General features: G+C 33.1%; 5 protein-coding genes, 1 long non-coding RNA gene and 1 other non-coding gene across 10 annotated transcripts; 6 read left to right on the top strand and 1 right to left on the bottom strand.

Moving 5' to 3' along the window:
- The first annotated feature begins 59,602 nt into the window (after positions 1-59,602).
- LOC118183922 (uncharacterized) lies at positions 59,603-94,812 on the top strand. Its single transcript, XR_004757311.2, has 2 exons — positions 59,603-59,932; positions 94,278-94,812. It is a non-coding gene; the product is annotated as an uncharacterized LOC118183922 (long non-coding RNA).
- A 5,288-nt stretch (positions 94,813-100,100) lies between these two features.
- LOC118183921 (uncharacterized) lies at positions 100,101-258,446 on the bottom strand. Of its 2 annotated transcripts, none has more exons than XM_085823463.1 (2): positions 258,423-258,446; positions 100,101-101,272 (listed from the first exon to the last, which is right to left on the bottom strand). In XM_085823463.1, the coding sequence occupies exon 2, from the start codon at positions 101,165-101,167 to the stop codon at positions 100,130-100,132; it is 1,038 nt and encodes a 345-aa protein (XP_085679589.1). In that variant the 5' UTR covers positions 101,168-101,272; positions 258,423-258,446; the 3' UTR covers positions 100,101-100,129. The 2 variants fall into 2 exon arrangements, with proteins under 2 accessions (XP_085679589.1, XP_035209427.1); XM_035353536.2 differs by lacking the exon at positions 258,423-258,446 and adding an exon at positions 106,776-106,946.
- On the top strand, positions 118,670-120,597 carry LOC146995352 (uncharacterized). The gene has a single exon (XM_085823462.1). It carries the CDS (start codon positions 118,882-118,884, stop codon positions 119,782-119,784), a length of 903 nt encoding a protein of 300 aa, XP_085679588.1. The 5' UTR covers positions 118,670-118,881; the 3' UTR covers positions 119,785-120,597.
- Positions 139,002-147,740, top strand: LOC118183926 (uncharacterized). 2 transcript variants are annotated; one of them, XM_035353539.2, is made up of 2 exons: positions 139,002-139,138; positions 146,508-147,740. In XM_035353539.2, exon 2 carries the CDS (start codon positions 146,572-146,574, stop codon positions 147,610-147,612), a length of 1,041 nt encoding a protein of 346 aa, XP_035209430.1. In that variant the 5' UTR covers positions 139,002-139,138; positions 146,508-146,571; the 3' UTR covers positions 147,613-147,740. The 2 variants fall into 2 exon arrangements, with proteins under 2 accessions (XP_035209430.1, XP_035209431.1); XM_035353540.2 differs by lacking the exon at positions 139,002-139,138 and adding an exon at positions 143,311-143,395.
- Positions 147,896-207,289, top strand: LOC146995351 (uncharacterized). The gene is made up of 2 exons (XM_085823461.1): positions 147,896-152,173; positions 205,799-207,289. The coding sequence occupies exon 2, from the start codon at positions 205,867-205,869 to the stop codon at positions 206,920-206,922; it is 1,056 nt and encodes a 351-aa protein (XP_085679587.1). The 5' UTR covers positions 147,896-152,173; positions 205,799-205,866; the 3' UTR covers positions 206,923-207,289.
- Positions 208,782-208,855, top strand: TRNAP-GGG (transfer RNA proline (anticodon GGG)). The gene has a single exon. It is a non-coding gene; the product is annotated as a tRNA-Pro (tRNA).
- Positions 233,467-254,760, top strand: LOC118183920 (uncharacterized). Of its 2 annotated transcripts, none has more exons than XM_035353534.2 (2): positions 233,467-233,639; positions 253,314-254,760. In XM_035353534.2, the coding sequence occupies exon 2, from the start codon at positions 253,395-253,397 to the stop codon at positions 254,460-254,462; it is 1,068 nt and encodes a 355-aa protein (XP_035209425.1). In that variant the 5' UTR covers positions 233,467-233,639; positions 253,314-253,394; the 3' UTR covers positions 254,463-254,760. The 2 variants fall into 2 exon arrangements, with proteins under 2 accessions (XP_035209425.1, XP_035209426.1); XM_035353535.2 differs by lacking the exon at positions 233,467-233,639 and adding an exon at positions 238,962-239,099.
- Positions 258,447-264,864: the final 6,418 nt, after the last annotated feature.

The following is a 264,864-nucleotide window of genomic DNA, read 5'->3' as shown; positions in this document are numbered from 1 at the left end:
TGCTTGTCATTAAATAAGAATACTATAGACATATCAGTGCTGTGGGTTGCAATTGTGAATACCATTACTGTACATAGAAGTAACCTGCTAATTTCATGCATAACAGTAATGCGAATTTAAGTATCATACAGTTGAACAAATTTACACATAATAATGCATACAGTACATGTCATTAAATAATTTTAACATAATCAATGCTGTGGGATCTAATTATGAATGCCATTAAATTACATAGAGTATTTACATAGAAGTAGCCTGTTAATTTCACTCATAAAAGTCATGCGAATTTAATTATGATACTGTTGAACAAAGTTACACAAAAATGCATACAGTCCCTGTCATTAAATAGGAATAATTTGGACATAATCAATGTTGTGGAACGCAATTATGAATACCATTAAAGTACGTAAATTATTTACGTAGAAGTAGCTACTGGTGGGTAGCAAATTAACGACCAGTGCCGTCTGGTGAATGGGCGGGTGAATTTTTAAACTGCTATCCAACGGCTACAGATACTGATTAAATTTTCCTTTACTATTTAAACAAAACTATGCTGGACTAAGTGCTTTTTACTGCTGGATATTAAACTCACAACCATTACAGAGGATGATATGGATATTTATTATGGGTAAATTTAAGATAAACTTCATTAAAATTTCTAGAAAAACTGACTAATTATTTATCTTTGAGAAAGTCTTCTGAAATTCAAAATTGAAGTATCCTTTTAAAATAAAATCGTCAAATAATTATATTTCTTCAATATATAAAGCATAAAAACAATTGTTTATCTAATCGGTTTTGCTTTGATATGTTCCCCGCTCCTAAAATACTGCTTTGTTCTTTGATGTTTTATACGGCGTATGTGATATCAAGAAACACTGTATATTGTTTTAGAAATACGTTCCCACCGACATATACTACTGTCAGATGGCTGATTTCATGCTAAAAGAGAATTTATGTATGGAAATGATCCGTACCTCCTTTTCCTGTATTTCTCATAAAGAAAACAGTAATCTTACAGAAAAAGGATCTAGATATTTAACGTTTTCTTAAACCTATCCCATTGTGATTTCTGTACGTGATGCTGAAAGTTATTCGTGGAAAGGAGGATTTGATATTTTGATCTTGAAGAAGTCGTTTTAATCGCATTCAAACTTGGAAAGCATTTAAGCAGCTCCTGCTAGAGTGTAAATGAATGAATGGTGGATTACTTACACCTGAACGCAATCTATTTTAAAACAATTACAACATTCTAAAAGATTCCATTCGTTTGTCGAATTGAAAGATTCCATTCGCATGTTCTATTCTATCTTTTTTTTTTTGTTTTTTTTTTTTAATAAAGCTGATTTTATAAAAACAAATATTTGAATAGTTTTTAATTTCCGTCAAAAGAGCATCAAGATATGCTACATGAATGTTTCTCATATAAAGAATTAGAAATAGTATTTTAATGCCTGAGGTTCCGATGAAAATTTACAAAAATTAATGCGTTTTTGTGTGCATGCGATAGTGTTAACATTGATTAGAATATCCAAGCATCTAGCGTCTGTGTTTCGAATCCGGAAGAAAGCAGGGTGGTTTTTCACGTTTCTCATTACAAAATATTTAACGCTACCTACGAGTTTTACGATGTTTATAAACAATTTTAAGTACTAAAATTTTTCTTTTGCTTCAATTTTTCATGTTCATACGCTGGAAATATCAGGAAGAATTTGATCTTTAAAACAGAGTATGCAAGATTTTGATTATTCAAGCCAATTACATAAACCTCATGCATAGAATATCATGATTTAAATTCGTTAAATGAAAATTACTTTGTCTGATTGATTTTACGCTATTCTTCATGTTTAGAAACAGGAATGTGACAAGCCTGACAAAATTTGATGTGACAAATTTCACATCAAATTTTGTCAGCGGCCAATCCAATTACAAGTGTAAAAATGTGGTTTTGAAATTATTTTGTTTGGTTATGCTCCTGGTAAATATAAATTGTGTTCACCTCATCTGTGAATATCTTATTGGATAACTTATTCATCTGTGAATAGCTTATTCATTCCAACAGTGTCTTTAAATTAAAGGCCAAATCCTTTTTTTTACCCAGTATTGCGACCTAAAACAATAAAACTCCAACTATACGGATAGTCTATTCTGTAGGCAAGACCAAAAAGAAACTTAAATATTTTAAAAACTTTCATTGCTTTAAATAACGTAAAAATATAATAAAGGAAAATTCGGTCACTTTAAGACGGAATTAAATTATTAACAGCATATAACAGACGCACAGATTGTCAGACAGAGCGTACATTGTTGGATTAATACAAATATGTAGTTTATAAATATGTATAGATGACAAAGAAACTGTGTAGTATATATTCTGTAAATAATGTCTAATGTAATTTTTGCTAAATATTCAAAACAAATTTTGTAAGAAATAATTAGAAAATTATTTTTTTGCATAATTTTAGTTAACACTGAGCATAGGACTATATGTATAATTTCAGGCCTGCATAAAAATACAAACTTAATTTATTTAGCTGAAGTTGAAGTGAATTGAATATTTCAACAAATAACGAGTAATTACGTTGTTTTAATTTTGTCTTTGGTCAACTATCTCCAACACACAAAAATTATTTAGGGAAATAATAGATAAACGTAACATCACAACATACGCATACTGTAAAACCGTTGAAAGTTTATATGTTCAACAAAATGGCTCAATAAAAGACGCTGCTGAAGCGTACGACGCCATTTATTTAGCTTCGCATTTAAAGCGAATTTATGAGATATCAACTTCCCAAAGAAGACTGTAATTTTGCATAATCTCAAGGCTTGAGTTCAGGTTTATTTAAGTTTTTTATATACTACATCCGCATCTGGAGGAAAATTGGCAGGATTTCGGCCAACCTTCGTGGTTGACAGTTGAATGTAATTTCAGGCCTGCATAAAAATACAAACTTATATATATTTTACTTTTTGATTTACATAAATAAAAATATATAATATTTTTAGCAGTGATTTCTTGTTGAAACATAATATGAACAAATAAAGAACTCAAATTCTTTGCAGAAAATGCGTACTTGACCCACAGAAAAAAATAAAATTATTACTTGGATTTTTTGAATACCCAAATACGTTGTAGTCGTATTTCGTCTCGACATTTGTAGTTCTGTTTCATTATGAAAAATAGTTATTATTTACATTCGAATTATACTATCTAAAGTTTTACGTTACGTACTTGTTCGCAGAAATCTTGTGCTTAGTACTCTTATTATAACAGAGTTAATTTATTAAACTACGTCTATATAACATTCCTGTGCTTAATTATCGTCTTCGCATGTACTAGAAATCTACTCGCTAAGAAGACAGACAAGTAATGTAACTAAACAGAGACGTTTGTAAAAAATCTATTCTTATTGTTCAACCGAAATTTATCAAAAGCAATACATCGCTACTTACTAGCTCTAAAAAATTCGGATATTTAAATACCTATACTAATGTCTAAAATAAGGGTTACAAATACAAAACATATATCTAAAAAAGTAATTGGTTTATTACAATGACATTTTGTACACAGTTGCCTAATGTTGAGCTAACAAGAATTTAAAAAATCTGATGATTACACCACATGACTTCCTTGTACGGAATAATAATTATACGCATTTTTTCTTGCATTTCATTTAAGCTTATTGGATTGAATTAAATCTACTTCGCCGACAGCGCATAAACCACAATAGAATAAATGCATTCTTTAAAGTTCACTCTAGTATTTGTTTACCATAGCGACACTCTGGCGCTAGTTTAACTTAACAGTATTAATAATTATATAACACTTAACTTATATAATAATTATATAACGGAAACTAAGTTAACTGTTATATAATCCAATAATTATATAACAGTTAACTTATATATTTCGTTGATATTATAACTCATAATGCACAAAATTTATATCATTTAAAGAATAGAATTATCTAATCGTTGCCACATGTTCTATTCAAATACTATAATAAAGCTAGAATGATGTATAAAAACAATTAAGCAAACAAAACAAAAAAGAAACAATTTTTCACAGACGATTGAGTATTTCTCATTTAATTAATTCTGTTCTCACTTCGCGAGAAGGCAAAAGTACATAAAATCTCAAAATATCTATATTAAAAATTACGAAGTAAATCTCAAACGCCTATTTCCTCGAAAAAATTCCAGAAAGAATTAAGCATGATTTAATTGGCAATAATAAATTAATGCGTTATCTTTGTTGTTGCGAAGCTAAGTTTCTCTAGATTGGCAACAAATCCTCTAGTCTCCTGTTTCAAATATAAACATCAATGGCCGCCATTAAAAACAGGCTTAGCGGCAATTAAACAACTTTAAAATTGCTGATAATTCTAAAAATATTGCACATAGATTTATTAAAGGCATAAAATCTTTAACTGGAAGATAAAAACAACATACTTCAATCATTTTTAAAGCAAAAAATGTACAATTTACAAACATATAAGAGTAAAGAAACTGAGATTACTGAGCCGGGTAATAGAGTGGATATATATATAAATATATTTATATACGTTTGATGCGGCCAATTGCAACCAAAATACGAGGTGCACATTTACATGTTATACCAGTCCTGTATACAAAATTTCAACGTTCTGAGGCTACTCGTTTTTGAGGTATGCGAGATACGTACGTACATACGTTCTTACAGACGCCACGAAAAATTCTCTTCAGAATTAATTTTAAAGCAGTTTTATAAATTTTTTGAAGGAAAAGAGTATTTTATTCTGTCCTTACGTACAGATATGACGCAAAAACATCGTTAAATTGCATTCGATAGCGGTCAAAATGGATATTTTCATTGAAATATGCTGCCTGAAACTTTTCGCGATTACAATACTTCCTTTTTACTTCGTACAAGGAAGTAAAACAGAGAGATACACGTTTTGCGATATGCAAAGGCAATTAAAAATGATTGGAACCTGATATCTTATATTTTCAGAATTTCTGGCTAGTAAAGAACGTGAAAATTGTACAAAATTTTATATTCCACTTAAGGACCCTTATATCACAAATGAGGTTCTTGATTCTATTTTGCGGCAACAGAACTCATTGCTCTAAAAGCGAAGATTTTAATGCCTAGAGTTTTGACGTTGAGCAATTATTCTTTCTGAAAATTTCCAAACATTCCTTATAATATTGAAGTCTGGCGACCTAGGTAGCCAAGCCATACGGTGAATATCCTCTTTTTCCAGGAAGTCACCGAGCAATTGATCTCTGTGTGGACTCGTATTATCATCCATAAAAATAATTTTTTTCTCAACAGTTCCATGAAAAAACTTTGCTTAAGATTCAAGAAATTCATTCATTTAATGATTTGAGATCACCGTAGTTGCATCGAAGATACAGAGTAGCCTGATCCTGTCCAACGTGGTATCTTCCTGTATAAGGATTCTACTTCCACAAAAAATGGTCGATCTCCTTTACGCTGAAGGGATGATAGTATATAGGCCTTATTAATTTAAAATTTGACAAGAATCACACTGTGTACTGAATCTTGACTCATCAGTAAGAGGACATGGCTCCAATCATGTTGTTTTCAAGAATGGTATGCTTGGCTCCACAAAAGACGGGTTCTCTTCTGGGAACTATTCAGGAAGACACTTTAAGTAGGAGAACATAAAGAGCCTGTTTTTCTAGGGCGTCTATATACATTTTACCGCCACCCAGTCGGTATGGTAGTCAGGGAAGTTGACTGCGATGCCAAAGGGTCTGGGTTCGAATCCCGGAGAAGGCATGGTTGTAACTGTCTGTCCCTTCATAGGAAAGGCGATGGTGGCCCACGTATTAGGTGCCTCCATAATAAAGAGACCACCACATCTGGCCATAATGGACTGGATTACATTTGTAATTGTTTCCAATCTGTCATTGGAATATATATATATATTTACATTTTACCTGGAAGTGTTGCTCCAGAAAGAGTAAGGAAGATCTGAGAGAGATGTCAAGCTGTCATCCCTCTATCCTAAGACAGAGGGATGACTGTCAGCGTTACTAACGACTCTGACTTCCATACCTAATCGACCGGGCTCTATTTCCGGACAAGACACAGATGTTTATAAACGTACAATGTCCGTGAGAAAAGGGGACACTCAAAAGACACGGCGAGGCGAAATCCTCTCGTGAGGCTGATGGTGTGGAAAGAAGAGTGAGAGACCTCCGGACCGACGGGGTTGTTCTATTTGGTATACTGGTGATGGTACCCATAATTTCGTATTGTTCGTGCCATAACATAAATACCAACATTTTAAACACTCGTGAACATCAATCTACCTCCACTTGAGAGTAGACAGCATCTAGACTAACTATGGCTGTGTTTACGATCCTGTATTAGAATGGCACCGAAATGGATGAATCACTTTCGATTTTAAATATCATTGATAAATCCAACCACTCTCGGTCTATTTAAATCAAACTGCATACATTTAATAATAATTTATTCACACGTAAATGTTTAATAATAAACCAGCAACACAGATAACCTTTAAAATAAGAATTACAACAGTTATAGGTCAGCTATATTTTTAGCGACCGAATTCTTCCGACGAGAAATCTCAAAAGCGTCTTGCCAACGCAGGGCAACGAAAAGTAGAATTTATAACCCTTTCCGGTTTGTTTTTGTTTTGATTTCAAAAAAAAGGTAGGCAGTCTAATTAGGCCTAGAGGAGTACACAAGTAAAATTTTGTGAAGATACCGCTTATCGTTTTAATTCTGTGGATGTGCCCAAGTGGCACACCGATTGAATAGAGCTTCGAAAAGAGTACTGAAACGAGCATTGTTGTCAATGAACTGACCGATGAGATGTGGAGAAACAAAGAATACAGACTCTCAGTTGTCCTAGATTATCGGTGAGCCCGGTCTGGGTACATCTAAGGTTCGCCGTTTGATTTTGGCAAGATTTCAAGGTAAAAATTTAAAACTAATATAGAATAAGGAGATTAGCATGCAATGAAAAAAATAGCATAGAAAGTTCTTTTCAAACAATTCCTTTTATACCCTAAAAAATACCTGGAAGATTTCTTTGAAAAATGAGGGTCTTAAAAAACTAAACATGGCTAAAATATATGGACTGGTTTGTGTTGAGCTGCCATCTGCTATAAATAAAGAAGGTTCAGAGTAACCTATAAATCCTTTTTCATTCAATTTTTCTATGCGTACAGAAGGAAATTTTTAGGTTTGTCCAGACTGGACACACTGTGCCGCAAAGGGTTAATTCGATAGGCGTGGAAATAGACAGGCTGTTTATCTCAGTTACGGCCTATACAACTGCGAGAGTAAATTTTAGCTGAAATCGGGCAGTATTTTGGTTTTTCTTAAAAGAAACACAGTTCCGTAGAAGGAAAAACGGTCACTTGCACTGTTTTTACGTACTTTTTTAACACCGACTTATACTTATATTACATTTACCATTCCTCAAATTATGTATGAGGTCAATTTTAGAAATATTACTGGTTTCTATTTTGAATTCTTCCAAGACATGTATTTGTATTTTCGAATTTGGACACTAGTATACAGTACAGATGATGACTTTCAACGTCTCATCCACCCTAATCCAGCTACCGCGGCATCCAGCTAATTCTCTAAAATGCACTAAATCCTTCACCAAAATGCAGATCGACCGTCAGATAAATGTCGCACAGACAAATAAATTTCTGGTTAAAAATAGACAAATAAATTTCTGGTATAAATAGCGAGTGATTGTATAGTTGAGAGCAGGATTTGATCCTGCTCTCAACTATACAATCACTCGCTATTTATATTCAGCCTAGTTAGCATTCTGGAGACGGTCCCGGAAATACGGACTAATGTGTAAAATTATATAAATTTTATAAACATCAGTGAAGTTTTGAAACTTATTTGCCATTATAAAGGTTTAGAAATGCAAAGAAAATTGCTAATAAAATATGGCATATTGCTAATAAAATATCACACGATTCATTTTGTCTAGATGTTAAACTCTACTAGTAGCCCTGTGAACAATTAATTCTTTCTATGTGCTTCTGTGATGCATTGTTTAGGAATTCGTAATTTGAAGACTCAAGTGTGTTTTTCGTGAAAAATATCTCTAAGATTTCTCATTCCATGCAAACGCTCGCAATCTTTCTTTATTAATTACTGGAAATGCTGTGACCGATTTTTATATTTCTTAATAGCTTGTTCGCCATCCAATTTTTTTTTCTAAGAGAGAAACTGCAACAAAATCTTACCAAAACGTGATATATAATGAATCTTGGCAAAACTGATTACACGTTTTTGCAAGTGTATTAAGATTTTTCGCCCATGCGTAAACGCATGGTAAGGATCAGCTCGTTGTGGGTAGACTGAAAGTGGAAATGATATTTTACATGACAGTATACTTATATATCATAAAGAATTCTTTTTAAGTTCTGACTTATACATTTTACATAAAAGAATGCATCGATTTGTTACCCGTTGACGATGAAAACCGATTTGAAAAACAATCTAAGTATATTCGAAATGCCAGTATATTTAATATAAACAGCAAAATAGTTTATCCTGCTCCCTTGCTGAGCCATAAATTCGCTGATTTATGAGGCCTACGCGGATTTTCCAAGACATTTATCAGATTCGAAGCACAAAACATAAAATGCCACGCACAATGATAAGTATTTTAGGTTTTCTTTTAAGAACTATAAAATGAAAATTATTCATTTTCTATATACAGAGTAGCAAAGGAATAACTTTTGTCATTTTAAGTAGCAGTAGAAATATGCATTCGAGTTTGTATTTCTTTCTGCATACAAAGAATGATAGCTTTTCAAAAAAGATAAAATTTAAAGGACAAAACTTCTAACCTTTATAAGCTGGCAGTAACCTTCGACAGAGAAGTTTTGTTCATAAACGACGTAACCTGTATTATTTAGACTATAGGAAAACACATTAAGTTACCTGTCTAGGGCAGAGGTGCTTCAGTCGAGGATTTTCCAAACTTTTTTCAGTTTCTTGAATTCAACTCATAATAAAGTGTCAGTTATTTATCTAAAAGTACACTAGTTCGCTCTTTAATATTACTCGTAAACTTCCTACTACGTTTTAAAAGTATTCCGGACTAATTCATAAATGGCATTTACGGCATTCTTCATGGCATTCTGGACTAATTCATAAATTTTTCCCGTACGGTGTTTAAAGTGAATGTTGCAGATCCTTAGGCCTTCTTAGATTGTTTACAGTTAATGGCGTCACTATTAGTGGAAGAATAGGGCTTTCATTTTTGAATTTCATATAGTTGTGTTGTAATTTCCAAAATTTCATGAAATATGCCTTTGCAATGAGATTCTTATTCATTTAGTTCAGCTACTAGACAAAATTTCAACTTTCAGAGGACAAAGAAGAATTACCATATATTTTCGGCTATAAGCCTATCCACGAATATGCTGAGGGGAAAAATTTGCTCCAAAAATTCAACCTAAATGGAAAACCCGTCTATAAGCCGAATTTTAAATTATCATCTAAATCTAGCTATATATATCGCTAAAAGCGAGATTAATTAGTCGCATAATTTAGTTTAATAGATTAGATTAATTGAATGTGGGTACAGATTTGGATTTCGGTTCTCATTTAAAAATAAAGATAAAAGAATTGTAAAATGAAAAGTTTCTCTCTTCTCCTAACTTTCAAACACAGGACGATGAAATTATTAAATATAAGAGATGATATTCATCTACATTTTCCTTTGAAAGATTAAAATCTCCAAGAATAGCAAGCAAATTTCTAGTCGAATACTGATATTGGGAATGTCTATTAAGTGTAGTAAGATTAAATAAAAATGCTATTATTTTAATTATTCAATGTATAATGTTATTTTTGTGTTCGAATGCGTATAAAGCAACCTTCAAAGCACAAAGATCAAAACACTGGCAAATCATTCTTCGCTTACACGCAGAAGTATATGGTAGCCGATTATATATATATATATGTAAACATTTTTGACAAGGAGCGATTTCAGTTTGCTTGAAATCCCAGATATGTTTTCAAAAGACCCAAGTATGCAATCATGTCAAAATCAAACCTCCATCAAGAATAAGAAAAATTTACTGATATATCACTCGTCTCTAGCCTTGAAGTTTATTTTACGTTTTTTCTTTAAAAGAGATTTGAAAACGGTTAAGCTTTTCCATCATTATTTATTTGAACCAAATAGTTTCAATAGTATTTGTTGTCATGGAAACACATGCAGGTCCAAAGGGTATACTCCAAGAAAAAAAAAGAGGACACATCTTCCTAAACTATGCTGATACTATTTAAAAGTTTAATTAAAAGGCTTATCCAGTCTTCCACTCGAACATCAGTTTTAAAGCAAAATATACGCACTGATAAAAATACAATTTATCTCTCTTTTTCAAGTAAGAATATTTGAGTAAATGCTTCAGTTAATCTTCTCTCTCATTAAAGAGTTCTCAAGTTTTAAGATAATATATTTTAATATATTTTGAGATTCCGAAATGTAAACAGTATCACTGTGACCAAACATAACATATATGCAAATTTTATTGATTGTTTTAATGTTTCTGGGATTCAGAGTTGTATAAAATTTATCTGGAAGTTAAGAGAGTTTAAGTCAGAAACATTTCTATTCTAAACCAAAATTTCTGAAGCAAAATTCAGTATGAGGTCCTGTCTGTATAATGATAGAAAACAAATTATGTTGTAGGGTTTATATTTATTTTAACTAACATTTATTTTAAGCTAGCTTTCCTGTCAAGCCTTTACTTTCCTCTGGAATTGGCAATGCCAGAGTATGTAAATTAGTAGAACGCACAGAGTATTCAAATTTTAGCAGAAGTAAATTGAGTTAAATAGAAGGTAAACGAGATTGTAAGTGTGCTTCTTGAATCACGAGCGTGAAGGTTGCTTGGTAGAAAGTTTAAGAACTGCGCGTTTCGGCCTGTGTGCCTATTTCGACAGTTCGTTGAATCTTTCAAATTCTTAATCAGAAAGTTTGCTGAATCTCAGCTGTATCTTACAACGCGGTTAAGTTAGTTACGATTATAGAGCCTCGTAGGTAGTGACTAACATTTATTTTTAGTTACATTTTTGTCTATTTTATTCAACCGCCGGGTCGGAGTAGTTTGTGAGCGTCAAGTGAACGCAACTGTGATTTCTAAAGTGAAATAAAAAGGGATTTAAACCCTTCTTACGAGTTTGTGTAATTTCCAGTTCATGTCAGTCACTACTACTGTTGCTGACAAGTTGGGGCCTCTCAACATCATAATGTTAAGTCTAGTTGTGAAAGAAAATCATATTACAGTTTAAGAGAAACTTTCAACCAAAACGTATCATATTTATCTTAATTTTTAAAATAAAGGAAAAACAGAAAGTAAATTATGTTAATTTATGTCTCATTTATTGTAAGAAAATCCATGAAACGGCCATTTTAAGCTTTAAACGAATGAGAAATTATTTCTGTCTGCAGATTTGTACTTGATAAAAATGATAGTAAGGGAAAACGGCAACCAGTAAAATTGTAATAATGGGTAAAATTATGTAAAAGCGTAAATGGGCTTTACATAATTAGGATTGTATATTTGTGAAAAAAATGAAGTATAGCTTAAATATGGGAACATTAGCTTTAAGTTAAATAACACAAACAGAGCTTCGGAAAATTAAAAAAAAAAAAAAAAAAAAAAAAAAACAGTTTAAATAAAGTTTATTTAAACTGTTTTTTTTTAAGACTAATTAATGGATTTTTTTCTACCTTTTACTACTATGTTATGTTTTGTATGAGGTTTGCGAACTATTTAAAGTTTTTTTGCTTATTATGTGCTTCGCCCTTAGGCACTACACTGAAAGGGAAGGATGCTCCGTGGATGTCTTTTTAAGGGAAACTGACTCGTATCCACGTTACACATGGGGAAAACCACGAAAACGTCCATGAAGCCAGCCGGTTCGCCGGAACTCGAACCCCTGACCGAACTACCAGTGTTCAGCGGCTTTTAGCGCTCGGCCACTGGTGGGCCTATGTAAAGTATTTGAAGCATTCTTTTAGAAAAAATAAGTAAACAACTGTTTCAAATAAGCACAGTAAACTTTCTGCTAATTCATTAAAATATTAAGATATGTAAATTTAGCTCCAAACACATGAATCTAAATAATCTACATATGACATCGTTTTTGGTTTTGACACGTTATTTTTAGCAAGATTTCTCTAGATTAAAATCATATGCTATAATACCATTATTAAGTGAAAAAATATTAAAATCATTTGTTATTAATTTTAGTCAAATCTTCTGATACATTGCAGGGGATAATTTTTCATCTTTAAAGTATTCAACTTTTCTCAGCCTTTATTAAATTTATACTTTAGAATCTAATAATATTATTCATGATGACAACTGTGTGAAATTGATTCTCCTACTCGTATTTCTTAATCAGAACTGAAAATAGGAATAATTTTAGTGGTCTTCTTTCTCTAAAACTGTATTAATAGCGAAATAATTAAATAAATAAATCCAAACATTTTTCAAAATTTCGGCATTTGTAAATAATTCTGGAATTGCTCTTAATATATTTCATTTCTTTCATTTTTTTTTCGCGTTATAGAAATGGCATATCCTTTCAGAAAACGTTTGATTTTGTGTCAAAATACTTGTATTAGAACAATGCTATATATAAATCTAATACATATACTAAGTCGCACTGTCGAGGCATGAAAAACGCAAGTTGAATTTCGTCAATTGGCAGTAGAGCGGGAGATATAGAACTGCCCACTTTTTTTTTTCGCAGTGTACGTACCATATTTACTCGCCTTTGTCAATTTCTGCCTTTATGCAAATTTTAAGGTACAAAAATAGAAAGTGGAGAAATATGCAAATAACATAATTTCCGAAGCACGCGGTTATAGAAAGAAAATTTAACAAATTTAATTAAGTATTCATGGATAAACTACTGGTAATGATTACCCTATTTTAAAAGAAAGCTGTAATCCAATAAGAATACGTAGTATTATTATCATTATCTAGTAAGACATCTTCATTTTTATCCCCTTGTATCCTGAATCTCGCCAGCTCTTATTGTTGTCCATTGTCACTTAGCCCTAAATCATGTAATGCTGCTCGAGCTACTGTGTGTGTCGTATGCTACAGCTTGCAAGTTGTCGCCACTACCACCGTTGTCATTATCTTCGTCATCATTCAGCCTGTTTTGCCACATTGCAGTAGTGTTCAGAACTGTCAAGAGTATCAGATATCTCTTTTTCTTGATGCTCTTCACTATTACTGCTTCATTAAGACCATGGACTCTAAATACACGAGTAAATCAAATAGATGAAAACAACCACTACATAGATGAATTCATTTTAAAATTTAAGAAAGTCAGCTTACTGACCTACTAAATTACGTGAATATCTTAAAAAACGTTTTTCAAAACATTGCTCTAAAATGCTAAGGTAAAAATTATGCGAGTAAATATTCTTATAAAATTATTTGTTTTTGGCAGAAGAGTAAATAAATAAAGGGATAGTAAATATTAATGAAAGGGATATTAAATATTAATGTATACATTTAGCTCAGTATTCGACAATACCCCTGCAGTTAATATTATCGAAATTAATGATAGGGAGTTTAAGCATTGATTTAGCAGCAAAGAAACTACAACAACTTGCATGTTGTTGTAGTATATGTGTACTGTTATTTTAGTTTAAATGACGTAGTTTGAAATATTATTTAAATATTGGCATCACTTAATTACATATTTTATGAATCATAAATTATGCACTTAGATATATACACAATTAAAAGTTTTTCAAGCAACTCCTGCTTTTTAAACAATTAGTTTCTTTTCTCTCAAATGACTTCATTGTATTCTATTTTGCAGTGAATCACTTTGTGATTGTCTCCGGTTCAAAACAGAATTTTATGAGTAAAGTACATGACGCTAATGTTGACGTCATAATGCATCTCTTACAGGTGCAATACTAAAGAAGGAAAGAAATTTGAATAATTTATGGATCATTTGGTGGTCTATGCTTCATAAAAAGAATCTCAAGATAGAAGTTTATGATTCAAAAAACGTTATTTAGAGTGTTTTTTACAGATCTTTTGAAACTGTGCATAATATTAGGTTGTTCTGACGTAGATGTCTTTATGCTTTATATATATTTTACAACGACTGGCTGAAGCTAAAAGATTCAAGTAGGATTTCAATGATCGTGTAGAAGAATATTTTAGATGGAAAATTTTCTTGTGTTGATCTGCAGGATCTTTAAAAGAGATCTTTCTTACAATAGAAGAATTATTAGTACTTAAATGTAAGTCAAAATGCATTTTATTTTATTATATTTTATTTATCTATATTTTCATAATTTATTTTACTTAGAACACAATAAATTATACAAATATGCATTTTGCTTAGGACTTCAGTTTAGAATACATTGAGAAATTTCACTTATTGAAGAAAATTAAAGCAAGTTTATTATTTTCAGAAAATTACATTAATAGGATTGCTAACTATATATATAGCCAATCAACAAAATTCTGCATGCTTAAATAGATCTCTTATTAAAGCGTTTATTTTACATAGTCCATTCATCAACCATAAATGTTAAATTTTAACTTGCATAAATGAAGATTTTTAATGTTTTCTTGTCATAGTTTCTTCTGTTATTCCAATCCGAATACTTTTTTCTATAAAAATCATTTTTCTTTTTGAGAAAAATTCTGTGTTTATTTTTAGAATGTAAGGTTCTTTAATAAGTGAATACATATGATTTAAAAAATCTTATGCAAATACCTTGTGCATTTGAATATGTATTAGACTGAAATTTTGAATTTCACTTTCCTAAGATTCGTATTTTTAATTTCTTCAAAATATTCAAATTAAATCATCAATTTATTAAAATGCTAATTAATTTTAAAATAAGATAATGGAATTTTTGGTACTACAAGCTATCGAATTTCTACATGTTAACGTTTTTAAACAAAAATAAAAATTATATTTTCGAAAATGAAAAAAATCTTCATATTTTAACTTCTCCCTGTTCTTAAATTGATATAGTAGATTACAATATAACATTTGAAAGAAAAGTAAAAAAAACACACAGTTGTGTCACCTGTAATTAGATTAAAATTACAGAAAGCCCTCTATTTAAAAAGCTAAAAAATTTACTGTTACAGAAAGTGTTCAGAATTCTTAAATTTCGAAATAATTTAATTAAAAACAATTTAATTAGATTAAAATTTTTTTACAAATAATTAATGCAATGAACACGAAATCAAATTATTATTTGACGTATACAAGGCATGAGTAAAACATTAATAGTTATTACTAGAAGTAATGAAGCGTACTTTAGTTAAAAGGTGCGTAGCAGCGAAACATTTTAATATTATGTCTTAAGATGCAGCAATTATTCCAAATTAATAATAATTAAAAAAAGATACTACCACCATTTTTCGAGAATATAAAGGGAAATATTGTGAAAGTACATTTAAAGTGTATGGTTTTATATTAATTATAAGTTAATTACACTTTTATTTAATCCGCATAAGTATTCTTTCATTTATCTAAATTTCTTTAACTAAAATTATGAAAAATATAATTCAATCAATTCTATTTATTTACATTTAATTAACATGGTATTTAAGTATATTTAAATACATTATTATTTCAGTACACTTGAGTACATAAAGACTGTAAATACATTTTAGTAGCATTTTAGTCATTTAAAATATTTTTGTATTTAAAGTATATATCTGTGGCCAACGTTTTTGAGAATAAAGACCATATAAGGAATTTTGTGGGCACAGTATATAGCACAATACTTTATCTATTCTTAATTTTAAAATTATCTATTTATTTCGGCATACAATACTCTGAAACATCATTGTGCATAGGCATGGCTTGATAAAATATAAACTTTCTCACTTTCTAATGAGTACATTTCAATTAAAAAATAAAAATTAGGTCTTAAAGGCTGGATTATAAATGAAGATCATTTAAGAATTTCTCCAGCGTAGCTATACTCTATTAAATATTGTAAACAGTTTCCAATACATATTTATTGCCTATGCAATAATTTTTCTGTATCTGCCAGCCTGAAATTTAGTACAGAGTTTTAGTTTGCTAAATATTTTAGTCTGTAAGCTAAAATTTTCGGTAATCACAGCTTATGAACATTTTAGTTAAATGTCCATAAGCTGTGATTACCAAAACTCATTTAAGCTGTATTGTGCTTTATATCTAGTCACTGCGTAATTAAATATAATTTCTAGTAAAGCGAAACCACACCTAAATAATTTAGTAAGCTTGTGGATGTGAATCGTGATCTGGATTCTATAACGAATCAAAGTAATCAAAGGTAATCAAAGCAGATGTTTGATTTCGTTCTTTCAAATTTTATTAAGAAATATGCCAAATACTCCTAGGCCCATTTCTGAAGAATTTCATAAAACAACTGCTGAATGCAAATAAAGGAAAGATATTTAACACAGAAACTGAGTTTCTTAGAGGTTGGAACTTAAGCAGAATGTGCGTTTTAAAATATGACGAAAAAGTAAACTTGCCCATAAATCTTCTTTCTCTTTTCAAAGGACTTTCGTATGCTTGGATGATTAGGATTATTTGAATATTTCGGGGGATATCTGCCGAAAGGAAGAGATAGCATCATGGAGATCTTTTAAAACTCGTATTCACATTACACTAGAAGAAATCCGCAAAACCTCCAGTACAGCCAGTCCGTTCGCCGGAATTCGAACTCGGATTCTTTGTCATTCAGTCAAACTAACAAAGTTCAGCGATTTTACTGTCCGGCCGCTAGCTTAGCTTTTTTCTCTGGAAGAACTGGCAGTTATAAATATTCCTAATTTGAATGTTGTCACACCTTTACAGCGGGGAAAGCCTAAAAACGTTTATAAGTTAAATTTTTATTTTTTAAATGTTGATTAAAATAAAAAATGTAGTTTTGATGTATACTTTAGAACAACCATGGGAGTCTTTTTACGTTCGGATGGTTGTTTCCTGTTTAACTGTCTGGCAAGAGAAAAGTCTTATGTTAATAATACTACTGAGAAAGGGAGGGAAAGAAGAAGGAAGAGGAAGAGGAGAAATAGGAAAAGAAAAAAAATAAGGAAAAAAGAATAATTAAAAAAAATATATTTGCCACTTCATTACATTCTAAGTGTAATTTGAACAAACAAAAATAGGAAGCGTATTTATAAATTTAGCAATAGAAATAACAAAATGACAAAATTCCAATTTAGCATCTCGCCTGCAGACACTTTTTGAAATACAGTAAAACTCCAATTGTCCGGATCAATTGGAACCAAACCCTATTCGGATAATCAAAATTTCGGATAATTGGATTTCTTCCGAAAGAAGGATCTACGCACATTTTAATTAATTACTGTGTGTACTGTATGTTTAAAATGGGAAGAAAAAAAACTATTTTTAAAGAAAAAGAGGTTTAAATTATTTAAAATGAAAACGCAACCCTCTTGCGTACGTATTACGTAGCGTACTTACAAGTGCTGAAAGTAAGCTGTTTGACGGGCACCGTGCTTAAAATTTCTCAGCCAGCCGTTAGCTGCTTTACAGGGTAAACAATCGAGTTTCTGAGCTAAGTAAGATTTCAGCTATTTCGTAAAGAATCGGACCCGAAATTGGGATAGAACGTTACTGCAAAAAAGCAATTGAAAGCGACATCTTCTAAGTTTTTGTTTGTTGCTGTATTGATTTTCTTGAAGAACTTCCATCTTTGTTTTCAAGCAGTGACACGAAATTTAAAAGTGTAGGTTTGCTCTTTTTAATGTCTGAAATCGTTGATTGTCCAAAACTACGTTTCCGTCTTAGCTTTTTTCTTAAACTCTGAAAGCGATTCGGATAATCAGCGATTCGGATAATTGGAGTTGTACTGTACTTGATATCATCTTTTCTTTTGTCATGCGCGCAAGTAACATTACAGTTTATTCCTGATTAATTGAGCCATGACAAAAAAAAATAATTTGTTTACTGTAGACTATCGAAAAATTATTATCGCAAATCATCAGTGCAAAAAAAAAATTAAACAAGGAAGAGAACCATGCGTTAATAACATGAATGATGATGCCATAATATTTAAGAGTTGCTTTACAGGGTATTTATGTTTTTAATCCATTATCTTATTCTTTGTATTTTTATTCACATTTCTACTTTCGCTAGTTACCAGAAGAATGGAGATTAGTTAAAATATATGAAACAGAATTCTTGAACACAAAAGAGAACTTTTGCAAGTCTAAGGTCTAAGATAAGTCGCCTGTGTGTGTAGGTTTTTCTTATAAATATTTTCTTTTAATGCCACTTATGTTTAATATTTCTTCATGTCTAAAGAGGCTTATTTTCCTGCTATTTAAACAGTATTCTCTTAATTTTGAATATTGATTTGTTTTACATACCAAATAAATTTATACTTCAGATTAAATTTCTTGAAAAAGTATCTTTCTATTAAATGTAATATGAGCTAGGATCGCTTCGGTATTACTCGGGTGCTTCAAAACAAAAAATCAATTTTCAGTCGATTACGAGCCATTTTAACCCAAGCGCTTCATATAGAGGACTACAAAATCTTCAAATATGAGATGCAAACATTGAAACGCTAGTCAACAGCGAACAATAATAATTAAAAAAGTAAGACATTCTTGTCCGAATAGCAACCAATTTGAAGTTCCAATCACTGCCTCCTTAAATTAAAGAAAACTTCATAAGACTGTGGAGACATTAGGTATTATGGCAGCAGGAATGATGAAAAATAAGCAACGCCCTCGCCGGGAATCGAACCACAGACCTCTCGAATGCACGCCGAGCGTGCAGACCACTACACTACGAAAGCACGCTAAGAAGGTTATAAGATGATAAACATAAGCACAGGAATAGAAATGATTTTCTTTTTCACTCCTTACATTTTCCCAACAACGGATCTCGAATAAATAAACGTAAGTCATAAATATAACGAATTATTTGAAGATAATCTGCATAAAAATAAAATCATAGTTATGCAGTGAGAGTAAACGATTATTATGTAACCAAGCTTTGTTTTTGTTTTCGCTGTGCTGCGTAAGCGTTAAAACTTCGCTGCGCCTACTTAATGCACTAGTATGTGAACTTCACCGATTTCCTTATTTTTCATGATTTGCTTGTTACTATATGTAACAGAATATTCTTGCGACGTAAAATACCTACACTATCAAAACAATTTACTATAAAATGCATTTCCTAAATTATGTTGAGGATTTCACTTTCTCGAAAAATTATGGATCGAAATATTAATTATTTGGCCAAGAGTGTTTGCTAATTTTATAAAATATCTACATATATAGTGAATATGTGTACAAATAAATGGTTTATATATTCTTAAGCCCATTTTATTTTAAGCGTTATAAAAATGTTATCAAGGATATCTAGAATAAAATAAGTCTCCGACTTATGTCAGAATATACTTAAAGTGGGACTCCTGGAAAGGCTCAATCGTAGTAAATCGTTTTTATGCTTTTATTAAATTTCTCAGTTTATTCGACTAATACGAACTTCATTGCAATAATGTAATTTAAATGTTAGGTTAAATATCTTTTGTCTTAAAATTTGCAACATTACTAAAATGGGTCAGTTTCACAGATTGCCTTGTTGGTGCTGCACTAGAGCAACACACAGTGTTATATGATGCTAAAGAATGTAGACAGTATCGAGATCACATTTGCGTAAATGCACTTTGCAATAAGTAATAGAGTTGATTTTAAGTTTAGCGATGCACTAATCACAAGGATCCAATATGTACATTTAAGAATTAAAAGTCCAAGTCATTCAAAATCTGTAGATAAAATCAAAACATTGATTCAGATTCTGTAGAAGCTCTATCATTGTAAGTTTAGAAACTGTACTATAGATAAAAATATTTTATAGCACACTTGTCATGTTATCTATCATTAGTTCTTGTTTTAGTTGAAAGTGGAATTCATTCTCACCATGCCATGTTTGTATTATTTCTATCTGCAATCTTCTAGGTCAAAAATGAAAATAGAAACTTAAGAAGCAAAAACACGATTAGGTTTGAAGATGGAGTCAATGCACACCATTATGTAGTTGCATGGTAACCTTTCAACCTATGACCCAATGTCAAATTATCCGCAAGATACGAATTCAGGGTCATCTGATTTCTGAAAGCAAATCTTTTCAATCAGCGCGTTCTATATTCTTAAAAAAATAAAGTTTCTGAAATGTTCGAATTACCCCAAGCAATTATTTATTATATCCAGAATATTACAGGGATCTTAGTAGTAAGTATGAACTCCTGTAACTAAATATATGAAAATTGTGGCTAGTTTATAGACAAGTATTTAATTCAGTTTATCTGATTAATCCCAGGCCTCCAGTTCAGTTGTTCTTCCATATCTGCCTTTGGAATTTGGAGAGGTTCTGTTTCCAAGAAGCTGTTTAAAGGGATTTAGAAGTTGTCTGAAGAGGTCTTCCATTTCATTAGTACGATGCCTATTAAGTACTGCATAACATTATATCTGAATACATCCACCTTTCTGTTTATGTAAACTTATTGGCATATTGTAGACCAAGTCATATGAAAGTAGTATATATAATACATATACTATTTTCATATGACTTGGACTAATAGAAAAACATATTCTTGCTTTAAAAAGTGTTGACTTAGTCTAATTTATAATTATCAGAAGGTCTTTGATAATAAGCATGAACTTTGATAATAAGCATGGTCTTTGATAGTAAGCATGAACATTTTGTATCAGCATCCTCCCCATGAAAACATCTTCGTCTGTATTTCCTTATGTGCAAGTTTCAGATCAAGGAGAGCTTGAAACTTTTCTACAGTAATGTAATACAATGAGGTTTCTTGTAACAACAAACTCCCTAACAGGACGATCCCTTAAAAGTGACTATTGTTTCTTAGAATATAAATAAACAGCGTATTAATTTTGATCTCCTCTAAGACGACTAATTCCAGAGAAGTCCAAAATCTGTAAATTTTATGAATAACATTTTCATGGATCATACTTCTTGAATAAACATTTCATTCATGGATCGTACCTCTTGAATAAACATTTCTGAATACATTGCTATTTAACTGAAATATATAATGGGCTTTTCCATTTCATCTTTAATCTTTTTTAGATTTATTAAATATTGGCAAAGCATATTAGGACTATCTACTCAAGGGAAGGAAGGACTCTGTCAGGAACACTAATTCTTATTAAAGTTATAACGTTACACATAGGAAAGATCATGAAACTTGTATTCAAAAGTACAATAATATATGTGATTAAAAATGCATGCATTATTTTCAAGACTTTTTCTACCGTTCAATATTATTAGACTCTTTTGCGACTAAGAAGGAAAAAAAAAAAAAAAAAAAAGAAGCACATCGTTACAACACCTGCTTAGAACTTCGAACAATGTTCATACAGCTGCGTAGTTTATTGTTTAAGAAGGATTATGATATATCTAGAATCTGCAATGTGCAGCTTTTTAATTTGAAAAAAAAAAAAATATTAAGCACTGTAAGTGCAGAACAGCAATAAAAAGAGAAAGCATAACATTCTGAACATAGCAACAGTTTTTCTTTAAATTTTCTTTCTACAGAGAATGCAGAAAAATTTTCAAAATCATTTCCTGAAAGAAAAGCCTTCAAGATTCCTTTCAGTAAAGAATTTAGTACAGAATGTATGAAAATGATCTAAGGGTTTGAATGTTTTCCGAGCTTAAAACTGCGGTTTTATTTTGTTAAAAATCAACTATAAAAAATCTGATGTGTGCACCACATGACTACTTTGTACCAGAATATTAAATTATACGCATTTTTCCTGCATTTCATTTAAACCTATTTCCTCCAATTTCATCAAAGATATATTTCTTATTCAATAAATTCAGTTCTCACTTCGCGGCAACTCAAAAATACATTGAAACCTCAGAATATCTTTATTAAAAATTGAAAAATATACAAAAATATAAAACACTAACTACGTTTAAAACAATTACAAAAATTTAACAATTAAAATTACAGTTTGTACGCACAAACAAGCAATTCGGGAAGCGGGCAAGGAAGAAAGATTTTTCGGTGCACAAAACTGAAAGCTTACTTTTGGTCCCATTGAACAAAACTACGCAAAAGGTGCAGAAATAGATTTAATTCACTAATTTTGCTAAGTTTCAAATGTAAACAAATATGGCTGCTATGGCAAAAAAATTAGGCTTAATCGCACTTAAACCACTTTTAAATTGTTGATAATTCCACAACTATTGCATGCAGATTAACTAAAGGCTTAAAAACCTTAACCGGACGATAAGAAAAAATTAATTCAATCATTTTTAAAGCAAAAAAATGCACAATTTACCTACATATAAGAATGAAAAAAACTAAGTTACTCGCGTAGCCGAGTAACAGAGTGAATAAAAGCGAAGGTGTCGGGGGACATTTACTCAAGTGTTTTATAAATGTTACTACATAAATTGTTTTTCACTCAAAATTTGTACTAGCGAAAATGCTTAATTCAGAATTTCTTTGGTACTCTACTTTGGTTCTAAATCCCATCACTTCACGGAACTATTTGGCCTAACCTCATTTGCCAGTTTGGCATAACCATTCTTACTTAAGTAAAAGACGAAACACCTTCGTATTTATTAATTATTGTTCATTGAACGGGAATTGGTTTGTTCCCCTTGAAAAGTCAACTAATTTCCGATCAATAGCGATAATTACTTGCTTTTAATTTCATTTCTTTTTCAAAGTTTGTAATTTTGTTATTCATGATTTAATTCAAGTCCCCGTAAAACATTTTTAATAATTTACATTCAAGTTACTTTAAAACACAATTTTCGGAATTAAACTTCCTACATATGGGTTCACTCTTTTTTGATACTTCTACTAAATTTATATTAGGAGATAATATAATCAACATTTCTTTAGTCAATAAATTATTATTATCTTACTTTGCAGCTATTGCGCAAGTATTAGAAAAACATGTTTTCGAACTAATTGAATTTAAGATTATACATATATATATATATATATACTTTTGGGGGTCTAGCCAATTGGCACCAAAAAGGGAGATGCACATACATGATACAGCACATACATATACATGATACAGCACCTACATATACATGATACAGCACATACATATACATGATACAGCACATACATATACATGATACAGCAGTCCTATATACAAAATTTCAACTTTCTGATGCTACTCAGAAAGTTAAAATTTAGGCTACTCAGAAAGTTGTAAGGATTATGTTTTTGAGTTATGCGAGATGCATGCATACGTACGTACGTACAGACGTCACGAAAAAATCTCATCTGAATCCATTTTAAATCAATTTTGTAATTCGTTTGGAGGAAAAGAGTCCTTTATTCTGTCCTTACGTACAGATGTCACACAAAAACATCGTTAAATTGCATTCGATAGCGGTCAAAATCTATATTTTCGTTGAAATATGATATCCCCAAATTTTCGCGATTACTATACTTCCTTTACTTCGTACAAGGAAGTAAAAATTTAACACAGAGTAAATTATTATTTTAAGAATTAATCAATAAGTCTTGCAAGGTCCGAACGATGAAAGTGTTAAAGTTCATCATGAGAAATTTAGTTTTAGCTTTAAGGTATTTTATAGTTCCTTCGTGGTGTAACTGGAAGCATACTCGATGGGTAATCGGGAGGTCTGGAAGTTCGAATCAAGGAAGGGCATTGCACTTTTTTCAAGTTTCCAGCATCAAAGAATCTAATGATTCTATACGGGGGTTTTGTTGTTGTTTTTGCCAGAAAATGAATTGTTTAATCTAATGAAGAATATTTCTACACCCTGACGATTGCTTTATAAATCTGCTATTGATTGTTGTAAATCTGCTGTGAAAAAGGATGCTTACCATTGATATCTATAAATTGAAATAATGCTTGTAAGGATTATGTTAATTTTATTAACAGTTCAATTTTGAGTTAAAGTTCCTTTCCTGTCGATTCCTAACTTCAACTTACTACTTCCGGCCAGAACGTAGTTTTAGAATCACGGCTGAATACATAATGAGGAAGAGTGGTATTTAACCGCGAAGTTCTTCAATCGTAGAGGAGAGTTACCAAGTTTCTGTCTGCACTCGTCCGCCTTTTTAGGCTACTCTCTCGTAAGCTATTATTACGCTCGGCCGTACTTTAGGCTCTTGATAGCTTCTCAGTCTATTAATGTTAAGGGAAAAACTCGGTTAGAACCTTGATAGATTCGGTTATATCTTTTTAGTTTAGATTAGCTTAGCATTATTCTTAGTCTCTTAAGTTCAAAGCCCAAGTGTCGGCTTTACTGTACACTCCAAGACGGAGTTTGTTAAACTTTAGTTGGAATAATAAAGGGCTAGTTTATCCTTCTATCTTGCTGTTTTTGTCGCACGAACTCAAGCGATTATTCGCTTATCAGTTCTTAAGATTCTTCACGATCAACAGTAACTCAGCATTACACTGTGAGGAAGCCTACATGCTAATAAAGTTAATTTTAGTAATACTAAGTCATGCCTGACTCAGATATTACATTTGAATCTATTTTCTACAGTTTAGCAATAGATTTCATAAAAAATTTATTTTTACCAAGATATAAATAAATTTTAATTATATATATGTTTTTGTTAATTGGGGTGGTGTCTTTTACTTTTATATTAAATATCAAAATTTATTAAACGATGTTGATTACTGGTCTTCTTTCTTTATAGGTCTATTTACTAGGCGAAAATCACTGTTGTTAAACAAGTCACAACCTCTTTCAGAACCAGAAGTTGATACGCATACTTGCTTCCGTTTATGTCTCGAAAACTCATCAAAACCTGTGCAGCATTTTAAAAGGTTTCCCAACAAAGCATACCAGATATGTCTTGTAATCTCAGTATATTAACAACGACTGCTTTTCTGATTCTTGTTTACTTATTAGCAGTTAATGGAGAGAACATCAGGTCAGTTGCGAACACGAAGAATTCAAGAGATTCGTTTACGACACAGACATTTTTAAATCTCGCTGGTTATAGACAAAACGTCAAGAAGAGAATTCGCAGGACACCACCTCCCGTTTTCGGGCAGAGTTTGATCCTTCAAGGCTTATCCAGCCCATTTTGCAGTCTTTTTGGAAGCACGGGTTGCACACCTTATCCAACTGCCTCTACTCGCTGTGCAGCAGGTTACAGATATGATCCCACCACGCAACGTTGCAGACAGTTACATGGAAAAAAATGAGCTGACATTTTATGCAAACTTTTTTAACAACGCAAATATAAACAGGAACTGAAAACGTTTCTGATGAAATCTAACAAATGCAAAAGTAACGTTTTGAACTGTTGATGCTTTAAAACGAAAAAGAAGTGTTTCATAAGCAATGCTTGGATCGCCTTAATTTCATGACCAACAACGTCTAAAAATAACTTACTTATAATGCTTGAGATTATTATATAAGATGTATTATTTCAAGATTTCTTCATGAATTATTATGTTCCTAGTCTCGTAGCTATGCCAAATGGACTGCGTCTAAAACTAAATATTTTATAAGAGGAGAGAATAAGTAGAGTACTATTCATAAAGCCGTTATTTTTTTGTTTCTTGCAAAAGAATGCAAAATCGTTTGAGAAAATACTAGGAAAATTCTTATGATAAACATCTTCCTCGGTAGGTCAGGATCTAATGATATCCACTCATTAAATTGATAATCTGTTCTAGTCATTATCTTCATCATGATTAATAATTTAGAAGCGAATGATCCAAAAAATTTCGTAAAAAACAGAAAAAAAAAAAGAATAGAAGAAACCAGCAATATTTTTAAAGTAAAATATTAGAGACTAGTGATTTGAGAAAGATTAATAAGTTTTTAATGTTATCAGATTTTATAAATTTTTTATACATATTTAGTAAAATTAGAAAATTAAGAGCCACTCAATTATAATTTCTTGAACGATGGTGCTAATATCAAACAGCTGGAAGAAATATTTAGAGGCAGCTATAATCCACGAAACTGACAACGTGGCAATGCAAATTAAAGATTAACAACTGGAGAAAGAATGAGAAATGAAATTCTTAGTTCTCTATTTATTTATTTATTAGTTATTTATTTATTTGTTAATAACTGTACTATTATTTCTTGTTCCAAAGATGAAAGTAAACTCTTTAACATTCCCACGGATTGAAACTCTTTCAGTTATTATTTATGCATAAAAATAGATTAGTATAAATTTATTTCAATAAATAAAACCATTCGAAGCAATTTTGTCAACTGAATGTCTCCAGATCAATGGAATTAATTAGAATATAATAAAGGGGGGGGGAACTACGAAAACTAACTGAATCTTTAATAGTTTAAAAGAAAGTTTTATTTGAAAATATTTCGGTAGATTGTTTTTGATGAATTTTTTCTGTTTTTTCGGACACAAAATCTGAAATTTAAAAGCATTGTAGTATTTCCGGATTCCTAGAGAAAATACTAGTTTTATCGACAATGGACTGAAATGTGTTTTTCTAGAATGTCTTGGATAATAAAAGAGCCATAGCAGTAACATTAAGCAGTAAAATTTTAAAAACCAGTAAATTACAATAAAAAAATCTGAAAGGCTTCAGATTTTAAATTACGTTCAAAGGGGCGTTTTTGCACTTAAACCATAAAATTCAGTTCAATAGCAATGTAGCAAAATAATTTTAAAATGAGCCTGTCTTTAGAATTTCCGATACACAGTTCCGCGCGCTAGAGATAAAAAGGTTTCCTCCCCCCAATAGAGTGTTGCCATAGCTCGCTTTGAAATCCTTGAGTTTGTTAATCAAAAATTCTTTAAAGTTTTACAAAATATGAAATCGATAATAAAACAAATTCCAAATTTCAAATTTGTTCTTTCACATGCCCATATTCGCAGTAGGATTACGTCATTCAAAATTCGATGGCTCTATCTACCGTTGTTTTATCACAGTGCGAGAAATATACATACATTTATGCAGATTTTTCATTATTTAATTTCTTCAAATATAATGCAGGACTGTAACATTTGGTGGCAACAGTTTGAAAAGTGAAACGGACATTTATAGTGATTCAATGCAAAATCGCAAAACGAAAACAATAGCCCTTCAAGGACAAAGCCCCTTTGGACTAAAAAAGGCATATGTAGGTTATTGTAATCACAAGTTTTTAACAGTTTTATTTATAAACTCTATCACCGTTGATTAAATATAGATTATGCGGAATGTAATAATTGAACTTAAATTAAAATAACTTCACATTTTATCATATACTATATCCTATTACGATATGCATTATTAATAGTTTATAGAATTGCGTATTAAATGCATCCCATTATTATTTCGATTTCATTTATCATTAATCGGGCATTTCGAGACATTTTCAAAAGGCCGGACACTCGTAAGCGAGAATTATAATGGAAATGAATGGTCATTAATCATCTCATCATCCAGAGCGTTGTCCAAACGTGCCAATGAAAACTATATTACTTTCGCACCTCCATTTAATGGTTATAAAACTGAAATTTGTTATTTAATTTTTCTCAGTTATTTTGTGTAATATGAAACTAAAACCCTGATATGTATATAGATGTATATGGTTTTAAAATATTGAAAGAGCATTTAAACATGCTTCAGTGTTTTGCTGCTAATTTAAATAGACAGCTCATTATTTATCGATAACTGAATGCGTAATTTTACGGAAATTATTTATTTATTTATTTATTTATTTATTTTTAGCGCAAAAGACAAGGTTATTAATTTTGTTTTGGCATCGTGCGTCAATTCACTTTTCAAACTGTTGCCACCAAATATTACCTAAATGTAATCAATTCCTGGAAGCTCTTTATAAATTTATTTTGAATTCCATCAACGGGATCCAACAGGCTGAAAAGCACCTAACCCAGTGGGCCAGCTGTTCTGTCGATGGCGAAAAGAAAGAAAGCCCTGTATTATATTTAAAGAAATTAAATAATGAAGAATGTGCATAAATGTTTCTCGCATTGTGATAAAACAACGGTACCTAGAGGCATCAAATTTTGAACAACGTAATCCTCCTCTGAATATCGGCATCTGGAAGCCCGAATTTGGAATTTGTTTTATTATCGATTTCATATTTTGTAAAGCATTTATGAGTTTTTGATTAAGAAACTCAACGATTTCAAAGCGAGCAATGGCAACAGCGTAGGAAGGAAAAAAAAAAAAAAAAAACATTTTTATCTCAGCGGGACGAGATTGTGTATAGGACATTCTAAAGATATGCTCATTTTAAAATTATTTTGCGATATTGCTGTTGAATTGAATTTTATGGTTTAAGTGCGAAGAACATGATATTTAATAAATAAAGGTAACACAGAAAACGTTAAAAAAACGGCCCTTTGGTTGTAATGTAAAATCTAAAAGCTTTCGGATTATTATTATTATTATTATTATTATCTCTTTCTTTTTTCTTTCCTTGCTGCTAGCAAGAATTCCATGAACAAACAAAGTTGCAAATATAAAAAATTTTATTCATTTTGTAATTTATTTAATGCTTATTAAATGATAAGCAGAATAAAATTACGATTTATTTTCAAAGACAAGGCCATAAAATGCAAAATTTAAGATGTATTCTTCTCTTTAATAAATTAAAATTTCAAAACAATACAAATGCAGAACGAATAATTCTTAATAATCACTAAAAGCAAAGAAATTTGATGACCGCCATGTGTGGCTGAAAGGCTTCCTGCCGGTATAGTGCTGGCGCCATCTACCGCTTGAGTTTGAAGGTTCAGACAAGCACGCACCATCAATCCTAGTATTTATATTTCTTAACTTATTTATTTTATTTAGAACTGGTAAATCTTACTATTATTTTAATGTTATAATAATAGAATTTAGAACTACAAATTTAGAACTGGTAATATCTTACTATTATTTTAATGTTATAATAATAAGATTAGTATGTTTTTTTATTTAAAGTGAAATTCTTAATCCAAAATTTTGTAACGAAATTGGCCTTAAATTCGCTACAATGGTAAAAAATCTCACATCTAGTGACGCACGATAGAATAATTCACTCTGTGAAAAAAAAGGGGGGGAAGAACTTGTTTTTTGATATTTAGTTGATACGATTACTTGCTCTAATGATCTGAACTTTAGAGAGCCTCATTAAAATCAAAAGCAGCTAATACAACATGTTCAAGCAAATCACGGTATAATACAAACGTAACTGAGATCGCGAAACTTTTACATTAACAGCGAATAATCTTGAAATTCAAGAATAATCTTGAAATGTGTCTCGACAAAGTCATGCAAATAACAAAAACAATGCATCATTGGTTGGGAATTCATGAGTAAATCTTTAAAAATAATTTAGGGGTAAAAATAATGGATTTTGAAACTCCAGCTGCATTTCGCAATATTTATAGCTCCGTTCTCAATTACATCAATCTGGCCTAGAAACTTGCTAAAAGTAAACAATAAGATTCGCAGTATGTTTAGTAAAATTAAATGGATTTTTACAGGTGTTACCTACTTGAAGAAAAATAGCTAACGCCCTACGAGCGGTCTCTGCCTATGCATAGCTTTCGAAAGCGCATATTGGATTTTCGAGGCGTTATTCATACATTTAAACTCACTATAACTTTGTAATAAAGAGACACTTTATTGAAATAAACTTCGTATTGCACATCAGTCTTTCAAGTTATACGTGGCGAAGCTACAAGCTGGGAGGATCACATGACAGTGAATAGTCAAGTGATTCTAAGATGACATCGATTCAGGAGAAAAGCAAATCACGCTGGGGTACGTAAAGTTGAAATTATGCGTTTGGGTATAGGGACAATTTAATAGCTTTTCATTAAAAAAGGCCTCTGACGTGAACATAACCATCCATTCAGCGAAGAGACAATTAGCGAAGTAAGGGAAAGCATTGCGAGGGAACAGAAATCAGTACCGCATAGATTCTTGAAGCAGTCCAAACCGTGCGTATGCAGCAGATCATCCTGATTAGGATCATCCAGAATCAAATTCATTTGAAATCTTTACAAGCTGATAACTTGTAAAGATACCCCACTTGTGCGCGTCATCTCAGTGCTCTCGTTCACTGTGTTAGCTGTCTCTTCTCTTGTCTTAAATTGCCACCTTGTGGTAAATTTGTAACACTTCCCATCTCCAGAAATTTTGCAACCACTTCTTGGTGCTTTATTTGGAGGAATTTTATGATACACTGAAATTTTTTTACACTGATTATTTTTTTATTTCTTTTTACATTGTTAACTTCCGACGCATTAGCACATGATCTGAACTCTGTACACTGCAACACGCCTTGCTCTTTCTTCTGCGCTTCCCACCGGTTCCCGATTAATGAAGACCGCTGAATGCTGGCAGTTCGACCAGCTCTTGGCACAAACTCAAGCGAACGGCTGGTTTTATAATTGGTTTTCGTAATTTTCCTCATGTATAAAGTAAATAAAAGCCGGTTTCCCTCACAGAGTCCTCCACAAAAGCATCCCTTCTGTTGGGCAAACGAAATCGATCCTGTTTCAGAATTACTTAATCGCTCGCTTTTACTGGTCATTTCAGCATGCAATTTTGTTTAGCAAAACTACTGTATTGTACAAACGTTATGTAACCAAAATAATTTTGTTCGTTTCAAAATTACATTGAATTTAAATACTGAAAGGACTTCTGGAATTCCCTGCATTATTTGGAAAAACCATTTTTCCCCGCATGAACCACATGGAAAGAAAAAATAAGAATAAAATTTTATTCGACGACATTGAATACATTCTTTTCAAGTACTACTATGCCCATTAAACTAGACACATATACATTCAAATTCTTGTTAACAGTAAAAATGATATTTTCAGATTTTTTCCTCTTATATCATTTGCAGTAAAAGGTAAATGCAATTTTATCAGACTTAACAGTAATGTGGTTTATATTGCGGTCATTAACAATTGTTAAATTTTGCAGCTTTTCCGTGTATATTTTTGTCTGTCTTCGGTTCATCTTCTTTGGGATTCTGAGACCAAAAACTCTAAAAAAAATGTTGGATAATCTTGAACTGAAATTACATTTTTCAAATACCTTTACGAGGTTTACAGAAAACAATAATAGCTGTTTCAGTTTCTCGTTATATTAAGTAATTCGTTAGGAAAATAAGGTTTTGGGTATCAGCAATACTTATTCCCTACTTGTAAGTTAGGTTAACTGATTATTGCACTTGAAGGTTTTTCGCCCGACGAGAAGGATGCCTTCATGTGCTCCTTTTTGAGAAAGACGGATGTATGCTCAAGATATAATTGTGGAAAACAGTAAAATACTTATACATTCAACATAGTTGCTGGGATTTGAATCTAAGTCGAACTACAAAAATAGCTTATAAATAAATATCCAACAAAATGAAATAATTTGGTGCATAAATTATTTATATGTAATCAAATCGAATATTATTACAACGCTTCGCATTTATTTATTGAAATGCTAACTTTGAATATCTTCGTGATTTTGTACTCTATTTGCATAATGCGCTGCAGTTTAAAACTAGAATATGATGCAGAAAGATAAAGAAATTCTTAATTTGAAAATATGTGTTTCAAATCATTAACTTAATAAAAGCTCTACATAAGTTAAAAATTTAAATTTTTGTGTATATGAAAACTTACATTTATAAATACTATTTCTGTCGGTAAAAAGTACGTGAAAGAGTCAAAAATCAAAATGTGAGAATCAATATTTACTCGATGAAGAAAAACTTTCCTTTTCACAAACTCTTGTCAAAAGACCTTTGATTGCAGAAAAAGTGCTGTGACCTTTCATAAAACTGGGCTTTGGTTAAACCAGGAAGTACGTTCTATGAACAACTACACAAGCGGCTAAATAGATAAGTATGATATTACTTTACAAAATACATAAATAATTCTAAGAATAAAATCGTTTAATTAACAAAAAATTTATCGTACTTTGAACACTATGCGCTAAACAATTTTCTCCAGAAAGGTATATATTGATATTTCCAGGGGAGGAACGCGCTTTCATCATTATTTTATTATGAACAGTAAATTTTTGTAACATAATAAATATTTAGATTAGATTAATTATTTTAAGAGCTTAAGAACGGAATAAAATGATATACTTTAAAAACTTTTATTGCTTATACTTACTTTTAAAACACGATGCTGTTATAAGAGGTAAGAACAAGACATTTAATTTAATAATGGCTAATAAGCAACGCTGCCATATGCGTTTTTCTATAGAAAATTGTTTGGCATATGTTTTCCTATTAACGGAAAAAGCAGAAATGTTTCAGTATAAAATACAGAGCAAAGAAAAAAAACTGATCCACCTTCAAAAGAAGAAACCTTGGTAGCGGAAACACCTTAAAATTAATTATTTATTGTATCAACATTTCTTCTAGCAACTAATAATCTTTGAAGGTAAGTTCCTATACAACGTGTAACAGGATTGATGGTCATAACTTTAAGAAATGACAAAGTGCAGCTAGCTTTACGTTAATTGCTTTTCCTTATGCCTTGACTAGTCACATTACTCATTGAAACCAGAGGTTTATGCACAATTGTATGATAATTGGTTTAGGTCTAAACTAGAATTCGATTGTCACAAATTTTGCGTAATGTAACATGAAAAATCTGACGGGAAAAAGAAACTCCGCTGAAAAAAAAAAAGTTACAGAGGCAAGTCTATTTAACATTGAGGTAAATGGCTATCTCACTATTGGCAAGATATCGCGAAGCTGGCGAGGATTTTGGTGACCAGTTTGACGTCAGATCGCCAAAAAATTACCAAAATTGACGACATTTGGGTCCGGTCTCTGTATAATTGTAACTGATCACTTTTACTGAATAACTGTAATTGATCCCTATATGTAACTGTAACTGGCCCTTACATGTGACTTTAACCGTATATGCCTTCCAATAATTTCGACAAATGGAAGGTACTCGCGATTTATCGGCGGCCGGGGAAATCGATATAAGCCCGGAGAGAGTATCAGTTCTCACTTGCATAGTTCAGGTAGACTTCAGAGTATTGAGAGATCTCCGTGCTAGCTTCGCTCTTTAGATGTGCGTTGCATTGCGTTGTGTTTAATGTTCTTAGTTTTTGAACTGGCAACCTCTGACTGTGCTCTGTTATACTGAGAGTACTTTGTGGAAAGTTCCAGAACTATATGTTTCTTTTGGGAAAATTAATTTTATCAAGCTATCATCGGATCTGTGTGCATACAGCGAACCTGTACACGCGATCTTAGCCCTCATCTCAGATTTATTTAGATCCGATTTATGTAAGCACCCACCCTCAGTGCAGAAGGTTAGAACGACCGACATACCCACGTTCGATTAGAGTTAGAAAGCTAGTTGGGTTTTCTGTCTGATCCAACAGTTTTAACTAAGAATGTAAGAATGGGCTATTTGGAATTGTAACCCATGTTGCTTAGTAACCAATTGCTACATCTGCTTTATTGCAAGAATCAAGTTTAGAAATTTGTAACAAGTCTACACTTTTTAAACTCAGATTTAAACTAATTTTCGCGATTTTATAAATATTTGCTGTTTTTAAGCACTTTTTAAAACAAATAAGAAGTTAGTAGCAAAAGCTTAGCAATAAACATATGTCACAAGGATTCTAAAGAAATATAGAAAATTTCATGAAGTGGTGGTAAAAAGGTATTATTAATTTAATCCCAAGCGTTACTTAATTCTCTTATCTCAAATCATTTTTTCGGAAATACCCACTTCAAGGACTCACAGCTACGAACAATGTCATTTTATAGAAGTGAATGAACCGTGATACTCCGCGGTTTGTCAACTGAAATAAAATGCCAAAATTGACAACCAGCCCTGCGTAACAGCCTGTGTAAAACGAAAAGCGGGAAATTTCAGTGACGTAGGAAATAAAGTAAATTAAAAAAACATACTTGGCGACTCTGATAATTCATTTTTATCCGGTGAGTCAAAAGAAGTTCATAAAGAACGCACAAAACATCAATTCTAGACTATTATCAACTACATTGACTTAAGTTAAATTATTATCTTTTTATCTATCATAATACGAGTATAAACATTTTATTAGCCTTTTATAGAATTTAAAGATATTAACATGCAAACAGCAGTAAAATCGTCCATGAATTATCCGGGTTACATATCTTAACAAAAATTTGTAAAAGCTCTTCTGTGTTATAAAAACGCTGAATATGAAAAGAAAAATTTGAGATAAATTACTCGGTGAAACATGTAACGCATAACTAAAAAGTTCTTATATTAAGTAGTGTTTAATAATTATTATTCATGAAATTTCAATATTCTTTTGCGGCCGATTGCATCTATGTTTTAATTAAAACATTTTCTATTATTCTCTATTTCTATTTCATTCATGATAAGATAAAAGCATTATCTAAAGTGTATGTTTTTTCGATGCTTTATTGTGGTACTTCAGTAAATTATGTATTATTGTTATAAAACAGCAAATAAATGAAAGAAACTATGGCTCGTAAAATGGAATGTGCTGTTATGAATAACTTTGCTGTAAGATTATTATGAACAAATAGATTAATAAACTGTTTTTAGCAATTTATAGCCTTGACAGAAATTAATGACATCATATAAAAATGTAGGAAAAATATCCTTTTTATCTGAAGTTTACAACACACAGGTTTACGCTTAATAAATTATAACAAGATTCTGATGTTTCTAGCAGAGACTAGACAATCATATATTGGCAGAAACTTCAAACTTCTCGTATGAGATGCAAATAACCAACAACTGACTGATTGAAACCAAGCCTAACTTAATACAGCAAAATCTTTCTTACCCGGCAACAACGGGACCTTGTCAATTCCCGATAAGAGATTTTTCCAGATAATTGATTATATATTTCTGTAACTTACCTATTCGTGGTTTTTTATACCACATGTAGAAATTGCAGCATACGTTGGTCGTGTTTTTTTTTGATTTTTCGCTCACAATAAAGTAAATAATAATATGGAAAACTGAACAAATTATCTAAAATTGAAACATATATGGAGGAATTAATCATCGTACGTACAAGCTGCTATCCGGTATGCAATATAATGCTACTTTCTAGAGATACTAGGATTTTTTTGGAAGCAGGCAAAATGCACCGCCTTCGCCGAGAATTGAAACACGGACCTCTCAATTACGCGCTGAGCGTGCAGACCACCACACCACTAAGGCATGGAAAGAAGGCGGGAGAAATACCTTATAACTTTCAGGCTTGCTTCCCATTACTCGTTTCTTTCTGAAGCTCGTGATGACCACTTTTTTTTGGGGGGGGCTTGATTTGTAGATCGGGCAATCGATTTTTGTTTTGGTGGCGTATCTGATTTCACAGCGAAAGTAATGCTTTGTGACGACTATTACAAATTCACTTTCAAAAGCAAAGAAAATGCGCGTGTTGCAATAACACGCATTTCCTCGAATTTAATAAACAAACTCGGTTATAGAGTTTGTTTATTAAATTCGAGACACATTAATAGAAATGCGTTTTCACAAGTGGCAACACACTTTTTTTATATCGCCAATTTTCTGATTAAATTTGAAACATAATATCTCACGCTTTGCAGAGCAGCAACGCTTATCAAGAGAGAGCTTAGAGTAGCAAGCTTTTAAATACCTGAGTTTTTAATCAAAAGTTCTTAAATTAGCATAATATATATATATATATATATATAAAGAATGCTGACGCCATGGGCTGGTTTTTGAGAAATTTTATGTAGACAGTTACCTTCCTCTTGTTTTGAAGGCCGAATGTGGCAAGTTTCATAAAAATTAGAATTAAACTGTAGATTGATATAAAAGAGAAACAACAAACATTTATTTACATACATAAATTGATTATCACATGAAAGTTAAGAAATGTTTAGTTTTTTGACATATAACTTCGAATGTCTACTTGTTTATAAGCTTGTCGCCGTAGTTTAAAGAAACATTCATAATATTATAAATATGACTTAAATGAACATTTCTTGGCAAATCTTATGAAAGCAAGTAATTCTTCACCAGCTTCCTCTACGTAACTTTCTTGCTCTGCATGTCGTCTCCACCTTCCTACTTCTCCTTCTCATTATCATTTATCTGTTTTCCCAGTACATGTTGAATTATTTCGTCGTCATCTTGAGGTAGCGTGTTGGAAATAGAATTACTTATATCCACCATAGCCTGCCCACTCTTCTCTAACACTCTTCTTCTCCGATCATGTAACTATATCCAAGATATGGGACATGGGCTTCAGACGTGCTTTGAAACAAAGAAAACCTTCGTCATTCGATTCATCGCACCTATTCATAAGCCAAAACTCCCGTCAACCTAAGACATAGAGACATAAAGTACATAAAGTAAAATAGTTTGTGTATATAAAGTACATAAACATAGGGACCTAAATTAATGAAATAATATGCTTTGCAGTTTTCCAAATAAAGCAAATATAGTATCATTTAATATGAATTGTTTCTGAAAATCAAGGATCAGTACCTTCAACATTCACACATCGACATACAAAAAGGAGTGGATATTTTATCTTGATATCCTGGATAATCCTTCGTTTTCGTGGATAATCCTTGATTCTTCGTTCATCGCTTGGATAAGGCTTGTTACATTGGGAGCAGAAACATAATACAAATATTTTTCACATTTCAATTCTTCAAATTGTTAGTTCATTACAATTTCTTTTTTAATCTCATAGAAATAAATTTCGGATGTAAATTTAGCTTCAAAGGTGTCGTTATTTTGACGCTCATCAACTGGGTGCCAGTTACAAGAAATTCTACTGCACTCGGTGCAGGCAACGTAATTCAATAATTGTTTTCCACATTTTCAACTCTTTCTTTTACCACATTTAATAGACTAGAATCCTTCTGCCTTCATACATGTAAGTAAATTGCAACTCTTGTAGAAAATGGTAGCCGGGAAGCATTAAACCAATTTCCAACATGAATGCCTTTCTTCTTTCTGCAACTTTAACGTTCAATCTCCAAACGCTTTCTGCACTGTTATATATTTACAGGTGCATTTTGAGATTAATTGCGATTATTCTATTACGAGTTAAAATGCCTTTTCCTTGAAGGTATTTTTATGCATGGCGTGGCATCACCTTGATTTGTATCTAGCAGAATTAATGTGGCTCCAGTGCGTCGGAAACGAAAACGCTTTTGAAGTTTTAAAAACAGCTACAGATAATATAATTAATAATACCAGAAAGAAAGCCAATAGAAACTATAGGCAAGAAGTAAGTTTAAGTGAAAAATGTATGAGCAAGAATAAATATAAAGATAGCTTTTATATATTTTGATTTTTTTTTGTTACATTTTTATTATTGGTGAGTTTCTTTCTCTGTAGACTGTCTAACACATCAATTAAAATTGGTTATCATTCCAGGGACGGATTATACTTCAAACACTTACGTTAAGTACTGTCTGAACTCTATGGTAGATACTACACTACCTTAAACGTCTATCTCAGCCTATATATACTTCTGGAATCAATTAAATGAAATGAGAAAGATGAAGAGAGCAAACATTATTACGTTTAAGTTTTAGCGTTATATAAAAGCCCAGCAATTTTAAAATAAATTAATGGCATTTCATAGATTGTAAAAATACTCAAGGTGCAATGTATTTTAAATGTAAGAAGATTTTTAAGAACTCTGATACTTCTTTAACAACATCATCTGACGTTTCCGTTTAAAGTTCACATAATTTCTATCAATTTCTGCATATAGATGTATATCTTAATTATAAATAATGCATATAAATTTTACCAGTTTCTGCTTGTGGCAGTTTATTATCTTAATGTGAACTTAGAGTTAACTATGAAAATGCAATTAAAATAGCAAATATGAATTAATTTTTTTTTCAATCCATACTTTTCGTACTCGTAATTGTTATTTACACAGTGTTATTTTTAAGCAAAAGATAAAAGTAAAATTTAGTACAAAATAATATAAACTAAAATTAATGCAAATATAAAGTAAAAAATTAATTCTCAGGAACCGAAAGGTTTAAAATTCACAAAAGCAGTTTTAGGTTGGCGTAGATTTTGATTTGACTTCTTCTTTAGTGGCATCTTTTGCCTACTTTAAATTTTTACATTCCTATTATATTTAAAGAATGTATATGTCATTCAAGATTTAGAAACCATTATTGAAATTATAAAAAGATTCGAAAGTTAGTATAAATAAAATATTATGAGTTATTAGTTTGATATGTTTCCGGAGTCTTGCAAATGAACAGTAGACCTAGCAGAAATATAGCATTTCTTATTCTAAATATTTCAGAAAGATTGCGACTGAAATTTTGAGCCCATGTCTTTGCTGCATTATTTTTTCCTTTAAGCGATACTTTAAGATTACTTTAAGGGATGTTTAGATCCTCACAAAAAGGCAACACGTTTAATTTGTTTGTTGAAATTACTAAAATAATACGAGGTAGGTATTAAAATTAATATTTAGTAAAATAAAAATTTTGTGTTTCAGATTTTGATGAATTAGTGTTGCCTATATAATAAACCTCAAATTTTATATTGCATTTTAGGGAAAATTGCTAGAACTTTAAATAATTTTGTTATATTTGCCCAAGGTGCAAATTCAAAGAAATGTTTTAAAACTTAAATACGAGACTCGCTATTTATCAACAGGTATTTTAATTCTCAATCCTGTTTCTCAACAGACTTAATAGCTATCAATGACTTTCTTCAGATTTTCTCAGAAAAATGAAGGACGTTTTTTATGAACATCCTGGGTTATCATAAATTTTTTGCATAAAAAATAGGAATATATTTTTCCATTAATAATCGAAATACAATCGAAGTTTGTCCCTCGCTTTCCACTCGGCCATTTAGTATTTCTTTATGACTCAGATTTCGATCGTGTTGACTGCAGCCGATTACTCAAGTTAGAAATGACGAAATGATATTTATAATATTTTCAAGCAGCACGTTTAAATTTTGAAAATAACTTACGTTACTGTTTTCGCTGTTAACTACTTTTTTTTATATAAAAGGGAAAGATTCATGTATGGTATATGCATATGACAGAATCTACAAATAACATTACTTTCATTGTTTGAGATACGAGTTTTCTACGAAAGAACGTCCTGTCAACCGGCATTTCGTTTTTCTCTATAGCGCTGTGGTTGCACAAACGTAAGTTATTTCAGTATAATAGATAATGTAAAATAATAGAATATTTTTCATGAAATCTGATAAACAATATAGCTCTTATTAATCTACACGAAAGAACCATTTTGAAATTTAATTTGCTGCAAAGTTCAAACCTAGATTAACGCTAGTATAAAACATGAACCTGGAGAGAAACTGGAAGAAGAATCATCTTGCTTTTCTAATATATAGCATGTTTAGAAAAATAAAAGTTTTTTTCTAAAAAAAGGAACTAGGTATCAATCTCGCTATAAACGCAAAAAAAATTGTTTCTTTAAATCAAGTTCGGTCCAAGTTCAGTCAAAGCTTGATTTTTACCTAATTTTCAACATATTATTCTTATAATTTTCTAAACTAGTTATTGCTATTGCTTTAGAAGTATAATTTTAAATTTTACATATGTGTATAAACAATATTTCTTCGAATGCTCAGGTGAGAAATTTTTTAATCGTTTATTGTTCAAACTGAGAATATAAATACAAGGTGAACATAATATAAGGAAACTGGAATTCTGTGAATATTTTGTATAATTAAGTAATTCAATGTTTTTTTCAGAAAGGATTATAGTAACAAAAAGAAAAACCACTGAGTTATTTTGTAGCATTTTGTTTAATTACCATTCATGTAATATTCCATTCAATTCAAATTTCTTGTGTTAGGAAATAAATTCACAAAATAATTAAATTCACAGAAGTCAAAAGGATTAGGTTATGTTTTCTTTCCATATTAGTAATAGCTAATTGTGATTATTGAAAAACTAACATGCTTTACTATGTTACACCAAATGTCACAAGTAAGTAAAGTAGTATCAAATAGTTCAATACTTTACATATATTGAACTCTAAAGCTGTGACTAGGCAATTCAGTGTCCATACAGATTATCACGCTTTATACATTGAGGCACAGAAAAGTCTTAAAAATTAATAAATTCCTTTCATTGCTGAAGAAAGGTAAGAAAGAGAAAGCTGAAGTGAAATAACAAAAATGCTAATTTTAATCTCAATGAAAACAGAAAAAATTATAGTTATATAGAGGAATATCCAAAACCCCAGGGTTCATGTCCACTGCCTTCAAGTTGTTAAAGTTATAATGCTGAAAAACGTGTATGCAGTTAAAGTAAGACTTTTTTGTGCTCGCACGCTTCTGCCTAGTGCTTCTTAGAAGTCTTCAAATCCATCTTGCAATCTATTTTGAAAACCACTCTGGTTTCGAAAAGTTAAACAACAAATTAAAAAATCGCTATACAACGGCCAAACCTAGTTCGAAACTATTGATATTTGGACGTGCTACAAATCGAAGTAAGCTGCATTGAGTAGCATTATGCAAAGAGTGGCGCCACCATAGCTTTATGTAAGTACGCTAGAGCTTAAAACGAGCTGTTCCCTCTATTACAGCTATTCAATTAACGACGGTACATTAAACAATTTCGAGATAGCCAAAGTGTAAAAATGAAACGAGATTTGCCAGCAGAATAGAGCGATATAGAGCCATAGGTGAATTCAAAGCAGATTAGTGGTTTTGCAAGATGGCTAAACGTTGACAACTCTGTGGTCAACCGGTTCTGGAATTACTGGTTTAGCTTCTGGAAGACCTACCGAAGGTTAGCCAAGAGCTAACACTTTTGAAGATGACCGGTATTTGTGACTTAGTGCATGTCGCATCGTAGATCTATCTTATGTGTCCTATTCATTGACGAGTCCTAGTTTGCTGTACGTAATGATTCTTGACGTGTTTACTTATGGAGAAAAGCAAAATCTTGATATCTTCCGTTAACATATGGGAAAGGGATACCTTTGCAGGAGGTATGTCAAATGGATGGCCAACATCCCCTTGAAGCCCACTTTGCGCATGTGTAGAACGCTCTCAAGGGGCGTTCCAACCCTGTCCGAAAACCCTAGATGGGCTTAAAACTGCTTTACGTGATCAATGATCATTGCTACTCATGCAGCTGATTGACAACATCATAAACAGCATGAGACACCTCTCTCAGGTTTCTATTGATATTCGGGATGATCATACTCATTACTAAGAATTTTTTTTTTTTTTTTTTTTTTTTTGTATTTATTCTGTATACCCTTATTTAGGACATTTTATATTCCTGCTGATATCACCAAATATAAATACCCTGTATAAAGTTCTTTTTTCCTATTTTCAAGTTGAAAATAATATAATAAATATTATCAACTTGGGTGCATACATTTTAACGTACCATCAGTTTTCCGTTTGTTGCTTAACGTTTGGAAACCAGTGTACTTATCAATCGAACTAGCATTGTATTTTTCAGCCTATAAAGCCAGTGTAATTCTTAGATGTGAAGGAAGGCGAATACAGAATGTGAGCATTGACTAAAGTTTTTGATTTAGAAATTTAGAAATTAGGATCGATTTGAGGCGTATTTTTTCATATAAATGCAGCTATGATATCCCAAACTAACTCGAGGTAAAAAATAAATACCCTTGACTTCAAAAAGTAATAATTTTTAATATGATGTTGTATTTGCTGAAATCTTTGAATAATTTCTATTTCGATGGAAAATTTACAGACTTACATGAACTAGATGATGGCTTACAGAATAAATCGCTTCAGAAAAACATTATTCTTTCGGTACTGGGTGTTTTTAAATAACAAAATATGATTTTTGAAAACAACTATAAGACAATTTGTTTTTGATTTCATGAAGACTGATCTGCTGACACTAATTTTGAAAAATTGATGGATAAGACGATATATCCTTAAATAATACTTTAGTATCATTTGACACGCGATTCTGGTATTATTTCCAACAGCTGCAAGGAACTTTCTAAAATAATATTAGTCTACAGGGTCAAAAAAATTTAAAATCATACCAACTTTGGAAAGTTTCATACCATTTTCGAATAACTGATAGATCATACATATTGAGGAACATAGCATAGTCTTCGACGTTATCGTTGAAACTGACAGAAATGTTCGTGTTTAAAAACTTTCGTTTTGAATCTGAAACATCTTAAGATTTTTTTAATGAGCAGTGTATTATCACCACAAATTTTATTTTAATATCTAACAGACAACAACGTACACAGAGTTTAATGTCGATAAGCTACTCAAGAAGCACAATTTATCCCATACTGCCAATCTTCCCTGTCATTTTCTTTAAGTCTGGCTTACCATACCATTATGTGTTTGTAACAATACTCGATGCAACTAGACGAAACTACTCTTCGACAGAGGACGATTAAATTATAAATCACTCCAGGAATCGCAACAGTAGATCGACTTCGCGTACATTTAATACACACGCAATTCCTGGTATTTTGAATCTGACTCGGTATTCAAACTTTTAACGTGCAAAGTACTGAGCATTTTAATTTAAACGAATTAAATGTATTTAAATGAAATTAATTTAAAAGAAATTTAACCTCTATAAAATTCCAGGTTTGCAGGAGTATTTATATTTACTTTCTTCTTGAAAATACTATGATTTTTTATGAGTCATCTAATTCTCGAATTTTGCGAACCTACTAAAACAACTTTTATTATTAATGAAAGAGTCTTTTTTCTCACCAAATTTAATGCATTCCTGCCTAGTTATAAAGAACAATCGTTAAGTTAAGTGAATGCAAAAAAGAAGCCCCACTTCTTAAAATTATTTTTAATTACTAAGCGATACCCATATTATTAAAATTCCAGTCTTCGTTTCCCTATAACTTTGCTTTGCAATTAAGTTTTCATCTATAGTTATAGGTCTTGAAAAATTATGTCAGCTATGTTTTTTATCATTTATAAGGCTGATATCTTTTTAATGTTTAACATTTTTGAGTTTTGTCTATGTGCACCATTTTTGGTCGGTATCTCAATTATATTGTTTATTCGTTGGAACTGTTCCAACAACTGACGTGATTTTAGCTGAAACCTTTGTGCTATACTGACTTAATTTTTATTTCAAATTTTGATTATTAAATAACATCTAGAGCCAGAATCAGAAATCAATACTTTTATGACTGCTTCCTGATGACGAATGCAAAAATGTAACAAAAGTCGTTTATGTTTCATTTGTCATTCCTTCTCCTTTAGTTGAATTGTTAAGATAGAGAACATGATGCAGCTGGTGGATAGTACAGGGTTGCAGCCATAGCCAGTTCAAGACTTCTTTTGCACTCGACGAAACAACCATTTGGCGCAAAATTCAAGCAATGTTCTACATTAATAGCATTCACATTTTAAAATTTTTGTAATATATTTGAAGTAACACGAGAAATATTGGAAAATATGCTACCAAACAGAGGAGGTGAGAAGAAATGTAGAGATCATAATATGGATGTTAGTGACGGTACAGTTTCACTGTATCTCTATTGTTAATTAAAGTTTGCGTTAATGTGTAAGATAAAGCATAGTAAGATAAAATTTTAATCTTAATTTGCAAAAGCCTTTAAATCTCCTATTCAATTTTAATATTTTCCCTTCCTATCCTAAAAAGATTAACACGCTTATAGAATCTCTCTGAAATGTATCATTGCAAAATTAATTCTCGTCATATGATTCGTTCACAAAGTTCATGTCGCATGTACTCACACAACGCAAAAAGTTTTTTAGTCAATAATAACATTAAATTTTGGAAATAAAAATCTTAATTAGAGACAAATTGAAGCTATAACTACACTAACAACTATATTATAATCTGCGCATTTCTTCTCAGTTTACCTTTCCGCTAGTATACTTTCCGCTTTTTTTTTTCTTATTTTAATTTATTATAAAAATATGAAAGGTACAAATGCTGCCATTAAAGAACAGATGGGTATTATGCGCAAACTCAGACCCCCATTCTCCACTTCAATTCAAGAAAGTGGTTCCAAAATGCGCAGCTCTCCGCGCACGTGAAGTAAGATATAAGGGAAGGAACGTGCAGAATGGGCAATATTCGTGCCGTTATTTCTGCCAGACGAATTATCATAGAAAGTTGGTTTCTGTCCCGGAGGATACGTGTAGTAGGAGAGAATGGCCAGGCCGCCGGGAACGGCACTTCCAGCAAATAGAACGAGGGGTATGGTGATCGAACTGAGAAGGGCGAGTTGGTCCTTACGTCAAATCGCAGCTGATACCCACATGGATGTGAGCACGGTGCATCGGCTATGGCGAACATGGTTGGAACAAGGAAATATGGGAAGAAGGAGGGGTGCATGTGCAGCCAGAGTGACGTCAGCACGCGGGGATCGACGCATCCGCCGACAAGCTGTGATAGTCCCGCAAGTCACTTGTACCGCAATTCTGCAGCATGTGCAAGATACCCTAGATGTTCCCGTGACGACCAGAACCATTTTCCGTTGATTGGTTGAATGTGGCCTGCACTCACGGCGTTCGTTAAGAAGACTGCCATTGACCCCACAGCATAGACACCAACGTTTAGAATGGTGCTGGACTGGTGCGATGTGGATGACAGAATGGCAAAACGTGGTGTTCTCAGATGAGTCACGCTTCTGTTTATCCAGTGCAGACGTGTGTGGCGTCGGCATGGAGACAAATCTAATCCGGAAGTAACTGTGGAACGCTCCACCGCGCGACAAAGTGGCATAATGGTTTGGGGCGCAGGTCACCTCTAGTTCGTATTCGAGGCACTATGACGGTCCAAGGATACTTGGGTAATGTACTGCGGCCGGTGGCAATCCCTTACCTTCAGGGACTGCCTAATGAAATTTTTCAACAGGATAACGCCCGACCACACAGTGCTCGCATCTGCCAACATGCTCTGCAAGGTATACAGATGCTTCCCTGGCCACGCACTCTCCTGACCTGTCACCAATCGAACATGTGTGGGATGTGTTTGGACGCCGTTTGCAGACTCTGCCCCTGCCTCGTTCAGAAGACGAACTGTGGCAAATGGTTGAACGAAAATGGAGAGCCATCCCTCAGGACAGCATCCGCACTCTTATTGACTGTATGCCTAGACGCGTTTCTTTGTGCATTGCTGTCCGCGGTGGTCCTAGCTGAGCAACAACAGCAAAGGACTACGGCAACAGATACTTCCATCCCAGATGACAAAGATATCACAGCACAGGAATTGATACAAATACTACGCTGCCTCCCCAAGAAAAAAGCTCCGGGGCCGGACGGAGTAAATTATAACATCGTCAAGGCCGTCTTAAGTGCAAACATTGAATTCTTCACTTCACTCCTGAGCAGGCTTTATAACACGGGTACATTCCCGCGGTGTTTCAAAGTAGGGCAAGCAGTGTTCTTTCTAAAGAAAAATAGAGACCCCTCCAATCCAGACTCGTACAGACCCATCTGCCTCTTGTCTGCGTTGGGGAAGGTGTACGAAAAGATCATTATGAATCGGCTGAGGCATCACTTGCACCTCACTAATTACTTAAGCCCTAATCAGTATGGCTTCAGAACCGGTACATCAACGGTTCATGCACTGGCAGAAATCAAAAACGAAATTTATAAAAATCAAGGGAACGATCACCACACGGCGTTTATCAGCCTCGATCTAAAAAGCGCCTTCGACACGCTGTGGTGGCCAGCCATACTCAATGCGCTGGCAAAAGCCAAATGCCCATCGAACATGTACAGAACAATCCAGCATTACCTGTCAGACCGAAGCGTCATAGTCGTCCACAACGGAGGTATACTCCAGAGGAGGCAATCCCGCGGATGCCCACAAGGCTCATGCGCGGGCCCCCAACTCTGGAACTTAACTTTCAACAGTATTCTTTCTGCACAGTGGCCGGAGCATACAAAGGTTTAGCTTACGCGGACGACGCGGCCTTTATAGTAAAAGGTCGAACGAGAGAGGAACTACAAGCGAACAGCAATCAGACCTGCTCCCTGTTCAGCGAAAGATGCCAGAAGATAAAATTAATAATAGCGGAAAGCAAGTCACAAATTCTGCTTTTTCCCAAAAAAGGAGGAACGCTGGTCAGACAGCCTCGCATTACCATCAATGGCCAGCGGATAAAAATAGTTAAGCAATTAAAATATCTGGGTCTACTGTTTGATAATAAATTGAACTGGATCCCACATGTAATTGATCTCAAAAAACGTACCGCGACCATTGCTAAGATCATGCGGTTAATGCAGGGTCACAGTTGGGGCCTCAATCCGCATATTCATAAGATCATCTATCAGACAGTTGCAGAAAAGATTGTAACGTATGCAGCGGCTGTATGGGCCCAGCCGATGCAAAGCCGTAAAGTGCGGCATCTTTCAAGTATACAAAGGCAATTTATGTTAAACATCACGAGAGCCTACCGCACGACAGCTACTAGCGCACTGAACATTTTAGCAGGTCTCGTTCCACTTCACATCAGCGCCGAAAGGGAGGCAGTCCTGCAACAAGTTAAGCAACTGCGGCAACCAGCCACTTTATACGAAGAAACTTACTGGCCCAGAGATTATGAAATTCCAGCCAATCCACTTGAGTTTCACCCAGCACAGCAGAGCGTAGGAGTACGAATCAACCTCAAAGGGCGACCTGAAGATATGAACAGGTACAATACCCGTATCTTTACTGATGGGTCAAAAATGGATGACAACGTCGGATGTGCGTACGTAATGTTTCAAGGCCAAGAACAGGTCGCGCAATGGAAGGGCCATCTGAACAAAAACAACAGCGTCTTTCAAGGGGAGGCACTGGCAATTCAAAAGGCAGTACAACATATTGCTTACCATAACATCAGGAATGCAGCAATAGTTTCCGACAGCATGTCAGCCCTACAAGCCATCCAAAATCCGGCACACACGTCCACAATTATCAAAGAAATTCAATACCATCTAAGGCAGACAGAGCATCTGCATGTTCGCCTGGCATGGACGAAAGCCCACGCAGGAAACACCTGTAACGAGGCAGCCGACCTCCTCGCGAAAGACGCAGCCCTCAACATAGAAGCAGAGGAATTGGAAATTCCATGGCCACACTCTTCTTTGAAACGACATCTCCATCTGCAGGCTCTCGCTAAGTGGCAGGAAGAATGGGACACTGCACAAACAGGCAGGCGTACACACTACCATCTAATGTACGTAAACCCTGCCCGGCTATGTTCTAATACGCACTTGGTGCGCTATATCACGGGCCATGGACCTTTCCCGGAATACTTTGCCAGGCATGGCGTGACTGACACAGATCAGTGCAGTTGTGGCCACCTGGGTACTCCGGAGCATTATGTCACAACCTGCCCACTTACCAGCGAACTGCACATACGTATTCCAACTGTCAATACGCAGGCCTTCTGTAAATTCATGATTAAGCAAAAGCACCTTTGTCGACAGATCATTAAAATTATGAATTTACTTGCCAGACACGGAACTGACCTTTGCGCAGTTGAATAATTAGTGCAAGGCCACATATACCACGTATACGCAAGGCTAAGTATACCGCGTATGTGTACATGTACTGTTTATCCGAAGCGTACCGCAACATCTCAGCAGTACTAATCAAAATTCAAGCAAAGTAAATAATTTAAAAACCATTATATAAAATAGTTCATGCACATCAGCAAGTATGCGCGAACATCTCCACTAATTTAACAGTGAATATTAATATGGATGACGTGTCAGACAAAGAAAGTACCCAGCTGACTTCAGGCTCTGCCTAGACCTGAATTGCAAGTGTAATGCTACCCAATGCCCATCCCCATAAGTGGCTGTACAACCTAACTGCTTTAAATACGTGTATTTAAATGTAAATGTCGCATCGGATGTACTGAACAGTCAAACGACAATATCTTAGAATATGTATGCAAAAGCATATGTACAGTACAGTCTGCGCATACCGCAGTGACATAGCAAGATGCTCCTATGAACAGTAGAAATAGATAAGGGTGGACGTGGTGCTGTACTGATTAATCTTTACGGCAAAGGGACAGTGCCCACGTCCACCGTCACTTATCACTTATCACTTATCCTACTGAGGCATTTTGTACCTAAGCCTCCCACAACTGATACTGGTAGCAATACCTCGACTGTTATTTGTTGTGAACTTGCCCATCATAAATAGGCTTCAGATATCTCATTTCCTGTGCAAGATACAGTAAATTTGCCAACTCCACTCGCAGGCTATTCTTACGCTGCTGCAGTTCAGCATTCCATCCTTCCAGCAGCTCCTCAACCGACGTTGCTAATATATCCAAAAGATACGACAACTAGTCGTAAATTGAAGGATAAACTTGCTAAGGAGTTCCCACTTCCAAAAATTGGAGCTCAGGTAACTGCTATACGTTCAATTAAAAAGGGTGGTCTTGCTGTTGTCTGTTCAACAGAGTCAGATAAGAAGAAACTAAAAGATATCTTAACATCTGAGAGAGCTTCCTCACTAGTTACTATCAAGCAACCAACATTAAAAAATCCTTTACTAGCCGTTCATAACATTCCTACAGATCTTCCTCAAGAGGATTTAGGGGAAGCATTTCTTACTGAATTTGGTTTAGACACAGAGGACATAAAACCTCTTTTTCGATTAAAAGAAAAGAAAAATGTTAAGTGGATCTTCCAATGTAAGCCCGCAGCTTTCAATACAATTATACGATACCCCAAACTCCATATTGGATGGCAGTCTCACAACATCACAGAACATTTTAACATCAAGAGATGTTATAAATGTTAGCGATTTGGACATTTGCAGCGGGAATGTCGCAGCAACTTCTACTGCACATACTGTGCCGGTGAACATGACTCCCGTGACTGTTCCTCGGATTTTGCAGCCTGCATCAACTGTCTCGACGCAAACAAGAATTCCAGAAAACCAGTCCCAGTTGATCATACCGCCAACTCCAACGCATGCTTTTGCTATCAGAAACAAGTCGAACGAATGCGCCAGAATACCACATATGTCTAAAGGTGCGATTCATGTATCGCAGAGTGCTTTGCAGTCATTTAGATGCTTACAAATAAATATGCAGAGATCTCGGGCAGCTACAGCACAGACAATAGAATTTGCATTAAGAAATCACATTGATCTCATATTGGCCCAGGAGCCGTATACTAGAGACGGTCAAGTTGCTGGTTTTCCTCTTCTTTGGACAACCTTCTCCAAGGCAGACACTTTAACACCTCCACGTGCAGCCATTATTAACTGTAATACACAAATTTCTCCCTCAATTTTATCAATTAATAGAGATCAAGTTGCTGTAGTTTTAGAAATTCGAAATTTAATAGTTGTTATTTATTCAATTTATTCTCCTCCTACGGATGACATTACCCCAGTTATTGCCTTTTTAGAAGAGAATCTTCGCATTATTGGTAATAAACACCAAATCATCAGTGGGGACTTTAATGCCCATTCAATAGCATGGGGTTATACAACAACTGATCCTAAAGGTCGCCTATTGGAGGATTTTATATCTTCAAAGAATTATGTGCTTTTTAACTCACCAGACTCTGCGCCTACCTTTGATAGAACATATGCTATTGGATGGCCTGACTTAACTTTTACTAAAGCAAATACTGCCCATTTGGTTCATAATTGGACTATTCATGATGAAATAAGTTTATCGGACCATAAATTCATTACGTTTGAAATAACCAACAATGGCTCAGTTCCTATTCTCATTAGGTATAATCTCCCAGGACGTAAATATCGTCAATTTACGAGAAAAATTAGAGGAAAATTGAACCAACTGAGAAGACAACTATCTTTGCAAACAACTCCAGCTGCCTTGGAACAATTTACGGACTTGGTTTTAACTACAATCCAAGATATTTGTAAAGATCTTCTTCCAAGGAAAACAAATAAAAAACTTTCAGCTCTCCATTGGTGGAACGGTGAATTAAGAACTCAACAACAGAAATGTCGAGCGCTTAGAAGAAAATTAAAATCTGACCGTCGAAATGGTATCACCTCAAATACTTTGCAACATTATCAAACAGAAAAAGCAATTTATAAACGTATGATTATTCAATCTAAATTAACAGCATGGAAGCAATATTGCACTCAAAATCATGATCCATATGGACTTCCTTACAAAATTGCAAGGACAAAAATTTTTCAACCTTCGAAAACTCATCTAATAGCATCTTCTACTTCGACTGAGCACCCAACACAAGACACAATAGAATCAATTTTAACCACCGTGTTTCCATCTGATGATCCTTCCACAGATTCTCAGTTCCAGACAGAAATTAGAAATAACTTAACAATTCCTGATACTGCAGACGATCAAGATATAACTTTAGACGAAATTAAAACTACAATACGAAATCTTCCTAAGAAACGGGCGCCAGGGCCAGATGGAATTGATTATGTTATCATCCGAGCAACTATTAATTCTCATCCTTATTTCTTCAAGGACTTCTTCAACAAACCTTTCCGTTTAGGACTTTTTCCTAGGGCTTTTAAAATTGGCAGAGTGGTCTTATTCCTAAAACAGGGTCGAGACCCACATAATCCTGCATCATACAGACCCATATGCTTACTCTCTGCATTGGGGAAGGTATATGAGAGAATAATTGTTTTACGCTTAAAACATCATTTGCATGTGCAAAACGTTTTGTCTGAACAGTTTGGTTTTCGATCTGGTAGATCCACTGTTCAGGTATTGTCAAAGATTGTTAATGATTTGCAATCTAATAGAATCAGTGGTCACCACAGCGCTTTCATTAGTATTGCTCTTCAAAATGCTTTTGATACGCTGTGGTGGCCAGCAATTCTGGAATCATTAAGAAAAGCTCATTGCCCTAAGAATATATTCTTGGTATTTAGAAGTTATCTGTCTGAACGAAAATTAATGTATTTAACTAACCGGGAAGTAATAACCAAGATACAAAATCGTGGCTGTCCCCAGGGTTCCTGTGCTGGCCCTGATTTGTGGAATGTAACATTTAATTATGTTCTATCCTCCACTTGGCCAGCACATACCCGTTTATATGCTTATGCTGATGACACAGCTTTTGTTGTCACAGGGCGAACAAGAGATGAACTGCAAATTAACTCCACAGAAACTTGTAATCTTTTTTATGAATTATGTAATAATATCAAACTTACAATTTCCTCTTCAAAGTCAACCATTCTCCTTGTCCCAAAGAAAGGAAAATCTTTAAATCGACGACCGAGAATTACAATAAATGGTACTAGAATTGGTATTAAAAGGCAGCTCAAATTTCTCGGTATAGTATTTGATGAGAAATTAAATTGGATTTTGCATCTGCAGGGATTGAAAAGAAGAACAACTATCATTGCAAATAATCTTCGCCGTATGTATGGACACAATTGGGGTATTAGTCCGTACATACAAAAAATATTATATCAGACTGTAATCGAGAAGATGGTTATATATGCAGCTGCAGTCTGGGCCGACCCTATGCAGGGTCGTAAGGCCAGACAATTGCAAAGCTTACAACGACCCTTTGTATTACAGATTACCCGCGCTTTTTGTACAACTTCTTCTATTGCATTGACTGTGCTTGCAGGCATTATTCCATTACCTCTACGCACTCTACAGGAGGCAGCTTATCAAACAGTTCGCCAATTGTAGCAATCTGTAAATTTTCATGATGACATATTTCTTCCAACCAACTATGAAAAGCAAACACAGCATTTGGATAAACATCCTGTTCAACAAGGATATGGACTCAATGTCTTTTTGAAATGTGACAATTTGCCACAACTACCTCACTTACAGATATTCACTGATGGTTCGAAAATTGAGCAACAAACTGGTTGTGCCCTTGTGGCTTATCACAATGAAGACCAAATATTTAAATGGTTAGGACATCTTACTGCTGAAAACAGCGTTTTTCAAGCAGAAGCGATGGTTATTCTTAAAGCTGTTCAATATTTTAAACAAACCGGCGAGATGGAAGGTATAATAATAACGGATAGCCTTTCATCTCTTTTTGCAATTAAAAATCCAAGGCATTCTTCGCCTATTATCTCTGCCATTCAGCAGGAATTGCACATGTCCGGAAATTCAAAAATACTGATGGCCTGGACAAAAGGTCATGCAGATAACATTGGCAATATCCAAGCAGACTTGTTTGCAAAAATAGTTGCCCAAAAAAGTATTGATCATATTGGTGAAATTGAAAACCTAATGGTAAAATGGCCAATTTCGTATTTTAAAAAGGAAATTTTACTCAAGACTATTTCTGCGTGGCAAACAAACTGGGATGACTCCGAGACAGGTCGTCGTACTTATTCTCATATTTCATATGTTGATATACATAGACAGGTTACCAATCATCATTTGGTACGTTATATTACAGGGCATGGACCCTATCCAGTTTACTATTATCGACATGGGATTTCAAATACTGATATGTGTGTATGTGGTGAACTTGGAAATCCTGAACATTATGTGACTCAGTGTCCTATTACACAAGATTATCACATTCCCATACCAAATACTAACACTCGTGCATTTTGTAAGTTTTTAATTAAACAAAAATACTTAGTTAAAAAACTGATCAAAATTATGGAAATACTTCATTCCTATGGTACTGACTTGTGCTTGGTAACATAATTTACAATTTTAGTTTATTGTACGCATACATGTTAGTGTTAATCTACTATTCCCATATGTCAACTTATCACATGCTTGGATTGGTATTTGTCTCATTGAATCTTCGTTGAATTTTGTTCAATAAGAATGTTTATATATATATATATACTATTTCTGCGTGTTCAATAAGAATGTTTATATATATGCATTAATTATCTTTGTTAGAAGTACCATTTGATATATGCATTTACTTTTCTATTAGTATCTGGATTATTTTAGTATTTGAATTTGTATTGTATAGATCTTATCGATTGTATTGGGTTGTTTTCTCGATATGTCTTTAACTTGTTATGCTTTTATAATTATATCAGTATATATCTACTGACTGTATTTGAATATGCATTACATAGATATTTTAAGAATAACATTTTGCTTTTGTATTGGTCATATGTTCGGATTTTTATTTGAGTTTATTATTATAATTATATTTTAATACTGTTGGTATTTAAATTGCAATACCATTCTTTTGTAAGAATATGACTTTGTATACTACTACTCTTTAACTTTATGTTTTGCATTGATATGCATAGTCCTTTAACTTAGTATTGGTTTGCACTGATGGTTCATGAAATATTAACATTTGTAATTACATACTCGTGTTTGCATTACATTGTACTGTTGGACTTGTATTGTATTATACAGTCTATTTATATTTACAATCTCATTATGTACCAATTGATCATTGTATTATAATTGTCATAGAATTTCAGTATTGTTATCATATGTACTAATATTTGAAGCAGTAGTCCTTTAACTTACTATTATTTTGCACTTATGGTTCACGAAATATTTGCATTTGTAATTATATCTTACTTTTTACATTGATATTGTACTATTGGACTTGTATTATGCAGTATATTTATAATTGCAATTTCATTATGTACCAATTGCACATTGTATTATAATCGTCAGAGAATCTCAGTATTTGCTATCATATGTACTAATGCCTGGACGGTTGGGTGAGCGTTGTGTGGAGGGCGCTTTTGGTCAGTTTGACTGCCCTCTGGATGGTCCGAGCGTTGGCCCTCGGCTTTTGGTGCTGGGCGCAAATGTGGCTCCTACACATTGGCTCTAGACAGTGGTGGGCACGGTGAAATACCGATTAACCATTATGGTAAAGGGACAGTGCCCGTGCTTCCCGTTACCTATACCTTTACCTATACCTATCCTACTGAGGCGACGCCGTTCTCGCTCTGTATTCTGATTATCATTTTGAAATAAAGGTCCCTTATTGTTGCTTGTTGTCTCTGTCGTTTTTCCAAATTTCATCACTTTCTGACCACTCCTTCTTGGTGTTGCATTTTCAATGTCGAGCAGTGTACAAGAATGTACAAGAAAAATCACGCTTTAATTTATACAGATGTTTAAAAAGAATAGTATAAAAGGAACACTCAGCATAATAATGAGCGGATAGAGTTTTCCGTCATAAGTTGAGATACAGCGAAGAAGTTTTCGTCCATATATTAATCGAAAGGCCTTATCTAATGGCGATGTAAAGCGAAGCAATATCCGTTATTAATTTGCAGATTAGTTTAAATTAGTTTACTCATATATGTTATTCGGAATACAAATACTCAATAGATGGAATGCAAATATTAGTAATTAACTCTGAATAAAGGGCGTGCGCTAAAATTAAGAGAAACTTCTTTGATGAAAGAATGAATATAAAGGGTGAATCTGAACAAATGGACAAAACTTTACTGCGTGATAGAACGCAGCTATACAAGCAATATACGTCATAGAAAGTTTGGGCGAAAAGCAAAAGGCGAGATATTAGGTAGTACTGTAAATGGTATAAAAAAGGTCGGTCCTCGCACCCAAAAGCTTTTTCGGGCGGAATTGCTTTTTCGCGTGAATTGTCGGGCGGATGGCTGGTTATACGAATTATGAAATTTTCAGGGAGATGGATTGGTCGAGGTGGGCCAATAGCTTGGCCACCAAGATCACTGGATCTCTCGTGTTTGGACTTTTTCCTATGGAGCCATATGAAACGCATAATCTACCGAGTGCCCATTTGAAACTAATATAGATCTAGTCGCCAGTTGTTGCCGGCGGCACTTGGTAAATGCCTAGTGACTTCGCAAATATGCTAACCCGCAGATGTAAAGCCTGCATTTTAGATTGGAAAAAATGCTTTTTAATTAAACAGTTTATTGTGATCCTTATTTATACATTTGTATCACAGAATGATGCAAGACCCTAAGATGAATGATGCATATCAAGTCTTAGTTCCAAAGCTCCATGAGAAAAACTTCTTCCTCGTGCTGTTTCTGTACAGTTTCTGGAGTACATTCACAAAGAGTTTTTTAATCTGTATGTCTTTGGCGAAATTTTTAGAGGGAAGATCTTTTCCCCCCTAAGAGATATTGTTACGGATTTTGTAGTTAGTTAGCTATTTTTAGTGGAATTATAGTTAAAATTCTTTTCCATCCCCGTGCAATGCAGCACAAGGCGTATTTTAAGAGAAAGCTACGCCGGAAAAAAAAAAAAAAAAAAAAAAAAAAAAAAAAAACAGGAGCACGCGCATAATAAATAGATATTTCATAATTATATTCTTTTTGCTTTCCAGAAATTGCTAGAACCGTCTCGCTTTTATAGCTTTTTAAATTGGCCGTGGGAAACAATTTAAAAAGCTATAAAAGCCGGACAGAAACATTTCAGCGCGGTTGTTTGCTTACTTGTTGTTATTGATTGTAACGAATTCGCGGTGAGATCCGGTTAGCTGTGTTATATTGTGATAGTGTAAGAATATCTGTAAGAAAAATTCCAGTGTTTTATTTTATTTCTTGGGATAAGAATAACTTTTATTAACTTTTTATCAGACTTGTGCATTCAATCCATTACGAACCCGTACTCACGCAACAATATAATTATCGGTATCAGAATACATCGACTATAACTTACGTAACTTGCTGTTTGTCAATAAAAAAATCTCTCCCCTCCATGAAAAAAAAAATTATAAAATTTTGCCCAAAAAGTGCATTACGTCTATTTTGTTTTCTGTCAGAAAGAGATAAAAATGTTTAATTTATTTTCTTCTGTATTCATTGATGAAATCAAATACGATAAGTGGATAGAATTATCTTACTTGCAGTAAAATAAATGGTACGTACCAGAGAAAGTCCAAGTTAATTTCAAGAAATAATTAAAATTGTTTGCTGTTTAATTTTTAACATGATGAAATTTCTTTCTTTTTGCCGACAGAATCTACTTGAAAACAGCATGAAATTTGCATCTTGCATTTTGGTTTGTCTTTGTGCTATCTGCTTAGTTGTCTATTCGCCAGTCAACAGTAGCAGAAATGACTTACGTTTACAGGACCCTCAACAATACAAGGAATCCGATAAAACTACTTTCATTTCTCGGATTAAGCGCCAAATTATGGAGCAAGGAGTCTGCCAACCAATATGCAATATGTTTGGATGCAACTGTACTCCACCACCTAACGCCAGATGTTGTACTGGATACATGTACGATCTACGTTCCCAACGTTGCCGAAAGGTCTCTCAGCGAAATCAAATGTATCATCCTCGCCAGTGGGCATTTTAATTTTCTCTGTGATCAATAAAAATAAAATATGAAAATATCTGATGTAGACACCACATGACTTCCTTATACGGCCTGTTAAATTATACGCATATTTTGCTGCACTTCATTTAAACTTATTTCCTCGAATTTCATTAGAGATATAATTCTCATTCAATCAATTCAGTTCACATTTAGCGGCACGGCAAAAATACATAAAATCTCAAAACACATTCATTAAATATTGTAAAATACAGAAAAACCTAAAGCACCAGATACAATTAAAAACAGTTAAAAAAAACAATTTTGACAATTAAAATTAAGATTTCAAGGCCAAACAAGTCAACGGGCAGAAAGATCGAATTTTCGGTGTACAAAACTGAAAGTTAAATTTCATTCCGACTGGGCAAAAAGACACTTAATTTGGTACACCAACTGAGTTAATTCAGTACTCTACTAGCAGTTTTAAAGGTAAACAAATGGCGACCTCGGTAGGCCAAGCACCACTTACACTATTAAATTGTTGATAATTCTACGACTATGGCTTGCAGATTAACTAAAGGCACTAAAGCATAAAGGCAGTTACATATCTATATTTAAAAGCCTCTTACACTCTCCCCTACTTAATGAATAACTGGGAAAAAGCACGGACCAAATCCATGTGGGAAAATGCTATCGATCACCCCATTTGAGTTCGAGTGCCACTGTAGATACTATTAGGAATTCCACATATTTTAGGTCTTACCTTATAAGATTAAACTCAGATTTCTTTAAGATAAAACTAACTTTCAAGACTGACAAAATAATTTTTATCTCTGCTTCCATTACATTCTCAGAATGATGAATGAGCACAATACAAGAATAAAACAAAAAGACTAAAATTTATTGAAGACTACAGTGTGAAATTTTAGCAATGATTTTTACGTTATGCTAAATCTCATAATATTTATAAAATATTAGAGTGTTTGAAAACATGTGTGGGTTAACTTTATCTGATAACAAACAATATACCTGTTATGAACAAAATTATAAGTACGATTATTAAGCATAATGATGCTCAGCTAGTAACCTAAATGATTAAAACTCTCTAGCAGATAATGATCTCTAGCATTGAGTTCAGCGATTTTTTATCCATAATGCAATACAGAAATTCTACTGATCGTATTAAAAGAGCGATTTCTTACATAAAGTGTTTATCTGAACAAGGATGGCCAAAAATCTGCTTAAATTTATAAAACCAACATATATGTCGACTATTTTTTCACGATTTGAAAATTGGCTCTTCAAGCTAATTCAACAATTTCATTATTTTAACATCATTTGAACTAATATCCGTGCCTTTCTTCAGTAGATGAATAATTCTGTTTGTCACGAATTTAGCGTTTTGGCGAATTATTTAACTGTTACTGTATTGCCCTAATGACGTTATTTCTATTCTCTTAGCATTTTTAGGCATTTTCTGAGCCTGTAATAATAATTTGTAAGAAATTCTCCAATATTTATTATGTTTATTTTAACCAGTTTGTCACACAACTTATTATTGTTAAATTCCGATCTTGGTTTTTTAGATGTTCCCTGAGAACGATTAGTTACGTTCATTCAAAAAGCAAACAATCTCTAAAAATGTTATGACTACTACTGTTGTGTTCCCTATTATCTAATTCTTCGATAAAAATAAAACAATCGATATTTATGCTAACGTGCCAGTATGTACCGAAATTGGAAATATGCACCGAGAAACAGAATAATATAAATATAGTTAATATATCCAAAGGAAAGAAATATGCTGAGCCGTATTTCATTTTCTTATTACATTCTTAAACAACATGCTTTTACGCAGTATCAAATAAAGTACTAAAATAACTTAATCTAAAATAATATTTGTAAACTATCAAAAAAATATTTTATAGGTGAAACTTTCTATTTTACTAAAAACCAAACAACAAGCTTACGTTAACACCTTTTTTAACTGAAAAGGGCGTCAGCACAGAAGGCCTGTTGTCTCGAAACGGCATTTTGCATCCGCTCATTATAAATGGCCGTTTCATTTTTCAAATTGTTGCCACCAAATATTATAGCTGAGAATTATATTTAAAGAAATTAAATATGAAGAACCTGCATAAATGTATGTATGTTTCTAGCGTTGTGAAAAAAACAACTATCTAGAGCCATTAAATTTTTCAAATACCAAATAGTTCATAACATATTGTATTAAACTGAAAAACAGAAACAATTATATAAATATTTTCTAAAAAGTGCATACGTTCTTTTCATAGGTGAATTCCGATTTAGCCTGATCATTGTTCTTTGCCTTTCTTCATCCGAAAAGAACCAGAAACTTGTGACCTTATCTTTCAACATCTGGGAAAGGAACCACTATGGCAGCAGAGGTTTGATAGGCAAGCATCATATTAGACGGGCGCACTGACTTCATGTCTTTTCACAGAGGGTGTATGAGTGTTTAGGAGTTAGTCTGATAAAGACACAGTTTACTTTGATTTAATTTTCTAAGATTATTTGAAGTATTATACTTTATTTTGTGTCTTTGTTTGATTCGGAAAGAGGCTGATGTAATTGCTTTTTTTTGCCTGCATCAACCCCTGATGATGATACAGCGAAAGATGTAAATTCCTTTCTTCCTTTTCATTTTTAGTTTTGGAATTTGTTATACCTATGCCACTGTTTGCAACTGTGCTTCTGGTTTCTTTTCTTTTCTTTTTTTTTTAAATCTTTTTTTTTTTTTTTTTTTCACATGGGCTGTTCCGAATTGAATAAGGAATGGGTTTTAAGCGTATTTTAAATTTACTTTAATTTATTTTGCATTTAGGTTAAAATAACAGGTCGAACAAATGTTAATTTGGAAGTTAAACAACAAAAATCAGCGTTATATTTGTAAATTTTCAAAGGATTACTTTCGATGGTTTTACAGAATCAGCTGAGGATGATGGTTCGGTAAAAACCATCGAAACTAGTTCCGTGAAAATTTGCAAATATAACGCTGATTTTTGCTTTTTGATTTCTAAATTAATATTTTGCATTATTACCGTCACTTCTTGTTGCTTTTAGAGAGCAATTGGATCAGATTTTGGACTGTTTTTTACTTTTTATTTCTTCACTGATCAGTGAAGAAATACATTGATTGATATATAATATATATATATAATATATCAATTAATGTATTATGTATCATACATATATTATATATCAATCAATATATTATATATCATATATATATATTATATATCAATCAATGCGCATACCAAATGCCATTAAAATCTGTGTTTCAGTTCTGGATATAATACAGCAAATGTAAGAATTCTATTAATTTTGAACACTAGCGTATTCCTGATTTTGCATTTCATTTGCATTGAGAAGTTTAATTTTAGATGAAACAACAGCGGCGAAAAACAAATTTGTTACTGCAAATAGTTCATTCAAATGCAAAATATGTCATAAACATTCCATCTTAAATCGAAAGACTGGAAAGTTTATGTAAACAATCCATCAAAAGTGTATATATTTTCTCTCCTAGTAAAACAAATAACTTAATAATGAAATTCGACATGAAGCAGCATAATGGGAAAAGGAGATTTTCCAGTTTAGGAACTCAAGTAAGAAGACCTTCGGTGAGATCTGACAAAACATACGACGACTAACCGCCGACAAGCAATTGATGCTTTGTTCGAAACCGGAAAGTGCGCCTGCCCTCCCATATCACTATCATTATCTAAAGAAGTAAGTGTAAATATTTCTCTTTAAAATTTATCTTTTACATTCTACTGAATACTTGTTGTTAAGAAAGTTATATCAGCAAAGTTATAATAATGATTATATTATCTAAATAATAACGATTATAACAAATTACTAATTAAGATACTGATATTGTTTACATTGTATAATGGCAATTTATATTCATTGTTTCCTCTTCTTGGAAATGCTCTATAAAGCTTTCTTGAAAGGTAACGATTTATATTATTTGGAACGATTATCTTTCTACGCGTAAAATTTCATCTACGCTTTCTTTCTACGCGTAAAATTTCATCTTTAATCGGAGTCACGATTAAAATTTGGTGAAGGGAAATTGGAGAAATTGGCTATTAATCGAGTTTTCTTTTGACAAACAATAATAATAATACCAATGATAATAATAATAATAAAAGTTAAATCAAATTAAACTATAACTTTTGTTAATATGAACATTTATAAAATCGAAACGTTTTAGTCCAAAGTTTCAAAATTACGGAAAAAGTGGTAAATATTTGCGTGCCCGTAGCTCCTTCGTCCTATCATTATAACGTAAAGAAAAGAAATTGAAAAAATTAAAAAATAATCATAATTCTTTCTTTTCATAGATTATTCTTTTTAGTAGATTTTCTTGCTTCATCTACGCCTATCTTCATTATCTATTTTTTTTCTCTTAAAGCACCAGAGATACTATTGGATCTTTACTTTTTCGCTTTTGCGTTGCATCTCTTCTAAGTCCAAATCACTTTTCAAATAAAAGGATGCTGACACAAAATGTCATTGCCATGTATTACTTTCAAAGATCTAATACAGAGACTATAAAACATGTATGAAAACACTTCAGCCCTATGCGGAATTAGAGAGATTTGTTGTTTTTAAATCTTTTGTGATTGTGCTGTTGAATATTATGGGGTCTAAGTGGGAAGAAAGGGATCTTTAATAAATAAAGTTAAAAAGACAAAAAGTTAATAATAAGAAAAAAGGAAAGCTGTTTAAAACATTAAAATGGCAATGCTTAGCACTGTATCAGGGATTCTAAACCTATGCTGCTTTTAAAAAATTTGTAATAGTGCTGCTGATGATTTTCATGTTGCATATTTGCAAAGAAAGTGATGTTTAAGTTTAAAGAACAAAACAAAAATATGTAAATCATCTTCTTAAGAAAATTGTACATAGATATGATGAACTGAGAAAAGACTGAGTAAAATGGAAAAAGGTTATGGTAGCATTGAACACTATATTTGAAATTCTAAAAATAAAATGTAAGATATTTTCTCTCTCCTTTTTGCATACCTTCGTGGTGTAACGATTAGCACACTCGGTTAAGGTTAGAGTCCCGGAGAAGGCATTGCTCATTTTTCATGTGGTTCTGCTTCAAAATAATCTAATGACTCCACAATTCTGCTTTTAAAGATTTTGTGATTTTACTGATGGATTTTCTGTGGCGTAATTACGAAGAATGCTTTTAATAATAAGGTTAAAAAGACAAATAAAAACTGTGTTGCAGGAGCAAATCCAAGAGCAGATTAGCTGGGAACTTAGTGAAAGCATAACAAATCTTAACTAACACTATGGGGAGACGTAAAGTGTAAATCCTTTCAAATTATTTTTTTCTCTTTTCTCCGTAGAAATTCATTTTTTTTTTTTTTCCCTGTTTTTGTAACTTTTCAGCATCGGGCAGGAAGACAAACTATAACGAAACAGCCACTTAGAAAAGTATTTAACAACAATATGTCTAACGCTGCTGACTTTATAAGACGCAGTGAGTTAGGGATATTGGTTTCTAAACTAGGCGTCTTCGAAACCTTGACCTTAAATTAATGGGAATGATTTAATAAATAATAACGGTAAGTAAATTATCGCGAAAATGTACTTATGATGTATTTGGAAAGATGATATTTTTCATCAACACTCTAGAATTGATTGTTATCGCGAAAATATAGTTCCAGTGCTTTTGAAAAAAGGATGTAGTTTTCCATCAAAGTAAAATTTATTTCAATTCTATTTGTTAAATAATACTAAACAAAAGTTAGTTGTGTTCAGATGGTGTGCTCCTGCAACATATCCTTACTCTTCTTATCATTATATGTGAAGAAAGATAATTCTGAATAAATTAAAAAAAATATTACGCATACATCCTAAAATTACGTATGGTTACTGAATCTCGCATCCATCTTGTCGAAGTACTCACAACTCTCCCCCCCCCGGAACTGTATAGACACCAATCACCCTTATATGAAATGCGTTAGCATTTAAGAAGAAAACTTTATACAAAAGCCTTTTATACGGATATGTTGCATCATTTTATATACGTTAAAGAACTAGTGTACTGTAAAAGCAAAATGCGTTGCTGAATCAAAATTAAAAGCTATCATACGGCAAATGAGTTTAAATTAAAAGAATAATTCCCTTCAGCAACAGTTTTAAAGTTAAAGATTTAAATCTAGGACATCAGATATAGATTTTGAAATTGGATGTCATTGAGATCTAGAGTACCTAATAATTCTAACCATGCAAGAATTTGATTAGCAAGTAGCTGTTGAAATGCTCCAATTTTATACACTGTTTAACCCAACACAAAGCTAGAGAGCGGGTTTCAGGCAGCATATTTCAAAGAAAATATCCATTTTGACCGCTATCGAATGCAATTTAACGATGTTTTTGCGTGATATCTGTACGTAAGGGCAGAATAAAATACTCTTTTCCTTCAAAAAAATTATAAAACTGCTTTAAAATGAATTCTGAAGAGAATTTTTCGTGGCGTCTGTACAAACGTACCTCGCATAACTCAAAAACGAGTAGCCTCAGAACGTTGAAATTTTGTATATAGCACTACTGTAACATGTCGATGTGCACCTCGTATTTTCGTTGCAATCGGCCGTGACAAACGTATAAAAATATATTTATATATATATATCCACTCTGGTACCCGGCTCAGTGATCTCAGTTTCTTTACTCTTATATGTTTGTAAATTGTACATTTTTTGCTTTAAAAATGATTGAATTATATTGTTCTTATCTTCCGGTTAAGGTTTTCATGCCTTTAGTAAATCTGTATGCAATATATTCAGAATTATCAACGATTTTAAAATTGTTTAAGTGCCGCTAAGCCTAATAATGTTTTTGATGGCGGCCATTGCTTGTTTACATTTGAAACAACAGGATAGTGGATATGTTGCCTATCTAGAGAAACTTAGCTTCGCAACAACAAAGATAACGCCTTCATTTATTATTGCGAATTAAATCATGCTTAATCCTTTCTGGAATTTTTTCGAGGAAATAAGTGTTTAAGATTTACTTCGTAACTTTTAACACAGATATTTTGAGTTTTTATGTATTTTTGCATTGTCGCGAAGAGAGAACTGAATTAATTGAATGAGAAATACTCAATCGTCTGTGAAAAACTTTTTCTTTTTTGTTTTGTTTACTTAATTTTTTTATACATCGTACTAGCTTTATTATAGTATTTGAATAGAACATGTGGCAACGATTAGATAATTCTTTAAATGATGTAAATTTTGTGCATTGTGAGTTATAATATGAACGAAATATAATACTGTTAAGTGAACGTAGCGCCAAAATGTCGCTATGGTAAACAAATAAAAGGAATTTTAAAGAATGCATTATTCTACTGTGGTTTATGCGCTGTCGGCGAAGTAGATTTAATTCAATCCAATACGTTTAAATGAAATGCAAGAAAAAATGCGCATAATTTAATATTGCGTACAAGGAAGTCATGTGGTGTACACATCATTTTTTTTTTAATTTTAACAGTACGAATGAATTTTTGAATAACTAATCAGCTGGCGTATAAAAATACAAATTTGGATTGATATTTGGGAAATTTTAATAAATTACGATAAGTGAAATAACAATATTGTTATAGTATTACGTTAATTTTATAACAAGGGAAGTTGAAAATTTGCCTCAGTTTCAAGTAGCAACGTCTTTTATAGAAGTGAAAAATAAAACTATCTTCTACATCAAAACATCTCAGAATTTTTACACTCAAAATGTATACCAATTTTGTTTTATTTTAATTTATGATTTTCGAGAATTTTTTCTGATGTATCTGCCCCAAACTCATTACGCATAAAAATTACTGTAGAAATACCGAACTCTGCACTCTTCGGGTGGGTCTTCCGAAATGGTTATTAAAGGTAGCTCCAAAGGTGTTAGGGTGGACTTCGAGTTCCAGTTAACTGGGAAGTTTTATGACTATAACGTGTCTTGTGGGGAACGTTGCAACTAAAATTTATCGGCCGAAAAAAATCGTTCAAAGAGGCTGGTGTGCAAAGAAGGCTAAACGGTGATCGAATTCTATGTCCCCGGTGTTCTTGATCCCAATTGATAGCCGGTTGGAGTTTACCTCTCCATTATTCTCAGTCAGAATCACTTTGAAAAGTTGTTGTTTCAGATTATCGAACACTTTAATGCATTCTTGGGGAATGGCCAATACCAAAGTCATTTAGCTGTCTCATCATCGAGCATGTTGCTTAAGTTACATCACAGAGGAAAACCGATTCTACCCCAGAGAGAACGGAAATTCCCCTCCCCCCCCCTCAATTTTGATGGAGAACCACCTAAAGAGCACTGAAGACAGAACAGAGGATCACCCTCGCTTCTTATTCAACCACCAAACCTCTCGAAAAGATTTTTGGTTTGCCATTATTTTAAGCATTCCCATGCCATCCCTACATTATACTCTTACAAACATCTATACCTTCTGCGGGACTCAAAACACGGGCACGACGATACAGCAGTAGTAGTTACCATTATACTGATCTGAGTGCCTTTTGCAAAGTCATACTACTACTCTTGCTGCTCAAGTTTTATTGCTCAAAGAAAGTCACAAATGCGTTTACTCAAGATTGTTCTCGACGACTGTACTACATTATGCAGATAACCGCAGTCGGAGTCAACAATGAAATATAAATTGTTTAATATTACATAATATTGTGTTAATATTACATTTTTTAACAGCAAAGAGAAAGAGTAGTAGAGTAAAATTTCGCAATTTTCATATTCCTTTTCAAAAATTAATAAATTAGCAACATATACTGAACAGTAAGTAATTACGCATAGCAACGAGGTTCTAAAATCTTTACTGACATGTGTAATAACAAAGAATCGCTAATTTACTCAAGACTTCTTTCTGGAAATACCCGCTCGAGCATGTATAAATGTAAACAATGTTTTTCATACTTGTGGGCAAACGAACATTTTCACAGCTTTGCTAAACGAAACAGGATAGAAAAATGATGTCTGGCCTTGTATGCCTTGACCTTGCACAATACCCAACTCCCAAATGAAATGTGGAAAACACAGTGCCCGTCAGAAACTCACACACATATACATACCATGATACATTCTAAAAAGTGTCATTATGACGATGCAACTCCTTGAAATCTCTGCGGGACCGTTAATACATACATATCTAGCTTGGAGTTCCTATTCATAAGCTGCCAGCGTAAGAGGTTTGTGTTGAATTCGTTTTCTTATATCTTACTTTTTATTAGTAAGTAAGTTGAATTCGTATTTTTCCTGTGTGTCAAAATTCACATTTTGTTATACATTTTAGCTTAAATAATAAGCAATAAAAATAATTTGTAAGCTATCAGGCATATAGTTGAAGCTGCGTTTTTAGACGCTAAGAAAAATATCTAAATAAAATTTAAGGAAGTGAGAGAACAATCCTTTTATTTACATTCTAGTTTAAACTAGACAGTGATAGAAATATGTGTAATTTTTGTAGTTTTCAGATAATAGTGTATATAAATGAAATGCAATTCTTCCAAAATTAAATTTACATTATGTCTCTGATGTTTTAAATTTGGTTAATAGTCGCATACTAATAAGACAGTCAACTGATTGGAACATTCCATTTGAAATTTAACAAGCGATTTATAATTTATCTGTAGTACTTTAGATAAAAAAATAACATTTGAATGCTAAAGAACGTAAACTGTGAAAAAAACTTTTTTCGTTAAGTTCTCATGAGATTTCATTCCGGTGACCTTCATGTAAGTTATCATACGCCATATTCTATGCATGTGATTTGCTGCAACAAAACATTAAGCTTAAAATTAAGAATACACGGTGGAGGAGGTAAAACTCCTTTCAGTATTTAATATATTTGATATAATGGAAATTCCCCTAAACAGCTATTCTATTCCCAGCTTATTTCATTCTCCTGCGGAAACTATTGCTTTTGAGAGGCGATCTTCATAACAAATGTTCTATTTGTCTACTCAGAATACTGATCATTTTCAGAAGCGATCACCAGTGAGGAATGATAGCCAACAGAGATTTAATTGTGCTAAGATTTTTAAACCTAAAGGGGACTACTTGAACCAAGTAATGCATAAAAAATTCATAAAGCAAAAATATTTTTTAAATTTCAGACATTTTAAAGCCTTTTATCCTCTTTAAACTCCTCGAAACACAACGGCTGGCAACTAGGGAGTGCCGCTGAAAACGAATAATACACAAATATAGCTATACAACAAAGATTTTATTTCAGAAAAGGGATTTGGCATTTCTGACATATTTTATGATGTTAGTTGCAATTTTAATTTCTAAATTTAATATTGGAACTCCACTTTAACACACCTTTCACATTTTGATTTTTTTCTATCAGAGACAAATCTACGAGTTTTCTCATTTCCGAGATATATTTTTTCAGTCAATCTTAAATGATCGGTATGCGCGATGTTGTTTTAATCAAATGAGTTAACATTAAATAAATGCGGAAGCCAAACTGGAATATCGGCATCAAGATTAAAGCAATGAAAAAGTTTTAGAAAAGGCCCAGGCTAGTACAGTTTTCATCACAAGCAGTATGATTTATCCTTCAACCTTTTTCCCTCAAAATACTATAGTCTTATATACAGGGTGTTCCATAGATCATGGGACAAACTTGGAGGGGTAGGGGAGCGTACTAAAACATGTATTTTTTATAGGAATGTAGGGTATAAAGTGGTGACAGGTTAGAGCAGGAACGAAAAAAAAAAAAAAAAAAAAACACGAAAAGAAAATGTGTTTATGTACAAAATAAAAGTGCTTCCTTGTAGCAATACAGTATTCACAATAAATGTTCAAAATTGCGACCACCAGCAGTAATATATGCTTGATAACTTTGCAGAAGGGATTGACGAACATTTTGAAAAACGACAGGCATTTCACGCACGCTTGCAGCCGCAATGGATAGTCGTGCAACGAGGTCTTCCAGTGTGTCAACGGGAGTCTCGTAAATGATGCTCTTCAGATGGCCCCATAAAAAAAAATCCAAGCTGGATAAATCTGGCGAACGGGGTGGCCATCGAACGAGTCCACCACGGCCAATCCATCGGCATGGAAATGTCCCATCCAAGTAATTGCGGACCCGCACGTGGTTAATGGCTGGTGCTCCATCATGCTGGAACCACATGCGATCACGAACGACATCCGGAACATCCTGCAGCAATTCCGGTAACACCTCTTACAGAAAAATATGATAACATAATGGAATGCATGTGGACGTTTGGAATGCATGTGGACGTGTGCCGTGTGGATTATGAGTTGCCCACACGTGCACAAGGCTTAATTTCTAAGATTAGAAGTGCCGGAGCCCTATGGAAGACCGTCAGCAGAGAGGAACAAGAGTAAATAAATAAATAACATGACTATTAAACTAATTAATAAATTTAAAATTAAATAGTTAATATCAAATTAATTAATAGATATTTGATTAATGTTTATAAATTGTTATTTAATCAATAATTATTATATAATTAATTGATTGATAATTATTAGATAATTAATTATTATTTATTGAAATAATTAAAGATTGAAGTAATTAACTAATTAAAATTAAATAAAATGTAAAGAGATAAATAGAAATTTAATACGCGATTTTTAATATAATATTATTGTTAAAATAAAATTTCTACTGAAATTATTATTCAATTACATAAAAGAAGTGCCGCAGCTATCTTATTCAGGCCCGCGGTGCGTTCCGGCTAGAATTATGATTTATTACAGAAACCTAAGAAGCACCGGAGCCGAGATCCGGTGGGTTCCGGCCCAATTTAAGTTCTGATCGTAGGGCGGGTTATCATCACAAAAATTTTATATACTTAAAGTATAGCTGATGAAAATTCCAGGGCGAAACAGAATATGGGTATTAGTGGATGGAAACAAAATATAAGGAAATCTTTGAGAGAAAGAACGTTCTCTTTGAATGCGGCTCACTGTTGATATAAATATAGCCATCAAGTAGAGGGGTGCCAGGGGTAAAGGAATCGGACTCCTAAATGTAAAGTTGCTGGTTACGCTGCCCCCCCCATTAGTGGATATTGTGGGAAGACGATGTATAGGACGTGCTTGAGCAGTTTATCTCAGTATTTCACTCTTATTGTACTCGCTGTCACTTAACGCACATTTAAGAACACAAATTTTCCTTTCTGCGAGGATAACTAACTGTAAGCATCGGTAACAATACACTAGATACAATGGAATGGCGAGAAATTTAGGCGTTCCTAAACAAACTCCCCAAAATTTATTGCTTTTCTTAGAGTGAAAAGTTTCCGCATGTGTGTGAAGGGACTTTACTTGAACGTCTCATGTTCTCATGAGTTCGTATTTCTAGGGAAATAGAGTATTGAAAAGTCTGCTTATTGTTAAACTAAAACGTTAGGAATTCTAAATTGTTTCCCTTTAAATTGTAGTTCAGTTTTATAAAAAGAAGTACCTGAGTTCATCTTATTTAGGGCTCCGGTGGGCTCCGGCACAATTTAAGCACTGCACGTGCATGTTGTGGCTATTGAAGATGCCGTCCTGTGAGAAAGTTGCCTCGTCCGTGAATAGCACATCCGATATTAAATGAATTTCTGAGTCTAGTTACTGTTCAAAGTCAGTTGTAGTTATTAATGAATAATACACTTTTCTTTATATGATGTTCATAATTTTTGTTCGAAATAATTTTTACATTTTAGGGTAAATCGAAAGATTCTAAATCTTATGCTGAGATCGTTAACGAAAGAGCAGAGGAAAAAAGTATGGGAATAACTACGATATTATAAATAACGGAAGCTAAGATTGCCTCCCAGTTAAACATTTAATACAGGGTGTTTCTAGATCATGGTACAAACTTGAAGGGGTGGTGGAGTGTACTAAAAGATGCATTTTTTATAGGAATGTAGGGTCTAAATTGACGGTTTAAGGCAGGAAAGCAAAAAAACGACACGAGAGGAAAATGTGTACATGTACGAAATAAACGCAGAGTGCTTCTTTGTAGCAATACAGCATTCACAATAAATGTTCAAAATTGCAACCACCAGCTGTAATATATGCTTAGTAACGTCACAGAAGGGATTGACGAACATTTTGAAAAACGACAGGCATTTCGCGCACGCTTGCAGCCGCAATGGATAGTCGTGCAACAAGGTCCTCCAGTTAGTCAACAGGAGTCTCGTAAATGATGCTCTTTAGATGGACCCATAAAAAAATTCAAGCTGGATAAATCTGGGGAATGGGTCCACCACAGCCAATCCATCGGCCCGGATGTGTCCCATCCAAGTAATTGCGGACCCGCACGTGGTTAATGGCTGGTGCTCCATCATGCTGGAACCACATGCGATCACGAACGACAGCCAGAACATCCTGCAGCAATTCCGGTAGCACCTCGTGCAGAAAAATATGATGACATAAGTCATTTGTACGCGCAGCTAAGAGGTATGGGCCTATGAGGTAGTCGTTAACAATACCCGCCCACACATTCACGGTGAAGCGGGTTTGGAATACATGTGGACGTGTGTCGTGTGGATTATGAGTTGCCCACACGCGCATGTTGTGATTATTGAACATGCCGTCCTGTGAGAAAGTTGTCTCGTCCGTAAATAGCACATCCGATGGGAAATCCGCCTGCGCCGCACACTGCTGCAAAAACTAATGACAGACATGAACTCGAAGAGGATAATCTGTCTGTTGCAAGGCTTGGACTCTCTGCAAATGGTATGGGTGCAAACCATTTTCATGCAATACTCTCCAAACGGTGGAATGACTCAGCTGCAGACGACGTGCAAAAGCTCTTGTACTTCTCTGAGGTGATTCATGCACAATGTTCAAGATGGATTCTTCAATGCGATGTTGTCGTGCACGTTTTTTCCCACTCCTAGTGTCAGAGATGGCTTCAAATGACCCGTTTTCACACAGAGACCGATGCAACCTCTCGAACATTGTGTGCTTCGGCATATGCTTGTTCGGAAACCGTTCCTGGTTTCCGAACCTTAGTTTACGCACAGGGTAAAAGCTGACATGCATCTCATCTATGGTCCTGCTAATGGGAACGGCAGACCTACTGGTACACCCGTAGCTGTGGTCTGCCGTTCCCATTAGCAGGACCATACATGAGATGCATGTCAGCTTTTACCCTGTGCGTAAACTCACCCATTACGTTCGACATCAGAATTGCGAATAATCCTCTGATGCATCGAATCATGGTTTGTCCGGCTCACTACCGCCCTCTACCGCTGCATTGCCAGCCAATTATAGCTGTAGTTCCAATTCCTGTAAGTGTTCCCTTTTTTGAACATTTATTGTGAATACTGTATTGCTGCAAAGAAGCACTTTGCGTTGATTTTGTACATAAACAGATTTTTCTCTCGTGCCGTTTTTTTTTTTTTTTTTTTTTTTTTTTTTTTTTTTTTTTTTTTACGTTCTTGCTTTAACCTGTCACTTTAGACCCTAAATTCCTATATAAAAAATGCATGTTTTAGTACGCTCCACTACCCCTCCAAGTTTGTCCCATGATGTATGAAACACCCTGTACGTAGATTCACTTCTTGAAGTAAATGATTATCAACACAGCACTGGGAAAAGTGTTCAAAAACAGCAATCAATCCTGCTTCAGAACGAAATGATTATAAATCATTGCTACATTTGAATAACGCACATATGAAAAGACTGTATGAAGTATGAGATATTTTTCAACAGTATAAATTAAAAAAATATTCTTCGATGCTGATGGAGATCAAGTTGCACAAAATACGGGGATCTTTAATGGAATAATAGGAACATGAAGAAACATAATACTTAAATTAAATAATTTTGTCTTGAAAAGTAGATATGAATCCTAGGGATTACAAATAGTATTTTAGTCTTTTGTACATGGTCAGAAAGTGCACATCCCGCCTTTTCATAACAAACTAAGTAAAACATTCAGGAAGACTGTAGGTGGAAAAGAAACGAACTTAAAACACTTTAAAAATAATATTTCCAAAAATTGGTGAAACAGAAATTATGCAGGTCCTCAAATTAAAGAAATACTGGAGTGGAGCCTTATTTACTGTTTATACGGTGAATAATGCTGAACCTAAGTGTGAAAGACCTTTGAACAGTAAGAAATTTAGAGAACAAATTTCAAAGAAACTATAAGTCAATCTATAGTTTCTTTATAGTCTTTCTATCTGAATAAATACTTATCTGAATTTATAAATTCCAGACTTGGACTTTTTCTTAGAAAGCTTAAAAACTGTAAATAAGGAATATGAAGAATGTTTCTGTCAGGATATCTATGTGAGTAACGAAGACAGGGGCATTTCTCTCAATATATGTGAACAATGGAAGTACGTTAAAAAAGAAAATGGAACCTCAGAATAACAATAGACTACTCTTGAACTCTGAAAAATAATGTGCTAGAAGTAAAATATTGAAGAAAATGGAATAGAAATGTATTATAAGGTAATTGCCATTAACTTCAACGGCTTATAAATATAAAATAAAAGGAATTTTTAAAAAATGGTAGAAATTATGCTCAAAACTAATACTCTATAAAAATTTCTTCTTATTGGATTTAAGCACACCACAAATTATACTATATATTTCAGTACTTAAGGTCTTTGTAACATTAAATATGTTACATATTTTATTCATTCTAACTGAGGCAGAAAAGCATCATATCAACATATAATGAAAAGCATTTTCTAGTTAATAACTTTATTTTGATTTTCTTTTCGTGAAGTCAACCCACGTGTTTCTAACTTATTGAAATATAATTTATGATTACAAAAATTATAATCTAAGTTTTTGATACGATATATTTTATGATATTAATAAATAACTAGTATATTTATTTACATGCCAGTCAGTGCAGATATAAATAAAAAATTGTAAATCAATCTTAATAGCAAACTGGAAACTGTGCATTACTAAACAGTTTTTTTGCTACGTAGACTAGTTAAGTGCCCATAAAAGGCCTTATTACCAAATCGTCATCTTGCCTAATTCCAAGCTCGTTTCTTGAATTATTGCCAGTATTCATACTGGGTACAGGATTGCATACTCTCAATTATAAAGCAAATTATAATACCATACCTTCTTTAAGGTCTTCGGTTGATTTTTTATTGCGCTTTAGTAGATTTCTGTTCCATACGGAATTGAGCATGAAAAAGCAAGCTCCCTAGAGAATAAAGGTAGTGCCAATTTTCAAAAGCCAAGCAATTTATCACAGTTTAAAGTTTGTTCTCATTGCACTTTTTATTGTTTACTATTGTTTTGACCCTTTACGTCAAAACAACAGTAAACAAAACCTTTGTACTCGGAATTTTATTCCATTTCTTTCCTTTTTCTTTTCTTCTTTTTTCTTTTAAGTCCAGTGACCTAAAACCTGTAGCTTATCACCCAGAACGTTTCCAGAGTGCACAACAAGATAAAGATAGACACTGCACCCTTCAAAGGAAGAAAACAGACACACATGCAGCTAAGTTTTATGCAGTAGACCATAGCCTTGATTTCAAGCTAGCAATCAGCCTCCTATAAGCAAACACTATAGCATTTAGCAAGCACTATAGCATCTAAACCAGCAATCTAGCATTTAGTGCAGCAAGGACACACAAACAAATCACAGTTATTCTCTATGTAATTCTGAACAATGCATGAATGTTCAATTTATCGCCTTTAATATTTTTTCTAAAGTCCATTGGTCGTCTATGTTGGTCGTTAGGCATTCGAGGAATAAAGGAACCATAAATCATATTTGCTATCCCAGAACGTAGAAAACGTCGCTCATATATATACCGGTACAGCACCTTAAGAAAGGGCAAAGAAACCAACACAAATACAGCCAAGCCATACGCGGGAATCTAACCCATACCCTTGGCTTTTGAAGCCGCAGTAAATCATTGCTAACCATTATACCGTCATCAGTCCGACATTACTTACTTTAAAAATACAGCTAAATTAGAGGACTAATTGTTTAAATGATAGTCACCCGATATGTGTAAACAAATAAGTACACATAGCAAATTATATTATAGTTTAAAATCTAAGCTAAATCTATTCACTGTAGCATTAGTTTAATGAACAACAAAAGAATCTGAACTGAGTTCTTTACTGATTTAAAAACAGTAAGCTACACATTGATATGCCAGTTTTAAAAGTTTCTGCAATCAATAAAACTGCCATACATTCTTAATTGCATCTAAAATTACTTAAATAACAGATTAAAAAAAAGCGCGTAAATCGTTGTAAATGAGGAATAAAAATAAATGTCTGATTATTGGTATTTTCCTTAAAGTCTTGAGGTCTTTGTGCTTGAATTATTTAGCCGAAATAATACAGTATTTATGCATATACTATCAATGATTAAAACAAACTGGCGTTATCTGCACAAGTAGAACAGAAAATACAGCTAGCTTGAAAATTATTCCCTTGTAATATCCTAGCTAAATTAGTGTTCCTTGAAAGTTAGAATACTTAAGAACTGTTTTGCGACTATTCGCAGAGTTCTGATCAGTAGCAAGTCTACAGAAGGGTTAATTTACCTTTTATTCCAACTCAAAATAGATGAACAGATGGCCCCTTCTCGGGCTTACAATAAGCCTCCACTTGGACTTTAACTTGATAGAAAATTTAAAACTCATCTAACATTACTAAAATAAACTAGCTGAAGTTGCACAGAATTAACTAACAGAGTTGGCCCTTAGTTAAGATCATCGACGAATGCTAGCAGGGATGTAAAAACATGGCCGAATAACACTCAGATTAGAATAGCAGCGAAAACATGGCCGAAAACCAGAACACGCTCTTCTATTGACGTACAGACCTCAGCTTCAGTACCGGTTTCTTGTATGGATTATGTAATACTCTGGGACGGAAGCCAACTCAGAGGATTTCAGTACCGGTTTCTACATCATTTACATGACGCGTAATCCTGAAAACTCATTCTGATAGGGAGACGTATGTGGAAAATGAGAAAGTAAAGGAAAGGCTTGTTATAACATAAAAATAACAATTAGAAAATTAAAATAAACCCTACATATTTGTCAAAGAAAACCCTGAAAAGATAAAATTTTCTCAGTCAACTGAATGATGCCTTTCTTTTTTAATTCAGTGCATTTTCACTTAGTAAAAAGAATTTTATTTATATTGTATAATTCTTTTGCTTTTATTTTTCCGGTGAGTTTTAAAGAGAATTTCGAGTCAAAAATACCTTCTACATTTTCGATTATTAACTGCAATATTATTTTAGTAAAATGGTCAAAGCAATTTTCTTCGAGCATTTACCATCGCTTCAGGAATTAAATTTAGATTGCATTGTCTGTAATTGATTAAGTTAAGAACGCCGAAGCAGAAGAATTGATTTTCGTACTAAAACGGTATGTTTTAATCATGAAAATGATTTAGATGATCTTTGTTTAAGTAAATGGATTTTTTCTTTTCATCCCAAGCGAAGTTCAAATATGCATTTGTTGCGGAGAAATTACGACTTGCATTGTTGAGAAATATATGCGCATGAATTTCCATCCAAAGAACGTTTACTTGGACTGATCATTCTCTTTTCTTAGTAATCTATCTGAATGTGCCAGTAAGTTATTTTGTTACCAATTTTGCAATTAAAATGATAATTTTAATATACGTAATTAAGAACTCTTAATTTAATGATTGTTTTTCTTATTCTGCTAGCTAACTCTGGCTGATTTTTGATAATATATTTACTGTTACAGGAACTTGGTGAAGGTAAAGTTGCAAAAACATTTCTCCAAATTTCGGAAACAGTTTCCTTACAGGCATTATAATTTCAAAAATTTCTAAAAAATAATGAATATAATCCTGCATTTATATTCCTAAAAGTAATAAACTTTGAAATTAAAAATATTTCTGTTGCTTAATAAAGCCTGTATGAAATCATGGTGGTTACAGATACGGGTTTTTCTACTGCTGAAAATGAATTTAAATGTACCAGATAATATAACAAAGATGGAGAAATCCACATTATATTTCTAAATAATTTGAATGAGTATTGATCAACTTTGTTATCAATTAATTCAAATCTAAATATCTTGAACTACTCGCTAAAGATATATGCACTAGATATGGGTCTTATTTTAAGTCACTGAAAAATAATTACTATTGCTTGTAAATTAAACTTTTTTTTTCAGTAGTTTAAGTTTGCTATAGTTAAGTGTTTTTAGTTGCTATAGTTTAAGGTTCCTTTACGTTTACCAAGAGATAAATTTTCTTAAATAGGATCATTCTCTTGGAAGATGCAAATTTGTTTAGTGAAGACGGATGTGTGATCATCTTCATCTGGGTTACTATTAGGAAATTACGTTTATTACACGAAAGGCTGTAAGGATGGTTCCTTGCTGCTAATTTTATGTTAGAATTTTGCACTGAACTAACTCTGAAGTTAGTGATACCTATGAACAATAATGATTTTCCGACGAAAAATAATTAGTGATTCTTATTTATCTTTCGGGTACTGATTTCAAATATACAATTAGTACCGCATCGGATCATTCATCGGATCCTTTCCTTTTAAAGAGCGAGAATACCAATTGATGCCAATATGCTACAGTACATGTACTTTTACAGTTAATTTGACTTATCGTATTCCATTCCTTAGTTTGCGAAAATATCAAACTGATTTCATGAAAGATATCAAGGCTTTGAACATTCACTACCTCCTATCTAATATGCCGTCACGCTGCGCGACCTGTCTGGCTGCAGAGGGAAGTTTATCCCATATTCGTTACATTTTCAGTTCGAAATCACAAAGTGGATTTTGGACATCGTTGCACTAAGCTTTACTCATAATCATGCCTACATAAAATGACTTTTGAATGATACAACTCAATCTCAGTTATAGCTGTACATTCATACCGAATTGCACTAAAATCTGTCCATTAAATTTTCTGAAATTCGACATAAAGTGCAAATTCTCTTAATTTAGCACACAAGCACAAGGGTATTTAATGTCTTATCCACTTAGTCACTGGTGGGCGAAGATAAGAAATAAATATTTGCACTTCCTGAAATATAACTAGGGTATAAAGAGTACTGTTACTCTTTTGGGCGTCAGTAAGATAATGAGAACAAAGAAATAAATTAAAAATTCCTACCCTCCTTTTTCTTGAAAAAAAAAATATTTTAACTCTTGTAAAAGAGAGAATATTCATTCAAATGATCAAAATTATACTTTTGCCTCCTCAGAACATTTTCAGAAACTAATGCCTGCTTCATTATCTTAAATTAAATTTTATGAAGCATTTTGTAAAGACCTTTTCATGGGAAAGAAGAAAAGGTTCATTCTCTGAAAGTTGTTCAGAATTGCCAAAGCAAAATTAAGCAAGTTATCTTTTGTTGACCCTCGCATTAAGGAGTTGTGAGGGAATTTATAATGGAATAGCATTAAATAAAGCTGATATTGCAGAGTAAGTAATTAGTTTATGGAAATTACAGTGTTATGACATGTCCCTTTACCATGATTAAAATTCAATCGATACTTTTTAATTCTGAAGTGAAATTGAAATTCCCATTGCTATTCCCATTGCCCATTCCCATTGCATAGCATTGGAATGCTAGTGTGGAAGACCGAAATTAGATCAACTTCGGTGCTTTGTTGACTAAAAAATAATATACGCAGGAAATGCTTTCAGTAATGTAACATATTTTTTAACTGTTAGTAAACATTTTATTTATGCTAGATTCTAAATATAGATCGACCAACATGATCTTTGATATCTTTGATGAAATCAGTTTGATATTTTCGCAAACTAAGGTATGGAATACGATAAGCTAAATTAACTGTAAAAGTACATGTACTGTACCAAGATGCGGTCAACAAGGATCGAACAAGATGCGGTCAACAAGGAGAAAATGTATTTAATCACGAAAGAAAATAAAAAAAAGGAATGCTAGTGAACATAAAATCCGGTTATTTTAGTTGCCTTTAAACGGCAATTTCGAAAAGGCTAAAAAGGTTTTTTTTTTTTTAAGTTGTTTCTAAATCTCACTGGATAGCAGGCAAGAAAAGAAACATTTCAGAATGCCAAAGTACGATTTCATATCAGAAAACTTGCATAAAACGTAAACTAACAATACAATCATAAGAATTATATATTACAAAATTATGAATCAACACGTTTGTTTAATTTCTTTTTTAAAGCAAGCATCTATCCTACCGTTAAATATGAACACAGTAAGCAAACTTCAAGTTATTAGTTTAAATGTAATATCTAACCTCCATTTTAAATACTTTAAATTTTGCATTAATATACTCATCTAATTATTTTAAATTTAAGGAAATCTTTGGTTTCTTTCCACCAAATATAATTATGAAACATGGCTCTGATATGAAGATTCTTTCGGTTGTTCCTTGAGAAAAACAAAGAATCAGCATCATTATTTAATTCTGTGTTTGATTTTATTCTTGCATTAATTTACTTTTATTTCAGTTTTGTGAATAAAGCTTTTATTTAATTGTTTTTTAATGTAATTGTTCAGTTGATTTTGATTTAGTTGTTTTGAATTTATGCCTTCCTCTCAGAAAATTCACTAGTTTTGTTGATATTAATACTATTTATTTTATCTCTTTCATAATTATAATATTTATATACAAGTATGTAATGAAGCAGACTTTGAATGTAATGATGTATAAAAACTGATTTGCATAGATATTGATCCATAATGAACAGCAAGCTTGGCAGCCGAGGCGGGTTCAGTATTCATTTTTATTTCAATTAGCATTTGTGGTCACAATTCACTTGGCACTTTCAGTCGTGCCTATTTCCAGAATATTAGCATTTTTGATATCGTTGCAATAGAAAGAAAGTAGCGCGCCAGCTTCTTAGCGGCATTAAAAGTAGAAACAAAATGCATAGTATCCAATACGGCAGGTTATTACGAGAAAGGTTTCGCTTCAAGAAACTTTTAGTTCCTTGAAATTTAGAAGTTTGGGTTTTTTTTTTTTTTTTTTTTTTTTTTTTTTTTTGAAGAGAAGAAGAAGTGAAATTTAGAAGAAAAAAAAACCTTAGAAAAAGTTAGAAAAATCACACCTGGTTTGATGGTTAAAACATCATTTTTATTTTTGAAAGCGAGCAACTCTTCAGCAACACATTTTTTCCTAATTGGAACAACATTAGGAGTATTAAACTTGCCTCACAATTTTATATACGCAGTTATATTTTAGAACAATGGGCGAATGCAATTAAGCGAAGAGATGACATTTAACAAGCAAGTTTAGGAAACAAAACAGCGAGTGCGTAGTTGGATTGCAGCGGTATTTATACTAAAATGTTTCGTTAATCTGACTAGTTAAGAACTGCATTGCAGAGGATTCAGATGATATGAGGCATAAAAGTTTTCAGATATAACGTAGATTCGAAATCGCTATGAATAGTCTTAGAGTAGAGAAGGAGAAATGTCCAAATTAAAAAGAGGAAATAACGGATATTAGTAATTTTAAGTATAATTCAGAGTTATATATATTTTATCTTACACATTCCCCCTTTCAATAAGAAAACACCCTGTCGATAGAAAAAAACCTTTTGAGAAAAAAGCATTAGAACAGAAACACAGGAAGAGACATTTTGTAGAGTATGTATAATTCTAATGAGAAAGACTATGAATTTGCTTCAAAATATCATTTAGAAATATTAGAACAGTGCGTGATATAATCTGTAAATTAAATGGAGTCTATCATAAAGGTTATTGAGAAAGTATAGCTTGAAGTTCACATAAAAAGTTTTTATGGTTTTCTAAAGTCTCGCAAAAACTAAATGTTATAATCAATATAAAATCCAAATATTCCAGTTATATATCCATGAAGTGCTAGTAAATGTAGTGTTTATTTACATATTATAAAATAAAATTACATATTCTTACTGTACAGCAATGTAATAATTAATACGTAAAAACTAAGAAAATACAATACAATAATAAACGTTGATGAAGAAATGGCAGGTCTTTCACACGCGAATCAGCGTATTTTATTGATGATGGCTGTAGGATGCTTAAATACAATTAACTTAAAAACCTGCGATCCTTATACAAGATAACTGACTTTTAGCATTGTATGCCATAACATCAAATTTATTATTTACTTTTATGATTAATGACGACGAAAAAGAGCTAAAAGAATTCAGAATCCATTCACGAGGCGTTGGCTAAATTAAATGCAAAAAACCTAAAAAGTCTATTTTTTTTTTTTCAAAATATGTAAAATCTAAGAAACCAAAAAAACTCTGAAGTCAAAAATCTAAGCAAAAGAAATTAAGTTACTTTTGTTGATAATGGAAGTCTATAGACTGAAATGGAAAATATTTTCAAATGTCTTAAATTAGGAATAAGAATAAATTAATTAATATATCGTTTTCAATGTATTAATTTCAATGTATTAATTAAAGTTAAATAATAAATTAATGGAAAAGAAAAACGGAAGTTAAAATCCTGTGAAAGATGTTTCTAGGTGTCATATGTGCGTATTCCATGTGACTAGGAAAAAGGTAACTGATGCGGGGTGTTAAATCCGGTTGAGTAGGATGGTAGTTTGATAAAATGGAAAATAAAAATTCGAGAGCTGAGTGTTAAAGAAGTCGCTTTTGAAAGGGAAAATAAAATGATGAAGGGTGCAAACGCAGTTATAAAATAAATAAATTTAATTATTGAAAAGAATTGTTTAAACGTGTGTAAAACTAAAAATGCCGGAGGTTGTAAATGCAATGATAAAATTAATATATTATACTTCGTGAAAACGTCTGAAGAACTAAAAACTAAAATTAAGTTTAAAAATTTTAATAGTTTGAAAAAATGTAATTTCAAATGCAGTTTTTAAGAATTGGGGTACAAAAAGCTGTGAAAAGGAAAAGGGTGAGTAATAATAGTATTCACTTAATTTGGCGTATAATAGGACTGGAATAGAAATGGTTATTTTTAGTAAGCGAGATAAAGGGACTAATTACATATTTACATGGACATTTACAATTGTGGCACATCCAGCAAATACCTCAAATTTGTTTCAAGTATTTTCTAACAAAAGTAACAAATAAATTAAAACAACCTGATGGCTAATTTGGGAAGAATAAAGTTAATAGAATTAAGGAGAATTTTGTGATTAATAAATGTAATTTTCAGACGTAGAATTTCTTGGAGAAGGTCTTCAATATATATATAATTCAAATATTTATAATTCTGACAATGTGATCAATAATGACGTTGGTAATTACTTTTTTAGAAATGTTAGAATTCCTATGTAGAAGGTTAATATGAAAGTTAAAAAGTATTTTTTGCATTTGAGAAATTTAAAGGTAATCAATTTCGTTGTTATTGGTATTGATTTTGTAAGGCTTTAAATAATTAGAATAAACATTAACAGTTTCAGTTAACTCAGAATTATTAAAATGATAAAATATTTATTGTATGTAAAAGTAAATCTAATTTCTTCATTTTATGAATTACTTTGCACAAATTGGAATATTTTTTACAAAAAGTATAGGTTGCAAATGGAAATGAGAAAACAGGTGCTAAGAATCCTGTTAATTCGTAGGAATATTTTATCTTTAAATTTGATAAAATCATAAAAATTTAACATTTGAAACAGGTAATCCATATATATGTTCTTCCTGTTAGACTGTTAAACCGCCAAATTTTGATTTAAATGTTTAAATATTATATTTTAATTATTTAATAATTGTTGTAGCATACTCTGCGACATCAATAATTTAATTCTGAAGTCTCTAAACGTTTGTTTATATATTTGTTTTTTTATTTGGAATATTTTACTTTTATATAGTTTAATATTCATACAGTATTATTTGCTTAGAATCATATCGAAGCAGATTACTTTTTGAAGACTGATTAAAAAAAAACTAACTTTATTTTATTACGTTCATTATTAATATTATTTAAAAAACTTTAATGATTTTAATGTTTTGTTTGCACTTACCTTGGAATTATTTATTTTTGTAATCATCCAGATATAATTCAGAAACTTAGCTATACTGAAAGTTTTTGGGCTGGTCCTTGGAAAAGACCAAAGCTATTTCTGCTATTCTTTATATCATATTATTAGTTTTATATTATTTTAGTGAGTAGTTTTGTTTTTGTTTAGATTTTTGTTTATGATCTTCTTATTAGCTAGTCCTATTAGTTAGCCAGCAAATTTTAATTTAATTATTATCACTTCATTATCTCTCTCTCGGTATTTATGTTTGCCATGTATGGGTACTTAAAGCTTCTGTAGGGATCTTTTGCTCTTGTTGTTGGTATTCAGTGATATTTATTTTAGAAGTGATTAATCTATCATAGAATTTTCTCTAAAGCATCTGCATTACCTGTTTGCGATGAATCTTCATAGCTCGCAAATTAATATGAGATGGCCTTGCATTCTTGCGAGAACGAAAAAATTTTGTTTCCCTGAAGTTAGACTGATTTACAAGTATTTTTAAACTCATACAAGTCTACACTCACCTAACCAAATTTTTGAGAAGAGAATAATCATAATTGCAAAATTATTGCTTAGAAGATGAATACGAAAGCAAACCAGATGCATGAAATCATTCACCGCATTTTTAAAGCAGTATTCTTTACTTTTCACTGTTAACCCCACAGTATTATCTGCACGCTGTATACCCTGAGTTATTACCTATTTCTACATTTAAAATCAGAATTCGATAATGAATCATCTTGGACTTGTTTTTAATTTTATAAACAATAAAAAGTGTTCTAAATAACTCGTTAAAAGAACGGAAAAAATATCATGAAGCACACCTTTCTAAAAGATTTGGGAAGCGAGTTTCACTAATAGAAAAGAATAATTTAATGATTTGAATAAACAACTGTAACTAAAGCATACTACACTGCCAACTCTTATTTTAAAATTCCGTTTTGTTGTACTGCTTTTCCTCTCCTTTTCAATCGTTAATAACACGTTATATGGAATTATCACAGCCTTCTATGCATGGTGTCGAATGACTACGAATTACGTCGGAGATTTCGCGTTGTCCGTACAGAAAGCCCAAGAGTCGATGAAATTTTAAAGGGATTCAGTGATGATGAGGAGGTACACTGAAACTCGACAGTCGAATATGCAGCGATAGTTGATCGGAATAATCAAGAACTAGTTGATTAAAATATATTTATTAATAATGCGGACAATTAATTGTTTATTCATGTAAAGTTCCATCACATAGTAAGAAAGAAATTATGTAAAAATGTGGAAGTATGACGACATATTGCAGTAACAGTGTAGTGTTCCTCGACCTTTGTCTATGAAAAAACATGAGGAACCTAGTAAACTATGTAGCGACTTATCGCTGAGTTCAGAGCAACTAAAACGTAAACTCGAGAAAGGTTAAATTACCCCTTTTATTCCTTCAAACAAGAATAACAGTCGGCCCCTTCTTGGGCTTACAGGAAAGCCTCTACTCGGACGTTACCTTAGAATAAGGAAATACGGTACTTTTCCGTTTTGCCGGCGCAAGCGATAAAGTCGCCAATAATGGTACAACCCATGCCAAACGAAATATTCTCGCTGGTAACCTTTTACGCCTCATTTTAAAAACAAGTCGCAGCTTTTTCTTATCAGATTGATTGTTTCTTTCAATACTGGCATATCATTACATAGAATTTTTATCAGATAGTTCAGTTTTATGTTTAAGGCAATTTTCGGTAATTAAGTTAATTAGGATGCAATCACAGCACTTACCCGAAGCCGAAAAATATAGAAAAGGTAAAGTCAAGGGTTAAATTCATCACTTCTAATGAGAATGCATTAGCGAAGTAAAGAGCTGCAGTTTTACATAATTTCTGAGTAAGCTATTCGTACGAATTGAAATATTTCTTGCATTTAAACTTGTGTTCCAAATTAAGATTTAACTTGAAATTAATGTGGATAATTACTAAGAGCATTAGATTTTTGTAGAGTAGTTTACGTGAGATGAGATCGCTTGGGGTCACGTGATATGAACCGGCGAATCAGGATGTTGAACAATGAAAGCATAGTAAATTCTTAATGTCTTTTTACAAATTTGTTGTCTTTATTTATTGGCTTTTTATAAAATTTTAAGCGATATTAAAATGTTTATGCCTTCTTTTTTAAAAAGAATTCTCAGAACTAACATTTTTTTAATATTTTTTATGTGTATACTGTATGTTGTCGCCAATAAAGTCTGCTTGGCGAGATTTGCGCCGGCGAAACGGAAAAGTACCGGAAATACCAAATGAGAATACGAAATGTGAAACGAAGTTACTATTAACTAAACTAGACTTAGCCGAAGCTAGACACAATTATCTCTTAGCCAGAAGGCAAATACGCTCCACTAAGCACTCCTAGCACACTCTATCGAAGTTAGTTGAACCTTCCTTAAATACTTCTTCTAACTCATTTGCATTTAATGCTATTCTAAAAACTCATCTTGGTAAGGAGTTGTAAATGGAAACAAGAATTGAAAGAAAAGGGTTTCAAAATTAAAATAATTGTTTTAAAATTAAAACATACCTTACAAGAGGACAAATATTTTTTGCGATGATGAATACATAAAAATGGCAGCGTAAGAAACTAATAAAATATTTGAATACACAGCACATTGCGCTTCTCGCTCAGAAATGATACCTACTTATGTAAAAGGATTCCTCACATAGCAAGCAAGCGTATCGTTCGCGTTCGCTAAGGGAGTTAACGGTGGTTGTCAATATAAGGGGGAAATACATAAAATTATCTAATGTATTTAAAAAATCAATAATATGTTTTAAATAATCAATAATATGTTTTAAATAATACTAAATTTTATACAGAACGTGGAATGTAAAAAGTAAGAAACCTAGAACCCAAGAAAACACAACCTAAAGTATAAAAAGAACGCGTAACTTCCTCAGATGGTATATTGTTGTACATAAGCTACTTTCGAAATTTAAAATAGTTTATTGCTCGCTTCCAATATAATGAAAATTTGAATGTGTTATCTGATCTTAATATTATGATGAAAGAAAAGTTGATAGCATTCAAAGAGAAAGTTCAAGTTTTACTCAAAACGCTAAGTTTTGAAATTTAAAAGTAATCTGACACAAATATCTAAAAGTGAAAGTTGTAACTGAACAAAATGATTCACTTTTTGCTTTTCTTATTGAGTAGAAGCGAGATTTCGTCAAGTCAATAATTTACTACAGGAAATAAGAAACGAGTTAAATATCTTTCTTTACACGAGGTTATTTAAGAATTAACTTCAGCAATTTTATGCCAAATGTTAAAATGTTGCATCAATACATCAAAACTTTTGTTCATATTTTAGTTGATTGTTACTTTTAACCCTTTGATGCGCGGTGGTCGTGCCCTGAAACCGCCATTTTCGAAATTTTGTTCTTCTTCCTTTTCCGAAATTTTTGAGTGAAAATGAATTGATTACTGATCTTTTATATCTAATTAACACAAAATGACTGTAGAATCATATATGTTTTAGGTGTTAATATTTCAGATCGGATGCCTTTTATAATTCGTTTTCGATGAGACAAAATAACTTCCTTTTATTAATATAAACAACTTAAAATTTCAAACGTTAGTCATCGCAAATCATGATTTCTATCATAAACAATAAAAAATTGCACTAATTAAACTGCATATATATATAAAAAAAAAAACCTCTATATGTATGGCATTTTCTATGTGGTTTCAGCGCGCGACCACGGCGCCACTAGAGCACTGTGTCACGATGCTTACAATCCTCTAGGAGCTCGGTAGTTGCGCCTTGAAACCACTGGCGTTTGCTTCTCAATGGCGTTCGCTTGCTTTTCAAATAGGAATGTTTATTTTTACCCGGATATAGATAAAGGGCTTTGAAACCACAGAGTTATTTTATTACTAAACAATAACTGCACCTGCCCAGTAAAAAGGTCTTTCTTTTCAAAATACTTTTCTCTGACATCAACACATTTGCTCCCCAAGCTAGTATTGTGATTTTATAAATTATTTCATGTGGTTTAAATTTAATGTGAATATACTTTGCTATAATTAAAAATAGAAATTGCGCTATAATTAAAAATAAAAGTTTTATTTAAATTAAAAATATTTTCTGAATATTTTGGGACGAAATACGAATAAAATAAGTATGAATGGGAAACGAACGATCCGTACAAAGCCAAAAAGACCAAGCCCCCCCCCCATTAACATAAAAAACCACAAATTTCATGTGCCAGATGAAAAGAAACTAAATAACGCTGGACATATACCAGTGAAATTTAAATCTAGGCAGTGTACATTTTGTAGCACTAGGAAGGAAGCTCATAGCTCATAGAACAAGATGTATGAGCGAAACGTGCAATGTGGGTCTATGCACGTGCATTGTGGATCTATACCAAAGAGATAAAACATGCTTTGAACAGTGTCACAAAAAAAAAAATGTTCTTTGATATAAAAAAAGAAAAACCTCTGAGTTCTTTTTTATCTTTATTTTATTTATTGAGTTTTTCGTATCCATTTATCTAAATGTCCTTATTATGTAGGTACTTGTATTTTCACTGCTATAGAAAAATTACATAAATGTTTATTTTTTAATTTTTTCTGACGATTTACTTTGTAAAATAATGTAAAAAAATTATATATAATGCAATTCTTACATACATTTTTCTTTAAATCCATAAATTTCGTCATTTATTGGAAACGCGCGCGGAAAAGGGCAAGTTTTTTTCCCCTACTGCATCAGTAAGTTTCAAAGTCCTAGACGCGCGGTGGTTTCACATTGCGACCACCACCCACAGAACAATTGGCAAGAGTAGATTTTTTTTAATTCATATATTATTTGTCTCTAGGATCATAATATTCAATTTCTAGAGTTTTTAGTTAAAAAATTATAAAAATAACATCGCGCGCGTCAAAGGGTTAAGTGAGTTACAGGCAATTATTTGTATTATGATTATGTTGTTTGTTGTATATTATAGGAAAAAAATGTAAAATGGTCGAAGCAAAATAAAAGACTTATTTTTTAAGAGGTCTTTCCAAGAAAAAGGTTGAGAAACCTAGAATAAGCAAATCCGTAGTTCAAAACTTCTCTAGGGGAACATTTGATTTCTCGCTCCAAAAATTCTAGTATATCTTTGTGAAGTACCGTTTATAACGCATTTAGGAAAAGAGTTTTTATGGCAGAATAACTTAAAATCTTTCAAAATGGGTTTTCTGTTTTGAGTTAATGCCATTCATTGTATATATTGCAATTTATTAAATTTGGTACTCATCAATGGTGTAGTTATAGATAGGCAATATTAGGCAACGCCTCAGAGCTCATTACTTAATACTTTTTCAATCTTCGAAAAGTAACAAAAGTTAATAAATATGCTGTCGAATGTGTATTTGATACTTTTTGAATAAATTATGTTATTAATTATATAAGAGTTTTATATCTTTTTCCGAATAATACTAAAGTTAGAAGTTTTTACTGAATGAATGTTTTAACTGATATCCTTTCTAAAAGCAATAGAAAAGAGATACGAGAAGAAACGCTGTAGATAAAAAAGAGAACAGCAAATTTTGGATTTATTGTTATGTACATTTATGCTTAAATAATAAAGTGCTGAATGCAATTAATAATGTTAAAAAATATATGACGGAAAATAAGTACATGTTTAAATGTAGTAACGCAGTATTTAAATAATATCTGAATAAATACAAAGAAACGAATTGGAGCTTATTTTAGCAGAATCGAAACAAATGGCTGAAACATAGGATTTTCTTACCAAATAGGCTGAATAAGATAAAATGCAATTTTGAAAAGAGATAAAATAAGATAAAATGCAATTTTGAAAAGAGATAAAATAAGATAAAATGCAATTTTGATGGGGCTTTGGAAAATTTCGATTCCGAGAAGAATATTTTTAAACAAAAGTATTTTTGACATTATTGTAGAGCAAATAAAATATCGATTTATCGGAGAAATAAATGTGATAGATCAATTTAATTTTTTGGAAACTCATTATGTTATTATTTCATGAATCAAAACTCAATTATTTGACTAAAATGAGTTTTCAATTCATAATTATCTATGCTAGTATGACATTTATTGTATAAGTATTATATATATATATATATATAATATTATATATATATATATATATATATATATATATATATATATATTATAAAATTATACATAAAATTATATATATAAATTATATATATATATATATATATATATATATATATACATATGTATATTTGTTATAAATGTACCATGATATATATATGTATATATATATATCATGGTACATTTATAACAAATGCATCAGCTTTCGCAAATTATAATATTTACAAAGAATGGCATTAATTTAAGATAAAAAAGTTGTTTCGTTGCTTCCAGATACTCTTCAGTCGATCAGCTTGTTCCAAGCTGCAAAATCTTGGTTTTTAAGCAATACCTATCGCCATCTGTTGGGAAAGAAATGAAAATAGAAATCGAGAAATAAGGGCTTTTGGAAAAGGATCGCAAAAAGGGATTTGCTTTACTTCCGTTTTGATATAAATACCTCTGCCGGTTTGGCTTAATTCTGTTATAATATTTTTTGCTCATTTTAATACTTCAATGTTGACATGCGAAGTCCCTGTTATAGTGTTATATGATGATACATATAAAAACACTTTCATGTGTTTAATGCCTGCATATATATATATATATACATATATATATATATATATATATATATATATAACCAAAGTCGTTAAGTATTACCATTTGCATCATTTTAAAATATTTAAACTTTAATTTCTATGTAGATATATTTCACCACTAATGAACGACAACAATGCATTGCATTATACTTGAAATGAAGCTAATAAGTAACACATTTTATATTGAAATTATCATCTGCTTCTAAAGAATGTTATGATTTATGATAATCTTGCACAATGTTTACATATTTTTCAGTGTGTATTTAATTATGGCAAAGCACACTAGGGCTATCTGCCTAAGGGAAGAGATGCCTTCGTGGAGGACTTTCTAAGGGAAACTGGCTCGTATACACGTTACACATGGGTAAAATCACTAAAACTCCCATGCAGCCAGCCCGTTCGCTGGATTCGAACCTCGAACCGAATTACCAGTGCTCAGCGACTTTACCGCTTGGCCGCTGGTTGGCACTATTTTTCAGAAATAGCTCTGTTTAAAATGTGAATTATACTGAAATTTCATAAGATAATGCCAGTCTACGATTTAATATGAGCATTACCTTAAAATATATTTTCTTAAAGGCTTTGCTTCCGTGATTTCTACGAGATGAGAAGCGAAAATTATTAACTAATCTTACAAATAATAAAAGTCTGTAAACAATGAAAGCTTTGAAAAAGCTTAAAACACTTTTAGTTTCACTTGCATGTTTCAGTCTCACAAGTTTAAACAATCTTCATCTGAAAGGTCTACACAATTAATAGCAAATTATAAAGTAGTTGAATTTTTCTCATATTGTTAGAACAGAAATTATTTAAATTAAGTTTTTGTGCTTTATTTTTCACTTTTAGACAAGAAATAAAAACTCAAAAGCCAGTAAAAAAAATAACTCAGAGTAATGTCTGCTTTAGTGTCTTTTTTTGACTATTGAACTTACATGTCGCTTTCTTTCCAGGGGGTGAAAATTCCAAGGGCGAAAACCATGAAATCTATTCTGTGTAGTTTGATCCTTCTTTGTGCAATTAGCTTCATTATTGGAGATGATGCAAGCAGGGGCAAATCTGGTTTACATTTTTCGAATACTTTGTGGACTGAATCTACTAGAGAAGTACTTCTCTTTCGTATGAAACGTCAGGTACCTGCTCCTGAAGGTGTCAGCCAACCCATATGCAATATGTTTGGCTGCAACTGTACACCGCCCCCAAATGCAGTCTGTTGCGATGGATATAAATACGACAGACGTTCACGACGTTGCCGGAAGGTTTCTCAATAATATAACGACTACCAGTCACTTTTATATCAGAACTTATTGCTTTCTTTATTATTTAGGTTAGTTTTAAACTCAAAATTTAAGTCTAGATTAGTATTCATCCATTTTTTAAAGCACTGTGAACCTTCTCGTGATAATCACCTTCCTATGAGTTTCCTATGAGTCACGTCTGAAAGTAATTAGTATTTCTGTCAATATAAATCAATATCACAAATAAATGTCTTTGCTCTGAACGTTTATGCAAATATTAAACAAATGTCACTTTGTGATCCGATATCATGCTATCGGGAACGTTCAGTCTGAAGTCTCGAAATAAATTCCCAGAATAGCTGTTTTAATGGCTAACTGTACATATTTTTCATTGTTATAAAAAGTGTCGATTGCTGAAGCCAGATAAGTAAATGCCTAAAACTGCATAAAATGCACAACTGACACGCTGCATAAATTAAATATAATCTAAGTGTTCACAGTGAAAAAGAGTAATCTGTTTTCTAAAGACATCAGATTGTAGAGTCATTAGTTTTTTCTTTCAAAGCAGGAGACGTAAGATGTTCTTTGCCCTCTTCTAGATTCGAACTCTGGACCTCCCGGTTACCAACCTAATGTACTTCTACTTACGCCAAGAAGGTACAAGATAAAGAATAGACAAAATATCTTACAACAATGATCTGAAATTCACATTTCCAAAACAGTTTTAAGCAGCCCGTGAATACATTTTAATTATGCATTTGATGCAAATAAGTTGCTTATAATATCAGAGACGGAATATGGACTGAGCTTATGTGCACAATTGCTATTGAAGGAAAGAGGATAGAATGAGTAAGTCGGGCCTTTGTCACTGCATGCTTATACGTCAGGCCACGTGATTAGGTTTATGTGAGAGAATTTCTTAAGTTGATATAATCAGTAAAGTTAGTTTGACAGCCGACAGATTGTGGGACTTCGGTATTCTGAAATTTTCTGTTTCCGGTTAAATTTAAAAGTAAGTTTAGATTTAATTCAACATACTCGAATTATCTGAAATTAATGTCAATCGAAAAATTAATATTTATCTGCCAAGGGGTTTGAATTACAAAGTATAATCATAGAAATTTCTTGCAGGTACTAACCTTTAGACTTCAGGTAGAAAAATAAATATAAATTTCATTTTTTCCTCGTGTTATATTAATATTGCTTGTGTATGTTTTGATAACTATTGAGAAAGCGAAATTTAAATTTTTTTGGGTACTGTTCTGTTATCGGGAGTGGATTCAGAAATGTATAGATGTACGCCCGCGTGTATGTTTGTATGTGCATATTATGTGTATATGTGTTTCCACGCATACATTCGACTTACATATATACATGCAAACATGAACACATAAATCCATATATACTGTACAGTCATTAGGAATTTTGAAGTAAGAAACACAAAAAATGGGTAATGCCCTCGCTGGGACTCAAACCTGGACCTCTCGAAACGGGCTGAGTGTGCTACCGGTTACACCACGAAGCCATGCATAAAAGAGGGAGAAAATACCTCATCTATTTTTATTTTGTTTGTTTTGCAAAAAAATAATTTACATTTCGTTGAAAAGGTGTTCTTGCCAGGCAACTGCTTTCAGATCAAGCATTCGTTCTGAATGCTGTTTGAGTCTGAGACCACTGTTATACAATATAATCCTAGAGTGAAATATGCTCAGTAACGCTTAACGGAGCATCAGAATGCCAGAATCGAATTCATAGTACAAATGCAGGCATTGTGTACTATTACATGCTCTTAAAAAGATTAATTTCTATAGACCATATGCAAATTACTCACAGATGATCATCAAATGAAACGCCTTTCCAACTGTATTCTGGAAATTGTGGGCGCGAGTCAGTCAGATTAATGAAGCCTCAATAAGTATTTTTTCAGTGAGTCGAAATGTCAATTTCATCAGAGTAATTGATAGTCACACGCGAGAAAACGTTTTTCCAAGGAGTCGAAGTTTTAATTCCATCAAGGACATTGACAGCCACATGCCAACAAAAGAATGCGATGATCCCATGCAAATAAGTAGGAAACATCCTCGAAGATGGCAGTGATTATACGGTCGGGGATTATTGTGCTAGCACGGATTTCGATCCTAGTAACTTTAGATAGTAATGTGACTGTTATAGGTATCTTTTATATGCTCTTGAGACGTTTCCTGCATTCCTTTTTGGACAAAAGTAGTATATTCCTGGGTAATACTGCCTTTGCCAGAAGTCATCAGAGACCCTCTAAAATGGTTTCAGGGATATTTCGACAAAATGAGAAGTAGAATGACCAACGGCTTTCAAAGCTTAATTAATCAAGCAAAAATGAAATGCTATCAAGCATTGTGAAATTCTAAAGCACTATATTTTTAATCAAGCATTTTGAAATACACTATGAAATACCGTTTGTGATATATGTTAGTAGACTTCATATTAATAGGGTACTTACAGATTGTCATGCATGTTGCAGTACTAAGAAATATTATTACTGAATTAAAACTAGAGAGAAATTCTAGACTAATTAGAAAAATGAACAAACCTTCCAAATACTTAATAGGTAGTCACAATGGAGCGAAAATTTGATATAAACTTATCTATATAAAAAGACTCCATACAAATATTTCTCAAACTTTACTTCTATTCAGATCAATGCAGTCACAAATTTTAATTGTTTAAAAGAAAATCTTTTGGTTAGTTTGCATTAAGTTTATTTTTTAAATTACCTTTATGGTAGACAGTTTTTTTAATGATTTATAGTTATAAATGACAGCTTCGTGCTGCAATTAATTTAGTATATAATAATAACATAAAAAGTAATTAATAAAACGTTTTTTAAATATCAAAATCGATTATGTAGCTTATGTAATTAAAACATTTCTTTTCTTCAATCAGACGTCATAAGAAAAAAACTTCTTGAGTATAGTATTTATGAAAATTAGAAGGATATTTAAATATTTTTTTTTGCAAACTTGAGTCTTTATGAGCTATATAATATAAATTAGATATCTAATATTTTTAACTCTTTACTAGTGCATGGACAGAAACACAGTTATTTTGTATTCAAAGCAAGTAAATATGAAATAAATACTGTCGAAATCTAATATTTTGGATTCTACTTTGCTAAGAAATGTTCTTATTCGGTTGCCTTACTGAAATTTGTTTTTCTGTGTTTATACCAATTTTAAAAAGGAACATATTTTGTTTAAATACACTTGTTTTCCTAATGTTCGAAAACTGAAGTTGTATGCAATAATTATTTTAATTCTTTTAATCCTGTAATATGATAGCATATGTGTATATGGTCTCCAGAATCACTCCCACTTCCAGAACTTTATCAAGCGGACACAGCATATGGCGTAACCTTCTTAGTTTCGCTTAGCATTCAACTCTCTGAGAATAAATATACTCAGATAACTCAAATAATTGTTTTTTTTAATATGCGACTAAATACTTATAACTTAATTATTAATTATTTTATCAGAAAACATCTCAATATTCTGTTTGAAGTAGGGCTGATACTTTCCGTGCCAGATACATTATTTTGTCGATTTTGAGTCGCACAAAGTTTCCCCATATAACATTTAAATTTAAGAACATCATGAAGTCTATGTGTTTTTAATCGGCCCGTGCTTTGAACATAGCACACTTTTATCTGTATTAATGTGTATTTTTCTTTCAAAAAGCGTTTTACGTTGTTGTCTATAGATAAAATGTTACATCGTGTGTTCTATTCTTTCAAAACATTTCGTGAGCTTTTTCATTTAATTAAAAATATAAAGTTGGCTCATAAATATTAGGTTTTAAATGCAAAGTAATTTTTTTTTTCTAACATGGAGCTACCAATGCTCGGAAAAATCAGATTTTTACATTCATTCAGAAGGATGTGTTTAATAGAATGTCTATTGATAAATATGAATTACCAATGTTAGTAAATCGAATTCTTTTATTCACAGTCATATTATATTCTTTTAGTCATAATATTTATTTTAATGTTTTATTTTATGTTATTTTATTAGAGTTATTTTTCTGTTATTGCTACTGAATTTAAGCCATGCATTTTATTTTAGCTATGTTTTAGAGTTGAAGAAATATGTAATCTTCGAGGACTTTATGCTCTAACAAACCTTTGCTGTCATTTGTTTATTCTGCCATGTCTTCTTTCACCTTCATTGTTTCTGTTTCTTGATCAGCATATTTGCTAATTAGAAAAAATCATTCTTCCATGAATTTTATACCAAATAAATTATTAAATTTATGATACAGATTAATGCATACCTCGAAATGAATTAACCTTTTCCTCTGAATTTTAAACAACCCAAGAACAGAATATGGACAAATATTAAAATTAAACTTGTTAATTTTCAAGTTACTAAAGTTTTAATAATTAAAATATTGTGAAACCCGTAATGCTATATCTCTAACTTTTCATTAGAATTTAATTCATATTCAAATGCGTGAATGAAAAAATTAATGGCTCTTTTTGTCCGAGATAAATTATTCAAAGCATGCAATTAGCATGTAATAAAAGCTCTGGTTCATCAAAATAAGTTTCAAAAGAGACACTAATGTTCTTATCAACTGTTGATGTTAATAATTGAAATGAGGTTTCGCTTTAAATTTTAATTAATTTCTCTGCATTGCGATGTAGACGTAAGAAAGAAAGACTTGCGACATATTTCCCCATATTACTTACTCCTCCCCAATTGATCCCAATGGTTGGTAACGAGAAAATGGTAGTGACTACTGAATTCAGTTCTGAAGAACTAAATTAGTTTCTTATTTGCGGTTTCCTTTAAGTGTAACACAAAAATGAAAATCTTCCTTCCTTAGGAATTTCTTCACATTATTAAATAATTTTGGTAAAGCAATCAAAATTGTACTTTGGATACTTTACCGTAGTTAATTTTACCTAATAGTATTACTGATAGGTTTTGATGTCTGCCAGTTTTTGCCCTTATAGGTTTGAATTTCACATGGACTCATGTTAAAAGCATAATTCAGATACTGTTTTGGCATTCAGTGCATTTTTTTTAAAGTTTCACTACGAAAAGTACAGTACGATAAAAGGAAATTTCAAGTTTTTTTTAAGAAATAATGATTATAATACTTGTTTGTTTTTTAACATGATGATATCTTCATTTTTTTCTTTTTTTTTTCCTAGGTAAAAGCTCCCAGCTACAAGCATCATGAAATTTATTTTTTGCATTTTCTTCTTGCTTTGTGCAAGTGGCATCATTGTTAGTTCTTCTATCAGTAATGAAAGTAGTGGAAAGCATAGCTTAGTTTTACAGTCCTTGGAATCTGATACTGCAGTCTTCGTTCCTCGGATTAAGCGCCAACTTCGGCCGCAAGGAGTCAGCAAACCATTGTGCAATATGTTTGGTTGCAACTGCACTCCGCCGCCAAAAGCCAAATGCTGTAGAGGATACAGGTACGACAGGCGATCCAAACGTTGCAGAAAGGTCTCTAAATAACATGGTTTTTTGATATAATATTGCCACGAAGAGACAAGTTTCACATCATTTATGTAGTTAATGGAAGTTAAATAAAAAAAATATTCTCTTTGACATTTATAAGAAAATATAATTTTGTATAAAAAATGAATTACCAGATGTAGTCTCTAACACATAAAAGTTAGTATCAAATTTTGAATATTTCTGCAATGCAATTATAAACAATAAAATTTGAATTTTGAATTTTGTGCCTATTCATTTTTCACACTGACTGAGTTAAAAAGATTGCTTTCTGCAAGGACTGCGCAAAGTTCTCTGTAGAAAACTTCTAAAAAGTTATGTTTTATAAGCCAACTAAAGACTTTAAGCTGTTCATAAGTTTACGTAAAAATTTAATTGTAAGCTTTTCATAATTTAAAAACATCACCATTTGGAATAAATTATAAATCGTATATTTTTACTATTATTCGTGCAATATGTGAAGTAAAAAATTAAAAAATGATAGCATGAAAACATATTATGATCACGTATTTTTTTAAACTTTAATGTTGCAAATAAAGTTGAAAAACTGTGAAACACGAACCAAATTGCCCGACTGACTGGAACTCAAGTAAGATTTCTTTTTTAATTGAAAAATAGAATTTTCCTACAAGAGAAATTAAACTGTAATTTGTTTTCTTATTTCGATGTATTATTCCAATTTTTCTTGTGTATTACAAGCAGGTAGACAATCTAAATTTTTCTTTTAAGTACTTTCTACATGTTGGTCCTAAATTTCATATATTTTATTTGAATATGTTTTGAGAATTTTGTACAATAGACTTTGCGATAAAAACTATTTATATCTCTCCCTTAAATAAAAGAGTTTGAGAAAAAAATAAAGAAAACGAGTTTGAATAATCCAAGGATCTCTTTAATTTAACGAATTAAAAATTTTCTGATGAAAATTAGAAAGTAGTATACTTAAATTTTTCGTACCATATATGCAATTAACAAATCTAAAACAGGTTCAGCTGCAATAAAAAATATTCTGTCATTGCCATATTTAGAGTATATTTACATTACAAATAAAGTTATTTGGGTAAGTTAGGAAAGAAAAACTAAATCTTCAAAAAGCAATGAACATCTTTTTTTCCACTTCAAAAGCCGCAATTTGTGACTGATAATATATACTTTCATAGCTATATGGATTAAAAATTCTATTTCATCCATATATCCAAATATACAAAATCACAGAACTATAGGTTAAAAGTTTTATTCTAAAACTGTTCTTGGAACGGTAATACAAGCTTCTAAAATTGCGAATATTCTAATCGAATCGCTTCTAAAGTCTTCTAATGCTAAATCTAAAATCGTGTTTCAAACAATAAAATAGCATAATCAGAATCAGAAAATCCCTACTAATAATTTGCAATACACTAATTTTCACCCCTTAAAAAATTTTCACTCCTTTCACCCTTAGCTTATCACCCCTTAAAAAAGTAAATAAAACTCTCTGAAGCCTGTTAATTCGCTTGAGAATTATATGAATATCGCCCCTTCGACGGATGAACGCGACCCTTTTAATGGTTGAAAACAAATTACTGTTTACTAGAGTGAATTTCCGTTCGAGGAAGGCTGGTGCAATTTTCATTTAAGGTTGGTTCGAATGTCACCCGTTAAATACGGCCTTTTCGAATTTAATTTATAGGGTAAGAAGGCAATTTGGTTAATCTTTGGATTATGGTAACTTGGCGATTTTGGGGGGAAAATTTGGCGACCAACTCTGCTACAGCAACCTGCTTGTTTTTGTTTGGCCGTCATTTTGTTTTCACGAAGTAAAGGCATTTTTTTTTTTTTTTTTTTTTTTTTAAACTAAACATTTTTTTCCAACAATCTGCTAGCCGAATTATGCTTATGCTAGAACTTTTATGGAACAAAAGTGTTTAAGCATGACGAAGATTAGGTGCGAAATTGGGAGAAAGTGCAGAATCGCAAACTGCTTGCCGCATTTTTAAGAATTGCACATACACGGTATCCATGTACAAGTCGACCTATTTTCACTTAAAAAAAAACATCTCAGAATTACACAAAAATGGCATTGCGCACACTCTTGACTTTATCCATGTACACTGCTAAAGTCCTAGCTAGTAACCTTTATCGCCTTAAAAAAATGTCGTCAAACTACCTGTTACCATATTCCAAAGATTAGCCGGAAATGTTTTCTAAGTAGCTTAAAACTTCACAATAGAAGCTATTGGTTGGTTAAATTTTTCTAGTTAGCTATCATTTGAAGATATGAGATCAAAAGGGAGATTTGTGGCCTAGTTGACAAACACTGCAGATATAGCTAAAGTGTATTTAGCTCTACCTGCTGATTACAGACAGGACGTAATTTTTAATGATTTAACAGAACTGAAAAACTATGCATTGTCAGTTACAAATACTTTAATATAAAGCTGTTAACACAAATGTCGACTTGTGTTATACAAGTGGTATAGAAGTGAGAAATATTATTCCAAACTGAATACGAGATCTCAGTTTACCGAGCTTATATTAACCCATTACACCAAAAGAACACATCAAAGAAATACCTCAATTTCTTAAAGACCTAGAACTCGACTTTGTCTCTCCTATTAACCACTAAAAGTTCACATACTTATTCTTTACTAAATCTAGGTTTCTGTCAGCTCAGACTCACGTAAAGACGAAACAAATAGACTCAGCTTCAGGGCATTTTAATATTCTAGATAAAGACGAACTATTAAAAGCATACAACACTACAGATAAAAAGAAAATTGTAGATAAAGATATTTAGTGTTGCAGGAAAATACACTATGTTGTAGGTAAAGATCATAAACATTTCAGGCGAAGAAGATTTACTTAGTTTCAGCTCATTCTAATATTGTAGCAAATACGGTATATTATAACACTGCAGGTAAAGAGGAAACGTTGCAGCTAAAAATATAAAACTCTGCTAGTAAAGACAAAAAATTCCAGATAAATATATTCATTACTACAAATAAAGATATTAAACACTAAAATGAAAAGGTTCATTAAGAGTTGAAGACATACAACACTTCCTTCAGGTGAAAGAAAAACAACCAGACACAGTTTCAATGCAAGTTTCAAGTGACACATCAAATTAGTCATTCAATATAAGTTACAGTCCTTATGCATATCTTATTATATTTATTTTTAACCTCTACTTAGAGTTAGATAATTCACATATTTTCCTTAGGTTAGCTCATATATGCATCAAGATTAAAAAAATCAGTATGAAAATTAAAAGAAACTAGTTAAGAACTTATAATAAGCTTTACGAGCTAATGTTCGAGTTCTTTGCTGGAGCAGGTTAACTACCATTCTTACCAAAAACATTAAGTTAAGCCTTAACTTCATGTTTCTACAATAAAATAAATAAAACGTGTAATACAAAATATTAATTAACAATCTACAATAAAATGAATAAAGCACGTAATACAAAATATTAATGTAAGATTACCCTCAATAAGAACTCGGATCTCGAAGCTATCTGGGAGTTGTCTCGATTGCTCCGCGCTGTGCTAAGCTGCGATGACTTCACGCCTTGCTGCGTAGAAGTAGAAGTAGAGGGAAGGGAGTAAAAGAATATGTACCCACAATTAATTACCAACCTTAATATATAAACTGATATGCAAATTTAATTATATTCTTCAATAAAATTTTTCATCTTAAAAAAGTATAATTATTTGGTTGTGACTTAAATCTATTTCATTTCATTGAAACCTAAAAGATGAATATTTACTGCCATTTTTCAGTTAACCTTATTAATATTTATTAAAAAATAGATTCAAATATTGAATGAATTATCTAATCACTTATTTCTCATTTTGCTAGTGACGAAGATTATTTCAAGTTTCTGACATGCACCTAGTTTTCTAGTATTGGAATGAACGCCAATTAATCATACATTATAGCAATTTAAAATTTAGAGTAACAAAATATAGTGTTTATATAAGCTCATCTCATTTCCTCTATACTCAGTCTTTCAAAGGTTTTAAATTTTGAGTCTATAAATAATACTTACAAATATGGGCATTATAGCGTATTAAAAGAAGCGCTATTTTATATTCATTTACATTTTTCGAGCCAAAATTCTACCATTCAAAATAATCTAATTGTTAGTTGGAGAAAGCATGTTCTAGAAGAGAAATCAGTTCGGACGGATAGCTGCGTTGAAGTGCAATTACAAATGCTGCAAATTGTGAAAGGGAATTAAAAATGAAAGTTTAAACATAGTTTCACTCAAATCAATATTTCCTTTAAAACGTTTCATAAGCAACGCGGCGCTGTATTTAAATCCCGAATTTACAGAAGAATTTTGTAATTCTGAATGTTCATAATTTAAAAAGAAGAAATACCTACAATCTATTGTTCCAAAATATTTATCGAATGCCTTTTGAATTCATACATCTAATGCACAAAATAAGGATTATGCATAACACTCACACTGTTTATTCACACCATTTCTATACTATTTTTACACTGACTTCAGAAAAACTTATAAAATTCCATACGTACTATATAATTAATAAGTACACAAGCTGGACACCAGTTATCCTTGAAATATATAATCTTAATTTTTTTCTTCTTCGCGGAAATATACTGATATTTTGATAAATACCTGTAAGCTAGAGAACATCAAAATTAAATTTAAAATGTTATGGTAAATATTAAGTATATAACAATTAGCTGATGCGCTTCTGAATTATGTGATCTCATAATAGAAAATTAAAAGCTATTTTGTGTTATATACGTGTTTCATACACAAGATGCCAAACAGCAAAAGCGATATGTAGATAATTTTATTTATTAAAATGTACACATCCAAGCAAAAAAAAAAAAAAACCAAAGGAATTATATTACACAGAGAATAAAGTTGTTTAGAGAGTTTCATTTGCAGAAATATGCAAAACTTTACTAAATTCAGAAGATTTTAATAGCAATTAATTTGTTTAGCTTTATTTAATAGCAATTAACTTCTTTGTTTTTAGTTCCTATTCAGTATTTTAAGGTATTAAAAATTTAGTTTTATTTCATTTTAATATTGGTGATTAAGAGTCTAATACTTATGATTTAAATAAACACATGCTGTCAATCTTTCTTCTTTCTAGCTTCGAAAATACTGAATTCCGGAAATTATACTAGAATCTTCGGAAAAGTTTAAAATTTTGGAATTCAGTATTTTAACCGCTTAGAGGAACAAAAGGATTGAAACTATAAATTAAATAGAAAATAATTTTTATAAGGGAATCAAGAGAGTATGTTATTACATTTAAATACTGTGCTGGAATTTTGTTATTTATTTTATTTGCTATTTTTATTTAATTTTAATTAATTTTTTAATTTTATTTTATTTTATTTATATTTTTTTTATTTTATTATTTAGGCAAGATAGTTATTGCAAGAAGTTTCTCTAATGTAGGATAAGGGTTATAATTTTACTTGGTGTGAAAGGTTATAATGAATGTAACTTAGTTATATGCTATTTATGCTAGAAATAAATTACATCAGTTTTTTAAGTTATTTTATCATCATCTCAAATCGGAGGCTCCGATTCTGCGATACACATCCCATTTTGCAATACATAACCTGGGATACCACAAACAATATTTCTGCAGCGTCTGGCAAACGGATCAAATATTTCTCCTTTACGACAGTTCAGAAGAGCCAGTTTCTTACCAACATTATTGCCATCTGTAAAATTAATATCCAGAAGCAGGGAAAAGCTCATTTTATTATTGTCGTCAGATTCTGAATTGCCGTTATTTCGTGGCCCAATTGCTTCACCACAGCTAAGACTGGACTGATCAACTCGATTGCACATGGCACAGTAGAAGTTCTTGTATTTTGTTCCGTTACTAAATACAGGATCTGTATATCCTCCACACATGTCACGTATTACATCACTCTTCCATTTTGCTGAACATGTACTTGTAGCATCCGATTCACAGCGCCTTACTTTTGATTCATGCTGTTCCGGAATTTCCGATGTCACAGCGCAACCGTGAAAGGAAGTCTTTTTGGTCGTTTCATCCCTCAGAACGTATCCCCACTCTTTTGTTGGGTGGTTGTAAAAAATATATTTGAAAGCTTCGTCCTTGTCCACTGGTAGATTTGGGTTAAGCAAGGGACAAGACATCTTGATGTTCCACATAATCACCTTTTCAGCATCGCCATTACAAATGGCGCAGTAATAGTTGTTGTAAGTGATGCCTGTGACCTCACTCGTGACTGGTGCACTTCCCACAGGGTCTACTTCATAATCGGAGTCAATTTTACAAGAATTAATTATAAATTCGGGTCCATTCCACTCCTTTAGACAAGTGTTTACGACCAATGCTTTCCTTTTACATATCAACCCCCTCACACTTTTGGTACCATTCTTCTTCATTTCAAAGTATTTGGAATCGGCACAACAGTCATTGTAGGCCAGTGAACAAGCCCTATCGCAATGACAGGATAGTGATGTCACCACACCTTGGCTGTAGCATTTGTTCCCGCAAAAAGGATCTTCAGAACTGATAACGCGGAGGAGAATTAGCAGATTAACAGCATATGCTAAAATTGCAGACATGTTTTTGTATATCTCAGGTCAGATGATTTCCTTTTATCAACTTCGTCATTCTATTTATGGATATAGCTTCATAGAATTATAGCTTCATGCAACAAACAGCAGAACCTGCAACAAAATTCAAAAATGAATAATTATATAGAAAATAAATTTTAAAATTTCTTTGATTTTGAAAGGTAAATTCTTTTCTTCAAAGTGCGTTAAAACAGAATCATTGATATCTCTGAATTACTCTTTATTCTGAACAAATATTTATTTTTCAAGTAGGAATATATTGTTATCAATAAATCGAATTCGATAACCAAAAATATTTGCTAGATGTATTTTATCGTTTTATTCCACTTATTTTAATTTTGAAAAATCACAATAACTTTCTTTTGTTGTCTGTGATGAAATTAGGGAGTGTGTTTTAAACTGAAGAAATATAGTATTATAAACGTAAAATTTTTGCAGATGAAGGTTAGATGACATGAAAATTGTGTGTCTTGTAATCGTCTGTTTTGCTTTTGTATATGCATATTTAATACGTATAATATTTCAAACTAGCAGATTAATCTAAAAGCAATACCTATTGTTTTATACTAATAAACTTTGAGTTTAAAGTTTTATACGATTGGAGAAACGTTCTCAATCATACGTCCTTATTGGAAAAATACACGTTGTAGCTTTAATTTTATAATTACAATTTGCAGTTGCATATCATCAGAGACAACATAATGATCAGATGATCATTACCTTAGAACACATGTATGAGATGGATTGTTCGGAAGACAAAAAGGAAGATGCGTGAAATTAATAGAAAATTATCAGAAAAGTGAAAAACGTATGATGTTTTAGGTTATGTTGGTTTGTGATGTTTCAAGTGTTTCTTAAGGAGGTTCATGTATAGTCATTGCCAATTAAGATTATATAATACTCCCCGCACAGCAATCTGTCAGGACTTCCCACCGTTTTCTTGGTTTCATGACAGAACAGTCGAATTAGAGTTATCGGGCTCCAAAACATGGAGTCCTCGGCCCGAAATTTGGAGGCCTAGCAATAATCAGATTTGCATGTGGTATTCGTTTCGTTTATGAGCTGTCTGAAATTAGTGACATACAGATACAAAACATAAATGCTGACAAAAAGGGCTTTCAAGCGTACAGAAATAAATGGCATATAAGAAAGTGAGCATAAGCGTTTCATGCAGGTTTCTTCAGAACATTTAAGGGAAATATATATATTTAGTTTTGTTTACTTCAAAGCAAGTCCTTTATTTTATTTCATCGAACAGTACTTAGAATAAAAAGCAAAATAAAGAAAAGCTGCTTTAAGCTGAATTTCAGAATGATGCCAAAAAATAAAATTATAATATTGTGCTATATTTCAATCAGCAAAACTATTTTTTTCTGCATTCTCGTGTTTTATTTTTCAAATTTTTATTTTCAAACCAAAAGTTTTGCTCTGCGTTAACCCTGTAATAAAGGAAAAATGCGAAAATTACAAGACTTGCTTTTGCCTAAATTTAAACAAGAAACGAATAAAAAGTATTTAAAATATAAATATAGACATTTGGTTTCCAAACGAAGTAAACGTCCCGCAATTCTAGAACTGAGTTAGCATCAGAATAAAAGTATTCCATCATAAAAAATATCAAAACGTTTACTTGAATAGTCGTTAAGTTTATATATATTAATCTCATACAGTATATAAAAATAAAAGGTTTAGCTACCGATTTGTAATATTTAATTTTTGTTTATATTACCTTATATGGCGTTTCATCGCGCTGGATATTTCGAAAATTAAAAGCGACGTAACAAAAGCACTTTATAAGGCAATTGGAAATAATATTACAAAATATCTTTTCGCAATTCTTATCTTTATTATAGAAATTTAACAAACAGTCTAATTTTTCACGTAATATTTTGATATGAGAAAATTTTAATGTATTGATAACATGCAATTGCCAAACTTTGTACGTATCTACACACTAATATAAAATTTTAAACAATCAACAAACTAATTTAATAACATAATGACTTTTAACATCCAGTCTTAGAAGGAAATATGTAAAAATGTTTATAACAAAAAATCATATTTTCTATTATAAATTTATTAATGTTTCATAATGTTCGTATATATTTGGAAAAATTCATATAATCTTTCAAAGAAGTAATATATCATTATAATCAGTATGAATGAACAACAATAAATCTGCAAACTGATCTATGTTTTGTTGTGAGAAAAACAAAACATTTATTGGCATTTCACAATATTTGAATAGTTCTAATTGTAAACAAAATTATTTTTTATCTCTGCCTTCGAATGAGAAGGACTCTATGCGTACGTAAACGTTATATATAAAATAAGTAAATTTAAACTCAAATTTCAAATACCTTTCTAAACGACGAGTAAAGCACATTTTATTCTTTCAATTAAGGCAATTTCATTCTTATTGGTTTTACTGAATTCTCACACAGATTGAATAAAATTATGAATTAATATAATGTAAGACTAACACAAAATATGCAGTTATACTTCAAGTTTCATACGAAATGCGAAATATTTGTATATATCATAGAAGCATATACCATATTTACTCAAAAACAAACCTCCCTCCAACCTTTCTTTTACTTTGTTTCTAAAGTTTTGTATTTTCTTATAATCAGATATTTTGACGTCTGAAGTTACAAAATGACATAGAAGGGATTTAAATCATTATACAGAATAATTACACTTTAACTAATCAATGAATGGAAAGGTAATTACTGTATATATAAACTGAATAAATGCCGCTAATTATAATAACCATGTCTAGATGAACAATTTCATTTTAGGCCTGCATCCATTATATGTCATTACTACGCCTGAAAACAAATAGCTAACAATGTATAACTTAATAGTTTCTTTCGGCCGGAGTTCGCGGTTGTATTATGTTAAGGAAATTCTAAAGAAAGTGAGAAAACTAAGATTTTCATTCTTTAAATTTCTACACGAAAAAGTATATTCACTTATAGTTTTATTTCTTGAAATTTATTCTAAAAGTTTAATCAAGGTCTTACATTCGAAGGAGCCTTATTTCTGAATAATTATTCTGAATAATTATTTCTGAATTATTATTATTATATTAATTAAAACGTTTTCTTAAAAATTAAAGGCTTTTAAACGTAAATTGGTACAATAAAGAACCTTTTGAAGCTTTCTAAGAATTGTAAGCTCAAATAATTCAAAGTAAAATTTACGTACGGTAATGTACATCTTAATTGATCTGTAAAGCACCTTAACTTTTTTTTAAAATTTCATTTTAGATGATCTCTGTTTAATATGAAGGGATAATTTTTTTATTTGATTAATGACTCAAACTGCATTCAGCCAATATTTTTTTTTTTTGGCCAAATTCTGGGGAAAAAAAAAAAAAGAAAAAAAAAAAAAAAAGAAGGAAAAAAAAAAAAAAAAAGAAACCAATTAAGCAAAACCTTGAAACTCAGTCAAGCAGAAACGAGTTTGTTTTCAAAAATCAGTAATGTTAATGCAATAATGTATTTGCCTATGGGTGAAAAAATTAAATTACTCGAATTTACTCTTTCTTCATTGATTTTAAAGTATGAAATGTAATTCGTTTGGCTTTTAAGTTTTTAAAATGAACAAGTGCACTGATTTGCGTGAAATAACTATTTTTCTCTAGATTTATCAGTTTTCAAATATTTATACAGAAACAACGTTTTATAATAAGATCGTTATTATAACTAATATGCCGTGTAAAGAACAAGCATTCGCGAATTAAAAATCCTGTTATAGAAATGTTTTAGCCATTTTTTTGACCGTTAACTTCTTTTGGACTTCTTTTTCCGGGCAACTTCAGTACCTTCAGTACAACATCTTCAAACCAGAGAGATTAGTCAAATCCAAATTAAAAGGTGAAATTTAAAATTAGATCTAGATACAAACAATTCTAATTGCCGAATCAGGTACCTGAACTTTACCCTAATTTATGGATTACACTACAGATATTTCTGATAGTTATTCCTTTATCATATTCAGTAGAAAGTGGGTTCAATGCACTAGAAACTCTGTTAACTAAAACGAGAAATCGGCTACAGAGATTCATGGAGATTTGAGAATGCTTCAAAAAATGAAGCGGAATTTTAACATACTGGTGGAACATTTATCGCACTCCTACTTTTCATTTGAGTTATTTCGTTTCTAGCTTAGTTCGTATTTTCGTCCTTTATACAATTTAGTCATGTATTAGAGTGAATTTACAGTTAATTTCATTAATATATAAATATCTCAACATTATCTTTACTTTTTTTTTTTTTCAAAATAAAGAGGTGGGTTCTCAAAGAGGGTATTGAGCATTCAGTTTTTTCCTAAAATTGGTCGGTAAACTAAAACCGTTTGAAGAACATTTGCTTTCTAAGTTTTTCCCATATAATTAACTATTTCAAGGGTTTTCTTTGGAGAAACGTTAATCTCTTCTTTTCTTCTTCATGAAATTAATCTGCTAATTTAAGTTTATAATCTTAGAATATAAACGTATTTAAGGAAAGGTATAAAAGTACATGTAAATCAAAGCTAGCTTATATGAACTGAAAACTTATCAATAAACGAGCAAAAATTATAAAAGTAAACTTTCAATGAATATGAGTATTTTTGTTTATTCAAAGTAAAAGTCAGGAAGCCAAACATTTTATTTACTTATTTGTAATATTATTTTAGAAACGATTTTCCACACAAAGGGCTGATTCCGTTTCACAGTCTGGACAGAAATAACGCATTTTCGGCTTTTTTTAATTCAAAGATATAAATACAAAATATCTCTGTCGCTTACCAAAGATTATTTCTTACTTCCCCGGAAGGTAGGATAATCTGTAAGTAACTAAGCGCTTCAAATCTATATTTTTTTTAACTTTAATTACATTATGTATAGAGTTTTAGATTATATAATATGCTTAAATCAGTTTTGCATGTGAAACTGCAATCCTGGTACTTGTGTGTCAGTTGACGTGTTAATTCTACTTTTCTAAAAGATGGAAACAAAGCCTTTAACTAAAACAATTAGAGTATTTAACACATTATAAGAAATTGCAACATCAAAACGGTACAATGCAGAAAATGACGAAATATTAATCTTTCTTGATAGAACTTGACACCCTCTGTGATTTAATATGTATACTTATAACACAATATTAAATATGTAGTATATGTAATGTTTGCAATTTTTAGTATTTTGTGCATATGAGTCCATGAATTAAACTTGTAAGAGCGTAAAATACATCCTTCTAATTGTATGCATGCTGGTGAGTTAGTTCAATATTTTACTGTAAAGGAGAAAGGTTTTCCTAGTTTTTCTCTTTCGTGGTTTACCTTCAATGTTCAAACATAAGTTTAAGCAGTTATCTTCAGATCGATCCTTTACCGAAAGAATCAAAACAAGTAACTCTAACGTGATTTATCTTAAATCATTGACTACCTGATCAACACTGCAAAATAATTTCATTATTTATAAATGCAATTTATTTACATGTAACATTAATGAAAATCCTTGAGCATCAGGATACCTACAATTAATTTCAAATTCGCAAAGGTTTCGTAAAAGTAAGTTAAAAATAATTTTAACTAAATTTCTTACCTCAACTTTTCCATGAGCAGTTCTAACGCTTTCGTGACATTAAGAACGAAAGGATTATTAATCATCCGCATAATTCCCACACCGGCATTTCATAGCCGTATGAAAGAGACGCTGATCAGTCTCACCTTCTCGACACGAGCCAGTGAAGAACTTAAAAGAGTAACCTTCTAGATCAGCAGGTACGATAATAAAATAATTCCTCCGATTTTTCTTTAAATGTCTCAGTTTCCTGACGTCAAAAAAAGCGTTGCAACCGGCAGTGTCCGGGAAAACGAACACCATATTTCACGTAATTCTAATCGGTCACGGGTAAAGGCCATGCTTGGTATTTATTTTTCCTCTTCAGAAAGATTTTAAGAATCTTTTCAAAATTTACGACCATGTTTTTCACGTACAAAATTGCTTAATACAGTCTGAATGGCCTTCAGCTTCGAACGGAAATTTTATCATTCATATGCCCATAATCTTACTTAATGATACTCAATGATTAAATATAAATTGCTGACCTGATTACAGATGCAAATAAACGGTACACCGCAGCATACATATGCGATACCTGTGAAAATAAACAGAAGAATTTCAAATAGATACTTTTAAATTCCTGTTCTATTGTATCACACTTCCTATTTTTATGCATTTGTGCATCCAAGCATGCAGTATGCTTTCTCGTTGGAGAATGTACATCTTCGGTGAATTATTCCTTTTGATATGTCTTTTAATGATATGAAATATCTGTTCAGTATAAGAATGAAGAACCAGTGATGGTCTTTTGTAAGCATCAGTGCTCCAGAACTAGCCATTGAGAAGCAATGATGGTCGGTCTTCACAGTTTGACACAGTAGATCACGCGAATCTGACCCTTTAGTCAACCATTGATAGAATGAATCCAACTCCTCTCCGCCTAGGACACTTAACGTGTAACTCAAAAAATTCAAACAATAACCTTACAGAGAAACTATAAAATATTATTTCAAATCCATAACAGAATTAACTGTAACATAGCAGGATTAAGTAAGTTGTTAATGAACTCATAATACTCAAAGATCAAATCTAATTGGCAGAAAATTAATACTTGCTACAAAAGAAGTTGAAAATGAGTAAATTTAATAGCACGATGAGAAATTAAAACAGTCAGCGCTTTAGAAGAGAAAGAATAATGCATTCCAATCGATAATTTTATAATGATTGTCCAATTTTAAACGTAGTACCACTTAAGCTGTAGTTGGTATGACTTATAATATTAGTTGTCTTGTAAAGACCTTATCTTGATCTAACCAATTATTTTTATTTTAAGAAACTTTATTTCTGATTCCATTTACCCACCAGAATGCAAATATAAATAACGTATATGCAAATCTAAGTGAGTTCGGAAATAGTATTTAAGTCGTGAATTTTAACAGTTAGTTCTGAATTTATGCCTCGTGTTTGAAAGTTGGCTGTGTAGTTGAATAGTTGGTGCGAGCCACTTACTTTAAATTATATTGATACTCTAGGCTCGGCTTTGCTGTGTGCAACCGATTAATCGGTTTAGATCGAGTAGGAGCCCAGTCGTGTAGCTAAAATTAATTCATTATGATTGTATCTATTATTTTGTGTTCAGGTTACGTACTTAGTCGCAAGTGGTGGTTAAACTGTGAGCACCAAGTGAGTGCATTTTCTGTTCCGTTTAGTTAAAATAAAAAAGGTTGTTATAAGCTTCGTCTGCAATCATCTGTTCTTCCAAGACGTAGCGATATTTCGCTACTTCGTCTTTCAGTAGGGTCTACAGTTTATGCTCCTAAAACGCACAAAAATACTCTGCAGTCTAAGTCATATTAAGGTGGTGTTCATAAACTTTATTAATTTTATTCGAGAGAATAGATTGTATGGAATTTTATTTCAATAAATATCAGCAACGAAAATACAAAATACAATCATACATAATTTTTATTGTTTTTTCATAGATCTTACGATTTATATCCGCTTTTTATTAGGGAGTACGACTTACGCAATCTTACGCTAACTCAAATATCTAGTAAATTCAAATAAAATAAAACATCATGACACTTACCGCACGAAATGATAAAAATGAAGCGATGATTGTCCCACGAAATGCTAAATCAATTACTATATTACTGAGTTATACCTCGAAATAACAGATGATTTCAGCATGAAAAGCGCATTCTGCCCGCATCATATGTTTTGCGATTTTTGAACAATTTCTAATCTTTTGATGCACCCTGCAGATTACATAAGTTTTCAAACCTCAGTGATATTTCTACAATTACAAATTTTTAAATATTTGCTAACTTTTATGCTGAAGATTTTAATTATCTACTAATTTTTCGAGAAAGCGTTCTAATCACCATTTGTATTATATGACTTATAATACCAAATAAATTCTTCAGTAATTTGTATGGACATAAGGCTCTGGTTGAATAGTAATCTGACAAATGATTGTTATGATTGTTATGATTGTTATGAAAGGTTAAGTTTTTAAAAACTTTGCGTGCGATAATTTGAAATAACTATTTACAGATTTTTTAAGTTTTGTATGCTATTAAGAATCAATTCTTTTAAAACATTGCAACTCGTTAGAAACAGGAAATTCGTGAAAGTCAAGGTCATTTTTAATATGATAGTAATTTTTTTTTCTTCGAGGAAACTTGATCGTTCATTTTAGAATTTATGATCCGTATCGCCCAGAACGTTTTCCTACAGATGACTGATACCGTGCGCTAAAGAAATGAAACACTGTGTTTGACAGTTAAAGGAAGTAAGAACTGAATCCGTAATAATGATTAATTTCCATTTAATTTGAAATAAATAAATAAGAATTTCTGTGTTAGATTCATTATAAGGTTGAGAAGACAGAAAATATCCAACTCAATTTCTAAAATCATGACATACTTCTGGAACAGGCAACGAATCCAAAAATGTATGTATGGAGGAAGCATTTGGAGATTTAGCTAAACAGAAAACATTTGTTTTCGCTGAAATTTTCTTATAATTTCTTTCTACTGTTGAAAGTTTCATCATTAGTGAAATGAAATACTTTTCGCTTTTTATGATCATTATGCAGAGCAGAAATATCGTGAATAATACCTACAAGATATTTTTTGTTACACTTTGTAATTCAAATATTCTGACAGCTAAATGTTAAATTTTCAAATTAACATTTATTTCAAATATTTCTAAGGTAGTTAATTAATAATTAAATAACTTATTCTAATTTAAATTAAAAATAAACAGATTATCAATATTTTCGATCACGTTGTCAGAAAAACATTTCTAAGGTGGGACAAAACTTGAGAAACGTCTTTATTTCTTACTCCAGCTTGACGCTTGATGACGTTAACATTTTGATAAAGTTTCTCGCCTTGGAAGGAAATTATTGAAAATTATCTTCATCATGGATTGTAGATGCTCATCCCTTTTTCAATAAGCTTTCAACTGTGAAACAAAGCTCTTCATACATAAACGTTCTTCCAAACAACACTATTATACTTAGAGCAAAAATTCGTAACTGAGTTTGTTTATTTTTTGACAAGTACGAATACAAAATTATTGAAATTGCTATCCTCAAATCTTTGAATAAGATTTACATCACATTATCGCATTGTCACATAATTCCGTTTATAGATTTTCTGGCGCATTATTTATGTTCGTTTTTATGGAAATGAAAAAAATATAAACTCGAACTTGAAATAACTAAAATCTTGAAATCTTTGAAACAAATATTTTATTGAAATGTATTCGCGGCGCGCATAAAATAGTCTCAGGTGCAGTATGCAGCCAATAATTTGAGGCAGTAATTTGAGACCACTGCAATGTTAATGTTAATGGTAATGCTATGGTATGTAATGGTAATGTAATGCAATAGTAATGTAATAATGTGAAATGATAAATAATTTTCGGTACACTAGAGTTCCATTTTACATTGTGATTCTTTCCTCATTGGAGTTATCTTTAAAAATGCTATCACTTCTAAGTTGATGCTTATTCTAAAGTATATGATATTACGAAATCTGTAACTAGATCTTCCCCAAAACTGGTGCTTTAATATTAACTTCCCTATGATTACATACAATTGTAAAGTGACTGCATGTGAAAGATACATCATATAGTATCTATGATGAATAGCAATTAATATATTCCCTGAATGCACTTAAAGTATGTTTAAATAAATGCACAGAGATACACAGATTAAACACGAATTCTAGAGTATTTTCCAGCTTCGGGCGTTTGTTATCAATGACCTTATTTCTCGAAACTTCAGCGTCTGCTTATTTAGAAACACTTCACGAGAGAGGTGTTGACAATTTCTCCTCCATCGGTCGAAGGTTCACGGTTCGTTTCGCTGAATTTACGCTAAATTGGAAAACATTTTCCGATTTCCCAACGCGAGAATTTATTTTTAAAGACGTTTATCACTTTCGTTTTTGTGGTGAACCTGACTATATCTCGCAATTTCTGTTGAAAAGTCGTCCTATAATACACTCTGTTTCCTACTTCCAGGATACATATATGCCTCTTTTATCGAAAATACACAGTCATTTAAAAATATAGTAGATCTATGAACGTTTATTTCACGGTTTTATGTGACAAAGATTGCACAGCGATCATATATCACAGAGAAGATATATCTATGGTTAATGCCAAGACTGGAAAAAGAATTAAAAAGCATCATCTTTACTAAGTAATTTAATTTTTTGTTTTAATGTTGATGAATGGCTTTCATTTTTAACTACACATTAGCTGATAGGACAGTAAAATCTATTTCTGCATTCAAAATTAAATATTTTTATAAAATGAAATTACGAAAGAATATCCCATATGAAAATTTATCGATTATTTGAATTAGTATCTAACTGGTTACATGATAAATTATCTATAATGATTAATATTCAAAATACAAAAATTCCTTTAATACTTTTATTTAATTTCGAGTTCTCTATAGTCCCGTTTTCATTCTGATTTTAGATAACAAAAATACTAATGATGTGCGAAAACATACTAATGCTATCAAACAATTCTTTCTCTTTCATTTAAATTGTTTATATGAAGCACCGCATGCTAACGCCTAAGTGTTGTAATATTTGAATTCCAATACTTTTCGTACCCTATTTTCAAATCTTTGCAAAACTGCATGGAAATTTTTATCATGTGCTCCATATTGAAATAATTTATTACCAAGAGATGCTTAAAGGCAGACTTAATGAAACGAATTATGCAGAATAAAATGTGATGAGAAAATTTTGTGTTTATAAACTTAGGCACTTATAAAAGATTGAAAGTGTTCCGTTTGGAGATTTTGAATCGACGAAAATATTTTACATTTTTTATAACAATTATAAGTTAGTTGTGAAAAACGGAAAAATTGATTCAGTGTAAGTTCAGCAGCCCATAACATTATTCCTTCGTTTAGAACGCTCCGGTCTCGGCTGTTTGTCGAAGTGAGTTTCGAAGTACCGACCTTAAAGTCCTACTTAAGGATACATTCAGTAAACAATCAGCTGGTGAGAGAAGGGATTCGATTCAAATATTGTTATAATAAGTTGCTAAAGAATCGTAGAGTCATTAAGTTATTTCAAAGCAGGAGAGATGAAAAATGAGCAACTACGCGTCGAGCGTGCTCACCCCTACACCACGAAGGCATGCTAAGAAGGCGGAAGAATCACCTAATAGAATTTGACTGCAAATACCACCTACAAATTACAAATTCAACTTTAGGCAGAGGAAAAAGTTATACAGTTTTAAGAGATGTTATACAATTTTAAGAGACTATGGCATGTTATACAATTTTAAGAGATACTTTCGTGAAGAATATAAATTATGTTAATGTTAATTAATGTATTTATTTAAAAGTTGATTTAACCGATTTTTTAAACTGAAATAGAGTATGTTAAATATAGTTATGAAAACTAAGTTCATTAGAAAATATGAGATGAGATGAAACAATAAATTTAAATTTTTGCGAGCTAACTAACTTTTAAGTCCATTAATTAGTTCATAATTGTAATTATTATTATCACTATTTTGAGACTGCTTAAAGAAAGTTGTATTATAAGTAGCTTTTTCCAATCCTTTTCAAGAAATGTACTGTTTCAAAAATGGTTTGAGTATTATACTCGTACATGAAAATGTTACTAATACTTACTGCAAAATTACCGTTTAAAATTTTATGATGACTATAGAGTAATTCTTAAATATCTTCAAATGATGTTTCTTAGGAACATACGACAAAGTCTTATATTACCATGATAATATAAGAAAAAGTCCCAGATTACCGTTCTAAATTATAATTATAATAGTCTTAATGACTATAAACATACTAGTTTACTGTTATCTTATACTAAAAAAATCTTATAATATCAAGATGATAAGAATTATTTTATTTGCATTTTTCTTATTAAATTATTTTCAAACATATCACATTTATTCATCCAAGAAGTGTAATGTAAGTTTCAAAGTTTCTAAAGAGGACTCAATGAAAAATAGAATTTTTAGCGAGCTTTACAATTGTTAACCCACAGATAAATATTACTTTACTTTATTTCTGAGCAAAAGCTAAATAATAGCGTAATTGTTTTGCACATAAATTCATATATGCTGCACAAACCACTTCAAATACCCTTCTCTGCATGGCTTCAATAAAACATATTTTGTTTCTTAAAACAGAGCCCCAATTTAAGCCATATATTCAAAATACTATCGAAGGGAACTTTTAAACAAAAGCAAGACACATTAAACAAAACCAAATAATTGTTGTAAAAGTGTACCTCTTGAATAAATGATTGAAGCTAAAACTTAAAGGATAAGTTATTACTCTTTATGATAGTTGTTATAACGCAGAAGGATCAGTTATTAAAATTTTAATGATTTAAAGTCAGTGGGATAATTTCATGAACATCATTAGTCTCCATTTTATAACCTACTATTCTTAATTGACATTTACCCTTCCAATTATTAAAATTAGCACAGAAATATGCAATAAAAAAGTGAACAAGGGATGTGAAAGTTTTTTATTTTTTTCGTCAAGAGTAGCTATCTGAAATAATTAGCAACTAACGAATACAATTCGATTTTTTTCTTTGGATACTCAATTCTGATAATCTTCTTATCAAACAACATATGATATACTTCAGTTTTCGATTAACTTCTGTAACATTTTTTTTCATCTACAGTAGATACCTTGTATTTCCCATACAAATTCTGCAAATAAATTACCTAAGTAAACTATCGTAATATCATAAAAACGGTCGAGAAGAAACTTATTGCTTGTATATTAGTTACCATTAGAAATTATTTTATTTTACTTTAGACTGGAGTATATTTTTAAGATAAATTATGCGGAAATTATTGATAAAATTGCATATATATTACGGAATAAAAATAATTTAAAAATAGTTCATTGTTTCATTTTTAGCATCAAATGACAAGGAAATCAGTATACTACCTGTATGTCGCGGCGGCTAATATGAGGCTTCTTTTTATCTTTCCAAACATTTTTTGCCCCTTGAATGGCCCTCATTTCCGTTTGCGGAAATGAGACGGATGTTTGTTACCATGGTGTTTAGAAATGCTTTTCTCAGTAATCTCATTTCTAACACTGTTTTTCGTAAGCAAAAGAGAAATAAAAATAGTTTTAATATATATTTTTTCAATAACATCAGCTGATGTTATTCATTTTAATAGGCTGATGTTAATAATCGGATATTAACATCAGCCTATTAAAATTCACAACAATAACAAAGACATCAAGCATTTCTTTTAGATTTAAGAAAGAATGCTTCTTAGACGAAACATTCTAAACAGCATCAAATTTCTATAAATTTTATATGATAACATTTTAATGTATTTTTCTTGCTCTGAAGAAATTTCTTCATTGTACTCTTCTAAAGTAACAATCAGAAAATCCGACTGATAATTCGAAAACCTTGTAGTATACTGCCAAAGGCATGATTAATTTTTCAAACATAATTCACCTCCAACTCCACCTGCATCTCCAGAATGCTAAATCGTACTATCTTTTCTCCAAAATATTCTAAAATATAACCTTATAATATAATCTATACGAAAAGATATCACTAAAGAATCCTAATTCTTATCAGCGCCTTCGAATTAACATGTTTACATCATCGTTTTAAATATCATTTTTAACAGCATTGAAATCTAAGAACCGGATCATACGAAATACACGGTTATGAAGCAGTTATAATTGAATACAGGTGGCGAAGCACTAAGTAAGATTTAGACTGCTTTCCTCCCAGGGGAAAAGCTAATATCAAGTAACATGAATGATAACAGATTTCATAACTAAAGACAGCATTTATAATTTAAGGAATTTGCTATATGGAACAGTGTTTTGCGTCATTCAGTCGCAGGAATCATAGGCTAAGAGTACAAAAATAATATACAAGGAAACATAAGCAAAAACATATTTTGGAACTCATTTTTTTGACTCTCGGGACTTTGATTATAGTAAAGTTCGCAGCGGCTATCTATCTGCCTAAGGAAAATGATATCCATGTGGAAGACTTTCTAAAAGAAAATAACTCGTAACTCCGTTTCATACGGGGACACGAAATCGTCCATACAACCACTTCGTTTGCCAGGATTAGACCCTGAAAAGTGTGGGAAGAGAGAAATAGAGAATGAATGTCTAGCTTTATCCGCTTGCGCTATGAATGTTATGTTATTGTTCCTAGACGCATTTAAGACGATGCATGGCTATAAGGAACAGCTGCACATGATGGAAAATGTTCTGTGATGCTGCTGATAACATTTGCAGGTTATCCTGGGTAAAGAATAAATCTAAAATATTCAAATCCCATGTCGTATAATGTAGCCTAGCAGTACGAATACAAACCGTTTAACAATTTTTAAATGTTAAACGCGTCTCCATACGTCACTTAAATATATATACTTAATGCAATTAATAAAAATGGTTCTGACTTTATTTTATTATACACCAATAGAAAGGAAGTTAAAGCAACAAAAATCAGCGTAATATTAATAAGTTTGTAGGAATAGTTTCGAAGAAATATAGAACTTTCATCTTAAGCTGGAAATGTGCTCAAATGACTTCGCCCTTCTGCAGTTGAAGAAGACAGTTTTATACTGAAACCTTCGAAACAAGTCCTGTACATTTATGAATTTTACTTTAATTCTTGTTATCTTAACACGTCCGATAATTTTGAAGAGAATTCATCGCGTTAGGCTTGAAAAGCGACGAGTATACTGAGGCTTGAAAAGCGACGAGTCAAATGTTTGTTTTCTGCGCGACAATGCGTCATTAAACAATTCTATTTTTGTTAAGAAGTTTATACAGAATTCTTAAGCGCTCTTCTTATTCACCAGTTTTCTCATCTGCAAATGAAAGAGATAGCTTTCTCTTTCCTAAATTGAAGTGACACTGCGAAGGTCCTTATTTTAACAACATTGCAGAGATGCAGAAAACTGTTTCCAGAGATTTAAGCAATATTCCAAATGATGGCTACGAAGGAATCAAACCGGCTATATGCATGTGCCAAATTTTGAATGAGAACACATGGATTAGTGATGAATGGCAAGGAGCTGCATTGTTAAAGCCTATAAAGTAAGTATGTGTTTCTTTCAACTTCAAGTTTTGTTCGAATTTAGTCCTAAAATTTTGCAGACGCATTGCATATGTTATTAAAAAGGAAACTGATCACATCTTTAAGGAAATGCCTTTATCTAAATTTTGAAGAATAATGATAGCAATAAAAATCACAAAAAGAATGAGATAGGTTTTTCCTCTAATACAATGTGACTGACAGATCTTCAGTCCGTTTATATCGAAAATAGGTAAGTCAGTTCTAAAACCACTCTTTTATCTTATTCAAACTTGTGTGCCTGAGAATAATATGTCTTAAAGATATGAGTGTGTCTTATAACTGAAGATATTGTGGAATAACTAATTAATCCGAAGCAGTAAATTTTATCAAATTCCTAATTTAAATCGAATTAATATTATCGTTAACAAACAGAAGTCAAATGTTATTAAAAGTATTAGATATATTTTAGCATTACATTATGTTTATTTCCCTCATTTAGAACTATGTCATTTTTACTTCCTTGTAGGAAGTAAAAAAGAAGTATTGTAATCGAGAAAAGTTTCAGGCAGCATATTTCAACGAAAATAGCCATTCTGCCGCTATCGAATGCAATTTAAAGATGTTTTTGCGTGATATCTGTAAGGAAGGACTCGTTTCCTCCAAAAAAATTATAAAACTGCTTTACAATTAATTCCGAAGAGAATTTCTCTTGGCGTCTTTACGAACGTACGTATCTCGCATAACTCAAAAACGAGTAGCCTCAGATAGTTGAAATTTTATATATAGGACTGCTATAACATGTAGATGTGCACCTCGTATTTTGGTTGCAATCGGCCGCACCAAACGTATATAAATATATTTATATATATATCCACTCTGTTACCCGGCTCAGTGATCTCAGTTTCTTTACTCGTATGCGTTTGTAAATTGTACATTTTTTGCTTTAAAAATGATTGAATTATGTTTTTTTTTTATCTTCCGGTTAAGGTTTTTATGCCTTTAGTAAATCTGTATGCAATATGTTTAGAATTATCAACAATTTTAAAGTTATTTAAGTGCCGCTAAGCCTTTTTTTTTATGGCGGCCATTGATTGTTTACATTTGAAACAGCACACTAGTAGATTTGTTGCCAATCTAGAGAAACTTAGCTTCGCAACAACAAATATAACGCATTCATTTATTATTGCCAATTAAATCATGCTTAATCCTTTCTGGAATTTTTTCGAGGAAATAAGTGTTTAAGATTTAATTCGTAATTTGTAATATAGATATTTTGAGTTTTTATGTATTTTTTGCCTTCTCACGAAGTGAGAACTGAATTAATTGAATGAGAAATACTCAATCGTCTGTGAAAAACTGTTTCTTTTTTGTTTTGTTTGCTTAATTTCTTTTATACATCGTTCTAGCTTTATAATAGTATTTGAATAGAACATGTGGCAACGATTAGATAATTCTGTTCTTTAAATGATATAAATTGTGTGCATTATGAGTTATAATATGAACGAAATATAATACTGTTAAGTGAATCTATCGCCAGAGTGTCGCTATGGTAAACAAATACTAGAGTGAATCATAAAGAATGCATTTATTCTATTGTGGTTTATGCGCTTTTGAAGTAGATTTAATTAAATCCAATAAGTTTAAATGAAATGCAAGAAAAAATGCGTATAATTTAATATTCAGTACAAGGAAGTCTTGTGGTGTACACATCAGATTTTTTTTTCTACTGGTGGTACTGAAATGAAGATGCGTCTTATAATGAATGGCGTCTTAGAACTAAAGAAAAACTGTATAGAAAAACTATGAGCAGAGATTTCCATTAAAATTATATGTTTTTTTCTCGTTATCTATGTTATTAGAAAGTCAAATTAAAATAAAATTATATATCCGTTAATAATTTTAATCTCTGTTAAATTCTATACTATAAAAATTTAGGAAAAATAAAATTACATAAAAGCGAAATAGGATTAAATGGTTAATAAATACCACATTATTAAAAATTCAGATTAAAATAAAATTACACATCCTCTAAACATATTTAAATCCTTAATAAATTTTACACCGCAGCTTGCAGCCCCATAATAGCGAAATGGCTGCTAAATGATAAGAAGCTATTATTATCGTAAGCATTTTTACGAGACGAACAAATACCCTGTGACGTTTATACAATGCTAATTGAACAGAGCACAAATTCGTTTCTTAATAACGCTGTACCATTTACACTAAGAAAAAAATACTGTAAAACATTTGTGATGAAGCAAAGCAAAAACAAGCTGTTAGACCAGATTTTCCGCGGTTTCTCCTATCAAACGGAAGCTGTGATTAGCTAACATCCGTTTCTATGGTTGAAACTGTGCATTTGTTTTCTGCTTTTAAATAGGAGCAATCATCTAAAGTCTTTGTTTTCTTTACTTTTTTATACTTCATAAAGATAAATTTTTGTTATTTTTTGAAGTTTAGGATATTATTCGATGGAAAGAAATGTTGGGAAATGTAGCTTAGATTATGATCTTTTGTGCTAGCGCTTACACTTACAAACGTGAAAGATGAACATTCATGAATTTATTTTAGTCTTCATTGCCATTTGGATATGTTTGGTGACAGCAGAATATCGTAAACTTATACCAGTGTGCGAGTTCAATTCATGCGAAAATCCTGCTGGGTTTAGCACTTCTTATTGTTTCTGCGACAGCAAGTGCTCTTTAATTTACAACGATTGCTGCCTAGATGCACCATACAGAACATTTAGAATAGCTATCAAAAGACGGTTTACTAATCATTGCATATTCGTCCATGGTGAGAATAAGTATTTCTGGATGGTAGACACATGCAAAAATTCGTGGATTGGCCATGAACACATCAAAGAGAAGTGTATGGAGCGGCAATACATAAGTGGTGAATCCAGTGACATCATAGGAGCTTTGCCTGTGACAAATCCCAAAGAAGGTGTAACATATAAGAATTATTATTGTGGATTATGTAATGATGAAAAAGTCGAAGAACTTGTTGAATGGCAAGTGAAAACTGTGTGCCCAAATAAATGCATATTTCCACAAGATGTTTTGCAAAATCTCACATTTGTGGAAAGTGAGCGGCAGTGGGGTGTTTGGAAAATGAATGGAACTGAAGAATGGAAATTTTATGAGTGTTATTTGTTGTTCCAAAGACCAGAAGGTGTTACTAATGGTATACGTCAGTGTGTTTCAGGAATGGTGACCAATTGTCCACCATCGTGGAAAAATATGACAACTAGAAGGAAGTGTAAATCCTATGTGGATCCTGTCCAATGGCCTGATGGTCCTGTTTACAAGAATATTGATTGTGCCGTGTGCCATAACAAGACAAGAGAAAATTTTCGTTGTGTTTACGATGTAACAAGACAATCAAATGCTGTTTTGTTAAGTTTAGCGATGCCTGTGGATTTAAATGCTATGGGTCAGTGGTTTTAAATTTAGTTATAAGTGACTTTGCTCTGAAGCTAATATTTACCTCTACCACATTTGAACCATACGCTAGAAAAGTTTTCTTTCATCGTTTTATTTTTACTCAGTTAATGAAGCACGAAAATTCTATAACTATAAATTATATCTTAATAGGTGTTCTTTTTTGCACATAATTCTAATTATTAAAAAAAATATCGCACTGTAAAACTATTTGAAATTATTTATACACCTTTTTTGTCCCGCAAAACCTCTTATTTGATTAAGTAGACTATTCCAGTTCCTTTCAAATACATCAAATTTCAACCTGCTATTAGACAAAATATGGATAAATTACAAATTAAGAAGGCAAACATATGTATTTTATGAATGATAGCATTCATAACTGAGTAAAATGTTAAAATATTTATATACTCTGAGAGTGTGTAAGAACCTTTTCTATCCTGCATTTTGTAAAGACCGCTAGACTTCAAAAGTAGGCTAACAAAGTTAAAAAAAAAACTTTTTATCCAGAAAATTTCTTGATGAAATATATATTTCCCTAAATAATTTATTTTAGAGTTAATATTGATATTTCCCCGTATAATGTTTACATTTACATTGTATAATGTTACATTAATTTTGTATAATGTTTACATACTTGTACATTCTTTTATGATTACTTTCCATTCATTACAATTATGCTACTATCGATTCTGAATTTCTATTGAATTTGGTACTGTTTGAAGACATATCTATTATTTAAGTTTCATATCATTGTGAAATTGATTATGTTTCTGTAAAATTAAATTTTCTCTTTGTTTCATAATGAAATACTCATTTATTGCCCATTATATATTTTTTAAAGTTAATTATTTTATTTATTTGTTTTATTTAAGTTAGAACTAATTTTAAAATAATTTCGAAGCAATATTCGGAATTAAAAATCTCCAAGGGTATAGAGGGCTAAATTTCCAGTATTCTTGTTTAAATAATAATCTTGCAGATGGCAGTAATGATATCACAGACCCCTGACAAAACGCTAGTGGCTATTTTAAAAGAGTTATATAAAGGAAATAGCCTGATACAGGCTACATAAGTAATTTTACATTTTGAAGTATATTATTACTTATCCAGAATAAGGAAAAACGTACTTGCAGTTATGCAAAAGGTAATTTTTGAAATATTTTGTGACGAGGTTTAAGAAATATAATAGGCAACCTAACAAACTTCTAAATCTTCTAAATATATTTGGAGAAACTATTGTCGGCGAAGAAGCAGAATTTCTATGCTAGTTTTATTTTGTTAGCAAGCTACACAGTGTGTACAAAAAGTAAATTACATTTGATTATTTTTGGTGAAGTAATTTTTTCTTCCGCGTGCGAAGTAAAGGTTTACTGTAATAGCGAAAAATTTTGGGTATCATATTTCAAAGAAAACATCCATTTTAACAGCTCTCAAATCCATTCGAAGAATTTTTTTTTTTCTTTTTTTTCCTTTCTCTCTCTCTCTCCTTTTTTTTTTTTTTTTTTTTTTTTTTTTTTTTTTTTTGTGACATCTGTACATATGGACAGAATAAAGGACTCATTTTCCAAAACGGATTGTAACATGAATTCAAACTGGATTCAGAAGGGATTTGTTTCGTGACGTCTGTACGTACGTACGTGCCACGTTCATATGCAAATAAACATATAACTCAAAAACGATTAGTTATAGAAAAGAAAATTCCGCATATATATTTCTGCTATAACATCTAGTTGTGCATCAGCCTTTTTTGCTTCAATCGGTCACGTTGCATCAAACGTACATATATATACAGAGATATACATAGAGATGGTACTATATATATAGAGAGAGATGGGACTACTTAAAACATCTGGTTGTGGACATCCCTTTTTGGTTTCAATCAGCTATATATATATATATCAGCCGGTATATATATGCATATATATACCGACTGATATATGCATATATATACAGGCTCGTTATGGCTATGTTACCCGATTTGATGAGCTCTGTTTTTATTCTTGTATGTTCTAATTTGGGCCTTTTTTGCTTTAAAATTATGTTGTTCTTATTTTTAGGCTAAGGTTTTATGCCTTTTGTCAATCTGCATGCAATAGTTATAGATTTATCATTAATTTAAATGTGTAAGTGGTGCTAGGCTTAACATGTCTTATTTTTTTTACAATTGAAATTCTTTGAAGTGTAGTTTCATTTGAAGTACAGTGAATTAAGTCAATTAGTGCACCAAGTTAGCTAAGCCAAAAGTAAAGCTAACAGCAAATTTTTGTACACTAAAAATTTTATGTTTCTATCCTTTGGCCAAATTGCTTGTTTTCACGCAATCTAACAGATCTGCCTTCTTCAAAGATATTTTTTTTATTAAGACTCCAAAAAGGAAAGTCATAGTAGTTTAGAAAATTATCTGATGAATTAAAAACCGAAAGAAAAATTTCTTATGAAGAGTTTTTCACGAAAGTAATATGCGTAAATAAACTCTAAGAAATGCTGAGAATATGTTTTCAAATAACAACTACATTCAGTGCTGTAATAAAATATAGAAACATCATTACTATATGCTTTTCGTTGCTTAATACATATGCAAAAAAAAATACTTGTTTCTGATCGGCACTATTTACTTTTGCCTTCATATTTTGCGTGTAATAAAAGTAAGGAAGCTGTTAAATGCAAGAATTAATATTGAACTGCGTATAACGGAGAATGGAGTAATAATGCGCATCATTATTTTTCGTGTAGGTTTTTTTTTGGGGGGGGTTGGTTTATTTAGATATGGCCAAGCACGCAAGGGCTATCTGCCTAAGGGAAGGGATGCCTTCATGGAGGACTTTCTAATGGTAATTGGCTCGTGTGCACATTAAACATGGAGAAAACAAACAAACAAAAAGAAAAAGACTATGCAGCCAGCGAGTTCGCTTTTAATCGAACTTAGGTCGGAACTATCAGAATTCAGCGGTTTTACCGCTTGATCGCTGACGGATATCTCATGTAAGGCAGGCTAGTTACGTGTCTTTGAAAAATTAAGGAAAACACAAGATACTTTCCAAAAATTTGTTATGCTTTTTTGATGAATTTATCAAACAGTGTATGTCTGGTTGAATTTATCAATCTCTGATTGAATTCCTTTTAAGTCCAAAGTCTGAGTTTTAGTGTCAAGTCTATGCCATGTATTTTAAACTATGACCACAAAAATCAACAAAGAAAGATTATACACTTAAACGTTTTATGTCCACTTAACTTAAATGCGCTTGAAAGTAAGTCACATGTGCTCTCTGTCTAGGATTCTAGACACAGATCTCTTGATTGATAGATGCACTTGCTAACATTTCGGAATGTAAAATATGAAAAATCAGCTGCACTCTGGGCAGAACCCGAACCATTGATCTTATACAACTAATTGGACATATTAACATCAATAAACTTTAGCATATCTTGTGGTTAGAATGCAATAACTCCTTACATAGTTAGCTTTTTTTTTTTTTTTTTTTTTTATTTAAGAAAATTTATTTACGAAAATTCAAAGCTGCGCAATGATTCGTCGTTTAATAACCAAGGGCTACGAATCATTTTTGTCAGTTAACGTAGTATATGTTAGCTGCAATATTATTTATAATATTACAATTCTGTTATTTTGCTCTCATATGTCGAGATAACAGGAACCAGAAATTGAGATAAATTATTCCTACATCAAAAATACATTGCAGTATACAAAGGAATAAAGGCCAGAAAAGAGATTAAAAGAGCAGGAAAAAAATTCTAGGAGTATCAATAGTGTCTGACTCTGAATGTATCTGAGTGTAACACCGTGAGGAGATAAAGGGTCACGCTGCCTCTTTTCCTTCTGCTATTTTATCATGTTTTTAGATTACGTGAGCATCATTACCTCACATAAAATCGAGCTGTGCAAAAAAGTGTCCTTACATTTTTCTCCCCCCCCCCCCGGGGGTCGACGTAGAGAATTCTGCGAAGCTACTGGCTAGGATCTTTTCCTAGGCAGTCTCGGCCACGGGGGGTATAAAATTTATGAACTTGGTGGTTCTGAAGGCTCTGGGAAAGGTCACTTATTGGCTGACCTCGGAGTCTGGCATGTCCTGAGCGGTTGGATACGTAGCCGGGGGGTTATCCCCCCGGTTTGCTGGGTAACGGCCCCCTGCGACGGGCTCGCCCATGCGATTGGCAGGAGCAATTAACAACCAGTGCTGCCTGGTGTCGTATCCAGGTGGTGCGCTGCTTCCCTGGAAGGGTAATAGGGGAGGTTGAACCTCCACGAAGTGCCCAAAGGGGAAGTGGACCAGTAGTGTGCTTAGTTCACGGGGCAGGGCAGCCAAGATTTATCTTATCTTACATTTTTCTTCCTTTTCGAATATTAAGTGAAATATAAAAGTAGGCAAAGTAACAACGTTGTACTTAGATTTTAGCCAAGACGTTATCGATTTCGAGGGTAAACATGTACAGATCCCTTTTCATCAGAAGCAAAAAAATCTGCTACGTTTATATTTATACTCAAAAGGAGTAAAGCGAACGAGATGGTAACGCCTCCTGTCTGAAAATGTATTAAAGAAAACTGAAAAATTTAGTTAATAGCATTTTAAAAGAGTTAAGAATGGCTGGGAATCAAAGTCATTATTTAAGTAAGATAAATTTTTGCGAATGTGAAAATCATTGTAAAAGTGTGTTCTCTCGTTTGCTTTCCTTCTTTTGGATATAAATACAACTATGGTTTTCCCTTCGTTGCAGAGCTTTCTGCTCCTGATGAAGAGAAACCTGTACCTGTACCGAAATCATCAGAGACTTGACTAAAGTCTACTTTAAAACACAAGGTTGTAGCTTTGCCTAATTTTATGTTTAAAACACAAGGTTGTAGCTTTGCCTAATTTTATGTTTAAAACACAAGGTTGTAGCTTTGCCTAATTTTATGTTTAAAACACAAGGTTGTAGCTTTGCCTAATTTTATGTTTAAAACACAAGGTTGTAGCTTTGCCTAATTTTATGTTTAAAACACAAGGTTGTAGCTTTGCCTAATTTTATGTTTAAAACACAAGGTTGTAGCTTTGCCTAATTTTATGTTTAAAACACAAGGTTGTAGCTTTGCCTAATTTTATGTTTAAAACACAAGGTTGTAGCTTTGCCTAATTTTATGTTTAAAACACAAGGTTGTAGCTTTGCCTAATTTTATGTTTAAAACACAAGGTTGTAGCTTTGCCTAATTTTATGTTTAAAACACAAGGTTGTAGCTTTGCCTAATTTTATGTTTAAAACACAAGGTTGTAGCTTTGCCTAATTTTATGTTTAAAACACAAGGTTGTAGCTTTGCCTAATTTTATGTTTAAAACACAAGGTTGTAGCTTTGCCTAATTTTATGTTTAAAACACAAGGTTGTAGCTTTGCTTAATTTTATGTTTAAAACACAAGGTTGTAGCTTTGCCTAATTTTATGTTTTACTTTGCCGTGTTTCTTTTCTGTCTTGATTAAGTGAAATAAATATTCGTACTCACTACACTTCTAACTGCATTTTGTATTAATTACTTCTAGTAAAGGTTTTTCTGGTATCGCTTTCTGTACAATTACATTTTACATCTTTCAGTAAATATGATTCCTTTCGCATTTATTCTTAATAGATGAATCATATCTGAGCGTCTTCCATTTCCGTTTATTAATGAAAAAATAAAAGCAGAAACATTGAAATTTAACGTTTTTAAAATAAAACGCTTTCTATTTCTACAAAGAGGAAATTTCAGAATAAGGGCAAATTGGGGAAGAGCAAAGATTTTTCTTACTTTCTTCAACCGTTTGTTTTTGTTAGTTTTGAAAAGTACCTTGTCAAATTCTTAGCTTGATGCCTTTTATGTTTCTAACCGGTTTCTAGTTTCTTCAAATTTAGTCATAGCTAAATATACTCACAGAATTAGAGTTCAGAGGTTATGCTAAGTAGACAAGCACGCGGAGAAAGTCGATGAAAGCAAACATATATTCTCATTCCAGAATTCTCGCAGACATTATTTTTTATTTGTATTTTAGGAAAAAGGGATCATATACATATTGCAAACATAAGTTTTGAGTAACTCGGATTTGACTGGTATAGTTAAGGCTGGATACTTTTTTCTTCTTTCCCGAATACACACACACCAATTGAAAAAGGGAGAGAGAAAGAAACAGAAAAAAAAAAAAAAAAAAAGGTGAATGATCAACTATTAAATTTTGAGCGAGAAAATTCCTCACAACTTGAAGTTACAGTTAAACGATTAAAAAAAAAATAGAAGTTAGGTTAGGTTAGGTTATTTGAATATGGCAAAACACATCTTGGGAAAGGATCTATCTGCCTTGGGAAAAAGATGCTTTCATGTTGGATTTTCTAAAAGGAACTGTTTCATAATTACGTTAAACATAGGCAAGACCACGAAAGATAATCATGTAGCCACCCTTTTCACCTAGGATCGAATCCGGATTCGGACTCCCAGCATTTAGCGGTTTTAAACAATCGTTCTCTCGTGGGGCCTAAAAAGGTATAATAGACCCAAGAATAGGTAAAAAGCATATTAATTTCTTATATGATTATGGAAAATGTAATCTCAGTACCAAAAAGAACTTGTGATAGATGAATGATTTTCACATATAACTTACTGAATTCATATAAGTAGAAAAGTTGCAACTCATGTAGTGTAGAAACGTTTCAACTCACGTCAACGCCATGTGAAATTTGAATTTTCTTGACATCAATAATCTTGGTGATGTAATCACTACGATTATTAATTAATTGCTGTAATAATTATGATTATAAATGCAGGTATTAATATGCATTTATCTAGATGTAAAGTTGTTGGATGTTGCATTATCATATCGAGACAATTTATTTGCCAGAAAGCACTGTTATACAGTACAGTACGAAAGACATGTTTACAGTCGTTGCAAAACTACGTTAAACACGCTGAAACAATCAGCATCACAGCATTCAAGCTATAACAGTAAAGACAGCTTCACGGCAAAGCACTAGAGTACAGCTCCCGACTCGGTCGATCGCTCTCAAGCTAATCTCTGAACTCAAGACAACTACTACTCCGCGTACAGGCAGGATATAGATAGCTTGGGAAATTGAGAAGAAGCGTACCTTCGAGAACATTCCCGAGAAAAACGCTGAGAATGCATTCTAGAATGTTCTGGCTCCGTCTAGGGCATATCACCAATTTTGTTCCCAAATATTGCTAAATGGACAATTTTGGGCCAAATTTGGCAATCATGCTTTTTTCCTGCCACTTTATGGCAACCCTAACCCCGCGTTTTTGAAAAACTATCGCACCGCAGCTGGGCGTTTTGCAACAGAATGTTTCTTGCTGTGACCAAACAAAAGACCACTGGACGAAACCCCGCTGTGATAAGTGCCTACGCGACAATACTCATACCGATGAAAACGCATATTGACAAAAGCCCACACAGATAAAAGCGCACATTGATAGAAGCTCACATTGGTGTAAGCCTACGCTGATATTAGTCCACACTGACAAAAAATGACACCGATGTATATGCTACTATGAAATTATTTTTTTTCCCATTTTTTTATACGAAGCAGATTCATGGCAAAAGATAAAATAAATTAAATTAATAACAAATGATTGAACAATAAATTAAAGTAACAGAACACATTTTATTTTGGGCTCCATCTGAATGAATCCCTATATGTATATAGAAAAGTAATTCAATCAAAATAACATTAATTTAATCAAAAACATATATCTAAGTGCAACTTTGTAATTATATTTACACGACAAGGGGAAGTGTACCTTGTATAAATCGGACAAAGGGAGGTAAAAGGAAATGCTGGCCACTGCTTCTTTTGATTCTATAAAACTGCAAGGAGTATAAAATCCACAGATACGGAGTATAAAATCCACACGTCCATATCAAGTCCACACATACGTAATCATTTATATGCTAATGCCATAGATCCTGTCGACTTTATATTTGGATGAAAAAATATTTTTGGGTGATGGTGTAGATGCATGATGACAAAAGTAAGAGATAAAGATGTAGCAGTAAGAGTGGCACAAACATTTAATACTTCTTATATCATGTCGACCAAACATTCTGAAAGCATTACAGAACACCGGTTTCTTTCACATATGCTTAGAAGGATATCTAACGATAGATTAGAGCAGTGGACAACATTGTAATAGCATGGTAAGCGAGATACGAAATCTGACGATGCCACATTGTAGGTTATACTAAGATTAGGTTATTTGAGTATGGTAAAGCCACAATAGCTCTCTGGTTGAGAGAGGAATGTCTCCGGGGAGGACTGTCTAAGGGAAATTAGCTCTTAGTCATGTTACACACGACGAAAGCATAAATTAACATGTAATATCCTAGCTAAACTAGAGTTCCTTCGAAGTTAGAATACTAAAGAACTGTACAGTGACTATTCGCTAAGTCGTTGTAGTATAAGTAACAACTCGAAGAGGTGTTAAATTACCCTTTATTTCAACTCAAAATGAATTAAAAAATGGCCCCTCTCGGGCATACAAGAGGCACCTTACTTGGGGTTTAACTCAAATTGAAAATATAAAACTAATCTAACACTAAATAAAATTAATCAGCCAAAACTGCACAAATCAGTTTTGTGCAGTTGCTCTTTTCTAACTGGTCGATATAAATAGCTCTTTTCTAACTAGTCGATATAACTTTCACACTAATACAGGTGACACGGCTCCTTCAAAACTTTGGGTATCATACTATTTCCAATGACCAAAGGTGTTAAATAAATAACACGAATCTGAGGTTTATGCAAGTGAGCTTGAAATAGACCATTCGCTGAAGAGTACATTCTTCAAGTGTCAGTTTAATCAGTGTTCTTGGCTCAGAGTAAGTATGGTCATCAACAGCTGCAATAAGATCCTTCCTGCAGTAATTCAACACTCTAAATCACACTAATCACGCTTTAAATAAATAAAAAATTATACACAAAGTTGCTAATTAAATCATCCAAAAATTTATAGCTTGTTGAATATAGCTAAAAGTTATAAGTAAAATTCCACAGTTATAAAAAGAGATGAAACTATTTAATCAAATTACTGGCAAATGGTATTGTAATAAATTTTAATGCCCAAGGTCACCTTATTTAAGCCTGTGGTTGGAATTACATTTTACTAAAAAAGAGATATACGACAATCGGGTTGCAGCTGAATTTAATGAAAAATCTCACATCAAAGTTTGGAAAACGTACACTGCGCCCCCCCCAAAAGGACAGTTTTATATCTCCCGTTCTACTGGGCTGATTGACGAAATTCAACTTGCGTTTTTCATGTCTCGAAAGCACTACTTAGGATATGTATTAGATTTATATATAGCACTGTTCTAATATAGGTATTTTGACACAAAATCGGACTTTTTCTGAAATGACATGCCAATTGTTTTTCCATTTTTCGATTCTACGACTCAAATTATGCCAAACTGCAAAATTTTGTAAAACTCACGCGAGTAGATTTTAAAAAAATAGTTCTAAAAATTTTAGCTTCTCAATGTTAATTGAATTTGATATATGTTTATTAACATCTCTGTTTCTATAAAACTTAATTGATTCCTTCTTCAAGAATTCGAAATTTAGGCTTAATCCAAATATAACTCGCACGTTTTTTCTGATTCATTTTTAAAATTTGTATTTTTAAATATTTTTTATAAATATTTCGAAAAAGCTTTTGTATTAGAACCCTATAAAATTTTTAATATCATCTTAAAATAGATGTATTTCTAGGCACACCTGCAAAAAATTAGAGTTTTTTATTCAAAATTTCCTAAGATAAGATATGCTTGAATGTATGTATTGGCGGGTTTTGAAATTTGGTTTATTCGTTACAAGCGATAATAACGCCCAATGTAGTTTACGCATTTTGTTAAAATTATTTGAAAGTAATGAACTTTACCTTTTTCCGGTCGTGTACAATGAAATAAAATTAAAGGAAAATAGCTGCTGTAAATTAAGAAGTTCGCCAAGTGTATTACTCTTGGCGCAAACTGAAAAAAATACGCCAAGATAAAGTTTTATATTTCTCCCTAAATTTTGCACCACATTTTACAAAATTTAATATGTAGGCATGCATAGTTTGAGCCGTAGAACAGAAATATGGAAAACCATTGGCATGCCTTTTCAGAAAAAGTCCGATTTTGTGTCAAAATACCTGTATTAGAACAATGCTATATATAAATCTAATATATATCCTAAGTCGGGCTTTCGAGACATGAAAACCGCACTTTGAATTTCGCCAATCGGTCCAGTAGAACGGGAGATATAGGAAGCAGTTTTTTGAGCAGTGTACATATAAGAACTAAACGTAGTATTCTTTAATAAGTGTATATCTCAGCACGGCTAGAATGTAACGATTAGTTATATAATTCTAATAGTTTGATTATAAATTAAATAAGTGAATGTCTTCCGATACATTACTTTTGCGAAATGCAACCTTTTCTCAGAAAGACAACTTGTGATCTTTAATTTAAAAATAAATACCGATTATTGAATCAGAAATAAGAAAGTAAAGAAACGATAGTATTAAAAAAGAAAAACAATCGAAATTAAAAAATAGATTTTGCGTTCTAAGCCCCTTTTAGGGCACCATGCAGCGACATTATTATTATTATTATTAGAGGTTATTTTGGAATGAAGACATGAAAAATGAGCAACGCCCTCGGCGGGATTCTAACCTGGAATTTTAGACACGCGCCTAGTGTGCTACCGTTACTCAACGATGCCGTGCAGAAAGGAGGAAGAAAATACCTTATAACCATAGTCGTATTTTTTCATGTTTAACCTTCACCCTTCTGGGGAAGAAGTAACATTTCTTGACAATCATTCGAAAAAGTAGATTTCTTTCCCCACCAGTTTTTCAAAAACGCGATGAGTACTTTTTCACGAAAACGTTTCGAATAACAAATATGATTTCTGAAAATATTTGGAATAACAAGTTGGTTGTTACAACTAAACGACATTTCAGGGCAGAAATGGAAAAGACACTTTTATTGAAGCATACCTATTTTTCAAAGCAAAAATTATATTAATATATAACATATGCTTTATTAATTTCTTAAATACGTGTGTATACATATATTCGCGTCTATATTTACTTTTTGTGGTAATTATTAACCATGTAAACAAATTTTGTAGTAATTATAAACTTTTTTTTTTTCTTTCTCCTCACCTCGTGCTTCCATGGTGTTAAGTTTAGGCTTATGTATCCTTAGATTGCCAATAGATGGCGGTAGTGTTTGTTTGTAAAAAGAAACTGTGATGTCATAATTATGTATATGTATCAGTTCGTCTTTGGTGTTCGTCAATAAACGTTGTGTGGAATAACGCTCCTCTGTTTATTACTTTAACTGCGATCCAGTCTGATTTATTAGAGACTTACACATATTTTGTTTATGGTGCCTGCAAACCGGGATTACTACGAACCAGAAAATCGACAGACTGAATATTTCGAAAATGGAAATTTGAATTAATTTCGAAAATGAAACTTTGAAAAAGAAACGATCGGTTGTAAGACAATTAACTACGAAACTGATAACCAAAGTCGAATCGAATTTAGCAAATAATATTCCGCTAAATGAGAAAAGTGAAATAATCGAGGATTTGTATGAACAGTTAATTGAAAAAATCAACGAACTGAAAAGTTTAGATTCAGAAATCGAAACGAAAGTAACTTCGGAGGAGATTGGAAATGAAATTACCTTAAGTCAACAATACCAGGATAAAATTTTTATATGGAGAGGAAGAATGCAACGATTTTTTAAGAAGAATTCGGAATCTTCTAGAACAGTTCATTAGAACGAAACGGCTAATGTTGCACTTCCAGTTGAAACGAAAACAGTGAAGTTACCACGTTTGCAAATCGGAACTTATTACGGAGATTCGTGTAAATGGTTGGACTTCTGGAACCAGTTCGGAAATACAATTCATAATCATAGTGGATTGAGAAAAACTGAAAAATTTGCGTACCTAAAATCCTTACTTGGCGGTGCTTTAGCTGCCATTTCCGGTTTCGCTTTAAGTGACCAGAATTATGATTCCGCAATAGAAATATTGAAAGAACGTTTTTGGAAGACAAGATGTTGTTATCACTTCGCATATGAATAAATTATTATCTCTTGAACCAGTGGGGAACATTTCAAATGTTAAAGCACTGCGTAAGCTGTACGATGAATGCGAAGTCAACATTCGAAGTTTAGAATCGTTAAACGTTACTTCTGGAAGTTATGTAAATATTCTCTTTCCTATCATTTTGCAGAAATTTCCAGAGGAATTAAATTTGGAATTTAATCGAAGTCGAAAAATGGAAGCAGGATTTGATATAAAAGAACGTATAGAATTCTTAAAAAAGAAAGTTAACTGTCGAGAAGCTGCAAGTTTAATGAACTCTGCGAAAACGAATCAGAAACCATACTTTCGTCAAAATGAACAACGCACGAAAGTTTATCCGAATTATAGACCGAGAGTTCCGACTGCTTCAGCTTTATCAACAATTGGATACAAATGTATATTTTGTGACAAAGAAGATCATACGAAATATGAATGTACTGAGGTGAACTCTGAAGAGAAACGCAACATTTTGAAACGTACAGGAAAATGTTTTCTGTGTTTTCGATGTAAACATTTAGCTGTCAACTGTAATAACAAACAGTTTTCCTGCAAAAAGTGCTGCGGTAAACATCATGAAAGTGTGTGTGTAAATCCCACATCAGCTGTCTCCAGTGTAAAAAATAAGGAAACCGAAACATCGGCAGAAATTGTTCAAAATTCTTCTGCCAAAACTGGATCAAACGGTGTATGCTGTGGCTGAGGGCAGAAATAAGAATTGTATTGTGAGATGTCTTCTTGACGGCGGTAGCCAAATCTCTGCAATTCGAGAAGATTTATCAAGAAAATTACAGTTACCAGTGAAAGGAGAAACTGTTTTAAATCTGCATATCTTCCGTGAAAAAAACGGGAAACATTGGCGTCGAAAGAAAGTTGAATTTACGCTCCGGAATATTAATGACCCTGAAAAATCCATAAATCTCGAAGTCATTGAAGTACCAGTCATAACAAATGCCGATATACGGGTACCAGATGTAGAAATGAAATCCAAACTCCAAGCATTCGGCGTCACTTTGACAGACTGCGGCGGCGCCGATGGAATGAATCATATTTCCGTTTTAATCGGCGCGGACATTATGTGGAAAATAGCAAGCGAAGAAATAAAAAGGATAAACAGAAATGCCGTAGCGATGAAAACCTTGTTTGGGTGGTATATACAAGGCAAATTTTCTTCATCAGACTTTGAAATCCATGATGCGTGTTTAAACGTAAGTGTAGAAGAGAAACTTCTAAAAAGCGTCGAATCGTTTTGGGATATTGAATCTATAGGAATTAAAAATATTTCTGACAGAACAAAATGAAATGGCCTTACAGGTATTTAACAACTCGATTACACAAAAGGGTGATAGATACGAAGTTAGACTTCCATGGAAAGATAAGAATGTGACTTTAAGGGACAATTTTAGGAATGCTGAAAGACGATTCTTAAATCTGATCGAACAATTTAAATCAAACTAACTTGAACTTTTATGCGCAATATAAAGAAGTGATTGACTATCAGCTTAAGGAAGAAAACGTCGATCTTGGTACTCTATCTGGGAGATGAACTTACTACATACCTCACCGTGCTGTCATCCGTGAAGATCATAATTCTACAAAACTTCGCATTGTTTATGATGCTTCTTCAAAGGAAAAAAATCATGAATATCTAAATGATAATTTACTACAAGGACCAAATCTTTTTCCTGAACTTTTGAAAGTTTTAATAAATTTTCGACTTCATCGAATTGCATTTACGTCAGATATCGAGAAAGCGTTTTTGCAAATTTCTGTTGCACCTGAAGATCGAGATTCAATGCGATTTTTGTGGATTGATGAGAATTCAAGTTTGAGCAATCCGAGAATTCAAGTTTATCGGATGTGTCGTGTAATTTTTGGAGCAAAATCAAGTCCATTTTTGCTGAGCGCTTGCATTAAGCATCATTTAAAGAAATTTGAAGACATACATCCCAGAACTGCAGAAATGTTAGAAAACTTCATGTATGTTGACGATTTTATTTGTGGATCAGATACGGAGGAGGAAGCTATACAGATATACAGTGGATGGACAAAAATATGGAAACACCTTGTGAAATGTATGTTTGAAAAGAAAGATTGATTTTAATGAAATATGTAGGTGGCGCTGGCGTTTTTGACTACTGACGCCACCTATACAACTTCGTAAATGTGCTAAACAGTTCAGTTGTTGTCGGAGTACTGTTATGTGAGGTTGTCATTGCATTATGTCAGAGTTAACAGACTTCGAACGTGGCAAATTGTTGGAGCACGTATGGTAGGTGCTTCCGTAAGCAAGGTAGCCGAGGTGTTTAGTGTTTCAAGAGGTACTGTATCGAAGATTTATTCCGCATATTTGAAAAGTGGAAAAACGTCATCTGCTAAATCACAGCGCGGACGAAAGTGTGTCCTGAGTGATCGTGACAGACGATCATTAAGGGCAATTGTGACGAAAAATAAGAAGACCACAGCTGCAAAAGTTGCTGCTGAAATGAATATTGTGTTACCGAACCCTGTGAGTACCAAAACAATTAGAAGGGAGTTTCATAAACAGGGAATTGCTGGCCGTGCTGCAATTGAGAAGCCACTCATCAGTGATGCTAATGCCCGTAACAGGAAAAGGTGGTGTTTAAGTCATAAAGCCTGAACTATAGAGCAGTGGAAGCGAGTAATATGGTCTGACGAGTCTTCTTTCACATTGTTTCCCACTTCTGGCCGAGTTTACGTCTGGAGAACGCCATCTCAAGCCTATAATACAGACTGCTTGTTGCCAAGAGTGAAATATGGCCGGGGTTCTGTTATGGTTTGGGCAGTCATATCGTGGTTCTCTACTAGCCCCATGATAACTGTGTCAGGGCACATGACTGCCAAGACTTATGTGAACATTTTGGCCGATCAAGTTCATCCCATGGTACAAACTTTGTTCCCCGATGGTGATGGTGTCTTCCAAGACGACAAAGCCCCTGTTCACACAGCTCACATTGTCCAGAACTGGTTTTCTGAGCACGAGGATGAGTTGTCCCATCTCCCCTGGCCACCACAGTCGCCAGACCTGAATATTATCGAACCTTTGTGGTCTACATTGGAACGGAAAGTGCGTTCTCGTTATCCACCGCCAACATCGTTATCTGAACTTGCCACCGTTTTGAAGGAAGAATGGTATAATATTCCCTTGGCAAACATACAGGAACTGTATTTATCCATTCCGAGAAGACTGCAAGCTGTTTTGGATGCCAACGGGTTTCCTACACCATATTAAGCAAAGAAACATGTTTTTTTAAAGGTGTTTCCATATTTTTGTCCAACCCCTGTATCATGAAGCCAATGATATAATGAAAAAGGCATCAATGACTTTGACCAAATGGAATTCTAATTCGGATACTGTAAAAAAACAGTATAAATCAAGTGACAACTTCGTTAGCTTTAAATTGCCTGACTGTGATTCCCCCTCAAAGATTCTTGGACTTCAATAGGATACAATTAAGGATATCTTCTGTTTTAATGCACAAGACGTTATTGATTTTATCCAGTAAAATGACCAAACAAAACGTTGTGTTTTAAAAGCCGCTTCAAAAATCTTCGATCCTGTTGGGTTTCTTGCTCCATATGTTATTCAAGCAAAAGTTCTGTTTCAGGATTTATGGCTGAAAGGTGTTGATTGGGATGAAATTATCCCACCAGAATTGCAAGACAAGTGGAAAAAAATGGTATAGGCAACTATGTGATCTGCCTAATATCCAGATACCTCGGTGGTATTTTCGTGATGTTGATGAAACGCCTGAAACACTAGATGAAACACTAGAACTACATTGTTTTGGGGATTCATCTGAAAGTGCTTACGGATCAGCAGTGTACGTGAAATTCCGCAGCTTAAAATATTCTGGAGCAAGTTTAGTGATAGCCAAGAGCAGTGTGGCACCCCTGAAAAAATTATCTTTACCAAGACTCGAGCTCATGGCAGCAGTGTTAGGTGCAAGTCTTGTAACTACCGTCCGTGTGCATTTTCCTCAAGCTAAGATTCATTTATGGACAGGTTCTCTTATTGTGCTTCATTGGATAAAGAACTCACTACGGCGATGGAAAACATTCGTACAAAATCGAGTGTCTGAAATTCAAGACAAAACATCCCCGAGTATGTGGCATCATTGTCCTGGCTCAGATAATCCGGCCGACAAAATCACACGCGGTGTTAAAGTGAGTGATCTTGTAGTAGATCAAGTGTGGTGGCATGGACCTCCATGGCTTCATCAAGATGAAATAAATTGGTCTAAAGCGAACGAGCATTGTAACATAGTAGATAGTGTTGAAGAAAGAGTTGTGACTCAAGTTACTAGCAGTGTTCAACCTTTACAACCTGTGTTAAAAATAGAAAACTTTAGTGACTTAGGTAAACTTTTAAGAGTCACGTCATATAGTCACGTCATTAATAATTTAAAGTCACAGAATAGAGTGATTGGTCCTGTGACCAAAAATGAAATATGTAATGCTATGTGTTATTGGATTATCTTATCACAAGGTGAGTATTTTTTTGCAGAGTTGAATGATGTTAAATGTAAAAAAACCATTATCTCATAATTCCAAATTGTTTGGGTTAAATCCAGTAATGGATGAAAAAGGTTGTTTAAGATTTGGAAGTAGATGAGTGAAATCATCATTAGATGTCGATGAAATTCAGCCTATAATATTACCAAATAATTATTTTTCTCGTTTAATTATTTTGAATTGTCATGAAAAGGTACTTCATAGTGGTGTAAATGAAACTTTAGTGCAAGTAAGAGGTAAATTTTGGATTTTAAAAGCTAGACGTTTTGTAAAATCTGTGTTACATGATTGTAGATTTTGTAAAAAAAAAAAAATGCTAAAGCTGGACACGAGATATCGGCTCCTCTTCCAGCTGACCGAGTGGAGAAAGCTCAACCATTTGAGGTAAGTGGCATAATTTCGCTGGCTCTTTGTATTTAAAGGATGGTACAAAAGTGTATATTTCATTGTTTACCTGTGCAGTGACTCCAGGAGTCCATTTAGAATTGTTATCGAATTTAAGTACAGAGTGTTTCATTCAAGCCTTACGTAGATGTTTTGCACGTAGGGGTATTTGTAGAGTTATTTATTCTGATAATTTTAAAACTGCTGATCGTGAATTAAAATATTTAATAAATTGTGTAAAGATGAAAAAGTTCTAAATTTCCTTGGGAAAAATGGGTTTTAATGGAAATTTATTGTAGAAGGTGCTCCTTGGTGGAGCGGATTCTGGAAACGTTTGGTAAGATCTGTAAAAATTTGTTTAAAACATATCTTAGGTAAAGCTTCTTTACATTATGAAGAACTGTATACTGTTTTAGTTGAAGTTGTTATTAATTCTAGACCTATAACTTATGTATACAATGAACCAAATGAACCTGATCCTCTTTCACCATCTCATTTTATAACTGGATCTAGATTGACTGTTTTACCTTCACCTCAATCTAAACTAGAATCTACAAGATCTCAATTGATTAAAAGATGGAAGCATAGGCAATTAATATTAGAGCATTTTTGGAAAGGTTTTATAAAGAATATTTGTAAGAATTAAGATCAGTCATGTTTTCAAAAACTCCAAAGAATTCTCCCGTGTTTAAAATTAATGATGATGTACTTGTACGAGAAGATAATGTGAAACGCCGCTGTAACTGGAGTGTTAAGTTTAGGATTATGTATCCTTAGATATCCAATAGATGGCTGTAGTGTTTGTTTGTAAAAAGAAACTGTGATGTCATAATTATGTATATGTATCAGTTCGTCTTTGGTGTTCGTCAATAAAGGTTGTGTGGAATAACGCTCCTCTATTTATTACTTTAACTGCGATCCAGTCTGATTTATTAGAGACTTACACATAAAACAGATCACTCAAAGAATATATATGGTTATACATAATATATGCTATATATATAGTGTATATACAACCATAGTATATAGTGTATAGTATATATGTAGACGTTCTTTGGATCATTTTTGGTGTTGGCGATAATTTTCAAAATCGCGCCAAGGCTGCACCGTATACTAGGATTTTACCCATGGCGTAATCAATAAGCATGTCCGTCTAGCAAATAGAAGGCCAAGAGTACGAGTGCCGACAGCGGCATTGCACATTCTTCATGATTCCTGCTTCGTCAAATCTAATATACTCTACAGCCTTTTATCTATAGTAACAATTGATAGTGCCAGAGGATAGTAATGAAATGGCGTCGATGAAATAGAAAAGGTGTTTTATTCGACATCATTAAATGAAATCACCCATCAACGGTGGTTTAGAAGTCCCTATAGATGCAATCCTTTATATACTATAAGAGCGTCAGGATTTTTTCTGAAGTTTTAAATAAAGTAGCGGCATTGTTGCCATCCAAGATACCGCAAGCTTTGAGATTGTAGACTCTATCCTGAAACATTTAAAGGGCAAATAAAGGACAAAGTTCTTTTCAAACTAATTCGCGCTAGTGATATTTTGAAGACTAAAATAACAGATACTGTAGCAAGTGTCATAGAGCAAATGTTGAAAAACACCGGACCAACTTGATCTTCTCGAAGCTACCAAGGATCGCACTTTGAAATCTATTAATATAATACCCCTCACCAAAAGAACTTAATTACTAAAGTTATCTTTTAAAAAAACATTATGTCTAATAATAGCTTCTGAGCCGCAGCACATTTATTTATTATTATCGCTATGCAATTTACATCATTTGTCAACGTACATTGAGGAAATAAATTTATTAGCGGACGAGACTCTATTCAAACAACAAGCCCATTTATGGGAAGTAATTTTTTGGCAAATTTCTGCTTTTTTTAATAAACTAAAAATTGCTGTACCGTCTGATAGTAAGGTTCTCTTATAACCTATCAATACAACACAGATAATTTAACGTTTTCTAATATAAAAAATATTATTTTTCGTCACAATGTTTGTATTATGCTGCTCATCTCTGTATTTGAAAAAGCAGAATACGTATGACTAGTTTTCCCATTTTACATCTTTTATAAATGCATATGGTCTTGATTTTGTTTACCATGGCATGCTATTCAATAATAAATTTTTTTGGATAAGACTAGAGACATTTCAGGTGCATAACATCATTTTATGAAGGTAGCAAATGTTCAACTGACAGGTGAAAGATGTGACATTGTATAGATATATAAGGTAAAACAGTTTTCAATGGCAAATTACAGTTATTTCTTTTCTATTAAGAGGCTGATATTACGTGACTTTTCTTACAGGTAAATTTTTCCTATCTAACGCTAAATAAGTTTTATCATAAAATAGTTTTTGGAAATATTATATATTATCGATGTTTTCATTATAGTACACTATTTGATATATGATGCATTAAATTTTAATTTAATTCATCATATATCAAATAGTGTACTATAGTGATGCATTAAATTTTAATTTAATGGATTTTACAAAGAGAAAGCATTATGCCTCATATCTAAGTGAGCAGTGATTTGTGTGTAGACACAAAATAAAAATCATAAAAAAGATCTATAGTGTATTTTAAATTATTAAATAGTACACGTTACAAACATAATACATGAAAACGAAATTGGCGTTTTTTAAATCATCATCTGTTCTCCAATCGTGTAGTAATTCACAATTGAAGAATTCACCATAGTTCTGTGACCATGAACAGATGAATTTCACCATTTTCATCTGTTCTTCAACGGTGTAGTAATTCAGTTTTTAATCTAAAGTAATGGTATGAAGGAATTATCATTCTTTCGCGTGCATACTTTCGTGGGTAAGAGTTTTGCATGGCCAGTTAGCGCTGGAAGATACGTGATTCAATTTCAGCAAGGAAATAGTTGGTGTTTCATATTTCCTTGTTTCTAAAAATTTACTGTGTCTTCAGTGAAAACGTTAATGCCTCTACAGTAAGCTTATTAATCTTTATCTATTTAATTTTGCTCTTAAGTAATATTTATCCAGTTTTAGGTCGCAAAATATCCTCAACTTCAATTACCGTATTCTCTCGTGTATGAGCAGCAAATTTTTCAGCACAAAAACAGAAAAAAGACGCGGGTGTGGTTGATATATGCGAATGATTAGAAACAGATATACATACAAACAAATGGAAAAACAGCAGCTCGTATTTGATGACTGAGTATAAAATCCATTGTTGTTGAGTAATCATTACACAGCGCTGCACGAGTTTAGTTGTGGTTGCAGGTTGTTTAAAGGAAAATACAAGGCAAACGATTTATTTACGATTTACATTTTAACATGCAGGTTAGCCGATTGTCCAAGGATAACATGAGCAATATTTAGAGTTTGAAATATCCAATGCTCTAGATCAGCGATTCTCAACTCGTGGTACGCAAGAAAAAAATAGGTGGTAAGCAAATAAACAAACTATTTTAACTACTAAATTTAAAAGTGAAATAACCCAACATCCTGTTTACGTTTTTCTTCAAACACTCGTAAATTTAAGTGATCCTAGCTTTGTTCAGGGTAAATAGCCACTAAGAGACTTTTGCAAAACAATCCGTTTTTGTTTTTACAAATATTCTTTTAGCCATTGACATAACAGATTTTGTCATAAATGATGTTTTTAAAATGGTTAATAGAAATGGATGTTGTATTTAAAAGGAAATAAAAATAAGTTCCTATATTATCTGACAGGATCTAGGATTTTCAGTGCTTGCGACAACTGAAAATTTCATGCACCCTCCTGTTTATCAAGAATTGAAAACATTTATTTAATTTTAAAAATTCCCAACATCAATTTCGCGCACTCTGAATGTTGCACACGGGGACAAATGTCCTCCCTCTAGCTATCTCATTAATTCGTTTAAAGTTGATCGATTTATGAGCGTGTCCACACTTTACGTCGCCAGATGTTCCGGCCTCATATTGCTCTATTTGCAATTAGACTAATTATTTTACGTCGACTTGCTGTCCCTAACAGCGGGTATTTTGTCTTTTTGTTGATTTTTATTCATTACTTTTCTGCCCGATTTGAGAATATCGTCGTTTGTTTCTGAAGAACTCGTAATATATTGTGCATTTGAATATTCGTGAAACATTAATACAACAAACCTGAATTTTAAAAACGGAACGATGTCTAGGATTGACTAAGCGGGCAAGTAATTCACAGGTGATGGATCCAGGACAATTAATTATCACTAAGAATAATGAAAAGGAAAGAGAACTATTTGTAAAAAAAATTAATGAAAATTACTTATCATTTGGGTTTACGTGGAATGGAGATGAAATGGACCCTCAACAGCAATGTATTGTATGTGGTGAACTAGTATTATCCAAACAAAGTATGAAACCATGGTTTCTTAAAAGACATCTTGAATCTAGCATGACAATTTAAAGGATGAATCTAAAGAATATTTTATAAGGAAATTATCGGAGTTGAAACATAGTAAACAAGTAATGAAAGATTTTGTTACTTCAACTGAAAAAGCTTTGGAAGATAGTTACAAGCCTCAGAATTGCCAAGACTGGGCAAGCTCATACTATTGGAGGAAATCTTATATTAACAGCAGCTAAAGATATTGTTTTAAGATTATTCAACGAAATGTGGCAAATGAACTTAATAATATTCCGTTATCAAATAATGCACTAAGTGGACAAATACATGAAATGGCAAATTCTATAAAAGAGGCTTATTCAAAAAATACATTGAGTATTCGCATTGCAATTGGATTAAAGCAGGGTTTCTTAAACCTTTTTTCTTTTATCACTGAGATTTTTTCGCGAATCCCCAGGACACCATAATATTTACAAAAATTTTGTAGGAGCCCAAAAGTATTGCGCAAATTCGACACACGCGTGAGTGCAACTGTCAATTTTTTCACTTGTACTGTAATATACTATTGCAGTTTTAGGTCGTTAACTTTAATTTATAATTTTAAGACATAGAACAACAATGTGGACATTTTAAATAAATAGCAGACGAAATGACAGCGTCACGTGAAAAGCAAGCAAAATGAAAGTTTATATTCTAAAAAGAATGCGTCGAAACATTTTCGTTTTTTTCTTTGTCTGTATTGTCTTATCTTTATCTATTTTCAGATGCATTGTAAAATTATTATAATAAGTTAAAGAAATATCAAAACTGCTATAAATGTTTTGCGACCCCCTGCTGCAGGTCTCTCTACCCCCTTGGGAGTTCCGACCCACAGTTTACGAAACCCTGCATTAAAGTACTGATATAATGAACTTTGTTCAATTATTAGTTTACATACGTTTCGAAGAAGAGACACGAATTGCCGAAGAGTATTTATTTTGAGAATCTTCATGACAGTGCGACTGCAAATGAAATTTTCAAAGTAATTGGCAATTTTATGTTGAGAATGATATTCCTTGGATTATGTGCATTGCCATATGCAGTGACGGAGCTCGGGGTTTAGCAGGAAAACGTTCCGGTGTTATTTCTCGAATAACGAAAGTCTCACCTGAAACTAAATTTATTCACTGCTCCATTCAGTTTCCATATCCACATATTTTTTATTAGTGGCTAAAATGAATGATGCGGCTTATACACGCAAGACTGCGGAATGTTGGCCAGAATTATTAAAGATTTTCGCAAAACTGAAGACAAATTTGTATATATTTCTATCAAATATACACTCTTTTGCAAAAATATCGAAGCACCAAGAAGGCCCTTTGCGATCGTGACGAAATTTGATATCTTTGATCGAACATGCAAATGATTAAAGTTTCAAGCTAAAGGAACAGGAATTGAGATCACAGCGCGCAATTCTAGTGCGCAATTCGCAAAGTATAAAACCAGTAACAGAGACGGAAAATTTATCTTTTTTTTTTTTTTTTTTTTTTTTTTTTTTGTTGTTGTTGTTGCTTTTGTTTCTGTTCTGTAAAGAAACAACTAAAGATGCCATAAGCTATGCATATATTCAATTTCGTCAAAAACAAACACATCCTTCATGGCGTTTCGATTTTTTTGCAAAAGAGTATATTAACAATCATTCTTAATTATGTCTCATAAAACCTTTGAATTACTTTTTGTTCCTTGCGTAATTTCAGATTAAATATTAAGTGACAGTTTCCTCTTCAGATTTTTGCAGGAATTAATTAATATTGTAGAAATAATTCTTTTACTAAACTAGTTAATTAATAACACATAAAAAGTAACTGTGATTTTTTAAAAAATATTTAAATCTATTTCTTCAAAATTGTTAAACTGAAATATTTAAAAATGCCATCTCAAGCTCCCCCCTCCCCGCAATAAAGTACTGTTTCACTAGTATTGACACACTAAACGTAAATTTCTTTTCAATGTAAAAATATTTCAAGGTTTACCGAAAGTTACTTTATAATTTGTATGTTGTTTAAGTGCTAGTTCTTAATTTCCATTGCATTTTCAAGAGGTTACCTTAATGCCACAATTTATTGATTATGATTCATATTTGCAGTATTGATGGCGGTTGATACGGCTAACTGAACAGAAAAAATAAGAATAATTTTGTGATTATAATGTTTAGCCCACTAACGAGTTTCTGCAGGTATCTGTAGTCGATTCATATTTTCAAAATGTTTTATGTCAGTTAAATAGTAAATAATTTTGAAAAACATTCAAGATAATGAAATGTCTTTTCTGAATTATTTTCATTATATGTAAATGCTTTTTTAAACGTTATCATGTAAGTTATGTAATTCAAGATATTTTTGATAATTTCTGTGATTTATTTAGGTATTTATAAGGGTGAACCTTTCAAAGCTTTATGTCTAAAAGCTGTTTTTTAATTATGATGTATAACTGTGTGATAAAAAGTAATATTAATAAATAAATACTAATCTAATCATAATCTGATGTCTGATAGTTACTATATAACGTTTCTGTAAGGTTAAAGCTAATGTAAAAAAATTAATTGCTTTAATGCAATTTCATGTTCTTGAGTGTATTCTATATATTCATAATGGAGAGCTTCAAAACTTTACTTAATCAAAAAAAGGCACTTAAACCCTCAATTACCCGTTTAAAGAACAAAACCTTAGATGAAATAAATTAATTATGTTTTGCTAGCTTAAATGTTAGAAGGGTTCGAATTATGTTTTTGATAGAAGAAATAAATGATATTTTCGCTAAAATAATTGGGTTGTGTAGCGAAGATGAAAAAACTGACACGTACTGCATGGAGAAAGAACTGTTTGAAACGTATGATGAAATGTTAGCTGATTTAGATATAGCAATTTCAAGATGTAAAGAAAGTAGAATTCATTCTGCAGTAGCAACACAAACAGTGCTATTGAAAGCATGCGATTCCATTGAAATTAAACTTCCTGTTTTATCCTTATCTACATTTTCTGATGCTATTGAAGAATGGTTAACATTTTCCGATATGTTTGAAGCAGCGTTAGGTTATAGAGCAAGATATATCCAGTAAAAGGCAATTCTGAACTTACTGTTAAATGCAAAACTGGAAAATAAAATGATAACATTACTAAAGGATAATTTCCAATTTTTTTCAATTGAGAGGCTCTAGTAAGACGACTAATCTTTCGGCAATATTTTGGTTTATTTTTAATTAAATACAGCAAAACATACACTTCCGAATTTTAAAATTCAAAAAGGAATTTACACTTGTTTCTTTGGATCATAAGCCAGACCTAAGCTTAAAGCAAAATAAACTACTTGTGAGAAGAAGGAGAAATAAATGTGTTAGATAAATTTTAAATTTGTGTCAAGTACTGTTTTTTAGAATTTCACCTTTCATTCGATTGGATTATTAAATATAGATTAAGCCCACGAGAGTTACAAGACTGTAATAGAAACCCCACAAGATGGAATCCGAGAAGTGTATGGTATCACTTTCCCATTACCAGCATTTTTCAGAAGAATTGAGAAACGATACATTTTTATTGCTTGAGTTCTGAAGACACTCCAGTCATAAACACTTCCTGACTTATTCATGACTGGAACTCCATCTCAAACTGTATTAACCATCATCTGAGGTAGCTTTTTGAGAATGAGGCTTCGTAAGAATTTGCTAACATGTAAAAATATTCAAAGTAAAAGATTATAAAACTCCTACTGGTCTGTCCTGGTTTCAGCCAGAAAAGGAAATTAATTTCCTTCTTGTATGAAATTAATATTACTTCTCTACTGATTATTGCAGCTATATTAGCAACTCAAGTCATTTAATATTTCTAATGACTGTATTTTTCTCGTAAATTACGTATGTTCAGATTGTCTTCAATTATTAAGTTTAATACATAAAATGCTGATAAGAATGTACCAGAAGATATTCATTTTTACACACTTATAAGGTATTTATCCCGTCTTACTAGCGTGCCTCCGTGGTGTAGTGATTCTGCACGCTGGGCCGGTATTCCAGGGGTCCGTGGTTCGATTCTCGGTGAAGGCGTTTCCTCATTTTTCATCTTGCGTGCTTCCAATTAACCTAATGTCTCTACACACTGTAAGAATTCGATAAATCTTAGGATTATACGTGCGTTATTTTTTTCATTGGTATTCTGATTTTTTTAAAGAATTATCCTTTTGGTATAAGAGAATAATTACCTCTTTGGTATAAGTATATCTTTCAACTTGCAGGATCCAATTCTTGCTATTTGATCTGTTTATTGTGCTGATGATTTAATGTTATAAAACTTTCTTTCACAAAAATTTCTGTTTGAAATGCATTAATAAAGATATTCATTTCAGAAATGCTTACAGTTAGTTCTTATTTTCAGGTTACATGGATATTACGCTAAACGCATATCTATTATTTCCTGCACATCTGTTTTATTTCAGATTTATGATTGAACTTAATTATTAAAAATGGTAGCGTTATTCCTTACTACCTTGCCTGAGAAAAGACACAATTAAAAAATTTTGAAACTCTTGCATCAAAAATTACTTCAAAGTACAGAACATGGTCACAAAATTTCTACGTATGCTTGATCTCCACATGTTAATGTTACCGATATTAGAATTGTAATTTCCTTTGATAGATATATTCTTTAAACTGCAATTTAGGTTCAAATAATCGTGTATCTACGTAAGGATAATTTAAATGCTTTTGCATTGGTAATGCATAGTCTACACCAAAAGAGGAAACTAACGTTATATTTATACAATACCCGCGGTTTATTAAACTCACTGGTTAATAAAATTCGAAATTGAGGGTAAAATTTGAAAATTATTGTTGAACAGTATCAAGAAACCACAAAGAAAATAGTTGTTTATGAGAGATAAACTTTCATAAAGAACATAATTATAAATATCTTTTTTATAAAAAGTTAAAAAATTAATTTAAAAGTTGTGTAAATATTTTAAGTTTAGCATTTAATTGTATACGTTTTTAGGACTAATTATTAAAGTAGTTGTTAGTTATTATTTACGAGATATTTTTAAAACGTGTTATCACTATTTGCAATATACAAATCGTCGTTTATTAAACTCAGTCGCTTAATAAATTCAAATCTATTTGAAACGGAAATAATTTTAATAAGCAGCGGGTACTGTGTATCGAAACTTTACATAAAATTACATTTTATTTATAACTTATTTTTATAAAACTGCTAAATAATTTTCAGTGCATTTATATTAATACTGTTTTGATCATAATAATGAATAATAAAGCATTTTAATATTACATTTTATTTTTTTAGATTGGTCTGGAAGATGTTATGCTCATTTAGGATTGCAAGCTGAAAATAAATCCACAAATTCAGAATGAAAGTAGAAAAACTGTTACTTTCATTTGTAGCTTTCATGTTTTTGTCCGCATGGAATGTACGTAGTCTCGAGGGCAGATATCTAGAATTCATAACCGCTGAGTGCAAAAATCGCTACAAGTGCACTTCGCCAACTAGACACACAGCATTTAACGAAACAAATTGCGAATGTGACCACTTATGTTCGATATTCAATGACTGCTGCGAAGATTCTCTCTACCGTACGTCTACAAGTCAGGTGAGTCGATGGACGTGCATGCCCTTTGGAAATGAACCCAACATGGGAGCCTATGCTGTTAACAAGTGCTCTCGAGATTTCACTGGACCCCAGGAACTGCAACACAAATGCCAGGATGAAAATGATATCAGTGATCCTCTATTTTCCATTCCGGTGACGGATGTTTCCCTACATTTAACATATAAGAACAGATATTGTGCTGAATGTAATTTTGTGCCCCCATCTAGTCTCATATCGTGGTTAGTCTTACTAGAATGCAAGAGTCTGGAATATATCTCAGATGTCGCCGATAACTATATATGGAATAACCTCAAGTATAGATCTGACGTAGGACAATGGGGAGTGGAACTTAACAATGACACTAACCAATTTCACTCGTGCAACCTAATCTTCGATATGCCTTTTTATCTTAGAAATGACGTCAGGTTATGCCGGGCAAACTTAGTGTCAACCTGCCCTTCTACCTGGAGGCAATTATCGGTGAAAAAAGCTTGCGAATCTTATATGGCGATGGTTTACAAGGCTGGAAATGATGATCAAGCTTTCAGAAATCCACATTGTGCCCTCTGCAACGATATAAGTGCGGACGTTCTTTCTTGCGATAAAGACATTTCTGCCAGGGAAATAAAGCCATTCTCTTTTTCTCTTTTATTAGACTTTAATCTAAGAGACGGAAACTATGTGGGAATGACAGAGTGCCCAAAAGATCACCTATATGATCCATTTTTCAAGAAGTGCCGGAAGTTGGTATGTAGTTTTCCAGGGTACTCTTTGGTAAATGGTCGATGCGTACGAGAGTGACTTTATAAACCACACTCATTTTTCAAAACGTTCCTGTTGCTAAATATGTGTTTCAACATAAATTGGATATTTCAGTCGTATTAAACTTGGGTTTCTGAAATATGTTAAATAAAATACCATGTGGAGTACTTTTTGGAATGCATTGTCAGTCTTCAATTCTTTAAGAGAGTTCTTCTCTTTTAAAGAGAGCTCTTCAAGAGAGTTAAAGTCTTCAATTCTTAAGAGTTCTTCGTTTTTCAAAAATGATTTTATTTCTCACAGGAAACAAACTACGGTTATAATTTGAAAATCGTATGAAATTTATTGTTACTCATTTCAAAAATATAAATTTTGACGCAGTTCCCCTTTAATATTTATTTTATATTTTGCGTCAAAATTAAAACTGCCTTCTTGTATCAATTATTTTTTTCCTCGGCCACTGCGAAATTACTTGAATATTCAGTTCTGTATAACTAACTCATATTTCATATATTTACATTGTTCAATCTTGAAATATTTTTGTAAGGGAATTTTTTTATTTTTGCTCAATGCAAAAGTAGTTTTGCATCTTACTACTAAACATTCCCTTAATAAGTTAAAAGTTTTATGATCAATGACTCACTACCAATCTGTGACGTTTTTCAGTAATATAAATCTTAGTAAAGGCCATTTGAGTTTTCTGTAATATTTTTCTACAAAACTACAATCTTGTTTCAGTATACTTTAGCCTGTTGTATTTCAACGGCTTATAAATAAAACAAAGAGTTCTAAATGTGTAATATGATTCGATAGGTAAAACAGAATTGAATTTAATGTATTCCTTAAACAAAGATTCAAGCATTAATAGGTTTTTTTTTCCATCTAGAAAATAAAAATAACTCAGTGTACCGCATTACTGTGAAATGACATTTTAAAGACTTATGACAAAGTATATTTATGTATGCTGATACAACAAAACAAACTTATTTCGAAATGTCATAGATTTTAATATTTTATAATACTATCAGGTTTTTGGTTTCGTTAAATTCGAATTCAGACATTCATATCGTAATGGGACGCCATTAAATTTCAATGACTAATTTTTGAATAAACTTTTATTGAAATATCTTAAATAAATGGTTTTTATTTTGTAATTTCCTAAAACATAACGAAAATTAAAAAATAACAGTTCCTCGCGTAACTCTCTCTGTTTTTATCATTGAAAATCAGTTGCTTTAAATTTAAGCTTATAATGAGAGAAAAAGTTATACCAATATTAGTGCTGCTGCTCCTCTAAAATCTGACATAAACTGAACATATGGACAAACTCTTTAATAATCATGATGAACTGGATGGCATGTTGGCTAACTAATTAAAGTAAAAGTAAACTGCGCAAAAGAAGGGGGACACAGTTTTATATATTCCGTTTTACTGGGCCGATTATCGAAATTCAAATTGCGTTTTTCATGTCTCGAAAGCGCGACTTAGGACATATATTTATATATAGTATTTTTATAATATAGTTATTTTGAAACAAAATCGGACCTTTTTCTGAAATGACACGCAATGGTTTTCCATATTTCGATTATACGACTCAAATAAAGCCTAAATATTAAATTTTGTAAAATTTGGGGCGAAATTTACGAAGAAATTCAAAAATTTACCTTGGTGGTGTTCTTTCAGTTTGCTCCAAGAATAATTCACTTGCCAGTATTCTTAATATATGGCAACCTATTTTCCTTTCACTTTTTATATTGTGCATGATCGGGAAAAAAGTTACATCGCTCCTACTTTCATATAATTTTAACAAAGTGCCTGAACCCCATTTGATGTTATTATCGCTTTCAACAAACATGCCAAATTTCAAACGCACCAATATATAAAATCACGTATGTCTTCGAAAATTTTGAATGAGAAACTTTAATTTTTTTGCAGGTTTGCTTATAAATACATCTACTTTAAGATGGTAGTAAAACTTTTATAGATTATAATTCAAAATCATTTTCGAAAAATTTATAAAAGTTATTTAAAAATAAAAAAAATTAAAATAAATCATAAAAAAATGGACGAGATTTATTTGGAATGAACTTAAATTTTGAAATGTGAAAGGAAGAATCAAACAAGTTTAATATTTTAAAAAAAAGATATATTAATAAATATATACCAAATTCAATTAACACTGAGAAGCTAAAATTTTGGCAGCTAATTGTTTAAGAACTACTGGTGGCAATGTTTACAAAACTTGGCAGTTTGGCATAATTTGAGTCGTAGAATCGAGACATGGAAAAAAATTGGCATGCCATTTCAGAAAAAGTCCGATTTTTTGTCAAAATACCTATATTAGAACAATGCTATATATGAATCTAATACATATCCTAAGTTGGGCTATTGATACATGAAAAACGAAAGTTGAATTTCGTCAATCGCCCCAGTAGAACGGAGATACATAACTGTCACATTTTTTTTTTTTTTTTGGTTCCGCAGTGTACATGAGGGTTACCTGCGTAAAAACAAGTATGAGTTCATAAGGAGGTAACCTATCTAATATTTATGGGTCTACGAATCCCCAATGAAACCAACCAATTCGCCGGGATTTGAGGTCAAGTCGTACCAGCTTTATTTTTTCAACCACTGATGAGTAAATGTTTAGGAGTCAGAATGTTATTACATATAAAAATGTTTAAGTGAATAATATTTAGTTCTTATTGAGTCGAGCATCAAAACTCGCTTTTATTAAAACTTGTACTGAAAAGGGCCAATACATTCTAAATATTCAACTGTATTTCTACGTGAAAATAAAGAAAACAACTTTCCAGATATATGGACATTCTTGAGATGTGATGATAAGATAAGAACGGTTGGATAGAATTTATGTTACTGGCGCCATCTATTGATGAAACAAGAAAACTAAAACATAATTTCCTTAAAGGCTGAATGTAAAGTTAGATTAGAATTAGGGTCGTTAACTAAAACAGAAACATCTTATATCGATGAATTAGATATTCTAGAGTCGTTTCATATTTAAAAAAAAATATTCTAGTTAGAGATCCTGATTCCAATCCATCTTTACCTTCAGCCTTTAAGAAAACTATGTTTTGTTTTTTTTCTTTAATCATTAGATGGCCCCGGTAGCTTAACTTCTGTCCAGCTATTCTTATGTTTTCTTATTACCATATCTTATCTCGTTTATTTCCACTTAGGCAGCTGAGGCAGGTGAATCTGTAATGTTATGAAGAAGTGAAGGGACCAACTAATATTTATCCTAAGTTAGTAGGTATTAAAACCATCGAAACTAGTCCTGCAATATTTACAAATAATACCCTGATGCTTGTTGTTCGACGTCTCCAATAATCATTATTCAGCGTGTTATTTTAACCTAAATCATAGAAGCTCCAGACAATAGTCATTGCTTAAATATTTAAAAAAAAAGCTGTTGTGTACACTACATGCCTTCCTTGTACGGAATATTAAATTATACGCATTTTTTCTGCATTTCATTTAAACTTATTTCCTCGAATTTCATTACATGTATACTTCTCATTCAATTAATGCTGTTCTGACCAAATGGAAAAGCAAAAATACATAAAAACTCAAAACATTTTCATTAAAAATGTAAAACAATAGAAAAACATAAAACACCAAATACAGTTAAGACAATTAAAAAATTTACAATTAAAATTAGAGTTTCTAGGCAAAAAACAAGCAATCTGGCCACTAGGCAAAAAGGCAGATTTTTTGGTGCACAAAACTCAAAGTTTCCTTTTGGTCCCACTCTGCAAAAAGACACTGAAGAGGCAGAAAGACTTAATTCACTATTCTCCTAAGTTTCAAACTTAAACAAATATTGGTGCTATGGTTAAAAAAAATTATGCTGATTATCCGCACTTAAACAACTTGTTGATAATTCTACAACTATTGCATGCAGGTTAGCTAAATGCATAAAAACCTTAACCGAAAGATAGGAACAACATAATCCAATCATTTTTAAAGCAAAAAATGCACAATTTACCAACATATAAGAATAAAAACCTGAGCTTACTGAACGGAGGCTCGCTAAGAAAGCGGGAGAAATATCTTAAGCAATTTTAGTTATGGTTTCAGGTCGTTTAAAAAATATAAAGCGAACGATTTAGTTACGATACACATTTTAAACTACAGGTTATCCGACTATCTGAGGAAAACAGGAACAATTGTTAAAGGATTTTTGAAGTAAGGAATATCCAGTGCTCTAGATGGCTCTAGAGGATGAGATGCTGTGGAATAACGTATTGTGGTACCAGCAATAGTGATTTTAGTGCAGGCAAATATTTTAGGAGTACCAAAGAGACAGTGAATAAGAAGTGGTAAACAGAGAAACAGGTTCTTTTTGACTGACAATAAAGAATTTAAATTAATATGTGTTAAATACTGTTTATTATAGCTGATTTCCCCCTTCTAAAACGAAACAAATACTGTAAATGGTGGACTGCAGATATCGGCAACTCATCCACGACTTTTTTTTTTTTTTTTAATTAGGGGTTGGAAACAAAGATGCGGCTTGTACACGCGAGATTACTGTATGTTTACGAGAATTGACAAATCTGGATATATACCTGTCAAATAGGTAAAAACAATCATTTTTATATATTCCTTATAAAAAAAAAACTTTTACTTTCTGTGCCTCGTGTAGTTTTAGATTAATTATTAAGTGACACTTTCCTTTTCCGACTTTTCCAATAATTCATTAATGTTGCAGAGATAGTTCACTCACTAAGTTAATTACTATCATATAAAAAGTTATATGATTGTTTTAATTCTTTAGATCTATTTTTTGAAACTGTTAAACTGAAATATTTAAGAACACTATCTCAAATTTAGTTCCCCCATATTGAAGTACTGGGCTCATGTGCATTTACAAACTGTAAATGTTTTTTCATTGATGTTTTTAACTTCAATATATGAAAATACTTTTAAGATTTACCGAAAGTTTATTCTTTTTGCGTTGTTTATTTGCTAGTTTTTTAACTGTTATTTTCCCCTGAAATTTTAAGAAGTTTCCTTAATGCCACCATTTATTGATTACGATTCATATTTACAGCATTGAGGCCGGTTTATATAGCTAACGTAACAACAAAAAATTAATAATTTTGTAATACGTTTGACCCACTAATCAGTTTCTAATCAGTTATCCGTAATCGATTCAAATTTTCAACATATTCTATGTCAGTTTAATAATTAATTTTGAAAAATAATTTCAAGATAGTGAAATGTTTTTTCTGAATTATTTTCATTGTATTTAAGTGTATTTTAAACAAGCTAGTAAACAAGCGAGTAAGCTATACAATTCAACACATTTTTAATAATTTATTTGTGTATTTCTGTTGGTTAACCTCTCAAAACTTAGTATGTAAAAGCTGTTTTTCCAATTATGGAGCATAACTGTGGAATAAAAAACAATACAAACATAAACATACATAAATATTAATCTAATTAATAATCTGATGCCAGATAAATACTGTAACGTTTCTGGGAGACAGAAGTTAATGTAAAAAAAGGAACTGCTTCGTATTATTGCTTAATATATAATTAATCTTCCATATTTACGCCCTTTCCATATCTCTACAAGGCAATGCCTGAGTTGCCCAATGAGCTTAGTTTGTAGAGACATTAGGTTATTTCGAAGCGGAGAGATGAAAAATGAGCAACGCCTTCGCCGGGACTCGAACCACGGACCTCTGGAATGCGCGCCCATTGTGCTGATCACTGCACTACGAAGGCATGCTAAGAAGGCGGGAGAAATATCTTATAAGGTGTCCCTCATTACAACACGTATTGAAACCTGGTAAGAAAAGAAAATAAGTTCGGACATTTCCTAGCATTTTGATACTTGTATCATATCAATGCATTAAGTAATTATTACAATGTTTTGATAATACTCACATTCATTTTCGATGATACTGTATTTAAAAATTGTGCTATCACGAAGTAGCTTTAAAAAACGTATGAACCAGTTTAGGTCCTTATGTTTTGTACATTAATTACCCAGTTTAAGTACTTCTGACCTTAGCAACTGCGAAAAACCATTAAGCAAAACAGAAAACTCTTCAAAGTTGTGCAGATTTTATTCTTGGAGACTTTTCTTGATAATATTATAAATTTAGTTGCGTTGATAAATAGTAATTACGCTGAACAATCGCAGTTCATTCATCATATGATTTACGTTCATTTTCGAGCAGATAATATTGGAAGACCACAACAGCGAATGAAATTCGTGTGTATAAAAAATAGGCAGTTTTTAATAATTGTTTTTTTAAATTTATTGAGCCGAGAATTAAACGTTTCTTTCTGAAATTTACTATTTTAAGTAACTGATTTTAACATTCATAAACAAAACATTCGAAAGGCAATACTCATGAAACATATAAATTCAATTATTTCTCATTTTGAATGGCAGTACTATGCAATAATAATTACTTCTTTCCATTACTTTGCAATAATGGTAAAAGAAAATTATTATTATAGCGGAAAGAAAATAAATCTAATTATATATCTAAACATTCTAATAATGTCTAAGTAATATATCTAAATGACCGCCCGGTGACGAAGTGGCTGCACCACATGTCCGGGGTTCGATCGCCGGGCTGAGCAAGGGTATGACTTAGCCTTTCATGCTTTGAGTGGGGAGGTAAAATGAGTACCAAACAAGCTGACCACTTGTCCAGGGCATATGCTGACGCACCCCGGGCCCAAGGTCAAGAAAGCAGATTTCGGGTACAGTAGGCAGTGGCCCACTAGGGCTGTTGCTCCACTGAGTTTAGTTTAGTTAATATATCTAAATAATATAATTGAAATAATATAATAATATGTAAATAATATAATAATATCTAATTAATATAATCTAAATAAATATATTCTTTTGGTTACGATTTTTTTGTTGCTCTAGATATCCTAAATTCATTTCTGGTTTTTGCGTCAATTTTGTAACTAATATGAAGCTACGGGAATTATGAGTTTTGGATTTTTTTTAAATTTTTGCATACTAAATTTAGTAATATATTTAGTAATCAAATAATAATAGTAAATATAGTAATAAATATGTTAGTGTGGACAGCTGAGCATTATGCTAAGGAATCACATCTATTTCCTTCACGTTCCTTTTCACGTAGAATTTATCAAATGCCCGTGACATAAATAAAATTCGGATGTTTTTCATAATATAATGCAGTAAAGCATAATTGTAAGCATCTAGGATTGTTCTACCTCGTAAACCAAAATACATCAAAAACTATATTAGCAGTATTAGATGTTCACAATATATCTTTTATGTCTTGAATAAAAATGGCAGTTTTGAGACATTTAATTTAAACAAGGTTTTGACCATCACCCAAAATTTCATTAATAATCTCATCTAATTAACTTAAATTTGAATAGATTTAATTTAAAATAATTCTTCTGATCAACTTTTGATTTTTGTGATTATTTCCAGAATGACATCAATCGCTAAAAAATATTGCTTATATCATATTTTCTATAGAAATAGAATTATTTGTTTTCTTATTTCCAATTTTCGTCATTTAAACGAATTAACTTGAAAGATTCAAAAATTTGAAGTACTTTAGCTTTTATTATTTCTCAGTAAGCGTCACAACATACATGACCTTGACTTTTAGCCTAACAGAATAAAGGCATTTTGTTCCTCTGAAAATAACACGTTCTGACGAAATGACATGCACTGATCAACACAAATATCTCAACATCACTTAGTGAATGAAGTTACGAAATATTTTTCTGAATAGCATTAGACATTTTTATGTTATAAAGGAACTCGTTTTGTGAAAACTCATTATTCCAAAACGTCCTCTGAAGAATTAATTTTTCCAAATAATTTCCTGCTGTTGTTTATGAGTTTCATTTTGTTTTTATTGCAAGATTATATAAATGCAATCCTGAAAATAAAAATACAGATTTGTATTAGATTTAATATATCATAGCAAAGACCTGAGGTTTCAAAAATATGACATGAAAAGTTAAAATTTTCCAATAAAGCACAGTTAAGTTTAATGATTAGCATTCGCTTTTATCCTCCCCCTCCCGAAAAAAAAAACTTCTTTGCATATCAAAATTGATTTGCAGGGGATCACTCTTCTTTAAACAGAAGAAATAGCAAAGACACTTTTGTATTCATTTAAATGGTATAAATTTAATAAAAATGCATGATTTAAATAAGCAAAATATGGTGTATTTCTGGTCTATAGAACACGCTTTTGCTTCTTGAAGAAGACTGATGGCGTATCATTTTTCTTCAAAATACACTTTTCCTAACTCGTATCTATCTACGTTGATGTCAATAATAGACGTTTAGATCAGTAATCTACATTTCACTAAATTTTGAATTTGAAACTGCCATGTTTCGTTTTTTTTATATATTAATCGTTATACGATAAGCTTAATTTTTTTTCTGTATTCTTAACAATTTCTGAATAAACATCGAAAAGGACGTTCTAAAAATTTAACTAAAAGATATCAGAAAATACCTCTCGTAGAAATAGTGATTTCTCATTGCATTTGTTTCGACATATCTACTGACAGTTTCAAGATTTAATAAAATACCTGAGTTATTAGAATTTTCAATCTTATTTTTTTAAGAAGAATGATAATTTATTTTCTTTTTTCTCCTATAATGGAAGGCATTAAAAACATCATGAACATTTTAACTTACTTTTGAACTTAAATATCCGTTTATTGAAATCTGAATGACAATTTCTACGAAATAATTTAAATTACAATCATTAGTTTAGTAACAGAAATTCGTTATAGATTTAAAACTTGAATTCCATTAATCTTAAATGTAAGCCTTTACCAGGAATTGATTTTCGTAAAAAAGCTTGAAGCATTTCTGAAGAATGTGAAATGTGATCCCCTTCGCGGAAAACTAATATTCTGAGAAGATTATAGATTTATTATTCTTTTTCCCAAAAAGATTTGGGAGGAATTTGCGACCTCCTTGTTAACTTTCGTGATTATTTTGCTCAGCTAACAATTGGGAGATCCCCCAGTGATTCGAATTACAGTGACGGTATAGTTGATTTTACATTCTTCCTTTACCGAAAAAAAAAAAAAAAAAAAAAAAAAAAAAAAACATAACTGTTTTATCACATACAGGAATGTGATGCTAAAGCAAAGTTTAAAGAAATTAAACATTTAGCAGTAGTAGCAATAAAAGCTCCCTGAGATATGTTGTGCAGACATTGAAGACAATAAAAGTTATAAGATAAAGTTATAAGACAATAAAAGATAAAGACTTAACCAATTTATTAACAATATAATAAAGAATAAAAACACAGAAAATAAATGTCAACAATATCAAAGTCATAGGAAAAAAATATAATATAATCATCATTCATCAAACAATATTTTTACCTGGTCTCCAAAACACTGGCATTATATACAAACAAAAAGTCCTAAACAGTAATTATGCGGCCTAAAATTGAAGCTGGCTACACATTCAATAAGTCCATAATCAATGGTCAAGAAAAACACCTGAAATTTAAATCAAGTTCTTGAAAACACTTAAAACCGGCCTAACTCCGTTTGCACAAGGAATCGCCGCTTACGTATTTTTAATTGCCGCCTTTATTGAAGAACATGGATGCCGCCCACGGCAGTCACTCACATGGTAGCCTCTGAAACCAAGGAACTTTATTCTGGAACAGCCATCCCGCAAACCGGAACCAAGGCACTTTATTCACTGGACTGCATGCATCCTTCTGAAGGGGCTGGAAACCGCTCACTCAAGTGCCAGGAAAGCAGGAACTAGAAGGATTGAGCTTGGATCTTGGATCATATCTTTACTGCTGGCTTTAGCTACTAGGAGCTCTTACCAGTATATTATCATTTTACCATAGGCCATAAAGTTAAAAATTTAAGAGGTGTATTTAAAGTACACCGCGCCCGAAGGCGAGATCAATAAATGAGAGAACTCATAAAATAAGTTTTGCTAAGTTGCATATCATGGCATAGCATGGGTGATTATATACGTAAATGGCGGCGAGAAGCGAAATGAAATTCTAAGCTTCTGCGTAAGTCAAGAAGAGCAGGAGCACGTGATCAGCGTCCGGCATTTAGATTGGTCGAGGAGTCAGAGTTCGAAAAATGAAGTTTTTGTAGTTTTTGGCAATAAATAAAGTTCGAACATAATAAAAGCAACATCTATTTGTGAATTTAAGAGTCTTATGTCTTTTGAAACACTTGAAAATCTTCTAAACTTGCGATATAATCATTAAATGAAAAGGAAACTGTAAAAGGTGAAAATGAGGTCATGTAGCTCACTAGGGCTAATGAGTGAGAGTAAGCACTTGGTGTTACCACGAACTTTGATTTTAAAACACACGATAAGAAATATTAAAAATAAAAAGTAAACATCTTGGTTAAATAAGTAGTAAAACGAAGAATTCATCGATGAAAAATAAAGTCCTAATTTTGCAAAGTTCATCTTTCTTGAATAGTAATTGCAAAGGAATAGTAATTTTTTTTTTTTTTTTTTTTTTTTTTTTTTATACATTATATACACTACCACCACTTAGAATTGTGGTGGATCGTTCGAGGTCTTTTCACTACGTTCTCAATAGTAGGGTCATAGTCTGTAAGCGATTTAATAGCTTCATAGGGAGAATTTCTCATATCTTCAAAGAAGTTGTGTGCAGAAATTAGGATTTGGTCGTGAATTGGATTGATATCCAGGTCTTTGTGAATTTGAGAATTTCGCACGAACCAGGGTGCGTTCACTATGCTACGTAAGATTTTGTTTTGGAGTACATTTAATTTTTGTCTGTCTATTTTTCGGGCAGTAGCCCAGGCTGGAACTGCATAGAGGATTATTGGTCGAATAAGTGAGATGTAGATATTTTTCTTGGTACGGAGGCTTAATTTAGAGTTTCTTCCAATTAATGAGTAGAGAGCAATGAAAGCAGCGTTAGCCTTATTTGTAACATATTGAATATGATCTTTGAAATTTAGGGTTTTGTCAATATAGACACCTAAATATTTATAGGAGTTGGCAACAGGAATATCTTGGTTATTGAGTCGGATATTTATATTCACTGGGATATTTTTTCTGTATCTGCGAAAGAGAACTACGCAGCATTTATCAGTATTTAGTTTGATTTTCCAGTCTTGACAAAATTTGTTAATAATGTTGACTTGGAGCTGAAGTTTCTCTAAAGCATTATTTGGACTTCGTGAACTGGTGAGGATGACTGTGTCGTCGGCATATTTGAGTATATTAGAATGAAAAGGTAGAGGCATATCATTTATGAATATTGTAAAAAGCTTCGGTCCTAAAACACTGCCTTGAGCTACTCCACTGTAAATCACTTTTTTTGAAGAGATTGCTTCACCACAGCGCACTTGAAAAGTACGATGTTTAAAATAAGAATGCATAAGCTTAATAAAGCTGTTTGGTAAAAGGAAGTTAGATAGCTTATGAAGTAAGCCAGCATGCCACACTCGATCGAAAGCTTTTTCGAAATCGAGGAAGCATGCCGCTACTCCGTTCTTTTTTGTAAATTCTTGGGCAATAAATTCAACTAAATTTAATATTTGTTGTGTGGTATTGTGGCCTTTGCGGAATCCAAATTGATGCTTGTCTATTAGATTAAGGCGTTCTAGATGATTGGTGAGCCGAGCACTAAGTACTCGTTCGAAAACTTTTCCAAGCGCTGGCAGAAGACTGATGGGTCTGTAATTATTTGCTAGCTTTGGATCTTTTCCTGGTTTCGGGATCGTAACAATGATCGAATGTTTCCACTGCGATGGAAAGTAGCTGAGTCTAATACAAGCATTAAAAATATTTGTAATTAAGACTATGCATCTTCTAGGTAAAGCTTTCAACGCTTCATTAGAAATCATGTCATATCCTTTAGCTTTGCGCTTCTTTAATTTTTTAATAATTTGCTGAACTTCGTTTGGAGATGCAGGCATAAAAAAATTAATGCTGGGTCTGTTGAGGATGCTATTGACAGAGTAATTAATATCTTTTTCGTGATCAGAATTTTTATTTTCATGTTGTTTAAAAATGTTTTCTAATTCTTTTGCATGAATTTCAGCTATGGAGTCTTCGGAGTGGTGAATTTTGCCCATGTGATACAGTGGGTGAATTTGATTGGGTGAAAGATTTCTGAGTGATTTAGCTACTTTCCAAACAGAGTTTGGGTAAAGATCCATGTTTTCTAGGAAATTATCCCACGAATTTGATCGATGGGTGGCGATGTCTTCTTTTATTTTTCTGTTTAAATAATTAATATGACGTTTTTCAGTAGGATTGTGAGTAATATGCCATCTTTTTCTAAGTCTATTTCTTTCTTGTATAAGGGATTTAATTTCTTTTGGGATGTCATAGGGATTTTTATTCTTGACTGTATAGGTAGCATTATTGATAGCGTTTTGAATTTTGGAGTTTAATCTGGTGATTTCCAGCTCAATATCGCAGTCGTAACGAAGTGTGGCTCTGCTGTTAACAGAATTTAGCTGTTCGGTAACCATATACCAATTAACTTTTGTATGAGCTTTAGGGAGAGGGGGATAAAATCCATAGAAGTTGAAGACTATAGGGAGATGGTCAGATGAAAGTTCTGGGAGAACATCAAGATTAGGAATATTAGGAAGGTTTTTCATCAAAACTATATCTAAAATATCCCCTAGTCCGTTGTGCGTATAGTGCGTTGGGTGATTGGAAGCAATGAGATTGATGTTACTATTGTGGATGAAGTTGCTTAAATTTTCTCCATTTCTATTTGTGACTCTACAGTTCCAAGAGGAATGTTTAGCATTTAAATCACCTGCTATTAAGGTGGGGTAGTTATTTTCAGTAAGTAGTTTCAGATTATTGAGATCAAGAGTGAAGGATTGAGCCAGAGCGACGCGAGATACTTATAGCAGAAGTAGGAATGACGTCATCTCACGGCAACCAATCAGCTATCGGCACGAAATGGCTTTTCAGATGACGTAACATCATGTTTCGTTTTTGCATCTCAATTAGGTTGAGACAGTCCGTTCTCAATGCAAACAGTGGCAGCAAGAAAAAGAAGTAGAAGTAACTACTATATTATATTAAAATAAGGACTAAACTAAATAAACATTTCTAGGAGGCGAGATGATGCAGTAAAAGGTTTAAAAATAAGCTATGTTTTCCAACAAATGCCCCCCACATCACCATCTCCGACTTGAAATAAAAACCGAATGCCAGTATCTTTACAAAATTCAAAACAAGAATAAATGAATATCACAATTTCATTCAGAAATTTTTAAGAAAATTTTCCTTTGGGAAAATCTTATCCCATTATTCAAAAAATTTTACCGTAGCAAGAAAGTCCAACATGTTACAGAACAATACAAAGACATATGTATGATCATGCACTTAATACATTTACCCAGGGCCCTGGTCACTCATACAACATTCTACACTATACAATTTTACATTTACCTAATATCCATCATAATATGACTTATAACATATTTTCAAATAAACAAAACTTTTAATTTAAATACACACAAAAACAAATTTCATAAGAAAATTGTTCCACAAAATCTTATCAGGTTATGCTTAGTCAGCGGTTTTGTCATAGGATCAGCCAGATTATCTTTACTTGGAACATATTTTAAATCAAAAATTTCCCTGTTCAATAGATCACGAATGAAAAATAGTTTCACATCTATATATTTTGTCCTTGAGTTTTCAATGGGTTACTTGCAATTTTAAACTGAATGCATTTATCCAAAATGTTTTTAAACCAAACTAATTCTTTTGCTGATTCAGTCATGGAGATAAATTCAGCCTCCATAGTAGACAAAATCACTCCCCTTTCTTTAAATGCACGCCAAGATACAGGTGATTCTCCCAACAAAGCTATTTGTCCACCAATAGACACCATATCATCCCTGCTTGAAGCAAAATCCGAATCTGAATATATATTGAGCTTCAGTTCCTTGCATACGAGTTTGAATGTGTGCTGTCTGGTATTGGAAACGTACCCTAACAGTTTAAGTAATCCTTCCCAGTGAAACTTACCAGGATTGCTTTGGAACTGAGAAAATATATTAACAGCATAAGCTATATCCGGACGCGTACGATTGCAAAGAAACGAGAGACATCCCAAAACATTTCTATAAGGATAATTCATCATTTCAGTCGTTTCTTCTTGTGTACTGGGACTTTGAGACTTTGAGTATTTCACACCTTTAACTATTGGAAGGGAAGTAATTTGTATTTTAAAAGACTTAAATCGATCAACTATGTCTTCTATATATAATTGCTGATGAATTAAAACACTATTTTTCTCATATTCAAACTCCACACCCAGAAGCTTTCTTGTTTTACCTAAAATTTTCAAATCAAAATGTGAACTCAGGACTTTTAATATCCTTTTGGCCTGAACTTCACTTTTCCCAAACACAACTATATCATCAACATAAACCAACAGAATGACAAAATCTTTAAAACGATAGACACAATTACACCACTCAAACTTGATAAACCCTAGGTTACATAGTGTTCTATCCAACTCGTAGTACCATAATCGCCCACTCTGATGCAAACCATACAAGGCTCTACCTAAGCGACACACAAAAGTTTCTTTATCTCGCTCCACAAAACCCTGAGGTTGGGACATGTAAATTTCCTCTGATAAAGGAGCGTAGAGATAGGCACTTTTCACGTCACATTGTATATTTGCCCATCCAAGGTATGCAACTAAAAGGGAGAAAAAGAGCCTTATTACTGAAAAGTTGACTACAGGAGAGTAGGTTTCATCATAGGTATCGTATTTAATTTGCCGATAACCCTGAGCCACTAAACGAGCTTTAAAACGAACAATGTTTCCAAATTCGTCACGTTTAATGTTGAAAATCCACCTGCAACCTAGTGGAGTCTTGTCTTTAGGAAGTGGAACAAGATGCCATACCTTATGCTTTCGCATGTTGGCCATTTCTTCTTCCATTGGCTCTATCCATTTAAGCTTTTCTGCAGATTTCATTGCCTGGTTATAAGTGTTTGGAATTGAAACCTCTAGTCAGCTATCTCGGGTATACGACGTTGAAGGAGTACCAGTTGGGTCGATTTCACCACTATAAGTATTGCTTCCCTTGAAATCAAACAAGGTAGCATCATACTGAATATTATGTTCAGTGCAATACCTTTCTACATCATTTGGTGATCGTAGTCTTTGATTAGACCCCCTCTCAAAATAATACACATCCGTACGAGTGCCGTCTGGCCTTGGAACAGGTTTACGAAGCCAAGTTACTTGCCTCAATGTAGATTGAGTATCAGTGCCAATAATAGAAGAAGGTACATTGGTATCGGTTCTTTCCTCTATTTCAGGAAAATAGCCAACTGGAGTATCATTAGATTGGAACTCTACCCTTTCTTCAGATTCCAAATCAGGAAGGGTGCCCAGTGCAGCTCCACTGCCACTTTTCTGCATTCCAATTGACTCTTTAAAAGTAGCATTTAGGGTTTCTACTACATTTTGCTCATTTTCCAACCAAATCTTGTACCCTTTTGTTCGTACACTGTACCCAATCAATCGGCCCTTCGTTGCCTTTGGATCAAGTTTAGAATTTCTTTTAGCCTTTGGAATTCCCACATAGGCAATCGTTCCAAATGCCTTAAGATGACGTACTGATGGCTTCCGCTTAGTGTATAATTCGAATGGGGTTCTATCTTGGCTCTTATGACAAATTCTATTAAATGAATATGCAAAATACATTACTGCATCTGACCAAAATTCGGAACTCATTCCACTATCGTGTAAAATTGCAAGTACATTGTTGAGAGCTGTCTGATTAAATCTCTCACAAACTCCATTCTGTTCTGGAGTATATACATCTGTAAATTCGTGCTTTACACCATTTTTATTACAATATGACCTGAATTGATCATTATCATATTCTCGCCCATTGTCAGTCCTAAAGTATTTCAACTTAAGGTTGAAAGATCTTTCCGCACGTGCTATATGCCTTTCAAATACTTCAAACACCTGACTTTTCTCCACAATGGGGTACACTACCACGTAACGAGAATATTCGTCAATAAAGGAAACGAAATAACGTTCACCATTCCTACCTGGAATGTTAATAGGTCCCCATACATCAGAGAAAACCCTTTCAAGCGGTCTCTTTACTTGAATACCTTCTAAGGGTCTATAGGAGATTCGTCTTTGTTTATTGATTTGGCAATGTTCACAAAACAAATTAGGTGAGTGCTTTAACACAGGAAGACCTCGAACTGAATGTCTCTTACTAGTCCTGACAATAGCACCATAATTTATATGACCAAACCGACCATGCCATAATTCACTATTATTATGCTGAACTGTGGATGCCTCAAATTTTACAGATTTGCCCCCCTTTTTGATTATTTTCGGGAATACATGATAGTTACTTCCTATCAACTTAGCCTTGTACAAAGTTGAATTCTCATCATCAGTAACTTTAATTTGCCCATTTTTACCATAAAATCTCGCTCCATTGATATCCACCCTAGGTCCAGATATTAAATTTCGTCTCAGTTCAGGTGAATATAACACATCTTTAAGCAAAATAACCGTATCCCCAAATTTCATTTTAACAGTACCCTTCCCATGAATTGGAAAAGTTACCCCATCAATAGCTACTAGCATATTCTCATTTTTCACAGGAGAAAAAGTATCAAACAATTCACGATTTTTACAAAAATGATGAGATGCAGCTGTATCAAAGATCCAACTATCATCATTTTCTTCCAAATTGTTAACATTAGCTTGAGCTATAAAATGGGACTGTGCATGGGAATTCTTTTTATCTTTACTCAACTTGGGTTTGTTCTTACACTTAGGAGATGTTTTATTACTACTAGATACAGCTGAGGAAACAGAAGAAGCAGGTGAGGGTGATCTGGAAAAGTTACCTCTCATTCTACAGTATTTTTGAATATGACCTGGACGGCCACATTTATAACACTTGAGCCCTTTAATCTGCTTAAATTTGGGTTCACAGTGAGTACTTTGAACTTCTATAGTCTTATTGGAGTTTTCCCTATCTATCTCTCTTAAATTAAGACGCGTTTCCTCTGCTAGAATTTCAAGTTCAACATTTTTAAAAATGAACTTTTCATCTGGGCACCTCAAAATATTCTGAACTACTTGATCAAATTTATCTGGAAGGAACCTAAGAAACTGGAAACATATATATACGTCTCTTACAGCCTGATTAATATCAGCTAACTGTTCAGTTACGCGTTTTAATCTAGAAGAAAAGAAACTAATACTTTCATTTGGCTTAATTTTACAATTTAAGAACTCTGAAAACAGGGACCTATGTCTTGACCGATAATCTGGCTGGAAGTATTTGGCAAACGTATTCCATGCCACTACCGGGTCATCACGTTTCTATATTCAGGGCTTACATTCATATAAATTAACGATAATGTCAATCAACTTCTATTTTGATAGTCGGCAATAATTTCTTTTGCAATACCATTAACATCATTTAAATCAGGACATTTTTCAATACCCTTAACCAAAAGCCATGCATTTTTTTCATTCAAGACAAACTTAATATCTTTGGACCATGTAAAGTAATTACATGCCTCAAGTTTAGCAATATTATGCATGACACTAACAGTAGCCATATTTGAATTTTAACAAAAACCGCCCCCCAATCTCTTAAGTCCCAAATTAACTTTAAACTTCAAAAGTCTGCACTAAAAAATAACTCAGGGGCTGGTGGCCCATAACCAAAATGACGCTAAAGCAAAGTTTAAAGTTTAAAGAAATTAAACATTTAGTAGTAGTAGCAATAAAAGCTCCCTGAGATATGTTGTGCAGACATTGAAGACAATAAAAGATTTTGAATTTAACCAATTTATTAACAATATAATAAAGAATAAAAACACAGAAAATAAATGTCAACAATATCAAAGTCTTAGGAAAAAATATAATATAATCATCATTCATCAAACAATATTTTTACCTGGTCTCCAAAACACTGGCATTCTATACAAACAAAAAGTCCTAAACAGTAATTATGCGGCCTAAAATTGAAGCTGGCTACACATTCAAAAAGTCCATAATCAATGGTCAAGAAAAACACCTGAAATTTAAATCAAGTTCTTGAAAACACTTAAAACCGGCCTAACTCCGTTTGCACAAGGAATCGCCGCTCACGTATTTTTAATTGCCGCCTTTATTGAAGAACATGGATACCGCCCACGGCAGTCACTCACATGGTAGCCTCTGGAACCAAGGAACTTTATTCTGGAACAGCCATCCCGCAAACCGGAACCAAGGCACTTTATTCACTGGACTGCATGCATCCTTCTGAAGGGGCTGGAAACTCAAGTGCCAGGAAAGCAGGAACTAGAAGGGTTGAGCCAGACCGACGCGAGATAGTTATAGCAGAAGTAGGAATGACGTCATCTCACGGCAACCAATCAGCTATCGGCACGAATCGGCTTTTCAGATGACGTAACATCATGTTTCGTTTTTGCATCTCAATTAGGTTGAAACAGTCCGTTCTCAATGCAAACAGTGGCAGCAAGAAAAAGAAGTAGAAGTAACTACTATATTACATTAAAATAAGGACTAAACTAAATAAACATTTCTAGGAGGAGAGATGATGCAGTAAAAGGTTTAAAAATAAGCTATGTTTTCCAACAGAATGTAAGAAAGTTTTCCTTGAACGCTTTTCTACCAGCACTCTTTGGAACGGGAAATTTCTAGTAAAAAATTTGCTCTCAGCGACGTGTTGCTCGTATGTAACACGAAAATTTTACTAGACGGGAGAAAATGTTTTGCTTACAGCTCTACTCACGTAGGAAGGAGAGAATATGATGCGATGCGATGATCCTTTCCGATGACGGAGAGTGCTATCATTTTACAGGAATCTCTGTATCCATCTGGTTATTTAGCCTTCGGGATTCGTGAAGTTTAATACCCATGTCAACGATTCATAATGTGTGCGGAGTAGGAATTTTCTGTCGTAAAATCAATGCTGGAAATGGTTTATGGTTTTAAGTATAGTGAGCATCTCTTTCCAAGTGACACAGTAATGCGTCTCTGGTTTCAATAGACAGTTAATAAATGGAATAAAACCTAATAAGTTCATACAGATATAGTGCTCAGTTTATAGCATAAGCTCCACGAGGAATTTCAATATTGAAGTTTATCGCATACAGAATTGCTTGTCGGATCATCCTTTCGCACAATCAAAAACACGTTTTAAGTGTTTAGCTGTTTTCTAAAAAAAATCCTATCAGTTAAACTAGAGCTGTGTTACAAATGTTCTTTCGATTTGGGGGGGGGGGACGGTTAATGAGTTTTAAAGTGATTTTAGAATATAACGTTAAAGCAGTTTTACAAAGATCACGTACTGCGTACTGACTGAACATAAATTTAAAATCGAATTTTAGACACATAGAAGGAAGAGGAAGATAATTATATTTTTTCCAAATTGGCTGTTTACTTCAAAAGCGAGGTTGTGATATTTCTGATGAATTCGAACATCTTGATGTATGTGGCAATATTTTTATTTGACTGTCATGTAACACTGGCGATACGATTACATAAATATTATTGCAATGCATTCATCATGAGTGAAATATTTTGTGTTAAAAGTGAAAATAATCTGAATAAAAAACGACATTTTCTAAAAATGGCGGATAAAGCTTTTACGCATTCTAGCAAGAATTTTAACAATGGCATCCAATGCTATTTAAGAATATTTTGAAACCATTTATAATTTAAAGGCAGTTGTCTACTTTTCAACATCGAAAGACAAACAGTTATGTTTTATAGGTTTACTCAAATAATGGCTATAAATAGATTTTAATTCAGATTTCTGTGCTCCATCGTACACGAATAAAACATTTTGAGCCGTGATTTTATTAATTGTTTAAATTTCAGTTACACTGACTGCATTAAATTGTACGCAGAATATTCAAAATTTTGAATTAAATACTGATCTTTGCACTCAAATATTCGTTTGCTTTTTGTGTATCATTGTATATTTATAATTATATTATTTTAAGTTCTTTTCACGTATTAGATCATCCTGATGCGTCTAAGATGACTTTTATCAAGCTCTTATTATCAAGATAATCTCATACTAAGGTTTAATTGCAGAATAGAGTTAGATAGAGTTTGACTGATACATGCTGTATATCTGTAAAATTGTTTTTGCAACCATGGAAAATGGAAACGACAATCATTTTATTTTTTACGAAAAAGGATGTCATAACTTGTTCAAAATCCGCGAGGAGTCTTCCTTTACTAGGTTTTAGATTTGAGAGTTTAACCTTGCCCTAAACAGGCGAATTTAAGACATCGAAAACATTGAGAATGGCTTAAAAAGTTAGTTCTTTCCTGACGTTCATTAGTTGTTCTTGTGCTTTGTTGACGACTTTGACAATGATAGCATGAGAGTGACCATGACTTCGCTTGAACATGACAATGACCCGCTTGAGATGTTAATACAGGAGACATAATATATTTTAATTAAAAATTGTCGATATCATGTACAAAAACTCAATTTCAAACTGATGGAAGGCCACTGTAATGGGTTTCAATTTCAGTCCTTAGATTTTTGGAATTAAGTTTAACGCAGTATATATACAACATTCTTGGAAGACAGTAGATGGTGCTAAAATGACTGCCACGAAAACTGATTAGATATATATTATATGCGCCACAGCCTTACTTGAGTTACTCGCCGAAGATTATATGCGCCGCAACCTTACTTGAGTTCCACGCATTTAAACTTGAATATGCATTAGAAAAGCCAGTGAAGGATGCAAAAGAAATATAGAAGAAACACTACATTTGGTCCTTCAAAGAAAAAAAATTAAATATAAATTTTTCTAACAGTTATATTATCTTATTCAAAACGCATATTCAATTAAACTGGAATAATACTGAAAAGCCGCATTTTAATATTTAAAAAAAATTGACGAAATAAAAAATTACATCTAAATTCCTAAATCTGGAAACATTCCTCGTACTTTCTTTAAGTTAATGTTATTGTCCCTATGCATTTTGGGAACTTGATGTTCTAGATGGGTATTTTAGAGGCATATATAGTGGCTTACATTTGTTTTCGGATATTTGTGTTTTTCGATTTTCTTTGGAAATGCCACCAACTAAATGCTAGTGAAATGACTTTTTTTCACATATAACATTCATCATCATTTTCGAAATCTGCTTGTTTTGAGCCCACCAGCGGCCGAAAGACAAAGTTGCTGAGCAATAGAAAAACTATCTATCAAAACTATCTTTCTTGGCTTTCGTCTTGTGTGACACGTAAACAAGCGAATTTCTCTCAGGTAGTCCATGACGACATCCATGACGACTTAGGAGCGCTTTGCCATAATTAAATAAAGCAAGTCAAACCAACCTGATTGGTTTGAAAAATGGTATTCAAAACGTTTTAAATAAAAAAAATAATAATTTATTCAAAACTTTCTGAACATTAACTTCTATAAGTATTCAAACACTTTAAATAAACAGTTTATATTTAATGAAAATATATGGAATAATGGAACATTTAATATTTCGTTGCACATCTCCTAGCTAAAATTTCATTTTTATGCATTTTGGGCATGGAATAAATTAACTTTTCGTCATACCAATGTTTCATTTTACTCCATTTCCAACATAAGAACTGCTTTTAGAAGAGCTGGCGATGCTTTAATATGATTTCTTCCTTACTACATGATACGGCTTCTATCAATAAAAATTTGATTATCAATTTCATTAATACATTTTTTGTAATGAATGTGAACTTTATTATACTCATTAAACGCCAGTGCTGTTTTGCTGTTGATTCCCAAACGACCCCGGCTTAAATATTTCATCAATATATAAAATTGGCTGTACATTGATATTTTGTAACAGATGCAAGCACATAGGGAACAAATATGTGTTAAAATTTACATACTCAACAAAAGGTGCTCTCTTGGAGATGAGACCTATTAACCGAGAGACTATGCGCCTTATATACGCACCCTTCTTTACAAAAAAAAAAAAAAAAAAAGGAATACGTGTGAATCTCAATGCAGATATACATTCATGTCCACGCACAGATATCCTGATTTTTACAGATGGCTCAAAATGGACACAGGCTGTGCATATGTAGCAATCAGAAATTCAAACATAATTGATCAATGAAAGGGACACCTGTAAACAAACAACAGCGTCTTTCAAGGAGAGGCCATTGCAATAAAGAAAACAATATAATATCTTATAACAAATTAACAAACACACAAGGAGATTCCCTCAGACAACATGTCATCAACTTATACGCAGGAATCATCATTTTATGATAAACATATAATGGATAAAAGCACATTCTGGCACTTTTGGTAATGAGACAGCAGACCTCCTCGCGGAAGACGCAGCTTTAAACATAGACGCAGAAGAGGTACAAACACCTTTGCCTACCTCCCCCCTATCTGAAACGTGCTACTCGCCTTAAAGCCATTTGAATGTGGCAGGAAGAATGGGATTCTGGCGACTCTGGCAGATGTACTCATTATCATATTTCTTATGTAGACACCGACAGAAAAGTGGCCAACCAACATATGATTCGATATATTTCAGGACACGGCCCCTTCCCGTTCTACTTTGCACGCCATGCTATTACTAATAGTGATCAACGTGTCTGCGGCAACTACGGGCACACGGGAACATTATTTGACAGAGTGCCCTCTAAAAACAGATCAACACATACCATTTCCGAGAACCAATTAACGACCATTTTGTAAATTTCTGATCAAGCAAAAGAATTAAGTCACATCAATTATGACCAAATTATCGGAACTCGGTACAAATCTATGCAAAATCGAATAAGACATCGTAGCATAGCAACTCAACTAGTAATGCATCAAATATAATAATTCGTGCATAACACGGCATCTAAATATTTTAATGTTAATTCTAAATAATGCTCAACTGGTATTGTTTCAACTGGCACTGCACTACTTCAAGAACTAATCTTATAATTGGAATTAATATAAGTAAAATAGACAACAATTGCAGCATATTTATAGAAATAGCAGTGTGCGACTGGTGTGAGGAGTTCGTGTGGTCCCTTTCCCATAACATCTTGGGGTGCTCTAGACAAGGCAGACGCGGCGCTATACTAAGTAAACTATATGGTAAAGGAGTGGTGCTCGCATCCTCTTGTCACTTGTTATCATTTACATAATTGATATATGTTCATTGAGTGAAATTACGGCTTTAAATATGGGTTATTTGATAAACTCAGTTCGCTTAAAAGCAGCATAAATTCTCGACTAATCATTTCAACTTTCTTGTTATACATAGCTAAAATAATGATTTTTTAAAAGCATTAATTATTACATTCAAATGTGGAATTTAGACGAGAAAATCCTTCTTAACGAAAAGTCTTTTTTAATTTAGGTTCAAACAAAAGAATCACCACTCCGTTTTGTTACGAGTATCTTTGGTTTAGATTTCTGAAGCTTGAGAAGGACAACAGGCATGCGTCTAAAAATGATGATTGTCTTCTATGCTTTGGTATTTCTCACGATTTTCTTCGTAACAGCAGCTGGATTATTAGAGTTTGGTTCATGTTCAAAGAAGTGCCAAAGTAGTTTGGTGAAACACTTCTTCTTTTCCTACACTTCTTCTTTTCCAACACATCAATGATCTTGTTCTCAGAGCTGCGCAATTTACCGAGATTATTGTTATGATTCTGTGTACCGGACTCAAGGTTAAGAGATGCTCAGTCTTCATAACTTACTACAGTCTCCTTTAAACACAAAGATAGAAAAAGTGTAGTCTTATTAGGAAATAAAATGAATAGTATACTAAATAAAAATGGAAAAGCCCTGTGTTAATATAATAAACATATAATGAGTAGACAATGTAAAGTTTCTAGGTAAATTAGAATTAATCAACATCATCATTCTCTTTCTACCTTTGTGACATTGGGCATCTCACACCTTAAGCTCCATGCTTGTTCTACGATAACGTACAGGAGTAATGATAACGCAAAATATTACTTTTATACCAACGCATAAATATGACAAGTGGCCTAAAGAGATATGAGCAGTTCTCATATTAAAGGTTTCTTGTTGCCACGAATTGAGACAAAAGGGATTCTGATTAATAAGATTTTGGAGATCACATTTTTTAGGTTTATGCCTCTTATGTTTATATTCACAGTTTGTTTTTAATTCTAGGCTTTTTAAGTTTATACAGCTAATGCATTCAAAATTTTTAATTTTATGCTTCTAATGTAAGAAAGGACACTATTTGAGGTGAACCGAACTTTTATGGTATATTTTGCGGAAAGAAATTTGATAGCAAGATATATTCCTATGAAACTTAGGTTTTTGTGCTTATAGCAATTATGATATTTGCTTCGCAGTGTTATACACTCCCTTATTATAGTTTTCTGCTCTCATTTCTGCTATCTAGAGCAGCGGTCGCCAACCGGTGGTCCACGGACCACTGGTGTCCGTGAAAACGTTTTGATGGTCCGCAGAAAAATTGGTACATTATTTATATTTTTATGAAGATTCAGTTTAAAAAAAAAACTATTATGGAATATGGATTATACGTTTTTTAAAATTTTAGCTACTACTTTTAGCGAAATTCCTTATGAATTTAGCGACTTTTTAGCTACTTTTGCAGGTGTATCTAACGACATTTGAAAGTCAGAGTTGGCATCCATGGATATGCTGCTGTTAAAATAATAGCGCGAACTGTAATTCTCTTTCCTTTTGAATTACAAATATAGTCGTTAATAACACAGTTTTTCTCCGTGTCATTAGGCAAGTTGATGGATTTTTATGAGATCCACCTGCGTTCTTGTTTCTAATTGCATCATTGAAAATTTCCGTTTTTGTTTTGTCTAACTGTTGATCGATGGCGCGCGCCATTGCTGAGTAAGCAATGAATATTATGTTTACAATAATTAAAAATTGACGGCATAAGACTTTCAGTTTATTGATATCGCTTTGCGTTTGCCGGCTTGTTTTTGCTTTTCGTGAAGTTCCTTTTCAGTGATATGGAAATGTGAAGCTTTCTGTACAAGAGGGTAACATTTTGAACTTTTCATATCATTTTTCAATCTGAATGAAATATGTGTATCAGAGAGATGTTGATAGTGTAATAGATGTTGATCCTAATTAGGGGCGTAGCCTGAATTTTCATAAAGCATGCTGCTGAACACCAAATGTTTCGAAAATTATATTAACAAATGAAAATTAGAATTACATGTGTTGGAAAGTTGAATATTGTTTTTAAGGTCTGATTTAAGGTTTTTAAATTCATATTAGTGGTCCGCCAAATATAAAATAATATATGTAGTGGTCCAGGAAGTTCTAAGAGCTCACGACCGCTGATCTAGAGCACGTATCTTCTAATCTTTCACACAACATTTTTATCTGCCTTGTCACTGTTTGATATCATAGTTTATATCTTACCGTATTTGCTTAGGTCAGCTGTATTCGAATTTTGAAATATGTTTCATTATACAAAGATAGTTAATACGACTCATTCCTGGTATGCGATGCAAAACTAATCATCTGTCTCAAACACTAATTTTGAAAAGAATGGTGTGTATTTTTATGCTTTCTTTGTATTTGTAATTTTCCAGTTTCAGGGCTCCAAAAAGGAATCCCAAACATAGCTACGCAAAGAACTTATAGCGCAGCCTTTCCTTTGTATTAAAGGTTTCTCAAAATTTAAATGCAGATCTTTCTATAATCAATTCGGATCCAAATTTTTAGCCCTTGCAAACTGAATCTAAATGCTTTGAGAAAATTTCCCATTTCATTAATTTTGTTGTCATTTTTATCCTGAACTTTTTACTTATTTAAGGATTAGTATTTTTAACAAGCCATTTTAAAATTATTTTTTTTACAATAATGAGGATGATTTGATTAACCCCTTCGCTAACAATGCATGAACCTACAGCTCAAGATTTTAGACAACACAGTAATTATTTTATATTTTCCCGTATTATTTTTCCCACTTTAAAACAAGAAGAGTTAACTCTAGGCATCCTTAAAAGGACGCTGTATGTAAGTCCTTAGATTGATTTAAGATGGTCTTAAACAGGTGCAAATTACAAATTCAGTAATTAATAGCTATAACCAGAGTAATTTACTTTGCAAATTCATTCAGACTGAAAATAGTCGCGGAATTTAAAATAACGCTGTTGTTCAGGTTTAAACAATATAAAACATTACTTTCCTAGGCAAACAAGGTAAAGATACCAGGTAACAAGTATTTATATTTATAACAATCCTAACCAATAAAAAAAAAGACCTTTAAAAAGAAAAATATGAAAAATAAATAAAAGTTTATTTTTCTGTATAGGAAAGATAACTGAGGAAAACCTCTTTGCAAAAATGTAATGTACGTTTCGAAGACGAGATTATGTTTATTTATATACAGTAAAGACCTACAGGGTTGTATCTAATAAAGGAGAGGAATGACATTTTGTGTTAAGGGAACCTGTATTGTATTCAAGTTACATACCGAGGTAACCAGACATGTAGTGGCTCGTTCGCTTCTCTGCAAAGCACCAAAGTACAGCTCCCGACTCTGCTCGGTCGTTCTAGGAACTCCACGTACTCTCGAGACTCTCCACGCTACAACTCGCGATGCACTCGACGACACACAGAGCACAGCTCCCGACTCTTCGGTTCAGTCGTTCCCGGAATTTAACACACTCTCGACGATACATAACCGCGATACACTAAGAGACTCCTTAGGTGAACTTCGGTGAACTTCGCTAGCCGCGATACTCTCTTCGATGCACTCGACGACCCACACGGCACTCGCTGCCCGGCTGTCAACTCGATCGACTCTGCTCGGACTGACTAATTTGAGACTAAGTATCTCGCACTCTGACTCTCTGCGTGACAGCTGGGTTTATATAGTTTTTGGCTTGTGTTCGAGAACATTCTGGGCTAAACCAGTAAGAATTCGTTTCAGAAAATTCATCCGTTCGTGGCATATCGCGAATTTTGTCGCCAAATGGGCAATTTCTCGCCAAATGGGTAACCCTGCATTACCTTGTCATTTTATGGCAACCCTAAACTGCTTTGCGGAGAAGCAATCTTACTGCGCCTGGACATTTCGTAACAATATATTTTTATGTAAAGTAAAGAAAAAAAAACTGTTAAATGCTAATTGTAACGTATAGCTTAAGAAATAATCTAAAAGTGTGCCAAAAGTTATGACGTAATGACTTAAAAGTTTTTTTTAATGATTTTTTAAAGTTAGGCTTAATGATGCAAGGGGAGTTTCTTAGAGGATGCTTAAGACGCGGTACTCTGTAGTTGCTGAACGTATTGCACTGTATGGGGCCTCCATGTGGGGCATAACGATCACTACTCAAATGGTGAATCTGCTACGCTCAGCACAAAGACCATTCCTCCTGAGCATTACCCAAGGATATAAAACCTCGCCCACTAATGCTCTAAACGTGATTTCAGGACTACCGCCTCTGCATCTCTTAGATCAGCGCGAGAGTGCAATAGTGCGAGTGCTCCGACTCAAAGAGACAATAAGTTTATGGGACAGGACTTTCATCAAGTGTTCGTTTTTTGATTTGGCTAGCCAGTTGTAAGTGAGCATGTGAACCCCACATGAAAAAGCACAATGTGTGGCATGTTTCATAGAGATCAAATCGGACACACAGGTTCAACGGAACTTCCGGAAAAAATTTCAAAGGGACCCACCAGCCGTGCATCTCACACCAAATTCAATTCGTTCGGCTGCTAGACAGCTACAAATCCCACAGTACACATGGTAATTCACAAATGGTTGCGTTTCTATGCCTAAAAGACACAGTTGTTGCAGGCATTGTTACCAAGAGAGAAATAAAACTTGCGGAGTTTGCCATAGAGATGTTAGTACACCGTATTGATGAAGATGAAGGGTTCTTGAAAGAGGTGTGCTTTGGCAATGTAGCGACATTTCATGTGTCTGCTCAGCTAAGCCGACATAACGTACGAATTTGAAATTTAGACACCTCACATGAAACAATAGAGACTGAAAGAGACGCTCAAAGGTTAACGTCTAGTGTGATCTGATGCACAACTGAATCACTAAGCCTTTTTTCTTCGCTGAAGAAACAGTTAGTGGTTGCATATACCTGGACATGCTTTAATTCTTTTCCCTTCCTCAGTTGGAGGATTTGACGCTCAATGTTCAGTTCCAGCAGGATGGTGCTCCATCACGCTGGTTTAGACCAGTCCGTGATCACCCAAACGAATCCAATTATACCACGATGGCGCGTGGTAAGGAATTACTTATATCTTAAATAACTATATTTTTTATTTAGAAAACTGTATATTTTCATACATTTAGTAATGCCCCAGAAGTCTTTTTGGGAGAAGATCTGTTTTCTGAATTCTTCTTATGTTTCAGTAAATATTTGGAAAGAAATAGTACCTGAAAATTACACGTTAAACATTTTTAACTGGGAGTTTGACAGAATTGGTTTTATACTGACTATGAGCAAAGCATTCCCAAGCCACCTTGCCACCCGGCCGAATTCAACATCTCGATTAACTGCAGGTCACCAACGTGGTTCAACGCCACTGCAATCTACACCGATGGTTCCAAAGGAGAATGTGGCACCGGTAGCGGATACTGTGTTCTACTTGGGAACCAGATCTTAAAGACCTGGGAAAGAAAGCTTAAGTAGCACAACTCAGTTTTTCACGCTGAATTGATTGCATTAAAAGCTGCACTTGTCTAAGCACTGGAAAATAACTATTCCAATATATATTCAGACTCAGCCTCTAGCCTCCAGGCAATCCAAGGCACATGTAGTAAAAATCCACTCGTCAGGGCCATACAAAACTCTTACTAAGAACACCTAAATACTATAGGCCTGAAATCCAGTGGGTACCTGCCCACACTGAAATACTGGGTAATGAAATTGCAGATGCAATAGCCAAAAGAGCAGCAACTGACCCCCACGTTCGCACACTTGACGTGCCTCTCCCGGGTTCGTTCTTAAAAGCTGAGCTCGAGAGAGAATTACTCAAACGTTGGCAACATCTGTGGGAGACAGAAACCACCGGCTGAAGAGTTTACAGATTTTTTTCCAAAAGTCTGCCGGCTTCTAAAATCTGGCTCGTCTCACTTCACTCAGTACCTAACAGGACATGGTCCCTAGTCCCTTCATGACTTACCTGCATCGCTTCAGACGACGCGAAAACGAGCATTGCTCATGCGGGATGGTTAGAGACCCGGACCACAATCTGTTCGCTTGCAGAGAGACCGCCAAATATCATCTTAGGCAACCAGTAGCAAACCACATCCATGCATGGGCCGAAGCTACTTCAAAACCAGCACAGCCCCTGTATGCTCTGTACCTGTAGTGAACTAATTTTATCTTAAGTTAGCTTATTCGGCTTTTCTTATTCCCTGTATATATTTATCTCCTTGAATTGTAAACCTTGAATTATGAACCTTGAACTATGTATTTTGCCTTATTTTATGTATTGTTTCCACTGTTTGGCCTTTTTTTTATTTTATGTATTGTTTTACTTTCTAGCATTTTACTTCTTATTACTTTTAGTATTTGTAACCACCTATCCATAACTCTGTAAATATGTAACTGAAATTGTTCTTCACACCCGAAACGCACCCTTCTTCCATCATGCACTATCGTCTTCGTCCAGCATATGTTTGCACTGCCCCCAGCAGTCGTCTTGAGCACAATATGTATTTATAAGTGTGTTTTTTTGTTCAAGTTTTTTCAGTCAGCGGAGCTACCTGGCCGATATGCTAACTACCCAGTGGACCGGCTGCCTCGCTGTCGGTGGAAAGAAAGAAAAGTAGATCAATTTGTTTCCAACTCGAAACAAAATCAGAAAAAATCAAAGTTGTGTCTGCAGCTTCGCAGAAGATGTTCATGTTAGTCAACTAAAAACCGAAACCTTCCGCAGTACATTGCTACAAACGTGCTCTGTAATGATATGTCCATTCCCTGAGAAGGATAATTTAGAACCAATTGCTATTTTATTAGACAATTGTTCGATGAGAAGTTTTATAATTCGGGACATGTCAGAAAAGTATAAATTACCTGTTATTAGAAAAGAGACTTTGTCCGTATTTCCCTTTGGCGTTAACCAGACAACAGAGCGAATGTATAATGTTGTGAAAGTCAAAAACGAAAATGAACCATCCCTAAACATAAAAATTGAAGCTTTAGAAAATAACCAGATATGCGCAACTAATTCACCTTTTCCTGATATTCGAGTTTCCAAAATTAAGAAAGAATTAACAATATTACAGTTAGCTGATTCTTGTGAATACAGTGACAAAAACATTAAAGCTTGATTGGTGCAGATTACTATCATGAAGTAGCAATAGGTATACTTAGACGCTTTAAAAATAAACTTATAGATTCCGAAACAAATATGTGGATAGTGCCTTCAAGACCATACTGACTCTAATAGTGAATTATTAAATATGGACATTTTTATTGACACTAAATTAATCTCAGCACAGTTAAAACAATTTGGGGGGGGTTATAAGCACTGGGAATCGAGCAAGAGAAGGAAAGTAGTAAAATAGATAATGATATTTTAGAGAATCTTAACAGAACTATCAAATTTAAAGAAGATCGATATGACTACTTCAATAAGAGTATCAGTCAATTATAGAACAACATTTAAAAATACTTAGGAGGTTAATCGGAGTTCTAAAGAGACAAAAAGAATTTATTACATGCCTCACCAGCCAGGTATTCAACCTCATAAACCCTTAAGAGTTGTATTTGGTGCATACAATCATTCGAATTACGAATACTCTTTAAATTATTTTCTCTATTCCAGTCCTAATAATCCACCGTTGTTAGAGATATTAATGCAATTTTGTACACATAATATAGCATTTGCTGCCGACATCGAACAAGCCTTTTTGCAAATTTCTGTGCCAGCTGAAGATAGGGAGGCTGTAATATTTTTGTAAACAAATAACCCCTTACAAATAAAGATGAAAAATCTAACACGAAAGCCCGTAGTAGGAGGACTCGCGTTTTGTTTCGTGCACCACCCAGCCTATTTTTGTTTTCCTCGATTGTCAAACCTTAAGGTCAAACAACTTAAGGTCAAACACCAAAGGCATTTAAAGAAATAAATCGGAAATCAGTTAAAATAGTGAGTGAATGTTTATACGTATACGATTTGATAGGTGAGGAGGAAGAAAAAAACAAAGCAAAACTTATATATGAAGACATTAGATGTATATTAAAAGCCGCGAACATCTCTTAATGACGCAAGACGCAATCAGTCGGGATCGACTGACGCAATTCAGTAGATCTCGACGCAAGTCATATAGAGCTGTAAATGTCTGCGAAATGTCACGAACGACAATGAAGTGGAAGTAGTTTTATAATATCCAGAACCAGAATAGCTCCACTGAAGAAACTGTCTCTTCCAATGCTAAAGATGACTCATGGAGCACGCATTGGAGCAATATTTATTTACCTCAAATGTCAAAGAACAGATAGAGGCTCCAGATGAATCTATACTTTTATTCAGATTCTTTTGTGACATTGCACTTAATAAAGGGCGATTTAAATGAACAGAAGCTATTCATCCAACATCGAGAAATAGAAATACGAGAGAAAACATCACTTGAGTCCTGGAATTATTATCCTGATCAAAATTCGGCTGGAGCAAAATTCGGACCAGAGGAACGAAGACATATTCCATGAAAGAAATAACGTTAGCTGAACTATGAGATAGTGCGGTGTGGTGGCATTGACCTAAGTGCTTATTACAGAGAATCGATTCGTGGCAGAACTCGCAGAATCAGTAAAAGATTTCGAAGATAATGAAAAAAGCTTGAACATCGAAAGGGAGCTATTGTTAACTCAACAATCACAGGCGAAATTTCCGTTGAGAAGGAATTCACTAAAAAGCATTCATCATTTATTAAATTGATTAGAACTACTGCGTTTAGTTAAAGGTTTGTGAACAACAGTAGAATCAATCCACCATTAAGAAAATAAAGTTGTTTGAGTGCTTCTGAAGTGCAGAATGCAACAGCAGTTCTAGCCAAATGTATTCTGAATTTCAACCTAAAATTAGGTGCCTGCTGCCGAAACGATCAGTTCCAAGCAATTGTAAGGTTTCATCTTTAATAGTATTTCTTGAGAGAGATGAACTTTTACGAGATGGTGGGAGATTGAGACTTTCCAATTTTTCAGAAGTTCTGAAACATCAACTACTTTTGCCAAAAAGATAATTTCACTGAATTACTCATAGGTTATTATGAAAACTTCTCTTCATTCGGGCATTCAAACAGCAATTTCTCTCATTAGACAATTAGGGAAAGGTTGCTGTTGATGGACCACATTTATAAATGATCCTTAAAATCGACAAATTTAGCAATTTTACATTTTTGTACATGTTAATATAACTATTACTTTCCATACTACCCATGTCTAGGAATAGATGTTGTAATTATGAAATGGTCAGAAAACATTAGAAAAATAAAAATAGTTGTCACTCCCCCAATGAAGGAAACTTGTCACCTTCATTGAGCCGGGGAGTTTCTATGAATGGGCCAGCAGCTATTTTCTTTCTAATACAGTATCATCTTAATACAAGTTAATAAAATGGTTAAAACTATTTTAAGCACGATTCATAAATATAAAATGCTAGTTATAAATGAACACAGGCCGCTGAAAATACATTGAAACATACTAATAGCTTCGCATTATTCACAAGGAATAAGAGAAATTACTGCTTCAACTATTCATTCTTGATGAGTTCAGATGCATTTTTCGCAACAATGCATTTGATGATTGGAGACTTATCTAGAGATTAGAGTAGTAACAACTAGACTATTAGAAAAAGTAGAACTAGAATTTTGAAGGACTAGTTATCATCAAACCTAATTTGAAAAGATCTAGGGTTACTTTAAAATCATATATGGCGAAATTTATTTGCTTTAGTGTAAAGGCTATTCAGTTATAAATAATATCGGATTTGTCTACTGAAGCATTTCTAGCATGTCTTAGAAGGTTTATTGCCAGACGGTCCAAACCCTCCATTGGTTGGGGTACTAACGCTACAAACTTCAAGGGAGTAAAAAATGTTCTTGATAACCTCCTTATAATTTTAGATCCGATCCTATTCAACGCTTTAGTTCCGAAGAAGGCATAACGAGGAATTTTATTCCTCCTTCTTCCCCACATATCGGCGGATTATGGGAGGCTACTATAAAACGAATGACAAGAATTTAGATAAAGTTCGTGAAAACAACAATTTTAAACGTCTAAGAGCTTTACACATTAATCATATTATCAGGATCAATGTTCCGTCTTACCTTCTTCGGGAACATGCAAGGACCTGACTCGGAACAGAGAGCTTACTAAAGCTATGTTCAAAACTGTGGGAAGTAAACAGGATACACAAGAAGGGTATACAAAACCCTTTATTTTTCTCTATTTACAATAACTTCCGTACTTCGGAATACACAGACCCGCTACTTGGGGTCTAACGTAAAAATATAAAAATAGAACTAAACTCTAATTTAACTTTAAAATAATAAACGTGGAAGATTGGCCTTATATTAACAGGAAGCCGTATGTAGTACAGAGAACTGTGAACACTACAATGCGTTTAAAATTTATCAAGAGGATTAAAACCTCTGGCCTGGAAGGCAACCAGCAACTGAGTAAACTTCTAAGGTAAGCGGCCTGCTTCGACTAACTGCTTCCTCTCTCTCGCTTGGCCAAAAGCCACAACTTAAGTACTTGGCGTTCGCCAGACAAACTTTGCATAAATACTTTAACGCTTAAAATTCTGGCCGGAAGTAGAAAATAAGAAGTGATAGTAAAGATTTAAAATAAAATAAACGTTAGTAAAACTTAAGATCCTTACATACTTCCCGCCAGAGTTAACTAGTTTGAAACTGAGGTCTAAAACGACCTTGTTGCAAACTTTTAGCTCTAGAATCTAACGCGAGGCCAATCTTTTACAAACAATTTTCGCTAGAAACTAGAAATTAAAAAAAAAGAAATTTGTTTTTACAATAGCAGCTCCCAGGACACAATTTTTTCATCTGTACTGCATCTAAACAGGAGCTTTTATTCAAATCTGGTTCCTTCCAGAGATTTGGAAGGAAAACTAGTTTAATGAAATGTTACACAATGAAATGGCAAGTAACATGTATAATTATATTTCTCTTAACATTCTTATTTCATTCATGACTATTTTAATTATCTCTCCCCGTGCTCTCTGACATGTGTTGTAAAAGAAAACCAAACACGAATGTGTTTATGTCTATGTGTTCAACACTTCCTCCTACAATCAAAACACTAACGTGTTAAAATTCAACATACCAAGACCTCGTAACACACCCTAATTTCAACTCTAAACCCTGAGGTACTATTCTGAAAGTGACTAACTCTGAAGTGTAGCGTCAGAGAGCCTAACTACATCATTCAACCTTTAACACATATTCACCATGATTTAGTCTTTTTACAGTCACACGAATAAAAAAAAAAAAAATTAACATTACTTTCACTTTTACCATATCACGGTATTTCTTAACATTTAAAATAACAGTTCACATTGTATATAAGAACATATTAACATGCCGTTAATTTTACACATTTGAAAACATACATTAGTAGTACATTGTTAACTTCTATTCTTTTCAAAGCAAGTGCCAATTCTTTCTACATTGAAATAATACATTTCAAAAAGTCTTTCAGACTAAAACTTCTTTCTTGCCAGAATGTTTTAAATAATATTTATACAATAACTTTTTACAATATTTAAGTCTTTACACAACGCTATTATACATCAACTTTAGTTTTACGCGCGAGTAATTGAAAAACATAATACCAAAATCGGTAACAACTCATTTCTCGCCCTTTTGGCGATAAAGGTAGACCTCGCATGAGGTAAAACTTCTTGAAATCTGCCACTTGCAGTAAGAATGAAAGATTAACTTAAGTTTACAAAGTAACATAAAATTTTACTTATCTTTGTGATATTCGGACATTCTTTTCTGGGCCCAGTCCTTAAAGGTAGTGCAGATAGTTGTTTGATTTATCCTCCTTCTTGTACGGGCTCGCCCTTCAGTGTCTTCCTCTAGATGCTTTCTTTTTTCTCCAGTTCGGTCACCCTTGAATACCTTCTTTTTCGCTTCTGCCTGTGGTCTTGGTCGTTTGATGGCAGCTGGTCTTGGCGGAACCGGGAAACTTCTTTCGTGTTCCTGCTTGGACCTCGTTGCTGGCCGTTCAAATTTTCCTTGTAACTTTTCCTCCGCCGCTGATGGCCCTTCCGCAGTTCGGCGACATTTGCTGCGGAGAGTCCTGTCGGATGAGTAGATCTTCCGTTTTATAGCTGGGTTATAGTTGTCGTCATTTCTCCTGGCTCTCTTTGCATACGTCGTCCTTCTCCCTTCTTCATTCTGGGGGTGTTCGTGAACTCTCTTTTCTGGACGGTGGAACGGCTTCTTTTTCTTGCTACCTTCAATTTTTCCGCGGGGAAACTTTCTTTTCACTTGCTCCTGCCTCTTAATGGCTTGCCCTTGTACTTGTTTTTCCACCTCTGGAGCTTGTGCCTGCGGTGTCTGCCGTGCCGGATCCTGCAAAAGATCTTTGAAAATTTTCATTTTATTACGATCATACTAGGGTTTGATTTGATCAATGTTTGCGGAGCAGGTTTCACCATTTCTAGCTTTTAACACTACTACAGCGTGAGTTATTTTTTCTATAACATATTGTCCTTCAAATCGTGGAAAAAATTTGGCAGTTTTATCTTCTGGTGCTGAAGAAAGTGAATGCTTAATTTTTAAAACTTCATCCCCTACTTTATAAGTTACTCCCCGTCGTTTCAAATCATAATAGAGCTTCTGTTTTCTTTGTGCTACTTCCGTATTCTTTTTTGCTTCTTTTATTAGTTTTTCTATATCACCCATTTTAAATTCTGGGGCTCTTTGTTGCACATAAAATAATTTATCTAACGGCGTTATAATCTTTCTGTCTAAAAATAACTCAGCAGGAGTTTTGCCCGTTGTATCATGTTTTGCGGTCCTAAGGGCGAAAGCAAATTCATTGACATAGTTATCCCAGCTTTTATGAAAATTTTTAACATAACTACGGATAATTTTCACTATATTTCTATTGACCCGTTCCGCTATATTTGATTGCGGCCGATACGGGACCATTTTTAAATGACGTATGCCCAGTTTTGGCACATGTCTTCAAATATATTACTTACAAATTGAGGACCATTATCCGATATAACTTTTAGGGGCGCTCCGTATTTTAAAATATATTTATTTAAAATAGAATCAGTAACTAATTTCGCGGAGGCTCGTTTTAAGGGAACAATTTCGGTCCATTTACTAAAATGATCAACCATAACAAGGAGATAGCGACTTTTATTTAACTGACTTTTTGGGAAAGGGCCCAATAAATCGATGCCAATTATTTCATTTGGAAATTCGGATTTAATACTATTTAGAAACCCGGCCGGGCGGAAATTAATATAATTAACTGCTTGACATGTTGGGCAGGACTGGACATACGCCCTTGCTAACTTTTGCAGTTCAGGAAAATAGACTGCCTCGCGTACGCGTTGGATAGGTTTTCGAAAACCAGCATGAGAAGCTAAAGGGCTGTCATGGAGCTCCCGCAGGATATTTAATCTAAGACTAGCTGGGATAACAGGTCGAAATTCGTTGTTGGAATTTGTAGTTTTTGTATAGAATAATAGACCATCTATTAGTTCGTAATGGGCCGCCCTATTTCTTATCGCCACAATATCTTGGTGGCTAAAATTTTCAGGATCCTTTAAATACTCATAAATGCTTCCAAACTCAGGATCCTTACCCAGTTCGGTTATTACAGTTTCTCGGGAATTTATTGTACATGCTGTGAGCATTGCCACCTTTACAGTATTACCTTGTTCATCTATTTTAATTCTTGATAGGGCATCTGCTACGATATTCTCCTTTCCGGGGGTATGTTTGATTACCAGATTATATTCTTGTAGCTTGAGTGCCCATCTTATTAACCTTGGGGATAAGGTTTTCCCTGAGTACAATCTAGTTACCGCCGCATGATCAGAATACACTGTTATTGGCGCTCTTCCAAAATAGACTCGGAACTTTTGCACTGCTAACAGAACTGCAAGTGCCTCTCTCTCAGTCGCGGAATAATTTCTTTGTGTTTGATTTAAAGTTCGACTAAAAAATGCCACGGGCTGCTGATTTTGCGAAAGTACCGCTCCTACCGCATAATCCGAAGCATCCGCTGAAATTTCTAAATTCTCATCCTTTTCAGGAAATTTCAACGCAGGCTTAATGCTTGCTTTAATTTTTCGAAAGCACTATTGGCTTCGGCCGTCCACGATAATCTTGCCTTTTTCCTTTTCAATTTTAACAATGGTTCAGCAATAGCTGCAAAATCTTTTATAAAGGACCTATAATATGAACAAAGTCCTAGAAAAGAAGAGAGCTTCTTCGCCGTGTTTGGAGTCGGATACTTTTGTACAGCAATTATTTTTGATTCGTCTGTCTCTATTCCTTTCTGAGATATTTTGTAACCTAAATATTTTAATTCAGGGGCTGCAAATTTGCACTTTTCGACATTAACTTTTAGACCGGCCTCATTTAATAAAGAAAACACCTGTCTTAAATCCTGTACATGTTGGTCGAGATTATCACTAGTAATAATGATATCGTCTAAATAGATAAATGTGGACATTCCAAGAACAGGTCTTAACACAATGTCCATACATCGCTGAAATGTTGCCGGCGCCCCTGAAAGGCCAAACGGCATACGCAAAAATGCATAAGTGCCAGACTTGGTTATAAAAGCAGTCTTAGGCACGTCCTCAGGCCTAACCCCTATTTGGAAATAACCAGTCGTCAAGTCTAAAGTCGTCATATATTTGGTGGATGTTATGTTCCTTAGAATCTCCTCAATAATAGGTAACGGATATACCGGATATTTAGTTATGGAGTTTAATTTACGGTAATCAATTGCGAATCTCCACCTTTTTGGATGTGTCAAAGGATAGTCATTATTTTTCTTACATAAAACTACCGGGCTAGCATAACTACTTGAGATGGGCGTTATGATCTTTTTACGTAGCATATCGGTGATATGCCATTCTATATTTTTTCCTTATTCTTATCATACCGGTATGCTTTCTGGCGAACTGGCATTGAATCTCCGGTGTCAATACTATGGTTAGTAACCTGAGTAAATCCTGGAATATCACTAAATAACGAAGCAAATTCACTTACCACTTGTCGGATTCTTCCTTGCTCGTCATTAGGCAGGTGGTCAAGATTTAACATCGGCGGTTCAGCCTTTTCTGCACGAACTGGTTTCATTGTCAGCTTAAGAGACGCTTCATTAAAATCCAGCGTTGCTTGTGCTTCTGAAAGAAAATCTATTCCTAAGATTATATGTGCTTGCAGATTCTTTACTATAAAAAACATAACCTTTACTTGTTCGTCCTTGATATGGAAATACAGCGGTACTTTACCTATACACTTACATTTTTCTCCTTGCGCCGCTAACACTGTCGTATTATCCGAATTATATACGCGGTATTTGCGAAAATACTTCCTAAAAAAATCTTCTGCCACACAGGAACACTGCGCGCCTGTATCCAGGAGTGCGGTGGCTGGGATATTATTCACCAACACTTCAATCTTCGGAAGAGTCAAATTTTTCACCATTACTCTATTTAACTTGAAGGAAGAGGGGTTTTCTTGGCCTTCGGATTTCCGCACCCTCCCGTCAGCAGAAATCCGTTTTAGTTTAAATTATTTTTCATTTCCGTGCTTTCCTTCTTTTCCACTGGCCTTGAGACTTTTTTCCTGGATTGCTATTGAACTGTCGACGTTCGCCGGCTGTTTTTGAATGCTCGGGTTTCCTTGCCCACTGATTCGCTTTGCTTCCGTAGCCGTGTGCTTGAGTTTGCTGTAGTCTTGGCGCACCAAATTGGTTTCGCTGTTGATATTGGCGTCTTCTTTCAACGTCCGCCGTTCTTCTACTTTCAAACTGGATTGCTAGCTCAAATAACTTTTCCAGTGTAGTCGGATTTCTTAATTCAATAAAGTCTTGCACTTGGGGCAGTAACCTCGGCAAAATCACTTGAATTATCTCAGGATCCGGACGGTTTCCATACAAGAGTTTGAAGACGTGAATTTTTCTTAAAATAAAGCTTGAGAGATTTTCGATTCTTTGCTGATATATATTGAAAAGTTCCGTTTCTAATTTCGCACGATCCCTTACAACAGGGAAGGCTTTTAGTAGGGCAGTCTTGAAATTTTCGTAAGTATAGGTGGGACTTCCTGCTTGACCAAAGAGACTTCTGCCCATACATTTGAACCTGTTAAGCGCTTGGCCCCTCAAAGCGCTGGTAGCTAAGGTAACTTTTTGAAACTCGTGCACGGGGTAGAGCATGAAATGGTCATCCAATTTTTCCAAAAAACTGGTTACCGGTGAGTTTCCATTAAATGTTGCTTCTGGTTTCATCGAAGCGCGCATGGTCTGGACGATGTAACCAAATCCTTCCAGGGCGGCAGCTGGCATTTCTGGATTCTGAGCCGTTTCTGCAGGCAGCACAGGTTCTTCTTGAAACTCGGCCATGGTTATTCTTCTTCGTTGGGCGCCACTATCAGGATCAATGTTCCGTCTTACCTTCTTCGGGAACATGCAAGGACCTGACTCGGAACAGAGAGCTTACTAAAGCTATGTTCAAAACTGTGGGAAGTAAACAGGATACACAAGAAGGGTATACAAAACCCTTTATTTTTCTCTATTTACAATAACTTCCGTACTTCGGAATACACAGACCCGCTACTTGGGGTCTAACGTAAAAATATAAAAATAGAACTAAACTCTAATTTAACTTTAAAATAATAAACGTGGAAGATTGGCCTTATATTAACAGGAAGCCGTATGTAGTACAGAGAACTGTGAACACTACAATGCGTTTAAAATTTATCAAGAGGATTAAAACCTCTGGCCTGGAAGGCAACCAGCAACTGAGTAAACTTCTAAGGTAAGCGGCCTGCTTCGACTAACTGCTTCCTCTCTCTCGCTTGGCCAAAAGCCACAACTTAAGTACTTGGCGTTCGCCAGACAAACTTTGCATAAATACTTTAACGCTTAAAATTCTGGCCGGAAGTAGAAAATAAGAAGTGATAGTAAAGATTTAAAATAAAAAAAAAACGTTAGTAAAACTTAAGATCCTTACAATATAAATAGAAGGTTGCTTGAACTCTCAACCTCTTTCACCTGTTTTGGCTGATACAACGGATCTTCAGCCTTTGACTCTTAATCGGAGCTCCACTTTTGTCGATACCAGAACCAAATGATTCTGCAGATTTTGTCTTCTAAATGGACCTTAATTCAAAAACTTAGATATAATTTCTGGAACCGTTGGAGCGTGGAATATCTCAACCCTTCGTAGATCCGTTCAAAATGGGAAAAAACAAAATCCAACCTCAAAGTAGGACAATTAGTTTTGCTGAAGGATAAAGAAAATACTTCCATTAACTGGGCACTAGCTCACATTGAGGAATTTTTTCCTGGTCCAGATGGAATAGTACAAGTCATGGACGTCAGAACATCAGACCTAATCTTTCGTCCAGCCATCTCCAATATCAGCCAACTCCCCAAATTATGCTGGACGACTCTCCAACGGGGGCTGGGATTTTCCGATTTGGATACCTTATCTGCCTCTGAATCGCAGCAATCTGAACTTGAAGTTGATTTTCGATTTGTTTTGAAGCAGCCTGCATGCTGCCGATGAGATGTTAGACTAGATTATAAAATTTGTGATAGTGAAATAAATTCGTTTTTAAACTAGATTGGGTATTTTTCGATATAGAATTATCACTGGATCACTTCTTGTAGGGTTTTAGATGCTGCCAGTCTTAAATAGAATTATCGTAGAACTTCGGAGATACGCAGCTCCTTTTTGTATATTGCCTATTGAACAATTAACAGCATTCTCTGGTATCTAAATAATTAAAATGTTGAAGACGTGATTAAAATCTTAAAATTAAAATTCTTGAATTGAGTTCTAAGGTTCTAACGAGTGAGGTTTATTCAAGCTATTGAATAATAATAGAGGACAGCATGCATGACAAGACAACAGTATCATAGACACATTTAAAAAACTCACAGAAAATTTGATGAATACGTCAGTTTATCGATTAGGTGCGCATCATACCTAGTAGAGTTACTATTAAGCAATCTATGCAACAGAGATGCAGTATCTCTAATACTTAAATTGAACTACTGATTCTTAGAGTTACGATGTACAATTTCACACTTTTTTCTAGAATTCAGGCAACTTTACTGAAAGGGAAATTCATCGGTCTAGACAAAATCAGAATTTTACGAATGACAAGTGTTCCTTTGGGCGTCAAATGCCCTTCTTTTTGATAGCTACTGTCCTACTCCATTTGAAGAAAAATTAAACTTCGCACAGTGAAGCTTGCTCTGTTGTAAGATAACTTTATGTTGGTGATTTTGTAAGGATTTTAAGTTTTACTTACGTTTACTTTGTTCTACAACTTAGCTATCCTCTCTTATTTTCAATTTTCGGCCAAAATAAGCGCGAGTAGAATATTTTATGCTAATACGGTTGCAAACTGTATACGTATTTAAGAAGCGGATTTTAGCCAAGTGAAGAGAGAGCCTTTTTGTGGCCCTGTCACGCATGTGCTTTTCAGTCAGTTCATGTCTGCCTTAAGGCCAGAACTTAGTTCCTGCAGCTACAGTAAAATGTACTGTAGTATTTGCATTTCACTCACTACATACGTAGTGTCAAAAGGTCAATCTTTGCGTTAGTGGTATCTGAAAAAGCATTTAAATTTAGTTCTTATTTAGTTTAGTTTATATCTTATGTTCTACGTCTTAGAACAAAAGTGCTGGTCTTTGTATACCGAAGTGCGGGAGCGGCTGTACGCTGTGAGAAATAAAGGGTGAAGTTAACCCTTCTTATTTGTGTTGTATCTTCTATGCACACACAAACATAGTTTGAGTAAACTCCCTGTTCCTAATCAGGTCCCAGCAATGATTCCCAAGGCAATTAGAAGGAATAGCAGTCCTGATAATTTAATAAGCGGGACATCAAACAGTTGTACAAGCGATATTACTAGCTAGAAACGGTGAATTCGAACTAAGGGAAGCCATCATCATTTTACGACAGTGATCTTCTAACTCAACCATTCAAAAATGCTTCTTTATTTCATTTTTGATGTCATATCACTAGTGGCTCAGTGAATAACCCGCTGAACAATGTCATTAGCCCGGAGAATGGGACGGCACTGCATAATGCCAGTTTTCCTTTATGAAGCTATTCCTCCTCTTAGGCAGATAGCCTTAGTGTGCATTTACACATAATCAAATCATCCAGTCCATTTCATTTGTTCTAATTAATGTTATAATAAAACCTTTCGCAACTCAAAAAGTGAAGAAAATTGCAACCTTATTTACATATTACTTAAAAAGCACATACGTATTTCATAATTTAATATCCCTTTGAGGCCAGACACACAGCACAACCAATGCAAAGAGATAGCTCCAAAAAATGAACAAACACTGTAACTCGAATAATGGGGACAAATGTATTGACAATTAACCGAACGATTTTAGTAGGTATTTGAAAGGATATTCGAAATGTAATATTGATCAAAAGTTACATAACATCGTTTTGAATAGCTTTCTAATTATCTGCTTAGCTATTTTCTAACTTTTAAATATCATTGCCATCTTATTACGGGTGACGCGGTTTCTTCAAAACTTTGGGTATCATCCTATTTCAGATGACTTAGCAGTGAATGTATTAAACGAATGACACAAATCTGAGGTTTTATATGACCGAGCTTGAAATCGACCATTCTTTGAAGAGTTCATTCTTCAGTCATCAGTTTAATCAGTCTTCTTGTTTCAAAGTAAGTTAATCATCAAGATATGCAATGCGACCCTTGCTGTAGTAATCCAACACTCCAAATCACACTAATCGCGATTTAAATAAATAAAAAATTATATGTAATGTTTCTAATCAAATCATCTAAAACGTTACAGCTTGTGTAAAGTATCTAAAAGTTATCAGTAAAACGCCACACTTATTAAAGCAGATGTAGAACTTATTTTCTAAATTCAGACGTACAGAGCACTATAGAAGAAATTTAGTAAGGTAGAAAATTATTTAATCATGTTAATTACAAAGAGTTTTATAAAGAATTAAAATCCCCAAGGTCACCTTATTTAAGGCTGTGATTGGAATTAAATTTCACCAAAAAAGAGATGTACCGCAATCAGGTTCCAGCTGAATTTAATGAAAAATCTCACCAGAACAAAATAGCCATTATTGATTCAGAAATAAGAAAGTAAAGAAACGATAGAATTAAAAAACGGAATGGAAGCAAAATTTAAAAATATAAAGTTCTAAATCGCTTTTTGAGGCACCATATTCCTTCGTGCTTATAACCTTCATCACCCTTCTAGGCAGGAAGTAAAATTTCTTGAACATGGTAGAATAATGTTGTTTTCTTTCCCTTATAATCGTAAAAAACAACGATGCTTACCTTTTTCTGAAAATGTTTCGAATAACAAATCTTGTGTATAGCTGAACTATATTTCCACCAAGAAAAGAAAAAAGACACTTTCATTGAAATAAACCTATTTCTCCAAACAAAGCATTTTTCATTAATAACCAGCTATTAATATCTTAAATACGTGTTTACTTTTATTCGCTTATATATTCACTTCATATTTACTTTTTGTAGAAATTATAAACTTTGTAATTTTTTTCTTTCCACTCACCGCCTGCTTTCGTGGTGTATTTGGATACGCATGACCAGTTAAGATACTGGTAGGCCAAACGTTTGAATGCCGACAGCGGCATTGCACGTTCTGAAAAATTTAATATACTGTACAGTTTTTATTCATAATAATAGTTGAAAATGCCATACCTCCCCTAATAAGTTAATTACTACACTTACATTTTTCAAAAAACCATGTATGTTTAATAATAGTTTTCGAGAAGTAAAATTTTGTAATTAAAGAATTTTTTTTTCACCCTATATATACATTTTTCATATATCATTATTTTACATTAAGAGAAAGTACATTTATTTAGTATTTTCTCAAACTGTGCAATTTACACCGGCTATTCACGTACTTCGAGGGCATAAATTTATTAGCGTACTAGAGTGTATTCAGATAACAAGTCCATAAATGTGAAAAAATTTTATTGACAAGCTCCTCCTTTTTTTTAACATATTCAAAAAAGTGCAATATCGTCTAAGGGTCTCTTATCACCTAATCAATATAGCAGTAGACAATTTAATGTTTTTTAATATTTAAATGGAAAAAATGCTATTTTTCTTCATAATACTTGTAATTATGCTCAACATTGCATTTGACAAAGAAAAATTCGTAAATTTATTTTTTCGATTTTTCATCTTTTCTAAATGCATATGGTCTTGATTTTGTTTACGATGTCTTGCTATTCAGTAATCAATTTTTTGGATAATTCTAGAGACGTTGCAGGTGCATAACATCATTTTATGAAGATAGCAAATGTTCAACTGACAGAAGAAAGATGTGCTATTTGTAAATAACAGGAACAATAGCATTATTTAAATATATAAGGGAAAAATATTTTGAAACGGCAAATTACAGTTACTTCTGTATTATTAAGAAGTTGATATTAGATGATTTTTGTTACAGGTAAACATTTCTATTTAATGCTAAGTTAGTTTAATCATAAAATATTTTCTGGAAATATATAGCTATTCTATGTTATCAGTTTGTTTCATTATATTACAGTAGTTTATGAATGCCACATTAAACTAATTTAATTTTTCTTACATCGAGAAAGCATTATGCTGCATATATAAATGAGTAGAGATTTGTATGTAGACACAAAATAAAAATCATAAAAAAGATCTTTTGTGTGTATCAAAAAATAGAATAGTATGGGTACACGTATTATGGCACGTATATTATTCATTAAAACGAAAGTTTCATTTTTTGAAGTATATTCGAGCACCAACTCTTCAGTGGTATAGTATTCAATTTTTAATCCAAAGTAACGTCATTCTGTCGCGAAAAGTATTATCATTCTCTCGCATGTATGCATGCTTTCGTGGGTAAGAGATGTACACTGCTCAAAAAAAAAAAAAAAAAAAAAAATGGGACAGTGCTATATCTCCCGTTCTACTGGGCCGATTGACAAAATTCAAACTGCGTTTTTCATGTCTCGAAAGCGCGATTTAGGATATATATTAGATTTATATATAGCACTATTCTAGCATAGGTATTTTGACACAAAATCGGACTTTTTCTGAAATAACATACCATTTTTTTTTACATATTTCGATTCTACGACTCAAATTATGCCAGAATACCAAGTTTTGTAAAGATCGTACGAATAGTTTTTAAAATATTAGCTCTCAAAATTTTAGCTCCTCAATGTTAATTGAATTTGGCAAATATTTATTAATATCTCTTTTTTTATTAAACTTTTTTGACTTTTTCTCTCATATTTCGAAATTTTGGTTCATTCCAAATAAAATTTACCCATTTTTTGCGTTTTATTTTTTAAATTTCTATTTTTTAATAATTTCTATAGATTTTTCACAAAAAATTTTGAATTGTAATCTATAAAATTTTTACCATCATCTTAAAGTAGGTGTATTTTTAAGCATATCTGCAAAAAATTAGACTTTTTTATTCAAAATTTTCTAAGATATACACGAATTTACATAATTTCGCGTTTTGAAATTTGGCACCTTTTTTTTGAGCGATAATAACGCCAAATGTGGTCTATGGATTTTTGTTACACTAAATTGCCACAGCTATTTTTAACCTTAAACTTCAAGTAAAATTTTACGGAGAATTAATTATATGACATTTTTTCCCTCAATGATGCGTAATAAATATTTATTAATACTATATGAAAGGCTATTTTTTTAAATTATAGATGATATTATTCAAATTTTTAACTATTTTTTTTTTAAATTTCTCTCGTATCTTTTCTTTTTTTAAAAAATTTAAGAGTAAGTTTTTGTAAGAGTAAATTTTTACCTTCGGCGTTTTATCGTCTGCTACTTTACTTCGTTTAAATCGAATTGTCTAAAACTGAGAATTTTCGTTTGATATTTATTTTAATTTTATGACATTAACTGCATAATTTATTTCTAAACAAACTGTTGCTTTTGAAGTGTCTGAAAGAGCAGCTGATACTATTATCCATATTTTTAAAGCACAGTATATTTTTATAGAAACATAATATTTAGAATAATCATTTTTTATAAAATTCAAATTATGATATAAACATACAACCCTCTAGAGACTGAATTAATGGAAGTTCAATGGTTATGTAGAAATGATCTGCAGCTACTTAATGGCTGGATAAGTCAGCAGATTCTGTGGACAAGTAAGAATAATTATATATACGACACCAACATTCTGGATTCAATAAACAACGAGGATACGATGTTTACTAAATGAATTTAGGAAGTTTTAAAACATAAAAAATCAACTAAATTTTCCTAAAATGTATTTTTGTCCGTAGCGTATTTTCATTATATCCTTAAAATTCTAATTTAGAATGTAATTGTCAAGAACTGAATCCTAATCATCAGTAATATAATAAGTAATTATTACGGTTATTAATAAATCCTTCTTATAAAGTAATTGCAAATATTTCAAAAAACTTTCTGTCTGAATGCAAACATTTTTCTATGCAAATATTTTTAATTTTATATTAATCAAAACTGCATACCATATTACTTATTTCCACTTCAATTCTTAGCGTCAGTTCTAGTAGAATTTACAAATCAATTATATTTAATTAAGGATTGGATTGGATTATTTAATTATGGCAAAGCACACGAGGGCTATCTGCCTAAAGGGAGGGATGCCTTCGTGGAGGACTTTCTAAGGGAAACTGGCTCGTATACACGTTACACATGGGGAAAACCACGAAACCGCCCATGCGGCCAGCCCGTTCGCGGGATTCGAACCTCGGACCGAACTACCAGTGTTCAGCGTCTTTACTGCTCGGCCGTTGATGGGCTATTTAATTAAGGAATGACCATCTAAGTTAAGAAACAGCGTACCGTAACAACATTTCAATTATTGGCGCCGTATTTTTCATGTTACTTCCGATTGGCTAGCTACATGATTTTTAATGAGTATTCGGATTTTACTAGTAACTTCACTTGGAAATCGCGCTTAAACTAGGTTAGTTGGTTATTTGAACATAGAAAGAACGTGGGAGCTATTTGATTAAGATGCTTTCATAGAGAATCTTCGTAAAGAGAACCTAAAAAACTACGAAAACCAACCATGCAGCCTGGGTTAGACTGAGCAGCAAACAATTAGTATTTAACAATCTTTTCTTTTTCAAATGCTAGGCAACTGATGAGGCTTCAATTAAATCTCCAATTTAATATTTTATTTGTAAATATTTAAAATATTGTTGTATTCTTAGACACAAAAAGCAGAATTTAAGTTTTGTTAACTCGTTAGTAAACTACCAAGCCGTAGTGCAAATGAATATTCAATTTCTTTGGCAATAGTTGTATTCACTTAATATTCTTGGAATATGAGCTAAAGAAGGAATGTTCTCGGAAGATTAAAGAAGTGTTTAAATCTAGTGATATTAGGTTTGTCTTCCAAGCTCAGGATCAAAACGATTCTGCAATTGCCCGAGTAGTTGACTTGTAAATGGATGTGAATTAAGCAGATGACTTTTAATCTTACGTTATTCAGCCAGAAAACGTATTCCAAATGTTTTCTATTGCATGACAATGCATCTTTTCATTATTCAATAACCAGTCGGAGAACCGCTTGTGTTCCGAAAATAAGTATGTGTACTCAATCGTCCTGCATGTTCTTCAAATTTGTCTTCTTGTGATTTTTTTTCTTTCCCAAAAACTAAAGTTGCCTCTCAAAGGAAAGATTTTTGACATTGAAGAGACAAAATTAATATGACATCTACTTTTAGAGGCATGTCTAAAACAGATCTCTACAAACCTTCTCTTCCATTACATGTTGTGCAGTCAGACAAAAAGTTACATCAGCGTAAATTCTATAATCTATTTTTATTTCACTCTGATTACTTTATTAACATACAGTGAATATATACTAAATCTTTTACTTTAGCTTAAGTAATTCGGAATTTTTGACGGAATTGTTGTCGGAACTAGGACTCAGAAGATAAGTCAAATTAAATATTTCGATAACCCAGTAAATTCAAGTTCGAAATTTCAATATTTTATTTTCGGAGGGAGGGGAAATGTTTTCAGTTTTGGTCCATTATACTAAGTATATTTGCTTCGATTTTTTATTTTTCTATAAAAGCGAAAATTTTACGCATGGTATACATATAACGCATAGCTTCAAATTAAAATTTAATAATATACAGAGTGGTTATAATTAAAGTTCCACACTGAAACGGTCATAAAATGAAAACTACTGGATCAAATGTTATCAAACTTGGTAATCGTGTAAAGGAGGTCATGGGAATTTATTTTCCGCGAAAAAAAGGAAGTTCGAAACCTCACCACCAGGGGGGGAAATGGCGCTGTATGCAATATTGTTAAAAGAAATATGGGTCGGAATCTAACTTAAATTTTTGTTAAACGGGTTTAATATGTTGTATACCCTTAAGAAACTTTGAAGTAGGCAAATTACCATTTAAAGACGTTAAATTCGATAAATGTCGAGTGCACCATCCCTGTAAGTGAGAATTTCGTCCGTGAAAACCACGAATTAGCGATTAGAAAATGTAAGCCTGAATTCTTCACTAAAACATGAAGATACTGATTCAAAACGCTTTTAATCGATTTGGGCCAAAGAAATCTCTCATGTTATCTATCTAGTTCCATTGCATTCTCCTACTGCATTCGATTGCATAACAGTCATTTCACACCGTTTACTGTTGAATGACAGCTAGTTTTATAACTGAACCATTTTCTTCTGAAGAGCAGTCGACAGCTGCGATTGCAGCTCACTTAGAGCCAATATTAAAATGTTTCGTGATACATGAACTGCAGTAACGTGGCATGTTAGATACTACGATTTTTATGCAGGCTGGGCACCACCTCAAGAGTGTCGCATAGTTACTTAGGCAACATTTCACGAATGAACGTCTTATAGGCCAACACTTCCCCTCTTCCCACCAGACCTCAACCTCTGTGACTTTTGTCTATGAGGTTATCTCAAAAGCACTGTTTATGGTGATAATCTAAACAATTTGGCAGAAATTAAAAATGTGATACACTGATAACATTCCTCCTGATATGCTATGTGTAACGTGTATACGAGCCAGTTTCCCTTAAAAAGTCCTCCAGGAAGGCATTCCTCCCCTTAGGCAGATAGCCGTAGTGTGCTTTGTCATAATAAAATAAACAAAAACCTTTTGATGAAACCAGTCTTTCCTTTTATCTCATACCTTCAAAATGTTTAGCCTCTAAAGACAGATAAAGGCTTTGACGAAATACTTCGTGAAGAACTTTCTAAGGGAAACCAGCTGTCATACGCGGTACACATGAGAAAATCCACGAAAACGCCCATGCAACCAGCCCGTTTACCGGGGTTCGAACCACGGAGTGAACTACCAGTGTTCAGCAACTTTACCGCTCTGCCGTTTGTGGGCCTTTATGAAATGGAAGGCGATAACTTTATTTAAAATGATTGTCAGAAATACCAAAATGTTTCGAAAAGTTGGATACTTTTCAATATACTTTCAGAATGCTTAAAGAAAAAGAGAAGAAAAATAAATTTTTTCGTAAAATTTAGTATTCGTATTTTTTTAAATTTAAAACTTTTCAATCTTATTATATTTGATTCTTGCGATTTCAAAAATAAAATATTTGACTAAAATATGAATAACATTTTAAGAAACCAAATGTAGGATAAAATTGTGTAAAGCAATGGGCACAATGATAAAACTGTTTAAAGCAGTGTATGCAAGTCATCCTAAGTTAAAATATCGGTTATACATCTCTCTTATTTATATATTTTTTTTCTGAACGGAACATTGAAAGGCGTGTAAAACTGTGCTTTACTCTATTTTCTCTTTTAATATAGTATGCAGTTTTCAAACGCATCGTAGTCTGGGTTACAAAGTATTCTTCCGAAATAAAATCAAATTCTGGAAAATTGATATTAATAAATATATTTAAAATGCTCAGTTCGAAGGAATAAATAGAAAATTTTAAAACAATTATCTGAAGAGAGAATGTAACACAAACAATTAAAATAAAAGTATAAAAATTTTAAAATGACCTAAAATAATAACTATGACGAAAAATATATATAAAGAAAACTATTTGAAAAAAAAAAAAAATAAACCCTGCACCTTTATTTACGCAGTTCGAATAGGTAAATAGAAATTTTTAAAACAGTTATTCGAAAAAAAAAAAAAAAAAAAAAAAGTGCAACTTAAACAATTAAAATGAAATTCGAAAAAGAAAAAATTACTTAAAATAATAAGTTATAATTAAAAATATAATATAAAGAATATTATTTGGAAAAAAGGAACGATGGTGACTTTTTTTCCTCCAACGAGAAAGGAAACTAGGTTGCCATATATTAAGAAGTTCGCCAAGTAAAGTATTCTTGGCGCAAACTGACAAAAAAGTGCCAACATAAATTTGTGAATTTCTCCGTAAATTTCGCTCCAAATTTTACAAAATTTCATATTTAGGCGTAATTTGAGTCGTAGAATCGAAATATGTAAAAACATTGGTATGTTATTTCAGAAAAAGTCCGATTTTGTGTCAAAATACCTATGTTAGAATAGTGCTATATATAAATCTAATATATATCCTAAGTCGCGCTTTCGAGACATGAAGAACGCAATTTGAATTTTGTCAATCGGCCCAGTAGATCGGGAGATATAGGACTGTCCCATTTTTTTTTTTTTTTTTTTTTTTTGAGCAGTGTACAAGGCAGTTAGCACTGGAAGATACGTGATTCGAATCTCAAAGAAATTGTTGATGTTTCACATTTCTTTGTTTCTAAAAATTTAATGTCTCTACAATGAAACATTTAATGTCTCAACAATAAACTTATCTATTTAATTTCTCTCTTATGTAATATTTATCCAGTTTTAGATAGAAAAATATCCCAAACTTCAACTACCGTATTCTCTTATATATAAGCAGCCTTTTTTTTTCAACACAAATGCAGATGAAAGTAACGGGTGTGGTTTATATACGCGAATGATTAGAAATAGGTACATACAAACATGCGGTAACACAACAGCGCGAATTTGACAATTGAGTATAAAGTCCATTATGTTATAGGAACATTACATAGTTTAGTTGCGATTGCAAACGTTTTAAGGAAACTATGAGACAAACGACTTAATTGCGATGCACATTTTAAGCTACATCTTATTCTATTATCTGAGGAAAACAGGAACAATTTTTAAAGGATTTTTGAAGTGAGGAATATCCAATGCTCCAGATGGCTCTGAGGATGACTTGCTGTGGAATAGAGGTATCAGCGATAGGGCTCCTGATAGCTCAACCAACTATCGATAGGGCTCCTGGTAGCTCAGCCAACTATTCCAGGGGTACGACAGTGACAGTGAATAAATAAGAGATGCTAAACACAACAACATTTTTTTTTACTGACGATAAAGAATTTACCCTCAGTGTGTGCTAAATACTGTTTATTTTAGCTGCTTTTACACCCCAAACTGAAACAAATACTGTAGATAGTATACTGTAGATATCGGTGGCTTAACGAAAAAAATAAGGCTAAGATTGGTTTGCTTTGTTTTCAAATACATGAGGCTGAGTTGAAATAATGACTTATATAAAGAAATTTTAAAAGATATCTAAATGTATCATTCTATATATAATTTGTTTTTTCTCTCAACTTCAGGCCAACATTAAAGGAATGGAGGTCATTCATATTCCTGTTAAAGAACTTTTATCAAACTTTTCAGCCTCAAAATCTAAATTTAGAAAAAAGGATTCCCCTTCTCTTTTTTATTTTATTTTATTTGGAATTTTCATGTATTTGACTAGTTTTTATAGAAACAAAAATTTCATTACAGTCTACGTCAAATTGTCTCTTTTTATAAACTTAACTACACTTAACAAAGTTAATAAACTGAAATGTCTACTATTTTTTCTTGCGTGTTTATTCTTTGGAAAGCATTTTCGAAAATCCCTTTTTCTATTTACTTATTTTGCTTTTGGGCAATAATTAATTTCTTTAATTTTACATATTTTATCTAAAATGCAATTTTTCTCAATTTCTGAAATAAAAAATCTGATGTGTACATCACATAACTTTGTTCTACGAAATATTAAATTAGACGTATTTTTTCTTGTATTTCATTAAACGTATTGAATTGATCTAAACACTTTGGCGCTAGGTTCACTTAACAACGTTAAATCTCATTCATTTTATAACTCAGAATGCATAAAAATTATATCCTCTGAAGAATTATCTAATCGTTGCTACATGTTCTATTCAAATATATATTATGGTAAACCTAAAACGATGTATAAAAGAAATTAAAGAAATAAAAAAAGAAAACGTTTTTCGCAGACCATTCAGTGTCACTTATCTAATGCGCATGAGTTACTCGTAAACATTCTCCTCTGTCCGATACAGACCAGCGAAAATATTTCCTGCTAATATGAAACACTTACTTCGCGGCAAGGCGAAAAAGTATTAAAATCCAAAATTGTTTCATTAAAAATTGAGAGATGTAGAAAAACATAAAATACCAAATACAGTTAAAGCAATTAAAAAAACAATTTTTAATTTAGAAAGCAAAAAATTAGGCCAGCAAATAAGAAGGCAGATTTCTCGGTGCACAAAACTAAAAGTTTCCTTTTGGTCCCACTCGGCAAAAAGTCACTGAAGGTGCAGAAAGAATTTTTTTGGGGGGAGGGGGGTTATTTCTGAACTTATTTCATGCCACCTCTTAAATCGCTGCTTTCAAGCCCTGTTTCGAATTTTCGATTCTAATTTCTGTCAAATATGTTCAATAAGATTATGATCTGGCGATTGGGATGGTGCCTTAATTATTTCTTTATACTTATATAACAGGTGCAGTCTGACACTGTATGCAGTATGCTTTGGGTCATTGCCCTGGTAGAATTTAAAACTAATTTTGTATATTAAACTTTGGTGCTGACGCTGCCAGATTTCACTTCAAGATCTCAAGGTATCCATACTGATCCATTATACCATCTACAAACTCTGTATTACCAACACCGGAATGTGCCATAGATCCCAATAGCATAACTCCTCCACCTCCATGTTTAACACTTGGTACTAAATTTTGCTTCCGAATACGAAGTTTTCTGTTTTTTTTTTTTTTTTTTTTTTTTTTTTTTTTTTTTTTACTTACATAAAATTTTTCGTCTGCTACTCGCTTTTGGTATCCTGCAGATCACATTACTCTTCTTACAGTTTCTGGATCTACACATTTTCCATATAATTCACTCAGTTCCGCAAAATGTTTAGAGCACTCAATCTTGCATTCTTTTTAATATTCCTTAGAATAAAGCGTTTCATTCCAAGAGATAATTTACATGGTCTTCCAGGTTTTCTTTTGTTTTGAATGATGTTTCCTAACGATGTTTCCTTTCGCAAGCGAGCCATTGCAAAAAAGTATTAAAATAACAAATATTTTCTAAAACGAAAATTCGAATTATAAAAGCAAACAATCGTTAGAGTTTTGTGGAGCTTCTTTATCCAAACGAATTCCATTAAATTTCGTTTTTTATTTATTGCAAATGATTTTAATTAGAAATTATGAAAATGCTCGATTAATTTTGTGGTATCTTTTTCTTTTCAGTTTAAAACGCTATTTTTTAAAAATTTTACCATTTTTTTCTCCAAATTTATTCAGTACAAAGAGATAGCTAATAAAATATGTATTCAAACGGAAAATATTCTTTATTAGTTTACTGTTAAGCGTTTCTCCTATTACTTAAAAAATAAAAATATTGTTGTGCCTGATCAGTTTTGTGAGACACTGTATGTCTTCTAAAAATGACAGTTTTGAGAGATTTAGTTAAAACAAAGTTTTGATCATCACTTGAGTTATACTTCATTTCAATAATTTATCTTATTGACCTAAATTTAAATAGGTTTAATTTAAAATAATTCTTTCCATCAATTTATCATTTTTTAAGCATTTTCAGAATGACCGCAATCAGTAAAAATATTTCTTACGTCATATTTTCTATGTAAACAGAATTGTTTGGATTTTTTTATTTCAAATTTTCTTCCTTTAAACCAATTTATTTGAAGGATGAAAAAATTGAAGTACTTTTGTTTTTGTTAATTTCCGGGAAGCGTCACAACATTTATGACCTTAGACCCTTAGCCTAAAAAACAAATGCATTTTGTTTCTTTGAAAATAACACGTTTTGACGAAAACATGACATGAGTTGATTAATACAAATATCTTAATATCACTTAGCGAATGGAGTTATGAAATATTTTTATTTATAGCATTAAAGTCTTTATGTTATAAAGGAGTTCATTTTGTAAAATCTCATTATTTGAAATCTTTCTTTTAAAAATTATTTATGTGAAATAATTTGTTGCAGTATTTTGTTTACAATATTTTATTTTGCTTTTACTGCAAGATTATATAAATGAAATCCTGGAAACAAAAATTCACATTTATGTGAGATTTATTACGTCATAACAAAGGGTTGAGACTTCAAAAATATACGGAAAGTTAAAATTTTTAACTAAAGCACAGTTAAGCTTATGATTAACGTTACTATAAAAAAAAAAGACTTCTTTACCTATCGAAGTTGATTTGCACAGGATCCTTCTATATTTAAATAGGAGAAATTAACAAAACCTTTTCTGTACTTATTAAAATGATTTAATAAAAAAACAGGCAAAATATGGTGTATTTTTGGTTTACAGAATGACATATTTTTGTTTCTTGAAGAAGGGACATCGCATGTCCGTTTCTCTCAAAATACGCATGTTTTGCTATCAAACTAACCTCGATGTACATTATTGTGGACAGTAGACGTTAACGCTAGTAATCTGTGTATCGCTTAATTTTGAATTTGAAACGTGCATGCTTCTTTTCTGTATTTTATTTGTTTAACTATAAGCTGATGTGAATTGTTTTGTATTCTCAAAAATTTCTGAATAAGCGCCGAAAATGACGCTCTGAAAGTTTTAATTATGAGGTATCAGAAAATATTTATTGCAGAAGTAGTATTTCTTATTACATTTATTTCTATTTATTTACCGGCAGTTTCAAAATATAATAAAACAGCTGAGCTATTTGAATTGCCAATCCTAAATATTTTTTTAAGAAGTATAATTTATTTTCTGTTTTCTCCTTTAATGGAAGGCATTAAAATGCATCATTAATAAACTATCTGCTTATTGAAATCTGAATGACTATTTCTACGAAATATTTTAATTTCAAATCCTTAGTTTAGATAACAAAACTTCGTTGTAGGTTTAAGGCACAATAACTTCAATTCCCTTAATCTTAAGGGAACCTTTACATGGAATTAATTTTAGAGAAAAAACCTTGAGACATTTCAAGTTTTAACTACGCAGTTTATGAACTTATAATTTTTTTTAAATTCTCCAAACACACTATAGTTAAATGCATACATTATTTATTTGCCTAGTTTTAAATAAATAGATGAATTTCCTTCCACAACAAAAATTACGATTTGGCATTATTTCACCTTACATATAGGCTAATTATAATTCCAAGTACAATTCTTCAAGACAAAATATTTCTAAATACATCAGCAATAAATATAAGAAGTATATCAGCAAAGCATTTTATCACTAAAAATCATTTTTACCCCAAAAAGTGGGCTTTGAGAGATTTGATATTCAAAAATTTGAATCATTTCAGAAACTAAACATTATGTGATCATTAAAAATAAAATGACGTAACCATAAAATATTCCTAGGCAATTTAACTAAATATTATGCCACACATGTAATTCATATGGAAAATCTAACTCTAATTTATAAACCAGAAATTCATTGTAAATATGAAATGTACAAAAACGATTAACCTTTCCTTGAAGAGTGATTCGTGAAGAGTGTATGTTAATTGGTTGCTACGTTTGAGATTTTGCAACCAGTCTCCTGTTTTATACAAGTTTTAATTTGTTAAAACAATATGTATACATAAAAAAGCTGCAATTGTGAACTTACTGTTAAATGTAAAACTGGAAATTAAGATGACTAAAAGAGAATTTCTAATTTGTTCAATTGAGAGGCACTAGAAAGACGACTAATTTTTCCTTATTGGTTTGCTTTATTTTGATTAAATTCACCAAAACACATACATCAGAATTTTAGACTTCAGTTACCTTACAAAGCTCCATTAGAGTCCTGACTAAGAGCATTCCAGAAGATGGAATCCGAGAAGTTAATGGTATCTCATTTCCCGTACGAAAGAATTCGAAAGAATTTGGGAAACAATACATTTTTATTTCTCCAGTTCTGAAGCAACAATAAACAATTCCTGACTTATCCATGATTTGAAATCTAGACCATACTCACTACCCACCATATTATCTGAAGTAGTTCTTCGAGACCGTAAGAATCTACTAACATATAAAAATATCCAAAGTAAAAGATTAACAAACTCTTGTTGGTTGGTTCTGTTTCAGCTAGAGAAGGAAATTCATTTCTCTCCTGTATCGAATTAATATTACGTCTATGCAAATTATTCCAGTTATATTAGAAACGCAAGTCAGTTAAATATTTGTAATGGATGTATTTCTCTTGTAAATTATGCCTGTTCAGATTTACTTCAGATATTAACTATAATACATAAAAAAAATGATAAGAACATACGCGCAGAAATTTTCACTTTTAAACGCTATAAGAATTTGTTAAATCTTAGGATTAAACATTTATTATTTTTTTCTTTGGCAGTCTTTTTTTTTTTAAGAATTATCATTTGTGTATAAGCCAAGAATTATCTCTTTGTTATAAGTATCTCTTTAAAGTGCTTGGTAATTTACCTTATTATTGTACTTATAGTTTGATTTCAAAAACCATTCTACGATTTTCTTTCACAAACTGTTCTCTTTAAAATGCATGAATAAAGATTTTCATTGCGGAAACGCTGATACTTAGTTCTTGTTCCCAGCTTACATGGATATTAGCATTGAACGAATATTTATTATTTTCTGCATATCTGTTTTATTTCAAATTTGTGATTGGATTTCTATATTAAAAATGAGAGTATTATTCTTTACTATCCTGCCTGGGTACAAGAAAAGTTATAATTAAAACATTCTGGATTTCTTGCATGAGACATTTATGCCAAAGCACAGAAAAGTGTCACAAAATTTCTACGAATGCTCTATCTCCATATCTTTATGTTATCAATATCAGAATTGGAATTTCATTTCATGTACACATTCTTTAAACTGAATTTAGGTGGTTTAAATTATCATATTTTTACGTCAGGATATCTTAAATACTTTTGCACTGGTAATGCATAGTCCAATTATTTAACTTACTGATTAACAATATCATCGGCTTAATACAACTAAATTTTCAGGAACCAAAACAAATACATACTAATTGATAGAAAAACTGTTAATTAAGCTACAATAACAAGCCGAACAATATTAATTTAAAAGTCAAAAATCAAAAATCAGCGTTATATTTTCAAATTTTCACAGGACTAGTTTCAATGGTTTTACCGAACCATCATTATCAGCTGCAAAAGCACAAATGAAAAAAAAAATATTATTGTACTTATAGTTTGATTTTATAATTTTTTTCATTTGCGCTTTTGCAGCTGAGGATGATGGTTCGGTAAAACCATTGAAAGTAGTCCTGTGAAAATTTGAAAATATAACGCTGAGTTTTGTTGTTTGACTTCTAAATTAATTAAGAAAAACTGTTGTTTATTATTCTTCTTCGCCTCTTATAAAATTCATATTGGCAAAATACTTAATCTTCAGGGCCCGAATATCCTTGCTTGTACCTACCAACGCTTTTCCTAGTTAATCCACTTAACGTATTACGGATCGCGGCTTTATCAGGGTATTTAGTACGGCGGGTAATATATATCTATCGAAATTTTATAAATCTGCTAAAGCACTAATTTTCAGCACAGTTATATTAAAAATGTTTTGATCATAATAATTAATGACTAAGCATTTTAATTTTACATTTTATTTTTCAGATTTTTAATCTCGGTCTGGAAGATGCTCAGTTAGGATTGCAAACTGAAAATAAATCGACTGATTCAAAATGAAAATAGAAAAATTGTTATTTCCATTCGTAACTTTTGTATTTTTGTCCACATGGAATGTACGTAGCCTCGAGGGCAGAAATCTAGAAGTTTTAGCTGCCGAATGCGAAAACCGTTACAAGTGCACCTCTCCAACTAGACTCACAGCATTTAACGAAACAAACTGTGAATGTGACCAGTTATGTTCGATAGTTAATGACTGCTGCGAAGACTCTCCCTATCGTACGTCTACAAGTCAGTGGAGTCGATGGACGTGCATGCCCTTCGGAACAGAACCCAATATGGGAGCCTACGCTGTTAACAAGTGCTCTCAAGATTTCACTGGACCCCAGGAACTACAACGCAAATGTCAGGATGAAAATGATATCAGTGATCCTCTATTTTCCGTTCCGGTGACGGATGTTTCCCTACATTTAACATATAAGAACAGATATTGTGCTGAATGTAATTTTGTGCCCCCATCTAGTCTCATATCGTGGTTAGTCTTACTAGAATGCAAGAGTCTGGAATATATCTCAGATGTCACCGATAACTATATATGGAATAACCTCAAGTATAGATCTGACGTAGGACAATGGGGAGTGGAACTTAACAATGACACTAACCAATTTCACTCGTGCAACCTAATCTTCGATATGCTTTTTTATCTTAGGAATGACGTCAGGTTATGCCGGGCAAACTTAGTGTCAACCTGCCCTTCTACCTGGAGGCAATTATCGGTGAAAAAAGCTTGCGAATCTTATATGGCGATGGTTTACAAAGCTGGCAACGATGACCAAGTTTTCAGGAATCCACATTGCGCTCTCTGCAATGGTGTAAGTGCAGACGTTCTTTTCTGTGATAAAGAAAGTTCTGGCAGAGGAAGAAGGCCACTCTCTTTCGCCCTTTTATTGGACATTAACCAAAGCGATGGAGACCAGGTGGGAATATCCAGAGTACCAGTGCCCAAATGCAGAAAAGATCACAAATACGATCCATTTTTCAAAAGATGCCGGATATTGGTATGTGCTTTGCCAGGGTACTCTATGGTAAATGGCAGATGCGTGAGGAAGTGAGTTATAAACTACTGTAATTTTTCGAAACGTTCTTGTTGCTAGATATATGTTTCAACATAAATTTGAGAACTTCTGACGTATTAAACTTGGGATTCTGAGCTATTTTAAAAAAAATACCACGTGGTGTACTTTTTGGAATATATTGCCAATCTTCAATTCTTTAAAAGAAGATGAATTTATACCATTTAAGATTTCTTCGATTCTCAAAAATGATTTTACTTCTCACAGGAAGAAATTTCGGTAATAAGTTGAAAAATTGCGTGAAATGCATCGTTACTCATTTCAAAACCAGTTGATTCCTTAATATTATTCTTAACGCAGTTCACTTTAATATTTATGTTATATTGCCTTCTTGTATCAATAAACATTTTTCTCGGCTACTCTGAAATTATTTGAATACTAAGTCCTATACAACTAGCTCATATTACCTACTTTTATATTGTTCAATCTTAAATTGTTTCATTTCTGAAACAATTTAAGATTGAACTTAAGGTGATTTATTGAACTTAAGGTGATTTATTGAACTTAAGGTTATTTGTGATTTTTTATATCCGCGTAATGCTCAAACTCTATTGCTTTGAGAAAGTAGTTTTACATCTTCCCACAAAAAGTTCTATAGTAAGATTAAGTTTAAATTTTTAGAATGGATCGCTGGCTTCCAATTCATGACGCTGCTCATTAATAAAAAATTTGAACAAAAGTCATTTGAGTTTTTTGTCATATACAGAACTATTAAACTTGTATCAGTAAATATCATATTTCAGTTGCCAATAAATAAAACAAAGCGTCTAAATATGCAATATTATTCTAGAGATATAACAAAACTGAGTCTAGTGTATTCTAAAAGATTCAAACTTTGTTAAGGATGAGTCTATAGTCAATCAAAGTAACTCTGTAACTCTCAATGAAAGTAATTCTGTAACTCTCAATCAAAGTAGCTCTGCCAACCAAATTAACTGTATCGCATTAGATTTAAATGAATTTTTTAAGCCTTCCGACAAAGTATTTATGTACGCTGATAAGCTGATATAAACAAACTTATTTCGAAATTTCATAGCTTACAAATTTTATAGTAATATCAGTTTTTTTGTTCCGAATCCCAATAATAAATTCAAAATGAGACATAAATGTCATAATGGGACGTCATTGGTGTGGATTAATAAGATGCAGTTAAAAGGTTGGTATCGGAAGCTACCATAAAAGTAAACTACGGTAACTATCAGTGTTATTTATTAGAAAAAATGATTTTTATGTTGATATTTTTGGGGGTGTGGAACAGATTTACTGGATTTCCATTATTTTCAATGGGGAAGTTTGTTTCTATATACGAGAAATTCCCTTTATAAGCTCAATGCTGGAACGAATTAAACTCGTATCTCGAGGTTCTACTGTAAAGCTTATAATGGGGAAAAGGTTTCTGCCAGTATAAGTGCTGTTGCTCCTCTAAAATCTGGCGAAAACGCACAGGTGGACATACTGTATAATAATCATAAGTAAATTTATCACGTATTGGGTAACTAATTAAAGCAAAAATACATGAGTGTTACCTATCTAAAGAGAGGGATGAGTTTATAAGGTATTTCTCCCGCTTTCCTAGTGTGCCTTCGTGGTGTAGTGGTTCTGAACGCTGGGTCGGTATTGCAGAGGTCCATGGTTCGATTCCCGGCGAAGGCGTTTGCTAATTTTTCATTTTGCCTGCTTCCAAAAAATACTTAATGTCTCTACAGTGACGCCCGAACTAAAAAGGGTGTTTGATGATAATTCTCCTCACCCAGAATTTGGCGATTGGGTTCCCTAAAAACCCCAGTTGCCCTTTAAAAGGGGGAGTATATAAGGTATTTCTCCCTCCTTCCTAGCATGCCTTCGTGGTGTAGTGGTTCTGCACACTGGGCCGGGATTCCAGAGGTCCGTGGTTCGATTCCCGGTGAAGGCGGTTGTTAATTTTTCATCTCGTCTGCTTCCAAAAAGTACCTAATATCTCTAAAAGTTTATAAGGATTTGCTGAGGAAAACTGTCTAATATTTATGGGACTATGAACCCCCCAATAAAACTAGCCAGTTCGCCAGGATTTGAAGCCAAGTACCACCAACCGTTTTTTTTTCAGGCATTGGTGGGTTAATGTTTAGGAGTCAGAATGATACTATATATCAAAAGTGGTCAAGTGAGTAGTTGTAATGCATTGATGCAATTATATATTATTTTTATTTCCCTACAATAAGATTCGTGGCAAATGCTGTATTTTAGACAGATTTAGATTTTTCAAAGAATGCTGTATTTTAGACACTGCATTTTATAATATTCATTGCTGAAACACCAAAATTTCCCTCTTAATTTCAATGATATCTAAATATGGGAAGTGTTTCCTATAAGACTCCTTTTGCGTCAGGATATTTTTATGAAATAAGATGTTAAATACCTACAGGATATCTGGCCGAGATTTACCCTTGCGGATTAGTAAGTCATCTTAACTTAGGTATTCTACTGTTCCAGAGAAACATACAACTCAGCATTCAGTGAAAAGTAAGCGAATCAAAATCATGAAATGTAATTTAATCGACCGGGCACGGTAAGAGGTCGCATTGTATGCAGCGGAACAGTTTCTGTCTTCACGTTTTGCTTATGTTAGCGGTTATTAATCCACGAGGAATAGGTATTACTTCTTCTACTGGCAATCAAAAAAGCATATCGAACGACCCCCCACAAGCGCTTTAAATGTCACAGCAGGTATTCCACCGATCACCATTACATTAGAACAAGAGGCACCAAAAGTGAAAGTAGTACGACTGCGCCAAACCAACCCATTCAATAATACGATGTACCATTCAACAGATTACGAAGAACATAAGCACAATTTACATCTACATCCAAACCATCTGTACAATGGAAACCAAATAGTGAATTCTCCAATAGACCATTTCCCGGTCCGAATCTATACGGATGGATCAAAACTAAAATGGGTGTTTGAAGTGCCTTCTGTGCCTACAGAATTAATTTGCTCCTTAAAAGATGGCAGGTAAACCTTAACAGCACAAATTCGGTATTCCAAGCTGAAATGTTAGCTATCAGAGAAGCTGTGAAATTTGCAAGGAATGCTGAAATGCTAACCATTAGAGAAGCAGTAAAATTCGCCGGGAAACAACATGAAAAAAAAATGTTATAATTTCCGACAGTGTCTCAAGCCTAGAGGCAATAATCGAAATAAGCCGCTAGCCATTAGTGAAAGAAATTCAATATATACTTACTATCCTATTCCCCCCCCTAGAGAATACCCGTCCCAAGAGTTTTATTGGACACGCACCGATGTAGGCACAATGGGCAATGAAGCAGTCGACCAACTGGCAAGAGATGGCGCAAACGGACAACTTACCCCAGCCATCTCTCTGCCAATCCCATTATCACATCTTAAATCTAGACTGGAACGAAACCGTATGTCCTTGTGGAAAACTAACTAGACACAAAAGCTAAAAGGCAGAGACAGGGAAACGTGGCCGGAGCACCAGAACTTCGACAGTGACATTTACAGGTATTGCTCCACCGCACTACTGTACCCGCTGGGCGTTCGGTTGGCCCGCATCAGAAGCCATCAGAGCTAACAGGCACGAGGACATTTAACTTCCTGTCGGTGCTCTCAAGAGAATTAACCACTACAGGCAGAGAATTGACATATTTCCTGACAGTGCATAGCTCTTTTGCAGCCTATCTGTTTCGTTTCGGCTTGCACCACACCGATTCATACATATGCGGCTCAACATTTACCATCTATCACTACATGTGTGAGTCCGAAATCACCAAAGATTTATATTTCCGGCCGTATACTGGTGACAGGTGAGAGCGGATCCGGACACCTGGGCAGTTACTAGGACTATTCGGGTATCATTCGGAATCCGCAACTGTACCGCGCGACAACACATTGGCGCCCCAGACGTGCCGCGTCAGGAGCTTAAACGAAACTTGTATTGGTGTTGTATATTGAAATTTGAGCATTTAAAACTGATATTTAAACATTTTACACAATACAATAATTACATACTGATACACTGCAGCTGCAGTTGCTACATAAATACATAAATATTATACACTATTAATTAAACAATACCGTGGGGCATTTTATGTGCCCCTGGTTTTAAATCGTATACAACTGATAATGCCCAGTATGGCTGGAACAACTCCAAAACAGTAAGCTAGTACGAAACAAACTTAAAACTCTCATAGACTATCTGATAATGAACTGCGAAAATCTAAAAGCAATCTAGAATTAAAAAATACTCTTTGCACAGATCTAGCGGCTGAGTGTTGGTACGATTAACTTAATATTTTTAGTCCCATCTTCAAGTGTTCTGTACTAGTAACTGGTACAAAATGCCAAGCAAATATAAAATGGTGTTCTGTGTACAAGTAAACTACACGTGTTTTCAATGAAGAGATAAATTTTCAATTCTACACACTGATTTGTATCTCTCAGCGTCACCTTCAGTTATCAGGCAGACTATATACAAGAGAACTGCAAGCGAACTCTAAAAGAGTGAGTAACACGAGTGAGTACTATGAATGCGACAAGCAAATACTACACAGGAACCCTGCAAATATGTGAGCAGCACATAAGATGTGCATAATTACACCCAGTTGATATTGTTCAGTATAAATACTTCTGAATAACTTCTTATAGCTAAGTTACCACTGATTTCTAGAGTAAACATTCTCTGTAAACTCAAACTCACAATGCATAAAACATTACTAAAATCTTCCTTGAGCACAGTCAAAGTCATGATAGGGTCTCTTCAATAGCCACAGGTCACAAATACCCATCTTCCGAAGTAACGTTATGAATTCCGCTAAAATTTTTAATATTCCATAGAGATTTTTGGCTGAACCTAGCGACAATAGAATGCTCCACCCATTGACTACAAATGCTAATAGTCATATAACAGGCGGTACAGCAACTCAGCTGGTGGTAAGTAATTGAGGAGTAGGTATTTTCGGTTATAGGTTGCTGATAGAGCTACACACTAAGATGTAGTAGGGATTGCCATTTTCGTTTTTTAGGCATAGGGATCGCCATTTCTGTTGCATTGATATTAATTTGTATTAGCAAGCCTAAATCAATGAAAATAAGAAGGAAACAGGATGTTCTTCATCAGAAACTGTGATAATGTCAGTTTACTGCTGAGAAATTCTATGTTTATATTTCAGATATGATAAATATATGTCTCTTTCCTTTATAGCATGCTTCCATCGCGTTGACCAAATTAAAAAAGATGCATATGTGTTACGCATTTCGGGTAAGCTAGTGGTATCAGCTAGGATATCTAATAAGAGATAGCTACTAACCGTATTCTTTTTCGTATAAAATTTGCATATTTATTACTTATCACTAATATAATGGGCAAGTACCTTCGCTGGACAAGCCTAAAGATAGTTTTGAAGGAGTTGTTTAATTTATTGCACTATTGAGGTTTTGCTAATGCCAAACTACATTCTGCGTCTAAATTGGTAAAAATTGGTAAATTGGAGATTAATGCAGATTAAAATTAGTCCCTCTAACATAATTTTCTATAAATGCAGTCATTTACCTCTATCCAAACGGTTTTTTAAAAAAGCCACAGAACAGGTTACAATAGAAAGCAGCTCATTCTACTGTTGACTTAATTTCTATGGTATAATGCAGATAACAAAATTTCCTGAGCCCATTATTGACACTGGTGCATTATTCCAGTACGCCATTGCTGACTGTGAAACATCTACATTATCATTTCTAAAATCTTTTATCTCAAAATGAAATTACCTTTAGTGACACATATTGTACCAGCATATTTATTGCGACATTGCCCAAAGCATAGGTACTGCAACATTCAGTTATACATTTTACGCAATTCTCGAAGCAGTTTAATTTTAGCAAATGTCATGGAAACTGAACATTACAACATATTCTAGTAAGCAACTTTCCAAGCATTAGTTAACTTGGAAAACGAATCTGAAAGCTAAAGGAATGTCTTTTATAACGAAAAAACAGAAGTAGCTCAGAAAATCTTCCATATGATCAAAATTTTTATCCTCTAATCAGCCTTGCAAGAATCTAGCAAAAGATAGGATCTGATGTAACAGATGAGAAAATGAAACATAATTTATAATTCAGAAAAAAGCATACATACTTTGATTTGTTTTGCTCTTACACTTCTTATTAAAATTTAATTTCATTTACAACTATAGCAAAAAAAACCCAAATTCAATACAACTATTTACTAAATTGGGGTTGCGTTTTATAGCCTATGCATTTTATACTATATCTACCGTAAGACCGATTTTCCAAAATTCTTCCTTAAAAATAATAAAGTAATTTACCTATTTGCTTATCAAATTATAAACAGTTAAAAGTTTCCCTTTTTTCCACCAAATTATTGTTTTACTTCAGAAACGAAATACAAGTAGGAAGGGTAATTAGTATTAAGCTTTAAAACATGAATTTTAAAATTCTGATTGCTTAGAACTCATGTACAAAGAAAAATGAATCAAGAAGCCGCACCATCCGTATAAAATATTCTAAGGCGGCGTCAAGAATTTGATTAACGGTCATTATTAAATCAGCAATATTGCTGACTAAAATCAAATTCATTTTTAACCCCCAAAATACTTATTACAAAACAGTTATAGGAAAAATTATCTGTAACGTAATGCATTGAGCCTACTTTTTTATTACCAAATTGTTTCTTGGTTTAAACACGTTTAAGCAATTCCAAAGAACACGCAGAAGATTTGGATTAGGATGACTTGGCTGAAATGATTTTACCTTATTTTGCTTTCTGGATGCTACTACGGGAAGAGAGTTACTCGCAAAATATCTATGCTTTCAGAGACTTAATGAGCAGGAAATGAGCGTGAAACTCTAGAAAATTTTCTTTAAATAACTACGATTTAAAAAATACATTTAAATAAACTTCTTTATTCTGCGTGTCTGTTTCAACAGCATTTTAAGTTCTCATGTACATTTAACATTAATTGAGGACATCCTAACAATCTGCTGAAATGAAATTTGTGCATTCTGAAATCTTGAAACCTGTTCCCACAGTCTTCTGATAAAATTGGGTTCAGTGTCCTAGTTTTCTCCTATTTACATGATTTTGTGTATAGAGAGTTTAGAAATTTTGTGTTTTAAAATTTGTTACTTTCGGAATTCATTTATAAGTGATTTTAACTTGAAATAAGCAAATTTAATTTACTTAACTAACCAGTCATATCCCCTAAAAACCATGCAGTTAAATCCCATTAACGAATTCAACGTCAAATGTGTTTACAATACGTTTATTTCTCAGTTACATGTCGTAGACCGCATCAAGGACCGACAATTAGAATTTACATGTACTCTATCACTAACTAATCCAAACTGCCGTAAACTTAATCTCTGGAAATTTTTTAAGCAATTACCATTGTTTTATTTTGAACTTTATTACTGTTAATTTATGTGGTTTCTGTATCAAGAAATATATAAGTATTCATAAGTGCCACCAAGACGTCAATTTACATAAGTATTAAAAAAAACTTCACATTTATAGGAACGATATCGTACAAAATCGATATTGCACAAGATTAGCACTATGTTGATCCGATAGGGTGAAGAATAGATACTGCCACAGCATTAACACCAACATACGGTAGATATTAAATACTGTCTCAAAACCATCACGGTTATTAAAAGGATTTTGACGATAATATAATAATAAAGAAGAGAATTAATGCACATTTGTCATCTGGATGTATCGATATTGGGATACCACCGACACGAATTATCGACACTAGCACACAATCGATATTTTCATTGCAAAGACAAAGAGTATAATCAGAAGTCTAAATTATTCAAACCAAATAATGCTGGTAACTTATTATTTTTAGAGAACTTGCATAAGATCGACAACGGCATAGAGTCGAAACCGATTTTTGAGCTGCTTTGTCGATCCTCAAACCAGTAGTTTCGATGCTGCATTGCATTCCCAAATAAAAACATAGAATTTTCTGCTAAAACAGATTGTTTTTCAAAAACATTTGCAACGAAATCTTAACTGATTATTATGTTACGAAATCTTAACTATTGCAACGAAATCTTAACTGATATATTTATGTTACTACCTAGTAAATTCAAAAATCGAATCTTTTCTAAAAATGCTTACAGACAAGAACATTGATGGGTAAGTGGTTAATTAATTTTATATTTTTTTTTACTAAACTCTAGTTTTAAGCTATGAATTACAATCAATATAAAAACTCTTCAAGTATTACATTTTACTTTTATCTTAGAGGGTATCATTATGCTTGCCAGCATTTCCTTCAGTTTTATTAGTTTTGCTTACATATATAAACTGTACACACATAAGGTAATTTGCCAGTGTTCATATTCAAACAAAGTTTTATTATAAGCAACAAAGGAAGAGAATAATTTGTGCATAAGCTGCAGAAGTACTTCAAATTCTTAAAGGAGCGTCTACTCTTACAAAGCGCATCTTTTAAAGACATAGTGACTTTAAATAAATTAATGTACTACTTTCTGTTTTCTGTCTCCTCTTTTCCTCATTTCATTCTGGTTTCGGAAGAAAAGAATCTTCAACCAAATTCAAGAATATGAGTTCTGAAAATATTCTAAAGAAATGCAATATCTAACTGAAATTTACTTCAAGAATTGAATGAATTTGACTTAATTTCTGAAAAATGTTTTCTAAAATTAAAGAGAAAATGATTCCTGTATTAAAACTTGAAGTCATTTAGAAATGAAATATTGAATATTTTAAGAATGCAGTTTTCTTAATCGTCACAAATTTAAGCATGAGAGAGACACATAGAGCTTGATTAAGGCATATTTGTTAGTTGTTAGAATTTCAGAACCTAAAATATCATTAAATGTCTCATAAAAGATGCATGGCATATCCTTTCTGTACGCAATAAATGCCTATTTCCTTACTATTTCTACTATTATTACTATTTATTACTATTTCCTTATCTTTTTTGGTAAATTTCCAGAGTCCCCCCCCAAAAAAATACCTATGCATAATAATTTCATTTAATTTCATGCAAAGTGATATTTTCTGATCCTGTCAAACGCCACGGTATTATAGCAAAACATTTAAACACATATGAAGAACTGAAGTGCTAAAATGGGTCGAAGGAACATCCATTTAAATGAAATGGATCAAGATAAGAATGTGTGTGTGTATTTAATTATGGCAAAGCACACTAGGGCTATCTGCCTAAGTGGAGGGATGCCTTTCGTGAAGGACTTTCTAAGGGAAACTGGCTCGTATACACGTTACACATGGGGAAAACCACGAAAACGCCCATGCAGCCAGCCCGTTCGCGGGATTCGAACCTCGGACCAAACTACCAGTGTTCAACGACTTACCGCTCGGCCGCTGGTGGGCCGGATCAAGATAAGAAGAAACAATTTTCACCAATGGAAGAACATTAAATCCTGTTGTGTTAGAAAACCGTGTGATCTTCAATTCTTTAAATAAATGGGAATTTATACCACTTAAGAATTTCTCAATTTTCAAAATTGATTTTACTTCTCACAGGATGACTTTTCGGTAGTAAATTCAAAATTGTATAAAACGTACTGTTGCTCATTCCCAAAACAGTTGATTCCTTAATATCTTGACGTAGTTCCCTTTGGTATTCATTTTATACTTTTTGGCAAAGTTAAAACTACCTTCTTGTATCAATAATTTTTTTTTCCCTCGGCCACTCTGAAATTACTTGAAAACTGTACAAAATCTTCAGCTGTTTTCGTAAGAGGATATTATATTCCTGCTTAATGCTGAAATTCTACTGCTTTGCAAAAGTAGTTTTACAAACTACAAAACACTTCCATAATATGTTTAACTTTTTATAATGGATCACTCGCTTCCAATTCGGGATGTTGTTCATTAATATAAATCTCAATGAAATTCATTCGAGTTTCCTGTCTATTTCTCTACGGAAATATTAATCTTGTATCAGTAAATTTTTGCCTGTCGTATTTCAATTGCCAATAAATGAAACAAAGCGTCTAAATATGTGATACTATACTGGATACAAACATAACTGAATCTACCGTATTCTCAAACAAAGATTCAAGCTTTGGTCAGGATTTTTTTCTTCTGTAGTATACCAAAGTAACTCTGTATCGCATTACATTGACTTTTTTAAGCCTTATGACAAAGTATTTATGTATGCTTATATGTTGATATAACAAAACGAACTTATTTCGAAATTGCAAAGCTTTCAAAATTTTATAGTAATATCATTTTGTTTTGGATTCGTATCTCAATAACAAATTCGAAATGATACATAAATATCGTAATGAGACGCCATTAAATAACTGCTTTTCGAATACACTTTTATTAAAATATCTTGAATAGTTGATTTTTACTTCACATTATTCTGAAACATAACACAGATTAAAAAATAATATTTCTTTGCATAAATCTCTTTTACTGAAAATTGATTTAAATTACGCTTATGGGGAAAATATTCTACCATTATTAGTGCTACTGCTCCGCTTAAATCTGGCTGAAACTGCTAAGGACAAACTGTTTAATAATCATTAGTAAATTTATCACGTATTGCGTATTTAGTTAAAACAAAAATATATGAGTGCTACCTATTTAAAAAGACGGGTGAGTTTATAAGGATTTGCTCAGGAAAACTATCTAGGAAAACTAATGTTTATGGCACTACAGATCTTCAATGAAACCCACCAATTCGCCGGGGTTTGATGCCTAGGTTTACGAGTTTTATTTTTCAGCCTTTGGTGGTTAATGCTTAGGAGTCAGAATGATACCACAAATCAAAAGATGTCAAGGGAGTAATAATTTTCAGTTCTTTTTGATTCAAGTCTCAAAACTCGCTTGATCAAAACCTGTGACGATTCTCAAACGCTAAAGGTGATTATAAATTTAGAAAAAATGCTGTAATGCAATGATGCAATTATATATTATTTTTCCCTCTACGACGAGATTACAAATACTCGTAAAAATCTGCATTTTAGACTCTGCATTTGGTAATTTACTTATGAACTGAATCTGAGCAGTATTTCCTATCAGACTCCTCTTGTATCAGTGTATTATTTTGAAAGAAAATGTTAAATACCTACAGGATATTCAAGGTTTATCCTTCCGGAATAGCATGTCATCTTTATGGAGAGATCATACCATTCCAAAAAAAAACATTCAGCTCTGCATTCAATGAAAGATAAGTGAATTACAGTAATGAGACGTTGTAATTTAACCGACGGCCACATTGAGAGAACTACAGAAGCGAAACAGCTGCATGATGGTCAGGAGCAGGTAGTTTAGGTTATAGGTTGCTGATAGAGCTACACTCTAAGGCCGTGTTTCCCAACGTGGGGCCTACGCCCCACAGGGAGGCTATTCGATTGTTAAGAGGGGCAACTGGACTCGTACAGAGTTTAAGGGTACAAGGAGTGTTGAAATTTCCAAATTTTCTTCAGGAAGTCGAAATTTTTCGAAATTTAATTTTTTATTCGCAAAATAAAGAGTAATATAAATGATGCATACAGTAAAAGTTTTTAAATTGAGGTACATTATAAATATTTTATGAAGAATTTTCGCTGTATACGTGGGCATTTAAATGCGTTTAAAGGACATGCTACACATTACGTTTTCCAGACTTTTTTGCGCATGTCAGCTAACGAATTCATTTTATTGCTTCCTCGTACGAAGTAAAAAGGAATTATTGTAATCGCAAAAATTTTCAAGCATCATATTTCAACGCAAATATCCATTTTCACCGCTATCGAATGCAATTTAACGATGTTTTTGCGTGACATCTGTACGTAAGGACAGGATAAAGGACTCTTTCCCCCCAAAAAAAAATTGTAAAACCAATTCAAAATGAATTCTGAAGAGAATTTTTTGTGGCATCTGAGCGTGCGTACGTACGTACGTATGTATCTCGCATAACTCAAAAAAGAGTAGCTTCAGAATGTTGACATTTTGTATATAGGACTGCTATAACATATAAATTTGAACCTCATATTTTGGTTGCAATCGGCCGCAACAAACGTATATAAATATATTTATATATATATCCACGCTGTTCAGTTTTTCTATTCTTATATGTTTGTAAATTGTGCATTTTTTGCTTTAAAAATGATTGAATAACGCCGTTCTTATCTTCCGGTTAAGGTTCTTAGGCCTTTAGTAAATCTGTATGCAATATTTTTATAATTATCAACAATTTAAAAGTAATTTAAGTGCCACAAAGCCTAATAATTTTTTCCATGGCGGCCATTGCTTGTTTTATTTACATTTGAAACAGCAGAATAGTAGATTTGTTGCCAATCCAGAGAAAGTAAGCTTCGCAATAACAAACATAACCCTTCTTTTATTATTGCGAATTAAATCATGCTTAATCTATTCTGGAATTTGTTCGAGGAAATGTTTAAAATTTACTTCATAATTTTCAATACACACATGTTGAGTTTTAATGTATTTTTGCCTTGTCGCGAAGTGAGACCTGAATTAATTGAATGAGAAATACTGAATCGTCTGTGAAAACTATTTCTTTTTTGTTGTTGTCGTTGTTGTTCCTTCCTTAATTTCTTTTATACATCGTTTTAGGTTTATTATAGTATATGAATAGAACACGTGGCAAAAATTAGATAATTCTTAAGATGATATAAATTTTGTGCATTCTGAGTTAAAAAATGAACGAAATGTAACGTTGTTAAGTAATCCTAGAGCCAGAGTGTCGCTATGGTAAACAAATAGAGTGAATTTTAAAGAGTGCATTTATTCTATTGTGGTTTATGCGATATCGGCAAAGTAGATTAATTCAATCCAATACGCTTAAATGAAATGCAAGAAAAATGCATATAATTTAATATTCCGTACAAGGAAGTCATGTGGTGCACACATCAGATTTTGTTTTACTTTAAGAACGGCAACAGGTATATTATTCTGTTCTCGAATGGCAGCAGCAGCTGCCATTATCTTCAAACTTTAAAGCAAAATTTTGGAAAAAGAGTAAAGTATCTAATTAATGCTAATAATGCAACTGTTAATCGTACTCTTGAGGCTAGTTATTAAATTTCATTACTCATCGCTAAATCTGGGAAAAGTCATACTATAGGGGAGGATATAATCAAACCATCAATATCAGCATTTCTTAAAAAGGTTCTAGAAAATGATTACAAAAACGTTAAAGCTATGCCACTATGTAATAATACTGTTAGCGGAAGAATAGGTAAAATGAGTGAGAATATTTAAATACCATCACGAATATAAATGGAATTTTGACAATAATATCATAGTAAGTAAGACAATTAATAAACATTTGTCACCTGCAAATATCCGGGTACCGGGATGTTGAATGAATGACCACTGAATCGGACTATCGCGACTAGCACACAATCGATATAGCAAAGACAAAGCGTATAATCAAAAGGCTAAAAAATTAATAAATTTTTCAAACCAAATAATGTTGATAAATTATTATTTTTAGGGAACTTGGGTAAGATCGAGAACGGAATAGAGTCAAAACTGATTTTTGAGCTCCTTTGGCGATCCTCAAACCAGGGATGTCGATGCTGTACTGCATACCCATGTACAGACATTAGGTATTTTGGAAACAGGAAAGATAAAAAATTTGCAACGCCTTCGCCGAGAATCGAACTGCGGACCTCTCAATTACGCGTTGAGCGTGCAGACCACTATACCACAAAGGCTCGCTAAGCAGGGGGGAAAACTACCTTATATATCCCCCCTTTGTAAAGGGCGACTTGTGTTTTTAGAGGACTCAATCGCCAAATCCTAAGAATCATCATCCAATACCCTTTTAGTTTGGGCGCCACTTTCGGTTCTTGTGGAGACCGGAGAGATGAAAAATTAGCCGGGAATCCAAACACGGACCTCTGGAATACGCGCCCAGCATGCAGATCACCACACCACGAAGGCACGACAAGAAGGTGGGAGGAACACCTTATGCCCAAATAAAAATAACAGCAATTTTCTGCTAAAACAGGTTGCTTTTGAAAATAATTTGCAATGAAATCTTAACTGAAATATATATGTTATTGCATAGTAAATTAAAAAATCGTATCTTTCCTAAAACGGCTTCCAAAACAAGAATATTGATAGGTAAAAGGTTAATTAATTTTCTAGTTTTTCTTACTAAACTCAGAAAGGTTTTTCATAAGTACCTAATGAAAACAGTTGCAGAAGTACTTCAGATTCAGATAACGTTAACTACACTTAAGCAATATTCCAAAAGATGATCAGTTCTTCATAGGAATAATGAAGTTGTATGAACGTGCCAGACATAGACCACCATACATGGAATAAATACATAATGAAAACTAAATATGCCTAGTTACTTTTTTAATTACGATTTTGGGCAAAACTAGTCTTAGAATCTTGATTGGCGTCCTGTTTATTTGCACAGATTTACAGCAATATCGTTAAAAACGTTTTAAGGTGTTTTTTGAATTTTTAATAAGTTCCACTGTAATGTGTAACACAAATTAAAAAGAAAAGTGATTTGTTGTAAGAAACGTCCTTATTGGAACCTTTTCAGTTTTTTCACCGGTACGTTGCGCAACCGTGCATTTACTGTTGTCTCTCCTTGACGTATGTTATTACTGCAAGAAGCGCAAAATCGTTTTAATTTGTCTTGCATGCAAGCTTCCGCACAGCTAAAGCTGCCATTTGACAAAACAGAAGATTTTTATTTCTTTCAAATTTAATCACTGCAATTAATAAAGAAGTAAACACGATAAAATGATACTTGAAAGATCTTTACTTTTTTAATAATCTGGGTGCAATTTTAAACACAATTACTGTACAATATCTCTGATGATTTTTATGATTATCTGCGGTATCATTTTAACTGCTTCTAACGCCATATACTATTACGTATCTGGTACAGAATCTTTTTCTGTGCAAGAATCACAACCATACTGCAGTTGTCTTGATAACTAATTTTTTTTTAAAAATTGCAAAGAAATAAAGCTACTTTTTAGATATTATATAGATATGACATTCAGCCTAATGTCATTACGGAAAATTACGAATAACATAATTAGAACTAACTAACATAATCAAAACTAATAACATAATCAGAACTATTTATGTTATCGTTTCTTGCTTTAAATACAAATAAATATAAGTTCACTGTACTTTTATGTATTCTTGACACAAATAGAACAAACATAAAGTTATTTATTGATAACATTAATATTTTACAATATAGGTTGCTAAAAAATGCGAGTTTTTAAAGTTTCCTTAACGTGAATGAAACCATACTACTATGACATGTAATAAGTTATTTGATAAATTTTAATGTAAAACCAGATTCCGGCCGTGAAATTTTTCTGATAAAATGCATTTTTTCACAACTTTTGAATAATTTGCTGTGCTTTTGTTAGCTCTTTGCTTTGGAAGGCATTGCAGCATTTTTGACCTTCACCTTGAACACAACAGAATGACTTCCTATTCATTTAATAATGACAGTGATGACGGAACATGAAGACTTGAAAGCTGTTACGAATGATGTTACGAAATGTTTACCATGAATAATTTTAGAGTTATCTAGATCAACAATGAACTCGTTTTATAAAAGCTCATTATTTAGATCCCTCTTTGGAATACTGACTTTTTCTTCCTGACCTTTCGAAAACTTAATTTTGAATTGAATGCATATTCTGATGTATAAAAATCAAAGCATAATTGTAAAAATGATGCTAACTGTACAAAGGCTGAACAAAATTCTATTCAGTGTAATTATTTGGTAACTGCATACGACTGAATACATACGCACACACAAAGAAAATGTACATAACATTCGTGCAGAAAAGTAGTGCTGCGCAAGTACAGGGTGATCAGCAAATAAGCCCTGATTTCAAAATTAAATATCTCTACAACAAAGATCGATAGAATTATGCGGTAAACTGTACGTTTATTAGCAAAACTGTAAAAATGATGTACAAAAGTTTAGAAAATTTAGATTCGAAAGTCGTTAACAGATGGTGCTCTAATCGCAATGACCTTTCAATAGCCTTTAAAAATGGGCTTCGAATTCGAAAGTGATCAGAGCGTTTTTCCTCGCTCTTGATTGCCGTTACTCTGCTAACTACTCGCATATTTCTGCACTTTTTGGCACATACAGAAGGTTTGTTCCCGTTGAACCTTGTGTTCTGGGGACTGTAAAAGGTCCTTGCGTGCCCTATTTCTTGCCTAGCTCTAATTTTCTTGACTTGGACTTGATCTGGAAAATGTCAATTATTCAGCAAATTGTGGATCGCTTTCATGCACTGACTTCCAGCAATGATAGCCTGACCCCCTATGAGCAAGTTGAATTGGCATTCCTGAACAGATTTATGGATATAATAAATAACACGGAAAGAGATTTGGCCTCTCAATCTGAGTCTAACCATTCTAACGATGTGGATTCAAGCATGGAATGGATTACCCCCAGTCACAGTGTTAAACGGCCGCTCAGCCCTGAAAAGTCAGCCGAATTGGATTTGAAAAACAAATACCATGTACTAACTCAGCTTCCTCCCGAAAAAGCTCATACCCATGGTACTGAACGGAGTACTCACTCAACTACCCAAGGCGATGTTGCAGTAAAACGCAGGATGAAACCGAGGGCTGCAAAAGCTGATGATTCATCCAAAAAGCCGAATGAAATCTCCTCCACAAACCCATCTAAAGTAGCGACCAGTAGCCACGCTAAAGTGGCGCCATCTAGTGAATCCTCCGAGAAGCCGGCTGCAAGTACGTCCCTGACGGAAAGCACGTTGCGGCCTATTGGAAATACAGATGAGGTCACGTGCCCGGCTGGGCAAATAAGTGATGCTCATGTATCTGAAGAATTTAAGTTTCCGAAAAGAAGTTCGAAGCTTCCGCCGATTGTCATTAAGGATTCAAACTGGAAATGGAAGGATATTACTGATCTATTGGATAACTCCGGCTACAGTGAATTTAATGCAAAGATGAAAGCCGTAGATGAATTTGAAATCAAAGTCAATTCCAGTGAGACTTATCGTAACATCACGGACCTCCTTGACGACAAAAAGATTAAATTTCATTCATATCAGCTTGCTGAAAACAAAAACATCAAAGTCGTCATTCGTAGCCTTCCGATTGACACCCCAGTTACGGATATCCAAGATGCTCTCATTGCAGAAGGATACGCTGTAAAAAAGGTTGTACAAATGTCTCGCCGAAAAGGTCCTGAAATTGCCCCCATGCCTCTATTTCTGATCTTGCTAGAAAGGAATGAGAAAACCAAGGACATTTTTAATAATCTAAAGTATCTTATGAGGCTAAAGATAACAGTTGAAAGATACAGAGGTAGACGCGGTATCACGCAGTGCTTCCGTTGCCAAGACTTTTACCACGCTCAAAGTCAATGCCGTCACGCACCACGGTGTGTCAAATGTGGTCAGGGGCATGAGTCTCGTGACTGCACCAAGCCCAAGGATGTGCCACCAAAGTGCTGTCATTGCGGACTTCCTCATACTGCCAGTTTTAAAGGTTGTTCGTTCTACCCCAAGCCTCGCTCATCCTTTGTGCAAAAAGGCATATCATATGCAGATAGAGTAGTCAACAATAGTAATGCTACTCCCCCACAGATGGCGCCACAAGCAATCTTCCCACAACTCAGTGAGCTTCAAGCAAAGCTCGACGAAGCTAATGCGGTAATTCAAAAGCTCACAACAGCCATCTCTATGTTTGCTGATGTAGCGAAGGCACTTCCTACCGCCTCTATGATAGAGGACACAGTCAGGCCAGCTTCTCCCAACCATGGATAATCCCACCTCCCGGCAAAGTTCTGTTAAGATCCTGCTCTGGAACGCGCAGAACGTTACCTCCAAGATACCGGAACTTCATGAATTTATCCAGCAAAATGACGTAGACATCTGCTTAATTACAGAAACCCATGCTAACCCTTCGCACTCCTTAAGGATAGCCAATTATTTCAGCTACCGTAGTGACAGACTCCACCACCGTGGTGGCGGAGTGCTCATTTATGTTAAAAGAACATTTGATTCATATCTGAAAAGTGCAGAAAATTGTGATGGAATGGAAAGTGTTAAAGTGATGGTGAATCTACCCAACATTGGGGATGTCACTTTCTGTGCGATGTATAACCGCCCTGGGAACAAGCTGAGTGCTGAAATTCTGGATAGACTTATTAACTCAGACTTCCCCACCTTTCTAGGTGGCGATTTAAACGCCAAGCATCTCGACTGGGGATGCCGCAACTCGAATTATAATGGACACATAGTGCATGATTTTGTGTGTAATTACCCTGTCTTTCTGCATGTGCCGGATGAGCCTACCTATAGGCCAAATATACTCAACCATCGGCCTGACATTCTGGATATTTTTATTACGACGTTCAATATTCCTATGGCTATTACGGTAACATGTGACATGTCTTCTGATCATGTACCTGTACTTGCTTACCTTGGAGTGGAAAATGCTAAGAACCTACCGCCAATTAAGCATACTGATTGGAATCTTTATCATAATACTTTGATGACCACTGATTTTAATTGTGACTCGTTACAAAGCACTACGGATATTGAACGTGCTATAACAGACTTTACTTCGTACCTGCATTCTGCTAAGTCCCTAGCTACGACTGAGGTTGACCGTGTCAGACATGAGCACACGCTTCCTGCCAATATTCGTGAAATAATCTGCTTTCGAAATCATCTCCGAAAGGAATTTAATCTCACCTAGGATCCTGCTATCAAAACTCAAATTAACAGGCTTAATAGGAAGATCAAGCAAAAGATTCAGGACCATCGTTCTAGCTTATGGCAGGATAAGATGGAAAAGATCAACGACGAACCTGGCGCCATCTGGCGTCATACAAGGACACTAAAACGCCCCTGCTCTGCCAGAAAACCGCTTAAATGCGATAACCGATTTGCTTACTCCGATCAAGACAAAGCGTAACTTTTTGCGGAACACCTTTCTAAACAGTTCATTCCAAATTCCTTCCCCTCAGATCATAGTTCGGACATTCAAGTTCATTACCTTAACGATCAATGGCTGCACTCCCCTTCTACGGAACCTTCTATCAAACTAACCACGCCGCACGAAGTGCAGAACATTATTAAGGGACTTAAATTAAAGAAAGCTCCAGGAAAGGACAAGATCACGAACCAGATGCTGAAAAACATGCCTTTTAAGACCGTATGCAAATTAACAGGCATTCTCAATGCATGTTTGTATCAAAATTATTTCCCGCTTTTCTGGAAACAAGCAAGCATCCTAATGATTCCTAAGCCAGGGAAAACACAGGATTACCCGGCAAACTTTAGACCCATCAGCCTGCTGTCCTCCATAAGCAAGATCCTGGAACGTATTATTTATCTCAGAATGCAAGGAAACTTGGACTTTCTCGTTGATCACCAGCACGGTTTCCGGAACGGACTTTCGACCACAACGCAGTTAGTCAGGCTCACGGAGTTCATCGGCGCGGCTATGCACAACAGAATGAGTGTTGCTATCTTGATGCTAGACGTGGCAAAGGCTTTTGACCGCGTCTGGCATCCAGGGCTAATCTATAAGCTAATTCATCTCGGTTTCCCCAGAAATCTGATACTCATTATCAAGTCTTTCCTTGAAAATAGAACTTACACCGTTGGAGTTGGAAATGCAACTTCATGTGTCAAAAATATTTACGCAGGTATTCCTCAAGGGTCAATTTTAGGCCCGCTTTTTTACATCATCTATACCAAGGATTTCCCTTGCTTTTCCGAGGATACAAATGTTCTCGCAGCCAGCTACGCTGATGATACAGCGATAGCCACCAAGTCTCTAAACCCAGAGTATGCCTTGTCAAGAATTCAGGCCAAAATCCCTGCTATTGAGGGGTGGTGCAGTCGCTGGAAAACGTGCATTCAGCCAGAAAAGTCCAAGATTCTACTCATTCGAAATCGCAGACAGAGGAAAAGGGTCAGAACTGAGGTTAAAGCTTTTGGCAAAATCATCCCTACAGTTGATAAAGCTAATTACCTGGGAGTTACCCTTAACAAGAACTACAATTGGAAGGATCATATGCTTAGAGTAAGCGGAAAAGCACACGGGATCATTTTCAGGCTTTTTCCTCTCCTAAAGAATGAAAACCTCACCCTCAGACTGAAAAAGAGGATTTATGAAACTGTAATCCGACCCATTCTCACGTATGCTTCCCCAGCCTGGGCAAACTACAAAGCAAACGAAATTAGCAAACTCCAAGTGCTTCAAAATAAGGTGCTAAGAATCATCACAAAAGCTCCTTACTATGTTCGGAATAGGACTCTCCACTCCGACTTGAAAATAGATACTATTCAGGACTACCTCAGCAGAATAAACAACAACTTTTTTAATAACATTATCAATGTGAATCCCGCTAATTTCACGGACATTCTTATCTACGAAATCCTGGCTGAAGACAAAAACCTCCGCCCATTTGCCGCCCACCTCTTGAGTTCAGAATTTTAAGTTCCAGTTTTCTGGTTTTCAAGCAGCATCGATCGGGGTCAGTTTCTGGGAGGGTGACCTCCCACGTGACTGGCTCCGACGAATGAACAGTTAGTATTCGGGCTATCTTACACAGGTCATCCGAAGTTTTTCTCTCCGGCCCCTGCTAGGCGGATTCCATCCAAGATGTAGCAGTACAGGAGCAAAGTGCTTCTTTTTCTCTTTTTCTCTCTCCAGCACACTTCTACCTCCACGAGAGAAAATTTCTTTCAGGTTTCTACTCTGTCAGGCCCCACATGGGATCACATCAGGAACTGGCAAGAGAAGGACTTTAATTTCCTGCTGAAAGCCAGTATAACCGCAAAGTTCCAAAGAAAGTGATCAGTACGAGTGTTGTCTAGGGAAAAAAGGCTAGCGTAGAAATTGAAATAATGTATTCCACTGAACAACATGTTTTTTTTTTTTTTTTGGTTCTGCAATTTCACCGACTAGAACACAGTCCTACGACAACACGTCGCAATTTTCAAAACCGATTCAATGTTCCAGTTGAACCCGATGCGAAACCCATTCTCATGCTCTTCGCGAAATTCGAACGGACTGGTAGCGTGGCTGATGATCGAAAGGAAAATGTTGGGCCTAGGCAAACTGGCCTAGGCAAACTGAAAATGCAGCCAAAGTTTCTGGAATTATAAAGTAAAATCCTATGAAAAGCATCCGACGGATTGCATCAGAGACAGATTTGAAGTACACGAGCCCGCAAAAAATATTAAAAAATAGCCTACGGCTGTTTCCATACAAAATCCAAAGTCATTTAGCCATACCCATGAAAACTGTGCAACAAAGGGTTGACTTTGCGAATCAGATTCCAACAATGGTCGACAGCGACAGATTTCATGTGAGCTGCATCTGGTTCACAGATGAGGCACATTTTCATTTGAATGGACTCGTTAATAAAAAAAAACTGGAGACTTTGGGGTTCCGAAAATTCTCATTCGTGCGAAGAAAAAGCACTGCATTCGCCTAAAGTTACTGCATGGGCTGCGGTATGCGCCAGAGGCATTATCGGACCCTTTTTCGTATGAGAAACGATAGCTACTGAACGTTACGTTACAATTTCGGAACAATTTGTCAGCATTCAGCTAGCGTTGGAGAATCGACCAGGTATTGACTGGTTCATGCAAGATGGGGCTCGACCACATCGAACAGATAAACATAACATAAGAACAGATAAATAAAATATATTTTTATTTTAATGTTTTGTTAAAGTAGTTTAAAGAATCTAACTTCATTTTTTGAAGATATATAATGAAAAATCTTAAAAACTTTAAGCGAATTTTATTGGAGCTTGATGCATAGTTCCTTTTCAGAGGATCCCCAAGGAAAATTTTACTCGTGTTTTTAAAGAAAGGTACAAACTAATTGATGATAAGAAAATAAAGAATGATTCTGGGGTTCACTAAAACTTGCAGATTTAAGTCCGAGTCTTCTGAACCTAAGCGATAATCAGATCCTGTACCCAACATGCCGAAAAGAAAGGGTACTTTAAGAAGTCAGGTGACTTTACAGTGTCGAAATATGACAAAAATATAGCACATTTTAAGTTATAATGCCTTCATAACTATCCTGTTTACGATGATGAAATTTTATATCCTTTTTTTTATGCCGTTGATGCTACATGCTTTGTTTATATTTTACTATGCAGATATTCAAATATTTTAAACAAAATATCCCCATCTTCGTTATAAAACTATAATACTGAAACTATAATCCAAAAACGATCAGTTATATGTAGTTCCAAAAAGACAGCGTTTACATAAAGAGCATAACAAGTGGAAATACTGATGGATAAATTGTCAGTAATTATGACGATATTATTAATTTAAAAGAAACTTACGTTTCAGTCAGATTAGGTAACAATATTAACATTATAGTGTCTAATCGGGTATCTTCATTTCTACTTCCTTAGTACCTTGAATCTCGTTCGCTCTTACTGTTGTTCACCACTACTTCCTTAGCTTCAAATCATTCAATGCTGCAGGAACTGCTGGCTTTGTCTTTTGTTACAGCTTGCAATTCGTCGCCATCATCACTTTGGCATCGTCTTCGTTATTGCTCACTTTCTTCCACACGTTATGATCTTCAGATCTATTAAGAGTATTAGATATCGCCATTTTCGTGAAACTCTTCATTGCCATTGCTTTACCGATCAGAGCCCACGCACCCAACATCCATAAGAAAAATCAGTAAGTAAGATGAAAATAACCACTACGCGGATGAATCCATTTTTTAATATTTGAAGGTGCTCGCTTCCAAACGCATTCAAGAAGGGGTGTATGGTGTATTTAATTATGGCAAAGCACACTAGGGCTATCTGCCTGAGAGGAGAGATGGCTCCGTGGAAGATTTTCTAAGGGAAACTGGGTCGTATACACGTTACACATAGGGAAATCCACGAAAACACCCATGCAGCTAGCCCGTTCGCGGGATTCGAACCTCGGACCGAACTACCAGTGTTCAGCGACTTTACCGCTTGGCCGCTGGTGGGCTTCCATTCAGGAAGAGGAAAATTGCATGAATATTTAAAAGGTTTTCAGAATTTTCCCTTAGCACAAAAGTTAGCAGAAAAAATACTCGAGTGGAGAAAATAATGAATATATACTATGCAGTGTGCGGAGCATTAAAGGGCGACACCCCTCACAAAGGACGACTGGGTATTAGGAGACCCATTCGCCAGATCCTGGTGATGAAGAATCATCATCCACCACCTTTTAGTTCGGGCGTCATTAGCGGTTTTTTTAAGTAGGAAAAGTGAAGAATGAGCAATGCCTTTGCCTGGACCTCACGAAGTGAGAGGTGAGAGAAAATATTACTAAATCGAATACATTTTTAATACAAAATTAAACGTAGTTTCTGAAATTTTTATTTGAGAAACATGATAATTAGTTATTTTACTCCTATTTATGATTTATACAAGTTATCAAAATTTCTTGAAATTCTGACCGACGGTTTCAAAGAATCACGAGAGCCCAAGCAGGGAAATTATAATTTTGCGAAACATTATTTTCTTAATATTGATATAGAAAACAGTATTGCATAGTGATCATAATTACAACTTAACTAATAAAAAGTGAGGAATAGAAATCTTTATATGACTTGAAATTTAATAACTATTCCAAAATTTCTTACGTCAGACGCTTTGTCAATTTATACAGATATAACGCTTACACACGAAATTCTAATCAGGCAGTCCAGAGAAATCATGCACGCAAGCAGTAAAATCACATTTTAATGAAATTTTAATACACTGCTTGCCATACACTGCTGGTAAGGTGAGTAATGCTATCTATTCTGTGTATAAATGGTAAGACCGCATACCGGGTCTCTCGTTTGAAAACAGCATTTCAAGGTTATTAATTATGTAAAGTTCATGTTTTGCCTCGTGTAAGAAGGAGAAACTCCTGCCAGCACGTTTCGAAAATCGACCGTGGCAGAATCGTGGCCTATCGGGATGGCAAATCATATATAATATTTTTCTTTTGTACAACCGTATACAGACTGTTAGTGGCAACAGCAGGAACAAAAATAGTCGTAGAATAATGTTTTTTTTTTTTTTTTTTTTATATATATATAAAAGAACGTCTTTAAATGTGAATAATAAATTGTTTTCTTTTAAATTTAGTAGCGTAAAGTTATTCTTAACACAGAAAAATAACGTTTATTATGTAGCAAACGCTACACTATTGCAACCGCTACAGCCGTTTACCGTCAAACGACATTACTGCTCGTGTTGGTCAGAATCCCATGACTGCCAGGCGAATATACGCTGGCAGGTGCAGGTTAAAGCAAGGTCACACAAGTGCGTTTCTGGAGGTACATAAGGTATCCCCGAGCTTCGTTAACTGTTCAGCTCCACTCCAATTTTGATGGAAAACACACCGGAGACGGTCTGGTGGTCTCCCACACCTTTTTCTACCTCCAGTCACTCGAGAAGACTTTCGACTTGCAGTGTATTTTGAGTGCCCTCTTGCTGCGCAGACATTTATACATTTACAGACATTCATAGTTACAAGCATTCACTCGTTTTGTTTTGACCTTCCTTTATACAGAGCGTACCCAACTGGTGACCTGACCAGCAGGTTGTCCAGATCTCTTTCTCACTTAGAACATCTGGTCATGAGTTGCCGAGACAATGGCAGCGCATTACTCGCCAGCTACTACGATTGATGAATTCTTGCAGAGAGTTCAAGCTCTTTGAACAAATGGTATCGTGCAGGAATTCATAAGTTACAGTTTCCTCTGACAAAAAAATAGAGATCAGAATTACAACGCAGTAAATTCTAGAACAAAAAGTTCAAACAAAACTTTTAAGCTCTCAGTCGTTCATTAAAATGCGAAACAAGCTACCGTACTCTTTAAATGGAAAAAAATTGAAAGGGCTTTACCATAGCTTTGATTCTAAACCGAATTTTTGCATGCAGTTTGCTTCGAAATAGTTATTTTAATACAAAAATATTTTTTAAAGTTTCAATTTTTTTTGAGGGGCAGGGGTTTTTGCAAAAGATGTGACCCCTTAAAACATTAAATGCTAGGTACAGCTGTGATATGAATACAGTTTTGACTGCGATTCATATTATAGATCTAGCGGTAAAGGAAATTTTTAACCTTCTAATCAGAAGGTCAAAAAATTTCTTTTAATAAATTCGTTGTAATTTGTTTTTTAGTCCAAAGGGGCTTTGTCCCTGAAAGACTATTGTTTTCGTTTTGCGATTTTGCGTTGAATCACTATAAATGTCCATTTCACTTTTCAAACTGTTGCCACCGAATATTAGAGTCCTGCATTATGCTTGAAGAAATTAAATAATGAAAAATCTGCATAAATGTATGTATATTTCTCGCATTGTGATAAAACAACGGTACATAGAGCCATAGAATTTTGAATGACGTAATCTTCCTGTGAATATGAGCATGTGGAAGATCAAATTTGAAATTTGGAATTTGTTTTCTTATCGAATTAATATTTTTAAACCTTTAACGAAATTTGAGTAATAAACTCAACGATTTAAAAGCAAGCAATAGTAACATTCTACGGAGGGGGGGAGGGGAACCTTTTTATCGCCAGCTGCGCGGAACTGTGTATCGGAAAATCTAAAGATATGCTCATTTTAAAATTATTTTGCGACATTGCTACTGAACTGAATTTTATGGTTTAAGCGCATGATATTTGATAAATAAAGGTAACACACAAAACAATAAAAAGACGCCCCTTTGGACGTAATTTAAAATCTGAAAACTTTCAGATTTTTTTGGGTGGGGGCTTGTATTTTATTGGATTATTATTTCCTTCAAAAGCATGGCTGAATTACTTTCAGTGACTTTAACAATTTGTTGGATTGTAGTTTACCACTGTGCTTGTGAAAAGTGAAAGAAAAATATAAATAAATATTCATGTATTTCCATTTACAGCTTTAAAAGCCAGTCTAGCCACCTATATTATGAGGCATTTCCGTTCGCGTGGTTTTGCTCTAGATGGGAAACTTTTCTGGAAAAGGTTTTTCTCCAAGAAAATTTCAGACAATTTGCTAGTATTTATCTGCACTATGAGCTGTTACCTTCGAGAACTTTCTTTTCCGTGCGGAAATTCTGAAAAAAATAACATGGCGCCAAAACTTTACCTCAAAATTCAAAACTCACGCGCTGGTTTTTCCAAAAATGGGGTATTATCGTCCGAAAGAATAACAGTTATTTTGACAACAGAAATTATATATCTGTGGTTTACTGCTCAATTCCACCTGGCAAAAAGGTTAAAAACAAAACTAAATGGAGAACGGAAACAAAAAAAAGAAGTGAACGTAATGACTGAAAAATTATCGTCTGCCGCTTGTCATGCTTTCTCCCCCCCCCCGAAAAAAAAAGGAAGTGAAACCACCCATTTCGCATTCCGCTTCCGTTCTAACATTTTGAAAATAAAATTAAATAAAATGATGTCTGATAACGCCAGAAAAAAAAACAGAAGAAAGAACGGACACTGCATACGTCATTTCTGACCCTAGGCTGAAGACGAGTTCTTTAATTGGCTGCAGTGACGTTCGGGAGCGCTTCTACTTCACTTACTTAACTGTGATGATACGCTTCTGCAGTCATCAACTGCTCAAGCATTGCGTAAAACCTGTTCTGAACTTCACTTTAGCAAAGTTTGTTTTTTCATTTTAAATAACTTTTCATAGCCTTCGCTTCGAGGATGTAACACAAGAGGTAAGTCAATCATTTCCCGCTTTTCTCAGCTTTCCATCTCGTTAACTTCTTCAGAAACATAAAACCTTTACGTTAGTCACACATTTTTAGCAATTTTAAGAGCTCATTATGAGATTACATCTTAGGGGAAATTTAAAAGCGGAATCATAAAGCTTTTAGTGTAGAATTATAGCTTAAGCAGAATTAGCACCTTAACAAACAAGAAAAATAATATTCAGGAGGCAAATTATAAAATGTGACTTCGTTTTTCATCAGTGTGTGCTTCAAGTTCCAGCTTAAGCAAAATGAAATCTGTGTTAGATAATACTCATCATGAAAGAACTGTCTCTAAAAATTCTTTCCTGAATTTCATTATGAAAGATTATTTTAATTGTAACTTATTTCGAAGTTAACATAAATGCGTATACATAATTTTCCTTTAAAAATATGGATTCTATTTGAATTGTATTTCAAAACATATTAGTTGTAAGCTCTAATAAGTCTGCGACTATGCAGGGGTACTTGTAAAATATTTTAAAACTTAAGTGTAATATTTAATATTCAAAATACTTAAAAGTATGTCAAATAAGTTTTGTTTCGCATTATATACGTATTTCCGATTTTATCTTAATCTAAATCGCTGAATGTTCGTAAAAATTTTAAGTCCACTTAGCGAAATTGTAAGATTTCCTCTAAGAGTTTAGGTAAGCCCACCGAGTAAGTTTTTCAAAAATGCTGTTCTACATCAATGAATCTAAACATCAGTGCACCACAAAGAGCAATGTCTTTGTTAGGCATGAAATGTACTATGCTTTAGATATGCAGTTGATATGAGTAAATGTATTAAGATGTTAAATTTGTAATGCTGTTGAGTAACAATATATTTTCTTCTAATTTTATATTATGCTAATAATGACTTGAGTGCTAAATGAAAAAAATATATTCTCTATTTTGTTAATCTCTTATGTTAGTGGTAATCACTGATTATGGTGTTACTGTGACACCTCAAGCATTACAGTGAAACTGCCTCATTCTGAGTATGATTATAGGTTAAAATAATTTAATAAAAAAGTCTTAAAATACTACGTTTAAAGACTATTGATAAATTCAATTTTTAACTGTAATTTAAGAATATGCAAATGTTTCTGATTTGAAAGTTTTCTCTAATAATGGTAGAACATTACATACCAAACGAACAGTTGTACAATATGTATGAGCATCATTAAGGACAATTTTAGGAGGTCAAAACTGAATACATTGCTCTTAACAATAACATACGTTTTAATATGAAGAACTGCATTCCAATAATCTTCGGCGACTGACTGTTTAAATATAATAAAGTTGGATTTAAGATTAAATTTTTATGCTGAAATATTAAAACTAAATTATGCATTTTGTTAAACTATTTTGGGATAGAATTTTTACACCAATATAATTTCTTAATTTCTATCCTCAGGTGATTGCTAATTTATGTAATAAATCGTAATACAACTTTCTCCGAGAAGAAAATGTTAGCAGATAAACAGTTGATCAATTAATTAAGAAAATACAGCAAACTCGTAGCCAGAGGGTGCGCAGACTATATTGCCAATATCGATGAGTGAATTCCAATGTCTTTTATTTATTACGTTAAAAAACTATTGGTTATTAAAAAAAATCAGTTTCGACAAATTTGCCCCTAACCTAAATTCTCTCAGCAATCGCCATAATAAAGTCCTCACTGAAAGATTTAATATATTTAAGTTTTTGGATTGTGAAGTGAACGAGGCACCATAACCAGGTGTAAGCCTTGCTTAAATATTATAAATCACGGCATGATTTAAAAGCAACTCAATTATGATTATCTACATTAAATATTAACTGTTTGAAAAAGTACAAAATTTTGAAATACCATTAAAAACAATAGCTGCAGTTAACAGATCTCTTTCGAATACGGATAACAATAAAACCTACAGTTAGAAGGCACAAATATTTCACTACTAAATTGGTATGCGTACGCTAAAATTTTTTTGTTATATACCGCAAAATACCCAATTCATTCTTTCATTACAAATTACTTGGATGAAAGTTAAATTTCCTCACAGAATTCTGTATATTGGTGTTTGTAGTGCCACAACAAATTGGAATCCATTAATACTTCAGCTAGTTCACTTCCATTTTAAGTAGAATCTGCTGGGTTTTTGCTATGCGACAGGTACATAAGTACTTTGCAGGCAGGTACCTCACAGTTCTTGCATCTAAGATACTGAACGGAAGGTCAAGCATCTTAAAAAACCGTTCAAGCGCATAATTAATGAGTATTCTTAGTTATTTAATCTTATGTTAATCTAACTTTGAAATGTAAAGTGTGTTTTTTTTAAATGTATATATATATATATATATTTTAAGAAACTTCTAAATTACAAAAGACAGATGTTAGTTATTTGACTATATTTAAAATATATATGTATATCAGCATGAATAAGAACATAATATGTACATAAAACAGATCTAACATCAGTAAAAGTCAGGATATGCATCGTAGACAAATGTTTTTTCGGAGAAACGAGAGATGACCTTTCGCTATTGAAAAAAATGTATCTTTCGACGTAATCTATGAAAGAGAACGGGAAAATGTTGCGATAGTTTTATAAATGGGATGTTTCCTGTACCAAAATAACGGAACTAAATTTTTAATTTAACAATAAATACTTTTGAACATTCCTTTCTCACGCCTCCTAACAGCCAAAAACGTGTTCATACTAGGTTTTCGAGACGCATAATTCATTTTATGGTAGCCCCTAATAGCCGAATAAGTAAGACCACTGAATGCTGGTAGTTCGACTCAGGTTCAGATCTCAGCTATGTGCTAGGCAGAAAATGAGTTTTCATAAATAAAGTGAATTCCAAACCAATTTTTCCTAAGAAAATATTACACGAATATATATATATATATATATATATCTTTTAGCGCTCTCCAAGGGCCGAGCGGTCAAGACCATTGAAAACGGATAATTCGGCCCGGACTGAAATACCTGCGAATGTGTGAATTCATCTTAATGGTTTTCTCCATATATAGAAATACCTCTCCGAATGTATCCTTTCTTTTAAACAGACGCATTCGCATGCTTTGCCATTAAACCAAACCTTACCTTTACCTTGAGCAGATAGTCATAATCCACTAAATCCACGTCATACTAATTTTTGTTGATTTTAATGTGAGATACATCGCACTTTTAACGGCCGCATATTATATGTAATATTTTGTTAAACGGAATGAGCAGTTAATTTAAGACTGCCATTTCTTTTTTTCCTAAGTTTGTTCCAATCATTATGAACATACACGTGTTTTCATACTTCATATTCCAACTACGGCCTGCTAATGCCAGTGGAACTTGGAATGTTAGTTGCACAAGTTATTGTGGAATATTTTAGCAGCAAGCAGAATCGACTTTGAAGCCGATCTTTGTGAACTCTATTCTGTTGAAGATCTGGCGAGAAAATTTCAAGTACCAAAACTCCCAATGGATGTTTTAACTATAACTAATTTAAATCGTATGATTGTTTATTATATGGTAATTGTGAAACGGTAATTAAATTAATGTAGCAAGAATTTTGCAAAGTCACATTGTGAAAATTTCGCAATGCGTTAAAATATGTGGATGAATATCACAAACAAAACATTTCTAAATCTGAGTTACTTTGTCACTCTTCCGATTGTAAAACTTAGTTTTATCTGGAGCTATTGAGGCCTTCTGTATCACCATACCTTATGTGCAACTAGTGAAAGAGTGGTTAAAACCGTTGAATGCTGGAATCTCGACCTGGGCTCGATCTCAGACGAATGGGCTGGCTGCATAGTTAGTTTTTCCGTACGTACAGAGAACATGAGCCAATTTCCTTTAGAATGTTCTCTATGAAAGCATTCCTCGCCCTAGCCAGGTAATTCCCATATGCTTCATTATATTCAAATTACCTAACATATCACCAAATCTTTTGCTGAACGCATCCCTCACTGCTATTGAGCGCCTGTTGCTATCCCTTGCACTAATATATATATAAAATATTCATGCCATGGCAAACTTATTTAACGAAATTCGCGTGTAGTGCATTTATTCGCATGTAATGCATGTTTCGGTTATAGTGCAGGAAAATACTAGAAGTCTTTTAAATTGTGATGTTTTTCAAAGAAATTTTGAACAGATAGCGGGTTTTCATCGAATTCGGTGAGCCTTAGCGCTTTATGTTGGTAGAGTTTTGGTTATGTTATTCATCCATTCGTGATCTATCTGATGGTGTATTTGACGTATTCTTATACTGTAAGAAATCTAAGCTGGAGATCAGTATGGCCATTCACTAGACGCTAGTAATGAATGGATAATGGTGCTTACGTGTGCAACGTTAAGCAACGACCTTAAAAGAAGTCGCCATTTTTTAGAATGCACTGAACTCTACCCTGCGTATAACAGTTCTGTTTAATAAGCAACAACATTTTTTTTTGTATGCGCTATTTTTTCAGTATTCCAATCTCCAAGAGTTTTTATCAACAAATCGTATTTGTCTTAAACTCAAATTTTAAAATATCCGCTTGCGATATTCGCCTACTGTAGGAGAGACTACTGTGAAATTACTACAGGAATATCGTTTTTTGCGGTTCACCAGAGGCCGAGTGAAACTGGCTCGCAATGTGTATGCAAGAAAAAAGAAAACGACTTAGACCGGGACTTTCCCTTAGAAAGTCATCCACGAAGACATCCGTCTCCTTAGTCATATAGCCCTCTAGTGCTTAGCCATAATCAAACCAAACCAATGGTTTTTTTGCCGCGAAATCGCTAAAGTGAACAATCGCTTTGAATCTCTTCTTAAAGCGATCGCTATGAAATTTCCCTCAGATCAAAAACCAAAAACCCGCTTGTAAGCTGATTGATTTTCCAGACAGATATATAACTGAAATAATAAAATATCTCTTATAAATATTTATTGCATATAAGTATTATATTTGCAATCATTTCATTCAGCATTTGTTTAATCTGTGTTCCAGTAAACGTCATACATTTATGAAAACCAGAACTGTTTTTTTGCGGTAAATAATTTGTCCTTGAAAAGTGTTTTGGAATGGTTTTGTAAACGAGATGAAAAGGTGATAAAATGTCATTCTGTCTTCCTCATTATCATATGCTTACGAGAGAGCAAGTATAAAGCTATTGAGAAACTGATAACTTATGGATAGTGAATAATATTTCCATTTAAGGTAATATCTAGTCTTGCGAATTTATAAGAAACCACTACATGTGACAAATTTTCCTTTTTTGATTTCATAACACCAATAGCCTGGTAATATTGCTATCTAATCGGTTTTTATTCTCAAACTAAAAATCGAGTTTTCACTTGAAGAAAGAAACATTCTGAGTCTTAACACTTCGAATGTCCAGTTTGTTACGCAGTGTTATATCTTTGCATTATATATAATTATGCTTCTCTTCTTCCTGAATTCAGAGTAATGTAAGTCGTTTACTTGCCTTTTTTTAACATAACTGAGGAATAATTATAGATTAATGAATCGAAGTTAAATAATTTTGGCTTTAATATTCTTAAGGGTTTTTGTGAAGTTACAAGTAAAACCTAATTGCAGCTGGGATACTTTTCACTAACATGTGAATTTTTAGAAAATAATCGAACTTAATTTGAGGAAAGTGTAAAATTTTACTGTAAAGGATAAGCTTTATTAGTAGTAACATTTGCAAACATTTATTATGAGACATCATTCGGTTTCATAGTACTTGTAAACGAAATGCTTTTCTGAATATAATTTTGCTTGTTTTTATCGCTTTATAGCTGCTTGTAAGACTTTTTTCAATCTCTGAAATCTCGGAGTATCTCGGAAAGTCAACAACACGAAGTTTCGTTACTAGTTATATCTCGTATAGAAATAATCTTTATCTATTTACATGCATAATATACACACATAAATGGAACAAAAACCATTTTCCATAAGTACGGAATACATGAATTCAGATGAAACACGTACTATAAATTTAACTGCATTAAAATGTTTATTAAATTAAAACGAAAAATAAGTTGAACGTATGTCTTCATTTATTAAAGCATGAAATGCAAAAGTAAGTTTCCTTAACCTCGCATTAGTTTATTAAGGCAAATCATGCTTAGGTATCGGGAGGGGCGTTTTCATAAAGGACGTTTTAAGAGAAATGGCTTATATTTCATACTAGAGGTGAAGAAAATCAGGAAACTGCCCTTCCAATATTGTGTAAATATATCTATACTAGATGACCAATTGTTATTTCTGATAACTTTAAATTTGAAATCGTACGAAAATTTAGTTTCGTCACTTTCCATTGCTTCAAATAAAATACATTATAAATTATTGAAAAAATTATAATAAATAATGCACTATCATCTTCTATTTTCGAGCAACTGTGCTTGCGATCGTGCTGTTCCGACAGGATAAACTACCGTACAAAAAGCGCTTGTCAAGGTTTGTTGGTTACTTCAGCGTCACCTTCGTCATTAATATTTGTACTACATCATAAGGATTAGAAGTCATTTGGCTAATCGTACAGCATGCTTATTACTACAACAGAGCACCATTTGTTAACCTTTCAAACACCCATGCGTTCTGTGATACTTATCTTGAGTCTAATATCATCGTGAAATCTGTCATGCTTATTACCAGCACCTCAGATAACCCCGATTAGGGAAAACCTTGCTTAAATTACCGCAAATAGAAACTACTTTCACTTGCAAGTTATTTTTCAAGGCCTATGCTGTGAGCTATAGTATACCGTCGATTGCACTCTGATATGTAAAGTGGAGAATTAATTTTAGTATAATGGTATGAAAAAGGCGAAGTGCTGTAAGGAAATGTACGTGTAATCAAAACCTGCCCAATATTGAAGCAGAGAATGCTGCTGGGAAATATGCCTAATCCTTTTATCTACTCCATTCGAGTAAACAATGGCTCAAATGTATTAGTGAAAAATCAAAACACAGAGGAATGTATGAAATAATATCCGTGTAGGTAGGTAAACACGAATGTTTTATTAAATGTCATACGTTATAATATGAGTAGCACACGATCTTTGATTGAAATGTACATTTAGAAGTCCATTCTGCATAATTTATGGTATCAGTGTTAATTGCCTTGGTATAGGAATTATTATTGAGCTTACTGATGAAAGATTTTAAGTATTTGTAAATAAACTAGGGATTCTCCCTTAATTTTACTCCGGAAATCATTTTGAAATGTTTGTAACTTAATAAGCCGGCTTTTGAATATGTACATTAGGCTGGGGAGGCACAAGTCACTAAAGGACGAAGAAAGAAAGTATGAATTTCCCTTTTCCTTGCAAGATCCAACGTTGAAGATTTAAGAATGTTATGTAATAATAAAACTCCTGTTACTTTGCTTATTGTAACCAAAATGTGTGGGTTCTATGTGAGGGTGGAGTTAAATCGTAACCTTTATTTTAAAGTATTAATTCTTCGTCAACATTTTCCTGCGATGACGACCAAAGAGCAAAAGTTTAGATACTGATGTATTAATGCTCGTTCATTTTTTGTACCAATTTTGCCTCGTGCATTCACTTTTGTGTGCGTGTTTTGGAAAATCTAAGGTCCAGCGAGCAGGAAGAAAATTGCTGTGTCATCAGCGCAAAGCTGCGATGATGCAGTTACTCTCATCATCAAACATTGAGAAGTTCATAACATAAACAACGTAGAAAATTGGGCCTAAAGTTGACCCTTGAGGGACGCTAGCATTAGTACTTCTGCTCGTCAATAACTCCTCAACGGAATATAGAATAATAGGAACTCCTCAGTTGAACGTTCTGCTGGTGATGAAAGAATTTGAGAATCAATTCGCGGGTGATGCATTGATGTCTTATTCTGGTGTATGGCAGGGAATTACCCTGCACTTACCAGGTCATTTAATGAATCCATCTAGGGGCCTAACTCTTAACTTCTTCATAACTGTATCACTATAAAAGATGAGAGCAAATGGTTTGGTACGCGAGGCAGTTTGCTTCTGAGGTCTCACTGCCTGGTTGAGAGTGCAGAATACTGGCTATCAAAGTTCGTGTCAAATCCAGAGCTTCTTTATGATCACGAAACGTCAGCAGTACTGTAAATTCACATGTGAGTTCAGTAAACTATGTACAATATTTACAAATAATGCACTTTCAATAAATCAAAGAATGCAAAAAAGTATACAATTTGCTGAAATTTCAAATTCAAAAGTCGTGTTCAAGACACAGTAAAAGAAAACCAAATGATTTATCAGTCTGATGAGGAAATTAAATATAGTTTAAATTTACTGCACTCAGTGGTCGTTGAGGCATGATAGTTCATCAAAGCACAGTACAAAATATGGCTGCTGAGTATGAAATGCAGTTTGGTAAATGGCTGTCGACTCACGTGATGATGCTACTGTGAGTTTGCAGTTTTTAAGGAGAATGCTGCAAAGGGCTTGATGATTTCTTTAACTTCATCTAAGATCTCCGCGGGTGATATCAGGAGGAATGAGCTGTTAAGTAAGATCATTACGCTAGATGAGGTGAAAAGCTTTGTTTACGGTCAGCATAAAAATACCTTAGTTTGATGCCTGTGAATAGTAGTACTGATAAACTCTACTATACGAACCGGCTGCCATAGTTGTAAATAGATCTCTACGGAATCCGAGTTACTGATTTCGTAGTGAGCTCAGTATTAAATCCAGGCATTTATATAAAATTCCTTCAAGAATTTTTCTGAGCCATGGCAGTAAGCTAATCGGCTGATAATTATCCGCGCAGAGTATTATCATTTCTATGCTTAGGGATGAGAATAATGGTAGCATATTTCCACGTCGTCAGAAACTAGCTCAAACAAAACAGGCGTTAAAAATATATCAGAATCTGGAGATACAGTTTTCCAGGAAGATATTTCATGATTTTATTTGGAATATTGTCCTTGTCGGGTTTGCCATTTTGAAATGATGTTGCTAATTTCCATTGGGTTTGTGAAGGTGGGAGATGTTATTTATATTAGTTTTAAAAACATTTTTCAACTGAGTTATTGACATGAGTAGTAAATTTTTCTTATTTTTAAAAGGCTATTTTTTCATTTTGCTTTTGAAAATAGTTCAGGTTCTTTTTTTTTTTTTTTTATTTTTAATGTGCACCCAGAAAGCACCATCCTCTCTGTTTGAATTGTCAAGTTTATTGTTCCATATGGTTGTTTTACTCACGTCAGACTTTTAATATTCTGTAGATGCTAAACCTGGTACTATATTATGATTGCTAATTTGTGGCTGAAAGGGCGAAAATACTTCGTATTATCTTACATAAGAAAGATACTAAAATATTAAGGTCTTGGGAGACTTATATTTCCTCTTGTTTTATTTTCATTAGGGCATTTTATATTACCATCTTATTGTCATAAAATTTGGCATAAAACTGTTGAATTGACACATGTTCAAAAATAAGAAACCAAATATCAAAATGCATCTTGCCGTACAGTATCTATGAAGCTTTATTAATTTTTTTTTGTTGCTCACTTTTTCGATATGAATACAGATATTTTGATTATTTCAGACTGAGTAGATATTTTGTTTAGTTATATAAAATCTTATATATGAAAACACTAAACGTAGTTTTCACTATTTTTTAATAGATTACGAGAAATTTAGTCTTACGAAATAGGGAAATATGTTGCTGATAAAGATTTTAATTTCTCCTTCATCAAAATGAGTGAATGAGTTTGTAGTAAACGTTTTTAAACTGGTGTTATGTGTAGCTGATATCTTGAAATTCTTGATTTTTAAGTAAACATTATCTATGCCTAAAAACTAACAATGGTTAGATTGCTTTTAAGTTGATATTTGTAACGATGATGCTGTCTTATTTGATTTCATGAAATATTTTGCATTCATATTTTCTTAATAATGAAATTAGAAGACGAGAGCGATATTAACCCGAAATAGTAATTTAAATTTAGATTTAGTTTTGAAATGGATGAATGTTACGAAAAGGAAATATGCGTAAGGAATTTTGTAGCACTTTTATAACTGATTTAGCTTGTTAAATACTTCTACTGAACACTATTTGAGGTAGAAATTCATACATATTTTTAGTTTTATTTGTATTGCAATTAGTCGGATAGAAGAAAACGCTAGATTGGGATGTACTAGAAACGTGCCAGAGAACTAAAAATTTAGTTCTAGATCTAACCAAACGTTTTTGTGATTACTTATCTCACTTAACTAATACTAAGCATCTGAACAAGTCCTCGAATTTTACCGTACCACATGATTGTCACTGTCATTGGCAGTCTTAGCACCTTATAGTCTTAGCACGCTTTGTCCTGTTCTGTTAGTGTTTCAAAAGAGAATGCCCTGCAAGACGGGTTCAAGATCCTCCCATCGATCCAACCAAGCCACTCAAACGTACTTTTGGCTCACCGTGTAGTGCTTCCATTCTGCAAAACACTACAGTTATAAACTTCCGACCCTTCTTCAGGACTGGAACCGGGGCCCAGCAGTATGGCAGCGAGCAGCACTACCAATCAAAGCGGTAGCATAAATGTACGAATATTGTTCACCTTAAACGCGTGTAATTTGATATGACTTATTCGTGGAGTTGCTGGGGATCGCGCAATGCCATACTTTGCAACTGTTATTTTGTTTTCACACTATATCACCTCCTGAAAGTTTCGTGGCGATTGTCGTCAGGAAGTTTGGTCGAGCTGATGAGATCGCCGAACTCTGGTAGCTCGACACGTGTTGAAATCCTAGCAGCAGCTGGCTGCGTGGAAGGTTTCGCTCTTTCCCCATGTATAACGTGAATACTAGCCAATTTCCCTTAAAGGTCTTCCACGAAAGTGTCTTTTTCCTTTAGCTGATATAATCAACGTCTGCTTTGCCATAAGTAATTAACTCAACCTTACGCTGAACTTCACTTGTGTCATATAATTAAGTTTCTTTGATCACTAATTTACTTTAGAACATTTTCTGTCTATCCAGGATTTGAAATACTTCAATTAATATTTTTAATCGAATAATTTTATGGCTATTTCGAACTGTTATATTGTGACACATATGTTATATGTTGAAATTTTACCATTTTAGGAACAGAAATACAAGTGCATATGCTGTACACATAGAACGTAAATTGCAATTCGATATTTATCTCGCTTAAGGTGTTATTTTTTCTGGTAAAACCTATGCGAAATGAACAAAAAAATTTAATAAACTAAAAATTGACATTTATGAAAAACTAAATATCGCAGATTAACTGGTCTAAAATTTTTCTCTCTCCATAGTTTTGGACAATAACTTCAGGTAGAGATTTGGTATCTTTCAAGAGGCAGTACGTTGAATCTTTAATTAAATTTATTATTTGATTTTGATAAAGTTCTGTGCCGTCGACATTTATAATATTTCGATCATTTTACTGAAACTGGCTGAAAATGTTTTATTTTACCGTTAATAGGAAATCGTTTTAATATCATTCTTCTTAATTTATTTCATTTTGTTAATGTCACCGATTTGACCACTTGGAGAAATATTTTGCAATAGTTCAAAAATCTAAATAATCGTCCAAAAAAAATCGAAATGCAATTTTCCTCAGTTGTGTAAAACTCCTGACAAATTACACCTCCGCTTCAATGGCGTAGTGAAATAACCTTCATCGGTTTACTTCATTTCCTTCTACGTAAGAATTCCGGAGGAACTGTTTTCAACTTATGTTTTTGCTCACAAGTTGATAGTGTACGGAACTGGATGTTTCAAGAGTGCAACTTCATTTCTGGATCGGAACTTCTCAACAAAACTTGAAGGCCTTCAGTAAAATTTTAATTTTTATTTTACGTAGGCGTTTCAAAACAGGCAAATTCGTGACAAAACGTAAACAACACGGCTGTCATTGCAAAAATTTGGTCTTGCAAGCCCACGCTTTGCAGCAGTCGTTAGTGGATTCGCTAGTGTATTTAAAACCAAATATATTCAAAACGAATGTGTTTTTATATTTTTTCAGAAAACTGTTAAAAATTCAGTAAGTACTTAATTATAATTATTTTTAAATTACTCAGAACTCTCATTTTTATTCTCTTTCGCTGGTTATGCCGAAGATTACGTTGTGATCAGATATTTGGTAGCCGAATAAATTTCTGGAAAACAATAGAAATTGCTGTTCGCAGTATCTCAAACCAAAATGTTGGTATTTTATACAGCAAAAAGACGCCTTTTATAATTGTTTAATTATGCTCTTAATCTATCATTTAAATAGCACTAAAAATATTCTCAAATAAAATTGTACTTAGAAGTGGCAACCGTGGTGAAACGCAGGAAAGGAGGTACTCCTACAGCGTCGGAGAAGTCGGTCAAGAGAGGAACAAAAATAATTAAAATTAATTTAAATAATTAAAACTTAAATTCAATAAAATATAAAGAGATAAATAAAAATTTAATAAAGTATTAAATTAATGAGAGTTAAGTAGTGAAATAAAATTACGAACCTCTTATTTGGAACTGTCTGAATTTAAGCCCTGAGTAAGAAATATACTATTTGAATGGACGATAGAAACAAATAAGTTTTTTTCCCTTCATACCAAGGAAACTAGAATAGTTACTGAAAATAGAAGAATTGCTAGGAAATGGTATGATGGTATAGAATGAAATTTTAATGAAGATTTTGGTATTTTTCCGTTCCGCTTGCGCAAATCTCGCCAAGCAGACTTTATTGGCGATAACATACAGTATACACATAACAAATGTTAGTTCTAATAATTTTTTATTTTGAAGGCATAAACATTTTAATATCGCATAAAATTTTGTAAAATGCCAATAAATAAAGGCAATAAATTTGAAAAATAGCATTAGTTTAAGAATTTACAATGCTTTCATAGTTCAACATCTCGCCGGCTCCTATCACGTGACCCCAAATTATCTCATCTCACCTAAACTACGCTACAAAAATCTCAGTAATTACCTACATTAATTTCAAGTTAAATCTTAATTTGGAATACAAGTTTAAATGCAAGAATTACTTCAATTCGTACGAATAGCTTATGTAAAACCGCAGTGCTTTATTTCGCTAGTGCATTCTCATCAGAATTGATGAATTTAACACTTGACCTTGCCTTTTCTATATTTTCGCCTTTGGGTGAGTGGTGTGATATAATCTTGATTGATTTAATAACCGCGAGTGGCCTTAGGGCATAAAATTGAAACTATCTGGTAAAACTTCTATGTAATTGTATGCCTGTATTGAAACAATCAATCTGATAAGAAATGGCTGCGACTTGTTGCGAAAATGAGGTGTAAAAGGTTACCAGCTAGGAAATTCAGTTTGCATCAGTTGTACCATTATTGGCGACTTTAATCGCCTGCGGCGGCAAAACGGAAAAGTACCGAGATTTTAGTATTTACTAAAATCTTTAGTAATAGTCTTTGCTAGTAAAATAAAGCCATTTAGTTTCAAAATACCAAGACATTTTATAATAAAGTGTGAAATGTATATGTATACAATTTTTAATAAATATGCTTAACATTAACATACTTATTTTCCAAAATCATCTGCGATTACTATTTTTTATTACTATTCCATCGGTTTTTGTACATTATTTTCACTTGCTGGTTTTAATTTTGCTACTTCTGTCTATTGAAACGGTTTTGTAAGATAATCAACATGGAAGTAATTTTAAAAAATTCAGATTACAAAAATATGTTGAATAATTAAACTCGTAATTAGACAAGACTATACAAACGTGATTTCAAGGCAGATTACATAGCTAAAATAACTTGGGTATTAACACCCAAGTGAGAAGTTGTATTCTCTTGGAGATCCCTTGAAATTCAAAGCTACAATTGAAGGTATGGCCGCATAAACCTAGATAACCAAGACCAGCGCTATACTTTCTACGTCCCCAGTGCTGCCGCACTGGTTATACCAGCTGTAGCTTTGGCGATGGCAGGGAATAAGGCAGAGTCGAAGAGTTTTTTTGGAAGGGTAATCAGCATTGCGCAAAAGTTGTCTTCGCTTTCCTGAGACAGGCCTTGGTTACTTACTGTGATCGGGTTGGTTACCTAATCGCCACATCCATGGATTGATTAGACAAACTAAAATTTAATTCAGTGACTGACATCAGGCTGACAACTTAAGGACCACACATATTTCGGTTTGATTGGCCAAGTGCATAGTGGTGCATATTTTAGGAATAATTTGAGTTCATAATCTTATGTATATGTACGGCCCACCAACATCCGTGAAAAGCTAGGAGTCATAAAATTTGTATTATTTTCATTGGTCATTGTATAATGTTATGCTGAATGAAAAAATGAAATCTTGTTTAAGACAGTCTTTGTCAGACCAGCGGTGTGGATATCGGATTGGAGCGGTGATGATCGGCAGAACTAAAAGCGATTTAAAATATATAATTTGTTTCCAACATGACAGCATGATGGCAGGCACAATGAGCCTTCTCGAATCGCCTCGATCACTGTATCCAAAGAGAACAATGCTTATTTCCTAAAGTTCACCAATGTCCGTGTTATAAACTACAGTATACACCTAGGAGTATAACGGTATTTCACAGTCGCAGAAGTCATTACAAGACGTAAGAAACTAACGTTGATTTAATAAATTTCACCTAAAAATCGTTGTTGAGCAAGTTGTTTCTGGGGGGTTTCTTACGGGCCAAGTTCTGTATTTTATTTTGCCGCAGTGAAGGATATAATCGATATCCGGATGTCTTCTAAATATTTCAATCGGCTCGTATCCCGGAGGAAGTGGTAATAAAATTTGCGACTGGTTATGATGCATAGCACCTTTTATGGTAGCACCTTTATAGTTCCAGAAGTTTTCGTGACCTGGGGAGGGAATTTTAGTACGTGAAAGGATATCTTGATCATCTACATCAGCAATATTTTTAAGCTTTCTGGCTTTTTCTAATCTTTCCTGCAGATCGTATTTACCAGTTGAAAATGCCGAATTTCCGGAAGTGTCACAGCGTGAATTGTTACTATCTGCATAATTATGTTTAGTATAAATCAACATTTGATTATCAACATCATCAGAGATTTTAGGACTATTTACAAAATTTTCGCTCATACAGCTGAGTTCTCCATTATATGTCTGAATAGATTTCATTTTAGGTTGCGTGTTATTTTGCTTTCTCTGATAACGAATAGTCTTCTTTTTGAAACTAAATATAGTTTTATTTGTTAAAGATTTTTTAGATCTTTTGGTTTTAACTCTGTTCTTTTCTTTTTCCTTATGTGACTTGCTTGAAGCTGTGTAGAAATACAAAGCAATTAAAAATACAAGAAAACATAAAATACCAAAACTACTAACTGAAATTATTAAGATATTTTCCTTCACTGCATTTAGGTTTTTAAGCAGTTTTGAGTTATTTTTTCCGAAAGATTCTTTTCCAAAAATTTCGCTGCTACTAGGTAGTAAATTTGGTTCTCGTTGACTTCTTTTTTGTTTAACATTCGAAATCATATCCTTGTTGCTGTCCTCTGCATCGTGATCTCTCATTATCTCCTTTGTTCTATGACGGAAATCTTTATTCCTAAATATGACATTGATTTGTTGTTTCCGTGGAAATGATGCTGAAATCATATTTTTATTTAAAAACTTGGATTTCACAGCACTACTCTCGAGTAGAAGCACTCCATTAAAGGAATGAGTTCCTCTTACCATAGTATGTTCAAAATTGTGTATTTTTGATTTCTGGTTAAAGCGAGGGTTAATTATTAATTAACCCTTTATGTACTAAATCATTATGCAGCCTTGGTTTGAAAACAATTCTGTTAATTTAATTTTACGAAATAATATTTTTGCGTTAAAATTTACACACTTCGCAATCAGAATGAGTCCAAACAAACAATGAAATAAATCAGCTATTTTCTGACTTTTCATTGTTGGCTTCTTCTCTGAAGAATAACAATGCTGCTTTTAGAATTATTTTTAATTTATATTGTTGCTTGCAGTAATTTAATTTCATTAAATGTGTAACAATGTTCTTGAGAAATGTGTCGTCGTCTTTTAATTCGAAAATCATTTATTCTCCTATCTGAGGAAGATTGTGTAGGGCAGGAAAACGGTAGTATGTGAATTGGAAATGAAAATAGAAACCGAATAAGTAAATTTTTTTAAAAAAATTATAAATTTAGGAACAAACTTTATCTCAAAGTTTGAATTCGTATTTATCTTACAAAATTAACTAAAGCTTGCGCCAGTCAACTCATAGCATTCTTACAAAATCTAAACTGACCTAGATTAATCGGAGTTGCATAAAACCAAGACGAAGATCTCATAAGAATATTGTATCAACTCTTGATCGGTGAAGAAATAAAGACCAACAATTACTTTTCGAAAACCGTATCAAAGAATACATAAGTTTAAAAATATCAATCTTTAACATAATAAAGAGTATTTTACATATTTAAAAGCAGGCATTCATTTACTATAATATACCGTACAGGCACTGCCTTTGAAAAAAGTATGATCATATGATTGTTATTAAGATTTCGCAGTTATTCGACGTTTCTCTGCTCTAAGCCGGGTTCAACCAGGTTCTGGACCCGACAAACGGGTTGGTTGTACTACTATGCTCGTTTTTATAGTTTTCCTTATGTGTAATGCCAGATATTTTCTCGTAGGAAGTTCTCCACGAAGGCATCCTCTCCGCAAGCAGATTACCCTCCTGTGATTTCTCTTAGCAAACTATTCCTTATTCTATACCTAAAGGTGTAATATATTCACACAAGAACATTTGGTATCAAATCTTTTCGGCTTATGTACTCGGTATTTGGACAACTTCGAAATTACCTTCTGCGCTTGTACACAATAACTGCAAAGAATTCAAAAGTTGAAGAGATATTTGATTTTAATTTTGTGAATTAGATGTTAATTCTTGTGAATGGGATGGATTAAGAACCATATATTTCAATAAATAAATAACGAACGTGGTTTTCAGCTTTGTTGTAGCAGTATCGCATTTGTTTTAATATCGCCTGATTCACCAGATAATTTAATAACTTACGTGAGAGAGAATTATATTTAAACTTTAGGAAACCTTTTGGTTTGTTGATCAGTTTCAGTAGAACAATAGAATTTCTGCCTAATGTGAAGGATCTCTCTGAAAATTTCTGAATGAGGTAAATTCGTTTGCATTCATGTTACCTCGAAAACGCTCTTGCAACTAGCTTATTCATTGAAGCTCATTATCGTATCAAGCTACTTCAATGAAGATTTCAGCACTCTTATCCACATGGCCAATGTTAATTTTCGTACTTATAATATTAACGCAAACAACTTGGCGCAATTTAGCGATTTTCTGCAAAAGAATACGAATGACGACTTATAATTTCCAAAAAACAATTGGATACATATTTTACATCTTAAAACTGAATATTTATCCTAAAAATAAATCAATAAACCTACTTATGACCAGGTTTTTTGTTTCATTTGTTGTGGTGACCACTTTTAGAAAAGATTCAGGCTTTTACTTGTTCCAAAACAACTTATCTATTTTGTGGCAAAATACTCTATTTCAGCAGAAATGTAACTGCAGTTTCTTCTGTTGGAGAGAAATTCCACAAGAGCATATTCGTGTAACTCGCATATTCACAAAGCTTACAGACCGTTTCTTCTACTGTTTGGTCCGATTGGTTAAAACAGGTAACGTAGGGTTACAGAATCTTGTACTTCGCGACTATGATTCATCGCCTATACTATTTGTATATCAGCCTTCTGTACCGAAAAGTGTGCGAAAGCCAGTGGCGAAACTGCAGTTCAACGGTAACGAGGTAGAAAAAATTTCTCGGATTTCTAGATCGCCGTTTATATCCCCGCTCGTGAGCTTTTACGAATTCTTCCCTGGACGGATTTGTTTTTATCCTCACTTTATTGAATGACTTTGTCATTATTGGTCTTTTTACCTTCGGGTACGGTGTTAAAAATTTAACACCTTCATTTTCTCTATTTTTGTTAATTCTAATTTTTCTTATTTTTTTATCACTGGTAGTTCGGTCCAAGGTTCGAATCCCGCGAACGGGCTGGCTGCATGGGCGTTTTCGTGGTTTTCCCCATGTGTAACGTGTATACGAGCCAGTTTCCCTTAGAAAGTCCTCCACGAAGGCATTCCTCCTCTTAGGCAGATAGCCCTAGTGTGCTTTGCCATAATTAAATACACCACACACAACACCTTATTTTTTTATCTACTGGTTTGTACTTTTTGTAGTAGGTACTAGTAGCAAGATTATGATCCACGATCCCGAAAAGCGTTTCAATAGAAACAGAGCATAATGGAATAAAATATAATTTTAGTTATACTTACTCATAATTTAGGCTTAAAGAATAGGTATCCGACGCCCTTAAATGTTTATTGAATTGATTGATTGTAAACACATTTTCTTGCAAACAATTATCGTACTTTTAACAGTTTAAATTCAAATACAAATAAACTATTAATAAGATCAGTAGGTTATTTAAAATATATTTCACACAATTCCCCGTAGCTTTCATTCATAAAATAAATTATCGAATGAAATAAAAGTTTCTCTTCGCTGTACTGAAAGCCTACAAGGTTTGTTTGGCGTTAATTACCACGCCTACAAGACGATAACTCGCCATTCCAAATATGACCGACAAGCAGATGTTTCATTCAATGAAAGAGCAGACTGTAGAAAAAATGGTCTGCAGGTTTTATGAATGTGCGTGTAACTCGTAAAAAAGAACTATGAATTTAAGCATTACTGACATTTTTGTAATAGTAATCTTTGAAAAACATGCTATTCCTTAACTTTTGAAGGGCAGTTTATTGTGACTAACTTTCTTTGACAATGAAAGCATGAATTTTTTAAACTATGCTTATACACGACGAATATTAGTATTAAACATTAAATAAAACCATGCTCTGTTCTTCAAAGTTTTCTGTAAAATAACTTAATTGTATAAACTGTGAAAATTCATTTTAATATCCAAATATATTTACTTTTACAAAAATCACCTTGCAGATCAGTTTCGCATGAATCTATTTCCCAGGTAACAAAATAATGACCGAATTATTAAAGCTGAAAATTGGTCCTTTCAAACTTGAATTCCTGGCAATTTAACAGACTGCATGGATAAGAGTTTTGCGAATTCCTCATGTGTAAATAGGAGCCAGCAGTTAGAAAATTCTCAAAAGCATGTAGCGCATTTATGGAACATTTAAAAGATGGAATTTATTCTAGAGATAATAATTAAAACCTAATTTAATAAATAAAATGAAGCATTTAAATACAAAGAAAATATTTCAGTTATAAAATATACAAACACTTAGTGAAAGATATTACAAATATCAAAAAATAACTAGGGACATCAAACTTGAGACGCTAGTAGAATTAATGCATCTATATTTTGAGTACGCTACTAAAATCTAGAACCCGTATTTTACGTATTTAGAGATGTATGTTTTTAAAAATTTTACCTTATTTAGATGGTTTCAATAAATTTCCAAACCTCTGAACTGAATTTTGGGAAATGGTTGTTTTAATTCAACCTAGCGCCGTTCAAAGAACTGAATTAAAATTATACCAATCGTTTTAAATTCTGTTACCAAGTATTACAAGCTTTTTGGCCCAAAATTTAATCTAAAATGGTATGTCAGCGTCTATATTTTAACAATATGCAATGATAAAAATTTTAATGATTCTTATTTGTTTTTCAGATTGGCCACTTCGTCATCCTATTCTGGAATCTTTAATTTTTGAACTGGAAATTTGAAAATAACGTAATACTGCAAATCAAAATGAAAAGAGGAAAATCCTTTCTTAAATTTTTAACTTTCACATTTGCGTCTATATTGAATGTACATTCCCTCGACTACAGTGATTTAGAAGCCATCGGCGTAGCCTGCAGGAACCATGACAGTTGCACTTCGCCGACTAGACACACATCATTTAACGAAACAAATTGCGAATGTGATCGCTCATGTTCGATATTTAATGACTGTTGCATTGACTCTACTTACCGGTCATCAACCAGAGGCTCCAGCTCTCAGTGGAGTCGATGGACTTGCATGCCTTTTGGAAATGAGCCCAATACGGGAGTTTACGTCGTGAACAAGTGTTCTCGCGATTATTCTGGAAGCCAGGAAGTACAGCGCAAATGTCAGAGTGACGATGACATCAGTGACCCTCTGTTGTCCGTCCCTGTGACAGACGCATCTCTACACGTAACTTACAAGAACAGATATTGCGCGGAATGCAACCTTGTTTCCTCATCTAGCCTCACATCGTGGTTGATTTTGCTTAACTGTGAAAGTCTCGAATATATCTCAGAAGCCACCGACAATTACATATGGAGCAACCTCAAGTACAGGTCCGACTTAAATGAATGGGGGGTGGAACTCAACAATGACACTGAGCAATTTCATTCATGTAAACTGATTTTTGATATGCCTTCCTACGTCAGGAATGACGTCAGATTATGCCGAGCAAATATAGTGTCCACCTGCCCCCCCAGCTGGAGGCGACTTCCAGTGAAAAGAGCTTGCGAGTCGTATTTGGCGATGGTCTACAAGACTGGAGATGATGATGAAGCTTTCAGGAATCCACATTGCGCGCTCTGCAACGGTATAAGTGTGGACGCTCTATTTTGTGATAAAGGAATTTCAGGCAAGGGGAGGAGGCCACTATCTTTCGCCCTTTTACTGGACATTAACCAAAGCGATGGAGACCAGGTGGGGGTATCCAGACAGCCAGTACCTTCTTGCTCGTCTGGACAGAAATATGATCCATTTTTCAAGAAGTGCCGGCCGCTTGTATGTGCTTTGCCAGGGTACTCCATGGTAAATGGAAGGTGCGTGAGAGGTTAGGGTGCATATAAAGGTTAAAATGTAACGCACTCTCTCCTTTTCGAAACTTCCAAGTGTTTTTAATGCTGCTATCAAACTATGTGCCAATGTCCATTTCTAAATACACGTTGGAGCTATTTTAGTCAAGTTGAACTTGTGCTACTGATATATTTTAAATGAAATACTTATGGAACAACTTTTCCTTGTATATATCTTCAGATTATCCAGTTACATTTTTTAGCATTAAGGATTCCCTGTTTTTGTAAAAATGATTTTAATTTAGGGAAAAGCTTCAGTAATAAATTGAAATTTTTGTTAAGCATTTTACTCATTTCAGAGATAATTGGATTCATTAATTATTAATACTAGTTTATATTTAGAATTATAAACATAAAATGTTTTTTCAACATTTTTTATTTTTTATATGTTTATGTGTGTTCCCACACATGAAAGCACGTCAAAATAGGTAAACAAATCTAAAGGAACTGGGTCTGTGATGCTGAGACAAAGTTTACTGATATTTTGTTTCATGATAATTTAAAATAACCTTATACACTCATCAAATATATGCAAAAATGCTTTGTTAAATAGAAAATGCTTTGTGCGTACTTCCAAAAGTATTTCGAATCTCTAAAATTTTAAACTCAAGATAGTTTCCTAATTGAATGAGATAAGAATTCCAACAAATTGATATTTGTGAGATTTTCATATTCTTCACAATTAACTTTAAATTAATATTTCCCGGTTCTGTTTTATAAGAAGCGTTACTACGAGGTGAAAAAACCCGGGTAATGCGAATCATATTATAAATATTCTCCAAATGAAGTGTTCATTATTGGAACATTTGTTTTCTGCATCTATTCCACGCTTGTGTTATGAATGTATGTTCCTAGAATTCTTCTTTTTATTGAAATTTTTCTATCATCCTCTGAAATTAAGAGTTCAATGGTCTCTATAGATTATATGGAGTCGCAGTATTGAGTACAATGCATATGATTTTGAGACACAACACCTGAAAATAGATAATCCCAACTTTCTTAAAATTAAAAATTTTTTAAAAAGCTGGAAGGAAACGGACCTAAAGTCCGCACGTTCATGAAAATAAGTGCACAAAGAATTATTTTCTCAATGAGGCGTTTTATTTGAAATCTTCTAAATGATCTATTTTTATGGAAGACGAAATTATACGAAAAATCTTAATAGTGTTCTTAAAACAATGTTTGGGGCGCAAACGAAACCAATAATTATTTCTTATAACTTTTCTGTCAGATTTGATATCCTGAGAATTTTTTTCTTACGGAAGCTCAAAGCTGATCGCCATTTTGATTTAGGTGTATTTAAGCCAAATCCCAGACATAACAATACTAACTTTAATTAATGTTCTAGCGAATATTCCAGTGCTTAAGTGCTGGTATATGAAGTAGGATTTTACTTCGAAGAAAGAAGCCATCTTTAATTGGTTGATTTTGTCCGGTTTCGTTTAGATTAATTATTAAATATAATAAAACCTTAGACTTTTGAATATTAAGCTTAAATTCATTTGCTACCCAAAATTTTCCTTTAAAATCAAATTCATAAGGAAATAAATACTCTGGCCGTGGATTCTGTCCATTTTTAAACTCGTATGTCAGATGTGATATTTCGTCGAAAAGTACGTCGTCTTAAAATTCTAGGTAAGAAAAATTCTTTTTAGAAATTTGTTAAATGATTAGAACTGAATCCAGAAAACGAAATTTCCATGTAAAGATGAAGATTATCATCACACGATGCCGGAGTTGAAAGTTTCGGAAAACTGGTATGAAATTTAGCGACATTTTCCTCATCTACTACTTAAAACAAAGTATGTTACAAATATTCAGAAGGCTTCTTTAGCAAAGATAAACGGTATTTTTCAACATCGAAGTTTTTAATGTAAGATATTTAGCAATCTATTCTGTCAAATTTGCTTCATGTCAAGATGTTACCAAGCAAAGCACATACATGTATCAAAATCCATTTTCTAATACACTGCAATCGCAAACCATTCGAAACTGCATATCCAGTTTTATTCTTTCAATTTGGTGATATAAGTTGGAATATCAATAAAACTTAACCCATTTCTACTTGAAACCAAGAAAGTTGTAAATTTTTTTTAATCTTATAGCAGTGAAGCTTAAAGTTATATGTTGTAATCTCTTCATTCTGTAAGTTAAGTACCGTCGCTGAATATAAATGATTTGTTTTAAATCTTATTATCTAGAAGCTTACAATCAATTCTATATCTTCAAATTACATAATATAAAGTTTGAGGTATTTCAGAATTTCAGTTTCATTACATTTTGTGTCCAAACCCTCGAGCAATGTATATTCTGTGCAGATTTCCTTACACATAATATCCAAATTATTACAGCGCATCTTACTCATCAACTGTTAACCAACCAACTGTTTCTTTATTAAACTACATTGCCCCCTTAAAAAAGACATTAATAGCCTTATACACGGTGGCTCATGAAAAAGAAAGCCTGCATGCAATATGACTAAATGGATGCCATCTTTCTGGTGAGGTTTTATTTTGTGACATGAAATTGCCAGACAAGGAGTAGACTGCGTTAGAGACCACTGTTATGTCCCATTTCAGGATTTTCCAGATATAGCTTTTATAAAAAATCGGCTCATTACAGCCTTTATTGTACATATTCTCATTCTGGGTTTTTCATTCATGATCAACGCCCGATATGCTTGTGAAATGACGTCAGAATGAAGTTCCACCCCTCAAACTTCATATTCCGACAGTATTTAAATATATTATTAGTGTTACACAGCAGTGATACCAATTATAATACACGTGAAAATAGTTTGTATTTGACTATAGTTCAGTGTTTGTTGCTTTCAAATACGGCCGCATCGATTTCTAAAGAATAATAGTGATTAAATTTGAAAATTCTATACATTTAATGGAGCAAAAGTGAATTTTTTTAGTACTGAGCTAGCAGGAAATCTAACTTTAAAACAATGTTCCAAAGACTCATAAAATCGTAATCTATACTGGCTACCACATTTCTTAATAAATGGATTCATTATTATATAATTTGTTTTATTTGCATGTCATCCCAGAGGTATGGATATTTTATGCACGCAATGTTACATGTCATTATACCGCATGATCCGAATTTCTATACTATCGGCGTATGAGAGAGACTTAATATAGCTTTGCTGTTAAATTATGAAACATTTGTCACTCTCATATTTCTTACATGAAACCATGAATTCTTAATATTTAATTAGTGCTTCTACAATACTCAATATATGCAATTCTCTATCAAGATCTTTTTCATAAACTAGTTTCTTAAATAAAAGTTTGAAAATTCGATGCTAATGGCATTAAAATTTACACGTTTTTGAACTTAACATTCCTAAACATTTTAGTGCGCGTTCTCCAATATTTAAGAGCTGGAAAACTTGTTTAAAAATTCAACACAGTTGTACAAGGATTTTACTAGTAGCTTTTTAGGATACCATACTCATCTTATGTACATCTCTAACATTTGTCACTCTTAACCCTAAGCACGTACTCTCCAGTTATAAATACTGAATATAGTCGGGTAGATTTAACCTTTTAACTGATATATTTAGAGACAATTTAAGATTTCCGCTTATTTCCTACTGACGAAATTAAACTGCTATATTTGATCAAAATTAATCTAAATTTTGATTAGTGCTTTTCAATGGGTGACTCGCATTAAGAGACTATACTGCAGGTAAAACTAATTTCGCTTTTTAAACATCTTATGTTGCATTCAAACAAGCTATAAAGTCGTTAAGTCTTAACATCTCACGCTATTTGTATTGTTATTAATCGAAAGGAACAAAACGTCAAATAAATATATCAGAACATTAAAATTTTATAAAATACAAAATCCTATATGAAAGTATTAGCAGCGATGACTCTGCACACGACGTATCTGAATTTACATAATAAGTAGATATGAATGCAGCACTTACTGTATAGCTACTCCAATCAATCGCATATAGTTATTCTTTATCCAGGATGCAACCAGCGATGCTGTAAGGTACCGAATCCTTTCGAATAAACACTGTAATATGCAACAGGAAATTCATTATTCCTCTGTTCGTATACTGCAACAAAACTGTGTCAGCAAATTCCCTACTGTCGGAAAAACCGTTGGAGCAATGTATTCATGCACAAACCTTTCTAGTAATGCGATATGGGAATTTTATTTCTTCTGTGTCTGGTAGTTTCCCTTATGTGTAAAACACGTCGGCTATAAATTAACGATGATTTTTAATTAATACCCATCATTATAAATTTTCTAGGATATTAAAATAAATGTCGAATAATGTTTGATACACTTGATTTATATATACAAGATCTTTCGGGGTGGTCGAAAAACAATAATATCCAATTATAAAAGTCATCACTTTTGGTTTAGTTTATTTGCTTATGGCAAAAGCTAAGGGAAGGGATGCCTTTGTGGAGAACTTTCTAAGAAAAACCCATCAAAATAAGCACTTCCAGTTTCGGCATACAGTAAAGATTTTTAGCCATACACATAATTTCTAATTTAATATCTACACGTGTAACAGACGGCATGAGTCATTCTTAAAACTGAGCATCTGCTGTAGGTCATGTGATGCGAGATTCGCTAAAATATAAACATTCTTTTTTCTTGGAGGTCATGTGACACACAACTTTAGAGTGAGGACTTGGAAAGCTTCGCGCGAGTTATGTAGCTAAACAAACTCTGTTACTCTTTTATTTCTTTTGTGTGTTAATTCATAAATAAATTGGTGTTCGTCATACTTGTCTTAATTTTTAATCCCGAGATTTTTTAAAAATGAAAATGTGTGGTTATACACGTAATTTAAGCATAACTTTTCAGTAGCCGAGAAGTACCCCTGGATCAGCTAATTGTTGGTCACTCTGGGTATAATTATTGGTCAGCATTCTCTTTGATGCAAGAGCCGTTAGTTTTCATTTATTTCATTAAACAAAATTGTAACCACAACTAAATTACGTGTAAAAAGTCATTTTTATCTTATAATCGAAAAACAAAAGATTAAATTTCTAATTTAATATTGGACTGTATTGCATAATATACAGTACGGACTGTATTGCATCGTCTGGGAGACATGCACTGTATTAACAATCATACCAACCATGTAATACTGTTTTTTTTTTTTTTTTTTTTTTGCAAATGGGTTTTTTTCTGTCATTTGCTCCAGGGAGAAAAAATCGCTAATTTTTTTAATAATATCAAACATATAGCATCGGTTTTTGCTCTTTACCTTTTGTTTAATAAATAAGCTTTACAAACAAGTCAAATTTGTTTTGCTTCAAACTCTTCCTTTGCCTGATTTTGCATTATCCTTAATTTATGAACATGAGTTCAAAATAAAATCCCCGGAGCAAAGTTCCAAATATTGTAATGCGAAATTTCTTCATAATTTTTGCAAGTGTTGCCAGTCGTGAGAATAGTTCTATAAATAGAAATCATATAAAAAATACTTAAGAAGTACAAATGTTTAGAATGGCAATATAAAGGATCATCTGAAAGTTCAAATAATAACCAATCTGAAAATATCAGTGAAGCAGAAGTACCAAATTAAAATAAGACGTACGCTCAGAAAACAAGTAGCATCACAAATAATTTGTAATCACACTAAACGCTTCAGTTCCTTATCAGTATTAACAGAGTTTTTTTTAGATGCAAAAATTAGTGAGAGATGATAAATCCTCCAGACGATCTTCCTCCAGCTTTTCAGTAAACGGTCAAATCCAAAATATATACAGATTTAAAAAAGATAGCTCGATAACGCCAATGTATACTAATATGGATAGTGATAGAAGGCCAATATGGATAGTTATGTACTTGATATGAATAATACCAACATCAACTTCTCACTTTTGGAAGATCAGAGCTACTGTGTATCAGAAGCCAGTCATTTCAGGCTTGGTAACTCTACTGCACCATCAACCATAACGGCAGCAGCATCAGAGAAACTCTATAGCCAGACTCAAAAGAGTCTTAAACAGGCAAATGTATCAAGATTAAAGTGTTATATCAACTGATCTAATCAAACCACGTAAAATACAGAACTGTAGCATCCATACAATTTCGGAAGTTCCCAACACATTAGCATACGAACAACAGCTTTGTGAAAATATCATCATATAAACAGGATAATTAGATCATCATCAAATAGAGAAGACCCATAATCACACTCGTGTTGTAAACGTCAACAGCCTAATGGATAATATTCTTGATTATATGGAACGAAATAGAGGCAGGTATATGCTTACCTGTGCAGATTCTACAACTCTCAGAAAATGCGTAGCCGAAATATGAATTATTCTCAGTGAGCAGGAGATAACAAGAAGACAGGAGAAAGTTTTAAAAGAGCTCAGCGATTGTTCAGAAAATACACATTTAGAGTCTAATGTACCAGTAACATGTTTAGAAATAGTAGAGAAAGGCTGCTTGATCCAGGCAGCAATAACTCCACTACTACGACCCGCAATTCGTTAGTTACTGACTGAAACAACTGACTGGTGTGAATTCAAATTGCTATAGTATGCAAATGATATAGTCCTACACTTTGCAAAATAACTCTCCAAGCAGTAGCTTAGTTAAAAAGGTGCGTCCGCCCACCAGGGACACATTTTTGATGGCGGCAGTTCCATTTCCTGTGACGCATTTTTTGGAGCGTCAGTTTTCACGGGAAACATGTTGCAGCGGTTACATGCTCTCTGAATGATTACATGCTCTGAAAGCTTTAGTTTTACAGAGCATATCTATCTCCTTGTTACTAAGGTGAATAGTGCCTTCTTATTTTTGTGATAGGGAAAGTTGGTGTCTAAATCCTGAGTTATGAGATTTGTTGTTTCAGTGAGTAACTAACGAATTGCGCGTCGTAGTAGTGGAGTTATTGCTGCCTGGATCAAGCAGCCTTTCTCTACTATTTCTAAACATGTTACTGGTACATTAGACTCTAAATGTGTATTTTCTGAACAAGCGCTGAGCTCTTTTAAAACTTTCTCCTGTCTTCTTGTTATCTCCTGCTCACTGAGAATAATTCATATTTCGGCTACGCATTTTCTGAGAGTTGTAGAATCTGCACAGGTAAGCATGTACCTGCCTCTATTTCGTTCCATATAATCAAGAATATTATCCATTAGGCTGTTGACGTTTACAACACGAGTGTGATTATGGGTCTTCTCTATTTGATGATGATCTAATTATCCTGTTTATATGATGATATTTTCACAAAGCTGTTGTTCGTATGCTAATGTGTTGGGAACTTCCGAAATTGTATGGATGCTACAGTTCTGTATTTTACGTGGTTTTATTAGATCAGTTGATATAACACTTTAATCTTGATACATTTGCCTGTTTAAGACTCTTTTGAGTCTGGCTATAGAGTTTCTCTGATGCTGCTGCCGTTATGGTTGATGGTGCAGTAGAGTTACCAAGCCTGAAATGACTGGCTTCTGATACACAGTAGCTCTGATCTTCCAAAAGTGAGAAGTTGATGTTGGTATTATTCATATCAAGTACATAACTATCCATATTGGCCTTCTATCACTATCCATATTAGTATACATTGGCGTTATCGAGCTATCTTTTTTAAATCTGTATATATTTTGGATTTGACCGTTTACTGAAAAGCTGGAGGAAGATCGTCTGGAGGATTTATCATCTCTCACTAATTTTTGCATCTAAAAAAAACTCTGTTAATACTGATAAGGAACTGCAGCGTTTAGTGTGATTACAAATTATTTGTGATGCTACTTGTTTTCTGAGCGTACGTCTTATTTTAATTTGGTACTTCTGCTTCACTGATATTTTCAGATTGGTTATTATTTGAACTTTTAGATGATCCTTTATATCGCCATTCTAAACATTTGTACTTCTTAAGTATTTTTTATATGATTTTTATTTATAAAACTATTCTCACGACTGGCAACACTTGCAAAAATTATGAAGAAATTTCGCATTACAATATTTGGAACTTTGCTCCGGGGATTTTATTTTGCACTCATGTCCATAAATTAAGGATAATGCAAAATCAGGCAAAGGAAGAGTTTGAAGCAAAACAAATTTGACTTATTTGTAAAGCTTATTTATTAAACAAAAGGTAAAGAGCAAAAACCGATGCTATATGTTTGATATTATTAAAAAATATTAGCAATTTTTTCTCCCTGGAGCAAATTACAGAAAAAAAAACTATTTACAAAAAAAAAAAAAAAAAAAATATTACGTGGTTGGTATGATTGTTAATACTGTGTATGTCTCCGAGACGATGCAATACAGTCCGTACAACGCCTAGGCATGGTGAGTATCAAACGGGTGTTATCCTCCGATTGAAGGCATTCGCATACGATGTTTGCACGGGGAGGACGGACGTTGTCATCCATAAACACAAATTGTGCGCCCTCGGCGCCCCGAAACAAATGTACATGTTGTTCCAGAATGTTTTTCCAGTAACTCCCAAATACCGGTCCTCATTCGGCGTTGTAACTCTGGGGCGACCTGTGCTGTAACGTCTACTCACATTACCATCATCTTGGAATCGTTGCCGAAGCCTGGAGATGACACTTTGGGCAATTCCAAGTTCGTCTGATACTTCCAGTTGGGTACGCCCACATTCCAGATGGCCGATAATTCTACCAGTAAAAATCATCCAAATGCGTCTTTTGTATCATAACTATTCGGTTATTGAAATGAAATGCCTATAAAGCGCCTGCAAACAATTTTACTTCTTTGCCTGTATTCCTTATATATCACTCTCTTACACTCTCGTCATTGTGACGTACCATCGGTGTCATCTGGTTACTTCCTGAAATTTGCATATGATTCTTGAAGATGTGTGTAGTGATTTTACAGGTGATATATTTATTTTAGATTTCGATTTCCGCGTTATTCCGAATTATCCTTACTTTATTAACATGAGTGTAGAATGAACTGCAAAAATTTAAAAGGCCACCCTTCTGCGTTCCTTCTTAATTCCCCTTAGCAATGACGGAAATAAGTCCCTGAATTACTTCTCTCTTAACGAAGAATTTTTCCTTATTAATATGACCGTGATGTTGATTTAGTTGAAATTCATAATTTTCATTCAAGAAAATTTAGCTTTTTGGTTTATTCACCAGTTGGGTATGTATAGTGCAGACTCCCCGGCACAAAACTAAAATCTCACCTCAAAGGTCAATACACAATATGAATGAAAAGAATCAGAAAACCTTAACCATAGACTTAGCAGTATTCTAAAAGATGATGAGTTCTTCAAAGAAATAATGCAGCTGTATGAACGTTCCAAATATAGACCACCGTATACGGAAGAAATTCATCATGAAATTTAAATATGCCGAATGTTTTTTAAGTAACGATTTTGGGCAAAATTAGTCCCAAAATCTTGATTGGCTTCCTGTGTATTTATACAAATTTACAACAATATCATTTAAACCATTATAAAATCTTTCCTTTAATAATAGTAATGTTCAAAGCAAATTAAAAAGAAAGCCGGTTTGATATTAGAAACGTCCTTATCGGAGGCTTTCCGAATTATTTTACCAGTACGTTACGCAAAGGTGCATTTATTATTCTCTTTCCTTGATGCATGTTCTAACTGCATGAAGTGTAAAGTCTTTAATTTATTCTTGTATGCAAACTTCCGCGCAGCCAAAGCTATCATTTGATAGAACATAAGAATTTTTTAATTCCTCTTTCAAATTTAATCGCTCTGTAATTAATAAATAAATTTAGCAATTCCAGAACAATAAAAGCATAAATGAACGAATTAAATCTTTATTTTTTAATAATCTGGTAATTTATTATTTTTAATAATACAGTTTTAAACACAATTACTGTACAATATCTCTAGCTGATGATTTTTATAATTATCTGCAGTATCCTTGTGAGATTCTAACCTGTGTACTTTTAAGTTAAAGTTGAAGAATCTTAAGAACTGATAAGCGAATGATCGCTTGAATTCGTCAGACAGAGAACAAAACGTACGAAGTGTGAAATTACCCTTTATTATTCCAATAAATTTAACAGAACTCCTTCCTGGAGTTTTACAATAAAGCCTCCACTCGGGCTTGAACTTAGGAAACTAAGAACTAAACTAATCTTAACTAAAAAAGAAATAGCCGAAGCTATCAAGATTCTAACAGAGTTGGTCCCTTAACGCTAAATAACGGCGAAGCTATCAACGGCCTAAAATACGGCCGAGCGTAATAATGGCTTAAGAGAGAGTAGCCTAAAATGCCGGACGCGCGCTAATCAGAACCACTAGTTCTCTCTAACGAAGTCAGTAGAACTTCACAGTTAAATACTTATCTTCATTTGTATTCAAACGAGATTCGAAAAATACATTCTCGCCGGAAGTTGTAAGCTTGAAATTAAGAAAAGAGAACAGTAAC

The sequence above is a fragment of the Stegodyphus dumicola genome, chromosome 9, assembly GCF_044657685.1.
Source record: "Stegodyphus dumicola isolate Sdum_Otavi_A_Nest chromosome 9, ASM4465768v1".
NCBI lineage: Eukaryota > Metazoa > Arthropoda > Arachnida > Araneae > Eresidae > Stegodyphus > Stegodyphus dumicola.
This window is presented reverse-complemented; position numbering and strand designations above follow the sequence as displayed.

What these genes read in the sequence shown, in the direction of transcription:
- LOC118183921 (XM_085823463.1), bottom strand. Translation starts at nt 101,167, where the DNA reads ATGTCTGCAATTTTAGCATATGCTGTTAATCTGCTAATTCTCCTCCGC.
- LOC146995352 (XM_085823462.1), top strand. Translation starts at nt 118,882, where the DNA reads ATGAACATTCATGAATTTATTTTAGTCTTCATTGCCATTTGGATATGT.
- LOC118183926 (XM_035353539.2), top strand. Translation starts at nt 146,572, where the DNA reads ATGAAAGTAGAAAAACTGTTACTTTCATTTGTAGCTTTCATGTTTTTG.
- LOC146995351 (XM_085823461.1), top strand. Translation starts at nt 205,867, where the DNA reads ATGAAAATAGAAAAATTGTTATTTCCATTCGTAACTTTTGTATTTTTG.
- LOC118183920 (XM_035353534.2), top strand. Translation starts at nt 253,395, where the DNA reads ATGAAAAGAGGAAAATCCTTTCTTAAATTTTTAACTTTCACATTTGCG.